Here is a 269,372-nt window from a genome sequence, read left to right as displayed (position 1 = left end):
AACTCTGCTCAGGAAGGCTCGAAGCTGGATTTGAACCCATGACCTCAGAATGCGCTAACCACCCAGCCGCCCGTAAACCTAACCTTATTTGTTTAATATGGATCCCTTAACCACTAGGGCTGTTGGGGCACCATTTCCTGTGGTGTGTCTTGGGCAAGTACAGCCTGGTGGCACCCATCCCTCTTCGGGCCAAAAAAATGAACTGAGACACAGTGACCACAAATGATTAAAAAGAAAACAATTTAGGCAACTATGGCAATTTAGAAACGTAGCAGGAATAATTTTTACCGTAATAACCGCTTTTGTACTTACACAAGCCGCACCTGTATATAAGCCGCATGCGCCCACACCAAAACATGTAACACAATCACAAAATTAACCCGAACCCGACTTTGAGTCCTGTGATTGTAACTGAATATAAAGTACACAATCCAAAAACCACAGCTGGCAAATTGAACGGATAATGAGACCGGTACTTAAGGTTTGATGCAGACCTGCAGAGTCCGGGTCCCGTTGAAAATAATCCAAGAGAAAAAAATGTATATTTCCAAAGGTAAGGGTGGGAAAAATATATATCAACTATTGTCCGCTGCGTCCACAAACACGTCTCACCTTTACTCCACTTCCCGTCAGCCCCCATTGTTTTCGCCCCTTCTTTTTGATTCACCCGTGGAAAACATATCAGAATAAGTCTCTAAAATAAATACATTACAAAAATATACAGTTGCAAATACATATTATACATGGTTACACATATTTACAAAGAAAGACGGTACACCGAGAGAGTTTTCAAAGCTTTAATAATAATATTATAACTTTCATCCCAAACCGTGCCTGTGAAGGGTAGCAAAACGCTACTAGCAACACGCTCGCAACTCAGTAAACGGGTCTATTAAAAAAAAAAACATACCGCTCATGTAGAAACCACTGTAAACCGTCCTCATCTTCCTCCTTGTAACTGACGTCATCAAAGTCGTCTTCCTTCAGTATGGGAAAGTGACTTTGTCATTTAGACGTCTTCCCACGGTCCCTTATTCTAAACCACGCTAGCAACATGCTCGCAAAGTAAAATTTACAGTAGCAGTAACTCTGTTTCCTTCTTTATCTGACTGCTCGATTGCGTTTAGCTTGAAAGCTGCGTCATGTGCCTTTCTTTTTGCAATTTGCATGATGAGGATATGTCTACGCTAATTTAATTTGTGCACAAGCTAAGAAGTTGCAGTCTTCCTCGGCGCATGTATCCCACCGGTCTAAATTTTACCTTTTGTACTCGAGCACCGCTGGCGGCTGTTAGAAAAATGACATAAATTGGCCGCATCACTGAATAAACCGCAGGGTTGAACGTTTGGGAAAAAAGTAGCGGCTTATAGTCCGGAATTTACGGTAAATATTTTCGATGGGTGGTGTGCCTCGTTGTTGTTGTTGTCATTGATTCTGAATATGCTTTACAAGTACTGCAAGTCTTCCCGATTATTGTCAAACAATTTCTCGAAACAAAAACATTTAAAGTCGAAAAACAATTAAGGAAGCTACATATAGTAAACCAGAAAACCAAAGACATATTCAGAAATAGATTTTTAACCCCGAAAAGTGTGCTGTGGCTCACAACAGGCTGAGAAACACATGAGTAATGTGCTTTATTCCAGTTATTCAGGAATTCTCCTGCGTTTCTGGTTCACGGTGCCAACATATTTGGCACAGGAAACACGGCAGCACCCGCCTGGTGCCCCATTAATCCACGCCAAGAGATAAGGTGTACCCTTCGTTAGAATTGATGTACGGAATGCCGCCAAGATTGCGAGACTACCTGGAACAATGGTTATAAAGTGCAGCGCCGAACAATATTTGTCCAGCCTCCTTCACTGAAAACAATCGCTGGGATTTTGTGACCCTGGTGAACTTTCAGAAACAATAAAGGGACAGTGCATATGATTTAGCACCTCCTAGTGATAAGAAATAACAATTTGTTCTAGAAATAAAACAATATTGGTTGAACAAGTAAAAATACATGAACTATCATATAAACACGCTTTATTAAAGCCCCAGTGTGTAATATTCGACCACTCGTCAAGTCATTTTTATTTGTATAGCCCTTAATCACAAAGAGTCTCGAAGGGCTTCACAGGTTATTACACAGACTATTTTTTCTGACTATTATGACACCATCCCCTGATCTGGAACCAACATGAGGGCAAGGAAAAACTCAAAAGACCTCAACATGAGGAAAATGAAGAAACCTTGAGAAGGGTTTCTGACTAGATGGCACTGTTGTCTAATATGCCCGAAAACCTGTGCCAAGAGCACAGTGTAGCAGCAAAAGATGCCAGACAAACATGGCGGCGACTACTATGTTTGGATTCCACTATGGAAAATAGAATATAATATTTTTAGACGAGTATTCAAATCAATGTTGTTGTTTTTTTTTTTTTTTGTTTTGTTTTTTTTACTGAATGAAAGATTTCTGTACCTCTACAAGGCACTACATTTTACACACTGTCCCTTGAAAAGTTCTCCTAGGGAGAGAAATTTGCTTTTATTTTACACATGAGTCCCACCTACAACATCATTTTCCGCCACTTTGCTGCTACAGTGCCCCAAAAAAGTCAAAAAGGCTGGGCGGAAACAAAAGAAGAAGAAAAAAAATTGATATTGTATGGTCACTTTGAGTCTCAGTGGTTTGTATTCTTCCTTGCGCTTTTTAACACTCGTTTTTTTTTTTTTTACTAACGACTACACAATACTACAACATCTAGTGGTCAAATAAACCACACTGTCCCTTTAATATACTTCATAGAAAATTCCCACATTGAAAATGATTACGTACATGATTCAAATAAATAGATAAGTGTTTTGTGTAGTGCAACCGAAAACAAGTGATACAGAGCAAAAGGAAGAATACAAACTATGGAGACTCAAAGTGATTGAACCACAGCATTTTTGCTTTTCATATTTTTGCCCAGCCTTTCACAGGAATTTTGGTTTTCAGGGGTTCACGTAGCTTGCAAGATGGAGGAAAATCACGTCAGCTTCTTCGAAGTGAGGCCATTTTTTGACTAGCAAGTTCATATGATAGTCGGCAGTGGGTCAGGAGTTAACGCGCTCGTCTTGGGATCAAGAGATCACAGTTCGAATCCCGGCTCCTCCGTGTTGCATGTCGAAGTGTCCTTGGGTAAGACACTGAACCCCTAATTCCCCCCAATAAGCAGGTTAGCGCCTTACATGGCTGCACGGCCGCTATTGGGAAATGTGAAGCGCTTTGGGAAGTCTTGACTTGAAAAGCGCTATATAAATGCAGATCATTTCATTTAATTCATGAATTTTTGCTTATTATTATATAAAAAACGGAGTTCGAACGCCGGTAATGCGTGAGTGCGTACGCTAGGGTGCCATGCTGAGCGCCGTACGGGTGTTTTACCCCCTTATTATGCCTCCGAAGAAAGTCAGTGCAAGCAGCAAAGTTGCTGCAGGTGAAAAAAGAAAAGTAGTGCGTACAACTATTGCATTTAAGAAAGAAATAATAGCCAAATATGAAGGAGGTGTGCGAGCACCTTCTGCTGACCACCACAAAGATAAGAAATCCTATTCATAAGATTACGATAACGCGAACGTACGATTAGCCTGGGTTAGCTTTAAGTTTACGTTAAACATTCAGGGTGTTGGAACGGAGCCCAACATTGAGGGTGTTGGAACGGAGCCCCCTTTCCAATGAACCGCTCACCACTTGTTGTGAAGACCCGGGTGCTAAATGACTTGTAAACGACCTGATTTTTTTATTCTTACACGTTCATGTTAGCGTAATCTTTCGTACGGAAGATTACGATAACGCGAACGTACGATTAGCCCGGGTTAGCTTTATGTTTACGTTAAACATTCAAAGTAAACATTCAGGGTGTTGGAACGGATTAAAACGATTTACATTATTTTTAATGGGAAAAATGATTTCGGTGATCGAACGAATTGGTTTTCGAACAGGGTTCTGGAACGGATTATGGTCGAGAACCGAGGTTCCACTGTACAAGCAAGGATGAAAAGAGATTGAAAAATAATTATAATATGAAGGTGTCAGGATCCGATATGACATTTCCCCCCAGAGGGCGCCAACCCAGTGTGGAGCAAGACACACCTGAGCCCAATCTCCTCACCCCTTTCCATAATTATCTAAATACTGCTTAAACAGCATACTGCGTCGGGTCATTGCATTTCCCTTTCAGATTTGTTTGGACATGTTATTTGCTTTTCGGCCCCTTGTTTGTTTGTTACTTTGTTACTTGCATTGTGTTTCCATTCCCGGTTCTGTCTTTGTGTCCAGTTTGGATATTGTCAGGTTTGATTTTGTTCTGACATATTATTTGTTTTGTAACTCCTTCTGCGTTTGCTACTTTGTTCCTTGCATTAGCATTTTCGTTTTTGTTTTTTTTTCTGGTTTGGACAATGACAGGTTTATTTTGTTTAGACGTGTTGTTTACTTTTGTGACCCATTGTTTCTTACTTTGTTCCTGGTTTGGATATTAAATACCATGCTTATTTTGAGCACCCCTACATCCCTTCACTTTGTTCCACCTACAAAACGAAACAGAAGGTGCTATATATAAGTCAAAAGAGTTGATTTCTCCTCTACTGGTAACCAGTATTATCTGTTTCATGGGGGGAAGCAAACCCTTACCTGAAAATGCAGCAGTGAGAAGGATGTACTTGCCCACATGATGTGGTGCCCTGACTGCACCCGTTTTTTAAAATTCAGATTATATATTTATTTTCATTCATTTAATCCCCCATAAGTACATCTCCAATATCCTGAAAACAGGATCTGTTCTTAGGCCAAAATAATCATTCCCCTAGTTTTATGACGGCAATTTTTTTGAAGCTAATAAAATGCCAGCTCTGTGAAATTTGACCCTCCTTGAAGAAACAAATAAAACGATCGCAAGTTCCATTAACTGCTTAAGTTTCAACTTTCCAGCACTTGGCTTACCATTCCACCTTCACATCGATAGACGGATGAGAGAAAGAAAAATGCGCTTTCCAAATATCGATATTATCGATACCAAGCAAGTACTTGGATCAGATTGATACTATTGTCCTTGGATGGATACATCTCTCCTCCACCAATTTCCTCAAAGTGCCCCTTCTCTATATAGATAACACAACCTTTCACTCTCACCCAGCTCCCTAGGTCACTCTCAAAGTTCAGGCCCGAGTTTGTGACTGACAGGCACACTTCTAGCACCTCTCCTTACCTGGTCTGCTGCTGCACCCTGCCTGCCAAATCTATGCAACCGCCCCCCTACCAGAGCTAAAAATCAAAGAGGGAAATGGAAAGCGCAGCACAGTACGGATTTTTTTTCAACTGCTAAAAAAACAAGGACAATGCCGGGTGTAATCTATGTGGTAAAGTGATCTGCTACTGTGGCAACACCACAAGTTCACATAAACGCATGAAAAAGGTTAACCCTGCGAAGAGCAACAAGCTGCAACCAAAAATGTCAACATGTTACCGTTCCTGACAAAAAGAAATTGTAAATCCATTCTCACCATAGCAACAGAGGCAATGAGAGACTATTGAAACTTTATTTACTGACTGTCTCCCAATTGGTCCCCGCCGTGTGGTTCCAGGTTCCGTCACGGTTGCCATGGCACCCAATTGGCCCCGCCCATGGACACCAGCTGAAACGCGTTGACAGATTGCTCCCTGACTACTTAAGTGCTGTCTTGTGAGTCGCCTGGTGTCCGAGCGTCTGCGAAAATCCTGCTAAACTCGGTTGTGATGCGTCAAGCCCTGTGAATTCCCGTTTCTGCCTGTGTTTTTGCTCTAGTTTTGCCAAGCCCTGTGAATCTCTGTTTTGCCTGTGTTTTTTGCTCTTGTTTTGCCAAGCCCTGTGAGTCTCCGTTTTTGCCTGTGTTTTGTTCCTGTTTTGTTCTCGCCCCGATCTGTTTGATTTTGACCACTTCCTCGTTCCGATCAATCTACTTCCGTGACCAACGATCCCCGGATCGAGTGTGCGCTCATTCCTCTTCTCCCCAATAAACTGTGAATAACGTTACGCGAGTGGGTTCTGCTTCCTCTTTCCTGTCCTGGTCGTGACAACTGACCTTATTTTTAAAATAGTGTGCAATGGGAGGTATTTTGGTCATAATAGAAATATTTCTATTCATTTCTCTTACACTGTTATGGTTTGTATTGTAGTTATTTATCGGTTATAACAAAAATGAAACCTTTTACTGCCTAAATTATCTTTGCTGCGTTTTTCTAACTCAAGTATCTTCTTGGATCAGGTCTTTGCAACAGATTTTAAGCATGTTTTTCTGGAACAATGGGACAGGAGGTATCCATTCACCCCAGCTTTCCTGCCGACTTGTGAAAATTCCTAACCTCTTTTTTTTCTCCCTATTGTACTTGAAGGTCCCCCCCTAACTCAACTGTGCAGGGCTCGAAATGAAAATGCCAGCGAACAAAAGTGCTCCCAAGTTAATAACCCAACATAAGAGCACCCAGGGGAGCCCTCGATGCCTCCTGGTTCATGCAGGTGGTGACGTGAATTTCTAGCCTAAAGCAAACGTTCAACACTATGATCACTAAATGGGAACTAGATCGCTCTCCATGCTGCAATCATTGAGAAATTGATATTGTTCCGTGGGGAGTTGAGTGGGGATGCTGGACAGTGTCAACTTAGCTGGAAATGCGCACAGTGTAGCATATAAAAGCAATTATTGCCCCCCAAAAATGCACTAAGCCCAATATTTGACCCTAAAATCTATGTTTTCATTTATGTAGAATAGAATAGAATATACCTTTATTGTCATTGTTACAGAATGGGTTAACATATTGTGACAACGAAATTGGGCATGACACTCCAGTACCACACATTCACAGTGAGGTAAAAAAGCCAAGAAGATAAGGTTATTGTCACAATCACCCGGATCGGGAACACCTGTGCTCAGGATTTGGCGCCAACAGCCAGGACAGCTGATCGGCGCATCCTGTCCATTTAAATCCTCAGCTTCCGGAAAGAAGCTGTCTGATTGTACTATGCTACCTGTTGCCATCTCCTCAGAAAGCCCGTACCTATGACTCTTTGCCTGCCTCCGGTTTTCTTCTACTTGATCTCCGTTGCCGACCCGTTTCCGAATTTGCCTACGACCTGCCCTGCCCGTCTGACTCCTGATCACTCTTCCGAACACGACGACGCCCTTCTTCTCCAGCCCCGACCAACAACACGACGATTACGCCTGTCCACGACCATTCCCGCCAAGCCTTCACCAACCTGTCAAGCTTTGTCAATCCGTCAAACAATGGATCGAAGAATCACGCCTTGTCATTCCTTCCTTCCAATAAAAACCAAGAAACGAGTGCAAGTGATCTCAGTCTTCCTTCCGCCTGACAGTTATGAAACAAGGAGGATAAGGTTATAGTTTTAATTTACACAATATTTACACAAGAAATGTCAGCATGTAGGATGTTACATACAGTTTGGTATCGTAATACAGCTTGGTATCGTAAGGGTTTGTGCAATTATACATTTAGTGCAAAAATAGTCATCATAGTGCAAAAAAATAGTCAACATATGCATTTGCTGCAAAAAAAAAAATCAAACATTGTGCAAAGTAAGCAGTAAACATCGTTTTTCAGTTTTTTGTGCGGTGTGTGTTTAGGGTGGTAATGGCTCTGGGGAAGAAACTGTCTCTGAGTCTGTTTGTTTTTGTTTTATGTGACCTGTAGCACTTGGCAGCAGGTCGAAGAGGTGGTGGCCGGGGTGAGAAAAGTCCTTGATGATGTTTTCTGCTCTGCTGAGGTAGCGAGAGCAGGCAATGTCCTCCAGACTGGGCAGAGGGCAACCGACGATTTTCTGGGCTGTTTTGATGACCCTCTGGAGCGTTTTCCTGTCTGCTGCTGTGCACCCAGCATAGTCAAGTCAAGTCAAGTCATTTTTATTTGTATAGCCCTAAATCACGAAGAGTCTCAAAGGGCTTCACAGATTGTTACACTATATTACACAAACTATTTTCAACCGACAAGAGGAGTAGGTTATTCGTATGCAATGGAGTAGAAGTGAGTTTTAAGTTTAGATTTAAACATTTCCACTGAGGTTGCAGATCGAATCTCAGGGGGAAGAGCATTCCACAGCACCGGTGCCCAGATGGAGAACGCTCTCGAACCAGCAGAAGACTTCTTTGCTCTCGGGATCATCAGAAGACCAGCACTCTCAGATCGTAGGCTTCGGACCGGGACATAGTGGCAGATTAGATCTGAAAGATAAGAGGGAGCAAGTCCATGTATGATTTTGTACAATACTAAGAGAACTTTGAAGTCACATCTTTGGCTAACTGGGAGCCAATGCAGGTTAGCCAAAATCGGTGTTATGTGATCGTACTTTTTTGTCCTAGTTAAAAGCCTCGCTGCGGCATTTTGTACTAGCTGAAGAGACTTGATTCTGGACTTCGGGAGACCGGAGAGTAGTGCATTGCAGTAATCGAGACGGGAGGTAACAAATGCATGAATGATTGTTTCCGCATCAGACTGAGACAGTATTGAACGGATTTTAGCAATGTTGCGAAGATGGAAGAAGGCAGTTCTAGTAATTTGCTTTACATGCATCTCAAAGAATAGATCAGGGTCAAATATGACACCTAAATTTTTAACTGAGTCACTCTGTGTGATGTGACATTTGTCAATGTTCACAGCAGTTTTTGAGAATAAGTCCCGGCATTTAGAAGGACCAATGACTAACATTTCGGTCTTTTCAGAGTTAAGACGCAAGAAATTGAGTGACATCCACTCTTTTATCTCAGTGAGACAGGCCTCCAAATTTCCACAGTTTAGTGTGGAAGATTCCTCCAACGGAAGATATAGTTGAGTGTCGTCTGCGTAGCAGTGGAAGCTGATATTGTACTTGCGAATAATGTCACCTAATGGAAGCATGTAAATGTTGAAAAGAAGGGGGCCAAGCACTGAACCCTGCGGAACACCGCAGGTAACATTAAAGGGCTCAGATGTCATTTCACCATATTTAACACAGTGCGTCCTATCTGAGAGGTAGGATTTGAACCACGAGAGGACGGCTCCTGAGAGACCAATCCATTTTTCCAACCGTTCTAGTAGGATATTGTGGCGCACTGTGTCAAAAGCAGCACTAAGATCCAGCAGCAGCAAAAGTGATGAAGCGCCAGAATCCATTGACATTAGGAGATCATTTGTCACCTTGATCAGAGCTGTCTCAGTAGAGTGGTTAGCCCTGAATCCTGATTGCATGGATTCAAAAAGGTTATTCTCCGATATGAAAGCATTCAGCTGCTGTGCCACTACTCTTTCAAGTACTTTAGAGAGGAAAGGTAGGTTTGACACAGGTCTGTAATTACTTAATATTTCTGGATCAAGGAGCATACCACACCGTAATGCAGTACGTTAGAATGCTCTCCACTGTGGCTTTGTAAAAGGACACCTGCAGCTGCTGTTTTAGATTATTTTTCCTGAGCACTCTCAGGAAATGCAGTCGTTGCTGGGCCTTCCCTACCACCGCTCTGGTGTTTGCAGACCAGGAGAGGTCGTCGGAGATGTGCACACCCAGAAATTTGAAGGAGTGGACTCTCTCTACACAGTCTCCTTTTATGATGAGTGGTGCTGGATTCCTGCCATTCCTTCTGAAGTCCAGTATCAGTTCTTTTGTTTTTGTGGTGTTTAGTATGAGGCGGTTTTCCGAAAACCACGTTGAGAGTGACTCCGCCTCATCCCTGTACGCCGCCTCGTCCCCTTCAGAGATGAGGCCGATCAAGGTGATATCGTCTGGTACTGTTAATACCAGTGACTTGTGGTAAGGTACATGTATGGTGAGGCAGTCAGATTTGCAAATATTCATTTTCTCTTAGCCGCCAGTGCATGGACTTTCTTCTTGCCAATGGTACATGGACCAAAGAACATAGTATTGTCACAGACCAGAAATGGACACAGGACCCAATTGCGCTTGTTTTCTCAGTTTTTTTTAATAAAGAGGGAGAGCAGGGCATGCTTCCACGATCCGATTGTTGACGAACAAGGGTAGAAGGAGACGCGGAAGAGGTACTTCTGTGTCTAGCGAGGACGGTTGAAGACAGGCAGGAATTACAAGTCACTAGCCAGGACTGGAGAGCAAGGGCGGTGTCAACTTCGGAAACGTGGTCAGCAACAGGAGGCAGGCAGGTAATGGGGCAAAACAGATCGGATAACAGGCAGGCAGAACGGGGCAGAGTCAGGTCCGGAAACAGGTTGGCAACGAGGATCAGGCAGAGAAAAGCAGGGCAGGAACAGAGTCTGACGTAAGAGCTTACCGAGCCGGGGGCAACGGTTCGCATAACGATCTGACAGGGATATCTTGGAAGTCAGGGGTTTAAAAGGAGTACATCAGCCAATCATCTGTCCGGGCTGTTGTCACCAATCGAGCAGTCGCAGGTGCTCTGAATCGGCAATCATGACAAGCACATACTGTACTGTACACACAGGAAAGTACTTCCACTGAGAGCACAAAACATAGAACTATGACCTTTCCTTTGCATTTCAAAATAAAACCAAGTAAATCTGAATGTTTTATTTGCAGTGTCACTCATATTCTGTTAACAAGCATTTTCATAAAAGAATTTTCAATATATTTTGACTTCACAATCACGTGTACTAAAGTGCTAATACAGAAGATTTCAGTGGCCATTTAGTTGCATAGTTATCAGTAATTCTGTCTTGGGCTGCTGAATGTAACATGTTATCATACAGATAAAAGTTCCATGATCAACAAACACCTTACTTAGTTTATCACAGTCCAAACAATAGCGTGAGGCGAAGCCATCATTTGCCTCCAGCTGAAACAAAATTCCACCTTGTCGAAATTCCATTAGCTCAGGAATTTTTGTCTTTACTGCCAACAATGCATCCCTGCAATGGCTTCTTTGCCCACTCTAACAGCATTAGGTTATAAATTTGTTTATTATCCATTTTTTTGTCGTTAATATTTGAAATAGCGTTTAACCATGGTGAACGAGGTGGGCAAACTACGGACCATGGGCTACATGTGGCCAGCCAAGATTTATATCCGGTCAGCCAAACAAAAAAGGTAAAAATGTAAGGATAATATATACTGGTAAAATAAAATATGGCTAATAAAAGATTTTTGTTATTGTGCCATTTTTGTCCCCAGTGTCCCTTGCTGCTACAGGTACCCAAAAAAACCTTTGCGAAAGGCTAAGCAAAACATTAGAAGAACAATGGTCCTGTTTGATAGTAGCTTGTATTCTTCCTTGTGTATTTTAGCACTCATTTTCGGTTGCACTACACAAGTCAGCGACATACAGTAGTCAAATGATACACACTGTCTCTTTAAGTGCAGTCCATGCAAATTATGGGTCCATTTATAAATGATAGATCGGTTTGTTTTCATATTAATTCCTATTGTTTTTTTTTTTTTTCATTTTTATCTTATTTTGTGTAGCAACATTTTCAAAAGTTCTTTGAGAACAGTGGAATGTTTTAATATGAGCTTTTCTTAACTGGTCTCTCAGGAACCATCCTCTTATGGTTTAGATCCTACCTCTCAGATAGGACGCACTGTGTTAAATATGGTGAAATGACGTCTTTAGTGTTACTTGTGGTGTTCTGCAGGGTTCAGTACTTGGCCCCCTTCTTTTCAGCATTTACATGCTTCCATTAGGTGATATTATTTGCAAGGATAATATCAGTTTTCATTGCTACGCTGTAACACTCAAATATATCTTCCAATGGAGGAATCTGCCACACTAAACTGAGGAAATTTGGAGGCCTGCCTCACTGAGATAAAAGAGTGGATGTCACTCAACTTCTTGCGCCTTAACCCTGAAAAGACCGAAATGTTAGTTATTGGTCCATCTAAATGCCGTGACTTGTTCTCAAAAACTGCTCTGAACATTGGTCTGAACTGGTCTACTAGTGATCCCAAGAGCCAAGAAGAGATCCGCAGGTTGGAGAGGGTTCTTCATCCGGGCCCTGGTGCTGTGGAATTCTTTTCGCCTGAGATTTGATCTGCAACCTCAGTGGAAATGTTTAAATCTAAGCCTAAAACACACTTCTATAGTCTGTAATTTAATAGTGTTAATAGTCTGCAATAATAGTTTGCAATAGTCTTTGATCTGTGCAGCCCTTTGAGACTCTTTGTGATTAAGGGCTATACAAATAAAAATGACTTGACTTGACTTATGAAATCCTGATTTCGCCCTGCCTGACCCAAGACCCTATCTCCAGCATCCCCTCAGTAAATAGAATTGGAGACCCCTGTTTTCAGGATTTCATCTCCTATAGATGTTTCTGAAACAAATATATTTAACCTATGTTATTGCTATGTTATTATGGCACGATCTTGTGAAAGGAGAGCTGGTGTGAAGCCATGAACTGTCCATAAACCATGGAACAGTAATCCCTGGCTCTATCGTACTTATCACTGTTTTGCTACTTACCGGAGTTGCATCGTGCAATGTGTTCCGGATTCTGACCGGCTAAGTAGTCGCCACGCCCCCTTTCTGCTTGTGTCTGCCTGTTTGTCAATGACGTTGCGGTCAGAATTGTACGCATTGTACGCAAGGTAAAACAGCTTGACGAACCGACATTACATGTGCGCTAATCTTTTTCAACTTCAACTTTCTCTAACAGTCATCATTTTAGCAAAACGCTCTGGACTGACAATTGCACCAAACGGCAGAGGAAGATGCTTTCTATCGCCAATAAAGATGGACTTCTCGCCCTGCTAAACTTGTTCTGGAGCCACATGCGGGTCTTTGGCGCTCCCAAGTGGCTCCCCAGCGCTTTTTCTAAAATGATTGATAATGGAAAACATATGGTTTCTGTAAATTGAAACAGAACACATCCTTAACTATTTCCAATGAATATAGATAAGGTATATGTGTATTCTTCCTCATAGGGCTTATATAAGGCTTTTAGTTGCTCAGTAGGTAGAGCGCTCGTCTTGGGATCAAGAGATCGCAGTTCGAATCCCAGCTCCTCCGTGTTCAAGTCGAAGTGTCCTTGGGTAAGACACTGAACACCTAATGCCCCAAATAAGCAGGTTGACGCCTTACATGGCTGCACGGCCGCTATTGGTGCGTGAGTGTGTGTGTGAATGGGTAAAATGTGAAGCACATTGTAAAGCGCTTTGGGAAGTCTTCATTGACTTGAAAAGCGCTATATAAATGCAGATCATTTCATTTCATAGTTTTGGCGAAAAAGTATCACGTGAAGTTAAGTGGATCGTGTCCTTATTCAATACAGTTTTTTATTGCGGGAAGATTATTTTTAAAGTTATAATTTGAAAATACAGAATCTATTTGTAAATAAATTGTCAGGACCAGAACAGAGACAGGACCCACTTGCGTTACGTTTCTCTCAGTTTTATTAGAAGAAAGGAAAGGATTGCACCCATGATCCGGTGACCTCTGGTCGCGGGAAGCAGGTGGCTTTGAACGCGGAAGTGGGACTTCCGTGGCAAGCGATGGCAGTGTCGGAAACGGGAAAACACAGGTCAGTAGCCGGGACAGGAGAGCAAAAAACGTGGTCGGGATCAAAAACGACTCGAAAGCCAGGAGAGGATAGTAGACGAGGTCAGGATAAAAAAACGGGTCGAAGCCGGGGAAACAAAAAAAGGTGGGAGTCGGGGTCGAAAAAGGCTTGCCTAGAGTAATCTGAGGTTCGCAGACGGACTGACAACTGGTGACAGATAGACGTGGGTTTAAATAGTGACAGGGAGCCAATCAGAGTCCGAGGCAGCGCCAAAGGAGAATAGAATAGAATAGAATGGAATATACCTTTATTGTCATTGTTACAAAATGGGTTGAACATTTTGTGACAAAGAAATTGGACGTGGCACTCCAGTTTCACGTTTAACAGTGAGGATAAAAGAAAACAAGGAAGATGAAGGAACAAAGAACCAAGAAGAGGTGCCTCACATCGGTAATCATGATAGAAATGTTTATAAAGTACAGTACTTTTATCTGTTTAACAAATACTTGACCTTGTGCAGTCGATCTGTTCTGAATATTTCATGAATAAATATAAAAAGGTTTCTGCCTTGCTAGTTTTGACTATGCTTTAACTTTTTTGGAACACAACTCCTGCGAAAAACGAGGGAGTACTTCATTTCTATGTTCAAATTTCCGGGAAAATTACAAATTACAAGTGTGGGAAGAGGAAAAGTGGGAGAGTATGTGCAGACAAGTCTTCTCAGCACCTGCTGTTTCCTTAAGAGCCAAGTCAAACCTATTAGTCGGCTTAATGGCTTCTGTGACAGTTTCTGCACTCCGTCACCCTCAAAGAAAGCCCTCTTCCCAATCACACAGTCACCAGTGTTGGGCATGTTACTTTAAAATAAGTAATTAGTTATAACTACTCACTACTTCTTCCAAAAAGTAACTGAGTTACCGTATATTAAAAGTAACAAGTTGAAAGGAAGAGTACCTGTTTCTGTCACTTTAAAAACAAGTTGTTTGTTAAAGAATTTGAAATTTTCCGAGTAGTATTCGAGTCAGTCGAGTAGAGAAGATCAGGTAGTTGTGTTTAAGAACCTTGTTATATTTATTGCACCTCACCAGCAACAGATGGATCCTACACTTAAAGTGCAACAAAGAGAAAAAGTAAACAATATCATAAAATAAAAAACAGCAGTGAAAAAATATAAGGTGAGGTTAAATGAATCAAATCGAACTCTAATGGTCCGTTGTAGGGATGGGAATTCCGACTCTTTTTAGAGAACTGGTTTTAAATAGAGCCCTGCTCTTTTGACTCCCAAATCTGTTCAGGTTGTTTCTGTACACTTAATCGTTAACACTGAAAACCATAGAAAACATCAATACTGTCATGATTACCTATGAAATCACTTGTGCCCGCTCATTTAGCGCCAAGCGCCGCGGGTTCTGATTGTCTCCCTGTCACTATTTGAACCCAGTCCTGTCAATCTCCTGTTGTCAGTCCGTCTGCAAACCTCAGTGTATACTAGGCAATCCTTTTTCAACCCTGACTCCCACCTGTCCCGTTTTTGCTCCCATTTGTCTTTGGCTACGGTTTTTGTCCCCGACTATGTTTACTCTCCCGTTCTGGCTTACGAATCGTTTCCGACCCCGACCACGCCTTGCTCTCCCAGTCCCGGCTACCGACCAGTTTTTCTGTCCCTGACACCACCATCGCTCGCTACGGAAGATCCACTTCCATGTTCGGATCACAATCCGAGTACGAGAGCAACTTGCTTCCCCTCTCCAGCGAACACCGGATCGTGGGCGCAGCCTTTCCTCTTTCCTTTAATAAAACTTGTGGTAAACACTACGCAATTGGGTCCTGTTTCCGTTCTGGTCCTGACAAATACAAATATTTATAAAGCTATGAAGAAAACCATAATATAAAAAAACAATGTCAAACTTATTTATACTCAACCAATTCAAAATCAACGGCACAGAATCCCTGAAAAAAATCCAAGAGAAAATTGCGTCTTGAAAAGAACCGGCTCTCACTTCAGTTGCAAACGACACGATTCAGTTGCCGCACCAGCCGCCAATCGCCTTTTCTTTCGTAAATACTATATTCATAATCGCTATCCTGCTATATGGCAGTCGCTATTTTGAATGGTGACATGAGCCCAAATGTCGTGACGTAACGAAGACGGAAGAGAGCGGAAAACCGCTTTATTCAAAGTAATGAACCACTTTTAACTGTCACCAACGATAACAGCGAAAAAGTAATGAGTTACATTACCACATTACTGAAAAAATAACGCTGTTACATCGCGTTATTCCCAACATTGACTGTAACACATGCTTTCATACATCTGTTCCATCAGGTCCATTTATTGGAATTTGAGCCCTAAAACTGCGCTTGACAAACCGTGCACAATGGAGTTTGCATTTACAAACGTTGTCTTATGCACTCAGACCAAAGCGGTTTCGAGTCTTGGACGGGAATAAAAAGTATGTCTGAGAGTAGAAAAGCGTAAACATCTGTTTTGTAACTCGGCCACCTCAGGACGGCAACGCGGGCCAGACTTGAGCTAAACTTGGACCCCTTTGCAATATTTTCCATGAGAGTGAGTCGGCCTGCCAATCAGAGGTTGACGCCATGTTTTTTGCCCAAGGTGGGGAAAATGTTAACAAACATTGACGCAAGCAATGAACGCCATGGCATTTTGGTCCCTTGTCGCACGGATGGTAATCATGGTTCATAAACTGATCAGAGATGGCGGCCATGTGAAATGGACGATGTGGGGAGTCGTTCCTTCATTCTTCTCTATGAACCCCTCCTTCCTCTGCCTTCAAGCTACTGGCAGGATGCCAGAAAGAATAAACTACATTCCGTGGTTTTTGTAGTACTAATGTCCCCTAAATGACAGAAATATGCCCTCTGGTGGACGGAACTACACCTCGTCTCTCTACGCCCACTAATGGACAGAACTACAAAGACCACTTTAGTTAGCACTGGATTTTGAATTCAATTGTCTTTATTGTCATTGATGTCAATGCATTGTGTTCTAAGCAGAAAGCACACAGCGAATGCTATCACTAGGGGCAGGTTGGGGAGGGCTTTGTGTGTTGGATAGGCATGACTGTCTGTGTGTGGGACTGTGATAGGCTGGTGTATGCTGTCAGTCAAACAGTGGGGCGCACAAGTCAAAGTGTATACCCAAACCAAACTGGGTAACATGGCAACAGAGGTTTTAGCGGGTCGTTACACTAAAAATAAATTCCTCAATTAAATCGTACTCTCAGGAAAGTCAGACGAGCGCAAAAAAATTCTGATCACTAGCAGGTGCTCCGTGGTTTGTTATCAGGGTAGCAACTGTGGTGGCATAGAGGGAAAAGACAATACCGAGGCTGCATATCCGGCTTACTGCTACAGCTCAGTTACGTAACAACCCTCACAAGCCACCCCTGCCGAGCCTGTATCTCACCAACGCCAGATCCATTACCCATTACCCATTACCCAATGACCACTGAAAGAAGAAAAAAATGTACATACATGTACAGTGGTACTTCTACTTACGAAATTAGTTTGTTCTGGGAGTAGCTTTGTAACCTGAAAACTTTGGAAGTAAAGATGCATTTTTTCTGTAAATGAGCTAAGCCAAGCACACAAAAGTACAGTATTATATTTTTTAATAAATCATAAAATAGCATTAAAACATGAAACAAATACATGTTAAAATTAGATAACTGCATAATATACATAAAACGAGAAGCACATAATGTAAAAAAAACATAAAATAAAGGAAAAACTCAAACTACTCATTTACTTTTTTGCCTCGTATTTCTTTAAAAACTTATCCAACGACGTCTGCTTTGGCCGGCTTTTTTACAAACCGTCAGAAAAGCGCGAGGCAGATGTCATCATAATGAGCAGTAGCCCGACTTGTCAACTTTTTGCTTCCGGGTGATTCCTTTCCACAAATTCAAAGACTTCATGGAATTTTCCAAAAATGGCTTTAATTTGGGCTGAGTGGATGATGGCTGAGTCCTCCTCCCCGCTATCTTGCCAGAACACATCCTCGTCTGCGAACTCTGAACTGTGACGGTGACACGAAGAGCATGCTGGGAGAACGCATGCACACTGGGTTGCAATTGTATGTAGAGACATTCGTAATTAAAGGTACCACTGTAGTTGCATTAGGCCCTTGTTCAGTTAGTTTGATAAATTGTAGCAAACACAGCTTTGGGAGTGGCAATAAGCTTTAGCTTTGTTGACATCCAGTTGACTTATAAAAACTGAAGTTTTCTCCTCAGATGTACACGATTGCCGTAGGTCACCCATTTTGACTTCAGAACAGCGAATTTTGACGAAAGGTGCGGGATTTTCATGCCTGAAGCTAGGCCTCTGATGGCTACTATGATAGATAGATAGATAGATAGATAGATAGATAGATAGATAGATAGATAGATAGATAGATAGATAGATAGATAGATAGATAGATAGATAGATAGATAGATAGATAGATAGATAGATAGATAGATAGATAGATAGATAGATAGATAGATAGATAGATGCATAATAGATAGATAGATAGATAGATAGATAGATAGATAGATAGATAGATAGATAGATAGATAGATAGATAGATAGATAGATAGATAGATAGATAGATAGATAGATAGATAGATAGATAGATAGATAGATAGATAGATAGATAGATGCATAATAGATAGATAGATAGATAGATAGATAGATAGATAGATAGATAGATAGACAGACAGACAGACAGACAGACAGACAGACAGACAGACAGACAGACAGACAGACAGACAGACAGACAGACAGACAGATAGATAGATAGATAGATAGATAGATAGATAGATAGATAGATAGATAGATAGATAGATAGATAGATAGATAGATAGATAGATAGATAGATAGATAGATAGATAGATAGATACATGGATACTTTATTTATCCCCGTAGGGAAATTCACACATGGCAAATCTTTGACCACATTCCTCCCTTTGAGGCACTTTGTGTTATTCTATCTCACAGTTCGCACTTCCTACACATTTTTTACTCCTTTTTTTCCCTGTCACCTTACTTCCTCCATGGTTTTTTTTTCTGCTTTTCAATCCTTTTTCCCAGCACAGGTGTCTACTGCTCTAGTAACTCATCTGAAAAGGACATTAATTCCCCTCTGTTGATCATATCCTGTGTCCCGGATATGATACTGTCATGTGGTCCGAACGGAAAGTCATCTGGCTTTAGCTCGTGCGGCGCAATCATCAGGGGAGGAGAGGTTTTTTTTTGGAAACAATTGAAAGTACAGAGGAGTTCCACCTGTTTTACATACCAACGCTTTTGGAAGTTGCTTCATGCAATTACTGGTTTTGTGGCTTTGTTATTGTTCTTTTCAGATCTTTTTGTTTCGACTTCACACTTTATTTTCTGAAACCGCTAAATCTTCCCTGCTAGCTGGTTCACAACAGTTTACACACTATTATATTTACTGGAGTTTCTATCTATCTACCCTGGTCATATCCCTCAAGAGGGGTGACCGACAGCAAAACAAACACATACAAAAACCCAAATGCCCAAACACCCAAACAAGTTAGGCACCTCGGCACCTAAGTTGGTCATGCTTTCGTCCCTCCAAATGAAACGGGACACAAAAAAGCGGCCATGTCACTCAGGTCAGGGTGATACAACACACACTTCTGTTCAACAGCAGGGCCCGACAGCTTTCACTGGTTTACCCCTGCCACATCATACAGGTGCCCTGCCCATCCCTTACAACGTGTCCATGCAACCCACTATCTTTTACAACACCTCTCCACTCATTCCTATCACCAACAAGAGCTCTAGCTTCCATTACATTTAGACCTCTTTCCTGCAGTGCACTCATAACTGTCAGGAACCAGGAACGGAGACGGCACCCAATTGCGTTAGTTTCTTAGTTTTATTTGAAAAGAGACGTTAGCTGGCAACCACGATCCAGTGATCGTTGATTGTGGGGAGCAGGTCGCTCGGGACGCGGAAGTGGTGCTTCTCGGGCGAGCGACAGCGGTGTCGAAGAGGGAAAAGCAGGTCGGAGCAGAGACGTGATCAAACTGAAACAGGTCGAAGCCGGGAAACGTACGGGAGTCAAAAACAGGGAGTCAGGTTCGGAAGGCTTGCCTTAGCAGGAGCTGAAGGTTTGCAACGATCGGACACCGGTAACAGGGAGCCGAGGGGGTTTAAAGAGTGGCAAGAAGCCAATCAGCCACCAGGGCTGTTGGCGCCACCGGGGCAGCCGCAGGTGCCCCGAATCAGTAATCATGACAATAACACCCATCCACGTCAATGGCGGCCTTCCTCTTGGTCTCCTTCAATTTACTTCTGCTCTGAAGATCCTTTTCAACAGTCACTCCTCAGCCATTCTCTCCATGTGTCCAAACCAACCGAGTACTCTCTTATCCACACGCTTGCCACTTCTACTCCAGTTCTGTCTCTCACAATTTCATTTCTCAATCTATCCAATCTTGTCACTCGTAATATACTCCTCAAACACTTCATCTCAAAAACATTTAATTTCCTTCTCAAATCTGCGTTCAGGCTCCAAGTCTCCTCACCATACAACAGAGTCGGCACAATCACATTCTCATACAGTCCTCTCTTTACATCCATACTCATACTCGTGTTACTCAACTGTACTGAACTGTAGTTGAAACGTGTTAATCTAATAAAATAACAGAATATATATAAATGTACCAGTTCAGGGTGTCCCCTGCCCACTGCCCGGAGATGGCTGGGATGGGCTCCAGCCCCCCCGCGACCCTAATGAGGATAAGCGGTACGGCTAATGAGATGAGATATATAAATGTGTAAAGTTACCTATCTATAGGGCTATTGGTTGACACCATTTGTACAAATGTTCCCATCTTAATGATTTTTGACACAATTAAATTACAGACGCTGCCCTTCTTACGAACGAGATACATTATGGACGATTCGTAAGTTGAATTTGTTCCTAAGTTGCTTAGTGCTATATTTTGTATGTTTAAGGTTTATATGAGTAAGTTTAATGCTTGTATAAGTAACCTGTATTGTTTTGTACTAAAAAATTAAAAAATCATAAAGTAATATGCTCCATAGAGATAAATAAAGTTAAGTGTAACTTACTTTTGGAAGATAAGCTTTAAGAGGTCCTCTTCCGTGGTAGAAAGTGGCCGAAAAAAGCGATCCAACCATTTTCTCAACCGCATCAAGCTTTCTTATTCCACTTTCATTTCAAAAGAAACGGCTCGCCTCCTATTTCCCCTTTACACCAACCTTATTGAATGGATGCACGAGATATTAAACGAAAAAAATGTTAAAGTTCTTAACGCGCTGAAGATATACTATAGAATGTTTACACACAAACTAAGAAGAGAAAGCTGAATTTCTTCTTTGGGGTGGATGCTGGGTGAGCTCTCACAGCGCCACACACTGGAAGCGGCGGAAAGAAGAACGACAGTAATGTCCTGTACTCGGAAAAAAGTGCACACAAAACAAAATCTAACTTAAAGCAGTGTCCAAATATTTTTCGACATCCCCAAATAAATGTTCGTATCTACTGTTTTTCGTAAGTCGAATGGTAGTAAGTAGGGGAGCGTCTTTACAGTCATTCATTTTCCCAAACTGCTTATCCTCATTAGGGTTTTGGGGGCTCACTTGGCATGGGACACTTTGGACTGACTGCCAGCCAATCACAGGGCAACAATGATGCTACAATGTTGATGAAATAACGCAATTCATTATAAGAACTTGTGTACTGCATTTGTGTTACTTTTCGCTCAGGTTTTTTTCACTGCGTCTTAGGCTTGGTTCACACTGCAGGGAAATCTGATTTTTTTGCAACCTCTATCGGATCTGTTAAAGTCTGTCTGATTGGCACAAATCTAGACCCAGGCCACTTTACTATGTGGTCCTAAATCTAATTCATATCTGATCTTTTGGGATGCGAGTTTAATGCAGACTGTCGAAACGCATTCATGCGACCAGCACAACATCGATAGGTGGTAGACGTCCCTTTTCTGCCTCAAGCATGGCGGCCGAGAACACGGAGTGTCATTAATTCACAAATTCATGGAAGATAAACACTTGTTAATTTATTTATTATAACTCAACAGCCAACAGCGCATCGCATACAACTGGATTCACAACATGCTGTTTGACGTAAATGCTGGTGCTAATTGATAAAGCAACTCTTACTAACTTCTACTGGTAGTTAACAATATTTACATTCAAATTACACCACACGGAGAGCACTCAATGGGGGGAAAGCGACGTTTTGGATTCCATTAATGTTTGAGGGGACAACGCTCCACCGTAACATCCATGAGTACTTCCACAAACTTGAGCGCATTGCGTTTGACAGCACGTGTCCTCTTCTGTGCATGAGGGAAGTTGGAACCATCAAATTTCACCCAAAAATCAAAATCGAGTATAAGGCTCTGCAGTGTGAACCTAGCCTTAGTGAGCCAATAACAGACGTATGAAAAATGTGCACCCCCCCACAATCCAAAAAATAATCACACTGTCATTTACTCCCCCATGTGTCATCAATCTACTTGACTCTTATTAAATCAGAGCGAGGTTCTATCCCAACAACAATGTGTAACCAAGAGACGCCCACAAGATTCTCGGTAGCAATCTAGTCGCAGCGTGACATCTTGCGGTGGGCGTTTATTGGATTGCCCTGGAAACAATAGAGTCCCATTGCAAGAGGCCGGCTCCTTTGTAGAGGGCAAGATTGTTACACTTGAGAATAAAAAAGTAAATAAGTTTCATTTTTCACCTTCAATGAATAGGTCAGCGTTTGACTTAGAAAAACCGCTGCAAAAAGAGAGCGTGGGAGATGTGAGGAGATGTAAATGGTCTGCATTTCTATAGCATGTTTCAAGTCACTGCAGGCCTCCTGAATCACCTTACTTACCCACTTACATTCACATACTGATAGAAGCGTCAGCCATCAATTAGCTATAGGGATTCAGTGTCTTGCTCAATATTTGACCCCGATCTGTTATTTCAAACACACATTAAGAATATTACTATAAGAACTTTTTTCTATCTTCGCACCAAAATTCGCCCTATGGTGTCTCAGTCGGATGCAGAGATTATAATTCATGCGTTTGTCATTTCCCGTCTCCATTACTGTAATGCACTACTCCCTGGTCTCAGGAAGAGTGAATCAAGAGCCTTCAGCTAGTACAAAATGCTGCAGCGAGGCTTTTAAGTAAGACAAGAAAGTTTGATCACATTACTCCGATTTTAGCCAACCTGCATTGGCTCCCTGTTAGCTTAAGATTCTGTTGGTATTATACAAAATCATGCATGGACTTGCTCCCTCATATCTTTCAGATTTAATTTCCCCCTATGTTCCGGTCCGGAGCCTTCGCTCTGAAAACGCTGGTCTGCTAGTGATCCCAAGAGCCAAGAAGAGATCCACAGGTTCCAGTGTGTTCTCTATTCGGGCCCCGGTGCGGTGAAATGCTCTTCCCCCTGAGATTTGATCTACAACCTCAGTGGAAATGTTTAAATCTAAGCTTAAAACACAATCCTATTCTATAGCATATGAATAACCTATATTCTATGTTTATAATATGTGTATTATTTGCCCTCATGTAGGTTTTAGATCAGGTGATGGTGTCATAATAGTCTGTAGTTTGCAATAGTCTTTGATCTGTGCAGCCCTTTGAGACTCTTTGTGATTAAGAGCTATACAAATAAACATGACTTGACTTGACTTTGACAGTAACTTGAAATAGCAAGAGTGGATGTAGGGAGATTTGTGTGTTTCACATGAGCATGGTAGATGAAAACCAGGCAGAAATTGGATGAAGCGGGATTTATTTAAAACCAGTATTGGGAAAAATGTGTCACAAAGAAACACAATCCTGGAACACAATTACTTTTCTCTGTAACGGACAAAAGGTTTATGGACTGCTACAAAACAGTTCGGGGATAAGGGAAATTGAGCCAAAAAAAACAAAGGTTCTTGTCTGATCAGAGGTAGGCTTCCTGTGGTAGGTGGCAGAGAGCGCAAACAGGTAAAATCAGGCCTCCGTCCGGTCCTGATATCTAAACGAAACGGAATTCCTCTTCTTACTTTCCCAAAAAAGATTCGGCCACTGGCGGCTGACCCGAGAGTTTTAGAGCGACAGGGGCTATCTCTTCCCCAGCTAGGTGATATCCTCAATGGGCAGATGCCCTTAAAAGCAGGTCCCCGGGTAATTAGCATATCGACTTCAGGTGTGACCATAGAGCCAATTAATAGATCCGAAAGCGTTGTTTTCAGCCAATCAGAACGCGAGGCAGATGACAGCCCCGCCCCTTTTTGTATTACACACAATGGGATTGCACACAATGCATGGCATGCTAGCGGCTTTACCATTTCAACATGCATAAGATCGATGGGAACCGAATAAAAGTTATTTGTTCTACAGCAGGGGTCAGGAACCTATGGCTCGCGAGCCATATATGGCTCTTTCTATGAGTACCTATGGCTCAGAGACCAATTTGATTGCATGCAAAATTTCTCCATCTTGTTCAAAACCGAGATTGTCTATTCTATTAAGGTACACGTAAAGCCAAACCAAAGCTAAATGAAAAGGAAACACTTCGCAGTATATATAGGGCACGTTTTTCACTACAATTTACAGTCAAAGTGTCACACAAAAAAAGGGGAAAAAAAACTCGTTTTGGCTGTACAACGCTAAAGAATCCTTTATTTAAAAGTTCACTATATAATCTGTGTTCAGTGTTCAGATACTTTATGATGAATCCACAGAACTGTAAATACGCCAAAACACCGGAAGAGAACTTAGTCATTTGATTGGGTGAGTGGGAGGGATGGGTGGAGCTATGCAAAAAGTACAAGCATTCCCTCCCATCTCTCGCCAAAGGTAAGCACATAAGGCTCCCTATTCTCAGAATGTTGTGACGTTTTTACAAAATAAATGCTTGCATCTGGTTTTGAAACCAATATGTATGAAAAAAAGGGTCAAAAGGAGTTTAACCGATCTTGAGTAATTGCAAGAAAGAGACAAGTTTAAAGTGGTCTGTTTGTTGAATTTGGGACAGGGGCTCTGGCATTATTCTCTTTTCATAATTTTTATCAAATCATCAAAAATAAATGTGCTGAAGACTAAGCTTTTGTCTGGGGCGCGGGTTTAGCAATTTAGTAAATTTGTCTCATAATATATGGTGTGGCTCTTTCCCAAAATAAAATTAATATTTTTTGCTTTTATGGCTCTTTGAGTCAAAAAGGTTCCCGACCCCTGTTCTACAGTAAGTGTTTTGGCATTGGCTCAGGAGGTAAAGCACTAGTCTTGGGATCAAGAGGTCGCAGGTTTGATTCCCGGCACCTCCGTGTTATATGTCGAAGAGTCCTTGGGCAAGACACTGAATCCCCAATGCCCCTGAGAGCAGGTACTTTCCTTGCATGGCTGACGCTGCTATCAGTTAGTTAGTGTGTAAAAGGGAAAAGTGTGAAGCACATTGTAAAGCACTTTGGGAGGTCTTTATTGACTTGAAAAGTGCCATATAAATACAGACCATTTAATCGTATTTAGCTGCTCTTGGGTCAGTCACTTGTCAGTGAGAGAAGTTTGTAAGTTACTGCGCCCGCTTTACTTGCACTTTCTTTGAGTATTGTCACCGCGCCTTCGTTAGGATATAACAAAAACAATTACAAGCTAAGGTGGCATTTCGTAATTAAAATAAACTAATAAGTTATGGGATAGGCAGCACGGCGGCGCAGTGGTTAGCGCATGTGCGGCACAGTTCAAGTCATGGGAACCTCCTGCGTGGGTTCAAATCCAGCTCCAGACTTCCTGTGCGGAGTTTGTATGTTCTCCCGTGCTTGCGTGGGTTTCCTCCGGGCACTCCTGTTTCCTCCCACATTCCAAAGACATGCATTTCAGGTGAATTGGCCGGTCCAAATTGTCCTTAGGTGTGAATGAGCGAGTGAGTTGTCTGTCCCTGTGTGCCCTGCGATTGGCTGGCAACCAGTTCAGGGTGTCCCCTGCCCACTGCCTGATGATTGCTGGGATGGGCTCCAGCACCCTCGCGACCCTACTGAGGATAAGCGGTGCAGCTAATGAGATGAGAAGTTATGGGATAGATAAGATATGAAGTTTGTAATCCGAGTTATCTGGTTTCAGTGGCTTGTGATGTAGTTTCCATATGTTATTCGCCCGAGACTGGGAACGGATGGACATGACACCACTCGTTTCCTAAATTTGATCTGCTGGGTCACTCATTTGTATACCCTCTATATACCATTATCTTTCACAAACTGAATCTATTATTATGTGTAGTTGGTACGAAGCTTCTGACTTCTTCATATATCGCCAACGACACAAGGTTATTAGTGTCTTTGGACACCTTGATATCATGAAAATACAGTAACTCCTATGTAAAAATTGAGACCCTTTTCTACTGTATTTTGGGATAAGATTGCACAATAAGGAAGACATTATACAGCTATGCTATCAGGAAGTGCGACTAAAGAGCCGCTCGCTGTTGTTTCAGCCGCTCTATTTGCACTGCCTGTAATACTATGATGGGCGTGGCTTAGCTCTATTAATTGATAGCGGGGAATGTACAGTAGTACCTCTACTTACAAATGTCACTACATACAGAGGTTTCAGGTACTAAGTACAAAAACAGGGAAATATTACATCTAGTTCCAAAGATGTTTTAGGATACAAAGTCAAAAATATAGTACAGTACGCGCTGCCATTCAATGCTCCCAGAGTTCTACAGGGCAATCGGTGTGTATGCGTGAATTCCGGCATGCTCCTCATGTCCACTTCCCGCTCTGCAGACACTTGGTAAATGGGTGCGTATGTGTGAATCCAGGCATGCTCTTCGTGTCCCCTTCCAAGCATGCTGTTCATGTCCCACTCCTGCTCTGTAAACAGTGTACTATATAGTATCGCTAAAAAAGCTATTATTCACAATGAACCCCATGAAAGACATGCAAAAAAGTGGCCAAGGAGAAAAGAAGAGGAAGATACTTTGTCTGGCCATCGAAACAAAGCAAGCAATAATAAAAAGGCATGAAAACACACAAGGCCGTGCAAGAAGAGTTAAGAGACGACACGAAGGAGGATGCAGCCATCAATCCATCAGCCCAAACTAAAGACATTTTGGCAAAATTCCATGACGTCTCAGAATTCGTAGTAAGAAATCACCCAGTAAAAGCCAGCAAAAACAGACGTCATTGTATCAATTTTTTTAAGAAACCCCAGGCAAAAAAACACAAAGGTTCAGTAGACAAAATGGCCTGTTAAAAGGTAAGTAAATATTTTGTAGTATTTCCTTTATTCCCAGTTTTTTACATTATGGACCTCTTGTTTTATGTTTATCCTGCTGTAATCTAATTTTAATATGTATTTGTTCTATGCAAGGGCAGCACGGCGGCGCAGTGGTTAGCGCGTGTGCGGCACAGTTCTAGGGTCATGGGTTCAAATCCAGCTACCGGACTTCCTGTGCAGAGTTTGTATGTTCTCCCCGTGCTTGCGTGGGTTTCCTTCCGGGCACTCCGGTTTCCTCCCACATTCCAAAAACATGCATTTCAGGTGAATTGGCCGGTCCAGATTGTCCCTAGGTGTGAATGAGCAAGCGAGTTGTCTGTCCCTGTGTGCCCTGCGATTGGCTGGCAACCAGTTCAGGGTGTCCCCTGCCCACTGCCCGAAGATAGCTGGGATGGGCTCCAGCACCCCTACAACCCTACTGAGGATAAGCGATGCAGCTAATGGATGGATGGATGTTTTATGCACTGATGCTCTTTTATGATTTTTTAGACAAATTTAATAATTTTGCGGGGCTTGGAACGGATTTGTGCATTGACATTCAAAAGGCGTATCTACTTACAAATGTTTCAGGTTAAATAGCTACTCCCAGGACAAATTAAATGTATAAGTAGAGGTACCACTATACTTGGAGGTGAGAGTGCTTTACAACCTCGCCCAATAGGTAGGGGGTTCGGCCCACCCAGAACAGCCTCCTTTCTAGGATGGGACCTTGGGTTTCCACAACGAGGCACACATTTATCGATTTTGTTAGTATTTATTGGGGGTACCTTGACACAAACCTTGCTAGAGACGCTCCCAGAGGCCCAAACTACGACTAAGTAAATTTTTACGAAAATCGGTCCAGCCATTTGGGAGCCTATAAGCCACATACGAATACACACACTCACAAATGTTTTTTAATAGATAAATTTAGATTTTCTATAGTAAAATATAGTAAAATCCAAACTGATAACAAAATCATCAACCAAAATGAATACCGTAAACCTTATATATTATACGTTTTTTTAATTGATGTTCACTATGTTTCATGTATTGTTACCCAATCCTAAACCTATTGCACCGTGGTCATCCTGGAAGAGGGATTACCACTTGTGAGGCCCCTTCTCAAAGCTTCTTATATTCCTCTTGCTGGTGTTTTGGAGTTTTTCCTTGCCTTCATGTAGGTTTTAGATCAGGGGACGGTGTAATAATAGTCTGTAGTTTGCAATTTCCAATGGCAGGTGTGCAAAATAGGTAAAATAAAGTGGCCAGCAATGTGCAAATATCCAAAGTCGTGGAGAGTTCGCAGTCTATCAAGAGCACTTGCTTATTCTTCAGGAGTGCCCCCTGCACTCCAAAATACCTCAGCCTAAGCAGATGAATTAAATTCACAATATCTGACAAGGAACCGTAAGGTATTAGTGTGCTGAACCATTTCAAGTCATTAGACTCTTCCTAACATTCCAGGAGATGAACCAAAATCTCCTAAACAAATTTTAAATTGTGTTTTTACGACACATTTCACTCTGCTGCAGCTTCAACTTGAACAGAACTTCCCTAAGAGGAAATCATCATTTCAAATGCGGTGTGTACCTAACTTTAATTAGTTGTACTGTACATTTTACCACGTTTGCCATACAGAGTAGTATACATAAAACACTAAATGCCTATTAAATCATTTGTATTTTATGTCATAACAAGGATTTGCATGATCTGCTTTTTCAATGACACATATTCATTTGATGTGTTTATTTGATAGATTATTTTCTATACTTGCTGTTTGCGGTTAAAAACTTTATGACCTGATTTATTTAAGTATTATTTAGCCTCCTTGTAATAAAATAAAACCCAGGAGAAAAAACTATATTGATTTGAATAATAAGCAAATTTACATATACCATCATATAAAAGTGCAATATTTGAATGGTATTATCCTAAAAAAATAAAATAAAAAAACACACCTCTGAAAAATTATTCAGGAAAACAACTTTTTTCTGATGATTCTCTTCCCGATTCAATAACTTTTTAGTGTTTAGCAAACGACTACCTCATACTGCATTTATAAATCCAGTTAATTAGGAAAAAAAGCAATAATTACATTGTGGAGGCCCAATGCAGAATGTTTCAATCATAATTTTTTTGGTTGTGTAATAATTATTTCATTATATATTTCATCACATCCAGTTACGGTGACGTGGAACAGTTTTTCACTAACCAGTTAAGCTGGTAAGCAGAAAAACGCCTGCAGGCTTGCACAGATCTACACATCACTTGTGTTGGGAGTACCGGATTACAAAGGCATTACAAAATTACCTATTTTGGTAATGTGTTCTGTACAATATTGTGCATCACCTCCCTACTTTTAAAAAGCAGACTGTAAATTACAATGTCTACTGCAAATTGGCAATCTCTCCTTTGCTCATGATGTAACATACGTCCTTCTGCCAGTAACACAATGGCGAATGAAACAAACGTGCAAGGCGGGGGGCGGGGTTTATATATACAGTTGAATACAGTTACAGTGGTGCTGTCTCAAGCACAGAGTACAAGGGCACGTAATTTCTCCCTACTGATGTTCTGATATTCTTCCTACTGTATGAACGCTCATCTCAAATGCATGCATTACTATAAATGAAATATTAAAGTCAGGGGTCAGTTTACAGGGTTGGGTAGGGTTACTTTAACTTGATTACTTTCAATTACTTTTAGATTACTCTAATACCAAATATGCTAATAAAAGACAAAAGAAACTAAGTATGAATAAAATTATGACTCACAACACGTGGTAAGCTTTCTCTCCTGGCTTGGATCTCTTTGATCTACGGCAAAACTAACATAAAATGCGACAGAAACAAAATGAAAATAAATCCTAACAGCTTGCCAACATCATTTTTGCCGTTCCATGTATTCCATTACTCCCCAAGCCTGCACAAAATTTAGTCATTTTATTCATATTTAGTTTCTTTTGTCTTTTATTAGCATATTTGGTATTGGAGTAATCCAAAAGTAATTGAAAGTAATCCAGTTAAAGTAACCCTACCCAACCCTGTCAGTTTATGTCCGCAAACGTATTTGGTTGCGTATCACCAGTATCAAATAGTAGGCAACATGCGGGAAGGGGGCGTGGCTTATACAGTAACAACAAAATCAATGATGATAATTGTGAGCCTATAATTTACGGTAAAACAGTGCTGAATTTTGGTCTTTTTATTTCTAAAATTATTTTTGCGATACATGCCTGCAGAAAAAAACTAAAACGTCTTGCACCCCGAAATGGAGGAGGAAAGACTAGAGTGGTTTGAAGACAAAATGGATATGGAGTGTCTCAATTGATAGTTTGCAAGCGCTCAAGATTGCACAAGCCAAGAAATATGAAGGTTTCGCCGCTTCCACAGGTTGGTGTACATGTTTTCTTCTATTTATTTTGTTATGTGGCTTTTTTTAATAGGGTAGGGTGTTACCGGGATTTTTAGTGTCAATCTAATCCAAGTAAATACAGGTTAGTATCGCTCCATCAATCCGATACAGATACTTTTGGCTCGGAAATGTGATAATCATTAAATAACTGAACCTTCCCTCCCTTGAATTGGTTTCTAATTACGATAAAAATAGAAGAAGGATTTTAGGCACACGAAAAATAAATTACTACAATGAAAACAGTACACATTACAAAAAATAAATATACATTTTTCATTACAACTGTTTCAAAACAAAAGTCAAAATAATCAAAGCAAAATAGAGCAGTAATGCAACAAAAATATAAGTACTGTATGAAAATTCTAACAAGACATTTAATATACCTTCCTTTGCAAAATATTTTGAAAATAAAGTAAATAGTGTAAACTCAATTGGATCAAATTTGAAACTTATAATTCTATGCATACCCTTACAACCAACTCACACCATTATCATAGTAATTGTGGTAATGGGATCAAGGTCTTGATCCCAAGAGAATAGTATCGATATGATCCAAGTTTTAGCTCAGTATCGATAATATTGACATTTGTATCAATCCGCTCCGCCTTATTTTGTAATCAGTTTAAGCCGGTTGGCTTCAATTCAGGCGTGTACGGCAATGTGTTACAAGTAATGTCCTAGACAATCAGTGCCCCGCCTTGTGTTCAACTTCCACGATTCCGACCAAGTATTTGGACATAGAAATAAGAGATAAATAGAGCAGTTCAGTTGAGGAGTTTTATTAAGAATAAACAAAATAAGAAATAAACAGAATATTCTGGGCTTGTATCATCAGGACAATGTCCTCCCTAACAAGGCTCGAAAAATGGCTGACCACTTTTTTTAAAGGAAAGGAGCAAAACATGGTCTGTTAGTGTAACAATGTGACTGTAAACTGTAGTTTGTACTCTTAACACCCTATATCTTCTGGACCGAACCAAAATCTACTGTGTAGCCATAGGTTCCTCACCCCTGATTTAGAACATTGCTGGGAAAGTACTGAATGAAATGATACAGTAAAAAATCAAAAGAATACAGCAAATAAATACTTAATTTTAAAATGTGGATAAACACAAAGTGCATTTATAACAACTAAATGAATAATTGAATCATTAAAGCAATGCTGTGATGATTAAATAAGCTCACTAATATAGCTGGGAAACTCATGCAATCATGACTTCATATTTAGTGACATATATTAAGAATATAACACTAGTGGGTACTTTTAGAGTAACGCGCAACTTTTGGGTGTTAGTAATCTAGGGCTAACGCAATTATTTTTAATTTTTTTTGGCACTATTAACAGCAAATAAACAATGTGAGGTTTGAACAATAATTCTCGAATATTTTAACAGCAATTAAGCATATTCACAATTTCGTTGTCTGTCCCTGTGTGCCCTGCGATTGGCTGGCAACCAGTTCAGGGTGTCCCCTCCCCACTGCCCAATGATTGCTGGCATGGGCTCCAGCAGCCCCACGACCCTACTGAGGATAAGCGGTGCAGCTAATGAGATGAGATGAGACAATTTCGTTATATCTGACAATATGTTTTAAATGCAGTAACTAGTAACTGTAACTAATTGCTTTATTCCCAGTAACGTGCTCTTCACTCCACATCACTTACAATTGCGAAGATAAGCGCAAACATAGAAAAAGAAAAGAAAAGAAATCCTCACAAAGCGCGCACTGTCTCCACGTCTCACATACCTTTAATCACATCACCAAGGCGCAGCGTGAGCGCGCATTCTCCTTCATAGAAGCAGCGTGAACGCGCATTCTCTATCGTAGAAGTGACTGGCAGACTCTCATCATGGCAGCCGCATTCAAATACAATCATATCGTCTTCGTTATTATTCACGCGTTGCTGTTTGCTTTAGTATTTTGCGAGCAAGATGAAGCAGAAGAAGAACACGCCAAGCACACGTACACGGTGGAGATGTTCAACGAGGCGGTGGCCACCGCGCCGCACTTTGTCATGTTTTACGCCCCGTGGTAAGTTGATCATCTTTGCGCTTTACCGGTTACGTGAACGCAACGCCGGTGTTCGTGACATCTGAGCTAACCCGCCGGGAGTTAGCAGGCTAGTTAGCATAAATGCTAATTGTCATCTCTACGTGGTTGAAGCTTGTAGTTAGCATTCAAGCTAAGTGCAGCTACCGGTTAGCTGGCTTCGCTAAAGTGGACCTTATACTGTATTCCTTTACCTATTATTTGTGAATTAATCCTACAAAACTTGCTATGTATCTTTGAAGTTGAGGGTGAAAGTGTTTCTAAGTGACGTAGTGAAAGTTGAGAGTCGGGATGCTGAGGGAATTCACTAAGCTGACGTGGCATAAGCAGAATTCCAGTCTTCAATCTAAAATCATATTCTAATTTATAACTGCAAAATATAAACCTATAAATAAATGTAAACAGTATTTAATTCAAATTAATTTAAAAAAAAGTAATGTGCTTATTTTTAAAATCTGATTTTCGATATTTACTTGCAATATTCGTATTATAAATGTCATTTTGCTATAAAAGTGTTTTCCATCGTCTTAAATGATTGTACACGCCAAAAAGCCCTAAATAAATGTATAAAAACAGTGAAAGACAAGATATTAAAATAATAATAACCATTATAATAACATACCTGTCAACCTCAGCCATTTGCTCTCCTTATTAATGATAGTACTTCCTGTTATGAAGCAATAATGAACCTTACAAAAACTACTCGGCACCTATTTACTCACAGCAAGGAAGACTAAGTAGAATTAAAAATGTGTAGACAAGGTTATTTACCAACAAAAATATTATTCCAGGATTTTTCTTAGTTATTTCCTCACTTGCAGCTAACCCAGTATTGCTTATTATACGTAGCAGTATATTATAAAATAAATTTCCCGTACAAAAACTGTTATACAGCGTACATAATTTGAAATAATCAAAAAATTGTATCGTAATGAGAATACAAAAAACATACAGTCAAAAAAATCTTTGGTTAAATGATAATAAACCCAAATTGTGCAAAAATGTGGACCAATTGCTGCTTAGGTGATTTTTTTCTTAACTTTTTGCGTTTCAGCATTTTTTATTTTATTTTTTTAGTACTTGAATAATAACCCCATTTGGAGGCTTAAGTAAAATACAGGGTGGCCACAAAGTCACGCACCAATGTTAATTAAAGAAGTTATAGTAGTAACATTTATTCAAATTCAAAGTTCTTTACCAGTCTTACAAATGCTCGATATGTTCGCCGTTTGCGGCTATGCACAAGCCAATACGAAATTCAAAATTCCTGTAGACACGATTCAGTAAATCAGCATCACCATCAATTTGTTGACAAGCATCGATAATACGACTCTTCAGATGATCCAAATCACGAATCTCCGTTGAATAAACAATTTGCTTATTGTGACCCCAGAAATAAAAGTCCATCAGGTTTAGGTCAGGCGACCACTCTACCGTACCTCTTCGACCGATCCAATTTCCAAAATTCTCGTGGAGCCAAGGACGCTACCAGTTTCTCTGAATTTCTTGATTAAGCGACCGACAGAAGTGTGTGAAACATTTTTATGAAGATGGTTTCTGTTGCACCACCACGACCAGATAATAAGATGATTTCTACGCGCAGCTCTGTAGTCAATGGCATGTCTGATCTGAAATAAAAAAATATATTAACAAAAAATAAATATTAACATTGGTGCGTGACTAGGTGGCCATATATTTGTATATATATTTTAGGGTGAGTTGTTTCAAACTAGTTAAGATACATTAAGGTTCAAAACCAAATTATTTTGTAGTCTTGGAGGTTTCTTATTTCATTTGTTTGTTTGTTCATTCATTCATTTTAATACAATTTTGGGACAAATTAACCTAATTAGTGGATGGTTACTCTTGACCCAAATTAGTTTATATTTTTATGTAATAGAACATAAAAAATATTTGCCTACAAATGCATGTGTTTTACTAAATAAAGAGAAATAAAGTAAAACACTGATATCCCTACCAGCACAGATTTCCTCATTGAGGGATCATATAATTGTATATATTATATTGTATATTATATATTATTTTTTTATATTATATTGCATACATATTGTATATATATATATATATATATATATATATATATATTGTAAAATGATATTTACAGACCCTAAACTGTTAGTCTGGGGGCAAAATTGTAAATGCTGATTCTTCTTCGCCATAAATCTTCCACGATAAAGTCAGTATTTGTTGATTTTTTTATACTGAGTGCACATATCAGCTTGTGTATTCTTTTCCCATCAGGTTAGGTTACTTGCGCTTTAACCCAGAAGTAGCGACCTGCACTATGTGTATCTTAACTAATTTGCTGCCATAAGAAGCTAGAGTTGTCAATGAGTTAAACAATAGTCAGTTTTGTGTTAAGTTAGGGGCGAGCCTATACCTGAGATAATGAATCCCAACCTCTTCTAAAAGCTCTCCCCTGCACCCTTTATTTTCATTAAATCCCCAGGTTACAAAAACAGATCCCAAAAGATACAAAATAGATCCCAAGAGTCAAGAAGAACTTCGCAGGTTTGAGAGCGTAATAGTGTAATAGTATCCCGTATTCTCTACAGCTCTTTGAGACTTCTTGTGATTAAGGACTATTCAAAGAAACATGACTTGACTACAAAATCAGATAGAAAAGCTCTTTGATTCGCACACTCTAAAGCACATGTGTCAAACTCATGCCTCTAGGGCCAAATGTTCCCCGCCACATCCTTTTATGTGACCCACGAGATATTAAAATGCTTAAAATGCATCTTATAATTAATTAGTTCAGAGTGCTTTCCCACAATGCCTGTCGCCTACCATATCCATTTGACGACTCAGTGTCACACCATGGCAGTGTTTTCACATTAATGTAAAATATTTAAATTGAGACATATATTATCTCTGTCGAGGGGGGCGCGGACATGTTTGACTTTGGGGAACTTTTTTGTTGTTGTTTTGACTTTCCCAGAATCAAGTGCAATTGTACACCCACTACAGTAGGGGGCAGCAGCATTCTTAGTGGCTATGTGTTATGTTTATATTCAGCCTCCACATAGTGCATTAAGCACAAAATATAAGCATAAGAGGATTTTTACCTTTCAAAGCCAAAATGGGGGCATGAGCAAACATAATTGAAAATACTTGCTTTACACTGATTTGGCCCGCGGTGAAACTGAGTTTGACACCTCTGCCCTAAAGGGTTTATTAAAGAGCAGCAACATGATTAGCCGAATAGTGACAATGATGTCAACAGTGCACAATAGTCAAAACAACTAACAACACTGACGTATAGTAGTCAAACAACAAACTGGCATCTTACGAGCTCTCCTTTGCAGGTGTCCGTTAGTAAAACAGAATAAACGTACCTGCCGGTTTTAGTGGAGTGTACAGGACAGCAACGTTAACATAGATGGCGGCAATTTGTTGTGTACAGGTGCGGCCATTGTAAAAAGTTGCAGCCCACGTGGAATGAATTGGCAGATAAGTACAACAACATGGAAAATCCCCCCGCATATGTGGTCAAAATAGATTGTGTCCAAGACACAAGGTTTTGCTCCCAAGACCACAACATCAGAGGGTACCCCACGTAAGTATCTCATCTCATCTTATCTTTATTATTGTTTTAAATACTATGTTCATATTCCTCCTGGTATAAAAAGCCCACTGATTATACAAATGACATAGATTTTTGTTTTCTTGTTCAATCGTAAACATGTCTTTGTTTGTAGGCTTGTGTTGTACAAGCCAAACCAAGATCCTATCAAGTACCAGGGACCGAGGATTATACAGGCTCTTGAGGACTGGATGCTGAAGACGCTCGAGAAGGATCCTTCCGTAGGTGTTGTATAAAGAAAACTTTTAGAACAGGCATGTCAAACTCAATTCGGTCGGCTAGGGGGCCAATTCCAAATTTTATGTTCTCGTGTGGGCCAGTAAAAAAAAATGTCAACTCCATATATTTAGCTTTGCAGTACTATATTCAGTTTAACTTCATAACCTACCCTACAAATTATAATGATGAATAAGGTATATTATCAAAGCAAACAATTAGAAAAAAATAATTTAATTCTTGGTTTTAAATTTGTTAACAATTTATTTATTTTAACAGTTGAATAAATGCAGCCTTTACATCCGAACCAATTCACCACAATTATCACAAACATAAACAAACCAGAGTTGTAGCTATGACTAAAAAATGCTGATATTTGGGTTGGGTTTGTCATGTCAAACAATATGTTCAGGTCAAGGCTGGCTTCTCTCTCCCTAACTTTTTTTTTTTATTATCCACCTGTCATTGTTCTCTCAAAGTGCCGCACTCTCTTAAGGACTGCTGTGTCCCATTTTCAAGCTGTCCAAAAGTCTTATGGCCTTAAAATGTTATCTGTCTCTCTGTCTCTGTCTCTCTGTCTCTCTCTATGTCTCTCATTCTATCTATCTCTCGCTCTCTTTATGTCTCTCATTCTATCTCTCTCTATGTCTCTCGCTCTATGTCTCTCTCTCGCTCTCTGTCACTTTTGCTCTTTCTCTCCCTCACTGATCTTTCCTTTTTTAGCTCTTTTCTCTATTTCAATTGTTTTTTTTGTCTGTCTTTCTCTTCTTTCTTTCTCTTCTTTATTTCTCTTATTTCTTTCTCTTTTTTCCTTTGTTTCTCTTTTCCGTCTCTTTCTCTTTTCTATTTGTCTATTTTTTTCTTTCTCTTTTCTGTCTCTTTCTTTTTTCTATATGTCTATTTCTTTCTTTCTCTGTTTTCTGTCCCTCTCTTTTCTATATTTCTATATCTTTCTCTCTTTTCTATATTTCTATGTCTTTCCTTCTTTCTCTTTTTTCTGTCTTTATCTTTTCTGTATTTATATTACTTTCTGTCTATCTTTCTCTCTCTTTCTATCTTTCCCTCTATCTTACTTTCTATTCTACAAGTCCGGCACCCGTGGGAGTTTTTTTTCCATATGGCCCCCGAGCTTAAATGAGTTTCGTGTGACTTTACTCGCTTTGTTCAGGAATTAGCAGCTGAAGAGGAATTGAATGACGAACCCCCAGTGCCCAAGGATGGCATGTACGAGCTCACTGCCGGGAACTTTAAGAACCACGTATCCACAGGTAAAACATGTACAACAATAGAAAACTTGCCGGTCAACTTCTAACCAGCAAAAGCAGTCCGTCTGGATTCATTCCTTCTTGTCATAATTAACTTAACTGACATTTCATATTTGTTAGTCAAGGCAAAGCAGAGGGTGTCTCGGAGTCTCAACTGTTTTGGATCTCCGGCATAAATAAACCAGCATAAATGGCAGGATATGACATAAGCATTTTTTAAACCTGTGTTTATTGCTCCTCCTGTTACATGTTGGCAACAGAGAAGCAATAAATGTATAATGGTTGCATTCAACTTCGTAGGAGGTAGAGATTTGCTTTCACGGCTCTGTGTCAATCCAGGGAGTCACAGCCTCAAATTTGACGTTTTGGGTGTTAAGCTTGTTCAATCTGGCTGCTTATTGGTCGCCTTTCTTTGTCCAGGGTTACATTTTGTCAAGTTTTACGCCCCGTGGTGTGGCCACTGCAAAGCCTTGGCTCCCATCTGGGATCAGATTGCCTCTACCTTTGAGAACTCTGAAGTCAAAATTGCAAAAGTACGCTTTCCCGATGACGCAACACCATACTTTACGAACGCGTTCTTGTAACAATTGAGATTTGATGTCATTAAAACGATGTTCTTTTTCGTTAAAAATCTTCAGCTGGACTGCACACAGTACCACGACACGTGCATCAAGATGACTGTGCGGGGATATCCCACGTTGCTTTTCTTCAAGGGAGGCGAAAAGGTGCATTTTCAACTCATTACATAACCTACATAAGGTGTTAGCTAGAGCTGGGTGAATTGGCCAATAATCAAATCACATTTTGGAATACAGTCTGTAGGATAACGATTTTCAAATATTTTTAAAAAATACATCTCACCCAGCACACCTTAATTCAACAGAAGTTGTATTGTTTAAAAAACAAGACACAACATAAACATATATTGTGTGTCATTTAATACGCTGCAAATTTAATTCTATAACACATGATACAGACGCTCCCCTACTTTCGGACATTCGAGTTACAAAAAATGTTGAATACAAATATTTTCGGGATTTCAAAAAATATCCGGACATTGCTGTAAGTTAGATTTTGTATTGTGTGCACCTTTTTCCGAGTAGAGGACAGTACTGTAGTGCTTCTTTCCGCCGCTACCGGCTGGGCGCTGTGAGAGTTCACCCAGCATCCACCTGAAGAAGAAATCCAACTTCCTCTTCCTAGTTCGTGTGTAAACATACTATACTGTATCTCCAGTGCGCTAAGAACTTTGACATTTTTATTGTTTAATATCTCTTGCATCCATATTGGAATAATACGGATGTTTTCAATACGGTTGGTGTAAAAAAGAGGCGAGCTGTTTCTTTTCAAATAAAAGTGGAAAAAGAAAGCTTGATGCGGTTGAGAAACTGGTCGAAACACTTTTTTTCGGCCACTTTCTACCACTGAGGAGGAAGTCGCCTAACACTTGAAGCTTATTTTCCAAAAGTAAGTTCATCTTTATAGAGTATATTATTTTATTAAATGTTTATTTTTTTAGTACAAAACAATACAGGTTACTTAAATAAACCTTAAGCATACATTCTATACAAAACATAGCACTGAAGCAATTACGAACAAGTTCAACTTACGAACGATCGCCTGGAACCTATTTCGTTCGTAAGTAGGGCAGCGTCTGTACTCATAACTTGTGATTATTCTGCTTAAAGGCTCTAATTACCTAATTATTATTAACATATGTATCGGTGTTCATACATGTGCTTGAAATCCTCAAATGCTTTAATTTAAATGTTGTGTTTTCAAGGATTAAAGCGTGCTTGAATTTTTGGTGAGGTGTTTGGAAAATGCTTGAAATTATTGCAGCGTTTCTCTACAAGTCTGCTTAAAAATGATGACAGCACTGCTCTGGTGGCTTCGCTTTGCCGTTGCATTTATTTCCTCGTGATATGAGCTGGTATTAGTTTGTATGGCATTGTCCTATGAAGCATCATCAGCCATGCAAAACATTAAAAGTAGTGTTTCCAAGTGGTAAATAGTTATTGTAAGAACTTACTGCAAATGTAAGCGACATATTACTGTCATTTTCACACAAAACCTATATAGGTATGGATTCCTCTCAAAAACAAATATATTCACAATCTACTCAAGATCTCAAAATCACGTCTTGAAAAATTCACACAGAAAATTTAAACTTGCATTTTTAAATCCCAGATATTTTTGTGGATCCACAAAATCCATGATTTACACCCATCATTTTTCTTTTAACGGTACTAAAGAAGGGTGGCACAGTTCTGAGGTCATGGGTTCAAATCCAGCTACCAGGGTAGCCTTGCTGCAGTTAATGTTTTGTAGCTGTTGAGATTTGGATTGATTCAGAAGTAGCGCTACTGAAGGCCTGAGTGTGAAATGCCCAGTCTGCCTCTAAATGATATTGTGCGCAAAATAGTAGAAATAAAAACTTGGAATATATCATGTGCGCGCACACCTAAAATCAAGCCCAAAAAAACCCACACAAATTATGACATTTGCCTCAACCTGCAGGTAGAGGTAACACGTTACAAGGGAAAGCGAGACTACGACACCCTCAAAGATTTTGTGGAACAAGCGGTGATGGCTGCAAATAAAACGGACGAAGAACCTGCCGAAGGTGAAGAAGCTAAAGCCACGGAGGAGCCTGATAAAGATGTGAAGGAAGAAGCTAAGGAAGATCCAAAAGAGACCAAGGGAGAAATCAAGGAGGAACCAAAAGAAGTTAAGACGGAGCCAGAAGAAGTCAAGGAGGAGCCTAAAGAAACAAAAGAAGCAGCTGAGGTGGAGACAGAGGTAAGCTAACATTTATTAACATTTATTATTCTCTAGCCATGGCACATGCATTTTGATTCCTAGTATTTCAAACATGTATCATTATTTATATGAACTTTACTTTTGATCCAAGTGCTTTGAGAGTGAATTAAGCAGGTATTCAGTTTTAACACAAAACGAAAAACCGTGTTTGAAAAATACATGAAGATATAATAATAAATGCGCCTCTTGCACCTTTAATTTTTTGTCCATGTAGGAAAAACGTTTGGATGCTGAATTATTGTGTCTGTTTTGCTATTTGTCCATAGTCAAACGTCATTCAGCTGACGGAAAGCAACTTTGATGACACCATTGCCAAAGGATTCACTTTTGTCAAATTCTTTGCTCCATGGTAAGGCTGATGTTATCTTACATATATCGTATTTATTCATGTAGAACGCAGAATATTTTAAAACTCGGACTTAGTTTGATTTGCGCGTCTTGCAGGAGGTTTTACCGACCACAATTGCAAAACATTGGTTCCGACGGGAATTGAACCCAGATTGCGGCTGTAGTGAGCCGAATTCTAACCACAATCTTAATTTTAGTCACAGTACCAGAGACAAATGTTACAGAATGTTTTATTGTGCTTTTTACATTATAATGATAATACGTTTTATTCCTTTCTTCTATTTCAAACATTGTAAGTGTCACATTTATTGTTCATTTTAGATGTGAACAAAATCAACATTCGGTTCACAGATACCTTAACTGCCAGGGTCGTTGGACACCACTTCCTGTGGTGTGTTTTAGACAAGTACAGCCTGGCGGCACCCATCCTACCTGGCCAGTTTTTTGGGTTGGGGTTTGCTCCTCTACATGGAACGGATAGTACTAGATTCCCTGGTTATCAGTAGCAGGAGAAGCCTCCTGATCTGACTCAGAATCAGCACCTTTATCATCTGGTCGCCATTATTTTTCGGTGTTTAGGGTCATCCCGCTCCTCAGAGATGAGCCAGACGTGTGACAATACGAATACTAGATCCTAAATCACTTGGAAAAACCATTGCATTCTCAAGTTTTGAGTATCGTAAAACAGACATTGCAGCACTTGTGGCCTTTTTTTTGAAAACGTATCTTTTGGTTATGCTACGTCCTTTGCATACTATATGCTCAGATGCTCGCTGTTTTCTAAAAAAATCAATCATTTATTATAGTTTACATAAATACAGAAAGCCCTCAATTGTCACAAGTAATGGGGATGAAAACTATAAGGCTCAGTAGTGGTCACTTAAGAGAATTGTTAGCCTAGCCGTAGCACTAGGCCAGACCTGCAGCCTCGCTATTGCTTTCTTTCCTGACGCTGCCTCAGTCGATTCCCAGACGCGATAACAATCCATGGAGCACCTGCCGGTGCTCATTATTTGCTCTCTTTTGACCTTCCTTAGGGTCCGATTTAATTCATGAATTTCTTTCCAATGTAACGGGTCACTAAAAGCTAATGGCCTCTAGTTAGTTAGCTGTTAGGCTAGAGTATGCTGTCAGTCAATCACAGTACACAGTCACGCCCATCCAATACACACACATACAACCTGCCCCTTATGATAGCTGTGTGCTCTCTGTCTGAACAAAATGAACAATAAATTGATATCAATGACAATAAAGACAATTGAATTCAAAATACGCGAAGCAGTGAACCAGCAAAGTGCAAAGTAAAGAGGGGACTCTGTACTTTAATCAAATGGTTCCTAATTCCATGAATTATGATTAAACAAACATGCCAGAGGGGGAAGATACTTTACGTATCAAATACGAAAATCTGTGCTTATATTTTAAGTTTTGGTGTCTTTCTGGTTAATGGAAAACTTTTTAGACAAAATGTACTGTTAATCTTCGCATTTCAAGATGATGAAAGATTTTTTTTCTACCTTGGAATCTGCACTCACTACACTATTGTCAATCTTATCCACTATAAAGTGACTGAAAACAGTGTGATAATGAGATAAAATCGACTGCCTTTTCGTGTGTCATCTCTATCACTGGTGAACCAGTGGTTAGGATTCCGCGCTCTCGCCCCCACGACCTGGATTAAATTCCCACTGCATTCAAAGTGTGAGCGGAGAAAAAGTGAAATAGAATTAGGGATGTGCGTTACACATTTATAAATACCGTGTTTTACACAGAGACAGACACATATGAATCGTGGTTCTGTGCAGGTGCGGTCACTGCAAAATGTTAGCTCCGACCTGGGAGAAGCTTACCACTCTGGAATATCCCGCCTTAACGGACATCAAGATCGCCAAGGTGGACTGCACCGTTGAGCGCACGCTCTGCAACAAGTATTCCGTAAGTACTGCAATGATGGCGGGATTGTGGCAATCTCAAAACATGAAGACGTCAAAATGGCACATTTTTCTTGGTGTGAAAACGTCGGTCAATCTTGGCATGTTGAATTTGGGTACAAACCCCTATTTGCTATCTGGATTTGTTGGCTATCGTAGCACAACTTGTGCGGTGACCTTTTAGTTTGTCGTACAACCCCGGATTTTGTCACACCCTTATATGTTGCAATAGAGAATCTATGGTATTAATAGGTACCTACCAAATGTACTCGCATATAATGTAAGCTAGTGCTGCAAGATTAACTGAAATCTAATTGATATTGCATGTGATGTAGTGCAAATAGTGTAACTGCAAAACACTGCTGTTGTTTTTAAGGATTTAAAGATCCAGTTTGTTATTTGAGTGATAGAGTGCTCAGCCAACAAGAATTTTTAAATATCGGAGTTTAACAGCGCCGGCCAATCAGAAGCGGCTTTTAAAGGCCAATTACAGGCGGCGCACAGTTTGCAAGACGTGTGTGCACGACTTCGATAGGCAAATGCAGGCGCTCAGTCAAGCAGCCGGGCACACAACTGACCACCAAAACAAACACGACAGCTCATAACCAGCTCGGTGGCCTTGGGGGTAGGGCGCCCGCTCCGAGACTGGGAGGTCGCTGGTTCAAGCCTCGGCCGAGTCATACCTAAGACTTACAACATTGGTACTCATTGCCTCCCTGCTTGGCGCTCGGCATTAAGGGTTGTTATTGGGGGGTTTGGTCACCTAATGACTCCCAACACAGCAGTTGGGTCTAAAAACCCAGCGCCGATCAAAGGCAAAGCGTCACGTCGAGAGGTTCGCATGTCAAATGATTTCCTGTATATATCATGTTTATGGTTTATACTGGCTGAATAAATAAATACAAATACATAACTTTAGCGGCTCAGTATACAGATGCTGCCCTACTTACGAGCGAGATTGAACGAGACGAACGAGATTGTTCGTAAGTTGCTTCAGTGCTATATTTTGTATGGAATGTTGTTTAAGGTTTATATGAGTAACCTGTATTGTTTTGTACTAAAAATAAACATTTAATAAAATAATATGGTCTATAGAGATAAATAAAGTAAAGTTTAACTTACTTAAGAGTTAGGCGACTTCCTCCTCCGTGGTATAAAGTAGCTGAAGAAAAGCGATCAAACCATTTATTCAACCGCATCAAGCTTTCTTATTCCACTTTCATTTCAAAAGAAAACTGCTTGCCTCCTAATTACACCGACCATATTAAATGGATGCACAAGATATCAAACAATTAAAATGTTAAAGTTCTTAGCGCCCTGGAGATACAGTATAGTATGTTTACACACGAACTAGGAAGAGGAAGACGGATTTCTTCTTCACAGCGCCACACGCCGGTAGAGGCGGGAAGAAGCTACAGTACTGTCCTGTACTCGGAAAAAGGTGCACACCATGCAAAATGTAACTTAAAGCAATGTCTGGATATTTTTCGACATCCCGAAAAAAATGTTTGTATCTACCGTTTTTCGTAACTAATGTTCGTAAGTAGGGTAGCGTCTGTATTGATAATTAATTAATCAAATAAATTGGACTCTGAGGAAAGTCAGAATAGCGCAAAGAAAAGCTGATCACCAGCGCGTGCTTCCTGGATTTTTATTGCGCCCAGGAATTGATTGAGGCGCCGTCAGAAGGGACAGCTAACGGCTAGGCTAACAACTCTTAAGCCATTACTGCCGAATGTGTCATTAGACAATAAAGACCATTTATTCAACTGCAATTCGGGTTTTATTATTAGATCTATAGTTGTTATTTAGTTTTGGTCTCTAAGGACGTCATCTCATGGTAAATTAGCGTTTAAGTTCTCCACAAAAACGAATCAAGAACAGAAATGCACTTTTCTCTTGAAATCGAAAATCGCATCGAAATTGCAATACATGTCTAAAAAAATCGCAGTTATTTCCAAAATCATGCAGCCCTACTAACCCCATAAAACTGGTTTAAATTAGCCCCATACTCTAAAAAAATTAGATCTAAACTAGAACTGTTGTGCACCATGAGAGCATCACTTGCATTGAGATGCGAACCCTCTTTGGGTCCCATTTGCCTCCTTAGCCAGGTCATTTGCTCTTGAGAAGAGAAAAACCTAAGGATTAAAACTGAGTGCAAATGAAGACCTAAAATCATGAAATGGTGTTGGTATTCAAAGATGTTCTTATTTTGGGGCAACCTGACCACCTTTAAAAGATGGTGGTCCTATCTAAACTCCTTGGGTGGACAGACGCACAAACAGATGTATATATGTACACACTTAGATCCAAAACATAAACATTATTATCACTCTTTGTTCACGGGTGAAAAAGAGGTTCAAAAATGCACAGAATTTGCTCATTTCCCTTCCTCAGGTGCAAGGTTACCCCACACTGATAATGTTCAGCGCCGGAAAACAGGGCAACGAGTACAACGGTCCCCGCAACCTCGAAGACCTCCACGACTTTGTGAAGAAACAAGTGAGGGACGAGCTGTGAGGAGCGTCCCCTAACGAGGCAACGCTCATCTTCCTGCGTCGCTACGGCAACAGCATCCCGCTGTCCTGCACCAGCCAAACCTCACGCTCCCTTTTTCTTCGGAACAATTTCGGGTGTTTGGGTACACGAATGTATTTTATTGGTTCTTCTGAAAACCACTTATGAAGTTTCTGAAGGGGGTCTTTGTTTTCTGATTTGTGTTGCCACTTATTTTTTATTTTATGGAATCTGTTGTTCTAATGCAAGCCATTAATTGTTGAGTGTTTCCTCTCATTCACAGCAATGATTATGAGACTCGACTCAGGGACAAAGCTTTTGGTGCAACCTCTCCACGGTGCCCCTTAAAGGGGCAGTGTGTGTTATCTGACCATTTGACGTTGCTGTATTTTGTAGTGCAACTGAAAATAAATGTTAAAAAGGAACTAAACAATATAAGACTCAAAATTGCTATTAAGCAGAATATTTCTTCTGGCGTGTTTGCTCAGCCTTTACCAAGGTTATTGGGTACCCGTAGCAGCAAGATGGCAGACTCTAGATTTGTGGTGGGCAAATGTTCTGAGTCGCAGGCCACGCTGGATTAAAATACTTAGTAAAAGGGCCGAAAGGAATAAAATGATTGTATTTTTTTGTTGTTTATCCACCAAAACAGTCTGAAATATGATACCTGGGCAATACATCAATGGGAAAGATAATGTGGCTTGTGTAAGTTAATTTAATATTTTTTTAAAATATTTTTTGAACATTCCATTAGGCAAATTAAAATATGACTACAACAATCGCGGTACGACTTTAGAATAGCAATTATATGGATTGATGAATACAGAAACATGCAGACGTTTACAGTATGTTAATCTTGTCTATAAATAAACCATTTAATCTAATTGGCTCAGAATTAAAGCAAATAAATAAATTATGTTCCTTTCTTATTTCACAGTCATTGTCACTGTTTTCCTCTTGCTCTTTACTTTATCACTTCTTCGGAACACATAATTATTAAGGCAATAAAACGTACTAAATCGCAGTCAAATGAGATCTGACCCCTCTCGAACACAATCGGGATCTCGCTATGAACAAAAAGATTGGGAGAGGATAGAGTATGCACTAAATTTGATAATATGCATTGAAAAACTCAAAATGCAATACGGCTAGCTTAGAAATGGTTGTTTTTTTATTAGATTAGCTACAAATATAAATAAATAAAATACATACATTATACAAATAGCAAGTAAAGAAAAAGTAGCGGGGGACAGTTGTCACAAGAAGATAACACTTACATTTTTAACATTTTCATTAAGTGGGCTAATTGAAAAAGCCTGATGGGCCGCATGTGGCCAGCGGGCCGTAGTTTTCCCTCCCCTAATGAACATTTCTCGACATAGGGTTCCTAAAGAATCAGAATACTGTCAACTTGTTTTGGAAAATCAAGCCATACATTCATAGTTAAATGTTTTATACACATATGTATTTTTTTGCTTATTTCTCATGTCAAGACCGCCATTTTTTAATGGATTACCCTTTTTTTACCCTTAGGAGGCGCTAATTATGACACACTGTCCCTTTAACATCCTCATTACGCAACAGGGTTCTAGTTTCTGCTGCCCTCGTTGACCAGAACACCTGAACGGTACTCACGGTTTTATGGACCTGCTTAAAACGGACGCCATGCTGGTATCGCTTGAAAATAGCCTTATTGTTCGCACTTGTGAAAGGAAGTGGCCCAGTCGGGGTCAAAGCACTGAATTAGTTCCTCCAAACTAGTTAATAATCTATCAACCGGCGTAATTTAAGATCCACACGCTGAAACGATCTCCAAACTTCGTTAACGAGACGTGACGAAAACAGGGACACACCGAGTCGATTTACCCAGTAAATCTTAATGGAAAGCACATGGTCTAAGAAACTCGTGTGACACTTTGATGATTTTGTACAAAAGGAAAAACAATGGCGAGTTGTAACATGAGATTTCATAATAAAAGAAATGAAAAACAAAACCTCGGTTCTGAGACGTCTCCGTTATATGTAGTTGTTGTTATTCTTAAGAAAATAAAGGTCAATAAATAAAATGAATGTACACTTATTTACAGTAAAAACAGTCTAAACAGGATCACAAATGTAAACAGCAGCTTACCAGAGGTATATTTTGTGTTTGGTGATTGGCTGGCCACGTATCGTGTTGAGATTCTTACGGTTACTTGGTTTTTGTTCCAAAAGTCTTGGGCACATTCAAAGTCTCCGTAACTATAACTGGTAGTAAGTTGTGCTATTTTAATGCTAATTCCGTTTTTTGTAACTTACTGACTTGTATTTCTTTACAGACCCTTTAATGGGGTTCATTATACCGGAAAAGGCGTTTGGTATTCTTGAATTTGCAAAAACAGAATCCTAGACGGTTGTTTAACGTGCATTTTGCCGAAAACATCGGAAAGAAGCCATGGGCAAATATTTTCCGTTTTAAAACAAATCTACTCGTAGCTGCGATCGCAGCAAAAGTAGGACGTACGAAGCAAATATTTTTGCATTAACTACTTTTCAAATTGATCTAATTTGGCGGAAAAATGTCAAATGTTGAATAAATTTGGTTCTTTTTCATGAATATGTCACATGTTCTTGATTCTTAGAAAATATTTGGAGTTTTCTATCGATAAGATTGAAAATTCCTGGGTGGCAAGGCACTGTATGTGAATGAGCTGAAGGCACGAAAAATAGAAGCTGACAAGACCATGCTGGTATGCGTTTGACATGATTTCAGTGTGACCAATCGTACATTCTATGTAAAAAAATTCAGATTTCAAACTTTGTGTTTTTTTACCCTAAATAGTATTCAATGTCAAAATATGCCCAAGACTTTTAAACACCCTGTATTGTCCAAAAATCTACGGTAACATGTTCCAAAAACCTCAAACTTGAGGAAAAACAAAAATGATATTTTCATTTTGCCAGCTTTTTCGACCGGCCGTCAAAGTATAAGGCCTCATTCTTCACGTATTGGGAACCGGAACATCACTTCAGCCGCAACATGCATCATGTTGAGGCCTCAAATATTGACACTGGGGAGTTGCGATGTTAAAATAGCCCGTGGTCAGTCTTATTTTATATTTTGGGAGTGTAAATAATCATTTTAGAAGCAAATATACGAGCAATGACGAACCCCTGAAACGTGGAATTGACTGCTAAATGTATCTGTTTATTTAAACTGATTTAGGAAAACCTCGATGGTGAAAGTAAATTGTGATCTACAGGGGAAAGAAACCTAAAAGAAAATCTCATCTCATTAGCTGCACCGCTCATCCTCAGTAGGGTCGCGGGGGTGCTGGAGCCCATCCCAGCAATCATCGGGCAGTGGACACCCTGAACTGGTTGCCAGCCAATCGCAGGGCACACAGGGACAGACAACTCGCTCGCTCATTCACACCTAGGGACAATTTGGACCGGCCAATCCACCTGAAATGCATGTCTTTGGAATGTGGGAGGAAACCGGAGTGCCCGGAGGAAACCCACGCAAGCACGGGGAGAACATACAAACTCCGCACAGTAAGTCCGGTAGCTGGATTTGAACCCACACAGGAGGTTCCCAAGACACATTGAAATAATTTATTTGTATGTACTGGCTAAGAATCTATAATAATTATAGCTCTTAGAGACTTGTCTTTAAAGAGTCCACCCCGGATGGTTTTTACTAATGTAAGCACCAGTTTGAGGTGGTTGTTACTTTGTACATAAAATATGTACAGTATCGTTCAAACGTTTGGGCAGGTTTGGGTAGGGTTACTTTAACTTGATTACTTTCAATTACTTTTGGATTACTCCAATACCAAATATGCTAATAAAAGACAAAAGAAACTAAATATGAATAAAATGATGACTCACAACACGTGGTAAGCTTTCTCTCCTGGCTTTGATCGCTTTGATCTCCGGCAAAACTAACATAAAATGCGACAGAAACAAAATGAAAATAATTACTCCCCAAGCCTGCACAAAATTTAGTAATTTTATTCATTTTTAGTTTCTTTTGTCTTTTATTAGCATATTTGGTATTGGAGTAATCCAAAAGTAATTGAAAGTAATCCAGTTAAAGTAACCCTACCCAACCCTGCGTTTGGGGTCATCCAGAGTATTTTGTATTTTCTATGAAAGAGTCACATTTTTTATTTATCAAATGAGTTTTCTGTGGTGAGCGCGCAGAGGTTCAGCCTCCCCGTGTGGAGTTTGCATGTTCTCCCCGTGTTTGCGTGGGTTTCCTCGGGGCACTCCGGTTTCCTCCCACATTCCAAAAACATGCATGTCAGGTTAATTGCCCGGTTTGAATTGTCCCCTTGTCTCTGTGCCCTGCGACTGGCTGGCAACCGGTTCAGGGTGTCCCCTGCCCACTGCAAGTTAGCTGGGATGGGCTCCTGCACCCCGGCGACCCTACTGAGGATAATGGATAGGTCGATTTGCTCATATTAATTTCTCCCTGTTTTTGGCCAGTCTCTGATATGGATTTTTTAAAGGCCAGCATCTCGTAGTCGCCTCTTCACTGTAGATGTTGACACTGGTGGTTTGCAGGTACTATTGAGTGTCAATTTCTACTACACTGTAGACTAATGTACTCTTGCTTGGTTGTGCAGTGGAGTTTCCCACTACTCTTTCTACTATGTAAGTGGTGGTCTGCATTTACATAGCGCTTTTCAAGTCAATGAAGACCTAAAGCACTTTACAATGTGCTTCACACTTTTCCCTTTACACACTAACTGATGGCAGTGTCAGCCATGCAAGGCAACTAACTACCTGCTATCGGAGGAATTAGGGATTCAGTGTCTTGCCCAAGGACACTTCCACATAGAACACGGAAGAGAACCTGCGACCTCTTGATCCCAAGACAAGAGCTTTACCTCCTGAGCCAATGCCGCCCCGCTGTTTATTGACGAGAGTAGTTCACACCGTTGTAGGAGATTTTCAGTTTCTTGGCAATTTTCTCACAAGGAATACCCTTCGTTTCTAAGAACAAGAATAGACTGTTGAGTTTCACACAAAAACCTTTTAACTCACCATTATAAAAGTTTAATCACACCCACAAATGTAATACTCCTGATAAATGACTACCTTCAAAGGAAGCTCAGTTTTTTAGCTTTTCATAGTCAGATCAGGAGGCTTCTTCTGCAACTAGTAATAATGGAAACCATTGCTATCTGTTTCATGTTGGGGAGCAAAACCAACCCAAAAAACAGTCTGGAGAGGAACGGCTGCTGCCAGGCTGTACATGCCCAAGACACACTTAATGATGGACAAAAACAGCTCATGCTTCATACCAGCTTGGTCGAAAAAGACGGAGCCTTCCACTAACTATCAGGTCGCAGGTGATAAGTGTGTGACTGCTAGAAAGACAACTAGATTGCGAGGTAGGAACACCACTACCACATTGATTGTCCGCACCAGGCCCCAACAAGAACCCTACGAAGAACTGCGCAGACGAAAACTGCAGTGGGATGGTCACGTGGCAAGATCTTCAGGACTGGCCCAGATCAATCTCCAAGGCAGCGTCCAAGAGGTCAGAAGAAGAGAAAGACCCTAAAAGAACTGAGCTGACAATATTAAGGAAAGGACTGGTTGCAACTTAGCCATAACCCAAAAACAGGCTAGGAACCGTCACCAGTGAGGAAAGCTGCCCAGGGTTGAGTGCTCAGTGGTGCCCTGACGACCCAGGTGGTTTAGGTATCCAAGAACCAGCTGAACCGTTTTAAAGTATGCTAACATCATTGCATAATCCATTAGCCTTCTAACGCTTTCAGTGAACACAATATACTGGAGTGCCAGTGGCTGAAAATGAGCCTCTACACACCTTCTCAGACAGGGATTAAAAATCAGACATTTGCAGCTAAAATAGTCATTTACCACGTTAATAATGTATGGGGTGTATTTCAGATTCGTCTCATGTTATTTTCTTTGAAAAAAAATGTGTTTTTCCTTCAAAAATGAGGAAATTTCCCCAAACTTTTGAACGGTTAGTATACACTGTACCATCAATCAGGCTATCTACTCCTACCTAGAGTCAGGCATCAAAGACAATGCAAACTTCCACAAGATTGAGCAGGCTATCGTTCAATTGTCAAGAAGCTTGGTAAAAAATGAGCAAGTGATTGGAATTGGTAGAAAACAAAACAGATTGTGGAAATCCCTAGGTTGAATTGCTCCTACTAAAGTGTTAATCAAGCTAGGAAATGTAAGCTGTCAGCCAAAAATGGCCCAGAAGAACTACTCAAAAAACTGTGATGATGAGTTGAGTAGTTTATCAAAAATCCACGTGTCAAAGGACAGCTACAGTCCCTGAAATCAATAGGTGTCAAATTTGGTCCAACATTCGCCAGAGAGTCTCTGGATGATCCAGAGAAGTCCTAGGAGAAGGCCATGCGGTCTGATGAGACCAAAATATAACAGTGGTTTTCCTGTTACCTCACCTGTCATGCTTGGAAGTAAAATCAAGGAACATTGCAGTACAACATCCCTACTGTGAAGCAATATGATTTGAGCAGGTTTTTCTCCATCGGTGACTGGATTTAATATGTGTATAGAAATGGAGTATCTCTTCAAATTGGTTTTGAAACATTCCAATTTAAAGGAAAGTAATATATTCGTTTCCTTATTTAAGCGTGACATTTGCTTTAAAAACTCAATATGAAATAGCTCAAAAGTGTTATCCTTGCTTGAAATTCGATAAATGTCTTTGTAAAAAAAATAAAAATAAACATAACATGTACATATCTGCACAATGGCTTTGAGGACAGTCCACAGGAAGGGACACCGGGGACAAGAGTGGTACAAAATTTAAAATAATAGTACTTTTTGAAATATATTTTGACAATTTTTGTTTGGCAGGTCAAATTAAAAAACCTAACGGGCCACATGTGACCCGTAAGTCATAGTTTGCCCACCACTGTTCTAGCCAGTCTTTACATCCAAATTTGGAGATTTTTTTCAAAGTTCTGTGCAGAAAATAGACGGAAGACTATAAATTTATGACCCATTTACTAGTAAAAATGCCTAATATTGTGCCTACTATTAACACACATGGTCTCGTGCTCAAATACGTGTTTTCAAGTTTGGGGTCGCTTGTTAAAGGAAAATAATGTGTTTTTTTAGTGAAGATCGCATTAAACCAATCAGAAATACACATCTTATATTGTTAATGTGGTAAATTACTAGTTTATCTGCAAATGTCTATGTTTCAAGGCCAGGGTTGGGTAGGGTTACTTTAACTTGATTACTTTCAATGACTTTTGGATTACTCCAATACCAAATATGCTGATAAAAGACAAAAGAAACTAAATATGAATAAAATGATGACTCACAACACGTGGTAAGCTTTCTCTCCTGGCTTTGATCTCTTTGATCTCCGGCAAAACTAACATAAAATGAAAATCAATCCAAACAGCTTGCCAACCTCATTTTTGCCGTTCCATGTATTCCGTTACTCCCCAAGCCTGCACAAAATTTAGTAAATTTATTCATATTTAGTTTCTTTTGTCTTTTATTATTATACTTGATATTAGAGTAATCCAAAAGTTGAAAGTAATCAAGTTAAAGTAACCCTACCCAACCCTGTTCAAGGCCAATTTCCAGCAACCAGCCCACCAGTTTTCTAATAGTACTGCATATCGTGCTTGCTAAATGGTTTAAAAGCTAATGATGATTAGAAAACCCTTGTGTAAATATGTTATCACAGCTAAAAATAGTATAGCTGGTTAGATAAGCCATAAAACTGACCTTCCTTTGAGACGGTCAAGTCTCTGGAGCATCACATTTGTGGGTGCGATTCAATTTTTCAGAATAGCCAGACAAAGTAACCTTCATGGGAAACTCATTGGGCTATTTATGTTTTGAAAAAATTGTTTCATGCAAGGAATTGCCAAGAAGTTCTCCTACAACGGTGTGTACTACTCCCTTCAGAGTAAAACACAAACAGAGTAGCCAGAGTAGAAAGAGAAATAGATGCCTTACTTACAGGTCTTCAACTAGGTTGGTTGAATATTTCCGCAAAACACTCATGTCAACATTTAAGTGGAGAGGTGACTCCGAGCTACTGGCCTTCAGGCAGAGTAAGAAAGACAAAGCCATCCATCTCTGAGACTAGCCTTCAAAAGGAAGAGATTAATACAGGCAAAAGAACACAGGCATTGGATATTTCATTTGATGAATAAAATTGTGAGTTTTACATGGAAAACTCAAACTTGTATGTATGTGAACTCAAGCTTTGGAATGGCGGTGTACTTCAATCGTTTTTGAAATAGTTCAATGTGATTTTCAGTACGGTTTCAGGATTTCAACTTGGTTGTTCCGTGTCCAATTTGGGCAAAACGGGCTACTTGACGATAACCTTGTCATGTCCTGCACGGTTGTTATGGCGCCCAACTGGCCCCGCCCCTTGACACCGGCTGAGACGCATTGGACTGATTGCTTTTGGAGTACTTAAATGCTCCTTTTGGGACTGCCCGTTGCCAGACCATTGTTTAACCCTCGTTGAAACCCTGTTCATGCCTGTTTGCTCTGAGTAATGCCTAGTTTGTGATTTTGATTGCCTTTGAACCTGTTTTGTTTTGTTTTTGGTCCGTTTGTGTGTTGGACAACTTTTCTTTCCTAAATTAAAGTGACAGATCGTCATATGAGTTCCGACTTCCTGCTTCCCGGTCCGTTTCCTGACAAACCTACTGAGAAGTGTTCCCGTATATGAAAATGAGCTCTTCGTTTGACTGGCACTTGGACCCATAAGAGCATTTTCAAATTTTTCAACCAGAACGAGAATAATAAACTAATCGATCCATTCTAATCGAAAAGCTGTCAGGGAGACAGAAAGAGGAAGTAGAGGGAAACAGCACTGACATCGTCCATCACAGTTCAGTTTTGCCTTCTCATTGGTAGAGAAGGTGCGGTTGTGATCACCGGGTTACAAAATGCTGGTCGTCAGCTCTAAAATCCATAGTCTGCTTTTCTCACCAACGGTGGACCAACCCTGGGTAAGTTCAACCCCTCAGTCCTTCACCCCAAAGTCCGAGGATCGGAATGATGTACAACCCACCGCCCTTCTCTCCGTCAGTGGCAACCACACGCTCGCACCACCATGTTTTTGTATTTTTTCAAAATGACGTTGGAGTTGTCATCGAAGTAGAGCACGGAGATGGCGTGGAGCTTGGTGGGTGCGCAGCATGGCTTCGGGACGTTCTCTGGATTCATCAGGTGGACCTAGACGATGGAATTGGTTGGTCATTGTTTTTGAGTGAGACTGCCTGGCGGGAGGGTAGAGCTTTTACCAGAGTCTGTACGATGGCGTGGTTGGTGGCGTTCATGTGGGCGTTGAGAGGGAAAGAGCACTCTCCGTCGCAGTAGTTGGCGGCGTAGCCTTCGGGAGCGATGATCCAATCCTGACACATGAGGCGCAAACACGTCAAAATGACATTGAGAATATCAAGTATGCATCTCCTCTCTCCTCTCTTATCTCTACCTTACTTTTTTTGGTCACTCTCTTCTGGGTTCAATTATCCTCCTCACAACTGCGGTCACTTGCCTTGATTTCCCTCCTATCGCAACACTCCCTTGTCACTATTTAAACGCGGTGTCTCCTCTGCTCTGTGCTAGTTTGGTGCTTTTTTTGCCAAATCCTAAGCACTCTTGTCTTATCATTTTGTTATTCTTTTGTACAAAATCCTTGCCTGCCCTTCCTGATCACAAGTGCCACCTGAGGAACTCTTGGACTATCTCCTTCGCGGTTTGGGTTTACTGGAACACCGATCCCTCGCATGCATTTTGGACCACAATTGTTGCCTTGATACCTTGCTTCCTGTATATGTAGCTCTGTCCGACTTCCCTTACTGCACTGTTATTCCTCACCACCCCAAGTGGGTACTTAGCATAGTGGTTATCGATTTGGACCTCTAGTCATTTTTTGGGTTATTTGTTTTCATTTTAAACATCCATAAAAGCAAAAAAAGTAAAAAATGATATGAATATATAGCTTGCATCAGAGTCAAAGAATAATTCTTGAGGATTAATTGGATTCTGGGGACCCCAAAAAAGATAATAATGGAAAAAAAGAAGAAGAAAAGCAAGAAAAACAATAACAATAAAAAGGAAAGAGAAAAAGATATGAAGATGATAAAAATGGAGAAGAATTGGGAAAGTAAAAAAATTGTAAATTAGTTAAAATTTGTAAAATAGAAATAAAATGCCACACAACATGTAAGGAAAGCCATTTTAGACAAAAAAGAAGAGTAAAAAAGAGAAGAAAATGACATCTTAAAAGGAGAAGAAAGAAAAGAATAAAGGAGGAGAGGAAAACAAAGAAGAGAGTTCGAAGAAGAAGCTTAAAAGAAGAAAAACAAAAAATTACTGGGAAAAACCATAAACAAGAAGATAAGAATAACAGAGCAATAAGAACAAGAAGATTGAACAAAAAGAAGAAGAAGAAGAAGATATGTAGATGATGATAAAGAAGGAGAAGAAACGGAAAAAGTATAATCGATATGAGTCCAGGATTGTTCCTTGGACTAAAATGCCAGACCACATGTAAGGTTTGCCATTTCAGACCAAAAAATCAAAAGAAGAGTAAAAAAAGAAAAAAGAATGAAGAAGGAGAGGAAAACAAAGAAGAAGGAGAGTTCGAAGAAGAAGCTTAAAGAGAAGAAAAACAAGAGAAAAATGGGGAAAACCATAAACAAGAAGATGAGAATAAGAGCAGCAATAAGAACAAGGAGACTGAACAAAAAGAAAAAGAAGAAGATATGAAGATGATGATAAAGAAGGAGAAGAAATGGAAAAAAGAATAATAGATGTGAGTCCAGGACTGTTCCCCAGACTAAAATCCCAGACAACATGTAAGGTAAGCCATTTTAGACCAAAAATAAAAAGAAGAGTAAAAAAGAGAAGAAAAGAAAATGTAAAAAGAGAAGAAGAAGAAGCATGAAGGAGGAGAGGAAACTAAAGAAGAAGGAAAGTATGAAGAAGAAACTTGAAGGGAAGAAAAACAAGAGAATAACAGGAAAAACATAAACAAGGAAAAACAAGAAAATAAGAATATAAAAAGTAAGAAGAACAAGAAGATTGAACAAAAATAAGAAGAAGAAGACACAAGGTAAGCCATTTTTGACCAAAAATCAAAACTTAAGTAGACATTCCATCATGCTTTTCTTCTTTTGGAGGCAAGAAAATAATCGAAAAAACAGCCACAGATATCACAGCCGGTCTTCTTCATACATGCGGCCCCTGTGTGTCGTTTCCAGGTTTTGGGGGAGTTACTTTCAAAAAGTAATCTGATACTAGTCACCTGTTACAAAATGTTTTCAGGTACATAATCCGAAAACTATAATATTGAAGAAATTTAACTCGATTACTTCTGTCTTACTCCAATAACAAATATTTAAAAAAATTTCATAAACAATATCAATAAAACTACTAAATTCTGTTTAACATAAATGAAAACTGTGACCTTGAAAAATAATTGAAGGAAATCAAGGTCAGAGAGTCCTCCAAAAAAGTGCTCAAATTTAACAATGTAGTACAGTTAATTCGTTTAAATTAAGAGGACAACAACCAAATATTGTTTGGTTCGCTTTTTAAATTTTCAACAAACATTATTATTTGTTTGAATTTGGAAGGCCAAACCTCTTAAAAATACAGTATTCAGATTAACCAGGCTTGGTTTATTATTCTCATACTATAATACAGTGATCGAATAGTGGATTTTGAACAACTATTAACTGCAAAATACAAAAAAAGAAGAGAATAAGTCCATATAAATAAATGTCCCTGAACGCATCACAGGCGAGCAACTTCGCTGCCTGGTGCCCAATACGAAGCCTTTTTCGACTCTGACTCCCACCTGTCCCGTTTTTTGCTCCCGTCTGTCCCCGGCTTCGACCCGTTTTTGATCCTGACCACGTCTGCTCTCCCGTCCCGGTTGTTCGACCTCTTTTGTCCCCGACTACGTCTTCTCTCCTATTCTGGCTTCCGACTCGCTTCCGACCCCGACCACGGTTTTGCTCTCCTGTCCCGGCTACCGACGTGCTTTTTCCGTCCCTGACACCGCCATCGCTCGCCACGGAAGATCCACTTCCGCGTTCAGAGCACAGTCCGAGTACCAGAGCGACTTGCATACCGCGTCCAGAGAACACTAGGTCCTTTCTCTTTCTTCCAATAAAGCTTGTGAGAAACGCAACACAAGTGGGTCCTGTCTCCGTCCTTGTCTCTGACAGGTAGCAGCCTCACGAAACTGCAGACTCACGTGAATTCAAAAAATTGAGTGCTACATTGAAGGAGAAAATCATCCATCCATCCACTATCTGCAGCGCTTATCCTCAGTAGGGTCGCGGTGGTGCTGGAGCCCATCCCGGCTATCTTCGGGCAGTGGGCAGGGGACACCCTGAACTGGTTGCCATCCAATCGCAGGGCACACGGGGACGGACAACTCACTCGCTCATTCTCACCTAGGGACAATTTGGACCAGCCAATTAACCTGACATGCATGTTTTGGGAATGAGGGAGGAAACCGGAGTGTCCGGAGGAAACCCACGCAAGCACGGGGAGAACATGCAAACTCCACACAGGAAGGCTGGTAGCTAAATTTGATCCCATGACCTCAAAACTGTGCCTTGGACGCACTAACCACTCATCCGCCGTGCTGCCCAGGAGAAAATCAAATCAAAACAAAGGGAAAAGTGCTTTTACCTGCAACACACTCTAGCGTGTGTGTAAACCTAATCTCTCTCGTGTCAGTGATTGAAAATATGACATGATTCTGCGTATTTTGTACACGAAATACCGTTTTAAATACAGTTATAATCCTGCTAATTAATCCTTGTTTTAACTAACCTGCAATATGATTACCGTATTTTCCGCACTATAAGGCGCCCCTAAAAGTCTTAATTTTTTTCAAAAGCTGACCATGCGCCTTATAATACAGTGCGCCTTATATATGGATCAATATTAAGTCGCAAAGTCTTGCAACTAATGCAAAGCAGCCGCCGACTAGATTTCCCCCCGAACGCGAAGTAGTCCACGGTGTATGCTGGGATTTATATACCGGCGTTTCATTGGCTAACCAATGTGTCAATCATCATTTGAATCGATCACTATTGGCTTAAGTTATTCGGAGGTAAAGGGGGCGGATCCTTTTTATCATTTACAGGCTCGCATAGGCTAAAGGGGCAAAACAAAGCCTGCAATTGGCCGAAAAAGCTGTGTCAATCATCATTTGAATCTATCACTATTGGCTAAAGTTATTCGGAGGTAAAGGGGGCGGATCCTTTTTATCATTTACAGGCTGGCATAGGCTAAAGGGGCAAAACAAAGCCTGCAATTGGCCGAAAAAGATGAATGTGAATAGCATGTTGGGTTGACGGCATAGAGAAAACAGTATTTTACTACTCTGTACTGTATTTGTAAATATTTTACTCTTCTGGATTTACTACATTCACGGATATAAGAGGACCATGGTTGCACATTATTATTGAACAAAACTACTTTGCTGAGCTACTCCGGCTATATATTTTCCCAGTATCTTGTTTCAGAGTGATATCGATGTTTCTGTGATGGGTCTTTTTTAAATTAAACTAAATTCCAAGTGTTTATTGTCATATGCACAGTAAAGTTGCGAGCGAAAAAGAAAATAGAAATTAAGGAATGGTTGGCATTTCTTGAATCCCAAGACTTTAACCTTCCGAATGATATTCGGAACAATGCATTTAATTTCTACGACACGTATTTGCTTCTTTGCAAGCTTTCGGGAATGTTAAGGGGGTAATAAGTTTGACTGAACTATCTGACTGTTTTGTCGACGTTCCCATTGTAGCGCCTTATAACCCGGTGCGCCTTATGTATGGAAGATATAGGACCAAAAACTATTTTGGGGGGGTACGCCCTATAACCCGGTGCGCCCTATAGTGCGGAAAATACGGTACATCTTTTTATGTGAAACTCTAAAGGAACACAATTTTTTTTCGGTTACTCCCCAACCCTGGTCACTTCACAAGAACCAGGCCAGGATTTCGGAGAAAATCGCCTGAAATAACATCTCGTCTCTCAGGATGTTTTTGGTCTGTCTACATACTCAGGGAAGTCATTCTTGTTTGTATCATTAGTTTCTGGAAGGTTCTCTGCACCTGACAGTTAACGCGTGTTTGTGTACTCTTGATTTTAGCTCAGTGTTTCCAAGCATCTGGACGAAAAGTTATGTTATTTGGATTCTTCAGTGTCCATCGCCATGTAAAACAAACACTCACACAAAGGGAGCCAGTGGTTTTAAATCTTCCATCTGCAAGCCGGCCGCTTTGGGCCCTGGGGTCCAATTTCGGGTGGGTGCTGTAGCCTAGGGTGGGATTGGCGTGTCCGGGTGCTAGCGGGGCCCTCGGGGAGATGGTTGGGGGAGGGGATGGGGACACTTCCATGTCAGGCCCTACACCTTTTTTAAAAATGATGTGGGTTTTTTTGCATGTTCAGCTTTACCATCGCTTACCATGTTTCAGGAGAATAACCCCCTTTAAGATTGTTCATTAAGTTTTAATGAGATTTAATGAGAAGGAAATTTATTGTTTTAAGGTTTTAAATGTTTTTGAGATAGTGTTTGAGGAGTATGTTAGGAGTGACAAGATTGGATAGATTGAGAAATGAAATTGTGAGAGACAGAACCGGAGTAGTAGTGGAACTGAGCAAGCGTGTGGATAAGAGAGTACTCGGTTGGTTTGGACACATGGAGAGGATGGATGAGGAGCGAATGTTGAAGAGGATCTACAGAGCAGAAGTTAATGGAAGGAGACCAAGAGGAAGGCAGCGATTGACGTGGATGGCTGGTGTTATGAGTGCAATGGAGGAAAGAGGTCTAAATGTAATGGAAGTTAGAGCTCTTGTTGGTAATAGGAATGAGTGGAGAGGTGTTGTGAAAGGATAGTAGGATGTTTGGATGCGTTCTAAGGGATGGGCAGGGCACCCGTATGATGCGGCAGGGGTAAACCAGTGAAAGCTGTCGGGCCCTGCTGTTGAACAGAAGACTGTGTTGTGTCATCCTGACCCGAGAGACATGGCCGCTTCTTGTGTCCGGTTTCAACTTACGTACCGAGGTGCTTAACTTCTTTGGGTGTTTGGGCAATTGCGTTGGCCATGGTCCCCCAAAAAATTGGAGTGTGTTTTCTGCTACTTTTTCCCTTTTTTATTTTCTTTGTTTTTGTGTATGTGTTTGTCTTTCTGTCGGTCACCCCTTTCGGGGGATATGACCAGGGTAGATAGATAGATAGATAGATAGATAGATAGATAGATAGATAGATAGATAGATAGATAGATAGATAGATAGATAGATAGATAGATAGATAGATAGATAGATAGATAGATAGATAGATAGATAGATAGATAGATAGATAGATAGATAGATAGATAGATAGATAGATAGATAGATAGATAGATAGATAGATAGATAGATAGATAGAAGATTGTTCAGATGATCCTGGTATTAGTGGCTAACAAATCTAACCTATGTTAATTCCATTCTCATTCCTCCTTTAGTTTTCTGCAGAAGATAGGCACCGGTCATGGTGAAACTACATCTGGTGAAGGAAATTTGCAAACATGGGGAAGACCATGTGCTTGTCAGACCCACCACTCCAGCACCCCGACCAATTATTTTGCGCTTTGGGTTTTAGAATGCTGAGTTGATGAGGATGAAGTCAGATGAAGATGAAGTTTGTTTGGTATTTCTTGGTATTTCGGGGAGTAACGGAATACATGGAACGGCAAAAATGATTTTGGCAAGCTGTTTGGATTTATTTTCATTTTGTTTCTGTCGCATTTGATGTTAGTTTTGCCGGAGATCAAAGAGATCAAAGCCAGGAGAGAAAGCTTACCACGTGTTGTGAGTCATCATTGTATTCATATTTAGTTTCTTTTGTCTTTTATTAGCATATTTGGTATTGGAGTAATCCAAAAGTCATTGAACGTAATCAAGTTAAAGTAACCCTACCCAACCCTGATTATACGCCGGGCCGGATGTGGCCCGCGGGCCATGAGTTTGACACGTATGTTCTAGGGCCACATCTAGGTAGTGTACCTGCCAGCCCAGCTCTCGGAAGCTGACGTAGAGCTCGTGCCTTCTGCAGGCCGTCTTTTGATCGCTGCCGTTGTAATCTGAAAGAGAATTCAAACGGATTGTCGGCGTTATAATCTTTTTCCAGAAAAAAAAGACATTTTCCAAAAAAAGTCCGCTAAATAGTTCATCTTCGGCGTTTGTACACTTTTATCCTTGCCAAATGCAAGCACTTTATAAGCCAATTTCCATATTTTCCAGTACCATTGAAAGAAAAAAATCCAGCGGCAATTAAAAGAACAATGTTTTTTGTTGTCGATTTTGATCACTAAAATAGAGTCACCATCTTGCTGCTAGCACCTACAAGGAAAAGTCACAAAATAGTGCGGATGTATTTAGGGCAGTGCGCTACGTGCGCTGAGATCTGCCAGACAGTGCCAATCACCCAATCAAATTACTCTTGGTGCTTAGGTGGTGTTTTCGGGTGATTCCAGTTTGTTCTGTGGGTTTTCATCATAGAGTGTGACATAGATTGTTTCCACAAGTTTCCATAAAAATGAGTCCTTAGAGATGTACAGCAAAAATGAGGTTTCTTGGTGAAAACCGTGGGTGTAAACTTTGCCTTGGATATTTTTTTGTTGTCGATTTTGATCACTAAAATAGAGTCACCATCTTGCTGCTAGCACCTACAAGGAAAAGTCACAAAATAGTGCGGATGTATTTAGGGCAGTGCGCTACGTGCGCTGAGATCTGCCAGACAGTGCCAATCACCCAATCAAATTACTCTTGGTGCTTAGGTGGTGTTTTTGGGTGATTCCAGTTTGTTCTGTGGGTTTTCATCATAAAGTGTGACATAGATTGTTTCTAGAAGTTTTCATAAAAATGAGTCCTTAGAGATGTACAGCAAAAACAAGGTCTCTTGGTAAACTTTGCCTTAAATATTTTGGACCGAACGATTGCTGACTGTGTTGCTTCGTCTTCGCATACGTTAAAATTGGAAAGTCACAGAGAAGATTGTTTTATCTCCGAGACAGACTTACTACATGCGAGAATGTACAGTACTTGAAGTAGTTTTCATTTTGTTGGTCATTTTGGGTTCTTTTTTTAAAAAGGTGAATACATTCACCTCGCTCTGCTTTAGCCTGCACAGTCCTTTCATTCTATTCATTTGAGAAATTGAATTGTTTTCTTTATTCGTGTAGTAGGCAAGGCAAGGCAAGGCAAGTTTATTTGTATAGCACAATTCATACACAAGGCAATTCGAAGTGCTTTACAGAAATGGCAGACAATTTAAAAACACACAATAAAATACATTGAAAATTTTAAATGTGGTTTTTAAAATGCATTAAAACCACAGATAAAACATAATAAAATCAATGAATGAAAATAAGGTAAAAGTGAAGAGTGCAGATAGAACCCTTTCAGTTGTATGCACAGTTGAACAGAGCTGTTTTCAGTCTGGACTTAAACATTGTCAGAGTAGACGCCTGTCTGACGTCATCAGGAAGACTATTCCAGAGTATAGCTGCATGGAACTGAAACGCAGCTTCACCCTGTTTAGTCCTGGCTCTGAGCACCAGCAGAAGGCCTGTCCCTGAGGTTCTCAGGGTCCGAGATGGTTCATATGGGACCAACATGTCACAGATGTACTTTGGTGCTAGACCATGGAGAGACTTATACACCAGCAGAGCTGTTTTAAAGTCTATTCTCTGAGCGACAGGAAGCCAGTGCAGAGACTTGAGCACAGTAGATTGCCATTGAACTGGAATGGTGGGTCCTCAAGTCAGACCAGTTGAGAACCACTGCTCTAAAGCACCTACTGTTACTAAACGTTCACACAGACTCCATCATTATTCAAATACTGTGGCGGCTGGCCCAAACACAAGAGGTGACGCTAGCTCAGCCACCAAAACGTCCTGTGGTTAGCTTTTAATGGTCTTGCGGCCGACCATCGGGGCAGGAGACTGAGCAGGTATTGCTTTTAGAACGCAGGTCCGTCCTGCATGCGTCAATGGGGACGCCGACTTTCCACTGACGTTGTGCCTCGTCCACATTCACTGAGATGCTTTATGTCTCTGTTGGAGACAATAGTAGGAAGAACATGGTACCGTGCTCCGTCCTGAGCAAACACCCATTGAGAAGGTGAGGACTGAAAAACTGTCCCAACCAAATATTTGCACACAAACAGCTATGCAAAACAATGATCAGGGGATGATGTTAGTGTGACCTGTGGAGTCCCTTTGAGACATGTTGTGATTAAGTGATATACAAATGAATATGACTGAACTTGTTACTTTGTTCCTTGCATTTCCATTTCCGATTTGGTCTTTGTTTCAGCAGTGTTCATTTGACCTCTGAAAAGTGATGGGTCCGCGGGGACTCGCATGCTCAAAGATCTATGGGTCCCCAAAATTTAGTCTTATCGAGGTTGAAATTGTAAATCGGCAACAAATATATGATATAAATCTATATATTCATTCAGTTTTAATCATCACAGTTTATTTGTAATACAAATCAGTTATCACTTCAGATTTTTCAGTTCACAATATTGTACATTATACAAAATAATATTGCTGAAATATTAATCTATATTTTCATTCAGTTTTAATCATCACAATTAATTGGTAATACAAAACAGTTATCACTTCAGATTTTTCAGTTCATATATTCTTCGTGGTTTGCTGTCCCGCCACAGTTGTTATGCCTTCTCAAGGTCTAATTGTCTGGTAAGATGCACCTTCATAAGCTAGCTTGCTAGGAGTATTCTTTTGTTTATTATTGTTCGTTTCAACACACGTGTTTTCCTTGCCTCCGCGATCTTCCGAAGAATTTCTCCGCTGTTTTTTCGTGCCGGAATTGTTGCCGTTGTTATCACTCTCTGCATTATGTTTCGACTTATTACTGACACTGAAGAAATTACCAATTTTTTGTTGATTTTCACCTAATGCTTACTTAACCTTCACCTTCACTTGACGACAACCACCACAACAATGACATAATCTCGAAGCAACGAGATCTTGTTTGCTTCGGCGTGCAGACGAAAACTCGAACCGCGAGACCAAAACAACAATGGCGGATCTGCCTGACGAAAAGTTTGTAGTGCGGTAAATCTTTGTTTAAAAAAAAAAAAGTAATCGGGTAGTAATGATGCACATTGATTTGACACTATGTGTCCCCAGCATAAATGATGTGTCTAGGACGCAGGGACGCAGGCAAACGAGAATACTGTTGGATATTGTAAGGTTTAATCATGTTTGGTCATTTGTTTTGTGACTCCTTGTTCGTTTGTTACTTTGTTCCTGGATTGTTATAAACGACCATCCTTATTTTGGGCATCCCTGCCTCAGTTCCTGGCGCGGCCCGCAACACATAACAAATAATTTATAACTTGAAAGACAATTAAACTTTTTTTTTATATTATGGTTTATATCTCAGGAGGTAGAGCGCTCGTCTTGGGATCAAGGGATCCCAGTTCGAATCCCGGCTCGTCCGTGTTACATGTCGAAGTGTCCTTGGGTAAGACACTGAACCCCTAATACCCCCAATAAGCAGGTTAGCGCCTTACATGGCTGCAAGGCCGCTATTGGGAAATGTGGAGCACATTGTAAAGCACTTTGGGAAGTCATTGACTTGAAAAGCGCTATAGAAATTCAGATCATTTCATTTCATTTCATATTGTTTTCTTGCTTTGCCAATCAAATGACGAATAAGACGTAGGTAAACATTTTAACGAATCTGGCAGCCTCACCAGAGATTAACCTCACTGCACGTCACTGAAACTTGGTATGCACATTTTTTCTTTTGAATCGTCCCTAAAAATCTGTCCGTTTTGGTAAAATACGCAGACATATAATGCCAGATAGACGTACCAGATGACGTCAAGTGTGGCCTGACAGATCCATCAAGTCTGTTGGGGCGTTTCCCGTCTGCGCCCGAGTTCCTTCCTTTTCGATAGGAAGCGTCGTTCGCTGCATGTTTATTTGGATGTGTGAGCGAGCCCCGAATCGACACGCGTGAACTTGACATTTAGGAAACTGACTTCTAACAAGATAAAGTGACTGGCGAGTGTTTCACTGACAGGAAAGATTAGAGGATGAAGGAAATGTGACACGATGTGAACCTGAGGTTGTGTTTGTAAGAGTGGTGTTTGAATCACACATTTAAGCAATAATAGCAAGTTATGGTTGTTTTAAAAGTGGTAGCATGGTAGCCTGGTTGCTGATTATCTGCTCGCACATTCTCAGCGCACAAGAAAATCTAGCCAGCGCACAAAAATGAGGGCTCAAAATTACTAATTAAGAAGCCACTTAAGTCAAAGTTACAGTGCATAAAGGTAAAAATACACGGGTTCCCCTGACGTTGTGTCCTAAATGCGATATTTTGAAGTCGAGTCGAAGTACAACGAAGTTGAGTAAAGTTAGTAGAGTTTGTCGAGAACCGGCTTCTTCGGCTCGGCTCACTAAAAGGAACCGGCTCTTTCGGGTCCTAAATGGCTCTTCAGGTTGTTTTTGCTTCTTTAATCCCAACGTGACCAAATATTATGTAAAACTATGCACAAAATGACTTAAAAGAAGGGGGGAATAGAACAAAAAAGAAAAAAAATACCAAAATGAAAAAGTAGTGAAAAGCTGAGAAAAAAAGAAAAAAGAGAAAAAGAAGGAAAAATTTAGAAAAAAAAGACAGAAAAAAAGAAAAGAAAGAAACGTAGGAAAAAAGTAAATAGAGAACAAAAAGAAAAAAGTAACAGCTCGGAAAAAATAAACACAATGAGACTTTTTTTTTAAAGCAATTTGTAAAAAAGTAGAAAAAGACACGAAAAAAAGAATTGCATTCAGATATTTTCCAACAATATCAAGTGAATCTTGTTGCCAACATTGTACTTCCACTAAAAAATGTGATCAAGTACAGTTCTGTATCTTGCAACCGACTAAATAAGCCCCCAAAAATGTTAATTTATGCGACAAAATATATCAGGAAAAAAAAAGAAATGGATATCTTGTGAAAGAATTGTAAGAACAAACGACGTTTGTAGGCCGTACAACCTTTGCAATAGTACATGAGTCAATTCATTCAAAAGAGAAAAATCATTTTGCATTGCCAGAAACTCAGCAAAATGTCAAGTTTTGGACATGTTTGATAGTTTGTTATCTTGCCACGCTTGGGATTATGGTTGCTCACAGTTGTTTCAAGCGTTGCTCACCGACTTCGTGTGAACGCTCAGACCCGAGTATGTTGTCACCATAATATGATTTTTCCAGCTATATTAAGTTTATTATTTAATCATCACATAGTTAATTTGCTGATTACTTTATTCATTTAGTTGTTGTAAATGCACATAATATTCATCCACATATTTTAGTGAAGGATTTACTTGCTGTATCCTTTCTTATCACTACTTTCCCAGCAATGGTCTTTCGCCTGCACTTATCATACAACCTTCAAAATCCAGCTCTGTGCAATTTTAACAAAAGTCTCTTGTTTGTTGAGATATGGGTCATTCATAAGCTATAGAATAGTGTGTTTTAAGCGCATTCCACAGCACCGGGGGCCCGAATGGAGAACGTTCTTGAACCTGCAGATCTCTTCTTGGCTCTTGGGATCACTAGTAGACCAGCATTTTTAGAGCGAAAGCTCCGGACCGGAACATAGGGTGTAATAAAATCTGTCGACAAACTTGACTAATCGCCGCAGCCCTAATAATACTAATACTAGTTGTTTTTGCAGGACTTCAAAAATAATTTTGGAGCATCCATGCTTTTTCACACGGAGGCTTTGACAACACTTGATCATTTTCATCTGTTGCACCCAAAAGTTGATTCAACAACAATGACATCATTGGAAGTATTTTGATCCAACTTTTGAGCTGTAGCAGTACAGGAGAAGGAATCTTAAACGTGCCACTAAGAACATTAATCTCATTAAAAACTGACACAAAATGTCAAAATAATCCTTTAAGCCTAGCTGTGGCCTGTTTTACAGTAAAAGGTACTGTATTTTTTGGACTATAATCGCAGTTTTTTTCATAGTTCGGCCGAGGGTGCAACTTATACTCCAATGAGACTTGTGTGGGAAATTACTAACACATTATTGAGTTTTGAATTTTATTACCAGTACTGTATATCATTTCACATGTTATTTTCACACTAAACCGCAAGAGGGCGCTTGACCCCGATCTGTCCTTCCAAACACACGTTAAGAATATTACTAGAACAGCTTTTTTCTATCTTCGCAACATCGCCAAAATTCACCCTATGCTGTCTCAGTCGGATGCGGAGATTATAATTCATGCGTTTGTTCCCTCACGTCACAATTACTGTAATGTACTACTCTCCGGTCTCCCCAAGTCCAAAATCAAGAGCCTTCAGCTGGTACAAAATGAAGCGAGGCTTTTGACTAAGACAAGAAAGTTTGATCATATTACCCCGATTTTAGCTAACCTGCATTGGCTCCCTGTTAACTTAAGATGTGATTTTCAGGTTCTGTTGGTAAAATCATGCATGGACTTCCTCCCTCACATCTTTCAGATTTATTTTCCTCTATGTTTCCGTCCGGAGCCTTCGCTCTGAAAATGCTGGTCTACTAGTGATCCCAAGAGCCAAAAAGAAAGACTCAGGTTCGAGAGCCTTCTATTCTATAGCTTATGAATGAATTATATTTCATGTTGACCATTTCGGTGTATTCTTGGATATTGCAACATCCATTGCAGCCTGGTCATCCTGGAAGGGGGATTACCTCATGTGCGGCCCTTTCTCAAGGTTTCTTCATTCTCCTCATGTTGGGGTTTTTGAGTTTTTCCTTGCCCTCATGTCGGTTTTAGATCAGGGGATGGTGTCCTAATAGTCTGTAGTCTGTACAACCCTTTGAGACTCCTTGTGATCGGAAACAAGTCGAAAGCCAAGAGAGGAGAGTAGAGGAGGTCAGGAAAAAAAAAAAAACGGGTCGAAGCCGGGAAACAGACGGGAGCAAAAAAAGGTGGGAGTTAGGGTCGAAAAAGCTTGCCTAGAGTAAACTGAGGTTCGCAGACCGACTGACAACAGGTGACAGATAAACATGACTTGTCTTGCCTCTGAAACTGTGATAATAATTTCAACCCTTGACCGCGTGTAGAAGCATCATCTACCTCCCGAGTTGGGACAGTTCTTTACCGTTAAAATTGACGGATAAAGATTTCATTGCATTTAGTGATTTGGAGTGAAGCTGATAGTTTGGTAAGCATGTTGTTTATGCTAGTTATCTTAATAACTCTTTATATTTTCCATCGTTACTGACATTACCAAGCATGTCAATCATGTAACTTATTCAGCCTGGTGATCTCCATTTCATTTTTATCTTAAACTGCGTTTTGAAGAGGTCATATATGTTTTTGGTGTGACTAATGCGACTTATACTCCAGGTGCGACTTATATATAAGTCTTCTCGTCCTAATCATGCATTTTTTTGGGCTGGTGCGACTTATACTCTGGGAAAAAAACACTAATTCAGTTAGCAACTAGTAGCAGCTGCTGAGCAAACAGCATGCACTGTCTCCAAAGCAGTTTAAGAGGAATAACGCTGATATTTACAGCAAGCTTTCATTGAGTGTAAAGGTTTAGATTTGTGGTCCCCATAAACCGCATCACCCCTTCCTGCCAGTAAAAATTTAACGTCGCACAGCTACCACTGAGCGGCGGCTCCCATGAGCCCTCCATTCATTTTTATTTTTTTTCCTTTACCTAACTGGGAGCAGAGGTGGAAAGAAAACTGAAAATGAGTTTCTAACATTGGTAATTGGAACATCTAGACGGATAGGTGTCAGACTTCCATTCGGGGGAGGAGTTCAGTGTTACCTGTGGTCAGTAACTACCCACACGCGTTTGTTTTTATTTTTTTAATACATTAAAAATGAGGCAATAGTCTGTGTGCAACAGCACTACTTAGCATTGAAAACAGGCAACTCTTTCATATTTACCTTTTTTTCCGCACTGTAAGACACCCCCCAAAAAATTCATCCTTTGTAATTTTGTTTTCATATATAAGGCCTACCAAACTATAAGGCACAAAAAATTTAATTTTGTAAGGGTTATTGTTCTATATTCGTTATCAATTATCCATTATACATTGTTGGTCAAATCATAATTCACTTCAAAGCCATGGGCCGAGACACTTGTTCTCAGCCAAGAGGCCGGGTCGGGGGGGGGATTTTTTAAGGGTTATTGTTCTGTATTCTTTTTTCATTATCCATTATCCGTTATCGGTCAGTGGTAGCACCAGATCCTATCTACTACAATACCAGGGATACAGATGACACACGAAAGTGCATTATGTTTTATGTCATAATCACATTATTCTTAGTCACAGTACCAGGTTGTTGATGTAATATTGGGTCTGGCTGCGTTTATATTGTCAAACATTAAACCGTGGCACAGAAAAGGTTGGGGACTACCGAAAGTCTTAATGTTAATAGTGACACCGTGGATAAAGATTTCATTGCTTGAGTTTCTGAACTGAATGAATAAAAAGGCATTGTGGGAAGTATTTCAGTCATCTTTAAATGCATAAAAATACGCATGGCCGCACGTGTTCAACGTTTGTCACTTGCAATACTTAGTTTGAGCTGAATCTAAATTTTATACCGATTTTTAATCACTTTCTGTTTTCCCATGTATCGAACATTTTATCTTGTACCATGAATACAAATAGCTTGATAATGATATAAGACCTACTGCCTTTTCCTAGTGGTCTAGTGGCCAGGATCCGGCAATTTTAACAACAATCCCAGTTGCCGCCGAGCAAGTGTCTCTGCCCCTTGGCTTTGTAGCGTATTATGATTTGACCAATAACGGATAATGGATAATTGATAAAGAATATAGAACAATGAACCTTACAAAGGGTGGCCCAACTCATTATTAGGTTCAGGGTCAATTACTTTTTCACATAAGGCCGGGTAGGTTTTTTTTTTTTTTTGGTGCCTCATAAATAGAAAAAACATTCCAAAATTTAATTTTGTATTTGCTAGTTTTGTCTCTACCACAGGAATGCTTGTGTGATATTGAAATTGGTTTGATCTGAAAACTTGAGTGATGAATATGGGAAAAAAAACAGAAATCAGTAAGGGGAAAATACTATTTCACGACACTGGACGTACCTAGCAACCCACCCACCTACCTACCTTGTAAAAACCTACTTACCTACTTTCCTAAACACCCAACCACCCACCTAACCACTCACCTACCTAACTTCTTAACTATTCAACCAACCAACCAACCAAACAAACAAACAAACAACCACATACCTACCTAGCCACCAACCCAACTATCCACACAACCACCAACACAGCCAACCTACCTATTCCTCTATATATCTATCAATCTATCATCTCACTCACTCACTCACGTAGATTGTTAGCCACTAATACCAGGATCATCTGAACAATCTTCTATCTATCTATCTATCTATCTATCTATCTATCTATCTATCTATCTATCTATCTATCTGTCTGTCTGTTTAGCTTTATGTTTCTACCTTTCTTTATCTTTCTCATCTCATCTCATCTCATTAGCCGTACCGCTTATCCTCAGTAGGGTCGCGGGGGGCTGGAGCCCATCCCAGCAATCATCGGGCAGTGGGCAGGGGACACCCTGAACTGGTTGCCAGCCAATCGCAGGGCACACAGGGACAGACAACTCATTCGCTCATTCACACCTAGGGACAATTTGGACCGGCCAATTCACCTGAAATGCATGTCTTTGGAATGTGGGAGGAAACAGGAGTGCCCGGAGGAAACCCACGCAAGCACGGGGAGAACATACAAACTCCGCACAGAAAGTCTGGAGCTGGATTTGAACCCACGACAGGTTCCCATGACATGAACTGTGCCGCACAAGCGCTAACCACTGCGCCGCCGTGCTGCCTCTTTATCTTTCTATCTTTCTTTAATTTTCTATCTATTTTCATTCCTCTATCTCTCTTTATCTTTCGTTGATTTTCTATTTTTCTTTGAATTTCTATCTCTATTTCTTTATTTCTGTCTCGGTCTATCACTTCACATCACATTATAAAAGTCATTGATGAAATTCCTATCAAGTGCCAATGTTTTTACATTTTCAGAGGTTTTTACATTCTCATCACTACATTTGCACTCGTTTAAAAAAGCAAACTATCGGATTATCTTTGACCATATCAGGGTTCCACTATTAAGGCCAATGACCACAGTCGTTTAAATCAAGTAAGACGAATCATTCATTCAATCTCAGACATCATCAGATTAATAGCACGGCAAATCGATGACTGAGGGTTGAACTCTGAATAGGAATAAATATATTGATGTGACCTGGAGGTGACCGAATATATAAACATTACTACGTGAACCTCCACGCTCTCACACCAGGGTCTACTCGACAGGCAAGGAAATGCATCGTAACACTTTTAATGGGCACTTGAGCACATATCAGCCCTCGGGCAACACTACCTGCCATTCACCCAGTCAGAAAAATACAACTCTAGCACCTTCTGTCAAGAGGAAACGTCCATAAATAACTTTTTTTTTTTTTTAATCGTTCCGAAAACACACAAATTCGGATGCTCTAGGTCCCCAATTAGGACTCGTTTAGAAGCTAAGGAGGATAAAGACCATGGCCTACATGGGGTTCCGGCAGATTTTTTAATCCGGCCTGCTGAATAGTATAAGTATAAGAGAATAAATACAATGGAGAATAAAGTACTACTAATTTCAAAGCGGCGCCGCAGCGAGCGGCTGCCTTTTCCAGCAGCTGCCCTGTTATCTCTCACTTTTTGTGATTTATTGTTTTATTGCCTGCTCCTATCTTCGGTGTTTTTCTTCCCGTTTGACAACTACACTTTAGATGACTTTCTATCCTATGGACATGGGTTTTAGCGCACAAAAATGCGTTTATTCGAGGAATCAACTCCCTGCCCTGAAGAATTCTCGTGCCGGTGTGATGAGGGGGCCTATGGTGGAAGAAGAGCCGGAGCTAGCTAGGCGGCTAGCGGCGTTATAAGTCTTCGGTACCATCCGTAATCATGGTAAATGTGAACTCACTACCAAATAAGACCAACGAGTGCTGGTGGAAAACATCGAAGCGCACAGGGAGCGCAGTTGCTGTGTTTTGCGGAAACGTGGCTCACGTTTAGCACCCCGGACGCTAACGTGTAGCCACCCGGAGCTACCCGGAGCTATTTTAGCTATCCGGCTTCAGCGCCGCTACACAGAGACACAAAGGCCTACGGGAATCGGAGAGGAAACGGACTCGCTAACACGAGGTGGTGTATCCCTGGACGTTACGTTTCTCTCAGTTTTATTGGAAGAAAGGAAAGGGTTGGCCCCACGATCCGATGATCTCTGGGAGCGGGAAGCAGGTCGCTCTGAAAGCGGAAGTGGGACTTCCGTGGCGGGAGATGGCGGTGTCAGGAACTGAAAAAAACAGGTCAGTAGCCGAGACAGGAGAGCAAAAACGTGGTCGTGATCGGAAACAAGTCGAGAGCCAAGAGAGGAGAGTAGACGAGGTCAGGATGAAACAAACGTGTCGAAGCCGGGAAACAGACGGGAGCAAAAACAGGTGGGAGTCAGGGTCGAAAAAAGCTTGCCTAGAGTTAACTGAGGTTCGCAGACGGACTGACAACAGGTGACAGAAAGGAGTGGGTTTAAATAGTGACAGGGAGCCAATCAGAGTCCGAGGCAGTTGGCGCCAAAGGAGCGGGCACAGGTGCATCACATCGGTAATCATGACGTAAAATATATTTGTGTGGCAGGTTTATCCCCATTGTCCTTTTGTGTGTCGACTGCAGAAAGACTACGACAGAAATAATACTACAAAATTGCTACACAAACTGAATATCAAATGTTGTTCTTTAAAAACAGGTAACCCAAAATGTATTTTTTTGCTTTCATTCTATAGTAATACCATAAAACGACTACATAAATGCTATGAAATACTACTACAGAAATACTACAAATTAGATCAGTAGTAATGATGTAAAAATAATACAGAAATACTACAAAAGCCCTCCTACAAAAATACTACATAAAACTACAAATGTACATGAACAGTATTACTACAAACCTAAATATAAAATTTAGTGCTTTAAACAGGGACCTAATATATTACTTTGCTTTCATTTGGTAAAAATATACTCCAGGATTACTAATAAATTACTTTTTCAGTAATACTATAATAAATAAAAACTACTACGGGAATACTGCTACAGATATACTAAAAATACTACCACAAAAATACCACTAAAACACTTCGAAATACAAGTACAGAAGTACTACGAAACGAAATATCAACTTTTCGTGCTTAAAACGGGAACCTTAATATCATTATACTTATTATACTAGAAATATACTACGACAGAAATACTACAAAAATACTACTAAAGAAATACTACAAATATACATCTATAATAATACTACAAACTACAACAGAAATACTATAAAGATATTACTACAGAAGTACTACAAAACACAACAAAAAACAACTACAAAAATACTACAAACATACTACTACAAAATAATAGAGAGATACTACTAAATACTACTACATAAATAGTATAAAAATACATCTACAGTAATAATACAAAAATACTATGGGAATACAATAGAAACCCTACCGCAGAAATTCTACAAAAGCCTTACAAAAATACACTATTACTACAAAACAAAACGGCAAATAAGTGCTTAAAACAGGAATGTAATATATTATTTTGCTTTCATTCCGAAAAAAATACTACGGATATACCAACATACTCCGAAAATACTGATACAGTATTGTAATGAATAAATGCAACTACAGCAATACTGCTACAGAAATACTACAAAATACTGTAATAGAAACCCAACAAAAAGATAATCCTCCAAAAATACTACCACAGGAATGCTAAAAAAATACAGCTACAGTAGCACTACAAAACTACCGTAATTTCTGGACTAAAAGGCGCACCTAAAAACCCATATAGGTTAGAAATTGAGCTTTATAATCTGGTGCGATATATATACTGAAAAATACGGTTGATAAAAATGTAAATACATAGTTACACTTAAATGATACTCTATATGATAACTGTTCTGCCTTTTAGAAACGTATAGAGTGGTCTTCGAGTGCCCTCTTGTGGTTCCATGTTAATTGTTTGTTGCTAAAACTGATATTAGTGCTGAAACCAGATGTTATAATGTCAATTTATGTTCTATGAAATCAAATATACATTTATGTATTCTTTCTTATGCAACCCTAGCTCTTAGTGTAGTTTCAATTTCATGCACCCTATAGTCCTGTTTACCTTATATATGAAAAATATTTCACAAAAGACTATTTTGGGGGCATGCGCCTTATAGTGTGGAAAATACAGTAGATATAAAATTTTGTGCTTAAAACTGGGACGTAATATTTTGCTTTAATTGGGAGGGGTTCAAAACCAATTTAATAAGACAAGTGTTATTAAAGAGAAATATAGCATATAGCATCTATTCATCCATTATCTGCACTGCTTCTCCTCAGTAGGGTCGCGGGGGTGCTGGAGCCCATCCCAGTCATCTTCGGGCAGTGGGCAGGGGACACCCTGAACTGGTTGCCGGCCAATCGCGGGGCACACAGAGACGGACAACTCACCCGCTCATTCACAACTAGGGACAATTTTGACCAGCCAATTAACCTGACATGCATGTTTTTGGGTCATGTGGGAGGAAACCGGACTGCCCGGAAGAAACCCACGCAAGCACGGGAAGAACATGCAAACTCCACATAGGAAGGCTGGTAGCTGGATTTGAACCCATGACCTCAGAACTGTGCCACACACGCGCTTACCACTGCGACACCGTGCTTCTCTCTCTCTCTCTCTCTCTCTCTCTCTCTCTCTCTCTCTCTCTCTCTCTCTATCTATCTATCTCTCTCTCTCTCTCTCAATCTATCTATCTATCTATCTATCTATCTATCTATCCATCTATATATATATATATATATATATATATATATATATATATATATATATATATATATATATACATATACATACATATGTACAGTGAAAGATTGGTAAAAAATCATCGTGATTTCTGGATTTTTCTTTTTAGTTTATCTCTCTCACAGTGAACATGCACCTACGATAAGAATTCAAGACCCCTCCATGATTTCTAAGTGGGAGAAATAGCAAAATAGCCGAGTGGCCAAATGTTTTATTCAATGCAACCCGTAAATCCAAAAGGTTGCCTACCCCTGGCTATGTGAAAATGACACCATCAGTTTGAAGTGGACCCGAAATTGCAGTCATTGACGCCCAAAACCAGGACTTGAAAGGAGAACGGGGTCTTTGCTCTCCGACGTTCTGATGTTGTCTCGCTTCTCCTCACAAGTTTATCTTTCTTCCTGTCTTTCATCACTGAGGTTATTAAACCCCGCGGGGAGTTCTGCCTTGTCTAATGACTCCAACGGTAAACAAAAGGGGGATCGGCCGAGGGACGAAAGGAGTAGGAGGCGAGAAGCACATGAGAAAAACAGACTTTGCTCCGCGCTGTGTTATTATATTTTAGCTATACTGTTAGCGCGGTCGGTCTTTTAGCCGGGCGGCTAATGACTGGCTAGGGCTAATTACAGGCCACCCGCGCTCTGATGGGATGTAATATTCTTTACCCGGATGGTTGTCGACTTCCCCTGGCAGCTGGAGAGCAGCCCAACTCCCTTTAGCGGCTTTCACACATCCCCCAACACCCCTTCCCCCCCAAAAAAACTCTAAAATGCACTCAAAGGTTTTGTATTGTTCTTTAGCAGGAAGCACATAGCAACACACACTAAATCAAAACCAGTAAATTGGGTACCGTATTTTCCGCACTATAAGGCGCACCTAAAAGCCTTGATTTTTTTCAAAAGCTGACCATGCGCCTTATAATACAGTGCGCCTTATTTATGGATCAATATTAAGTCGCAAAGTCTTGCAACTAATCCAAGCAGCCGCCGACTAGATTTTCCCCCGAACGCGAGTAGTCCGCGATGTATGCTGGGAATTTTATACCAGCGTTTCATTGGCTAACCAATGTGTCAATCATCATTTGAATCGATCACTATTGGCTAAAGTTATTCGGAGGTAAAGGGGGCGGATCCTTTTTATCGTTTACAGGCTGGCATAGGCTAAAGGGGCAAAACAAAGCCTGGAATTGGCCGAAAAAGATGTGTCAATCATCAGTTGAATCGATCACTATTGGCTAAAGTTATTCGGAGGTAAAGGGGGCGGATCCTTTTTATTATTTACAGGCTTGTATAGGCTAAAGGGGCAAAACAAAGCCTGCAATTGGCCAAAAAAGATGAATGTGAATAGCATGTTCGGTCGAACTACGGCATAGAGGAAACAGTATTTTACTATTCTGTACTGTATTTGTAAATATTTTACTCTCCTGGATTTACTACACTCACGGATATAAGAGGACCATGGTTGCACATTATTATTGACCACAACAACTTCGGTGAGCTACTCCGGCTATATATTTTCCCTGTATCTTGTTTCAGACTGAACTCGATGTTTCTGTGATAAGCGGTGCAGATAATGGATGGAATGGAGTGTCTATTTTTAAATCTAACTCAATTCCAAGTGTTTATTGTCATATGCACAGTAATGTTGCGAGCGAAAAAGAAAATAGAAACTAAGGAATGGTTGGCATTTCTTGAATCCCAAGACTTTAACCTTCCGAATGATATTTGGAACGATGCATTTGAGTGGCATCGTACTGACACCGCATCCGCACGTGTCTTTGCAAGCTTTGGGAATGTTAAGGAGGTAATAAGTTGGACTGAACTATCTGACTGTTTTGTCGACGTTCCCATTGTAGCGCCTTGTAATCCGGTGCGCCTTATGTATGTCAAATATAGGACCAAAAACTATTTTTTTTGGGGTGCGCCCTATAACCCGGTGCGCCTTATAGTGCGGAAAATACGGTATATTGCCGTGAAATCGTCTGTTTTCCAGGGTTTTTCTGTAACCTTTCAGATGAACCGTTGTTGCACTCTTGGAGTAATTTTAGTTGGTCGACCACTCCTGTTAAGGTTCGCCACTGTTCCCAGTTTTCTCCATTAGTGGATAATGGCTCTGACGGTGGTTTGTCGGAGCCCAACAGCCTTGGAAATGGCTTTGTGACCTTTTCTTGACGGATTGAATTCCATCACTTTTTTTCTAATTTCTTCTGGAATTTCTTAGGATAGCGGCAGGACAATTGTTGTTCTTGAGATTTTGTAGCATACTTCACTTGTCTAACAGATTTATTGTGCAGAAGTCTGGGGTATTGTGTAGAAGTCTGGGGCAATAATTACAAAAGTTCACTACAGCCCCTTTTTATCCTCCAAAAACGTGCAATTAGAACCATACACAGGGTGGGATATCGAGATCATAGTAATATTTTATTCCTGCAGTCTAAATTATTAAAATGAGATGATTTAGTAAAATTTTTCACTGCACAACTGCTATTTAAGGTCAACAAAAACATAGTGCCAAAAAACATCCATAAGTTATTCATTCGGAAAGAAGGAAATTATAACTTAAGGGGCTGTCGTGGATTCATGATCCCAAAGGTGAGAACCACCAGGAAAAGTATGTGTGTGTCTGTGTGTGGAGTTAAACTTTGGAACAATTTACAAGACGAGATCAAACAATGTCCAACTATTCACTTGTTCAAATTTAAATACAAAAAAACATTCCTGGCGGAATGCAGAGATGACATAAGAAAATCGGGTATGAGTGATACGAGCCATTCTCTTGGGGGAAAGCTATGTAAGGCGCTAACCTGGTTATTGGGGGTATTAGGGGTTCTGTGTCTTACCCAAGGACACTTCGACATGTAACACGGGGGAGCCGGGATTTGAACTGCGATATCTTGATCCCAAGACGAGCGCTCTACCTACTGCCGCCCCAATATCATAACTGTTATCATTAATATTATTACAATTGTTGTTATATAATTGGCGTGTTTAATAAGGAAGATGAAGGGGTAAGGAATATATGCATATGCTTCTTACTACCCCTTTTCGAACATATTATGTAATATTATTTTGTTGTTGAGTTATTGTTTTTGTTCTGTTTTTATTTTAATGTTCAAATAAAGTTTGCGTTCATTCATTCATTCAAATTTAGGTATTTCTTGACACAGTGGTAGCCATCAATTTTTGGTGTTTCCTGTCGAATTGAAGTCAGCTTTCCTAAAACTATGGTTAGTCAGTTACTTTGTGATTAAAAAAGGGTGTAGGGAGGGGGGTAATTTGAATTAGGGCAAGATAAACCTGGATTTTTTTTTGTGCCTTAAAAAAGGGAATCAACGTTTGATTTTATATGTCTTTTGGTTGTCTTTGTGTGATATAAAAATTGGTTTGATGATCTGAAACATTTGTTAGTGATAAATATGCAAAGAACAGAGAACTCAGAAAGGAGGTAAATACTTTTTCATGGCACTGTATGACCACCATCTTTCACAGGCAGTCAGGTTGGTTACCCTAGATGTGAAAAATGTCCCCCCAAAGCTGAATCAGCCCTTTTGGTTTTGTTGACTTTTTTCCCAGAAAGACATTCCATTCTCCCAGAGCACAACATAACACCATTTCTTGCAGAGAGTTAGAGGGGTTGACTTATTTGTGAAAAATGCCCCAAAAAGTAAATTCAGCATTTGTTTTTTGATGACTTAAATCATTTTTTTCAGAAATAAATTCCAAATCAGGTGCAGGAGAGGTGATTTGGACTGACTCTGTCCCCGTAGCTCACATCTGAACATCTGAACATCTAATTGTTATGATAACTGATGCGAGGCACCTGTGCCCGCTCCTTTGGCGCCAACTGCTTCGGACGCCGATTGGCGCCCTGTCACTTTTTAAATCCCCGCCTTTCTGTCACCAGTTGTCAGTCCGTCTGCGAACCTCAGCTTATGCTACGTAAGCTTTTCGACCCTGACTCTCTCCTGTTCTGATTCCCGTCTGTTTCCCGTCTCCGACCCCTTTTCTGATCCCGACCATGATTTTTGCTCGCCCGCCCCGGCTACTGATCTGTTTTTTCCGCTCTCGACACCGCCATCGCTCGCCACGGAAATACCACTTCTGCGTCCGAGCAACCTGCTCCCCGCGACAAGCTATCTATGGATCGTGTGTACTATCCTTTCCCTTCTCCCCAATAAAACTAAGAGAAATGCATACCTGTCAACCTGTCCATTTTTGTACAAATTACGTTTATTATGCATTTTAAGACGTGTACGACATACAAAAAAATCTGTACGGAAAAACGCAAATTTGTCAATTATGGGTACCATCCGGTATACACCGACTATCACGAAACGGCAAATCAATCAAGTCAAACGAGTTCACCGCGGTAGCCTCTATCTCGGTATCGTTTTTTTTCGTTGCAAACGAAGCGAGCGGTTTGATGCTACTGTGCGCATGCATCTGCAGCCTCGGATTTCATGTGGTAGTTATGTAGCCTCTTTTAGAAAACCGGCTTTTTCGGCTCAACTCATTAAACGGCTCACTTGCTTTGATGCATTATATTACGAATGATTATGTTGTATAAAGAAGTTAAGAAAAAAAGGAAGTATAAAATGCAAAAAGACAGGTTTGTGGTTATCCCTTTAATCAGTATACTACCAACAATAGTTGAATGCAGAAAATGAATTCATAATTTGAATAAGAAAATGCATTATTCTACTTAATTATATGTGCATGTATTTTTTCCTTCTACAGTGAACGTCCAAGCGACTTCATTTTTGAACTTTTTTTTATAATAAACCTTATTCATATCGAGCAACTCAGTATCTCACAACAAAATGTTAATTAACAATATATATGATATAACAAAACACATGTAAAATATAACATGTTAAACTACATAAATAAACAAAAATATGGTGTAAGATTTTTTTTGTATTTTGTAAGGGAAAATACGACAGTTTGTAAGGGCATGGAGCCGTGGAGCTTGACAGGTATGGAAACGCACGCAAGTGGGTCTTGTCTCCGTTCTGGTCCTGACACTTATGGCTTCAATGTTATTGGCTAAATCCTAAAATATGAAAACAAAGATGTACTGCCTTTCAGTCCAGAAAATCTGGTATACAAATGAAGAAACTCATTGAAAGTGAAATACCCATCAATAAGAACCTTCTTCTTGTCAAATGAGGTTTGAGGCTTTTGAACACACCTCATCGATGAAAGTCCATTTTAAAGGCTTTTAAGCCCCAGAGCGCAAGATTCTGTATTTGATATTTCGCGGAGTTCCTCGCCAATCCCCGCAAGTCGACCGACGCCGCGGATGCTCGTTTCCTGTGTCGGATCTAAATATTTACCCTGGAGAGGCGGGGCACGGCCTTTTTGATGTCCCCGGGTTACGCAAAGTGCAATCCACCAGGGTGCAACGCCATTAACAGACGGTCCCTGTTGACGCTCAATTCTGAACTGAGAACATTGTATTGCGTCATTTCTGGTGTGGGGGGGGGGCAACAGAAAATTTTGTGAAAGCTACGTGGAGACGAATCCTGTTTTTTAAGAAATGACCAAGAATGTTTGATTGAATTTTGTAGAGCTGTATCTTAAAAAAACAGGGGAATTTCGTTGATTGAACACATAAGTGAATCAGGGGCGGCAGTAGCTCAGGAAGTAGAGCGCTCGTCTTGGGATCAAGGGATCCCAGTTCGAATTCCGGCTCGTCCGTGTTACATGTCGAAGTGTCCTTGGGTAAGACACTGAACCCCTAATGCCCCCAATAAGCAGGTTAGCGCCTTACATGGCTGCAGGGCCGCTATTGGGAAATGTGGAGCACATTGTAAAGCGCTTTGGAAGTCATTGACTTGAAAAGCGCTATAGAAATGCAGATCATTCATCTGTCCCTCAGTGTTTAGCAAGACAAGCTATCTAATAGAATATATTATAAAAGAAAATAAAATAAATAAATACATAAATGAAATTACTACAATTAATTTTGAAAAAGTCACAAGTAAACAAACCGTAGAGCTTATTTAGTCTAAATTTTACCGAAAAGAGAGCTGTGATCTTTCCTTTGCTGAAGAGTATTAAGGATACAGCAGCTGTTAAAAAATATGGCCTTTATATATTCAAATTTTTCTGAGTATGTTTGTCAAAAGTTAGTGTTTTTTAACTCGATTGACCAGCATTCGATAAAAGACAGCAAAAATGGAGTGTGGATTCATACAAGTCAACATGGCAAGGGGGAAGCCGAGTTTCCTCATGAACTAGAGAGCTCATACGGAGGCTTAGGCGTTAAATGAGTGACATACGGAAGTAAGGATGGAAGGAAGGAAGGAAGAAAGGAAGGAAGGAAGGAAGGAAGGAAGGAAGGAAGGAAGGAAGGAAGGAAGGAAGGAAGGAAGGAAGGAAGGAAGGAAGGAAGGAAAGAAGGAAGAAAAGAAGGAAGGAACAAAGATGGGAAAGAACGAAGGAAGAAAGGAAGGAAGGAAATCCCAGGCAGGCCCAGGCATGACATACATAACATAAGAAAGAAAAAAAGGGAAGGAAAGAAGGAAGGAAAGAAAGAAGGAAGGAAGGATGAAAGGAAGCAAGGAAGGAAGGAAGGAAAGAAGGAAGGAAGGAAGGAAGGAAGGAAGGAAGGAAGGAAGGAAGGAAGGAACGAAGGAAGGAGGAAGAAGGAAGAAACAAAGATGGGAAAGAACGAAGGAAGAAAGGAAGGAAGGAAATCCCAGGCAGGCCCAGGCATGACATACATAACATAAGAAAGAAAAAAAGGGAAGGAAAAAAGGAAGGAAAGAAAGAAGGAAGGAAGGATGAAAGGAAGGAAGGAAGGAAGGAAGGAAAGAGGGAAGGAAGGAAGGAAGGAAGGAAGGAAGGAAGGCACGCACGCACGCACGCACGCACGCACGAACAAAGATGAGAAGGAACGAACGAAGATAGGAACGAAGGAATGTACGAACGAATGAACAAAGATGGGTATTAATGGAGGAATGAACGAACGAACGAAGGAACGAAGGAACGAAGATGGGAAGGAAAGAACAAAGATAGAAAGAAACGAACAAATTAACGAATGAAGAAAAAAACACAGATGGGAAGTTATGAAGGATGGAAGGAACGGACGAATGAACGAACCAACCAACGAAAAAACGAAGATGGGAAGGAATGAAGGAAAGAAAAAAAGGCCAGGCAGGCCCAGGCATGACATACATGACATAATAAAGAAAAAAAGGAAGGAAGGAAGGAAGGAAAGAACGTAGGAACAAAGGAAGGAACAAATGTAGGAACAAACGAAGGAAGGAACGAACAAAGCAAGATGGAAAAGAATTAAGGAAGAATGGAAGGAAAGCCCAGGCATGACAAAAATGAAATAAGAAAGGAAGGAGGGAAGGAAAGAAGGAAGTAAAGAAGAAAGGTGGGAAGGAAGGAAGGAAGGAAGGAGAGAAGGAACAAAGGAAATAAAGAAGGAACAAAGGAATAAAGGAAGGAAGGAAAGAAAGAAGGAACAAAGGAAATAAAGAAGGAACAAAGGAATAAAGGAAAGAAGAAAGAAAAGAGAGAAGGAACAAAGAAACAAAGGAAGGAAGGGGAGGGAGGGGGAAGGAAGTTCCTGCTTCCCTTCACTTGGGTCCAACCGCCACCCCCCCTCCCAAAAAAAAATATATATATAAACACCGATAAATACAGTAGCTCTTTCTGCAGTTTTGAATGAATGAATGAATGAAAACTTTTAATTCTATCATGCGCATTATATACAACATACATGACAAAAGACTATTTTTGGGGGCGTGTGCCTTATAATCCAGTGCGCCTTGTAGTGCAGAACATACGCTACAAGTCAGTCCAGAGTAAGGAATGAACATGTGGTCCATTCTACAACTGTCCACAGCATAACAAACGACGTGTCTTTGTTCTCTGTTTTGAAAGCTTTCATCTGATGCGATTACAGACACACAAAAAAGACCCCGGGAATTTTACTCGTAGCTTCTTATGTCAACAGCCGTGCACTGGGAACCGCGCTGAGGAACTTGATGGAAATCGGGAGGGTAAACACGGGACAAAATCGGAACGGCTCCAAAAGCTTACGGGGTTTTTTTGGAGCTGGGGATACAAAACGGAGGTGGAGAAGATGCGGCTCCGCTGGTAAGCCTAGACCGACTTATGTGGCCCTTTTCCGGGTTGGTTTGGATCAATGGGTTCGTTTTGGTAGATTATTTAGTCTTTCCTTGGTCCTGCAGGTGTTTGGCGTTCTATTTCTCTTCAAAGATTAGCCAGGCTTGGCAATGACGTTCGTGTGTACTAGATCCTAAACCACTGGGGGAAAAGGGAAAAATTATTTTGTTTCGAGAGGGATGGGCACCATCCGGCTGTACCTGCCCAAGACACACCACAGGAACTGGTGCTCCTACTTGTACTGGTTTCCCTGGTTACCAGTAGCAGGTGAAGCCTGATCTGACTCAGATACAGCACCTTCATCATAACCGTAAAGCCTCCTCCCACTCTCTGGGGATTAGCCAGATCTTGGCAATGACAGGCGTGTGTGCTAGATGTCATGATTGCCGATACAAGGCACCTGAGACTGCCCAATTGGCGCCAACAGCCTGAGAGCTGATTGGTTCAGAGACTCCTTTTAAACCCCTGGCTTTCAAGAGGAAGCCATCAGATCGTCGCGAACCGATGCTCCCAGCTAGGCAAGCTCATACCTTCAGACATTTTTCCTGCCCTGTTTTCTCCTACCTGATACCTGTTGCCGACCTGTTTCTGGACCTGTTTCTGCCCTGTTCTGCCATCCAAACATCCGACCTGTTTTGCCCCGCTTCCTGCTTGTTGCCGACCACGATTCTGAATTCGATACCGCCCTTGATCTCCCGTCCCGGCTAATGACCATTATCCCAGCAGTCTACAATATTCCTCGCTCGACACAGAAGTGTCACTTCCGCGTTCCAGCCACCTGCTACACGTGTCTGTCTATCATCGGATCGTGAAAGCAAGCCCTGCTTTCCCTCTTTATCAATAAAACTGAGTAAACGAACGCTACTGGGTCCTGTCTCTGTTGCTAGTCTGTGACACTAGATCCTAAATCACTGGCGGAAGATTATTTTGTTCCAAGAAGAATGGGCACAACCAGGCTGTACCTGCCCAAGACACACCACAGGAAGTGGTGCCCCTGCAACCGTGGTGGCTAAAGGATCCTTAATCCGAAATGTGTATTATTGGACCAGTCGATGTCACAGTATCATACCTGTCAACCTGTACAGTTTTGACGTACAAAGTACGTTTATTATGCATTTTAAGACGAGTACGACGTACGAGAAAATCTGTACGGAAAAACGAGAATTTGTCAATTATGGGTACCAGCCGGTATACACCGACTATCACCAAACGGCAAATCAATCAAGTCAAACGAGTTCGCCGCGGTAGCCTCTATCTCGGTATCGTTTTTTTCGTTGCAAACGAAGCGAGCGGTTTGATGTAGTGAAAGGAAGTCCGTCTCTCTTTAGAGAACCGGCTTTTTCGGCTCAACTCATTAAAGAGAGCCGGCTCTCAAACGGCTCACTTGCTTTGATGAATTATATTACGAATTATTATGTTGTATAAAGAAGTACAAAAGGAGAAAATGAAAAAAGACAGGTTTGTGGTTATCCCTTGAATCAGTATATTACCAACAATAATTTAATGCAGAAAATGAATTAATAATTTGAATAAGAAAATGTATTATTCTACTTAATTATATTTGCATGTATTTAAGCGACTTCATTTTTGAACTTCTTTTATAATAAACCTCATTCATGTCGAGCAACTCGGTATCTCACAACAAAATGTTAATTAACTATATATATGATGTAACAAAACACATGTACAATATAACATGTTAAACTACATAAATGAACACGTTTAAAAAAAAATTTGGTGTAAGATTTTTTTTGTATTTTGTAAGGGAAAATACAACAGTTTGTAAGAGCATGGAGCCCTGGAGCTTGACAGGTATGCTGTATTTGAAGATTGGGGCCTCCCCGTGTTAATGTCTGCAGGTAGCTTTCAGGCAGGTTACCTTAAAGATGGATGGGGGGACTAACCTGCTTGACTGGGCCCTCTAGATGCCTCCTGCGTGGATCGGTTTCGGTTCTGCTGTCGGCGTTTGCCGCCTGCGGAGCGGGTGCTTCGTAGGTGCACTTCGCTGACCTTGAAGAACGCCACCATGAAAGGCTGCTTCTCCAGGGCACCGTCACGTCCCACCAGCCCTGCGTCCTTGGGATTGATCCTATGCCCTTTTTGCACAGAAGTTATCATTATTATCGTCTCGACAAAAAAAAAAAAAACACTTACTCATTGACACTGTTCCGGACTACGAACTGCGACTCTTTTTGCTACATTTTAAACACTGTCGCTTTAACAGTGAGGCTCATTCTATTTTTGTTTGTGGCAGGAAAATTATTTTGCCCGACTACAGTAGACCAATTTCACAAATGACGATGGATGCGTTTTAAATACAAAACCTCACAGTGATATCTCAAAACATTTAGGATGCCCTTCTAGAGGGAAATGAGTCAATGTTTTTTGCCAAGATTATTCATATAATACATAACAGAAGCAAAACAGACAGTTTTACAGTACTTCATTCAATATGGACTAAGTAATCGCGATTGTCACGACCAGGACGGAATCAGGACCCAATTGCGTAGCGTTAACCACAAATTCATTGATAAAAAGAGGAAGGGCAGCGCCTGCGATCCGGTGCTTGCTGGAGGCGGAATGTAAGCCGCTCACGCAATCGGATCGTGATCCGAATACGGAAGTGGATCTTCCGGAGCGGGAGATGGCGGTGTCAAGGATGGGAAAAAAACAGGTCGATAGCCAGGACAGGAGAACAAAAAACGTGGTCGGGATCAAAGACGGGTCGTAAGCTGGGACAGGAGAGCAAACGTGGTTGGAATCAAAAACAGGTCTGAGCCGGAGACAAACGGGGAGATCAGGAACGGACGGGTGGAAAAACGGTTGCAAGAACGGGACAGGCAGGAGTCAGGGTCAAAATGCTTGCCATGTAACAACAGAGGTTCGCTGACAGACTGACAACCGGAGAGTGACAAGACTGGACTTAAAAAAGAACAGGGAACCAATCAATGGCGCAAAATGAGCGGGCACAGGTGATACTAATCAGTAACCATGACAACGATATTTCAACCTTTTCACCCACAAATTATGTTCTCAATACAGTCTTCATACATCCGGACTGAAAGCGAGTAAGTTATCTATCAAAAACGCTTCCGTTTTCTTTTCGTATCGTTATTGTCAGGTTGCTGCGGTTTATTTTAATCCTCCAGAGACGATAACGAGCGAATTAAATTTGGTACGTTAACGCAGAATCACCAATGACAACAGAATAAAAATTGCGTTGCAGTTGAGCACTTCTCACCTGAGTAGTTTAGCACAGCGGTAAATTCAAAGCGGCGCCGCCACGAGCGGCAGCCTTTCCAGCAGCTCCGTGTTATTTTGCATTTTTTGTGATTCATTGTTTTAAGTGTCTGCTTTTATCTTCTGTGTTTTTCGTCCCGTTTGACAACTACACTTTCGATTACTTTCTATCCTATCGTTATGGGTTTTAACGCAAAAAAAATGCGTTTATTCGAGGAATCAACTCCTTGCCCTGAAGAGTTCTCGTGCCGGCGTGATGAGGTGGCCTATTGTGGATGCAGAGCCGGAGCTAAGGTGAAGGCTAAGCGGCTAGCGGCGTTATAAGTCTTCGGTACCGTCTGTAATCATGGTAAATGTGATCTCTCTACCAAATAAGACCGACAAACTGGCTGTGCTGGTGAAAAACATCAAAGCGTACAGGGAGTAAAGTTTGCTGTGTTTTACGGAAACGTGGCTCACGTCTAGCATCCCGGACGCTAACGTGGAGCTACCCGGAGCTACCCGGACCTATCCGGAGCTACCCAGCTTCAGCGCTGTTAGACAGAGACATGAAAGCCTGCGGGAAGTGGAGAGGAGGTGGACTCACTATCTACGTGAACACGAGGTGGTGTAACCCTGGGCACAAAGATTTCCATCGGCCTAAGGGACGTCGAACTTTTGGACTAGCGTGTGACGTCATCCACTCTGCTGCTGCTGTTGTTGTTGTTAGATCGCTTCAAGTCGTCTAAAGATGATCTTTAGGAACGACATGGAACGCTTCGGTTGTGTTACGAGTTCCGCGAATTGGCCGCTCCGAAAGCGGATGAGGTCAGCTTTGGGTAACTTGTACCGAAGCGTTCGTGTAGCGGGTGGGAGACGCATTCGTCGGCCATGTGGCCGTCCACAGGACACCACGTGGAGGTTGCGTTCCTTGTCCTGCCTCTCTGCTGCTGCTAAACTACAACACAGCACCCCGAGGACATCCTGTTAATAAACAACAAAGGATACTGCTGGAAGTGTGAATTTCCCTATGGAGATGAATAGAGTATCTATCTATCTATCTATCTATCTATCTATCTATCTATCTATCTATCTATCTATCTATCTATCTATCTATCTATCTATCTATCTATCTATCTATCTATCTATTATCTTCCTATGTAAATATGTGCTTGTTTTTTAAATCGCTCGGGTAGTCTCAAGAACACGTGACATACACTCTATTACTTGCAGTGGAGTTGAAAACGGCTCCAGGTATGCAAGGGGACGGCGCAGTTGGCATTCTGCAGCCAAATTCCCAAAACAAACGGCGCATAAAATCCAGTGTACAAAGACAAAATTTAATCTCAATCTAAAATCTGAGCGGCTTTTGTACAGGTGCGATCTGTAGTCCGGAATTCACAGTGAACTTATTTGTGAGAAAGAATACTTACCGGTGCTGGTCTCCACACTAATCTGCAGGCCCAAGTTGTGTGCTGGGCTCATCACCCACAGATTGCTACTAGCCGTGATGTCGAACTCTAGCCAGCCCTCTTCCAGGGCCCACAATCTGCGAGACTCCAGCAGGAATAGGTCAGCCTCTCTGGGCAAGTAGGAGAAGAATGAATGAATGAATGAAAACTTTATTCGAACATCAAAATAAAAACAGAACAAAAACAATAACTCAACAACAAAATAACGTACCACTCATACCCCACCCTCCTCATCTCTGTATTCCGCCAGGAATGTTCTTTTGTATCTAAACCTGAACAAGTGAATCGTTGGACACCGTTTGATCTCGTCTTGCAAACCGTTCCAAAGCTTGACTCCACACACAGACACACACATACTTTTCCTGGTGGTTCTCACCTTTGGAATTATGAATTTACAACAGCCTCTTAAGTTATAGATTCCCTCTTTCCGAATGAATAATTCATGGATGTTTTCTGGCACTATGTTTTTGTTGACCTTAAATAGCAGTTGTGCAGTGAACAATTCTACTAAATCATCTAATTGTAATAATTTGGACTACAGAAATAAAATATTAGTATGATCTCGAAGACAGACTTGTGTTTCGTTATTTTATACAATTGTACAGTTAAAGAAGATATCAAACAATAATATACGTTCCAGACAGCATTGTTCAATAAGAAATGCTTAGATTGTGAAGGGGGAAAAAAGCTTGGGTCAAATTCAATGTAAGGGTGGGCGGAGCGATCCAAATATTCAGTTTATCGAGACTAAACAAGCGGGATCGATACTTAGTTCCTCCACAAATTCCTTTAAAGAAACGCTTCTCAATATAGATAATGTAGCCTCTCTCTGTCCCAGTCGCTCCAGCCACTTTTCAAGTTTACGGCTGAATGTGTGACTTTTTAAAGTTTTTTTCTTTATTTTTTTCACAATCACTCGATTTTCATGACATAGCATGAATATCATTAAAACTATCAACGTGTAACATATTACTGAGCTGAGCATCTGCAGATGCAGAATACGGCACGCAATGATCTCGCCTCATGGCAGAGGGCGATAGCGAGACCTGCACACTCCTCAGCCCCAAAGAGTAGATTCTCTGATAGTATTAGCAAGTTAACAGCATGTCAAGACATTTAGTGTTTTTCCTACTTGTTTCATAGACTCGTTTTAACAATGGAGGACCAGTCCATTGATATATTTGTTTAAAAATGCAGTTTGTTGCATATTACTGTGTTAAGCGTCTGCAGATCCTGAGTGAAAAACGCGATTCTCTTGCCTTACAGCAGAGGGCGATAGTTAGAAATCTGACTGTGCCTCACCTGACATGAACATCACCGCATTCATTGCATTTCTCCTAATTCACCAGTTGATAGCACAGAGTAAGTATTTCATATTTCGTAACACTACATAGTGCGTTACTGTATTATACTGATACCTATTAAATGCAGATAGCTGAATTCACCTGCACAGGTCATGTTCTCACCATTTTTACCTACAAAGTACAACCGGATACAGTTATAACGCCGCACACAGTACGAGGATGCTTAATTTCTTCTCTTGGAGATATTCTCTCTACCATATAAACTTGCATCAAAGCCAAATTTCCAACTATAAACTACAATATGCGCAGATTGGGCTATGTGCCACAAGTAGGGAAAGGTAGGCAGGGCACGGGGAGGGGGACATGGCTTATACAGGAACAACAGGAACAACAAACCAACGGGAAACCAATTGGCCAAACGTAAGAATAGAATATACGGTAAAACTATGTTGAATTTTGGTCTTTTTACATGTCAAATAAACAATACACTATGCCTGGAGAAAAAAAGAAAATATTTCGTGTCATAATGACTGATTAGTATCACCTGTGCCCGCTCGTTTAGCGCCAGCCGCTGCGGGCTACCTGATTGGTTCCCCGTCCTTTTTTAAGCTCAATCCTTTCACTCGCCTGGTGTCAGTCTGTCAGCGAACCTCTGTTTCTACAAGGCAAGCACTTTGACTCTTACTCCCGTCGGTCCCACTTTTTGCACCCGTTTTCCACCCGTCCTTTCCTGATTTACCCGTTTGTCTCCGGCTACGACCTGTTTTTTGACTCCGACCACGTTTTGCTCTCCCGTCCCGGCTTACGACCCGTTTATGATCCCGACCACGTTTTGCTCTCCCGTCCCGGCGTACGACCCATTTTTGACCCTGACCACGTTTTGCTCTCCTGTCCCAGCTATCGATCTGTTTTTTCCGTCCTCGACGCCACGATCTCCCGCTTCGGAAGATCCACTCCCGCAACCAGAACACGTTCCGATTCTGAGAGCGGCTTGCTTCCCACGTCCAGCGAGCACCGGATCGCGGGCGCTGCCTTTCCTCTTTATCTCAATAAACTTGTTACGCATCTGGGTCGTAATTTCGTTCTGGTTGTGACATTTCGGACAGAGCCCAGAAATTGGGAAGTAGATCTTAAAGTGGTTTGAAACCCGGAGATAAAATGGATATGGATTGTCTCGGCTAAGGGTTAGTTTACAAGTTTTCAAGATTGCCCAAAGCTAACAAATATGAAGGCCTGCTTGCACAGGTTGGTGTACACGTTTTCTCCTATTTATTTTATGTGGCTATTTTAAAGCAGTTTGTACGTAAGTAAATAGATAGATTGATAGATAGATACTTTATTCATCCCCGCAGGGAAATTCACACTTCCAGCAGCATCCCTGCCCTGGAGCACGAGACAATAATAAAGCAAAAAGAATACAATATACAAATACCCAATGTGACGTGCAAATGCCCACTGTAGCGTGTTATATAGAGTGTCTAGATAGTGCTACACAGAATACACACTGCAATAAAAATACGGTATTATGCAATGTGGGGGGTGTGGTTTAATGTGGGCCTTTACTCCGCCGGGTGGGGTTAAAGAGCCTCATGGCATGAGGAAGAAAAGATCTCCTCAGTCTGTCAGTGGCACAGTATATACGGTAATTTGTAACTAAATAGTTACTTTTAGAGTAACGCAGAACTTTTTGGTTTCAGTAATCTGGGGGGTAACTGATTTACTTTTTAAATGGAGTAACCAGTACCGTAAATTCCAGACAATAGAGCGCACCTGATTATAAGCCGCACCTACCACATTTTAAGAGGAAAACCGATTTTGTACATACACAAGCCGCACCTGTATATAAGCCGCATGCGCCCACATTTAAACATGTAACACAAACACAAAAGTAAACCCGACTTCAAGTCACGCGATTGAAACTAAATTTTTGGGGGTTTGAACAAATCAATTGACACTAATAACAGCAAACAAACAATGTGAGGTTTTAACAACCCTTCTCGACAATCTTAACAGCAATCAAGCATATTCACAATTTCGTTATGTAACATCTTTGTTAGTGTCAATAGATCTGTCCGGTTTGAACAAATCCAAAAATCCCAGCCGGCCAAATGAACGGAAAATGATACCGGTACTTAAGGTTTGATGCAGACCTGCAAAGTCTGGGTCCCGTTGAAAGTAATCCAAGGAAAAAAGTGTATATTTCCAAAGGTAATGGTGGGAAAAATATATCAGATGAACACATTTACTCAACTCCTTTTTCTTTAACCAACTTTTTACCCCCTCTTCTTTTCTTGTCTGTCCCTCACCTTTAACGGTCCCCACTAAGACTCGGCACCCCGCGTTTGTTCCGCCCCTCATTTTTCGTTCACCGTGCAAAACATATCAGAATGAGTGTCTAAAATAAATACAAATAAATACATTACAAAACACAGTTGCAAATACATATTATACATGGGTTACACATATTTACAAAGAAAGACGGTACACCGAGAGAGTTTTCAAAGCTTTAATAATAATAATATAGCTTTGACAGGGCAGTTAATGGTAGCAACACTCAAGCGCCGCTAGCGGCCGCTAGAAAAATTACATAAAATGGCCGCATCACTGAATAAGCCGCCGGGTTGAAAGTTAGGGAAAAAAAGTAGCGGCTTATAGTCCGGAATTTACGGTAATTGTAACGAATTACTCCTTTTCAATGACGCACCTGAAACTTCTTGTTACAGACAAGCGTAAGTGACTAAAAAGTGCCTAATGAGAAGAGAGAACAAGACAACAGTATGAGTGATAAGAGGACCTGTCCTCCGACTGTGCATTTACTGTACTAATAACACGGCGGGGTCCGGCCGGGCCCCGCCCTTCGAAGGCACATCAAAAGCCATACAATCATCCAGGTGTTCGGAGAATGCCCCCGCAGTCATGAGCTGGCGGCACATCTTCATTGCTCATTAAGAACGGCGTTCGGACAACCCCCACCCCCACGTTTCCCATAAAGCTGGCTTCACATGTCCGAGCAGCCGAAGTCCACCTGGAGGGAGGAACGGGAGGGGGGTCGCTGGGAAAGCCTCCACCGGGCAGGAGAGCTCCGCGGGAAAGCGCTCTGTGACAGACTGCTTAAATGGGTTTGGATAATAAGGTCAGAAGTCAACTGGTCTGCACGCTTTTGGCTACAGTGACTCTTATCCACAAGTCAAGTCATGTTTATTTGTGACACCCTTAATCACAAAGAGACTCAAAGGGCTGCACAGACCACAGATTATTGCAAACTACAGACTATTATGACACCATCCCCTGATCTAAAACCTACAGAAGGGCAAGGAAAAACTCAAAAACCTCAACATGAGGAAAATGAAGCAATCTTAAGGGACCGCACATGAGGTAATCCCCCTTCCAGGATGACCAGGCTGCAATGGATGTTGCCATAACAAATAATACACATATATTGTCAACATAAAATATAGGTTGTTCATATTCTATAGAATAGAAGTGTGTTTTAAGCCTAGATTTAAACAGTTCCACTGAGGTTGCAGATCGGATCTCAGGGGGAAGAGCATTCCACAGCACTGCGGCCCGAATGGAGAACGCTCTCGAACCTGCGGATCTCTTCTTGGCTCTTGGGATCACTAGTAGACCAGCATTTTCAGAGTGAAGGCTCCGGACCGGAACATAGGGCGAAATTAAATCTAAGAGATATGAGGGAGCAAGTCACGACAAGCAGGTTTTGTTTCAGTTATAGCTTGGGCTGCAAAGATTAGTCGACGTTGTTGACAAAAATCGATAATAGAACTCGTCGGAAGAATACATTGTTGACTATTGTCGCAACACCACATTCTTCGAATAGAGTGAGGCTTCTCACAGCCGCTCTTGCGCAATAGCATCTCTGTCTCGAGCGGTAACACACAGAAATTGTGGTGTCGACATTGAAGGATTTTATACATTTGACTATAAGGGATTTTATACAATTGAATACAAGTTACATTTGTTGAGTGCAATAAAGATTTTCACTCAGTGGGCTTCAGGTCACGCTGTTCCAAATGCGGAATGTTTTGGCTGGGGAATTTCGATAACAGGACTTTGACGGGGGACGGCAGGCAATGTTTGGAGAACAAGGCCCTGATGATGTAGAAACGCTCTGTGTTGTTTTGGTTAATTCCAGACATCGCGACCCTCTTCTCCGAGATGGTGGACCCCACGTGGGGGCTTTCCTGGCACGCCCATGGGAGGAGCCGCCACACCAGCTTGCGGGAAAAACGTGGGCTGAGAGAAGGAAGCAGAAGATCGAGAGAGGAGGCTTGACAGAGACTTGAGCGACACTAATTCGGCTAATTAGGCCATATTCGATGGAGTTCACTTCGTTCAATTGTTGAAGAAATTAAATCTGCCTCCGTGTGAAAATGCCGGTCTCTTGTCCATCTTTTCCATCAAGAAACGAGCACGCATTGTTAGGTGAATGTAGGTTGTTTTTGGTTAATGGAGTCAGATAACTAATTCGAACAATTTGGTAAACGGTAAATTTGAATAATTAATTCCTAACAACATCAAATACGCGAACCAAAACTGGATCACAGATACGTTAACCTAGTCTGGGTCATCAAGGCACCACTGAGGACACAACTCAGGTCAGCTTTCTCCAATACTGATAGTCCCTGGCCTACATTTGGGTTGTGGGAAGGTTGGCACCAGCCCATTTTTTATGTTGATGGCCCAGGTCTTTTTCTCTCTTTCTCTCCCTTTGCCCCCTCTGAAAATCATCTTGACCAGTCCTGGTGATCTTCTGACGTGACCACACCACTACGGTTTTTGTCTGCGCACATTTGACAAGAGTTCTTTGGAGGGTCCTATGTGCATGGGCTATGTAGCTGATGCCTAGAAGTTTCCTGGAGGATCATATCTCCATGGCCTGGTTTTCCTTTCCAGCTTTGTGTGAGTGTCTTTGTCTCGCAAGCGTAGAGGATGATGGAAGTAACCAATGCTTGCATACGTCTGAGCTTTGATTTAGCTCCTTTTGTCCCTCCAGATGTGTTTAACACTGGCAAGTGTGGCTGCGGTTTGAGCAATCTTGGCTATGATTTCTGGTTCTGGTCCCTATTCTAATATGACAGCTCCAAAATATTTTGATTTGGTGACATGTTCAAACTTTTGGTGGTTGATGTTGTTGTCTGTGGTGATTCCTCTGGGGTTGATTGCTTGTCATTACTTTTCCATCCCATACTCAGTTTATGCTTTGTCCAGGCGATTGAACAGATCTCTGAGTAGCTATTCTTCTCAATTCTATGCTACTGTAATGGGCAGTCAAACAGCAAAGTGGCTGCACAAGTCATTATGTCTACCGAAACAAACTGCAAAGCACAGCGACAGTAGTTTAGCGGCTCATAACATTGAAAAGAAATTCATTGATTGAATCGTGGAAAGTTAGTCGAGCGCAAAAATATGCCGATCGCCAAATCCATTACCTAGAAACGGATGACCTGGAGCTATAAACTCGTGGGAAACCGCTCCATTCGTGACCCCTTTATTTTAATCATCACGGAAACCTGGCCCAACATGAGGATCCCTGATTCTAGCCGGCTGCTCTCTACATCGCTTTCTTGCACTGAAAAGAGAAGCCCTCCGATTTCTTTGTACTATTATACGATGACAATGAAGACTATTCATTACTGTATTCAACTGCAATTCTGTGTTCTGTATTTGTACTTCTTAGATCTATAGTTTTTATTTTGTTACAGTTGTATATCTTATATGTTACTGATATCTGATAAAGTAAACTTCTTCGTGGGTTTTGAATATCATATAACTTTTTCAGAATTGTATACTATATTCCTAAATTACAATAATAACAGGGATTGTTTTTATATCTTTCTAAATTGGTAGTCACAGCAACCTGCACCCTGCTGCTTCCATACATTTTTGACATTGTGTCCACATTCCTGACCTGCTGTTCTCCAAAGTACCCCAACAATGAAAAAGTACAAAGGGTGTCAGGGTAATCAGCCCCTCTGTTATTATGTCTGCACTCTGGAACAGAAGTCACAAGGCTCGTAAAGCAGAAGCTGAAAAATGTCTGTATTCTTTTCAATATGGCTATTCCTCAGTTAACTAAATCAACCAGTTGAAAACAAAATACCCACCAAAATAATAGAGAGCTTTATTGGCCCTTTAATCTTCAAATATCTGGGAAAATAAAAGGCTTTACTTCTTGGCTGGAGATTACAAAGCACCCATTGTCGGGGTAAAGGAATGCAGAAAATAAGCAGCTCCCGATACCCGTTGAAACCCTTTGACACCGTGGACAAATACTTGAGACGATTGCCAGCATCTCAAGATGGAATCCTTAAATCCTGAAAGCTCTGCGAGGATCACTTTGAGTCTGAGAACCTTTCTGGACCACGCCCAAAAAGGTTGCTTTTTTAATGATGATAGAAGTCAGACAGTTTGGAAAGGCAGAAACTGCTCCTTGCTAGAAACTGTATTTTCTGGACTATAAGGCGCACCTAAAAACACAGCCATACCTATTCACAAACATTACTATACTCTCTCATATACAATACTATACATGATTATCAGGGTTGGGTAGGGTTACTTTAATTTGATTACTTTCAATTACTTTTGGATTACTCCAATACCAAATATGCTAATAAAAGACAAAAGAAACTAAATATGAATAAAATTATGACTCAAAACACGTGGTAAGCTTTCTCTCCTGGCTTTGATCTCTGGCAAAACTAACATAAAATGCGACAGAAACAAAATGAAAATAAATCCAAACAGCTTGCCAACATCCTTTTTGCTGTTCTGTGTATTCCGTTACTCCTCAAGCCTGCACAAAATTGAGTCATTTTATTCATATTTACTTTCTTTTGTCTTTTATTAGCATATTTGGTATTGGAGTAATCCAAAAGTACTTGAAAGAAATCAAGTTAAATTAACCCTACCCAACCCTGTCATTTACACACCCTTCTCTTTTGTAAAGCTCTACCTGTCCAGGTGCTCCTTGACCACTTGGTAGACTTTCAGCAGAAAGGTGTCGTTAGAAAAGCCTCGGCTCACGCACTCCTTGTAGAGGCGGAACTCGGCGGCGGTGACGGCCTCGCCCTCGGGGATCTGCGACAAGTTGAACTTGTACTCTTTGTGGTGACGCCGCCGAGGGGACAGCTCCCGGTCATGCACCACTGTGGGATGGGACACACACAAAGGGGACGTTTGTTACTAAGAGAATATAAAAAGGGGTGGCGAAATGTAAATAGGAAACTATACAAGTATTGATGAGTGGACCATTATTTCTAGTGTTATTTATTGGTCCATCTAAATGCCGCGACTTATTCTCTAAAACTGCTGTGAACATTGACAAATGTCACATCACACAGAGTGACTCACTTCAAAATTTAGGTGTCACATTTGACCCCGATCTGTCCTTTCAAACACATGTGAAGAAAATTACTAGAACCGCTTTCTTCCATCTTCGTAACATTGCTAAAATTTGTCCTATACTGTCTCAGTCGGATGCTGAGATTATAATTCACGCGTTTGTTACCTCCCGTCTCGATTACTGTAATGCAATACTCTCCGGTCTTCCGATGACCAGACTCAAGAGTCTTCAGCTGGTACAAAATGCCGCAGCGAGGCTTTTAACTAGGACAAAAAAGTCCGATCACATCACCCCAATTTTGGCTAACTTGCATTGGCTCCCTGTTAGCCTAAGATGTGATTTCAAGGTTCTCTTAATATTATACAAAATCATACATGGACTTTCTCCCTCATATCTTTCAGATCTGATTTCCCCCTATGTTCCAGCCCGAAGCCTTCGTTCTGAGAGCGCCGGTCTTCTGGTGCTCCCAAGAGCCAAGAAGTGTTCCGCTGGTTCGAGAGCGTTCTCCATCCGGGCACCGGTGTAGTGGAATGCTCTTCCCCCTGCGATCCGATCTGCAACCTCAGTGGAAATGTTTAAATCTAAGCTTAAAACTCACTTCTACTCTATAGCATATGAATAACCTATACTTCTCATGTGTAACAACCTGTGCAGCCCTATGATACTCTTTGTGATTAAGGGCTATACAAATAAAAATGACTTGACTTGACTTGACTAGTGCCTAGAAATAGTCCATCACAGTTTTCTAAATACTATATAAATGGAAAACCTAAACCATTTGCTAATAACCAATCAGCGGGGAGAATAGTCAACTTGGTCAAGTTATGCTAAAATGAAAACAAACTGTCGCCATGGAAAAACTTTTGGCAACAGAGTTGGAGGATGCATGAACCCTTAGTCAAGAAGATGACTCGGAGACCATATAACAACAACAAGCTTTAAGCAGGGTTAATTTGGTGAGTTTGTACTTTGTATTACTTGGCAGGCAGATCGAAATGATGCTTGAGTTTAAATGTTATAGTAGGGACCAGGGTGCATTGCTATTATCACGTCCGCCTCACAGTTCAGAGGTCCCCCGTCCTCCCTGTGCCCTCAGGCATTCTTGTTTCCTCCCACATTTCAAAAACATGGCTAGGTGCTGTGGAATTATCTGCCCTCAGTGGAACTGTTTGAATTTAGGCTTAAAACACACTTCTATTCTATAGCTTATGAATGACCTATATTTCATGTTGACAGTATCTGTTAAAGGATTTTCTACATTTGACTATAAAGGATTTAATACGATTGACTACAAGTTACATGTATTCAGTTTAATGCAATAAAGATATTCACTGACTGTGCTTTAGTTCAATGTACAATAAAAGGTCAGGGCAGGCTGTGTGGAAGATGTTTTGTCTAGGACATTTCTGATAACAGGATGCCTGGGTGTGCTGACGCAGGACGACCAGAGATTGTTGGGCACAAAACAACTACCTTGGCACGCCCATGGGAGGAGCCGACACGCCCCTCATGCTAGGAGAAGATAACCAATAAGAGAAAGCTAAAGTTAGCTGCAGATGACACATAGTCAATATGGGGAATAGTAGGATGTCTTTGCTTTGTTTGTTGAAATGTACAAATGATCCCGGGCAACTTCGATGCGGGCCGTCTCCTGTTTACACTTAGATCTGCTGTTAGAAAGAATAGAAATGCGCCCCCGTGTGGTCCTTCCTGGTCATTTCTCTCTCAAAAAACTAGCGCGCATAATTGTTGGATGAATATAGGTCGTTTGGTTAATGGAGTCAGATAACTAATTCAAACAATTTGGTAAACGTTACATTTTGATAGTCAAATCTCAACACTGTATATTATTTGTTATTGCAACAGCCATTGCAGCCTGGTCATCCTGGAAGGGGGATTACCTTATGTGCGGTCCCTTCTCAAGGTTTCTTATTTTCCTCATGTTGAGGTTTTTGAGTTTTTCCTTGCCCTCATGTAGGTTTTAGATCAGGGGATGGTGAAGTAATATTCAGTGGTCTGTGCAGCCCTTTGAGACTCCTTGTTGTAATAAAGCACTACACATATAAACATGACTTGACTTGACGAGACGAGGATGGACCCAAAATAGGGTAAGCAGATGTAAAGTGAATGAATAAATTTTACTTTTGTGAGATGTTACGAGGTCATTTAGATATTCCCCATGACAATGGATTAATGCACATTAGTATTATTAATGTTGTAATTATTATGAATGTTACAATTGTTGTTATCGTTATCGTCCATATTATTTTGGAAAATAATATTTAATGCTGCGCTTGAGCTGGGCTATGACAATAATGTCAGAAAATAAACCGATCGACTCTGCTCGACCAGCAAAACTTTACTGAGTAGCTGAAAGACTTACACCATCCCCTGATCTAAAACCAACATGAGGGCAAGGGAAAACTCAATCGAAAAGATATGAGGGAGCAAGTCCATGCATGATTTTGTATACTACTAACAGAACCTTAAAATCACATCTTAAGCTAACAGGGAGCCAATGCAGGTTAGCTAAAATCGGGGTAATCTGATCAAACTTTCTTGTCTTAGTTAAAAGCCTCACAGCAGCATTTTGTACCAACTGCAGGCTCTTGAATTTTGGACTTCGGGAGACCGGAGAGTAGTACAATTTAATTTTGTCTTTTACACAAACAGGTTCCATTTATACACATAAATTAATACTTAGCATTCAGAAATTCAGAAAAAGGATTTATGGATAAACACCCAATTATCACTTTTAAAAAAGTCAAACCAAACCATACACTGTTACCTATGTTTCCCAACAGAACAACAAACTACAATATTTTACAGACAATGAGACACACAGGTTGTCTGGGCTTTTTTTCTCAGGATTTTCTTTCCCCTTATATACCCAACTGACACGGCCATAATGAGCCTCACCATGAAGGAGCTAACTTGCTAGTCCACTATCTTGCTGCTACGGGTACCTGGAAAGCCAAAAATCCTACAAAAGGGTGGCCTTTCTCTTTGACTCTCTGTAGTTTGTATACTTAATTGTGCTTCTTGGCACTCGTTTTCAGTTGCACTGCGACATCTAGAGGTCAAATAATACACACTGTCCATTTGAGTACTTAGAATTACCCCCCATCCAAAATACAATGAAATATTTACACTGCAATAAATAGAGTGTTACCCTATTGGTAAACACCTTATAACATATACAGTACTGTAAAAAAAGACTAGTATCAACCCAGGAAAAAACGCTTGTTTCAAGTCCAAATCATAACAAGGTTTCTCTTGGCCACTCCATTCCCATCTTAAATGTGGCTTACCCCGCCACAGTAAAAGCCCCACCGTCCTTTAAAAATGACGACAAGCGCAGGGAAGTTTAAATAGCAAACGATGAAACCACAAAAATGTACTCAATCCTGCAACCACACAAGCGTGAAGAAAATGTGCAAGGTAATTGCAGAGGTGGTAGTAATGAGTTACACTTACTCTGTTGCATTTACTTGAGTAAGTTTTGGGGGCATTTTGTACTTCTGGCAATATTTGAATCACTATACTTTTTACTTTTTCTTGAGTAGTATTTGGGAAGAAGAAACTAATCTTTATAATCTTTGCTAAATTGGGCTACATTGAACCAGTTACTCAAATCCCCTCCATGTATTTACGCATGTTCTTCTCCACTTATTATCTTCCTTCCCATGTCCCCTGAGTGAGATGCTCACAACACGTGGTAAGCTTTCTCTCCTGGCTTTGATCTCTTTGATCTCCGGCAAAACGAACATAAAATGCGACAGAAACAAAATGAAAATAAATCCAAACAGCTTTCCAACATCATTTTTGCCGTTCCATGTGTTGCATTACTCCCCAAGCCTGCACAAAATATAGTCATTTTATTCATATTTAGTTTCTTTTGTCTTTTATTAGCATATTTGGTATTGGAGTAATCCAAAAGTAATCGAAAGTAATGAAGTTAAAGTAACCCTGTTCCTTGAGTACAAATTTTGGTGACTCTACTCACCTCTGGTTAATTGATTGTACAGCTCATTCAAGACAAGACAAACAACCACCCACACACGCACACAAGTGGCTTGTTTACACTAAGCGAACTGAGGTTGAGAAGACTGCATTTTCCCGACCGCAGACTGGAAGTGCAGACGGATCGAGAAGCCGGGGATGGATTTATGCGAGGCGCTGAGTTTTTTTACATGCCCTCGTTGGTAATTGTTACGTACGCAATAAACCGTGCGTGGAGGACGCCGCTCTCCGCACAATCGTTAGGATTCGTAAATGCGTTTTGTCTCAAGGAAGCCCTGGCTCGCGCGAGGGTCTCATTTAGTACGTTTTGGGGTCATGTGCGAGCGAATAAAGCGCGGGCAAATTTGCTCACGTTGCAGATGTCTTACCACACACTTCGAAGATGACATGCAGTTTGTGTATGAGAGGCCGTTTGAGAAGTAAATTATACTTGCTCTCACATGTTACATCATACTCATATACATAACTATACCCTGATCCAGACACAGTCATACCGTTGCACAAACATTACTATACTCACCACTGTGCTCTTTAACACATTGTATTATACTCTTATACACACACGCAGATTTGAGAAAGAAATTAAATGTTTTTGAGATGAAGTGTTTGAGGAGTATGTTAGGAGTGACAAGATTGGATAGATTGAGAAATGAAATTGTGAGAGACAGAACTGGAGTAGTAGCGGAACTGAGCAAGCGTGTGGATAAGAGAGTACTCGGTTGGTTTGGACACCTTGAGAGGATGGATGAGGAGCGAATGTTGAAGAGGATCTACAGAGCAGTAGGAAATGGAAGGAAGGTAGGTAGGTAGGTAGGTAGGTAGGTAGGTAGGTAGGTAGGTAGGTAGGTAGGTAGGTAGGTAGGTAGGTAGGTAGGTAGGTAGGTAGGTAGATAGATAGATAGATAGATAGATAGATAGATAGATAGATAGATAGATAGATAGATAGATAGATAGATAGATAGATAGATAGATAGATAGATAGATAGATAGATAGATAGATAGATAGATAGATAGATAGATAGATAGATAGATAGATAGATAGATAGATAGATAGATAGATAGATAGATAGATAGATAGACTACTACTATACACACTTTCAAAAATGCTACTATGCTTTCATTTACACATTACTATACTCCCACACACACACTACTATGGACTCTCTCACACAGTGTTAATCTCACTCACACGCACGCTACTATTCTTTCGCACGTACCATTAATTATTAATACAGGTTTTTTTCACATTTAAGTAACACTACCTTCACCTCTCAGTGGTGTTTTACTTTGGGTACTTACTTTGGGTACTTTTGGTAACCAATACAGTTTGACGTTAAACTGAAATTGCTCCCAGCATAGTAGTATGTGTGATAGAGTATAGTAATATATGTGAGAGTGCATTGTAGTATGTGTGTGACAGTAAAGTGGTGTGTGTGAGAGAATAGTAATTTGTGTGAGTGAGATTAATAGTATGTGTGAGAGAGTATAGTAGTGTGTTTGAGATATAGTATAGTGGTGCATGTGTGAGAGTATGATATGTGAGAGCAAGTATGATTTACGGCCTCTAATAGTTCAGTTTAGTTCACAGGTCCGTCACGCCATCGACCCACTGCAATTTGCTTACCAGGAGAAGGTGGGAGTGGAGGATGCTATAGTATACATGTTACACCGATCCCTCTCTCACCTGGATAGGGCTAAGGGGGCTGTGAGGATTACATTTTTGGACTTCTCCAGTGCCTTCAATACCATACAGCCTCTGCTACTGAGTAGGAAACTGACAGAGATGGGAGTTAGCTCACACCTTGTAGAATGGATTACTGACCTGACAGGCAGACCCCAGTATGTGAAACAGGGGGGCTGTACACGGGACACTGTGGTTAGCAGCACAGGATCTCCGCAGGGGACCGTGCTCTCTCCGATCCTATTCACTCTATATACATCGGACTTTAAGTACAACTCTGAGTCCTGCCATGTGCAAAAGTTTGCCGACGACACTGCGATCGTGGGATGTATCAGACATGGGCAGGAGGAGGAGTACAGGAAATTGATTCAGGACTTTGTCCGATGGAGCGACGCAAACCACCTGCACCTGAACACCACCAAGACCAGAGAGATGGTGGTGGACTTCAGGAGAACCAGAAGTCACCCGGTTCCTGTAACCATCAAAGGAGAATGTGTAGAATTTGTCCAGACCTACAAATACCTGGGTGTGCAGCTGGACAACAAACTGGACTGGACTGCCAACACAGAAGCTCTATGTAGGAAAGGGCAAAGCCGACTTTACTTCCTCAGAAGGCTGGCCTCCTTTAAAATCTGCAAAAAGCTCCTGAAAATATTCTATGAGACAGTAGTGGCAAGCGCCCTCTTCTATGCGGCAGCGTGTTGGGGAGGCAGCGTCAAGAAGAAGGATGCCTCTCGTCTCAATAAACTGGCTCGGAAAGCGAGATCTGTTGTGGGCAAAGAGCTGAACAGCCTAACAACAGTAGCTGAGAGACGGGCACTGGAAAAGCTGCGGTCAATCATGGACAATCCATCGCATCCACTACACAGCATTATCTCCAGACAGAAGAGCAGTTTCAGCGACAGACTGCTGTCACTGTCTTGTACTACGGACAGACTGAAGAGATCTTTTCTTCCTCATGCCATGAGGCTCTTTAACTCTACCCGGCAGAGTAAAAGCCCACAGTAAACCACACCACCTACATTGCATATTACCGAATCTTATTGCAATATGTATTCTGTGTAGCACTATTTAGTTATTCTATATAACACGCTACAGTGGGCATTTGCACGTCACACTGGGGAATTTGTATATTGTATTCTTTTTGCTTTATTATTGTATTGTTCTCAGCTCAGGGATGCTGCTGGAAATGTGAATTTCCCTTCGGGGATGAATAAAGTATCTATCTATCTATCTATCTTTTACAGGCAGTTATAACGCCGCCATCTCCACCAAAATCATCGTTGTTGAAGGATTTTATACATTTTACTATAAAGGATTTTATAAGTTTAAATACAAGTTACATTTATCGAGTGCAATGAAGATTTTCACCGGGTAGGCTGAAGTTCAATGACTGGTCAAGCTGATTCGAATGCGGAATATTTTGGCTGGGGAATTTTGATAACAGGACTCTGACGGCGGGATGAGTCACAGGTGTATAACCCGAACCTGCCCGACCCCGACGAATTCACTTGATTTGATAAACGAGCCCGAAATAAACCCGAAGCTTTAATTTACCACTATAGTAAGCACGAAGCTTTACTGTGCGTTTTGGCTGAACTACACAGCTTAGGGTTTACTTAGGTCCAAGACCCTCAAACCAAGTGTCCACTGCAATTGCAGCGCCCAAATGAAGGGTTTGGCGCCAAAGTGCACATCTCAGCAACGTGCAGTGAAACTAAACAAAATGGCACCGAAAAGCAAATACAGGCTGTAAATAGAGAAAGATTTGGCCAAAAAGACGAAAAAAAGTTTGTAAAGCTTGTAAGCTATAGGCAAGAAGAAGAAATGACATATGATGTGAGGGAGGTGGCGGGAGGAAGACACGCGTCTTTTACCCCTAACACCGAGGAGGAATTTTTGGGGGGATTAAGTTATTTGGAGATAAACTGATAGTTGAGTAAGTGTCACGTAGCAGAGAGGGGAACAGGAGATAAGAACCCATTCGCGTAGACGAACTCACAATTTATTGGGAGAAGAGGAGGAGGGTGCGCACACTCGATCCGGGGATCGATGGTCGCGGAGTGGATTAGAAATCCAAACAAAAGAAAAGTTGTCCAAAACGGATCAGACCAAAAAACAAAACAGGATCAAACGCGGGCAGCTTTACAGACTAGGCATTTAACAGGATTCAACAGAAGTCTCACATAAGTCTCAGAGAGTTAACCAGGTTTAACAAGCATAACAAACGATCCAGCAACGCACCCTTCAAAAGAACCCGTTTAAATACTGTCAAGAAGCAATCAGTCAATGCGAGTCAGCCGGTGTCCATGGGCGGGGCCAACTGGTCGTCGCGGCAACCGCGCCAGAATCCGCCGCCACCCGGCTGGAACCAGCTGGGCGCCTTGGCAACCGCGCCAGACATGACAGTAAGTATTTTCTTTATCCAAATAATTACTTGAGTAAAAGTAGGTGCATGCTGTGTAGATCCTTCACGAAGGAAAGAAGAAAAAAAAAACGGCAAGAGAGAAGCACAACCGGCCCGACTTAATGATTGACATTTTAAGCCCGAACCAGGTCTGAATTTTGGGCCGGGTTCGGGTCGGTTTGGGCCCAGGCCAGAACCAACTCACCACAGTATAGAAACTTAACACTGTTCTCCAGCGACTTAAAAGAGCATTTGGTTTGCATTTATTAAATAGAACCATAACTTGACCTAAAGACTCGTTCTCTCTGGCCCAAGATCTTACATCTAGTTGTAAATAATACAATATATACTCAACACAATTACAGTACCGTAAATTCCAGACTATAAGCCGCTACTTTTTTCCCAAATGTTCAGCCCTGCGGCTTATTCAGTAAAGCGGCCAATTTATGTAATTTTTCTAACGGCCACTAGCGGCGTTGGAGTATAAAAGGTTAGATTAAGACCAGTAGAATATGTGCGCCAAGAAAGACTGCAACCTCTAAGTTTATGCATACATTGTCTGTAAAGGAAAGGTACGTTCCGATAATGGGGAAGACGCCCTTGATGGCGATAGTTATGAGGAGGAAGTTGAGGACGATCTACCATGAATTTCACAATTAGGGGATGCTTTCTTTAGACAGACACGTTTGATGCATTGCGAGCGTGATCCTACTAGCGTGTTGGTACCTTTCAAAGGCAGGGTTTGGGATGAAAGTTATATCATTATTATTAAAGAAATGAAAACTCTCTCGGTGTACCGTCTTTCTTTGTAAATATGTGTATAATATGTATTTGCAACTGTACATTTTTGTAATGTATTTATTTTAGAGATTTATTCTGTTATGTGTTCTACGAGCGAATCAAAAAGAAGGGCCGGAGCAAACGCGGGCTGATGGGATGTGGGGTACAGCTGAGTTACCGGTAGATCTGTCTGTTGTCGCAGCGGACAATAGTGGATTTATATTTTTCCCACCCTTAACTTTGGAAATATACATTTTGTTTCCTTGGATTACTTTCAACGGGACCCGGACTTTACAAGTCTGCATCATACGTTAATCACGGGTATCATTTTCCATTCATGATGCCGATTGAGGTTCTAAGATTGTGTTCTATTTATTTAGTTTCAATCGTGAAACTTACAGCCTGGTCTGGGTTAAACTTGTGATTGTGTAGTAAGCTTTAATGCGTGCGCACGCGGATTGTACAGAGGTGCGGCTTGTGTAAGTACAAAAGTGGCAAATCACTTAAAAAGTGGTGGATGCGGCATATAATCAGGTGCGCTCTATAGTCTGGATTTTACTGTAATATATAGAGGCAATAACAAAGGACAGATCTAGAAAAAATTATAATAATTATAAAAATAACTAATAATAGATCGTTCACATTTCCAACTAAATGCAACATGTTATTTGTTGCTGCCCGCTTTTTTAAAGTACTTCAAGTCTTAGTTCACAGGTGTCAAACTCACGGCCCGTGGGCCACATCCGGCCCGCCGTGCAATAATATCCGGCCCGTGAAATCCTTTAATATACATCTACTATAATGGCCCGGGTCTATGAAACCCTGATAACTTTCAAATTATACTCGGATACTAAAAACCACAATGGCCGAGAAAATCATGTTAACTGACATTGCCGGTAAACCCGTTTCTTATTTGTGTAGATTTTGTGGCCGTAATTAAGGAATTTAATGTAAAACTGCACTACAAGACAAAACTTGAGAGTAAGCTCAAAAACTTTGAATCCAGAGAAAAGATACAGAAAGTTGAAAATTCAAGAAAAATATGAAGATGTTTTTCCCGAAAGCAAATTTCAAAAGTGAAAAGCACAAATTTTATTTATATTTTCCGTTTTTTCATATTTTCCTTTTTATAGTTTTGACTGGAGATATTTTTATGGAGAGTCACGATTTTTAATTCATTTAATGGTTAAGTTTGTTTATTCTGGAATAATATTCCTGACTGTTTTAAATTCATATTTATTTATTTTAAAAAGGAAAGTGTATTCAATAAATATTTATCCTGTTCGGCCCGCGACCAAAGGCGCGGTTTGAGTTTTGGCCCTCTGTATAATTGAGTTTGACACCCCTGTCTTAGTTATTTTACCATTTGAATACCTTTTGAATCTCCGTCAATTAAAAGGTTTGAAAAAACGGAAGAAATTCGAAAAGGACAGCAACCCTGATGCATTTCATTGACAAATACACCAATAAAATGCAGAAAACCAGATAACAAAGACACGTGCTAGTCAGTGTTCCCTCTAAACTGCGCGTGTGCGTAATTGCGCACTGCTCACACATTCTCTGCGCACAAGAAAATCTAGCCAGCGCACAAAAATGAGGGCTCAAAATTACTAATTAAGAAGCGAAATAAGACAAAGTTACAGTGCATGAAGGGAAAAATACACAGGTTCCCCTGACGTTGTGTCCTAAATGCGGTATTTTGAAGTCGAGTCGAAGGAGAACGAAGTTGAGTAAAGTTAGTAGAGTTTGACGAGAACCGGCTTCTTCGGCTCGGCTCACTTAAAAGGAACCGGCTTTTTCGTGTCCTAAACGGTTCTTCGGGTTGTTTTTGCTTCTTTCATCCCAACATGACCAAATATTAAGTAAAATTATGCACAAAATGACTTAAAGGAAGGGGGGAATAGAACAAAAAAGAAAAAAAAAATACCAAAATGAAAAAGTAGTGAAAAGCTGAGAAAAAAAGAAACAAAAGGAAGAGAAAAAAAGAAGGAAAAATTTAGAAAAAAGCCAGAAAAAAAGAAAAGAAACGTAGGAAAAAAGTAAATAGAGAATAAAAATAAAAACAGCTCGGAAAAAAGAAACACAATGAGACTTTTTTTAAAAGAATTTTTTAAAAAGTAGAAAAAAACAGAAAAAGGAAGAAAAAGTTTGTATGGCATTCAAATATTTCCCAATGATATCAAGTGAATCGTGTTGCCAACATTGTACTTCCACTAAAAAAATGTGATTAATAGTATTATGCGACAAAATATATCAGGAAATAAAAAGAAATGGATATCTTGTGAAAGAATTGTAAGAAAAAACGACGTTTGTAGGCCGTACAACCTTTGCAATAGTACATGAGTCAATTCATTCAAAAGAGAAAAATAATTTTGCATTGCCGGAAACTCAGCAAAATGTAACTTGATGTCAAGTTTTGGACATGTTTGATAATTAATTATCTTGTCACACTTGGGATTATGGTTGCTCACTGTTGTTTCAAGCGCTGCTCACTGACTTTGTGAGAACGCTCAGACCCGTGGAAAATTACAGGGAACATTGGTCCTTGTCCTCAATGCTGGAAAAACTCCAATACACACCAGTCATAAATGAGTTAAAAGCACAGAATACAAAACTTGAGAACTGAGGCGATTTCCTGAATAAAGTCCAAGAACTGTATGGTTGCCACGCTTGACTGCAGCCCGGAGTGTTTTTGCACTTTGTAGTCAGGAAATCGGTGCTAAACCTCAGGGGCCAGGGTGCAAACCTAAAGGCCTCGGAGGTCTGCAGAGACTCGTCATTATCTGAGCGTGAGTCTTTGGAGACTTTGATTTTCTCCCGACCTGGCATCAAAGGCGTTTTTTGCTCCGCTAACATGTGCGCCGACGTGGGTGACTACACACACAAATACGAGGCAAGTGTGTGGGCGGTTTTTAACACATATGTACTGGCCCTGAGGTTAGTGATGCGAGGATCCATTACTCCAGGCAGGACCATCCATAGCAAATATCGATATAATTGATACTAAGTAAGTACTTGGATCGGATCGATACTTTTCGTCAGAGGTTCGAGACTTCACTCCTCCACCAGTTTCCTCAATTCGCCGCTTCTCTTTGTCGATAAAACAGACTTTCTCTCTCACACCCAGCATCCTAGGCCACTTTCTAAGTTTAGATCTGAGTCATGACTGACACACTTTTAGCACCTCTCCCTACCCGGCCTTCAGCTGCATCCTGCCTGCCAAAAGGCAAAATCTATGTCCCCACCCCTATCAAAAGCAAAAATAACAGAGGCGAACAGGAAGCGCACCGGGGTGTGAATTCTCTTTTCAACTACAGAAAAAGACAATGCCAGCTGTAATTTGTGTGGTAAAGTAATCTGCTACTGTGGCAACACCACCATTTTACATAAACACACAAACGCTTGTGGGTTTTTTTTAACACATATGTACTGACGCTGACGCAAGGATCAGGGTCCAGGAAGGGCTGTCCACAGCAAAGGTATGTTGTAGGGGTGGGCGGAATGATCTAAATATAAATATTATCAATTCTAAGTAGGTACTTGGATCAGATTGATACTATTGTTAGAGAATCGAGACTTCACTCCTCCACCAGTTTCCTCAATTCGCCGCTTCTCTTTGTCGATAAAACAGACTTTCTCTCTCTCACCCAGCATCCTAGGACACTTTCTAAGTTTAGATCTGAGTCATGACTGACACACTTTAAACACCTCTCCCTACCCGGCCTTCTGCTGCATCCTGCCTGCCAAAAGGCAAAATCTATGTGCCCACCCCTATCAAAACAAAAATAACAGAGGCGAACAGGAAGCGCGGAGAGGTGTGAATTCTCTTTTCAACAACAGAAAGAGATCATGCCAGCTGTAATTTGAGTGGTAAAATAATCTGCTACTGTGGCAACACCACCATTTTACATTAACACACAAAGGTGTGTGGGCGTTTTTTAACACATATGTACTGGCCCTGAGGTTAGTGACGCAAGGATCGGAGTCCAGGCAGGACTGTCCATAGTAAAGATATGTGTTAGGGGTGGGCGGAATGATCCAAATATAAATATTATCGATACTAAGTAAGTACTTGGATCTGATCAATACTATTGTCAGAGGATCGAGACTTCACTCCTCCATCAGTTTCCTTAATTCACCGCTTCTCTTTGTAGATAGCACAGACTTTCTCTCTCACACCCAGCATCATAGGCCACTTTCTAAGTTTAGATCTGAGTCATGACTGCCACACTTTTAACACCTCTCCCTACCCGGTCTTCTGCTGCATCCTGCCTGCCAGGCATAAGATAGGGCAAAATCTATGTCCACCACCCCTATTAAAAGCAAAAATGACAGAGGCAAACAGGAAGCGCAGCGGGGTGTGAATTCTCTTTTCAACTACAGAAAAAGACGATGCCAGCTGTAATTTGTGTGGTAAAGTAATCTGCTACTGTGGCAACACCACCATTTTACATAAACACACAACCGCGTGTGGGCGGTTTTTAACACATATGACCTGGCCCTAAGGTTAGTGATGCGAGGATCGAGGTCTAGGCGTGACCATCCATAGCAAAGATATTTGGTAGGAGGTAGGTGGAATGATCCAAATATTGGTATTATCAATACTAAGTAAGTACTTGGATCAGATTGATACTTTTGTCAGAAGATCGAGACTTTACTCCTCCACCAGTTTTCTCAATTCACCGCTGTTTATGTAGATGACTGCCACAGAGGCAAACAGGAAGCGTAGCGGTGTGTGTGTGTATTCTCTTTTCAACAACAGAAAAGGACAATGCCAGGTGTAATTTGTGTGGAAATGGTCCTCTACTGTGGCAACACCACCATTTTATATAAACACACAAAGAGGTAAATTTACGACTAAAGGCTAACTCTGTCTCTGCTTTTCTTCGCCTTTGTATGTGTCATAACTTGCCTTTGATTTCACAGTGTGTGGATTTTCTTTTCAACTACAGAAAAGAACAATGTCGGGTGTAATTTGTGTGGGTAAGTGGTCTGCTACTGTGGCAACACCACCATTTTATCTAAACACAAGAACAAAGAGGGTAACAAGCTACATCAAAAAATGTAAACACGTACTGTTCCTTAATTTTAAAAAAGTAACGGAAATCCGTTATCACTTTGGCAACAGAGCCAATGAGATCAAATTGACGGCTTATTTGCATTTTTGATTTTATTTTCAAAATGTCGTGCAAAGGAGGGCATGTTACGCATGTCTGTTTTTGTTAAATTGCTGCTTTTTTGGTTCGATTCTCTCGGCTTTGGTTTTAAAACAATTGTAATAGAATTATTTCTATTTATGTTTTTTTTTATACTGGTTAAGTTTACAGTGTAGGTTTTTAATACAAAATGCAATATTTTCAGCGCCAAAATGAATGTGCTGTAATTATCGCAATTCTGAACGAACTCAAGGGGTTCAGTTATTCAGTGAGCATGACATTTACAGGCAAAAAGTCATAATATTAATGATAATAATAATAATACATTGCATTTCGAAGCCCCTTTCAGGACACCCAAAGTCACTGCACTTATAAGTAGGACACAACAATAAAGGAAGAGTAAAACAAGCAAGTAATAAATAGCCAATAAAACACATTGTATTTAAAAGGGGCAGTGTGTGAGGCTGATGATCAAGAAAAGGCAAGTCTGAAGAGGTGAGTTAAAGGTCCAGATTTGAAGGTGGACAGGGTCGCAAATTTCGGAGCTCAGGCGGCAATGAGTTCCAGAGCTGGGGGGCAGAGCGGCTGAAAGCTCTGCTCCCCATGGAGCTGAGGGAGGCAGAGGCTATAGTGAGATGAAGGGAGGAGGGTGATCTGAGGGTGCAGGATGGCGTAGCAGTGTGAAGGCGGTTGGTGAGGTAGGGAGGGGCAAGGTTATGAATGGCCATGTAGGTGTAGAGCAGGATTTTGTAGTAGATTCTATGGTAGATCGGGAGCCAGTGGAGTTGCTGAAGGACAGGGGTGATGTGATGACGAGAAGGGTTTTTGGTGATGATGCTTGCAGCCAATATTCCCTGTAATTTTCCAGGGGTCTGAGCGTTCACACAAAGTCGGTGAACAACGCTTGAAACAACAGTGAGCAACCATCATCCCAAGTGTGGCAAGATAAATAATTATCAAACATGTCCAAAACTTGACATAACGTTACATTTTGCTGAGTTTCCGGCAATGCAAAATGATTTTTCTCTTTTGAATGAATTGACTCATGTACTATTGCAAAGGTTGTACGGCCTACAAACCTCGTTTGTTCTTACAATTCTTTCACAAGATATCCATTTCTTTTTATTTCCTGATATATTTTGTCGCATAATATTAACATTTTGGGGGGCTTATTTAATCGGTTGCAAGATACAGAACTGTACTTAATCACATTTTTGAGTGGAAGTACAATGTTGCCAACAAGATTCACTTGATATCATTGGAAATTATTTGAATGCAACACAAACTTTTTCTTCTTTTTTTCTGTGTTTTTTCTACTTTTTTTTTAAATTCCTTTAAAAAAAAGTGTCATTGTGTTTATTTTTTCCGAGCTGTTACTTTTTTCTTTTTGTTCTCCATTTACTTTTTTCCGACGTTTCTTTTTTTTTTTTTTGTCTTTTTTTCAAAATTGTTCTTTCTTTTTTTTTCTCTTCCTTTTGTTTCTTTTTTTCCCAACTTTTCACTACTTTTTCATTTTGGTATTTTTTTCTTTTTTGTTCTATTCCCCCCTTCTTCTAAGTCATTTTGTGCATGGTTTTACCTAATATTTGGTCATGTTGGGATTAAAGAAGCAAAAACAACCTGAAGAGCCGTTTAGGACCCGAAAGAGCCGGTTCCTTTTAGTGAGCCGAGCCGAAGAAGCCAGTTATTGACAAACTCTACTAACTTTACTTTTCAACTTCGTTCGACATTGACTTCAAAATACCGCATTTAGGACACAACGTCAGGGAAACCCGTGTATTTTTACCTTCATGCACTGTAACTTTGACTTAAATCGCTTCTTAATTAGTAATTTAGAGCCCTGATTTTTGTGCGCTGGCTAGATTTTCTTGTGCGCTGAGAATGAGCCAGCAGTGCGCAATTGCGCGCAGCTAAGAGGGAACACTGCTTGCAGCAGAGTTATGGACCACCTGAAGTCTATGGAGGGAGTTTTGCGGTAAACCGTAGAGGAGGGAATTGCAGTATCCGTATTGGCTCAGTATTGGATGATACTACAGTGTTTCTACCTGGATCGTATCGATACCAAATTCCCAGTATCAACCACCCAGTGAACAGCTTTAAATTGCAGTTCCAGTACAGTGCATTGAAATGACAGACAGCCGGTTTAAGTGCTCTGCAGCCAGGACACATGAAACGTACCAATCTGCAATAATTGCATTTGTCTGAATGTCAGACTGGAAATGAGCAGCTGGAAGCAGGAAAAAAGTTGACATTCCGCCCCAAAGCGGCAGGTGTTGATCGTCTTGTTCGCGAGAACGTTCCCGTGCTTGACAGAAGGTCCTGTGTTTTATGTGTTGAGCGGGTTTGTTTAGAATAAAACTTGGTTGTTCGCGGTTGACGCATAACATGCGGCAGCTCAAAATACATGACTGGAGGGTTGCTGAATGTGGTAACTCCAAGTACCGTCATTTGTGGAATATAAGCCGCACCTGACTATAAGCCGAGCGTGCCCGTGTAGAAACATCTCGACCGTCTGCCATCTGTTCGTTCACACTACTTTTAAGAATGTGTTCCAGTTCGTACCTCCTACTGGGTATTTCTGTATTCTATTTCTTTTCTTTTATTATTTCATTTTCAACACAAGGATACTGCTGGAGATGTGAATTTCCCAACGGGGATGAATAAATGATCTATCTTTATATCTATCTATCTATCTATCTATCTATCTATCTATCTATCTATCTATCTATCTATCTATCTATCTATCTATCTATCTATCTATCTATCTATCTATCTATCTATCTATCTATCTATCTATCTATCTATCTATCTATCTATCTACCTACCCACCAGTCTATCTATCTATCTATCTATCTATCTATCTATCTAACTATCTATCTATCTATCCATCTATCCATCTATCTATCCACCCACCCGTCTATCTATCTATCTATCTATCTATCTATCTATCTATCTATCTATCTATCTATCTATCTATCCATCTATCTATCTATCTATCCACCCACCCGTCTATCTATCTATCTATCTATCTATCTATCTATCTATCTATCTATCTATCTATCTATCTATCTATCTATCTATCTATCTATCTATCTATCTATCTATCTATCTATCTATCTATCTATCTATCTATCCACCCACCCATCTATCTATCTATCTATCCACCCACCCGTCTATCTATCTATCTATCTATTTATCTATCTATCTATCCACCCGTCTATCTATCTATCTATCTATCTATCTATCTATCTATCTATCTATCTATCTATCTATCCACCCACCCGTCTATCTATCTATCCATCCATCTATCTATCTATCTATCTATCTATCTATCTATCCATCCATCTATCTATCTATCTATCTATCTATCTATCTATCCACTCACCCGTCTATCTATCTATCCATCCATCTATCTGTCGACCCGCCCACCCACCCACCCACCCATCCATCTATCTATCTATCTATCTATCTATCTATCTATCTATCTATCTATCTATCTATCTATCTATCTATCTATCTATCTATCTATCTATCTATCTATCTATCTATCTATCTATCTATCTATCTATCTATCTATCTATCTATCTATCTATCTATCTATCTATCTATCCATCTATCTATCTATCTATCTATCTATCTATCTATCTATCTATCTATACATCTATCTATCTATACATCTATACATCTATACATCTATCTTTTGTTACCCTTCAAATCTTTCTTTTTCATTTTACTCTGCTCCAGTTCTTCTCACTGCGTTTCCAACATTGCACAGTCTATAGTCTGTAGAGCTCTTTGAGACTTCTTGTGATTAAGGGCTATACAAATAAACATGATTTGACTTTTTCTTAAAAAAGAGAAAAGAGATTAAAAAAAAAGAGATAAAAGAATGTCTGGATAAATAGGCAAACTGTCATGATTGCTGATTCAGGGCACCTGCGAATGCCCCATTGGCGCCAACAGCCTTGAGTGCTGATTGGCTCATTGACTCTAAAAAAAAGTCGTTATTAAGGAAATAAAAGTCGTCCAACACTCAGGGACAAAAACAAAAACAGGCTTACAGGCAAACAGGAACTCGGACTAGGAATACTCAGAAAACAGGCTTTTACGCAGAACGGGCAAGTACAGGTTTCCTCAAGTCAAACAGAACAGAATAATGCAAAGTAATGCAATGAACCCGCCACCGGCAATCCCCAAAACCCGCCCTTAAGAAGCACACACGCAAATTAGAAAATCTGCTACAGCCGGTGCCAAGGGGGCGGGGCCAGCCGGTCGCCACGCGACCATGCTGGACATGACAGCAACATATTATTGCCGTACCCTGCACCAGACAGAAACTCGCTCTAATGATCACCATCAGGGTTGAAAATACAATTGAAAAAAACCTCGAAAGTCCAAAATTCAGGATTCAACTTTGGCGAAGCGTGGGATCAGATATGGAAGGGCTTCTTAAGGAAGAGTCTGTCATCACCCAGCCGCATACCACGTCGGTTTCTAATCAGATGCCGATAGCGATCGCGGCGCACGTCGACTGTCAAAGCCCGCCTGGCAAAAAGTTGGATAATGTGCCGTAATTGCTTGTGCCGGCAGATAGATACGGACTTTTGCAGTCTCCGGCTGCTCGTAAATCTCATACCTGTGTGTCAGTGAGATTAGCTGATTCCGCCTAGCGTTTGGGTCCGCAAACAGGACATGCATTGAGGTATGAAAGAGTAGAAATGCCTTGATGAATGCATTAATGATGAGAGGATGTCATCCCGGGAATACAACATAAATAATCATTCGGAAACAGTATTTCGAAGTGCATGACATTTTCCACGCGTTTCATCATGATATTGTCTTTGGCATGATACGACAATGTTTTTATTTTTTGGGGGGGGCATAGGGGATTTTCTTTTTTTTTTTAATGCTTTATTATATATCAGCATTTATTTTGAATTTATTTTTAGGTATAGACTATGCATACCCTCCTATCCTCTTTCTTTTTCTCTCTCTCTCTCTTTCTGTCTCTCTCTCTTGTTTTCTCACTTTCTCTCATTCTCTCTTATTCTCTCTCTAGTTCTCTTTATTTCTCTCTGTCTTTCTCTCTTTTTTTCTATTTCTCTTTCTTTCTCTCTTTTTTCTTGGTTTCTCTCTCTCTTTGTTTTTGTCTCTTGTTTTTTTCTTTCTTTCTTTCTCTATCTCTCTATCTCTCTTTTTTATCTTTATCCCTTTCTTTCCTTTTATATCTTTAGCTTTGTTTCTTTCTCACGCACTCTCTCTCTCTCTCTCTCTCTCTTTTATTTTATTTTCTTATTCTTTTTTACTCTCTTTTCTCTTTCTCTATATCTATTTCTTCTTTCCTCTCTCACTTTCTTTTTCTTGCTTTCTTTTTCTTTCTCTATTTTTGTCTTTCTTCCCTTTTCTCTTTGCATTTATCTTTATTTTTCCTCTTTTTTCATTTTCTCTGTCTCGCTCTTTCTCTCTCTCCACCTTAATTTTCGTTTTCTCTTTCTTTCCTTGTCTCTGTCTTTTATGCTCTCTCTTTTTTCTCTCCCCACCCTTTTCATTTTACTTCCTCCCGCTCTTACTCTCCGCCTGACTTCTTCTTTCTATTCCTCTGTCTATTTCTCTGTCTCTTTCTTCTCTCCTTCTCTCTCTCTCTCTCTTTCTCTCTCTCTGTCTCTCTCTCTCCAACTTTCTCTTTGTTTCTCTCTACCTCTCTCTCGCTTTCTCCCCATCTCTCTCTGTCTCTTTCTGTCTCTCTCTCTCACTCTCTCTTTCTTTTTTTTCATTTGATTTTTCTTTACTCTCACTTGCCCTTACCTTATTTAGTCACTCATGTTGGGGTTCTATTTTCTTCCTCACAATTGTTGTCACTTTTGAGGTTTTTGAGTTTTTCCTTGCCCTCATGTTGGTTTCAGATCAGGGGATGGTGTAATAATAGTCTTAAATACAGTGGAACCTCGGTTCTCGACCATAATCCGTTCCAGAACCCTGTTCGAAAACCGATTTGTTCCATCACCGAAATCGTTTTTCCCATTAAAAGTAATGTAAAATCGTTTTAATCCGTTCCAACACCCTGAATGTTTACCATGAACGTAAACATGAAGCTAACCCAGGCTAATCGTACGTTTGCGTTAGCGTAATCTTCCGTACGAAAGATTACGCTAACATGAACGTGTAAAAATAAAAAAATCAGGTCGTTTATACGTCATTTAGCACCCGGGTCTCCACAACAAGTGGTGAGCGGTTAAAGGATAAAGAAAAGAATTATGAATAGGATTTCTTACCTTTGTGGTGGTCTGCAGAAGCCATGCTCTATTCCCTCGAAAGAAGGGAAACTCGCACACCTTCTTCATATTTTGCTATTATTTCTTTCTTAAATGCAATAGTTGTACGCACTACTCTTCTTTTTTCACCAATAGCAACTTTGCTGCTTGCTACACCTGTACGCCGCTCAGCATCGCACCCTAGCGTACCGGCGTTCGAACTCCGATTTTTTGGAACGAAAAGCGAAGCAAGAATTTCTTGAAATTTTCGGTCGAGAACCGATTTGTTCGAACTGAGAGGCGTCCGAAAACCGAGGTTCCACTGTAATAGTCTGTGCAATAACCTGTGCAGCCCTTTGAGACTCTTTGTGATTAAGGGATATACAAATAAAAATGACTTGACTTGTCTTGATTTCCTCGTGCTTTCTTTTTTTATTAACCTGTCCTTGGCTCAGGAGGTAGAGCGCTCGTCTTGGGATCAAGAGATCTCAGTTCGAATCCCGGCTCCTCCGTGTTACATGTCGAAGTGTCCTTGGGTAAGACACTGAACCCCTAATACCCCCAATAAGCAGGTTAGCGCCTTACATTGCTGCACGGCCACTATTGGGAAATGTGAAGCACACTGTAAAGCGCTTTGGGAAGTCTTGACTTGAAAAGCGCTATATAAATGCAGATCATTTCATTTCATTTCATTTCCTTTTGGTTCCTTGCTAGTTTGTTGCCTTTCCCATCTCATTCCAAGCAGCCTTGTCACAGCACTCTTGCTTATTCTGTGTACCTATGCACTGCCTGACCTCTAGATTACGAGTCCCACCGATGAACCATTTGAATGTCGATCTTGCTGCTAACTTACTGGCTCGACAAACATTTTGCCTGTTTAATCACTAAGAAATAATGTTAAATGTAACGCCCCCCCCATCCCCCAAAAGAAAAGGTTGGCTGTGATTGGATGTGACCTAAACCATAAGTAACTGTGATTACATTTTTCACTGTCAAAACGTCCGCCCCCCCGAGACGGATAAAAACCGAAGACATTGCTGCTTAACTCATATTCCGCAAAAGTAATATAAATCAGAATGTTTAGTTTGGACCGGTCTAAATGTTTATTTTATTATCCCCATAAATACTCAGCAAGCCTTTTGGCCCCCAAAACAGAAAAACTTCAAATCCCATCTCAACATAAACATGAAAATATGAAATCCCTCGCAACCAGTTTCAGACTTGCACATGAAAAATGTTTTCTCATATTGGAATAACTGCAAAGAACTGCAATTTGTATTCTAAATGTACTTACAAATGTATTTTTATAGATGAAACGTGTTATGTGCAATAAAAACATGAGTTGTCCGATGTTCTTTTTCATTACATTATCATTTTAACTTGGGCCTGTTTGCCAAGCACTACCTTATAAAGATGTTTTGCCTATTTATCACGATATTCTTTTCACTTTTTTTCTCTTTTAAGTCTTAATACACCTTTAAAGGAATATGGAAGTTTGAATTTGGGTTTTGTCTGTTGGACTCTCTGTGTTTTGTGCAAAAGTTTTGTTGAGTAGATCACGTGGGGCAGCTCTTGGGCAGTGGGAGGTGACCAGCTGACTGGGGGCCCAGGCGGAGTCGACGCGCCATTCTTCAGGGAACGGGAGACCAATGGATCCAGCCAAGTGGCGGAGGAGATGCTTTGCTGAGCAACTCGGAAGAAGGAGAAGAGTCGTTTTTTGGAAGAAGAAGTGTGCAGAGATGTAGTGATTTGTGTATTAGAAATAAATCCACTCGTGAGTGAAATGCTGGCTTCTGAGAACTTTCTATGCAGAAAAGAGCGCGCAAATTGTTTGGATGAGTGGTGATTGGGAAAGGTCACAAATTGGAGTCAGATGATTAATTGAAGTATGTGTTGATTTAACAAGAAATTCCAACACCTTGGAGTGTCGTGTCTAATCTCATTGCATACAATGTTGATATCAAGGACTATAAAGACAATTCAAGTCAATTTATAAATAGATTTATCCGTCACGTCTGGCACGGTTTCCATGGCGCCCAGTTGGTTCCAGCCGGGTGGCGCTGGATTCTGGCGCAGTTGCCTCGGCGACCAGTTGACCCCGCCCATGAACACCGGCTGAGACGTATCTAACTGATTGTTTCTTAGAGTACTTAAACGCGTTCCTTTGAACTTTGCTTTGCTGGAGCGTTTGTTATACTTGTTAAACTTCTGTGAAACGTCTGTGAGACTTATGGGAGACTTCTGTTAAAACCTGTTAAATGCCTAGTTCTGTGAATTTGCCCGTATTTGATCCTGTTTTGTTTTTGGTCTGATCCGTTTGTTTTTGGACATTCTTTTCTTTTGAGTGGATTTCTAATCCACTCCTGCGACCATCGATTCCCGGATCGATTGTGCGCCCTCCTCTTCTTCCCCCAATAAATTGTGAGTACGTCTACGCAAATGGGTCCTTTCCTGTTTCCGTGACAGAGAATATAGAATAGGGGCAGCACAGCGGCGCAGTGGTTAGCACTTGTGCGGCACAGTTCATGTCATGGGAACCTGTCGTGGGTTCAAATCCAGCTCCAGACTTCCTGTGCGGAGTTTGTATGTTCTCCCCGTGCTTGCGTGGGTTTCCTCCGGCCACTCTGGTTTCCTCCCACGTTCCAAAAACATGCATTTCAGGTGGATTGGCCGGTCCAAATTGTCCCTAGGTGTGAATGAGCGAATGAGTTGTCTGTCCCTGTGTGCCCTGCGATTGGCTGGCAACCAGTTCAGGGTGTCCCCTGACCACTGCCCGGAGATGGCTGGGATGGGTTCCAGCCCCCCCGCGACCCTAATGAGGATAAGCGGTACGGCTAATGAGATGAGATGAGAATAGAATAGAATATACCTTTATTGTCATTGTTACAAAATGGGTTAACATATTGTGACAACGAAATTGGGCATGACACTCCAGTTCCACACATTCACAGTGAGGTAAAAAAGCCAAGAAGGTATGAGAAAGTATAGTAGTATTTGAGCATGCATAGGACTATATCTCCATGCGAGTATAGTTGTGTATTCGTGTAAGTATGATGTTATACGTAAGAGTAAGTCTGTTTTATTTCTCAAACGTCCTCTCATACGCAGGTGTATATGCATACAAGCTAGCGTACAAGCATATTCATATGCCTGAACTCAGCCGGAGCGCTTCCTGATTTAAAGGAGGAAGCTGGCGTCGAGACCGGGAGACGGATCTCTCCCTGGGGATCGGATAAATAAGGAAAAATATCTTTAAAAGCAGAGAAACAGCTGTTTCCAAAAGGAGAAGTCCACAAATCGGTGGCTTTGCATTCCTCACCCACGAGGCAGGGGAAGTATTTTCTGTCTCTGTGAACACCTCATTTTTCCTGCCATTCCCGCCTGCCATTTTTCCTCCCCCGGCTCTCGTGTAACATCCACCCATCTTCACCCCTCGGTCTGTTTTTTTTTCCCGCCTCCTTCGCTTGTCACTGTTGTCAGGTGACCGCAGAGCGTTTCGGCAGCAGAGCTCTTGATCCCCTGAGCTTAAGTCGTCAGAGAAGCCCAACCGCTGGTTTTACATAAAGGCTCAGCTCCAAAAACAACATTGTAACATAAGTTTGAAATATGAGGTCCACTAGTCAATGCTTGGCGACCTCAAAGTCGAGAAGTTTTCATTCCATCACGATTCACGGATCCCTTAATCGCACGGGTCGTCAGGGCACCAATGAGAACGCAACTCTGGACAGTCTTCTCCACTGGCCTGTTATTGGGTCGTTGCAAAGTTGGCACCAGTCCATTCCTTAATCTTTTTTGGTCTTCCTCTTCTTCTGTCCCTTTGGACTGTGCCCTTGAGACTTTGCTTGGTCAGTCCTGATGATCTTGTGACGTGACCATACCACTGAAGCTTCCGTCGGCGTACAACAGTTCTTCTTAGGGTCCAACGTGCCCTCTGATGGTGTTGCGCACCATTTTGTTTGACACTTGGGCTATGTAGCTGATGGCTAAAAGTTTCTTGTAGCATAGCATATTCAAGGCCTCGATTTCCTTTTCCAGTTCTGCTGTGAGAGTCAATAACTCGCAAGCGTAGAGGGAGACAGAAGTAACCAGCACTTGCATGAGTCTGATCTTTGATTTCACTGTAATGTTCTTGTCCCTCCAGATGGATTTAAGTCTGTGCGGCGGTGGTTTGAGCTAATACGACCCTATTTTCTGGTTCTGATCCCTCTTCTGATACGACAGCTTTAAGATATTTAAACTTGGCGACAGATTCTAGCTCTAGCTCTCTGTGGTTGATGGTGATGTTTGTGGTGATACCTCGGGGATTGATGGTCATTACTTTAGTTTTTCTCTGTGCTGATTTCCATCCCATGTTGGATCTCTAGGTTCCTGTTCGTCTCTTGGTAATCGAGCAATATCATCAGAAAAACGGAGGTTACTGATGTTGTGTCCCCCAATACTGAAAGTACCTTCATGTTGCTCCAGAGCTTTGGACATGATCATCTCCAGGAAAAGGTTGAATAAAGTTGGAGAGAGAATGCAGCCTTGTTTTAGACAGACTGTGGTTCGAAACCATGCTTCAATGGTGACATTGATAAGTACCGCACTGTTGGCATTTGCATACACAATTTTCCAATTCCTCCAGTAGCATTAAAAGAAGAAATCCGGTGTGAATCATGTATTTTGCAGAGCTGCAGATATATCTGCAATTTACATATCAAAACATGTGATTTTAAGATCTTGAGTAAATCTAAATTATATTTGTGGATTTGAACAATATATGTGTAAATCTATTTTACACAAATCTATCCCCATATACAGTGCCGTTCAAGATAATAGCAGTGCAATGTGACCAACCACAATATCCCTTGTTTTGAGTATATTTTTATTGTTCCATGCCAGAAAAGTTACCAGTAGGTGCAGTAGATTATCAGAAAACAAACAAGACTCGGCATTCATAATAGCATGCTCCGAAGGCTGTGAAATTGGGCAAATAGTTCAAAGGGGTGTGTTGAAAAAATAGTAGTGTGGCAACCAATCTCTGAATTTATCATTTTTTGGGAAGAAAAAAGACAAAAACAGGCTTGAATCGGGTGGCGCCTATTTAAGGATTATAAAGCCAGCACAGGTTGAACATGCATCAAAACACTGCTCCGAAGAACGGCGTTCTTTGACTAAAAAGTTGGTTGGAGAGAGAAGAACCTATTGTGGTTAAAAAATCGTCTGATATTAGCCTAAAATGATCTTGAATGCCTTAAATTGGGTAGGAAAAAAGGAGACACCTGGAAAAGAACGGAAGACAACTATTAAAATGGACCACAGAAGAACCAGACGGGCAAAGGCTCAGCCAATGATTATCTTCAGGAAGATCAAACACAGTCTGCAGTTACCTGTAAGTGCTGTGACAGTGTAATGTCATGATTACCGATTGAGAGCACCTGCGACTGCTTAATTGGTGCCAACAGCCTGAACAGCTGATTGGCTGATGCACTCTTTTTAAACCCCCGGCTTCCAAGGGGAAGCTGTCAGATCGTTATGCGAACTGTTGCCACCAGCTCAGTAAGCCTTTTCGTCCGACCCTGCTTTTCTCTGCCTGATCTTTGTTGCCAACCTGTTTCCGGACATGACTTCGCCCCGTTCTGGCTGCCTGTTACCTGACCTGTTTTGCCCCGTTACCTGCCTGCCTCCTGTTACCGACCTCGTTTCCGAACTTGACACCGCCTTTGCTCTCCAGTCCCGGCCAACGACTTTTAATTCCCGCCTGTCTCCGATCCTCCTTGCTAGACACGGAAGTGTCACTTCCATATCCCCTTCGTCCGTCGATCCTCGGATCGTGGAAGCAAGCCCTTCTCCCCAGCTTATCAATAAATCCGAGTAAACGAACGCTACTGGGTCCTGTCTCCGTTCCTGGGTCGTGACATGTAAAGCAAATTTATTTTCAAGAATCCCACGCAAAGTCCCTCTGTTAAAAAAAAGGCATGTGCAGAAGAGGTTACAATCTGCCAAAGAAGCCATCAACTGAACTAAAGAAAGACGGAGGAACCTTTTGTGGACTGATGAAAGTAAAATTGTCTTTTTTAGGTCCAGGGGCCACAGACCGCGTGTGAGGCGACCCCCAAACTCTGAATTCAAACTTCAGTACACATTGAAGACAGTGAAGCATGGTGGTGCAAGTATCATAGACTGGGCATGTTTCTCCTACTCTGGTGTTGGGCCCATTTATCGCATACCAGGCAGTTTGGATCAGTTTGTGTATTTCAATATACATTAATAAATGAAATGAAAATGAAATGATCTGCATTTATATAGCGCTTTTCAAGTCAATGACTTCCCAAAGCGTTTTACCATGTGCTCCACATTTCCCAATAGCGGCCTTGCAGCCATGTAAGGCGCTAACCTGCTTATTGGGGGTATTAGGGGTTCAGTGTATTACCCAAGGATACTTCGACATGTAACACAGACGAGCCGGGATTCGGACTGGGATCCCTTGATCCCAAGACGAGCGCTCTACCTCCTGAGCTACTGCCGCCCCAAGGCAACAATAGGTTATGTTGCCTTATGCTAAGGAGGACATGCCCTTGAAATGGGTATTTCAACAAGACATTGACCCCAAACACACAAGTAGACAAGCAAAATCTTGGTTCCAAACCAATAAAATGAAAGTTATAGAGTGGCCAGCTCAATCCCCAGATCCCAATCCAATCGAGAACTTGTAAGGTGATATCAAAAAGGCTGTTTGTCAAACAAAACCAAGAACTGTAAATTAACAATCATGGAGTGAAATAACAACTGAAAGGTGCAACAAGTTATTTGACTCTATGCCACACAGAAGTGAAGCACTTATAAAAACGTTGGTAATGCAGCTAAATATTAGGATTGCTAAATGCGACCTTTTTTTGAAAATACAAAGTAGTTTTTAATTTTGTACCATCAACAGCAGACACTGCATCCAATTGCCCAATTGCACAGCCTTCAAAACGTGCCTATTATGAATACTGGGTCTTGTTTGTTTTCTGAGAATCGACTACACATACTGGTAAATAGCATTCTAAAATAAAAAATATTAAAAAAAAACAGGAATATTCTCGTTAAACACATTGCACAGCTATCATTTTGAACAGCACTTTAGGTGTTTGTCATTAGAATTTACAACTGGGAAACACTCCAGTATGTATTGCATGGACCATAATAAATGCCCATAATTCCTCCTGGGTACGACACATAGGGACCGATGACGCTTCACGAGACAAGGTCATACAAACTAATACCAGCTGCTGTTAATCACGAGTTGAGAAAAAATGCAATGGCAGAGAAAAACCACCAGAGAGCACCGTCGGCGTCATAAGCAGACAAGATTTATTTTTCTTCATTTAATGCGTGGTCTATTGGGTCAGACTGCCAAGAGACATGGCAACAATTTCAAGCACTTTCAAGCACTTTTAAGCATCAAACTTTAAAAACACAACAGTAAAATTAAAGCATTTTTGAGGATATCAAGCAACTGTACAAAGTTGTTAATTATGTTGACTTTTGAGCACTGTTTGCATCATTGTCACTATTAGCCAATCATGTTGCTGTTCTTTGATGCCTACGCCCTTTTAGGCTGGTCTGCTTTTGGTAAATTAAGAGATTTAAAACAAAGACAGAGCTCAGAGGAGGACCTTGAGAACAGGTGGAATTTCTAGTCTGAGGTTTCGGCTTCCTCCCCTGTTCTCCTTGCAAATTCCAAATCCAGTGATGTATTTTCTACTAGTTTTGAATTTTCTAGTTATAAAATAGATTATCCTTGTAATTCTTGTAAAAGTACTTTTTGGTTTTCCGTAGCAATACCTTTAGAAAAAAAAACTTGCCTTGGCAAGAAATATCAGCGAGGCATGTCTCTCATGTCTTTCTAGTTTTTGGACTCCGTTGGTGTTGTCCCTCTTATCAAAAGGCTTTTGTGAATAGGTTTGAGTGCTCTCAAGTCAAGTCATGTTTATTTGTATAGCCCTTAATCACAAGAAGTTTAAATGGCTGTACATCAAAATGAAATATAGGTGGAAGCACAATGTCCGATTGACAGGTTCCTGAGATCAACATCATTCATAAAATATCGAATATTTGTGTTGTTTAAGCCTAGATTTAAAAACTTCCTCTGAGGTTGCAGATCGAACATCAGAGGGCCCGAATTTGCAGATTTCTTCTTGGCTCTTGGGATCACTCATAGACTACTAGTAGTTTCAGAGCGAAGGCTTTGAGCAGGAACATAGGGGGGACATCATAAATTCCAAATAATAGGTGGCTTGAAGAAAAGCAGGTTGTCATGACAATATCCCCACAACAACAGGAAGTGACATCATGGTAGAAAAAAGCGAGATTTGATTGGAAGAAACGAATCATTATGAAGTAAGAGTGGGCGGGGCTTGTTTGGCAGGACGTGGCTCCTCTTCTCAGTCTTCTCGGTGTCAACATGGACGCCGACTCCGCTTCTGTTGTCTTTGCATATTGAAAATTCATTGATGTCTTCTGTACTGTGTTTTAGTCTCAACCAAACCTTAAACTTAGGAGTTTTATTATTTCGTGTAATAAGAGCTATTTATCGTAGAGTTTACAAAAAAATGAACCAAAATCAATAGCAAAATAAAGATAAAAACAATGATAAACCATCTTCATTCTTAAGTTTCCATGAAAGAAAAAAAACACTGGTTTACATCTTTACAAATATTTTTTTTTTCATGAATTAAATATTTGTATTATCAAAAGTCTAAATAGTTAACTTATATACATACTCTAATGTTAAATACATATAAAGTAGATAAAACATTCCCTGGTTTGTATTATTCATGCTTTGTAGCACTGGTTTTTGGTTGCAATATACAACACAGTGACATCTAGTGGTCAGATATTACACAGTGTGCCTTTAACTTGTACTTCATGATCAATGGATCTTTTACTAAGCCTTAATGCTCCAAAGGGTGATTTTTGCCCCAGGTGAGTGTCTCCTTTAGAACAGTAAATTCTGTCTTTCTCATGAGAAGGAAAATTAATGTATATTCAAGGAATAAATACATGGCTGCTATCTAAATACAGTACATGATGTATTTTTGTCATTTTTTTCTTCACGAGAGAGCAACCGCATTTCTAAATTTGGGTTTTTGAACTGAACAAGTTTTGGAAACCCCGAATTAGGGCGACCGACTGTCAAAATGTAAAATACACACTGAGTCTAAGCGGCGTCTATTTTATATTAAAGGAACTAAACGTGTAAATGTGGTTGTTGAAACCAGATAGGAATTTAAAATCCAGATATAAATGATGAAATCAGTTAGGAGAGGGCGATAATGGAGATGTTATTATCGATCCGATCCAAGTGAAGCCGCGTCGGCATCGATTGATATGATCGGATACCGATAGTCCTTGCTTGGAAATGTAATGATTATTAATTGAACCCTCCTCCCTTGAATCAGTTTATAATTACCATAAACACGGCACAACGATTGTAGGCTCTGAAATTTTTTATCAATAACTACCTTGCAAACTTTAACAGTTTGGAGAGATAAGTGATTCATATTATAACTGTTTCAGAACAAGATCCAAGAGACTCAAACCAGGATAGCAGCAATGCAACTAAAATGCAAATAGTGTATATTGCAGAATATTTTAAAAGTAATGCAAATGAAGTGACAATTGTCTCTGGATCCATGGCCATAATGACAACAGCTATTCTTTAGGAATATCAAGTTAATATTTTTGGTTGCAGCTTGTTGCTCTCTACAAGAGTTTTTTTCATATGGTACTATAAATGGGTAGTGTTGCCACAGTAGCAGACCCTTTGACCACACAAATGACACCTGGTATTGCCATTTTCTGTTGTTGAAAAGAGAATCCACAACTCCCTGTGCTTCCTGTGTAGTGGTGTCATTTTTAGCCTCTGGTATCAATGAGAAAATAGATTTAGTCCTCTCTTCTGCCAAGAAGGCAGGATGTAGCAGCAGGCCAGGTAGGGAGTGTGGGTAAAAGTGTGCCTATCAGTCACACACCCAGGTATAAACTGGCCAAGGGCACTGGGTGAGAGAGAGAGAAAAGCTGCACTATTAACATAAATAAGCAGCACTTTAAAGCAATTAGTGGATGAGTAAAGAATCGACCCCAGGTGTATGGTATCGATCCGATCTAAGTACTTTATTAGTATTGATAATATCGATATTTGGATCTATTCGCTACCTCCTAGTAGCAGTTAGCTGATGGAAACAGTATAAGATTAAAAAACGTTTTTTTTAAATAAGCACTGTACAATATTTGACCACTAGGTGTCGCCGTACTGTACAGTGCAACTGAAATCATGTACTACAAAGCACAAGGAAGATTACAAACCACGGAGACTCAAAGTGACCAAACCACACCATTTTTTCACTTCTCTGTGTGGTTTTTGGATTTTCGGGGGTACCCTTAGCAGGAAGATGGCCGACAATCATGTGAGCTCCCTCTAGGTAAGCCTCATATTATGTAAAATACAGACAAAAAAATGGACGATAGCAAAGGGCTCCAACCCTAATATGAAAGTTAATGGGACAGTGTGTATTGATTGACCCCAAGATGTTGCCGTAATGTCGTATATTATATTTCAGATATCTTTCATTTCATCCATCTGTTGTTTCTGTTTTAAAGGGATAGTGTGTCAACTTGGGCTACAGACAAGTAAAAGTGAGTCTTGTGCTGGACCTAAGATACTCAACTGACCTATGTTTGAGAAACAGCAAGGCAATAGTGCGGACTGGACGTAAATGGAAGAGAGAAGAGGCTGTTGACCAGTCCATCAGCAGGATCATGCACAATGAAATGGTTGGCAGGACAGTCAGGTAGAGCTGGCTTGGGGTGGGGAACAGCACCCAGGTTTTGGTCCAAGGCAAGGAGGAGCAATACAAGATCAAGGCGCTCAGCAGGCGCAACAAGGCAACGGACAACCCGGGAAGGAGTGTTCAACAGGATCATCAAGTGGTCCGACGTGTGGAAGAGGCCTCAATGAAGGCTGTTTCCTCATTCGAGCAACGTACGACACCCTACCATGTCCAAGCAATTTGAGGCAGTTGTACAGCTCTGAGGAGAACTGCCTGCTCTGCAACACCTCAAACCCAAGCCTACAACATCCATCCATTCATCCATCCATTCATTATCTCCACCGATTATCCTCTGTAGGGTCGCGGGCGGTGCTGGAGCCCATCCCAGCTATCTTCAGTGGGCAGGGGACACCCTTAGCTGGTTGCCAGCCGCAGGGCACACAGGGACAGACAATTTATTCGCTCATTTACACCTAAGGACAATTTGTATCGGCCAGTTAAACTGACATGCATATTTTTGGAATGTGGGAGGAAACTGGAGTGCCCGGAGGAAAGCAACGCAAGCACGGGGAGAACATGCAAACTCCAGACAGGAGGTTTGATATCACGACCTCAGAACTGTGCCGCACGCACGCTAATCACTGCGCTGGCGTGCTGCCCAGCCTACAATATATCCTGTCCAATTACAAGACAGCACTGGTGCAGGGTAGGTATAAGAGGCTGCAAGATCTGGTATTGCAGAAGCTTGCAGAAGTTCTTAAAGAACGGAGATTGGAAGCTTCCAAAGACCAGGAGCAAATATTGATCTCCTTCATTGGACAGGGGCCAGGGTTCGGAAAATCAGCCAAAGGGAAAGACCACCAATTTTAACGCCACTATGTGACTGTAACTTAAGGGTAGACCTTGAGACACAGCTTAAGTTCCCACCAGAGATAACCATCAGCTCCCTGAGCTCAGACATCATCCTGTGGTCCCCTGGAGGAAAGACAGCGATCCTGGCAGTTAACCGTCCCTTGGGAGGGAGTAGTCGAGGCTGCGTATAAAAGAAATACACAGAGCTGGTAGCCGGGTTTGGCGACACAAAACTACCCTGTAAAGGTTTGCTGTTGGAACATCCATCCAACGTCTCCTCATGAAGATTGGAGAGAGTAGAGCAGAACTGAAGAAGGCAATCAGGGACCTGGCAGAGGAGGCAGAAAGACAGCTCCTGGCTGTGGCAGAGAAGGAAGGACAGGTCTTGGAGGAAACAGAGGGGCTAAGGGTAGCTACAGGGTGCGACAGCGGTAGGTCCCTGCCATTGCTCCACCACCATAACATGTTCCAGGATAAATAGACCAAAACAACAGTTGAGGACGACTCCCGGCTGATGACACAGCAGTTGCCCCTCCCATTTGGCGGAGATGTGTCAGGCGGAAACACCACGCAGGTAGTTCATACCTGTGCTCTCATCTATGTGGCACATGGGCCATAACTTGCCAACATTTGCCATTGACCATTTTCATGCGAGTTAAATCTCTAAGTCAGGCTAGTCATAATGCTTCTAACTTCATATCTTATAATCACATCAGTGTCTACCTTGTTTAAAAGACATTGAGTATTATATAGCGACTCCTAGAGGTCAGAAAAAACAATATTGATTTGAATAAGCCAAAATTATGAATGCTCATTAAGGGCTCCATTTCCTGGGAAGAAACATGTTTTATTTATGCCCAGCTTATTTTCTATTTTTGGGTCCAAGGGAGGAACCCGGTTTCTGAGCTGATGTCGATAACTGTGCAAAATAAAACACAATTATTAGATAATCAGACAGAGATCATACCACAGGGATAAATAACTTCATGGAAATTTCTCATCCTTTTCTTTCTGGCCTCTCCATTCCGTCAGTTATCACACCCGTATCGTGTTTGGAAAGACTAGTTCAGGGGTCGACCAAAACTCGTAAATTTGTTAGCAGCAGCAAGAAGCTTAGGGAGGGTCAAGAGCTCAGGCACTCGGGCTGGAAGCTTTGTTTCTCACTGCGCAGTGACACTTGTTGTTTCAGGCATGTCCTTTTGAGGGGAACCACATGGTTGTGGGGGTTCCGAGGAGGGCTAAGGGTGTGGAATTAGATAAAGCTGCTTAGATCAGGGGTCGGGTACCAATGGCTCTCTTCATGAGTACATATAGCTCAGATTAAAATGTATTTTGCGCTGATATTCTTTTTGTCATCCCAATTATGACATATAAATAGCTGATTGCATATGCAAAAAAGTTTGGTCCAGTATATATAGGGCAAAGTCTTTACAGTCAGGATGTCACACTAACAGACCCAGTTTTGGCTATATATAGCTAATAAATCCTTTATATGGAAGCTCATAAACAAATTATGTTAACTGTTGACATGTAATTGTGGAAACCCACAAAACAAACCGTAAACACCCGGAAACCCCTGCAAAGTCGCCAGAGCAATTTAATAGAAGGGAGGTAGGGATGGGCGGAGATATTCACGCACTCCCTTCTCTCTTGCCTAGTGCCGTCCGCCCCGAGGGTAAATACTTTCGTATTCTTATCGTTTGCAGTATTTTGTGACACTTTTACTAAATAACTTTGCTTGTACCTTGTTTTGAAACCATTATTTCGGCCAAAAATGACGGGAAAATTTAGACTCAGCACTATTAAGTAACTGCAGGAAGGAGACAAATTCATATGGCATTATTATTATTTTATAAATTTTATCAAACCAAAATGTTAAACAGTGAATTAATCAGATTCAGATTCAGATATACTTTATTGTCATTCTTGTACACATGTATACAGAACGAAATCTCGATACATCTGACCCGCACAGTTTCCTTGAATGTACAGATATAAATAAAATGTATTGAGTTGGAGTATTGAAGTACTAATAATATACTAAATAATTATAGCTATGTATAGTATTATACAGTAGTGCAAAGAGTGCAAGAGGAGCAGCTAACCAGATGTGCAAAATGGGCAGTCAGGTAAACAAGTCACTATACAATAACAATACAATAAATATGCTGAAGAATTAGCTTTTGCCTGGAGAGTGGGCTTGGCAGATTTGTTGAATTTTGTCCTAAAAGCTATGGTGTGGCTCTCTCAAAGAAAAAAAATAGAAATATCCTACTATTATGGCTCTTTGGGTAAAAAAGGTTCCCCACCCCTGGCTTAGGGTCTGCGTGTCGAAGTAGTGCGATCAAAGGTGAAACTGCATTAATTAAAGGTAAGTTTAAACTTTACCAGACACATATAAACTAAAGTATCTAAAAGCATTTCAATAAGTAATAAAGCCAAATTCATTTTAAACCATAATGCATTGTATTTATTAGATTGTTCTATAGTTCTGCCATACTTAACATATTGTGCGGAAGTCTGGGGCAATAATTACAAAAGTTCACTACAGCCCCTTTTTATCCTCCAAAAACCTGCAATTAGAACCATACACAGGTTAGGATATCGAGATCATACTCATATTTTATTCCTGCAGTCCAAATGATTAAAATTAGATGATTTAGTAAAATTTTTCACTGCACAACTGCTATTTAAGGTCAGCAAAAACATAGAGCCAGAAAACATCTGTAAATTATTCATTCGGAAAGAGGGAAATTATAACTTAAGGGGCTGTAGTGAATTCATAATCCCAAAGGTGAGAACCACCAGGAAAAGTATGTGTGTGTCTGTGTGTGGAGTCAAGCTTTGGAAACGGTTTGCAAGACGAGATGAAACGGTGTCCAGCGATTCACTTGTTCAGGTTTAGATACAAAAGAAGATTCCTGGCGGAATACAGAGATGAGTGGTGCGGGAGATTGAGAATAGTGCGTCTAGCTAACTTTGTGTTGCTATTCTTATATCAAAATTGTTATTATTAATATCATTACAATTGTTGTTATATCATTGGTATGTGTGGTGGGGAAGATGAAGGGGTAGGGAATATAAGCATTTGCTTCTTACTACCCCTTTTCGAACATATTATGTAACCTTATTTTGTTGTTGAGGTATTGTTTTTGTTCAGTTTTTATTTAAATGTTCGAATAAAGTTTTCATTCATTCATTCATTCAAAATAAAACAATATATTTTGAACTTGGAGGACTGGTACAGGCTCTCTCAGATAACAAAATACTATTCTGTCCTCCCTCCGAGCCCTCTCTTTTTATTAAATCTTCAAGGTGACAAAAAAACTGATCAGCTGTAAAGGGTGTGGGCGACAATGAACAGATCTCCTTTTGCACTTGTCCAATAGTAAAAAACAGAACCAATTTATCAGTTTTCAAGTTATAATTGATTTCCTGGTTCCCGACTATGAGTTAAAAGACAAAACATCAACTAAATAAAACACATCCCTTTTTTTAAGGGCTCAATTAACTTAGAAATCATCTAACTCTGAGCAACAGTCATTTACAGAAGCAAATGGATGGTGCTATTCACTCAGAAAATCTTACCCTAGTGGCAGAAAATATCAGTGTAAGTTACTAATTTCCTCTGAAATATTAATCCAATATTTTGCGTTAATTTGTTTAATAAAATGAGAAAACAACCCCTAAAAGTGGCAAAATATTATGTCAAAATTGACAGTAGAAAGAAATAAGTGTGTTGTTATACGGTACTGTTCAAAATAATAGCAGTGCAATGTGAATAACCAGAATATCGCAGGTTTTAGTATATTTTTATAGTTACTGTCAGGACCAGAACGGAAACAGGACCCAATTGCGTTACGTTTCTCACAAGTTTTATTTAAGGAAAGAGGAAGGGCTGCGGCCACAATCCGGCGTTCGCTAGGCGCGGGAAGGAAGATGCTCTCGTACTCGGAATGTGATCCGAACACGGATCTTCCGTAGCGAGTGACGGCGGCGTCAAGGACGGAAAAACAGGTCGAAAGCCGGGACAGGAGAGCAAAAACCTGGTCGGGGTCAGAAACGGGTCGTAACCGGAGGCAGACGGGAGAAAAAACGGGACAGGTGGGAGTCAGGGTCGAAAAAGGCTTGCCTTGTATACACTGAGGTTCGCAGACGGACTGACAACAGGGGATTGACGGGACTGGGTTCAAATAGTGACAGGGAGCCAATAAGAGTCCGAGCCAGTTGGCGCCAAAGAAGCGGGCACAGGTGATTCACATCGGTAATCATGTCAGTTACATGCTGAACAAGTTACCAGTGGGTGCAGAAGATCCCTCTAATTTTCAACGGGTCTGAGTGTTCACACAAAGTCGGTGAGCAACGCTTGAAACAACAGTGAGCAACAGCAATCCCAAACGTGGCAACTACGTAAGTCATTATCAAAGATGTCCAAAACTTGACATCACATTACATTTTGCTGAGTTTCCGGCAATGCAAAAAAATGTTTCACTTTTGAATGAATTGACAAATGTATTATTGCAAAAGTTGTATGGCCTACAAACATCATTTGTTTTCACAACAATTCTTTCACAAGATTTCTATTTCTTTTTTTTTCCTTGTATCTTTTGTTGCTTAATACTAACATTTTTGGGGGCTTATTCAGTTGGTTGTATGATACAGAACTGTACTTAATCAAATTTTTTAGTGGAACTTTTTCTTCTTTTTCCCTGTTTTTTATATTTTTTTTAATTCCTTTAAAAAAAAATCTCATCGTGTTCCTTTTTTTCTTTTTGTTCCTTTATTTACTTTTTTCATTTGTTTCTTTTTCTTTTCTTTTTGGGGGCTTTTTTCTGAATTTTTCCTTCTTTTTTCTCTTCCTTTTCTTTCTTTTTTTCTCAGCTTTTCACTACTTTTTCATTTTGGTATTTTTTTCTTTTTTGTTCTATTCCCCTTTCCTTTAAGTCAGTTTGTGCATAATTTTACATAATATTTGGTCATATAGGGATGAAAGAAGCAAAAACAACCTAAAGAGCCGTTTAGGACCCGAAAGAGCCGGTTCCTTTTTTGTGAGCCCAGCCGAAGAAGCCGGTTCTCGAAAAACTCTACTGACTTTACTCAACTTCGTTCTACTTCGACCTTGACTTCAAAATACCGCATTTAGAACACAATGTCAGGGGAACCTGTGTATTTTTACCTTCATGCACTGTAACTTTGACTTATTTCGCTTCTTAATTAGCAATTTCGAGCCCTGATTTTTGTGAGCTGGCTAGATTTTTTTGTGCGCGGAAAAGCTCTGGGTAGTGCGCAATTGCGCACACACGCAGCTTAGAGGGAACATTGCTTTGAAGGCTGTGCAATTGGGCAATTAGTTATAAGGGGTGTGTTCGAAAAGCAAAGCAGTGTTTACTGTTGACTGTACAAACTCAAAACTATTTTGTATTTCCCAAATGAAACTGGGATTTAGCGATCTTAATATTTGGTTACATGACCACTGTTTTTTATAACTGCTTTACATCCGTGCGCCATAACGAAATGAAATAATCTGCATTTATATTGCGCTTTTCAAGTCAATGAAGACTTCCCAAAGCGCTTTACAATGTGCTTCACATTTACCCATTCACACACACTCACACACCAATAGCGGCCGTGCAGCCGTGCAAGGCGCCAACCTGCTTATTGGGGGCATTAGGGGTTCAGTGTCTTAGCCAAGGACACTTTGACATGTAACACGGAGGAGCCGGGATTCAAACTGGGATCGCTTGATCCCAAGACGAGCGCTCTACCTCCTGAGCTAATGCCGCCATAGCGTCAACCAACTTGTTTGTTCGTTCTAGATATAATATAAAATGTCGAAATAATGTGGTTTACTTCACGATTGTGTCTCACATGTTGTTGACTCTGAGAAAAGATTTTCAATTTTTTAGCTTTAAGTTTGAAGTCTGAAATGTGGCAAAATGACAAAAAGGTCTTGGGGGGGGCAATACTTTCGCTAGGCACTGTAAATATTGGTAACGAAAAAAATATACATCTTCTTCCATCCGATCTAGCAAATCGGGACTCTCCGTCTTCACATAAGAATGCGACAAATGGAATGTTTGCCTTGATAAGCTAATTGCTCAACATCAGGCTCGGCACCGTTAGCAGCACGATGGGGGTCGTGACGATAACGGATGAAGTTGACTCGGCAGGTTCAATGGTTCACAGGTTAAACGCTAGTTTTGACATCGGGGCGGGCTAGGAATTCCACAGATAACTGTCCGAAAGGTCAAAAAGAAATGTACTCTCGGCTACAATAAGCAATAGACGTTTAGCTAACAGGTGAGTGGGTCTCTTGTCCACGATATTCAAAAATCAGGCATAACATCACCAGTGTTCTTGTACTAGACGCATCATTTTTGCTGGGGACGCAGAGTGTCAAATCAACTTTTTTGACAAAAAAATTGTCATTTTTACCCGATTACATTTTTTTTTAAACAAAGATTTACCGCACTCCAAACTTTTCGTCAGGCAGATCCGCCATTGTTGTTTTGGTCTCGCGGTTGGAGATTTTGTCTGCACGCCGATCTCGGCAAACGTTCATTGTTGTGGTGGTTGTTGTCGAGTGAAAGAGAAGTAGGCCTCCGAAAAACAGTTAGTATTAGGTGAAAATCAACACAAAATTGGTAATTTCTTCAGTGTCAATAATAAGTCGAAACGTAATACAGAAAGTGATAACAACGGCCTATAATTCCGGCACGAAAAAACGGCGGAGAAATTCTTCGGAAGATCGCGGAGGCAAGGAAAACACGTGTGTTGAAGCGAACGATTCGACGAAAGAAAAACAAAAGAATACTCCTAGCAAGTAAAGGACTTTTCTGCCAAAATGGACTCAATTATATTCCTGGTTACGCTATGAGGAGGATGATAAGGCTACACGTTCTGTGATGCGTGTACCCAGCGTGACAAAAAAACTGGATTGCATAAATCGTTTCGCAATACGAACTTTCAGAAGAGCACATTGGATCGGCACCACGACAATGAAAACCACAAATTAGCTATAGAAATTCTGTGCAATTGGACCTTGAGAAGGCATTACAACTGTGGCGGGACAGCAAACCACCAAGAATATACTAAGTGAAAAATCTGAAGTGATAACTGCTTTGTATTACCAATTAACTGTGATAATTAAAACTGCATGAATATATAGACAAATATTTCAGCAATATTATTTTGTATAATGTACAATATTGTGAACTGAAAAATCTGAAGTGATAACTGATTTGTATTACCAATAAACTGTGATGATTAAAACTGGATAAATATATAGATTTATATTAAATATTTGTCGCCGATTTACAATTTCAACCTCGATAACACTAAATTTTGGGCACCCATAGATCTCTGTTGGGAACTATAGATTTGTTCTCTATGGTGACTTCCAGCTGTTTTAGATCCTACAGCCTCAAACTTGAGAAAAAACGGAATATTATTGGATACTACTGCATTGGTGCATCCAGGGTTGGTAGTATTACTTTAAGTCAAGTCAAGTCACATTTATTCGTACAGCCCTTAATGACAAAATTATCAAAGTACTGCACAGGTTACAATGACACCATCCCCCGATCTGAAACCAACATGCAGGCAAGGAAAAACACAAAAATCTCAGCATGAGGAAAATAAGAAATCTTGAGATTTTGCATTGGGTAACAGTACACAAAACATGGTGAACATCGATAAAAGAAAACAAAAGGTATTATGTAAAAAAATTGTCCAGAAAATGCATGACAGCAACAAGCCTATAAAATAGTTCAGTAGTATTCTCATACTCTATAATGGTTTTCTGTACTTTTTACAGTTTTTAGTATATTTTTAGGCATCTCAGTATTATTTTTGCCTGCCTGTGATTTTATAAACTTTCCAATATGTTTTAAGATTTTAAAAACCTGTTTAATACTTTGCAGTACATTTTTCACTTTTTTATATTTCAGATTATTTTAGTAGTTTTCAATACTTTTTCTATATTTTCATACTTTCCAGTACGTTTTCATAGTCAAGTCAAGTTTTTTTGTATAGCCCTTAATCACAAAATGCCTCAAAATGACTGCACAGGTTACAATGACACCATCCCCTGATCTGAAACCAACATGCGGGCAAGGAAAAACCTCAGCATGAGGAAAATAAGAAACCTTGAGAAAGATCAAGGTGTAACAAATTTAGCATTGGGTAACACTACACAAAACATAGTCAAGTCAAGTCATGTCATGTTTATTTGTATAGCCTTTAATCACAAAGAGTCTCTAAGCGCTGCACAAACCACAGACTAGTGCAAACTACAGACTGTAATGACACCATCCCCTGATCTAAACCCAACATGAGGGCAGGGGAAAACTCCAAAACTTCAACATTAGGAAAATGATAAACCTTGAGAAGGGATCACACATAAGGTAATCACCCCTTCCAGGATGACCAGGCTGCAATGAAAAATTTAAAATAAAATATAAATAATTTAAGTATAAAACAAAAATCAAATCAAAAGGATAACAAGTGATCTAATATTCAAAAGACCAAGTGGGAGACACAAATGTGGAATATGGTGCTCTGTTCAGATGACACCAAAACCGAACTTGTCTGGCTGAACGCAAAGCCTTAACGTTTGGCGCAAGAGTAACACTGCACATCGACCTGAAAACACCATTCCCACTGTCAAACATGGTAGTGGCAGTATCATGCTCTAGAGTTGCTATGGGAGTGGTAAGACAGTTTGAGTGATTGGGAAAATGGATGGAGCCAAATACAGGGCAGTTTTGGCAGAAAATCTGTTGAGTCTGCAAGAGACCCGAGATTGGGGCGCTGGTTCAAATTCCAACAGGTACCAAGTCCCTTAACATATAGCTAAATCTAAAATAAAATGGTGTAGAACTGATCATTTAGAATGGCCAAGCCAAAGTCCAGACCTCAATCCTATGGAGCATTTGTGGAACGGTCTGAAAATTGCCGGGCACAAACCATCACCATAAAACCTTGAGCTATTTTGTAGGGAAGAATGGGCAAATATTTCTGTTTCAAGATTTGCAAAACTGATATGGACATACTCCAAAAGAGGGCCAATATTTCTGCGACGCCTACATTTGTCACGGTTGGCCATTGCCCTCAATTGGCCCCGCCCGGTGGCACCATCTGCGGCTCGTTGCCTGATTGGCCTCCCTCCTATTTAAGCTCACTGCTCTCACTCCCCCTTTGACAGTCCGTCAACGTACCTCTGCACCCACAAGACGTGTGTTTTGACTCTGTCCAGTATCCTGCTTGTGAATCCTGTCCGGTATCGATTCTGTCTAACTTGTCCTGTTTGATATCTGACTCCAGTGTCTAGCATTGATCGCGTCTGTCTCGTCCTGTCTGAAATCTTGCTACAGTCTCCAGTATCTGGTATCGACCCTGTCTGTCTCGTCCTGTCTGATATCTGACTCCAGTCTCCAGTATCCGGCATCAATCCCGTCTGTCTCGTCCTGTCTGCTATCTGACTCCAGTCTCTATTGTCTGGTATCGATCCCGTCTGTCTCGTCCTGTCTGATATCTGACTGTCCTGTCATGTAGCTGGTATCGATCTTGTCGGCCTCTGGCTTTCTGTTTTTCCACGCCAGACTTCTGTCTTACTTCTTCCGCCCAGTGATCGCCGAAGCACTGGCGTTTGTGTTCACGCGCATGACTGCCCCATTCCCGTAAAATAAAGCTTGTGTGAAAACGTTACGCATTTGGGTTCTTACTCAGAAATTGACGGCGGATTCGACCCACGGGTTGTATATTTGACACGCCAGGTATAAAATATTGCCAAAAAAAGGGTAAAGTAATCCTTTGTTTACGTTCCAAAAAGAACCGTAATTACTAAAACCTAAAGAACAAACACTTTTTACAGGCTCAAGCATTTGCATAGCAAAGAAAAGTACTTATTAATGTTTTTTATTGTTTTGATCTTTATTTTTTTTTACAAATAACTACTGTACGGCCAAAAAATATTAAAATTGGAGACTGCTTAGCCAAACTAAATGCCAAACACAATGTTGGGGTTTGGTTCTCGTCCACCAGGGGGTGCCTTAAAGGGTTCGGAATTGGGACAGGTGTGTCTAATTACCACGCACCTGTCCCTAATTACCCCGGGCCTTACTAAGGACATTTTGAACAAAACCCGTTGTCGGGTCATTCTTCATATCCCACCATGCATACCTCCAACAGCTTTTATCAGTTCCTCCAGGTTTCTGAGGTTTGTTTTTTGCTTTCTGGTTTGGAAAATGTGTTTTTCCATTGACCATTTGGGTGTTACTTTTTTTATGATCACGTGATTAAACACCATGAGCACCTTGCTCGGTTACCTGCGTTTGGGTCCGCTGCAAATCACAACACGAGTGAGGCAAACCCGTGAAGTGGCGAAACGATGAAAAGTAAACCACGTTATAGCGAGGGATTACCTTACATTATTTTTTCAAAATAAAGATATGCCTACTGTTAGGAATTAATAAAATAAAATGTACCGGTTACCAAATCGTTCGAATTAGTTATCTGACTCCATTAACCAAACACAACCTAACAATGCGCACTCGTTTCTTTTTGGGAAAAGATGGACAAGAATAGCTGACATTTTCACACGGGGGCAGATTTTTTTTTTTTAAGTATTTAACTAAGTGAACTCCATCGAATTAGCCGATTTAGTGTCACTCGAGTCTTCGTTGAGCCTCTTCTCTCGTTCTCCCTCGATCTTCTCCGATCTTCTGAAGTTCTCCCGGCCCATGCCTTTTCCACCAGCTCGTGTGCCGGCTCCTCCCATGGGCGTGCCAGGAAACGCCCCCACGCCTCGATGTCTGTCCTTATGCGCCTAGCTTTCTGCGTCAGAGTCCTGTTATCAACAGAACTAAACAAAACATTCGGAACGGCGTGACCTGAAGCTCACTCGGTGAAAATCTTCACTACACTCGATAAATGTAACTTGTATTTGATCGTACAAAATCCCTTACAGTTTAATGTATAAAATCCTTCACTACCCCCACTACACCCTTTATGCAGTACTTACCAAGATTGTTTGCATAGTGACCTTAAGAGGCAGTTATACACGGGCTTCACAGTACTTGAGGTGAAAATACACACTCTTTGTATCCTCTCATGACAGACACAGAGTGTGTAGCACTCATGTGAGGCGCAGGCATATGGCCTGAATAAGGCTCACAGCTGGAGTGGACACATAATAAAATGGACCGTTGAGAAATATTTTGAAAACAAAGGTAAACATGTACTGGGACTGTCTCTCCGATCATTGCCAAGTACTGGTGTAGAAACTTGAGTCAAAACTGAACCCCGTAAATTCCTGAAAAAAACGTCTTCAGGAGACTATTTCAGAGGTGGGATATAGGGGTGTCGATACAGAGGCTTTCGGTATCGATCCGATCCAGGTAAATAAACGGTAGTATCAATTGTTACTATTAGCATTGATAAATTGAACTTTCCCCCCTTGAGCATGAGGATTTTAGGCACTAAAAATTAATTAAATAACTACATACAAATGTTAAAAAAAACAGAGATGTTCTGTAACAAAAATACAAATACTGTTTAATAATGTCAGCTAGAGACCTATAATACCTTCCATTGCACAGAATTTTGTCAATTGTCTCCCATTGGCTCTGTTGCCATCTTGACAACGAATTTCCAGATTTTTGTTCAGGAACAGTAACATCTTTACATTTTTGGTCACAACTCGTCGCTCTTTGCCATGTGAGCTTTTCATCATGTGCTTATGTCAATTTGTGGTGTTGCCACCGTAGCAACCTACTTTAACACACAAATGACATCTGGCATTTGTAGTTGAAGAAAATCCACACCACACAGGGCTCCACCTGCCTGTCATTTTTAGCTTCTGGCTGGGATGGACGGATAGATTTCAGCCCTCTCTTCTGCCTGGCCAGCAAGGCGCAGCAGCAGGCCGGATAGGGAGGGGTGCTAAAAGTGTGCCTGTCAGTCACAACTTAAGCGTGAGGACACTGGGTGGGGGAGACAAGGGATGCACAATCTACATAGAGAAGCAGGTCTTTCGTGAAAATAGTGGAGGAGTGAAGTACCGATCCTAGGAAAGCGTATTCATCTAATCCAAGTATGTTCTTACTATCGCTAAGCTCACGTCTCACTTCTCCGACATAACTCCGAGTAGGGGCAGCGGGGGTACTGGGAATATTGCTATCGATCCGATCCAAGTAAATACATGGTAGTATCGAGTGATACCAATCTGATACCTTTTGCTTGGAAATATCATGTTGTTGCATAATTGCCAGCACAAATATTTCAGGTTCTCAAAACGTATTATTTTTTTTCAAATAAATAACTATGTTTTGAACTTTAACAGAATAAAAGAAGGAATAGAAATATTTCTATTTCAACTGTTTCACAACAAAAGCCAAGAGAGTCAAACCAAAAAAGAAGCAATGCAATGAAAACACGTACAAATACTGTAGAAAAATATCAAATACCTTCCATTGCACAGTATTAAATACTATGCAAATACATAATATGCAAAAAAGGTTCAAATGGTTGTCATTGTAAAAGCAGGTTTACAGTTTTTTGTCCAGAAACAGTAACATGATTACATTTCTGGTCTGCGGGGTTTTATTTTATTCAGCTTGCTATAGAGGAAAGAAGTACAATGTAAGCTAGCTAGCATGTAAAACAATGTAAACAAGTAGCTAGATAACTTGCTAAATAGCTAAAAAAAAAGTAGCTTAATAGTTAGTTAGAAAGGCAAAAAAACAAAAATTGAGCTAGGTTGCTAGCTAAAAGAGCAAAAAAACGAACTGAATCGCTGGATAAAATACTAACAAAGCTAAACAGTTGGCTAGAAAGGAGACCCAAATTTAGCTTGAAAACTAGGAAAAAGGTTCAAATGGAAGCTAGCTGGCATGCAAAAATGTATTAAGCTAGCTAGATATCTTGCTATATAGCTAAAAAAAAGTAGCTTAATAGTTAGCTAGAGAGGTAAACAGGTAAAAAAAAGAAAAGAAATAGTAAAAACCAAACAAAATCGCTGGATAAAATGCTAAAAAAAAAAAAAGATCGCTAGCTGGATAGGCGGCCCAAATTTAGCTTGATAACTAGGAAAGAAATCAAAGTGCTAGCAAGCTAGCATGCAAAAATGTTTAAACGCTAGCTAGTTACCTTGCTAAATATTTAAATACAGTGGTTAGAGAAAAAATAGAGAAAAGGAGAACAGAGAGAAAAGAGAGACAAAGAAAGTGAAAAAAGAGAGAGAAAAGGCAAGAGGAAGAGATCTAAAAAGAGTGAGAGGGAAAGGGAAAGAAAAGGAGAAAATAGAAAAAAAATAAAAGAGAAAGAAAAAAGGAAAAAAGAGAGAGAGAAGGAAAAGAAAAGGAGACAGAAAATGAAAGACATAAGAGAAAGAAAATAAAAGAGATAAAGAGAACGAGGAGGAAGAGAAGAAAAGGAGAAAGAGAAAAAAGAAAGAAAGAAAAACAGAGATACAAAAAGAAGGGTTGGAAGAGATAAGGGGAGAGAGAGGGAGATGGAAAAAGAAAGAGAGAAAATAAAGAGAGACAGAAAGAGAAAGAAGAGAAAAAGAGAAAGAAAAAAGAAAGAACAAGATAAAAAAGAGAAAGAGTGATTAATGGGACAGAGAGAAACAGAGGGAAATGAGAGAGGAAGAATGAGAGCGGGAGAGAGACAGAAAAACAGAGAGTGGGAGGGAGAGAAAAAGTAGGACGGATTGAAAAAAAAAAACAGAGAGAAGGAGAGAGGAGAGACAAAGAGAGAAAAAGAGAGGAAAAGAGAAAGAAAAATAGACAGAAAAAGAGACAGAAAAGGAGAGATAATGAGTGAGAAGAAAAAAAAAGAGAAAGAGAGGGAAAAAAGAAAGAGGGAGTGTTTCAAATTCCTTATGGATGCCGCACCGGCTCTCGTCGTTCACTTCAAAGAGCCCCGGCTCATAGAGCCGTTTCGTTCGCCAATAACGCATGACGAGAAAACACCACAGTCAACAAGTCTGGGCACATCTGAACCGAGGGAACAAGTCAAGGAAGTTACTTTTGGGTGTGAGTCATCTTGGGGTAACGTAATTACTTTTCAAATAAAGTAACTAATACCGGAACAACGGCGAATTTGAAGCCTGTGTATGACTTTCCAGTGATGCCTCCCACTCGGAGAATCTTCAATTGCAACTGCAGACATTCCAATGTAAATATAATCCTGGAAAATTAAAGATCGCTTCCCAACTACAGTCCCATACAGAGGTTCGACTTTTTATTCGGTTACACACTGTCTTTTGTGTTCCCTTTGATTGGGTTTTTGTCAGGACCAGAACGGAGACAGGACCCACTTGCATTTCTCACGTTTTATTGGAAGAAAGAGAAAGGGTTATGCCCACCATCCGGTGATAGCTGGACGCGGGAAGCAGGTCGCTCTGAACGCGGAAGTGGATCTTCCGTGGCGAGCGATGGCTCTGTCGGTAACGGAAAAACGGGTCAGAAGCCGGGACAGGAGAGCAAAAACGTGTTCGGGGTCGGAAGAGAGTCGTAAGCCAGGATAGGAGAGTAGACATGGTCGAGGACAAAAAGAGTTTAAAAGCCGGGACGGGAGAGTAGACGTGGTCAGGATCAAAAACAAGCCGAAGCCGGGGAACAGACGGGAGCAAAAACCAGGTGGGAGTCAGGGTCGAAAAGAGGCTTGCCTAGTGTTAACTGAGGTTCGCAGACGGACTGACAAATGGGGACAGACAGGAGTGGGTTTAAATAGGGACAGGGAGCCAATCAGAGTCCGAAGCACAGGTGATTCACATCAGTTATCATGACAGTTTTATGAGCAAAGACCAGCACGGTTCTTAGGTCATGAGATCAGACCTTCCTGTGTAAAGTTTGCATGTTCTCCCCGTGCTTGCGTGGGTTTCCTCCCACATTTCCAAAACATGCATGTCAGGTTAATTGGCCTGTCCAAATTGCCCCATGGTGTGAATCACAGAGCGAGTTGTCTGTCTCTGTTGACTGTCTGCAAGCAGTTCAGGGTGTCCCCTGCCCACTGCCCGAAGATAGCTGGGATGGGCTCCAGCACCCCCGTGACCCTACTGAGGATAAGTGGTGCAGATAATGGATGGATGGATAGACATTTGGCTGCCTTTCTTTTGTCTTGATTCTAATTTCATCAGTTCTGTACATGGCATCAAGACTTGGGACTACCCTACAATTTTTTTTCCTGTACCAATTGTATATCGTCCAAAATGTCTGATTTGAAAAGTAGAAACAATTCAATTTACCTTATTTTCCAAACCATAAGGCCCACAGAAATTATAAGGCGCCTGGCTGTACATAAAAAAACAAAAAAATGATGCTTAATCGAGATAATTTATCTTACCCAATTAGAAGAAAATATTGCTTATTTCAAGAGCATTTTTTTTCTTATTTAAAGATATTTAACAAAAACAAAATAGGAAACACTATGTAATCAGGAGAGTCTCTTTGCTAAATGCTTATGCTAACGGCGTTAGCTACTAATGCTCGTGGCCACTTTGGCTGCATGGGCAGCATTGCGAGAGAGAAGGGAGTGCCTTGCGCTGTGTGCAGGGGTCCGCCCACCTCTACCACTCGCCCAATCATATTGCTCTGAGTGGCTTGCTGGCCTTTTTATACATTACAGTTTGATCAGTGGGTTTTCATCATGAAGTATCTCAGCCCTTTGAGACTCTTTGTAATTAAGGGCTATACAAATAAACATGACTTGACTTGACATGGATTATATTTAGTTTAATGAGCTTCCATTTAAAGGCTTTCCTAGTGAAGGATTTTATACATTTGACTATAAGGGATTTTGTACGATCAAATACAAACGACATTTAAATGCAAAAGATATTCACTGGCTGAGCTGTGGGGCGAGGTCAATGCAACCTTGTGAAGAATGATGTTTACAGAAAACAGCAGGAACTGGCACAAAGGGCTAATATGATAATCAGCGCTTCCTGGCGCATGGGGGGCCTTTGTGACACAGGAACGCTCGGGGTCCAGACATCGAGGCGACGAAATGGAGCCCACATGGGGATTCTCTGGCCTGCCCATGGGAGGAGCCGGCACACCAGCCGGCGGAGAAACGCGAGTCGAGAGAAGAACTTAAGAAGATCGAGGAAGCGAGAAAATCGAGAGAGAATCGAGAGAGAGAAGGCTTGACGGAGACTCAAGGGACACTAATTCGGCTAATTCGGCTAATTCGACTAATTCGACTAATTCGATGGAGTTCACTTAGTTACTTTAGGAAAATAAATCTGCTCCGGTGTGAAAATATCGGCTATTCTTGTCCATCTTTTCCCAAAAAGAAACGAGCGCGCATTGTTAGGTGGTGTTTGGTTAATGGAGTCAGATAACTATTTCGAACAATTTGGTAAACGCTACATTGTAATAATTAATTAATAACACGAGCCACATACTGCCAAAACGGGGTATGTTGGTGTGACACTCTAACTGTAAAGCGTAATCTTTGGTTGAGAACGTGGCTTAAATATCCTGGACTGAACCAAGGATCTTGTCACTGTTGCTTCAGCACGTGTAACAAAATCGGGATGAAATCACCCGACTTTGGAGCGCCACAATGATATGTGTAACAGTTAAATTCGGACTCCGAGCCATGTGTACTTAGAAAATGAGCCATACATGGCCCCCGATCCCTAGGTTCCCTACCTCTATTCTATACATTGCATGACTAATACTCACAAGAGGAAATGATCTTTTCATGCTGCCTTAATCATACATACAAGGTCATTGGCATCTCACAACAGACTGCCTCCGGGAATGGGTGTCACCCTTTTAATGTCCCCGGTCAGCTCCTAACATTAGTTCCTACTTTTTGGTTCCTACCTATATTTCCACGGCAACGCACAAAAACGACCGCTCGGAGCTTTGAAGCCATGGTGGATCGGAGAAGATATTTTGGAAATGGGGTCCTAGAGAGTAAGAGCGTGGTCCCAAGCCTCTTTGAGTCTGTTTATCTTCCGAGGCGCTTGTTTAGAGTCCCCAAGTAAACACTGGAGCTTGCTAATGGAAGGAAGGACTGTTCTCGAGCTTTTATGTTTTTAAAATGTTTTACAAAAAAAGTGTGTATTCGCCATTAAGAAATGGGGGTTTGTGGGATTTTTGGGGGGGTAGCAAAGATATTTGTTTATTTGTTTTATCAAATACTTTTGGGGTTTTTCACCAGGTGTTTTTTTCAGTTTTTAAGCAATTATTTTCTTTTTTTGGACACATTTTTTTCGAATCTTTATAGTTTAGTGCAGGGGTCAGCAAGTGTGTTTTTCAGTGTGTTTTATATCCAACAGAGCTATAATTTTACACCAGTCCAAATAGACAACATGGATTGACATTGAAATTTTATAACTGACCAATTTATCTTCCACTATTCTTGTTCATCAATCAACTAAAGAAATAAATATAAATAACAAGTGGAAAGGCCTGTAGCCATCCATAACTTTTTTGCCACAAGAATTAACCAGAATCAACCATTCTTCATCAACAATGAACTGCAATCAAGAAACAAGTGCTATGGACAGCTACCATACTATTCATCAATGATATCTTGTTGCAGAAAATATCAAAACTTGAAATAACAGCAGCAAAGCAGAAGGCACGTGCGTGCACACACGCATTCACGCACACACATGCTTCTTTAAAATATTCGCCATCAATAAATGGTTTTCTCTGCTTTGCTATGCAGTGAGCAATGTGATAGCTTGCTTCGGCGGTGGTGTTTTTAGCAGTGACAAAGGTCTTCAGGGTCTGTGTTTGTTTGCCGTACCAGGACACTGCGCGTTTTAATGTCTCCGCCATGTCGGACTCATCCTTGAATTCATGTTCATGTTTCATCTCGTAGCGATGTTTAACACTTGACGTGCAAGGTACCTCGCTCTCGAGGCATAATGCACAAAACAGCACGGTCATTTTTTGCACAAAGTCTCATTCGTCTGTCCACGCTGGCTGGAAAGAACGGGATGTTTTCGCTCGAGGAGCCGTCATGATTCGTTCATTTATCGCGTGCGTGTGTTTCGTTGGCTAGGTTAAAACACGGAGCTCTCCTCTGTGAGGCGCCGCGCAAACACACACTGACACACGAAGCAGAGGAGGAGGGGCGCTACCGTAAACACGGCGCGCAACTGAAAATGTCTAAATTTCAGGTAAAAATGCGCAAAAAATAATTATTATTATTATGCCATGCGCTCTGCAGGTTGTGATTAATGAGAATAGATGCCCACATGTGGAACAGTATGCAAGTCTAAATTTGAACTGCTATACCGCCGGAATAGTCGACCACATCACTATCTAGAAGCTATCAATTTTGATAGTTGTTTTCAAAATAGATATTTTGAATCATATAAGTATTTCAAATAAGTACGTCCTGGACAGTTATTTCCAACACATGAACACGAATGGTATTAGAATAGAATAGAATAGAATAGAATAGAATAGAATAGAATAGAAAAGAACAAAACAGAATAGAATAGAAAAAAATTGAATAGAATAGAATAGAACAGAATGAATAAACCGGAATAGAATGGAACAGAATAAAATTAAAATTATAAAAAATAGAATAGAATAGAGTCGAACAGAATCGAACAGAACAGAATAGATTAGAATAATATAAAATTAAATTAAATTTAAAAAATAAAATAGAATAGAATAGAATAGAATAGAATAGCACAGATTGGATCAGAATGCAATAGAACAGAATGGAATAGATTAGAATAAAATAAAATAAAATTTTAAAAAATAGAATAGAATAGGATAGAATAGAATAGAATAGAATAGAACAGAAGAGAGTGGAATAGAATGGAACAAAATGGAATAGAACAGAGTGGAAAAGAATAGAAGAGAATAAAAAAAATAGAATAGAATGGAACATGACGGAATAGAATAGAATAAAATAGAATAGAATAGAGCAGAATAAAATAAAATAAAATAGAATAGAACATAATAAAATTAAATTAAATTAATAAATTAAATTAAATAGAACAGAATAAAAGAAAAGAAAAGAAAAGAAAAGAAAAGAAAAGAAAATAGAACGGAACAGAACAGAACAGAACAGAACAGAACAGAATAGAACCGAACGGAATTGAATAAAATAAAAGAAAAGAAAAGAAAATAAAAGAAAATAGAACAGAATGGAACAGAACAGAGTGGAATAGAATGGAATAGAATGGAACAAAATGGAATAGAACAGAATGGAAAAGAATCGAATAGAATAAAATGAAAATAAAAAATAGAATAGAATGGAACATGACGGAATAGAACAGAACAGAACAGAACAGAACAAAATAAAATAAAATGAAATAAAAAAATTTTTAAAAAGCTTCTCTATCGGGATTCGCGCAGATTTGGCCCTCTTATCTGCCTGGCAGGCAAGATGCAGAGACGGGAGCGGTGGGGAGAGCTGCTAAAAGTGGGCCTCAGCCTCTCGGTCAACTCAAGAGTCACAACACAGGGTGAGGGCTGCGCTGTCTACATAGAGAACCGGCACTTGGAGGAAATGGGTGGAGGAGTGAAGTATCGATCCATTGTTTCCATCTGATCCTAATTCATACCTGTCAACCTGTACGTTTTTGCCGTACAAAGTACGTTTATGATGCATTTTAAGACCTGTACGACGTACGAGAAAATCTGTACGGAAAAACGCACATTTGTCAATCATGGGTACCATCCGGTATACACCAACTATCACGAAACAGCAAATCAATCAAGTCAAACCAGTTCGCCGCGGTAGCCTCTATCTCGGTATCGTTTTTTTTTCCCGTTGCAAACGAAGCGAGCGGTTTGATGCTACTGCGCGCATGCGTCTGCTGCCTCGGATTTCATGTGGTAGTTATGTAGTGAAAGGAAGTCCGTCTCTTTTTAGAGAAGCGGCTTTTTCGGCTCAACTCATTAAAGAGAGCCGGCTCTCAAACGGCTCACTTGCTTTGATGCATTATATTACGAATTATTTTATTGTATAAAGAAGTTAAGCAAAAAAGGAAGTATAAAAGGAGAAAATGAAAAAAGACCGTTTTTTTTGTTATCCCTTGAATCAGTATATTGCCAACAATAATTTAATGCAGAAAATGAATTCATAATAATTATTCTACTTAATTATATTTGCATGTATTTTTTCCTTCTACAATGAACGTCCAAGCTACATCATTTTTGAACTTTTTTTATAATAAACCTCATTCACGTCGAACAACTCAGTATCTCACAACAAAATGTTAATTAACAATATATATGATCAGGGTTGGGTAGGGTTACTTTAACTGGATTACTTTCAATGACTTTCGGATTACTCCAATACCAAATATGCTAATAAAAGACAAAAGAAACTAAAAATGAATAAAATGATGACTCACAACACGTGGTAAGCTTTCTCTCCTGGCTTTGATCTCTTGGATCTCCGGCAAAAGTAACATAAAATGCGACAGAAACTAAATGAAAAGAAATCCAAACAGCTTTTTGCCGTTCCATGTATTCCGTTACTCCCCAAGCCTGCACAAAATTTAGTCATTTTATTCATATTTAGTTTCTTTTGTCTTTTATTAGCATATTTGCTATTGGAGTAATCCAAAAGTCATTGAAAGTAATCAAGTTAAAGTAACCCTACTCCACCCTGTGATATAACGAAACACATGTACAATATAACATGTTAAACTACATAAATAAACACGTTTGGAAAAAAATATGGTGTAAGATTATTTTATTTTATGTATTAATCGATATTTTGATCGATCCGCCTCCCCTACTGCTCATAAAACCGACTCCTCCTGTTCCGATCTCAAAAAAAGCGGACTCACCCAAATTAACGAAGCTCATCACCATGTCAGCATCGTTGAGGAAGGCCGCTTCCTGATACGTATTGAGCGGGGGGCTCCGCGTGGTTTTCAGCGGCTCGTAGCGTCCCAAATCGCTGTCCGATCTCCTTAAATCCCCGCCGGAGATGCTGTTATACAAATCCAACATAAAAAGCGGAGCCGAGTTGTACTTGGCATGGGTAAGATGCGGTCTGGGTCTGTGCGGAAGACCCAGGATGGACAGGATCTCCTTCTGCATCTCTCTCCTCTCGTGCGTCCTCAGGCGCCTCTGGATGAAAGCGGGGTGCGCTTGGTTGCTCCCGTCCCAGGTTTGAATCCCCGACGCCGGGGAAGTGTTGCAAAAGGCGCCCAGGAGAAATCCAACCAAGGAAAACCAACCGAGGGTCATGGTGTTACGCCAACTTCGCTTTCGGGTCTTGATTCTGAGCGTCGGGTGCAAAATAAATCGAAGAGAAATGAAGTTCTTAATAATGACCATAAGTTGAGGTCATAAACGTTTGCGCACTGTTGCTGCGTAAACCCATTTGGAATAGGTCCTCAACTTTCAAAAAGTCGTCTGTTAATAATGACCAAAAATTCAGGTCATAAACTTTTACGCACTATTACTGCGTAAAGCCATTTGGAATAGGTCCAAAACTTGTAAAAATACATTTGTTTTGCTGTCATTGCGTCCGTACAAAGTGCAACCACGTGATTCTAAACGCCTCCAAGAAGATCACAACACAAATATGTTTTTAGAAATCCAAAACGGGATAACAAATCCTCCGGATAAAGCCATGTCGGGTTTAATCCTGCAAAAAAAAGTGCGCAAGGACTTCTGAGGTTCTGTCCCAAGACTGACTCTCGCGCAGGTTGCACAGTCCGCTAGTTCGAGTCCCGAAACCGCCCACTGTGTGCGCACTGAACCAGAGGTGGAGCTCTTTGCTGATCAAACATTTGCATATTCATGCACCAAACAAGTGGTGTGTCGTTCGTAAGTGAAACGGCTTTATAAACCGACTCTTGGGAGTGAAAGAAGAGAGCAGTTAAGAGCCGACTACCTTCAAAAAAATAAATTAAAAAAAAATGCTTTTTTTCAGGGATATTGAGTCAACAATTTTACATTTTAAATAAATAGACCAGGAAACGACCAAAATATGACAGTAAACTACCAAAGAAATAAGTAAAAGAATTTTAAGAAATCAATGAAACAAACAATTGATCAAAAACAAAAACAAAATAACTAGGGAACAACCAAAATATGTCAAGTAACAACCCAAAAAAAAAACAAGAACAAAAAATAACCAGGAAAGAACCTAAACATAACAAAAACAGTATCCAAAAACACCCCCCAAAAATCAAAAACAAAAAAACACCTTAAAATGATTAAAAGTGGTCCAAAAATAAACAAAAAAAATGACCAGGAAACGAATAAAAAACGGACAATAAAAAAACAGAAACCAACCAAAATAGGACAAAAAAACAAAGGCAAACAAATATTCACAAGAAACAACCAAAATATAACAAGTAACAAACGACAGAAAATATGGGCTGGAAAAAAAAAAGACAACAACAACCCAAAAATTACCCCAAAAAACGCACACAAATTGTCCAAAAAAGGGGAAAATTAACAACCAATGCTCCAAATTGAACAGGAAACAAACAAAATATGACACCCCCCCCCCAAAAAAAACACCAAAAAAGGTCAAAATAACACGACCAAACAACAGCCCCCCCTCTCCTTTTTCTTTTTATTTAGTTTAGGTTTTGTTTTCTTGTTTTGTTGTATTTCTTTCAAACTTTTTCCATCCATTTCGTGCAAAATGTCATATAGCAATTGGTAACATGTGAATTAGGGCAACAAAAACAATCCGAAGAGAGTCGAAAGAGTCGGCTCTTCTTAGTGAGCCGAGCCCAAAAAGCCAATTCTCTACAAAAAAAAGAGCCAGAATTCCCATCACTCCACCAAACCGCAAGTGTTTCTTATTTTGTAGACAAAAAAAGCCAACGCCAAGACAAGCTATTGTAAGTGTTTCCTGTTTATCATTTTCAAAATAAATATATGTCAATGTTTTAAGATACTACTCAACTTGTAACACTCAAATATGCTTAGCACACATCTTAAAATGAAAGTAAAATTAAAAAGAATAGAGAATTCATGTTCGGTTGTTGAGGTGCAACCCCTGTTGGTGAAAATGGAAACAGCAGATCATTACTTACGACTTCTATTTTTTTTACACTACAAAACTTTTACTTTTTCAAATCACCAAACGTGCGAATTAAATAACCAAACATACAATTAAACTGTAATTTAATGTGTCGTTAATTAAATATTGTATTTATAAATTAAATTTGGATTGGAAAGAGATAATAAATGCATACATAAAATGGATGAATAAAATATGTTTATGGTTTTCGGTCGCACTACACCACCGGTGTCAAACAGGCAGCCCGCGGGCCAGATCGGGCCCGCCAGGGGTTTTGATATGGCCCGCAAGATTACGCCGAGAGAAGTGCGAGAGAAGAATGAGCTGGGGTTTGAAACGTATCCGCTTGATGTCACCCAAGCTAGACACCACTCGCAAAACAACTTTAGTAGTGTTTGTTTATATCTCTCTTTTTTCTCTATTCCTCTCTCCCTTTCTTTTTCTCTCTGTCTCTTTTTCTCTATCTATTTCTCTCTTTTTCTTTCTCTTTTTTCCATGTATTTCATACGCAGTCTCTGTTTCGCTACCTTTTTTAAAAAAACAATTATCTCTTTTTGCCTTTTGCTATTTCCTTTTTTTCTCTTTCTCCCTCTTTATCTCATGCTCACTCTTTTTTCGCTTTCTGTCTTTTTTCTCTGTATCTTTCTCAGATTCAGATTCAGATCTACTTTATTGTCATTCTAGTACACGTGTATACAGAACGAAATGTCGATGCATCTGACCCCCACAGTTTCCTTGAATGTACAGATATAAATAAAGTTGTATTGTAATTGGCTACGTATAGTATTTTACCATAGTGCCGATAGTGCAAGAAGAGTAGCTAACCAGATGTGCAAAATGGGCAGTCAGGTTAACAAGTCAGGTACACAGTAACATTAACACTGTAACAATAACGCTGTAATTACCATAGTGCAGAGAGCAATGTGCAATGAGTGGCAAGCTATAAAAAAACTGCCAGTAGTGCAAAAAGTCAGATTAGCAGCCGTTTAGATTTAAGTTAACTATATGTTAGATTGACCATTTAACAGTCTAATGGCCAGGGGGACTAGACTATTGCGGAGCCTGGTGGTCCTGCACCGCACACTGCAGAACCTCTTCCCAGAGGCTAGCAGAGTGAACAGTCCATGATGGGGGTGAGAGGGGTCCCCGGTAATGTTCTTAGCATGGGATAGGCAGCGCTTCTGGCCAATGTCCTGAATGGAGGGAAGTGTAGTCCCGATTATTTTCTCTGCTGTCCTCGTTACCCTCCTCACACTACCACAGTCGGTAGCGCTGCAGCCTCCACACCACACAGAGATACAGCTGGTCAGGATACTCTCTATGGTGCCCCTGTAGAATGTGATGAGGGAGGGTGGGGGCAGGTGGGCTCTCCTCATCCTCCGCAGGAAGTACAGGCGCTGCTGTGCCCTCTTAACCAGTGATGCAGTGTTCACGGACCAGGTGAGTTTGTTTGTAATGTGCACCCCTAGGAACTTGATACTGCTGACAACCTCCACAGCCTTGTTGTTGATGCAAAGTGGGGCATGGTTGGGCTGGTTTTTCCTAAAGTCGACAATGATCTCTTTAGTTTTGTCAACATTCAGGACCAGGCTGTTGTCCCTGCACCAGCCCACCAACTGCTCCACCTCCTCTCTGTAGGCTAGGTCGTTGTCATCCCTGATGAGGCCCACCACTGTTGTGTCGTCAGCATACTTCACGATGTGGTTTGTGGCGGACCTAGGGACGCAGTCGTGTGTCATCAAGGTGAACAGCAAGGGGCTCAGGACGCAGCCTTGGGGGGAGCCCGTGCTGAGGTAGATGACATCTGAACTGTTCTGACCTATCCGCACTGATTGGGGTCTGTCTCTTATTCATTTGCTCTTTCAATTTCCTCTTCTTTATTTCTTTCTCTTTCTGTCTCTGTCTTTCTCTCTTTTTTCTCTTTCCATCTCCTCTTTTCTCCTTTTCTCTATTATGCTCTCTTTTTCACTCTCTCAATTGCGCTCTCTCTATTTCACTCTCTCCCTTTTTGCCTCTTTTACTTCTCGCTCTCTCTTGCTCTGTTTCACTTGTTCTCTCCCTTTCTTACCCCCCCCTCTCTCTCTTTCTTTTTTTCTCTCACCAATCTAAATTAAAATAAGCAGCATTTTGATATATATGACAAAGTCATGGCAACTTGGTTTCTTGGCTTATTTAGATTGTTAGTTTTCTAAATGACCAACTCTTCCTCCTCATTGTGATAAGAAAAAATAGGGAACTATAGTAAATTGAGAAAATGAAACTTAAAATGAGATTAAATGTCAGCTAATACAACAGCATTTGTTTTTGTGCAGTGCAAAATATTAAATCTAGACTTATATAGAATTCATGATTTGTGTGTGCGCGTATGTGGCTTGTACGCTCTGGAACCGCCGCACCGATTTTCGTAAAATTTTACACGGTTGTACTTTAGGCTTCTGGGAGTGTTTTTAGCTAGGTTTTTAACAAAATTGATAAACATATACGCTTTCGTGTTGAAGCAGCTCTGGAGCTGCTCGCGGTTATGCAGCGTTTTGGCACTCCCAAGTGGCTCCCCTGGCGCTTCCCCAACAACCTCGATCAAGTAGAATGCCCGACAACCATTATGCTTGTTGAAGGATTTTATACATTTGACTATAAAAGATTTTATACGATTGAATACAAGTTACATTTATTAAGTACAATGAAGAGTAGGCTTAAGTTCAATGACAGGTCACGCTCATCCGAATGCGGAATGTTTTGTCTAGTTCTGCTGATAACAGGACTGTGACGCAGGACGTCAGGCATTGTTTTGATAAACGCTCTGCTGTTATGAGTTTTTCAGACATCGGGACGCTCTTCTCTGAGATGGAGGAGCCCACGTGGGGGCTTCCCTGGCACGCCCATGGGAGGAGCCAGCGCACCAGCTTGCGGAAAAACATGGGCCAGGAGAAGAAAGCGATGAAACGAGAGAGGAGGCTTGACAGAGACTCGAGCGACACTAATTTGGCTAATTCGGCCATATTCGATGGAGTTCACTTAGTTAAATTGTTTAAGGAAATTAAATCTGCCCCCGTGAGGAAATGCCGGTCTCTTCTTTTCCATCAAGAAACGAACGCGCATCGTTGGGTGAATATAGGTTGTGTTTGGTTAATGGAGTCAGATAACTAATTCGAACAATTTGGTAAACGATACATTTTAATATTAAATTCCTAACATTGTACATAATAAAATCATAGTGTAATGTTTGATTGTCTTAGAGCAAAAAAAACCTCATACCCCCGAAAAACAGTTGGGTAAAAAATAACCCGATTAGGTAAAGAAAACAAACCCCAAAATTGGGTTGTTTAGCATAAAGCAACTACTGTAGCTCAAAATAATCTTTTTGTTTCTATTGTATTTTACTTGAAATCAATTAAGTGAGAAGAAAAATATTTGTATTATCTCCAAAGTGAAAACTAGTTGGGAGACCTTCATGGAGTGAAAAATCTGTTCTTCCAAAGGGTTAGGGTGGCCCCCTCTACATATGAGATGTATCCATTCCCAATTTCTTGTGTCTCGAACAAATGATCCCCATCAGAAATAACTGAAAACTCATTAATTCGTTCCTTGCCTCTTAAAATCGTCTAAGTCAGTGATTTTCAACCACTGTTTTTTATCCAATGTCACTTTTTTAAATTGTACTAAACATTTATGAATCATTTTCTGCAAATATGTCATTGCCAAGTGTCTGTGCTGTAAAAACAGGGGGTATTATAAATCATATCTCACGGTTGCCATGGCGCCCAATTGGCCCCGCCCATGTGGCACCAGCTGCGGCTCATTGACAGATTGGCTTTCTGTCTATTTAAGCTCAGTGCTCTCATTTTTCCTTCTTCCCCGCAAGACGTGAGTTTCGACTCGGTCCTGTTCCTGTTGTTATTTCCTGTCCGGTATTGTCCCCGTTTATTTGGTCCTGTTTAATTTCGGTTTCCAGTTTTGTTTCCGTCTATTTTTGTCCTGTTTTTTGTTTTCGTTCCCGTCTAGTTTGTCCTGTTTATTTTCGATATCCTGTTTCATTATCTATCCTGTCTGTCCCGTCCTGTCCGGTATCGACCCTATCTGTCCGATATCAACTTGGGGAATTGGTATCGCTCTCGTCAGCCTCTGGCTTCCTATCATTTCACGCCAGACTGTTGCCTAACGTGCGTGACTCCCCGTTTCCCGTAAAATAAAAGGCTTGTGTGAGAAACGTCACGCGATTGGGTCCTGATCCTGTTCCGGTACATGACATTATATTGCAATTAAACATACTGTTCAGTTTCATTTTATAACATTTTTGGTTAGTGGTGAGCCGCGAAATTTTTCCAATGTAAAAATAAACGTGCCCTGGCTCAAAAAAGGTCGAAAAACACTGATCTAAGTTCATGCTAACTAGCTCAAGGGCAGCTCCATGCTGTCGGCACTATCGGTGTGTGAGTGTGTGTGTGAATGGGTAAGTGTGAAGCTTATTGTAAAAGCACTTTGGGAGGTCTTTAGTGACTTTAACACAAACCATTTACTCTAAAACACATCTTCTTCATCTCCAAAAACACCATCCAAGTATTAATAGAACCTAAAAATACAGTAATAGGATCAAAAAGATATCAACAAAATAAAATGTGAGTTTATTATGAGCACTTACCGTGGAGGAGTGAGGGAGCACAAGAGACAGTTGGTAGGAAACACACGTACTAACTGGGAATAGCTGATGCTGGTGGTGAGCGGCCTCTAGTGCTAACATGTGGAAATTTCCGTGACTTGGATTTTCTCTCGTATGTCGGGTAAGATTTTTGCTCGAAAGACATCACTTATCTCGAATTTTTCGTAACTAGCGTAGCTTGTATGTAGAGGGGCCACTACCTCAAACAGACTCCAGAATGTAAGGAAATCGTACATGGTTTTTGCATAAAATCTACCGTAAATTCGGGACTATAGAGCGCACCTGATTATAAGCCGCACCCACCACATTTCAAGAGGAAAAACGATTTTGTACATAAACAAGCCGCACCTGTATATAAGCCGCATGCGCACACATTTAAACATGTAACACAAACACAAAATTAACCCAAACCCGACTTCAAGTCCCACGATTGAAACTAAATGTCCTTCATTGAAGTCCACAGTCCAAAAATCACAGCCAGCAAAATGAACGCAAAATGATACTGTTACTTAAGGTTCGATGCAGACCTGCAGAGTCCGGGTCCCGTTGAAAGTAATCCAAGGAAAAAAGTGTATATTTCCAAAGGTAAGGGTGGGAAAAATATATATCCACTATTGTCGGCCGCGTCCACAAACACGTCTCACCTTTACTCCACTTCCCGTCAGCCCGCGTTTGTTACGCCACCTTCTTTCTCATTCGCCCGTGCAAAACATATCAGAATAAGTCTCTAAAATAAATACAAATAAATACATTACAAAAATATACAGTTGCAAATACATATTATACATGGTTACACATATTTACAAAGAAAGACGGTACACCGAGAGAGTTTTCAAAGCTTTAATAATAATATTATAACTTTCATCCCAAACCGTGCCTGTGAAGGGTAGCAAAACGCTACTAGCAACACGCTCGCAACACAGTAAACGGGTCTGTTAAAAAAACATATCGTACTTGTAAAAATCACATTAAACCGTCCTCATCTTCGTCCTTAGAACTGAAGCCATCAAAGTCGTCTTCCTCAGTGTTGGAAAGAAACGTTGTCATATAGACGTCGTCCCACGCTCCCTTATTCCAAAACACGCTAGCAACACGCTCGCAACACAGTGAACGGGTCTGGTAAAAAAAAAATCATACCGTACTTGTAAAAATCACGGTAAACCGTCCTCATCTTCCTCATGTGCTGCGTCATGTGCCTTTCTTTTTGCATTTTGCATGATGAGGGTATGTTAACGCTAATTTAATTTGTGCACAAGCCAAGAAGTTGCAGTCTTCTTCGGTGCATATGTTCCACCGGTCTAAATCTTACCTTTTGTACTCGAGCGCCGCTGGCGACCGTTAGAGAGATTACATAAATTGGCCGCATCACTGAATAAGCCGCAGGGTTGAACGTTTGGGAAAAAAGTAGCGGCTTATTGTCCGGAATTTACGGTATTTATATTTCATCGGTACAGTGGAACCTCGCTACTTTGCGGTTACACGTTCGCGGGTTCAGAGCTTTGCGGGTCTAAAAAATAATGATAATAAAATAAAATAATTGAAAAAATATATATAAATAACATTTTAAGCTAATTGAAAAAAAATAAAAAATTATTTAATTTTAAGCATTTTTGAAGGGGCGTCGCTACTTCGCGGATTTTCCCTTTTCGCGGTTGGTTTTGGTCCCCATTAACCGCGCTAACCGAGGGATTACTGTATATTGTAATCATTTTCTGAGATCATGCATTTTGAAGACAGTCTTTGAAATCCTGAGTTGTGACATCACGTGAGGAACACCAGCACGCTTGCGAACCGGATGCTACATTGTTTGACGTGTTAACTCGTCCGTTTTAAGCTAACCGGCAGTTTTTATGGAGGATGCTAAGGCATTTTGTCAGAGGTGGATGCTAATGGTACGGATCCCTGTGTTAGCCTTTTTTCTGAAAATGTAGCGAGAAATGGTTATGCTAGAGTAAATCACAAATACACTGAAAACTGAAGAATAAAGTTCAATAGGGAGTAAACAATACAGCTAGACATGGTTTATGTGATTAATGCAGTTCTATACAGTGGAACCTCGGTTTTCGAACGCCTCTCAGTTCGAACAAATCGGAGTCCGACCAAATATTTCGAGAAATTCTTGCTTCGCTGTTGGGTCAAAAAATCGGAGTTCGAACGCCGGTAATGCGTGAGTGCGTACGCTAGGGTGCAATGCTGAGCGGCGTACGGGTGTTTTAACCCCTTATTATGCCTCCGAAGAAAGTCAGTGCAAGCGGCAAAGTTGCTACAGGTGAAAAATGAAAAGTAGTGCGTACAACTATTGCATTTAAGAAAGAAATAATACCAAAATATGAAGGAGGTGTGCGAGTGTCTGATCTCGCTAGGGAATACCCCACCGTCCACCTGCGCCTTCTGCTGACCACCACAAAGGTAAAAAATCCTATTCATAATTCTTTTCTTTATCCTTTTTTTTCATTTTGACACGTTCATGTTAGCGTAATCTTTCGTACAGAAGATAACGATAACGCAAACGTACGATTAGCCTGGGTTAGCTTTATGATTCGAGGTAAACATTCAGGGTGTTGGAACGGAGCCCAACATTCAGGGTGTTGGAACAGAGCCCCCTTTCCAATGAACCGCTCACCACTTGTTGTGGAGACCCGGATGCTAAATGACTTGTCAACGACCTGATTTTTTTATTTTTACACGTTCATGTTAGCGTAATCTTTCGTACGGAAGATTACGATAAGGCGAACGTACCATTAGCCTGGGTTAGCTTTATGATTACGTTAAACATTTAAGGTAAACATTCAGGGTGTTGGAACGGATTAAAACGATTTACATTATTTTGAATGGGAAAAATGATTTCGGTGATCGAACAAATCGGTTTTCGAACAGGGTTCTGGAACGGATTATGGTCGAGAACCGAGGTTCCACTGTACTTTACAACAGAATCGGTTTTTAGTATGACCTGTTCCCAACGGAGTGTTCCCATCAGTCAGACTGTGCTTCGAAATGATAAATTGAAATTTACCTTTATAAAAAAGGTATAGAAAGAGGTTTAGAGCAAACACAAACTACCAGTCTGTATTCAGGAAATATTTATGTTGGCTCTCGTCACTTGCCTCAACCATTGGTTCGAATTGATACTGCTGTATATCTGATTCTCTGGGACTATACTGGTTGGTTTCTCTAGACCAGGGGTCGGCAACCTATGACACGAGGGGTTAACCAGTGGCACGCGAGCGCACTGCAAAATAATAATGATTAGATTTTAAAATTGCACATTTTTACCTGAAATTTAGACATTTTCGGTTGTGTGCCGTGTTATTTAGAGGCTTTACGTTAGCGCCGTTCCTCCTCTTCTTCGTGTGTCAGTGTGTGTTTGCGCTGCGCCTCGCAGAGGAGAGCTCCGTGTTTTAACACAGCCAACGAAACAACCGGGCGCGATGAATGAACGAATCATGACGGCTCCTCAAGCGAAAACATCTCGTTCCTTCCAGCCAGCGTGGACAGACAAATGGGACTTTGTGCAAAAAAAAGACCGTGCTGTTTTGTGCATTATGCTTCGAGAGCGTTGTAACCCGCACAGCAAGTGTTAAACGTCATTACGAGACGAAACATGGACATGAATTCAGGGATGAGTCTACAATGTAGTGTCCAGGTAAGGCAAACAAACACAGACCCTAAGAACCTTTGTCACTGCTAAAAACACCACCACTGAAGCATGTTATCACATTGCTCACTGCATAGTAAAGCACAGAAAACCATTTACTGATGGCGAATATTTATATTGTGTGTGTGTGTGTGTGTGTGTGTGTGTGTGTGTGTGTGTGTGTGTGTGTGTGTGTGTGTGTGTGTGTGTGCGCGCGTGTGCCTTCTGCTTTGCTGCTTTTATTTCAAGTTTTGATATTTTCTGCAACAAGATATCATTGATGAATGGTATGGTAGCTGTCCACATAACTTGTTTGATTGTAATTCATTGTTGATGAAAAATGGTTTATTCTAGTTCATTCTTGCGGTAAAAAGTTGAAGTCAGAATGGCTACAGGCCTTTCCTCTTGTTTTTCACATTCATTTTTAGTTGATTGATGAACAAGAATAATGGAAGATAAATTGGTCAGTTATACGATTAAAATGTATATTCGGACTGGTGTACAATGACAGCTCTGTTGGATATTAAAAAAATGTTGTGCGAGTCATTGATCTTGGTGTGGCACACTGATTTACAAGGAAATTTGAAAGTGGCACTCCACACCGAAAAGGTTGCAGACCCCTGCTCTAGACGTACGGTATCCGTCATGGACATTCTTCCCTCATAATCGGCCATAAAATCGGGGTCAGTTAAATTTGTTTACTGCAATCGCTTTCTGTTTCGGAGCTAGCCTCACATGTTGTGTTAATGGGATTCGCCATTTTGAAAATGTTGTGCTCCTTCAAGGACGTCACAGCTCTGACAGTAAACGAGCTGGATGGGTCAACTTTCGGATTAATTTCTCGATTCACGCGTGAAATAATATGCAACATATTTGCATGATTGTGGGCAGGAACACTGCACGTTCTTCGTCTAATTGAAAAGAATTGATCTTTGGGAATCCCTTTAAGGCAGATGGCTGCAAACTATCGTCCAATAGGGCTGCGAGTTCCAGACCACTGCTTTAACACCTCCTACCCACTCCCCTTATCTTCATTCCTTTTAGCCAAACCTGTGTTATGTCTTCGTGGTGCCACATCAGATTTTGATGGCCCGAGCTGATAAGCTCCCAAAGGTGTCCGGATCTCTTCGTCTCCGAGACTGCTGCGTGGAGTCTATCTTATCTATGTGTGTGGAGTGACAACTTGCATCAAAGCTGCAGCTACCGGAATATTATACACACAAACGCACACACGGACATATTGGAAGCTTCTAGACAAAACATTCCAAAACCTCGTTAAGGGTCAGACATTCATTGTGTGGATTTTAGGGAATGCAGTTTGAGAGGTTGGGTTCGATCCGGCCGTAAACAACATGTTTTGATTCATATAAAAACCCTTTTATGGATACTTAACATTTTGACTTGACATTTTTAGGCAGCGGTGCCAAACTCATTTTAACTCGGGGGGCCAAACGATGGAACAAATATTCTCTCGGGGGCCGGACTAGTAGATTAGAGAGAAAGAAAAAAAAGAGAGAAAGGAATAAGAGAAATAGAGGGAGAGAAAACTAGAGAGAGTGGAACAAAGAAAGCGAGAAAGGGAGAAAGAGAGAGAGAGAAAAAAAAGAGAAAAGAGAGAAAGAGAGAGAGGTCGTGAGAAACGAAAGAGATAAAAGGAGAAATAGTGAGAGAGGGGGGAAGAAAGAGAGAAAGAAAGAAATCCAAAGATAAATGGAAAGAGAGAAAGAGAGAAGGGGAGAAAGAAAGAAGGGGAAAGCAAGAGAGAGAGGGAAAAAGAGAGTGAAACAAAGAAAGAGAGAAAGGGAGAAAGAGAGAGAGAGAAAAGAGAGAAAGAGAGAGGACGTGAGAAACGAAAGAGATAAAAGGAGAAATAGTGAGAGGGGGGGAGAAAGAGAGAAAGAAAGAAATCCAAAGATAAATAGAAAGAGAGAAAGAGAGAAGGGGAGAAAGAAAGAAGGGGAAAGCAAGAGAGAGAGAGAAAGAGAGAGTGAAACAAAGAAAGAGAGGAAGGGAGAGAGAGAGAGAAAAGAAAGAGAAAAGAGAGAAAGAAAGAGGACGTGAGAAACTAAAGAGATAAAAAGAGAAATAGTGAGAGAGGGGGAAAGAAAGAGAGAGAAAAAAAGAAATACAAAGATAAATACAAAGAGAGAAAGAGAGAAGCGGAGAAAGAGAGAATGGGAAAGTAAGAGAGATAGAGAAAAAGAGAGTGAAACAAAGAAAGAGAGAAAGAGAGAAAGAGAGAGGGAAAAGAAAGAGAAAAGGGAGAAAGGACATAAGAAACGAAAGAGATAAAAGGAGAAATAGTGAGAGAGAGGGAAAGAAAGAGAGACAGAAAGAAATCCAAAGAAAAATAGCAGGAGAAAGAGAAGTGGAGAAAGAGAGAAGGAGACAGCAAGAGAGAAAGAGAGAAATGAGAGAGAAAAGGAAAAAAGCAAGAGAGAGAAAAAGACACCAAGAGGAACAAAGAAAGAGAAAAAGAGAGACAGACAGAGTGAAAGAGAAAGACAGGAAGTGAGATAAAAGGGAGGAAAGAGAGAGAGAGAAAAGAAAGAGAAAAGAGAGAAAGAAAGAGGACGTGAGAAACTAAAGAGATAAAAAGAGAAATAGTGAGAGAGGGGGAAAGAAAGAGAGAAAAAAAGAAATACAAAGATAAATACAAAGAGAGAAAGAGAGAAGCGGAGAAAGAGAGAATGGGAAAGTAAGAGGGATAGAGAAAAAGAGAGTGAAACAAAGAAAGAGAGAAAGAGAGAAAGAGAGAGGGAAAAGAAAGAGAAAAGGGAGAAAGGACGTGAGAAACGAAAGAGATAAAAGGAGAAATAGTGAGAGAGAGGGAAAGAAAGAGAGACAGAAAGAAATCCAAAGAAAAATAGCAAGAGAAAGAGAAGTGGAGAAAGAGAGAAGGAGACAGCAAGAGAGAAAGAGAGAAATGAGAGAGAAAAGGAAAAAAGCAAGAGAGAGAAAAATACACCAAGAGGAACAAAGAAAGAGAAAAAGAGAGACAGACAGAGTGAAAGAGAAAGACAGGGAGTGAGATAAAAAGGCAGGAAAGAGAGAGAGAAAGAAATACAAGTACTTTGTGAGAGGCACCTGGCTTTGGCAACATCAAGTGGACATATTTCAATCTGCAACTCGTTTTTCTCCTGCACTTCTCTGAGCGTTGTCTCGCGGGCCGGATTCAATCCCTTAGTGGGCCTGATCCGGTCAGCGGGCCGTCTGTTTGACACCTGTGTGCTAGGGCTTTTGCGGATTAACTATCTCGTCTGCATATAACAATCTTGAGTCATGAAAATCGCTAAGAATATAAATATCCCAAAAGTATTCCGCAAACACCTTATGAAAACGTCCCTCCTCGGCCAGTTCCAGCTGTGAACTTGGCTGCACCAGAGACAGCTTCTGACAAGATGACTGGTGCTCCGTGGTCAATTTCATATTGCATCGCCTTAGAAGGTGGAATCGAAACAAAAAAGGAATCAGATTAATCATTCATTCCCAGGACATTCTCCATACAATTACTTAATAAGAGGAAATGATTAGAAGTGGTGCCAAACCAAATATACAGTGGCTTGCGAAACTATTTGCCCCCCTTGAATTTTGCCACATTTCGGACTTCAAACGTAAAAATATAAAACTCTAATTTCTTCTGAAGCATCATCAATAAATGGGACACAATCATGAAATGGAACCCACTTTATTGGATATTTTAAACTTTTTTAACAAATTATTCGGCCCCTTTACTTTCAGTGCAGCAAACTCTTTCCAGAAATTCAGTGAGGATCTCTGAATGATTCAATGTTGATCTAAATGACTAACGATGATAAATGGAATACACCTGTGTGTAATCAAGTCTCTGTAAAAATGCACCTGCACTGTGATAGTCTCACAGGTCTGTTTAAAGCGCAGAGAGCATCATGAAGAATGAGGAACACACCAGGCAGGTCCGAGATACTATTGTGGAGAAGTTTAAAGCTGGATTTGGATACAAAAGGATTTCCCAAGCTTTAAACATCCAAATGAGCACTGTGCAAGCAATAATATTGAAATGGAAGGAGTATCAGACCACTTCAGATCTACTAAGATCAGGCCGTCCCCCTAAACTTTCAGCTCATACAAGGAAAAAACTGATCAGAGACTCAGCCAAGAGGCCCATGATCACTCTGGATGAACTGCAGAGGTCTACAGCTGAGGTGGGAGAATTTGTCCAAAGGACAACAATCAGTCCTATACTGCACAAAACTGGCCTTTATGGAAGAGTGGCAAGAAGGAAGCGATTTCATAAAAAGTGTCTTTTAAAGTTTGCCACAAGCCACCTGGGAAACACACCAAACATGTGGAAGAAGGTGCTCTGGTCAGATGCGACCAAAATCGAACTTTTGGGCAACAATGTGAGACATTATGTTTGGCGTAAAAGCAGCACAGCTCATCACCCTCAACACACCATCCCCACAGTCAAACATGGTGGTGGCAGCATCATGGTTTGGGCCTGCTTTTTTTCAGCAGAGACAGGGAAGATGGTTAAAATTGATGAGAAGATGGATGGAGCCAAATACAGGACCATTCTGGAAGAAAACCTGATGGAGTCCGCAAAAGACCTGAGACTGGGACGGAGATTTGTCTTCCAACAAGACAATGATCCCAAACATAAAGCAAATGCGACAATAGAATGGTTCACCAAAAAACATATAAAGGTGTTAGAATGGCCAAGTCAAAGTCCAGAATTCAATCCAATTAACAATCTGTGTAAAGAACTGAAAACTGCTGTTCACACAAACACTTTCTATCCAACTTCACTGAGTTCGAGCTGTTTTGCAAGGAGGAATGGGCAAAAATATCAGTTTCTCGGTGTGCAAAACTGATAGGGAAATACCCTGAGTGACTTGCAGCTGTCATCGCAGCAAAAGGAGGCGCTACAAAGTATTAACTCAATTTTTCGTTTTTTTATTAGTTAAAAAACTTTAAAATATCCAATAAAGTGTGTTCCACTTCATGATTGTGTCCCACTTATTGTTGATACTTCACAAGAAATTAGAGTTTTATGTTTTTATGTTTGAAGTCTGAAATGTGGCAAAATTCAAGGGGGCCAAAGCCACTGTGTATATATGTATATAACAGGGTTGGGTAGGGTTACTTAAACTTGATTAATTTCAATTACTTTTGGATTACTCCAATACCAAATATGCTAACAAAAGACAAAAGAAACTAAATATGAATACAATTACTCAATTTTGGGGAGTAAAGGAATACGTGGAACGGCAAAAATGATGTTCGCAAGCTGTTTGGATTTCTTTTCATTTTGTTTCTGTCGCATTTTATGTTAGTTTTGCCGGAGATCAAAGAGATCAAAGCCAGGAGAGAAAGCTTACCACGCGTTGTGAGTCATAATCTTATTCATATTTAGTTTATTTTGTCTTTTATTAGCATATTTGGTATTGGAGTAATCTAAGTGATTGAAAGTACCGTATTTTCCGCACTATAAGGCGCACCTAAAAGCCTTTATTTTTTTCAAAAGCTGACCATGCGCCTTATAATACAGTGCGCCTTATATATGGATCAATATTAAGTCACAAAGTCTTACAACTGAGGCAAACAGCCGCCGACTAGATTTCCCCCCGAACGCGAAGTAGTCCGCGGTGTGTGCTGGGATTTATATATTGGCGTTTCATTTCCTAACCAATGTGTCAATCATCATTTGAATCAGTCACTATTGGCTAAAGTTATTCGGAGGTAAAGGGGGCGGATCCTTTTTATCATTTACAGGCTCGCATAGGCTAAAGGGGCGAAACAAAGCCTGCAATTGGCCGAAAAAGATGAATGTGAATCACACGTTGGGTTGCACTACGGCATAGAGAAAACATTTTTTACTATTCTGTATTTGTAAATATTTAACTCTCCTGGATTTACTACACTCACAGTTGTAAGAAGACCATGGTTACGTATCATTATTGAACGTGATGGCTGCAAGAGAACTTAGGTGAGCTATGCGGCTTTATATTGTCCCGGTATCTTGTTTTAGAACGATCTTGATGTTTCCGTGATGAGTCTATTTTTAAACTAAATTCAATTCAAAGTGTTTATTGTCTAATGCACAGTAAAGAACCCTGTTTACCTGCACAGTAAAATTCTTACTTTGCTGTCCACACAGTTGCCAGCAAAAAATAAAATAGAAACTAAGAAATGTTTGGCATTTCTTGAATCCCAAGACTTCAACCTTCCGAATGATATTTGAAATGACGCATTTGAGTGACATCGTACGGACACCGCATCCGCACGTGTCTACGACACGTATTTGCTTCTTTGCAAGCTTTGGGAATGTTAAGGGGGTAATAAGTTTGACTGAACTATCTGACTGTTTTGTCCACGTTCCCATTGTAGCGCCTTATAATCCGGTGCGCCTTATGTATGGAAAATATAGGACCAAAAACTATTTTTTGAGGGTGCGCCCTATAACCCGGTGCGTCTTATAGTGCGGAAAATACGGTAATCACGTTAAAGTAACCCTACCCAACCCTGTATATAAAGCCTGTTTTATAGCCATAAAATAGTAACCGGCCCTATAAAAAATAGCTTATTTTCTTGAGTCATGGCAAAATTGTATGAAGATGGCTGATGTCAATACGTAAAGGAAATATGTACCTGTGTGAAAGAAGGCGCGTCGTAGCAGCCGTAGATAGCCGAGGAGCGGTCGGCCCTCATGCACTCTTGTGGGAAGGAGCTGATCTGCTCGGCTAACTGCAGGGCCGCCTGTAAGCCTGTGGTTGTGACGTGCAGGATGTTAAAGGATATGCGGCTGCAGTGACTGTTTGTCATACAGGAAGTAGATGCTGACCGACTATCATTTATTTTTTTTTCACCCCAAATTCTCCGGCTCTTGGTACTTTTAAGCCAAAACCACACGAGAGACGATTCTTGTCCTTTGGGAAATAACCCTTAACGGATCCGCCATTTCTGATGCTACCCGACTTATTTTCCAAACCCTCCGACTTGCCCCTGTCTGTGTTTCGAAACACTGATATTCCAACAATGAAGAGAATCTCTTGCTTTCTGGAGGGGTTTTGCACTAAATGTTAACAGGCCATTATTGGCAGATTGTGGTTCTGACATCAGGAACATGATCAAATTCATGTGCTTAAGATCCATTTACGAAAGCGCTGAAAGTTAGAAACTCATCTCATCTCATCTCATCTCATTAGCTACACCGCTCATCCTCAGTAGGGTCGCGGGGGTGCTGGAGCCCATCCCAGCAATCATCGGGCAGTGGGCAGGGGACACCCTGAACTGGTTGCCAGCCAATCGCAGGGCACACGGGGACAGACAACTCACTCGCTCAGTCACACCTAGGGACAATTTGGACCGGCCAATTCACCTGAAATGCATCTTTTTGGAATGTGGGAGGAAACCGGAGTGCCCGGAGGAAACCCACGCAAGCACGGGGAGAACATACAAACTCTGCACAGGAAGTCTGGAGCTGGATTTGAACCCACGCAGGAGGTTCCCAAGACATGAACTGTGCCGCACGAGGAAAACATTTGACTATGGCGATAGTAAGAGAATCTATGAGTTGAACATAACTGTATACATGCACTATACAACGCACCGAATTATATGACACGCTTCCAAAACTTACCGTAAAATTTGGACTGAAAAGACTTTTGGATTTATCTCACATACCTGTCAACCGTTTTTGCCGGACAAAGTACGTTTATTATGCATTTTAAGACGTGTACGACGTACAAGAAAATCTGTACGGAAAAACGCAAATTTGTCAATTATGGGTACCATCCGGTAAACACCGATGATCACGAACAACAAATCAAATTGGCAAATCCCATTAACACAACATGTGAGGCTAGCTCTGAAACAGAAAGCGATTGTAGTGAACAAATCAATGAAGTCTAACGAGTTCGCCGCGGTAGCTTCTATCTCGGTATAGTATTTTCCGTTGCAAACGAAGCGAGCGGTTTGATGCTACTGTGCGCATGCGTCTGCCGCCTGGGGATTTCCCATCATGCATCATTCAGAAAAAAATATATATATGGTGTAAAATTATTTTGTATATTGTAAGGGAAAATACGACAGTTCGTAAGGGCATGGAGCCCTGGAAGTTGACACGTATGATGTCATCACACTATTTCTAGTTACGGATATTATTTGGCCCAGAGAATATTGTCAGACATTAAACTAGTCAGACAGAAAAGGTAGGGGACCACTGAAATGCAGTTTTGTATCACCGACTCACAACGTCTTTACAAAGAGCATTAGATTTTGAAATGAACAAAGACACAAGCATCGTGGGAAGTAATTCGGTCACACTGGTCATGTAGGTTTTAGATGAGGGGATGGTGTCATAATAGTCTGTAATAATAGTTTGCAATAGTCTTTGATCTGTGCAGCCCTTTGAGACTCTTTGTGATTAAGGGCTATACAAATAAACATGACTTGCCTTGACTTGACACAGAAAGATAGAAATAAACGCATGGCTGTACAACAACGCTTAGTTTGAGCTGAGAGAAAGTGAAACAAATTCTATCAATTTTTAATCACTCTAACATTCGTATCTGGTACCATGATCAAAAATAGTGTGATAATGAGATTAGATGCAATGCCTTTTCATACTCCATGTCCCTAGTGGCATAGTGTTTGGCGCTCTTGCCATGCTTTCTGGGCTCGAATCCCTGTTACCACCATTGTAATGCAATTGTGGTCAGTGATAGATATCAACTGATCAATAATTGCACAATTATGATAATATAACGATAGGCATGTCCAATTTTGTCCACATATAAGGCATACTGGGTGATAAGGTGCACAATTTCTGGCCAATTTGGGGTTTCTGGATAATAGGAAAAGTTTGAAAAATCAAAGTTTGCCGAAAGAACTGTGTGCCCACCTTGTCCATCCGGGACAACTCTGTTGGCCAGGCCATATGCGAGAGCTTCTTGTGCGCCGATAGGCCGCCCAGTTAAAATCAGGTCTAGAGCTCTGGAAAGACCTATGAGCTGGGGCAATCTCACGGTTCCGCCGTCAATCAGTGGAACTCCTGCAAGGACAAATGACACAAGAAACTTTTTACAAATCTCAGACTGGCCTCTTCACTGCAACTGTTGACACTAGTGTCTTCTGAGTATTACCACATTTTCAGAGGAAAACCAAATTTGTACATACACAAGCCACACCTGTATATAAGCCGCATGCGCCCACGCTAAAAAATTGTAACACAAACATTAAATTGATCTAGGCCCGACTCCAAGTCGGGCGGTAGAAACTAAATGTCCTTCATTGAAGTACACAAATCACAGCCAGCAAAATGAACAGAAAATGATACCGGTACTTAGGGTTTGATGCAGACCTGCAGAGTCCGGGTACCCGTTGAAACTAATCCAAAGAAAAAAAGTGTATATTTCCAAAGGTAAGGGTGGGAAAAATATATATCCACTATTGTCCGCCGCGACAACAAGTCTCACTCACCTTTACCCCACTTCCCGTCAGCCCGCGTTTGCTCCGCCCCTCTTTTTAGATTCACAAAACATATCAGAATAAGTGTCTCAAATAAAAACATTACAAAAATATACAGTTGCAAATACATATCATACATGGTCACACATATTTACAAAGAAAGACGGTACACCGAGAGAGTTTTTAAAGCTTTAATAATAATAATATAACTTTCATCCCAAACCGTGACTGTGACAGGTAGCAACACGCTACTAGCAACATGCTCGCAAATCATTAAACGGGTCTGTCAAAAAAATATGCCGTACTTGTAAAAGTCACGGTAAACCGTCCTCATCTTCCTCCTTACAACTGAAGCCATCAAAGTCACTGTCGCTGGTGTGCCCTTCTCACCGTAATGCAGCAGACCGGTTTTTCGGAAACCGTTGGTGATGGCCGATTTTTTTATGCTGCCCCACGCTGTCAGGATCCACTGGCAGACTTGCGAAAAAGTTGCCTTTCGCGCGCGGACAGTTTTAGTGAAGTTGCAGTCTTCCTCGGCGCATATATTCCACCGGTCTAAATCTTACCTTTTGTACTCGAGCGCCGCTGGCGGCCGTTAGAGAGATTACATAAATTGGCCGCATCACTGAATAAGCCGCAGGGTTGAAAGTTTGGGGAAAAAGTAGCGGCTTATAGTCCGGAATTTACGGTACTTGTCTTCTTGCTTGGTTATACAGCAGGATCTCCCAAATCTCCTTCTACCTGAGTTCAAGCCTGTTTCTGCTGTTTTTTGACGGGAGTAGTATACCCCGTAGTAGGAGATCCTCAGTATTTTGGCAAATTCGCGCATGGAATAGCATTCACTTCTTAGAACAGAATATACTGTCGAGTTTTACATGAATGTTCTCTTGTTCTGTCCATTCTGAAAGTCGAATCACACCTAAAAATAGGGATGCTCTCGATATACTTGATGAGCTTCTCTAAGCAGCTAACAAGTGTTCAGCTGTGCTAAAAGGGGTTTCTAATCATTCATTAGCCTTCCAAAGCAATAATCAAACACAATGCATTATTAGAGCACTGGCGTGCTGGTTACTGGAAAAGGACCCCTACACACCTCTGGTTGCATTAGAAAGCAGTCATTTGCCACATTAACAACCTATGGGGTGAATTTCTGATTAGTTTACTATTATCTCCTTTGAAAAAATAGTGCTTTTTCTTGTAAAATAAGGACATCGCTCAGCGATCCCTATCATATGTACATTTGGGTTAACCATGACTAATGTAAAAAGCTAATTTCTTGAAATATTCTGACGGTTTCATACCTGTCAACCTGTTTGTTTTTGCCGTACAAAGTACGTTTTTTATGCATTTTAAGACGTGTACGACGTACAAGAAAATCTGTACGGAAAAACGCACATTTGTCAATTATGGGTACCATCCAGTATACACCGATTATCACGAAACGGCAAATCAATCAAGTCAAACGAGTTTGAGTTGTGTAGTGAAAGGAAGTCCGTCTCTTTTTAGAGAACCGGCTTTTTCGGCTCAACTCGTTAAAGAGAGCCGGCTCTCAAACGGCTCACTTGCTTTGATGCATTATATTACGAATTATGATGTCGTAAAAAAGTATAAAAGGAGAAAATGATAAAAGACGGGTTTGTGGTTATCCCTTTAATCAGTATATTACCAACAATAATAAATTGCAGAAAAAGAATTAATAATTTGAATAAGAAAATGTATTATTCTACTTACCGTAAATTCCGGACTATAGAGCGCACCTGATTATAAGCCGTACCCACCACATTTTGGGAGGAAAACCGATTTTGTACATACACAAGCCGCACCTGTATATTAGCCGCATGCGCCCACATTGAATAAACGCAATTCAAACACGGTATTAACCAATACCCAATTAAGTTCAAAAAACACAGCCGACAAATTGAACGGAAAATGATACCGGGAGTTAAAAATTAATGCAGACCAGGTGCCTGTTGAAAGTAATCCAAGGAAAAAAGTGTATATTTCCAAAGGTAAGGGTGGGAAAAATATATATCCACTATTGTCGGCCGCGTCCACAAACACGTCTCACATTTACTCCACTTCCCGTCAGCCCGCGTTTGCCCCGCCCCTTCTTTCTCATTTGCTCGTACAATAATATCAGAATAAGTTTCTAAAATAAATAAATTACAAAAATATACAGTTGCAAATACATATTATACATGGTTACACATATTTACAAAGAAAGACGGTACACCGAGAGAGTTTTCAAAGCTTTAATAATAATATTAAAACTTTCATCCCAAACCGTGCCTGTGAAGGGTAGCAAAACGCTACTAGCAACACGCTCTCAACACAGTATACATCTCTGTTAAAAAAACATATCGTACTTGAAATTAGCACGGTAAACCTTTCTTATCTACCTCCTTATGAACGACGTCATCAAAGTCGTCTTCCTTCAATGTGGGGAAGAGACTTTGTCATTTAGGCGCCGTCTCACGCTCTCTAATTAAAAAACACGCTTGCATCACGCTCGCAAAGTAAAGTTTCCTTCTATATCGGACTGCTCGATTGCGTTTAACTTGAAGGTTGCTTCATGTGCTTTTTTGTTTCAATTAGCATGATGAGGATATGTCTACGCTAATTTAAGTTGCAGTCTAAATCTTACCTTTTGTACTCGAGCGCCGCTGGCGGCCGTTAGAAAACTTACATTAATTGGCCGCATCACTGAATAAGCCGCAGGGTTGAAAGTTTGGGAAAAAAAGTAGCGGCTTATAGTCCGGAATTTATGGTAATTATATTTGCATGTATTTTTTCCTTCTCCAGTGAACGTCCAAGCGACTTAATTTTGGAACTTTTTTAATAATAAACCTCATTCATGTCGAGCAACTCAGTGTCTCACAACAAAATGTTAATTTACAATATATATGATATAACGAAACGAATGTACAATATAAGATGTTAAACTAGATTAATAAACACGTTTGAAAAAAAATATATAATGTAAGATGTTATTGTATTTTGTAAGGGAAAATACGACAGTTTGTAAGGGCATGGAGCCCTGGAGCGCGACAGGTATGTGGTTTAGTCGTATAGTCTCCGCCAGCTACATCCAGAAGCTGATTGATAGAAGAGCAACAGCAGAAACTCGAATAGTTTGAGTGCCTACTTCATTTATTTTGGATTGAATCATAGTTTTTTTTTATCTGAGATTGCAGCAAAGAACTTGGTTCGGGGTGAGTTGAGGTTCAGTTCATTATGACACAGGTTGTACTCCATTTTTCGGTGTCCTAAAATCTAAAGAGCACCAGCTGGGAGAAGACTTGCGTACACACTCAAAAACACAAAGGTTGCCCGCATCCATACTAGAATACCTCAGAGACTCTGAGCTTATCCTTATTGAGAGCACATGTGCCAGGCATGTTTTCATAACCCCGACTGATCACGCTTGCGTTCAGGGTTGTCAACCCCCTCCCCGCCATTTCCTTGAGTGAGGAGAGTTACGAACCACCACGATGCTATCCATACGATACAGGAGGTTCGCCAAGCAGTTTGAAAACTAAATGGGAATACATTGAATATGAGCGGTAATACACGTGCAACACATATGGGGGCCTGGTTCTAGTTATAGAGGTGCTGTGCTGATTGACTGACACAAGACTGGGATGGGGTACGGAAGGCAGGACTGCAAGGACATTAAAATGGTTCTGTTCTCTGTCACTACTACAGGGGATTCTTCTAAGATTTATAACAGAGAGCATCCGTGAACACTTCTCCAACAAATGAATACAATTTCAATTGATTTCCGAATCTCTTTTCTAGATTTCCCAGTTACATTGTGTAAAATTATGAGTAACACATATTGATTGATTGACATTTTGATTTTTTGTTTTTTTCCACTGGTCATCATATACTAGCCGCATGTAACAATGTATAATATGTATTTGCAACTGTATATTTTTGTAATGTATTTATTTTAGAAACTTATTCTGATATGTTTTGTACGAGCAAATGAGAAAGAAGGGGCGGGGCAAACGCGGGCAGCAGTAGCACAGGATGTAGAGCGCTCGTCTTGGGATCAAGGGATCCTAGTTCGAATCCCGGCTTGTCCGTGTTACATGTCGAAGTGTCCTTGGGTAAGACACTGAACCCCTAATACCCCCAATAAGCAGGTTAGCGTCTTACATGGCTGCAATACAAGGCCGCTATTGGGAAATGTGAAGCACACTGTAAAGCGCTTTGGGAAGTCATTGACTTGAAAAGCGCTATATAAATGCAGATCATTTCATTTTACTATGTTACAATAAGTTGAAAATGAACAGTTTTGATAATCAATTCCCATCAATCCATCCATTATCTGCACCGCTTATCCTCAGTAGGGTCGCGGGGGTGCTGGAGCCCATCCCAGCTATCTTTTGGGGCAGTGGGCAGGGGACACTCCAACTGGTTGCCAGTCAGTCGGAGGGCACAGGTAGACAGACTACTCACTTTCTCAGTCACACCTAGGGACAGTTTGGACTGGCCAATTAACCTGACAAGCATGTCTTTGGAATTCGGGAGGAAACCCACGCAATCAAAGGGAGAACATGCAAACTCCGCACAAGAAGGAAGGCTGGTAGCTGGATTTGAACCCATAACCTCAGAAAAGTGCCACGCATGTGCTAACCACTGTGCTGCCGTGCCGTCCAACGGGAGAAATACAAGAGACTGGCTTCAGTTGTATGTGCATTGTATCAGTGCAATGAAAAATAGTGCAAGAATGTTTACCAGCAAAGAACCCCAAAATGATGATTTTCAATCAATTATTGTTAAAAAATAGAGAAAAATATTTGCTTAAAGAAATGATGTAAATATTCTTCCAGACAAGAGTTGCTTTTAATACGTTAGATACAGTACTTAAGGCAGGGTCTGAAATAATGTCTGTCCGGAAGCCCGAGAAGTGCATCTTTTACGTCGGGCGTACAACTTACAAAACATCTCCGCCCGAGTGGCTGACAACTTTTGAGAAAAAAATAAATAAAACGTTTGAAATCAAACATTTGCTTTATTCCAATTTTAAATCGGTTTGGAAATTTCGGAATGTCGGTTCATTTGTCAATTTGCATACTCAGCAGCCGATCAGAAGACTGCATCGAATAAGTTCTTGCTTTCGGACTTTCCCGAGTGTTATAAGGTCGTGCATTTGCATATCATTTTCCAAAGTAGACACACAGAGAACACAAGAAAAATGTAAAAGTGGTTAGGAATAAAGCCAAAACCTCAGCCCCAGAAGAAAGATTGAAAAGAAGCTAACAAAATTGATGACGCTACAAAACGTAAACGTACATTAAAAGCATCGAAGAAAGATGAGTTCACGTGGCTTGTAGCAGTAGACACAACGCAAACATTTCATGAATGAAGATGAGTAAATACAGGTACATACTGATGGTAGATGGAAAACTGCAATGTCATATAAATGCAATCAATGTTATAAGTAGATTTATAATACACTTAATTTTAAAGTGTTGTTCTGTTATATATTCTGATTATCAATCCTTAATACTTGGCAACAATGTTTTTTGTTTTTTGGGGTTTTTTTTGCGATTAGTCGTCTTATTGCGTTTCAAGTTGTGAAAAATGGGGCAGGCAACTTTATGGCTGGGCAGGCAAATTTTCAGAGTTGTCTGCTCTGGTGTCCGGTAACCTTTTGTCATGAGTTTCAGACACTGACTTAAGGTTTTCTCACAAGTGGTTATGGACAATACAGTAAAAGCTATTGCTTTGAATGGATTTGTTTCAGAGGATGTGTCAAAATATTCTGTCATAGTCACTATTACTGTTATTGTTTTGCTCCATTTAATATAAAAAGCATTTAGTCCTAATCATATCTCATAGCTTTGGGCTCACGCACAAATATCTCCTTGAAAGCAGGAAGGAAAGTAGACAAAAAGGAAACGGCAGGAGGCGAACAGAGCTTCAGCCGGGGAGATAAAGGAGTCAGGTCTGTCATTGGTGCTAGTGTTGGCACCGTCGCTATCAGTGACCGGAAGAATCCCTCTCAACCTTATCCGCGGCACCTCCGCCCCTCGGCAGCCTTTTAACCAGCCCCACCCAGGCAGATAGGCTCATCTCTGAAGTGTCCTGTTTGCAGGAATGTTATCAGATTTGTGCTTTTTGTCCACAACAGCGAGGGTGGGCTTCATGTGGTTTTCCAGTTCAACTCGAAAGAGCCTTGAAACTGTGCCAACGGACGTTAATGTGGCATCACTCGCAGGTTCAAATCCAGTTCACATTGCTAAGCAGTGTTCCCTCTAAGATGCGCGCGTGCGCAATTGCGCACTGCTCGCACATTCTCAGCGCACAAGAAAATCTAGCCAGCGCACAAAAATGAGGGCTCAAAATTGCTAATTAAGAAGCGACTCAAGTCAAAGTTACAGTGCATGAAGGTCAAAATACACGGGTTCCCTTGACGTTGTGTCCTAAATGCGGTATTTTGAAGTCGAGTCGAAGGAGAACAAAGATGAGTAAAGTTAGTAGAGTTTGTCGGGGAACCGGCTTCTGCGGCTCGGCTCACTAAAAGGAACCGGCTCTTTCGGGTCTTAAACAGCTCTTCCGGTTGTTTTTGCTTCTTTAATCCCAACATGACCAAATATTATGTAAAATTATGCACAAAATGATAGGAAAGGAGGAATAGAACAAAAAAGAAAAAAACACCACAATGAAAAAGTAGTGAAAAGCTGAGAAAAAAAGAAACAAAAGGAAGAGAAAAAAGAAGGAAAAATTTAGAAAAAAAAACAGAAAAAAAGAAAAGAAAGAAATGTAGGAAAAAAGTAAATAGAGAACAAAAAGAAAATAGTAACAGCTCGGAAAAAATAAACACAATGAGATTTTTTTTAAAGGAATTTTTAAAAAAGTATAAAAAAACACGGAAAAAAGAAGAAAAAGTTTGTGTTGCATTCAAATAATTTCCAATGATATCAAGTGAATCTTGTTGCCAACATTGTACTTCCACAAAAAAATGTGATTAAGTACAATTCTGTATCTTACAACTGACTAAATAAGCCCCCAAAAATGTTAATATTATGCGACAAAATATATCAGGAAAAAAAAAGAAATGGATATCTTGTGAAAAAATTGTAAGAACAAACGACGTTTGTAGGCCGTACAACCTTTGCAATAGTACATGAGTCAATTCATTCAAAAGAGAAAAATCATTTTGCATTGCCGGAAACTCAGCAAAATGTCAAGTTTTGGACATGTTTGATAATTAATTTATCTTGCCACACTTGGGATTATGGTTACTCACTGTTGTTTCAAGTGCTGCTCACCGACTTTGTGTTAACACTCAGACCCGTGGAAAATTACAGGGAACATTGTAGCTAAGTACTTATTACTTTTCTTATTCAAAGGGGAAACTGGGTCATGGCTAAATTCAAGCCCTTTTAAGGCCTTTCAAAGCCAATTTCTCCAGTATTGTTAAAAGAAGAAATCCTGAGTGTATTACGTATTTCGCATAGCCACAACTATATCTACGATTTCCATATATAATGTTTTATGTTGTGTGTGCATTTATCACGGCAAGTCATTTTTTGAGTAAATCGTAAATATAGTTGTTTTTGTGGCAAATCTCTCCTCATATAAGTGTTGGGTAATATGTAGCTTACATTTTCAGTTACAGGAAGGTCTTCCCATTACAATTTACTACTGGGAAACGCTAATTTTTTCGCATGGCCCAGTATAAATGTCCATAATTGATTATTTGACCACTGGATGGCACTGTATTGTCTAATGCACTTATAAAATACTGTGGTTCATTAGTACACTCCATTGAAAACAATGTGGTGAACATCGTTTACAAAGAAAAAGCCCTGGAGGAGCAACCAAATCTTGAGGGAAGCAAAGGAGAAATTAAATCGAAGACCAATACTTGGAGATAGAAGAGTGCCTCAGCAAGAACATTTCAAAGAAAGCCTTCCACAAAGTTATTTCCCGCTATCTGTGTGTGAGTGTGTGTGAATGGGAAGCACATTGTGAAGCGCTTTGGGAGGTCTTCATTGACTTGAAAAGCGCTATATAAATGCAGACCATTAACGGTTATACCTAATCCCTGCAGTAATACACATGTCACATGTCTGTTAAGGCATAGAATGCAACTGTCCTCTTGGGGGCGATGACGCTTCACGGGACAATGCCGTACAAACTAATGCTAGCAGCAGTCAATCACAAAATGCAAAGCGAAGCCACCAGAGAGCAGTGTCGGCGTCATTTATAAGCAGACTTGTTAAGAAACATGGCAACAATTTTAAGCATTTACAAGCATTAAACGCGAAATTTTAGCCCTTTTTAATCCTTAAAAACACACCACCACACAAAAAAGTACGATCACATAACACCGATTTTGGCTAACCTGCATTGGCTCCCAGTTAGCCATAGATGTGACTTCAAGGTTCTCTTAGTATTGTACAAAATCATACATGGACTTGCTCCCTCTTATCTTTCAGATCTGATTTGCCCCTATGTCCCGGTCCGAAGCCTACGATCTGAGAGTGCCGGTCTTCTGGTGATCCCAAGAGCAAAGAAGTGTTCTGCTGGTTCGAGAGCGTTCTCCATCCGGGCACCGGTGCTGTGGAATGCTCTTCCCCCTGAGATCCGATCTGCAACCTCAGTGGAAATGTTTAAATCTAAACTTAAAACTCACTTCTACTCCATAGCATATGAATAACCTACTCTTCTCGTCGGCTGAAAAATAGTCTGTGTAATATAGTGTAATAATCTGTGAAGCCCTTTGAGACTCTTCGTGATTTAGGGCTATACAAATAAAGATGACTTGACTTGACTTGACCATTTAAATCAAAGCATTTTCAAAGATTTCAAGCATCCGTACGAACCATGGAGAAGACATTTTTCTGTAAGTTTTGATATCTCACATTTTTTACTGCGAAGAGAATACACCGCCAAGGACTTGTTAAACAATATACTCCAGCATGCCATCAATGTGTGTTTGCAACACTCTGTGGTCTGTGCAGCCCTTTGAGACTCTTTGTGATTAAGGGCGTCACAAATAAACATGACTTGACTTGACAAGAAGGCCTCGCAGGTCATGACGGTCCACCACTGGTGGCACTTGAGCTAAAATGAGTTTGACAGCCATGGTTTATTGCCTCAGTAAGGACAATCGTGACTAAATGTTGCGTGGAAAACGTTTCTTAATGTACACGAGTAGCCTGTTTTTACTAAGCTCGCGTCGTATATTCTCTTGCGCCATTCAAAAGCATCTAATTTTGAAATGACATCATGCCGTAACTGGACTTTTTCGCACCATTTGAACTACCGCACGTTTTCGCGGGTTCAAAGTTACGTCATCTTCGTGACATATCGCGTGGAGAGCAAGAGACGGCCCAGCTAAAACCTGCAGGCCTCCTGGGGTCAGGGGAAGTATAGAGCTACAGCGACACCCTCGTTTTAGCCAGTCCTTGAACAAACTACCCTTGAAGTGTAGGACTTCCGTTTCCGCGGGTCGGAGCCCCGAAATAACTTTGGAATCAGGAAAGCATGCGGGGTGGTTTTCATTTTAGCTGTCAAAAATTCAACAGGCAGCAGACATAACCACCACCAGACTACCGTGACACAACCATCTCCTTCTCATTTCCTTCTTGGCGAGGCAAATGGGCCCCATCTTAGTCCAAGCCGCAAGCTAGGTTGCCCAATTAGGTGCCAGAAATGTTGGCCGCACTCGAGTGTGGCAGACTACAATCATTTTTTTAAGGGTCTGGGATTCCCTGCAACTGGTACCAACTGTACCCGCTCCAAATAATGGAAACCATCAATAAAAGAAATAAATTGTAAAGAAACACTGGAACTTTAGTCCACCCTTACTTTTATTGATCCATCCATTATGTGCACCGCTAATCCTCAGTAGGGTCGCGGGGGTGCTTGAGCCCGTCCCAGCTATCTTCTGCCAGTGGGCAGGGGACACCCTGAACTGGTTGCCAGACAGACAACTCACTCACTCATTCTCACCTAGGGACAATTTGAACCGGCCAATTAACCTGACATGCATGTTTTTGGAATGTGGGAGGAAACCGGAGTGCATGGAGGAAACCCACTCAAGCACGCGGAGAACATGCAAACTCCACACAGGAGGTTCGATCTCATGACTTCAGAACTGTGCCACACACGCGCTAACCACTGCGCCGCCATGCTGCCCTAATTGATCCATATATCGATATAATTGGCAGTGGCATAAATTAGATAAATCCTATGTATCACTCAATTTAGCATAGCTACTCTTGCAAAATAGTCAGCAGCAACTTTGAGTGGTTTAAATTAAACATGCAAATTACTTTCCCTATTTTCCATTGTAGATGTTTTAGATTGGAGCAGCACGGCGGCACAGTGGTTAGCGCGTGTGCGGTTGAGTTCTAAGGTCTTGGGAACCTCCTGTGTGGGTTCAAATCCAGCTACCGGACTTCCTGTGCGAAGTTAGTATGTTCTCCCCGTGCTTGCGTGGGTTTCCTCCGGGCACTCCGGTTTCCTCCCACATTCCAAAAACATGCATGTCAGGTAAATTGGCCGGTCCAAATTGTCCATAGGTATGAATGAGCGAGTGAGTTGTCTGTCCCTGTGTGCCCTGCGATTGTCTGGCAAACAGTTCAGGGTGTCCCCTGCCCACTGCCCGATGATTGCTGGGATGAGCTCCAGCACCCCCGCGACCCTACTGAGGATAAGCGGTGCAGCTAATGAGATGAGATGAGATGTTTTAGATTGTGAATTAACCGAATAATTTAAATCCATTAGCCGGATGGAATGATCTGGAGTATTATGAATTGGTCCTATCTCTCAGCAATGCGGTAAATAAACTGCATCTGCAAAAAGCTGAGACTTGTAACTCTTTTGAACATCAATGGAACCTCAATTATGGGAAACAAAACTACAGTTAGCCTTAATATGCTCGAAACGACACAACCCTAGGAGTTATGAAGACTTTGAACACCCGCTTCAGCTAGCAATATGGTTGCAAGTCCAGTAATTAAAGACTCGCCTATAGATTGCAAGACTTTGTAGCTCACACAACAAACATAATAATCCTCGATTGATAAGCACGTCTGCAAGCTTAGAAAATGCACAGAAAGGAACACGGACAAGGGCATGGCCGCAACACTCCAGTTTAAATTACAGGCCTGTGACGAGCCCTTCAAGTTTACGTTCGGAACGGAGCGCTGCGAGAAAATCATCCGACAGCAGTTACTTTTATACATACCCCGCTTGTATTTTAAGCACTTCAATGAGAGATGGCGTAACCGTCTAGCGCCCGCCACTCGGCGGACTCCCTCTGCCAGCGTGAGAGGGCGAACCTCGCCAGTCGGCCGCGGCACCGCCAAAAAATGTTGTTTATGAGGAAATCGTGCAAACATCCATAAAACGCCTTGTTTGGCCTTGCGCTCGGTAGCTTCCTGTTTGACTTATCAAGGGAGTCAGGCGGTCATGGTCTGGGGTGGTTCCAGCACACAAGACACACGACCGGACCTGAGAAGATAACCAGTAACAAAGCAGAAAAATACAAATATCTAACTGATTCCTGGCATGAAACCACAGGTGATATACGCTTAGATGGCAAAAGGCCCCTGTAAGTAGGGCAACTACTGAGGCTGTGTCGAACATAGTAAAATATTTTTTTAATTTAACACAAGCAGAAAAGAGCCAAGGTGACTGTTTAGCAAATCAGAACGCAGAAAACAATGCACGATGGAGATCTGCGAAATACTGTGAAAAGTAAACCGTGATAAAGCAAGGAATTACTGTATACAGACGCTCTCCTACTTACGACCATTCGACTTACGAAAAACGGTAGACATAAACACTTTCTTTGGGATGTCGAAAAATACTTGGGCATTGCTGTAAGTTGGATTTTGTATTGTGCACCTTATTCCGAGTATAGGACAGTACTGTAGTGCTTCTTTCTACCGCTACCGGCGTGTGGCGCTGTGGGACCTCACCAAGCATCTACCCCGAAGAAGAAATCCACTTCCTCTTAATAGTTTGTGTGTAAACATTCTATACTGTATCTCCAGCGCGCTAAGAACTTTGACATTTTTATTGTTTGATATCTTGTGCATCCATTCAATATGGTTGTTGAAGCGCATCTTCCAAAAGTAATTGAAACTCAACTTTATTTATCTTTATCTAACTATCTATCTATCTATCTACCCTAGTCATATCCTCGAGAGGGGTGACCGACAGCAAGATCAACACATACACAAACAAAAAGAAGAAAAAGAAAAAAAAAAGATAAATAATTAAGAATAATTAAATAAATACATTTTTTTTAATTAAAAATTACATATTTAAAAAAATAATAATTATAAAAAATAGAAATAAAAATAAGAAAACAATAAAAAATAAGAAAATAACAAATAAAAAAATTTAAAAAGTAATTTATCTTTATAGAGCATGTTATTTCATGAAATGTTTATTTTTAGTATAAAACAAAATAGGTTACTTATAGAAGCCTTAAACATACTCCTATAAACCTTAAACATACAAAATATAGCACTGAAGCAACTTAAGAACGATCGTCTCGTAGGGCAGTGTCTGTATATCCGAAGCCTGTCTTCTGTTTAAGGAAGAGTTTGAATTTTATCTTATCGAACGGTCACAGAGTTAATCACGCTAATTTAAATATCTCCTGCTAACTGGGGAGCCACACCCCCATGGTAATAAGAGGGTTCAAAGCAATCGAGCCTGCCGATAACAATGGAAGCAGAGTTGCTGCATGTAAAAATTCTATACTGTATCTCCGGCGCGCTAAAAACTTTGAAAATTGTTTTGTTTAATATCTCGTCATCCATTCAATATGGTTGGTGTAAAGTGTAAAGAAGAGGCAAACCATTTCATTTGAAATGAAAGTGGAATAAGGAAGCTTGATGCGGTTGAGAAAATGGTTGAATGGCTTTTTTTCGGCCCATTTCTACCGTGGAGGAAGAAGTCGCCTAACTGTTGAAGCTCATCTTCCAAAAGTAAGTTAAACTTTGTATTCATCTTTAGAGAGCATATTAGTTTATGAAATGTTTATTTTTTAGTACAAAACAATACAGGTTACTTATACAAGCCTTAAACATACTTGTATAAACCTTAAACAACCATTCTATACAAAATATAGCACTGAAGAGACAAATTCAACTTACGAACGATCGTCCGGAAGCTATCTCGTTCGTAAGTAGGGTAACGTCTGTATTCTACACCTTAAATTTCCTGAAAATATCCCACAATACAAAGAAATTGAGTATAGATTCAGAGCAGCAGAAGTTCACATTTTGGCCCTCCTATCCTTTGAAATGTGGTCTTTAGAATACTGTATATTGTAATTAGCAGCTTGGTTGAAAATAAATTAATCACTAGATCGAGCTTAAAATATTTCAACCCAACCCAAGCACGCAGGTATTAAAGCCCGAACCAGCCCGAGCCCGACCATTTAACTTGATTAGAGGGACCCAGACCAAGGAAACCTGAAATTTCATATCTAATTTGTGAGGACTCGGGAGGTTGGGATGTTTTGGGCTGATAAATGACCTGACCCTAATTTCGAGCCGGGCTGGGGCCTAAAATTTTACCTCTAAATCACACTAATAGTGTAGCCCTCCAGGATTTGCGATTGCAGAAAACACACTCTTCCCGGTAGTACAGTAATATTATGACATGTCATACCAAACCTGCGGCAGAACACCCCCATGACGGCACTCTCCTCCACCACTCGCAGGTCAGCCAGCAGAGCCAGCTCGAGTCCTCCAGCCACTGCAAATCCACTCACTGCTGCAATCAGGGGCTTGGACAACTGCAAACGGGAGGGACCCTGTGGGAAATGACCAGATAAATATACCGTATTTTCCGCACTATAAGGCGCACCTAAAAGCCTTTATTTTTTTCAAAAGCTGACCATGCGCCTTATAATACAGTGCGCCTTATTTATGGATCAATATTAAGTCGCAAAGTCTTCCAACTAACTTGCAGCCGCCGAGTAGATTTTCCCCCGAACGCCAAGTAGTCCGCCGTGTATGCTGGGATTTATTTACCGTCGTTTCATTGGCTAACCAATGTGTCAATCATCATTTGAATCGATCACTATTGGCTAAAGTTATTCGGAGGTCAAGGGGCGGATCCTTTTTATCATTTACAGGCTGGCATAGGCTTAAACGGCAAAACAAAGCCTGCAATTGGCCGAAAAAGATGAATGTGAATAGCACGTGGTTGACGGCATAGAGAAAGCATTTTCTACTATTCTGTATTTGTAAATATTTTATTCTCCTGGATTTACTACACTCACGGATATAAGAGGACCATGGCTGCACATTATTATTGAACACAACGACTTCGGTGATCTACTCCGGCTATATATTTTCCCTGTATCTTGTTTCAGACTGAACTCGATGTTTCTGTGATAAGCGGTGCAGATAATGGATGGAATGGAGTGTCTATTTTTAAATTAAATTCAATTCCAAGTGTTTATTGTCATATGCACAGGAAAGTTGCGAGCGAAAAAGAAAATAGAAACTAAGGAATGGTTGGCATTTCTTGAATCCCAAGACTTTAACCTTCCGAATGATGGAACGATGCATTTGAGTGACATCGTACGGACTCCGCATCCGCACGTGTTCTCGACACGTATTTGAGTCTTTGCAAGCTTTGGGTATGTTAAGGGGGTAATAAGTTGGACTGAACTATCTGACTGTTTTGTCCACGTTCCCATTGTAGCGCCTTATAATCCGGTGCGTCTTATGTATGTCAAATATAGGACCAAAAACTATTTTTTCGGGGTGCGCCCCATAACCCGGTGCGCTTTATAGTGCGGAAAATACGGTACAACAAAAACCTAAGTGAAGTTGTTAAATCGAATCAAAACGTATTTGTTAACGAAATGCAACTCAAAGTGGTGAGAAAAACCAGATGACCAAATACACACACAATGGCTAGAACAAAACTGACACAGTTTCTCTAGCTGAAATCTTCAAAGGGAAATATTTAACAATTAAAAAGTACAGGCCCTAAAATTGAACCCTGGGGAATCCCATTTTTAATTTCATAGGTCCCGAAGGAACACGCATCCATACTTACTAAGAAATTTCAGTCTTGTGAAGTGGGAGTTCAACATATTTGAAACAGAACAAGAGACGCCCAGCAACTTTCCGATCCACTAGAGCCAGGGCTGTATGTTTATTCAAATTTATATACTGCAGATATCCATCCATCCATTATTTACACCTCTTATCCTCAGTAGGGTCACGGGGGCACCGGAGCCTATTGCAGCCATCATCGGGCAGTGGGCAGGAACACCCTCAACTGGTTGCCAGCCAGTCGCAGGGCACACAGGGACAGACAATTCGCTCGCTCATTCACACCTAGGGACAATTTGGACTGGCCAATTAACATGACATGCATGTTTTTAGAATGTGGGAGGAAACCGGAGTGGGAAAACATGCAAACTCCGCACAGGAAGGCTGGTAGATGACCTCAGAACTGTGCCGCAGACTACATTACAATCATTAAGTTCGCCGACGATACCACGTTGATCGGCCTTATTTCTGAAGGGGACGAGGCGGCGAACAGGGATGAGGTGGAGTCACTGTCAACGTGGTGTTTGGAAAACCACCTCGTATTGAACACCACAAAAACAAAAGAAGTGATACTGGACTTCAGAAGGAATGGAAGGAATCCAGCACCACTCATCATAAAAGGAGACTGTGTAGAGAGAGTCCACTCCTTCAAATTTCTGGGTGTGCACATATCCGACGACCTCTCCTGGTCTGCAAACACCAGAGCTGTGGTAGGGAAGGCCCAGCAGCGACTGCATTTCCTGAGAGTGCTCAGGAAAAATAATCTAAAATAGCAGCTGCAGGTGTCCTTTGACAAAGCCACAGTGGAGAGCATTCTAACGTACTGCATTACGGTGTGGTATGCTGGGTGCACAGCAGCAGACAGGAAAACGCTCCAGAGGGTCATCAAAACAGCCCAGAAAATCGTCGGTTGCCCTCTGCCCAGTCTGGAGGACATTGCCTGCTCTCGCTACCTCAGCAGAGCAGAAAACATCATCAAGGACTTTTCTCACCCCGGCCACCACCTCTTCGACCTGCTGCCTTCCGGCAAGCGCTACAGGTCACACAAAACAAAAACAAACAGACTCAAAGACAGTTTCCTCCCCAGAGTCATTACTACCCTAAACAGACACCGCACAAAAAACTGGAAAACTCTTGCAAACACACTACCTCATACGAACATGTCTATGTTTCTTGCACATGTTGACTGCACTATGTTTACTGCTTACCTTGCACAATGTTCGCCTATTTGTTTTTGCACTATGATGACTATTTTTTTGCACCAAATGTATAATTGCACAAACCCTTGCGATACCAAACTGTATTACGATAACAACTGTATGTAACATCCTACATGCCAACATTTCTTGTGTAAATATCATGTAAATTATAACTATAGCCTTATCCTCCTTGTTTTATAACCTTGTCTTCTCTGTTCCTTTATCTTCTTGACTTTTTTACCTCACTGTGAATGTGTGAAACTGGAGTGTCATGCCCAATTTCGTTGTCACAATATGTTAACCCATTTTGTAACAATGACAATAAAGGTATATTCTATTCTATTCTATTCTAACCACTCATCCGCCGTACCGCTGATAGAATTGAGTTACTTTAAAAACCAAGTCATTATTAATGTAACTTGCAATGTAACTGGAGCAGTACTAGTAGCTTAACTCTTGTTTCAAGTGTTATTGTGTCCAAACAGCCAATTAGAGGCATATGACCTCAGTTCCTCACCAGTGGTCCAGGACCCTTAGTGACATCTTGCTCCACTTTGAGCGAAGCCGCGTGATTGGCCAGTTCTTTCAGATCGTACCCAGCACAGAAATTGCCTCCTACAAGAGAGAAAAAACTGCAAAGTCAAAAGGCAATGAAAATGACGGGGACGGGGGGGGGAAATAATATTTTTACATTGAAGATGTTTTCCTTAAATTTGACTTTGTTGTTCAATGAGTTCTTTGTTGTTCAATGAGTTGTAAACAAAATAAATTCTCCAACATCATAAATATAATTTGTAATGTGACTGATTCATTCATGTATTTTAAATTGTGCTTTTCTTTTCAGTATGGCATCGCTATAATGTACATCAAAGGTGTCCTAACTGCTTTACTAATGAGTGCAAATGATGACTTGTTTGATATGTATTTCTGATATAACAACTGTTTCCATGGTATTACTAATCTCCTATAATAATAATAATAATAATAATTTCCTTTGTATTGTCATTCTTTGTAACAATGTACACAGAACGAAATGTCGATACACCTGACCCGTTGTAGCGAGCCGATGCAGCCGCAGCCAACAGAGGGCGCCGCCATTTTACCAATGTTATAAGTCTTAGGTATGACTCGGCCGAGGGTCCCTTCTCAAGGTTTCTTCATTTTCCTCATGTTGAGGTTTTTGAGTTTTTCCTTGCCCTCGTGTAGGTTTAAGATCAGGGGATGGTGTCATAATAGTCTGTGGTTTGCAATAATCTGTGCAGCTCTTTGAGACTCTTTGTGAATAAGGGCGAGTCAAATGAAGATGACTTGACTATTACGTTATTTATGTTCTGTTTTGTTGTCGTTGTTATTAAGGGTTGGCCAGGGTTGGGTAGGGTTACTTTAACTGGATTACTTTCAATTACTTTTGGATTACTCCAATACCAAATATGCTAATAAAAGACAAAAGAAACTAAATATGAATAAAATTACTAAATTTTGTGCAGGCTTGGGGAGTAACGGAATACATGGAATGGCAAAAATGATGTTGGCAAGCTGTTTGGATTTATTTTCATTTTGTTTCTGTCGCATTTTATGTTAGTTTTGCCGGAGATCAAAGAGATCAAAGCCAGGAGAGAAAGCTTACCACGTGTTGTGAGTCATCATTTTATTCATATTTAGTTTCTTTTGTCTTTTATTAGCATATTTGGTATTGGAGTAATCCAAAAGTAATTGAAAGTAATCCAGTTAAAGTAACCCTACCCAACCCTGAGGGTGGCGCACAATAAGCTCAGGAGGTAGAGCGATCGTTTTAGGATTAAGGGATCCCAGTTCGAATCCCGGCTTGTCCGTGTTACATGCCAAAGTGTCCTTGGGTAAGACACTGAATCTCCAATACCCCCAATAAGCAGGTTAGCGCCTTACATGGCTGCACAGATCACGGCCGCTATTGGGAAATGTGAAGCACAATATAGAGCGCTTTGGGAAGTCATTGACTTGAAAAGCGCTATATAAATGCAGATCATTTCATTTCATTTCAACTACAAAAAAATCTGCCTTGAGAAAAGGTTAGTTGGCATATAGTCTCGTAAGACTGATTTTAAAAAACTATATATTTTCATGTATTATTAATAAATCATCATGTGAATTTCATACTATTAATTATTTCTATTTTATTAGTATTATTCACGGCCGCTATTGGTGTGTGAGTGTGAATGGGTAAGTGTGAAGCACATTGCAAAGCGCTTTGGGAAGTCTTCATTGACTTGAAAAGCGCTATATAAATGCAGACCATTTACCATGTATCATTCTCATATTGGCAATGTTTAACATATTCCAAAATTAAACAACATTCTGAAAAGTGGGTTTGTTTACATTTTTGATTAATTATTTATTGTGTGGATGACAAAAAATCCATACAAATTGAAATGTATTGCTTTTTCTATTTTTTTTTATGATAGGCCCAAATTTAACATGATCTGTGGATAGGAAGGTAGGAAAAGAGTATCTTACATACTTGCAGGTGTGTAGCATACATTTCTATGCATTTTTTTGATTCTCAAGTTTATTGACACTTATAATTTTTTTATTGTTTTATAGTGTATAATATTTTGTTTCGTACACTATCATCTATCTGTCCATCACTTTAATATTTGAATAAATAGGAGGGGAATTACAAATCCCATTCATCGAATAATCGTAGGAAAAATCGACCAACTCATCGATTATGAAATCAATCGTAATATATATTGATATATATGATTTGTGGATTTTCTTTTTCTTTTATCTCTCTCACATTGGACGTGCGCCGACGATCAAAATTTCAGACCCCTCTATAATTTCTAAGTGTGGGAAATAGCAAAATAGCAGGGGGTTCAAATATGTATTTTCTTCACTGTATATATATATATATATATATATATATATATATATATATATATATACATACACGTATATAAATTGTACCATAAATTCCGGACTATAAGCCGCTCCTTTTTTCCTAACTTTCAACCCTGCGGCTTATTCAGTGATGCGGCCAATTTATGTAATTTTTCTAACGGCCGCCAGCAACGCTCGAGTGTTGCTACCATTAACTGCCCTGTCAAAGCTATATTATTACAGTATTATTAAAGCTTTGAAAACTCTCTCAGTGTACCGTCTTTCTTTGCAAATATGTGTAACCCATGTATAATATGTATTTGCAACTGTATATTTTTGTAATGTATTTATTTGTATTTATTTTAGACACTTATTCTGATATGTTTTGCGGGTGAACGAAAAAAGAGGGGCGGAACAAACGCGGGGTGCCGAGTTTAAGTGGGGACCGCTAAAGGTGAGGGACCGACAAGGAAAGAAGAGGGGGTAAAAAGTTGGTTAAAGAAAAAGGAGTTGCGTGAGTAAATATGTTCATCTGATATATTTTTACCACCCTTACCTTTGGAAATATACACTTTTTTTCCTTGGATTACTTTCTACGGGACCCGGACTCTGCAGGTCTGCATCAAACCTTAAGTACCGGTATCATTTTACGTTCATTTTGCCGGCTGTGATTTTTGGACTGTGGACCTTAATGAAGGAAATTTAGTTTCAATCGCGGGACTTGAAGTCGGATTTGGGTTATTTTTGTGTTTGTGTTATATGTTTGAATGTGGGCGCATGCGGCTTGTATACAGGTGCGGCTTGTGTATGTACAAAATCGGTATTTCTCTTCAAATGTGGTGGGTGCGGCTTATAATCAGGTGCGCTCTATAGTCCGGAATTTACAGGATATATATATATATATTTTTTCCCCCCAGTTTCGTGCAATGGTATTTTTTTTGTTCAGTTTCAAAATCTTACCGATGCCATGCAGGACAGCCACGTTCAGGGATGTCTCCCGATCGAAGGCTTCCAGTTCGTCCAGGAGACGCTTCGCTGTCTCCTGGTTGACCGCATTGCACGCCTTGGGACGATTTATGGCCACGGTGATGACGGACCCTCTGCGTTCTGAAACCACAGACTGTTCTGTGTCTGAGGAAAGAGAATGCCTTGACTGAGGGATGCAGCCACAAATGGACTTATGACAGTCGTTTTGAACCCACGCAATGAAACTAAGTTTTTGTTTCATTCTTAAAAAGTACAATAGCATATAAATACTGCAAACACTAACCATAATAGCAACTTGTGGTAGAATTTTAATGATTATATTGACAGAACTATTGTTATGATTCTGGTTTCGGACCCTGGATAATGCCTGACATGTGTTTGGAGGGGGCGGCATGGCGGATGAGTGGTTGGCGATTCCGCGGCACAGGTATGAGGTCATGGGATCAATTCCAGCTACTATCCTTCCTGTGCGGAGTTTGCATGTTCTCCCCGTGCTTGCGTGGGTTTCCTCCAATGTTACAAAAACATGCATGTTAGGTTAATTGGCCGGTCCAAATTGTCCCTAGGTGTGAATGAGCGAGTGACCTGTCGGTCCCTGTGTGCCCTGCGACTGGCTAGCAACCAGTTCAGGGTGTCCCCTGCTGACTGTCCGAAGATAGCAGCGATAGGCTCCAGCATCCCCGCGACCCTACTGTGGATTAGCGGTGCAGATAATGGATGAATGTGTTTTCACGGTCCCCTACGTTTCATTAATATGCATTAGGACAATCAAATGAATTAGAACTGAGCTTAATGCAGAATGAACAGAAGCTCATTGGGAGCTTCTTGTGCTCCTAGCAAAATGATTTCAGATAAAGATAGATGTCTAGATAGCTAGATGTCTAGATAGATAGATAGATACTTTATTCATCCCCGCAGGGAAATTCACATTTCCAGCAGCATCCTGCGCTGAAGAACAAAACAATAATAAAGCAAAAAGAATACAATACACAAATAGCCAATGTGACGTGTTGATACCCAATGTAGCGTGTTATATAGAGTATCTCGATAGTGCTACACAGAATACACACTGCAATAAAAATACGGTAATATGCAATGTGGGGGGGTGGTTTAATGTGGGCCTTCACTCCGCCGGGTGGAGTTAAAGAGCCTCATGGCATGAGGAAGAAAAGATCTCCTCAGTCTGTCCGTGGTACAAGACTGTGACAGCAGTCTGTCGCTGAAGCTGCTCTTCTGTGTGGAGATAATGCAGCAATATTTCATCGATTGTGAACAATTTTGAACATACAGCAAAAGTATTGAAAAAAAATGAACTTTTTTCTAAGGAGCGTAGTTGGCGGTTTCCTGAATTCTGTCTTGAAATATAAAAAAAAATTAAATAAAAACATTTTGGCTTTTATGGCTCTTTAGGTAAAAAGGGTTCCCAACCCTTGGTGTAGCACAAAAAACACAAGAAAAAATGAAAGCTACGGTGACTAAAAGTACATAAAATGCACCATTTTACTTCTGATTTTATTGTTCAGCATTTTCAAGTTTTTTGGGTAACTGTAGCAGCAAGATGTCAAACAATAATGTCAATTATATCACCCGCGAGCTGGTGGTGATAAGGTTTTCATTTGGGATCTAAGTATAAATATGTTTTGATTTGTTTGTGTTTCTGTCAATCCAAGAAAAGGGGGAAGGAGTTTAGATAAGACCGCCATCTTTTGCGGGCACTCCGGTTGGTTACCCTAGATGTGAAAAATGCCCAGTAAAAATATATTTAAAAAAAAAAAGAGACTCTGCATTTTTTGTATTGATGACTCACAGCATTCCCAGAGATTTTCTACTTTCACAGACCGAACAAGTTTGACCAGGATCATTTTCACAGTTCACTCTAGAGGTTAAAATACCCCCAAAAAACTGACTCAAAACATTTTGTTTTGCTGACTCAGCAGTTTTTCCCGAAAGACTTTCCCCTCTTCCAGAGCAGAACAACATTCAATTTCAACACAATGTCAGTAAGAAAGGTTGAGCTATTTGTGAAAAAATGCCCCAAAAAGTAAACTCAGTTTTGATTTTGCTGACTCAGCATTTTTTCCTAGAAAGACTCCATTCTCCCAGGTGAGGAGGGCATTGAATAACAACACTATCTTTAAGAGGCAGTCGGATAGGTTACACTAGATGTGAAAAAAATGGGGGAAAAGGGCTGACTCAACTTCGGTGTTTGTGGACTCAGCATTCTGCCCAGAAAGACATTCCACTCTCACAAGCCATAAAAACGTTGAGTATCAACACATTCATTTACAGGCAGATAGGTTACGCCAAAAGTGAAAACGGCCCAAAAGAAGCCGACTGCATTTTTGGTTTTGCTAACTAAGCAGCTTCCTCAGAAAGACATTCTATTCTCTTGAGCAGAAACAAGTTTGGGCAGGACCACAATATTTTACATAAATGACCCTGGCACCCAAAAATGCTTTCGTGTCTCAAAGCTGGTGATGCACTGATGGCGCACAGCCATTCCAGTGTTATGTCGGGGATTTCTTTTTGGGCTGTGCCTACATAAAAAGCCGTAAATGTAAACCGAGCAATTAATATTTGAAAGAAATGCACATTTACATGATTGTTGATTCATTTTTTATTTTTTTTATGTTATATTTTCTATGTTTTTGTACCACTTGGAGGCGTTAACTAATACACACTGTTCCTTTGATTTGAGACCGTAAACCACTGATGAATATTATAGTTCTTTGTCAATTCAATGCATATATTTGACAACTAATATTTTTAGTTTTTAGAATAGTGGATAGTTTTAGAAAGTTGGGTGACCCCACAAACAAAAGTTGAAATCAAACCCAAAAAGGGCATGCTAGAATCCGCTACTGTGCATCAATCACTCAGTACTGTGTACAGTATATATATAACATTTTAACATGTATATCTTGTGTTTGTACCTTTACTTTTACTGCAGAAGGACTTTATTGGCGTCGGGTGTTTGACTGACAGACGACAGAGAGTATTTCGGTTAACCCTCGTCGGTACAAATTTTCGATACATACTTAAATAATTTTGCTAAAGGAATAAAACGAACTTTTAAAAATTACACCAGAAAATAAACAATAGTGTAGCACTGCGCACCACCTAAAGTATCCCGGTAGAAATTAGGTCAAAAAGGCAAAGGTTCCGGGTTCCCACGCGTCACTTTCAGTTGTTTTTATCGCAAATCATCGAGTGAATTTGATCATTAATCACTGCAAGAAAATAATCAATGAATATATTATTTAAATTTTGTAATCAACATTGACAATTTTCCTAAGCTTTGAATAATTTGATGAATAAAGAGAACCGTGTCGCATTGCAGTGGTGATAATTACAAATGTACAGTAGGAGGCGCCATGATTCGAGTTGCGTTTGTTTTTAGATAGATAGATATAGATAGATACTTTGTTCATCCCCGAAGGGAAATTCACATTTTTATGTGAAGTTGCAATGTTTTTTTAAGAAAAACTCACACAATACACCTGGATAAATTCTTTTTTTAATAAAACTCTTCATTGTGTTGTTCCTTAAGGCATCATGCACAAATAAAGCGATTTCTATAGAATTCTGCTCACCCTCTTCTAAGTCATCTTAGAAAATGAAATTGTACAGATATGGCATGTTCGTTTTTAAAGCAATTTTAGCACTGCTTTGACATTTTTTTTGTAAACATGGCTTCAAACAGAAAGAAACGGGACAAAATGGAAAAGCATGCTGCGACTTGGCGGGTCAAAATTACCTGAAAAACATGCGATGGACTATATCTTATTAATGCATTTTCATTATAATTCTATTAACAAAAAGGTAATGCCTCAAGATAATAACAGAAAGACTGACAAAAGGCATTGTGTCAACATTTATAATGTGGCCCCTTGAGATACGAGTTAGAAAAGAACCAAAAAATACTCCTTTCAAAAAATATTCTCTAATATAAATGTATCGTTTTCAAATGAAGAGCAAGGGGAATACAGTGTTTTGTCAGAAAAGAAACACATAAAACATGAAAAAACAAACAAACAAAATGTAACAAAAAATATCGTCCTCAAAGCCTATTAATCGAAGGATGTTATACTTACTTTAGCCAGCAGGCGACAGTATAAAACAGACTGAAATACACAAGTTAATTCGGCATGTCTTTCGAAGAACTCCATATCAAAACACAATACCTCTCTGATCTAATTACAGTGTCTTACAAATATATTGGAACCCAAGAACCTATTGACATATTGCCATATTTCAGGCTCCAAACTTATAGATTTAAAAAACTGAAATAAATTTTAAGAATCATCAACAAGGGAGACACAATCGTGAATTGAAATCAAATGTATTTAAAATTTTATACCATGCTAACATAGTAAAAAATTGAAAAGTAGGCAAAATATTAGCGGAAAAACACTGCCCCCTATGGGGTAATGAAATGAAAATATCTGCATTTATATAGCGCTTTTCAAGTCAAGACTTCCCAAAGCGCTTTACAGTGTGCTTCACATTTCCCCAATAGCGTCCGTGCAGCCATGTAAGGCGCTCACCTGCTTATTGGGGGCATTAGGGGTTCAGTGTCTTACCCAAAGACACTTTGACATGTAACACAGAGGACCCGGGATTCAAACGGCGATATCTTGATCCCAAGACGAGCGCTCTACCTCCTGAGCCACTGCCGAGTAATGTTATGTACAACCTCCGTTTGCAGCGATCAGTCTTTTTGGGTATGTCTCTATACATTTTGCACATTCTGAAATATTTGCCCATGCATCCTCACAAAACAGCTCAAGTTCCTTAAGGTTTGATATCATTTATACAAAGCGTTTTTCCTATCTTTCCACAAATGCTTGATAGGACTTTGGCTTGGCCACTCTACACCTTTATGTCCTGTTGGAAGGTGGATCTGCTCCCCATTCTCAGGTCTTTTGCAGACTCCAAAATATTTTCTGCCCGAATCGCCTTGTATTTGGCTCCTTTCATCTTCCCATCAACTCTAACCATCTTCCCAGTCCCTACTGGAGAAAAGCGACCACAGAGCATGATGCTGGCACCACCATGTTTGAAAGCGGGGACGGTGTTTTCAGGCGGATGTGCAGGGTTATTCTCATAGCAAACGTAACTCTTTGCATTCAGCCCAAAAAGTTCAATTTCGATTTTCTTTGGTCTTCACGATACCGTCTGTGTTCCAGTGTCTCCTTTCACTGACCTCTAAGCCAGGTGTGTTTAAACTGGGACTCTTTTTGCCATTGTTAGTCATTTAGGGGACAGCACGGCGGCGCAGTGGTTAGCGCGTGTGCGGCACAGTTCTGAGGTCATGAGATCGAACTTCCTGCGTGAAGTTTGCATGTTCTCCCCGTGCTTGCGTGGGTTTCCTCCAGGCACACTGGTTTCCTTCCACATTCCAAAAATATGCATGTCAGGTTAATTGGCCGGTTCAAATTGTCCCTAGGTGTGAATGAGCGAGTGAGTTGTCCGTCTCTGTGTGCCCTGCGACTGTCTGGCAACCAGTTCAGGGTGTCCCACTGTCCAGAGACAGCTGGGATGGGCTCCAGCACCCCCGCGACCCTACTGAGGATAAGTGGTGCAGATAATGGATGGACGGATGGTCATTTAGGTTGACATCAGATCAGGAGTCAGTTGGCTGAGCTGAGAAAACAATGGGCCAATATTTTTGCTCCAAAAAATGTTGATATAATTTGGTTCCACTTCACGATTGTGTCTCATATGAAATAGTTTCGAAGAAAATATTTTCAGTTTTTTTTCAGCTTTAAGTTTGATGCCCAAAATGTGGTAATTTGACAAAAGGTTCCAGGGGGGCAATACTTTTGCTACGCCCTGTAACACCATAATTATATTAAATGCCAGAGCAGACAAAGGAGTGAAAGAAATTTCCCTCAAAACCTAAGTTGTGCACTGTTTTAAGGGTTAAAGCACCACAAAAGAAATGTTAAGACTAGAATTAAGCTAAAAAACTGTACACTTAGATGTACTGTTAGTGTCCTAAATTAACCGTCGATAGAGTTTACTGCCACCATAAGCGCTCCTATTTCAAGTTTCAAATTGTTAGCAGTCAAAAAGAGCTATAAAAAAAACCATTTGGCTGAAGATCTAGAGAAAATCTCGAAAATGTAAAAACTCGTATCTCAAGGCACTACTATAATCTATTATCTGGAGTGTCCGATACAGTAATGAATCAGGATTCGTACTCGAGTAATACACTACAAGATTTTTTTTAAATACATGCAACGATGTAATTAAATCTTGGAAAAATACCAAGGCCACAAAAGTCCCTTAAACATTGTCAGAAAAGTTCCAGGATTGGTGTGAGAGGATACCTTTTAACCCCCAACAGGTGACCTGATTTATACCTTTATAACACGCACTTGTTGAGTATGTGGAGCCATGGTTAAAATCATTTGTTGACCACATTAACAGAGAACACAATGCCAACCCAATGAATCCGATTACCGTAAATTCCGGACTATAAGCCGCTACCTTTTTCCCAAACGTTCAACCCTGCGGCTTATTCAGTGATGCGGCCAATTTATGTAATTTTTCTAACGCCCGCCAGCGGCGCTCCAGTACAAAAGGTAAGATTTAGACTGCAACTTCTTAGCTTGTGCACAAATTAAATTAGCGTAGACATATCCTCATCATGCAAATTGCAAAAAGAAAGGCACATGACGCAACTTTCAAGCTAAACGCAATCGAGCAGTCCGATATAGAAAGAAACAGAACTACCGCACGTAAACTTTACTTTGTGAGCGAGATGCTAGCGTGTTTTTGAATAAGGGAGCGTGGACGACGTCTAATTGACAAAGTCTCTTTCCCATACTGAAGGAAGACGACTTTGATGATGTCAGTTATGAAGAGGAAGATGAGGACGGTTTACCGTGCTTACTACACGTACAATATATTTTTTTAACAGAACTGATTACTGTGTTGCGAGCGTGTTGCTAGTAGCGTTTTGCTACCCTTCACAGGCACAGTTTGGGATGAAAGTTATAATATTATTATTAAAGCTTTGAAAATTCTCTCGGTGTACCGTTTTTCTTTGTAAATATGTGTAACCATGTATAATATGTATTTGCAACTGTATATTTTTGTAATGTATTTATTTTAGAGACTTATTCTGATATGTTTTCCACTGGCGAATGAGAAAGAAGGGGCGGAGCAAACGCGGGCTGACGGGAAGTGGAGTAAGGGTGAGACGTGTTTGTGGACGCGGCCGACAATAGTGGATATATATTTTTCCCACCCTTACCTTTGGAAATATACACTTTTTTCCTTGGATTACTTTCAACGAGCACCCGGACTCTGCAGGTCTGCATTAAATCTTAAGTACCGGTATCATTTTCCGTTCATTTTGCCGGCTGTGATTTTTGGACTGTATCGGGTATGGGTTAATTTCGTGTTTGTATTGCGTTTTTTCAATGTGGGCGCATGCGGCTAATATACAGGTGCCTGGTGTATGTACAAAATCGGTTTTCCTCCCTAAATGTGGTGGGTGCGGCTTTAGTCAGGTGCGCTCTATAGTCCGGAATTTACGGTAATCCTCAAATCCACCAGAGTCGTTTACCTCGTCATGCATTTTTGCGTTTATTTATATATTTCCGGACAAGATTCTGTTTTCTATATTTTGTAACATTTGTCTCTGGTACCATGACAAAAAATAATGTAGGGAGATCAAATCTAACTTCTTGTTGTATGTCATCTTTCTAAACTCAAAGGACTATATGTTGCACCTCACCTACTGTTACTCCAATAGTTTTTTTCACTATGCGCTCCGTTGAGAACCGGACCAAACCCACTCGAATCATCTACACAGCAGCTAAAGCCTACCCACACCCAACCTCATAGACTTAAATAATAGGTTCATCATCCGACTGGTAAACACAATAATCACTCACCACCTTTACCAATACTTCATCCCGCTACCGTCAGGGCACAGATATAAAACAATACGATTTAGGAGGGTCCGCCTTGGGAAAAGCCTGATCCCCTCAGGCTCCGCTGACCCATCCAGTCAGGCTGCCCTCATTGTCCCAGTGTCATGTATTTTTGTCATTTTTATCTTCCCATTATTTATCTAATTTACAACACTGAGGGTCTAGTGTTTTAAAATTGGCTCTCTCACCGTCGTGACACGGGTTAAAATCCGATTGTGGTCAACAGTAATTTAAAACCTTGTGTGTAACTCTTGTCCCAACTCATCCAAAATGTACGTTATACACACAAATAAATATGTTTCTTTCCCTCTTATTGTTGACGAGCAATTTTCCAACAAAACCTGAAAATATTAAGATGGGCAAAAAAAATCCCTCGGCGTTGGAATTTGTGTCACAGACTCCAATAATGATTTTGAGGTGAGAAAAAAGTGTGTATAGAAGTATTTTTTGTCACGAGTCCTGGAACCTTTCTGACACACCTTGTTTTTCATTAATTATTTAAAGGGAGGGAAAAAATCTTGTAGTGTCCACCGTGGCGGACATCCAGGAAGTGCCGGTAGCTTTTTTTCTTTTTTTGGCAAAGTTCTGTCCCGTCAGTTGTGCTCCTCTTCGTGCCCCTGTGTGCTATTATACTATATTGAAGACCATTGATAGATACTGTTCATAGGACACCTGGATCCAGCCGTCCTGGTCTGTGTCGTACCTCCTAAAAACATCCGTCAACCTCTGTGGAGTAAAAAGATGCAGGATAATTAGTTGAGAAGGTTTTTTCCTGGGGAAAAATGTGGGCATTGTTTGTGTCATGAGATACCATTTTTATCATTATTGTTTTTTCCAGAATTTAATAGTTTTATACTTCTATGTCAGGGGGTGTCATTTGAGCTTGGGAGCCACATGGTAGAAAAATAAACTCTCACAAGGGCCGGATTAGAATAGAACAGAGTAGAACAGAAAAGAGTACAGTAGAACAGAGTAGAACAGAACTGAACAGAACTGAACAGAACTGAACAGAGTAGAGTAGAGTGGTATGGTAGAACAGGGCAGGACAGGACAGGACAGAATAGAATAGGTCTTGATTGTCATTGATAGCTAAATTGTGAAACATTGTACGCAACGAGATTGGACATGAATCTCCAGGGTAAAACATGTAATAAAGACTCTAAAGAGAAAAGGAATAAAGGACTATCGAGATAAATAGGCAAAAACAATTACAACGTTGTTCTGAGAAAATTTGCCTAATTCGAAAGAATAATGCATAAAAAATGGTAGTGCATTGTAACAATAGCGCAATGAAAGTAAGCGAAATAATATTTAATAGCAGACACATTAAAAAGAAAAAAAAGAAAACTAAAATATATATGTATATATAATTGACAAGATAAATATTTTCACAGTTTCTTGCAATAGTGTATATTAAAGTTGGTTAGTATAAAAATGCATGCCGTTGGGAACCCCTAGAGTCTGGGGTCTAGACTGTCCACCCACCAGGGTTTCACAAAATTCAATGGGAAACACTGAAATGCAAATATTTTATTGTTATTTTAATTTCCTTTAGTTTCAGTTTTACAAAGTCAACAATGTTTACATTGTAGCCTGGTCATCCAGAAAGGGGATCACCTTACCTCTTCGCAAGGTTTTCTAATCCTCCTCATGCTGAGGTTTTTGAGTTTTTCTGTGCTCTCATGTAGGTTTTAGATCAGGGGATGGTGTAATGATCTATGCGACCCTATGTGACTTTTTGTGATTAAAGGCTATACAAAAAAGGATGAATTGTCTTGACTTGGAAGACAAACACAGTAAAATATTTCCTCTGTGTCTGAAGATTCATTTCATCATTAATGTTCGCTATCCATTCTAATCACAATCTGCGCTGTGTGATCGAAACAAAATAGTTTGTGATGAAGCTACCTGAAGTACAATGCAGCATTGGATGAAGTCATCGAAGGCTACCTGCCCCTTCCTTTGTCGATCGAACTTCTCGATCAGCGTACCGTAGAATTGATCCGATAAACGATAACCTGCAAAGAGGAGCGGGGTTACCTTGCGGATATCTTGAGATGTGTCGTCCTTTGTTTTTAAACTAGCGTGCCAAGACCATAGTGGGTTGTGAGACAGTGTCTAGCATTCTGCAGGATGTTGCCCAACTAAATCTTTGCAAAAAAGCATACAGTGTTTTATTACCTATGCTTCTTCCAGTGACCAGCAAAGTACAGTAACCATTCATCCATATCAGAAGCTGGCAGCATATTATTAATATTTTTCAAATGTTTCATTAAGAAGTACGGTACATGTATTATTTTTGTTTGTTTGATGAAGCTGTTTACCTCATTCAGTGCCATAACGTATAAATACGTTTTCTGAAGCATTGGTTTCAAGTGCCAAAACTTAAAATATGTATTTGTTATTTTAAAAAAACAGTTCTAAGCGCTTTGACACTGCTGATCAGTAAGTGTCATGCCTCTGGGAATGATTTCAGTATGATAAATCACCACTACATGGCAGGAATGGCTTTGGTCAGATCTTTGTCCAGACATCGAGGAGCCCCCTCCTCCTCGTGTCACTTTGCTTCCTCTACCCAGCAATTGAGAGTGTATAGGCGGCCCCCGAGCGATCAAAATCGTATGATCATGTCACCGGAAATATCGGGCGCGGAAAGGTTTTTGCAAAGTTCATCCATAAGTTCAGTGTTCTTGCACTAAAATGCTGTGTTTTGCGGAAACGTGGCTCACGTTTAGCATTCCGGACGCTAACGTGTAGCCACCCGGAGCTACCCGGAGCAATCCGGCTTCAACGCCGCTAAACAGAGACACGAAAGCCGGGGGGAATCGGAGAGGAGGCGGACTTGCTAACACGAGGTGGTGTATCCCTGGATTTTCACAAAGAAAAGTTTTCCATCTGCCGCAGGGATGTCGAACTTTTGGACTGGCGTGACGTCATCCACTCCGCTACAAGCACTAGCCCTAGGGCATCATGTTCATCTGTTAATAAACAACGGGGTAGACTGCTGGGAGTGTGAATTTCCCTACGGGGATGAATAAAGTATTTATCTATCTATCTATCTATTTTGCAATTAAAGTGCCATTGTGTTTACGGAAAGCATTGTTTACATTATGAAGTAATCACAAACGGGGAAAAAAAGCACCAAAGTGAAAGTTCTGCTCAAAACGGACAAGTAATTGCTATATCAAGGGTAAAAATGTAAACTTGAACTATTAAAACATTATGCTGATTAGCAATCATGAGTAAACCAGTTAATCATAGCAAAAGCTGTGTGAGTATATTTCGTATGGAAGATAGTATTCAGTTTTGTAATGCGACTGGCTCATCAAGTTGTGGAAAGTTATGAGAATTAATTATCAATGAAGCTTTTTTATATGTGTCGCATCTGTGGCCCCAGTAAATGTTCTATATCCCAAAAAATAGTTGGCCTGGGTGTGACATGCACGGCTCACCACTGAAGATGAGTAAATACAAACAAACAACTACACTAACGTGCTAATTCTAATCTAATGCTAACCTTCTACCCCAGTGGGAAAGCGGCGGTCTTGATAGTGGCGGCGCCCTCCACCACACAAACCAAAAGAAAAGAAAACGCATACTTTTGTGCTCACCAAATCCCGTCAGGGCTTGTCTGAGCTCGTTCTTGTCGATGAAACCGGAGTTGTCCCTGTCGTAGGTTCTGAAGATATTCTGCCAATCCGTGATGTATTTCCACACGCCAGCAAACTCGTTGAAGTTCACTCCGCTTTTATTTTCTCTGTCAAACATCGCTGCGGGACAATAAAATGCGGACTTTAGGAAAGAATAATGTGTAAGCTTTATTGCTTAATGCAGGCAAATTTATGGGTGACACAGAAAAAAGCAGTATTTTTGCAGCTTTAGTTGGCCCATCTTGGTATATTGCTCTTTCACTGTTTTATATTTCTTTTTTATTAATTCCAAAGCAGTATGACAAATGAGGTGAGCATATTTTTCTTCAAAACTTAACCACTTGAGTTCAATTAATCTGGTTAGTTAGTTAAAATGTAAAGCTGCATTTTTTTAACTGTCAAAATCAACAACTTGTGACCACATTTAATGCCAAACATGAAAAACATTACTTTCCATTGTTTGTGAATAAATGGGTTGTGCATAGAAAAGATCGATTTTCATCCTTGATTATAGTTTGTAGGCTAGGCTACAAATGTAGTCTGAATGATAAAGCACAGTACAGAAAATAAAGCTATATATTTAGCATGCAGGGTTGGGTAGGGTTACTTGAACTGGATTACTTTCAATTACTTTTGGATTACTCCAATACCAAATATGCTAATAAAAGACAAAATAAACTAAATATGGACAGTCATTTTGACTGAATTTTGTAATCCAGTTAAAGTAACCCTACCCAACCCTGTTAGCATGGACATTTCTTTACTGATCCAGCCTATCTGAGAACATAAATTCTGGATCTCGACCCCGAGCCAAACTGAGTTTGACATGCTTGGTCTAATGAATGAATTCATTAGCATCACAGGGTCAAAACTGGGTGATTCACATTTGGAATTTCACAGTTCACTTCCAAATTTGTAAAACATGAAGCCAGTTGCCATGGTAAAAAAATAGACAAGATCACATGAGCAGTTACTTACATATTATGGAGCGCACAGTCACAGGGTTAAATGGTGTCCATGTCCCTGAAAAGCAGAGTAAATTATATATTAGTGTACATTTTGTGTACAAGCCAATTAAGGGTGAGCTGAGTCGTTTGAGGTGCATTAAAATTTAAAAGTAAAATGGTTAGGTGGGTGGTTGTTTATTAGAAAGCTTCAAAGAAATGCATGCACTTGCACGCGCATCATGAATGAGCTGCTATCTTGACTTTAAGCCAGGAGATGGCAGCAGATGAAAACAAAATTCCAAATTGTGCAGGGCTCCTTTAGTCAAGTCATGTTTATTTGTGACGCCCTTAATCACAAGGAGTCTCAAAGGGCTGCACAGTTATGATATCAATATTATCATGTTTTTCCCAATTTATGTTTTGAGGGGGCAAATTAGCACATTCCTGACCATTTCCCTTCCATGTTTTCCAAAAAGCCAAATCTGATATTTTAGGAAATTTATTTAGTTTCTGGACAGATTTCAAATTAAATTGTGCAAAATGTAATCCAAATGAGATGATATGACTCTAGGCATCATTGCCTGGTGAGAAGTGTATCGTTTAGTAGACACTCAAAATAAGAAGAGAAGACATCAATGGATTTTGATCATGCAGGGAGATCACGAGAGGACCAACATAAGGGACAAACATAAAAAAATGATAACAAAGTAACCCTGTATATTTATGTATAGATCTGATGCCACTGATTTTGTTTGAAAAAAATAATATAATGAAATTACTAATTTATCATAGTGCAAAAATTTCCAGTAACAGTCAACAGTATTTTCAATTCTTCCCATTCCCTTTTACTGGGTGCAAAACTGTCAAAACAAGTTCCTTATTTTCCGGAATATAAGTCAAAGTTTTTTTTTCATAGTTTGGCGGGGGTAACATTTATAATTCGGTGGGACTTATATGAGAAATGATTAACACGTTATACCATTGAGTTTTAAATTATTATTACCGGTACTGTATATTACTTGACATGTTATTTTCACACTAAACCACAAGAGGGCACTCTAGGTTAGTGTTGGTCATTTCAATTTAGCCCTGTTATGTGGGGGACATTTTCTTGAAGTGGAAAGAGGAAGTGAAGCTTCTTATTGTCTTCCTACTGAGTTGGAGGAGTTGTTTACCGGTAAAAATGACACAGAGGATGGATACTTTGTTGGATTTAGTGATTTGGAGGGCAGCCGATAGTTGTGTAAGCATGTTCTTTATGCAAGAGTTATCTGAATAACTCTCAATATGTTACGTTTGGAGTGTGTCTAAGACACACGTAATGTTAGTATACAGATGATATGTATGTTTTGGTGTTGGATTCAATGAAATACATTTCCCCCAGAAATGCGACTTTTACTCCAAGTGCGACTTATACATATTTTTTCCTTCTCAATTGTGCATTTTTTTGGCTGGTGCGAATTATACCCCGGACAGACTTAAGAGTCTGGAAAACACGTTACTCTCTGATACCTTCAAAAATGCAGGGTATCATCCTAAATCCTCATTTGTTTCTGAAATTGGATTTTGGGGGCAAAAAGTGACCAATTCAATGCCTCAGACGTTTCCAATGACACACTTTCTAGCTTGAGGAAAAACTGAGTGTGACAATACACTCTCTGTGCACCACGTGAGTTTGTCTTCTGGTGGAGTGAGGGTGTGTGTACATACGAGTGTGCTACGTGTCCATGGCTACAGAAAAACAGGATGATGAGACCACAGTATATGTGCACGCCCACAGACACACAAACCTCTGTGTGCATAATAACTCGTGTGGTGCTCAGCAAGTTTCCAATTCCTGAAAACTTACTGGGGGCACCAAAGTCATTAAAACATGGTAATCCCTTGAGCATTTTATCTAGACTTTAATCTAAACGCAAATGTTCAAACAAGGTTAACTAAGCATCAAAACAAATCTTTACACCTATTCCAGGGTTTATACACATTTTTCATGGCCAAATTCTAGCAGTGTACAAAGACTTTCAAAGCCGATTTTTCAATTTCTCCAGTACCATTATCCTTTTAACTTCCTGTACGATTCGCCTAAAATCCTAATCCAAGACGTACCCAAAGTAAATTGAATACATGGTTCAGATCCAACCCCTCGGAGAGGACACATTGTGTTAAGTATGGTGAAATGACCTCTGAGCCATAATTGATACAAAAAAGAAATCCAGCTTCTACTTCCTAGTCCGTGTGTAAATATTCTATACTGTCTATGTCTATACGATTCCTGGCTCCTCCGTGTTATATGTCGAAGTGTTCTTGGGCAAGACACCGAATCCCTAATGCCCCCAATAAGCAGGTCGGCGCCTTGCATGGCTGCTATTGGTGTGTGAGTGTGTGTGTGAATGGGTAAGTGTGAAGCACATTGTAAAGTGCTTTGGGAGGTCTTCATTGACTTGAAAAGCGCTATATAAATGCAGACCATTTACTTTATCTCCAGCGCACTAAGAACTTTGACATTTTTATTGTTTAGCATCTCGTGCATCCATTCAATATGGTTGGTGTAAAGTGTAACGAAAAGGCGAGCCGTTTCTTCCAAAAGTGGAATAAGAAAGCTTGATGCGGATGAGAAAATGGTCGAAACGCTATTTTCGGCCACTTTTTACCACGGAGGACTTCTTGTAGCGCGTCTTCCAAAAGTTAAACTTAACTTTATTTATCTTTATAGTGCATATTATTTTATTGAATGTTTATTTTTTAGTATAATACAATACAAGTTACTTATAGAAGCCTTAAACATACTTATTTAAACCTTAAACATACAAAACATAGCACTGAAGCAACTTACGAAAAAATTCAACTTACGAACGCCAGTCCGGGAAAAAAAAAAATTCACAATTTCAAATAAACATTTTTATTTGATTGAATAAAAAGGAGAAAAGAACTTTCAAATCATTAAATCAATCATTTAAATAATCTGCACTTAAGTGTTTAAATGTGTGCTATTTTTGGCACTTTCAATTTTGCAGGAGTTTCCCTGAGTTGAATAAAATGTAGTGCATTTTTTTTCTCTTTCCCCTTTTCCCCCTTTTGTTTTCTGTTTATTGCACATTCAAAAGAGAAAAAAAGCACAATAAACATTAAGTGATTAAAAAAAGTAGTTGCAGAATTGCTTTTTAAATGAAATAACTAGTAACTGTAGCAATGACAGTGAGTTGTCCGTCTCTGTGTGCCCTGCGACTGGCTGGCAACCAGTTCAGGGTGTCCCCTGCCCATTGATGAAGATGGCTGGGATGGGCTCCAGCACTACTGAGGATAAGCGGTGCAGATAATGGATGGATGGATGTAAAAATGACTGTTTTTCAGTAACGTGCCCAACACTACCGAGTAATGGAAGAAAATAAAAGGTGCACAGACTGCAACCGCAAAACCATGGACTGATAATGGGCAAAGAGCAAAACTGTCAGAAGAAGCAGATTAAAATAACATGCGTCATCTTCTTGTATTGAGAAATGGAACATTTCCTAAGGCGTCAAACTACTTGAGAAGGCACGAAAGTGGGCCAGGAAGATCTAAGAAAAGATCCAAATCATTCTGAGATGAGAAAAACGATCAGGAAAAAAATGCTTGAGCACAAAAGGAAGCTTCAACGCGGAAGCAACGTGAAGATAAAAGAAGTACAGCGCATCTGCAAAGTTCCCGAGGCGTGGTGCAAAGCAGAAGGTGCGAGAAGAAAAGGTCAAGGAGGACAATCCGGAGCAGACGGGGAGACAGAAGGCAGGACGGTGAGCAATCGTGCGTTCTGCCTCAACGGCTATGATTCCCATCACAGTAAATTGAATCAAGTGACATAAAGCGAGACAAGGAAATCTGCCAGGGTAGCAAATGGTAAATGGTCTGCATTTATACAGCGCTTTCCAAATCAATGAAGACCTCCCAAAGTGCTTTACAATGTGCTTCACACTTACCCATTGACACACACACTCACACACCAATGCTTACAAGAGCACGAAGACCCAGAAACAAAAGACAAAATCCAAAGGATATTTGTTCTGTTATTTTGCTATTTTCATAAAATATAAAAAGGTCATCATAATGTAAGAAACACGACGTTAAATGTTTTTTATTATCAATTGCTTGACCACAACGTCATGTGCTGATCATGATGAAGAATCTGTAAAATTGTCAGTAAAATTTCAATTTTGCTACCAGTTTTTTCCTATAGTATTTCAATTTTCCCGATAATTATTAATAGAAGTAGAAAAAGGACACATACAATTAAGAGAGAAGACATCAATGGATTTTGAATTTGCAAGAACAGGAGAAGGCCAAACTCTCAGATATTGAAGTTCCCTCCACCCATTATCTGCACCGCTTATCCTCAGTAGGGTCGCGGGGGTGCTGGAGACCATTCCAGCTATCTTCGGGCAGTGGGCAGGGGACACCCTGAACTGGTTGCCAGCCAAACACAGGGCACACAGAGACAGACAACCATCCACTCACTCATCCACACCTAGGGACAATCTAGACCGGCCAATTAACCTGACATGCACGTTTTTGGAATGTGGGAGGAAACCCACGCAAGCACGGGGAGAACATGTAAACTCCACACAGGAGGTTCGATCTCATGACCTCAGAACTGTGCCGTACACGCGCTAACCACTGCCCCGCCGCGCTGCCATATTGAAGTTCCAACCTGTTTTAAAAGGTCCTCCTCTGAGCTTTTTCTTTTAAACAAAATGTAGATCAGTCCTACAGTGCAGTGGTTAGCAGATTCGCCTAGCACGCAAAAGGTCCCCGGTTCGAGATCGGTTCGGAAACACTTTAGAGATGGTTGAACTTTCCCAAGACGCATCACAAAAAATGGTGCCCCTATGACCCTAGTGGTTAAGGGATCAAGCCTAACCCAACCCAGATCAGCCCCAAGGGTGCGAATATCAAAGAACAGCAACATGAGCAGGACAAGGAACGCAACCTCCACGTGGTGTCCTGTGGACGGCCTCATGGCCGACGAATGCGTCTCCCACCCGCTACACAAACGCTTCGGTACAAGTTACCCAAAGCTGACCTCATCCGCTGTCGTAGCGGCCAATTCGCGGAACTCGTAACACAACCGAAGCGTTCCATGTCGTTCCTAAAGATCATCTTTAGACGACTTGAAGCGATCTAACAACAACAACAGCAACATGATTGGCCGATAGTGACAAGGATGTAAATACTGCTTGATAGTCAAAATAACGAACAGATTGAAATAACAGTCAAAACAACAGTGAGCCTGAAACAAAGACTTTGACCAATAATAGTCAAAATAAAAACGTCACCCTACGCAATGTACATTTTAAATGTTTATAAAGTGCAATAACAGTGTTATTACTATGTTATTACCATCAGGTGTCCAATACTGAAAACAGAATAAACATATCCATAAGTGTCTTAAAACTAGAAAAAAAACACACTTTAAATCAATACACAATAAATCTTAAATTATTTTGCAGTGTGTTACCAGAATGTTGCAAATAAAATTACCAACACCCATATTAAAACAAAAAAAACATTGAAAACATAACACCTACACACAAATATTAATATACAAAGCCAGTGGGTCTAATTCACACCCTGGTAACTTTTTCAAAGTTTCTGCCACTTGCCTCCCACTTTAGTCTGAAGTGTTACAAGTCAGAAAAGAGGAGTCTCAGTCTCCCAGCTTTGTGCAATTTTACTTTTCAAAACCATTAAAACATACAAATACGACATTTCAGTGAAGAAAATAATTACTGGATTTTTCTTTTTAGTTTATCTCTCCCACAGTGGACATGAACCTACGAGGAAAATTTCAGACCCCTCCATGATTTCTAAGGGGGCGAAATAGCAAAATAGCAGGGTGTTCAAATACTTATTTCCCTTACGGTGCTGTGTTTTATGATTGGCATTGCATGATTTGCCTTCACAAAAAAATAGATGCAAATATGTTAAAACATGGAATAGTCATTTAGCTCAGATGAGTGACCATAAGACAAAACTGCAACTATCTAATAATTTGTATTTACAGGGCGTGTCTCACACCATCAGACAGAACTTTCCACCTTACCTTACCTTTTCCTTAGGAAATGAATGAATGGATCCTTTGATGCCAAATGCTCCAGTTTGCTTTTGACACTCCCATATGTTATTCAGTGATGAATGGTGCTTATTCAATAGATACGTTTAGCTTCAACTCAAAGTCTAAGCAGTTAACGAATCTTCTATCCATGGGGAAAGTATTAAAACCATTTTCACCGCCACAAAACCAAACTATGCTGGGTGGGATCTTACAGGCAAATGTTCTATTTTAGGAAACTGAAACCTTTCACCTGCTTATTTCTGTTACACAAAAATCAAAGCTCTTGCTTTTTTTCTGCAGCTTAGCGTTAAATCAAAGAGCGAATCAAGTGAAGAGGCAGCATGTGAACTAGGACTGCACAAAATATATTTAAAAATACACTAACCCCTAGCTCTAACTCTAAAGTACAAGAAGACTGCTAATATCGATAGTTTTTATTTTCTGTATGTTGCCACGTTTTAAGTGTTATGCTGATAAGTTTAATAGGCTTGCTTACAATAAAGAATGTAATTCTATTTTTACTATTGGACAACTGCAAAGTAATTTCGCGTGTTAGGCGAATCTGCTAACCACTGCACTGTAGGACTGATCTACATTTTGTTCACTTTAAAAGAAAAAGCTCAGAGGAGGACCTTTTAAAACAGGTTGGAACTTCAATATGGCAGCGCGGCGGGGCAGTAGTTAGCGCGTGTACGGCACAGTTCTGAGGTCATGAGATCGAACCTCCTGTGTGGAGTTTACATGTTCTCCCCGTGCTTGCGTGGGTTTCCTCCCATATTCCAAAAACATGCATGTCAGGTTAATTGGCCGATCCGGATTGTCCCTAGGTGTGGATGAGTGAGTGGATGGTTGTCTGTCTCTGTGTGCCCTGCGATTGGCTGGCAACCAGAGCTAACTGTGGTCATTGTGCTTGCTGTTTACGTTCCACCGGATGCTAACGTTCCACCGGATGCTGACGTTAGTATAGCGCTAAAGCTCCTGCCCGCTGTTATCAATAAATAGCAGCTTGCACACCCCGACGGAGCTTTTATCGTCGCAGGCGACTTTAATCGGGCATGTTTAAGGACTGTACTTCCCAAATCCATTCAACACGTGGACTGAGCAATTAGGGAAAAAACACTGGACCGAAAGATCAAACATCTAGTCGGATCCGCCCATCTCTGTCTGTCCCTCACCCCCTCATACACCCCCCCTCCGGAGGAAAACAAAGCCTATACAACAAAGACAGTTAAAACATCTTCTTTGTTCCTTTATCTCTTTGTTTTCCTTATCCTCACTGTAAAATGTGGAACTGGAGTGCCACGTCCAATTTCGTTGTCACAATACATCCCATGTTGTAACAATGACAATAAAGGTTTATTCTATTCTATTCTATTCTATTGTTGATTGTTTTGACTATATATATATATGTATATATATTAGGGTGGTCCTTAATGGGGGTCGAAATTTTTTTGGGGGAAATATTGGGCTCTGACCCCCCAGATATGTTCCTATATCGATAAAAACACACTGTGTGCAATTTTGAACAATTTGGATAATATTTAGAGGTAGCTCAACGACTTTGAAATTTCCCAAAATGGTAAAATTTTGGCAATTTTCGAGAAAAAAACGGAAATCTTAACCCTATGTGTACGGCGTTTTAGAACATCCAATTTCAGTCCATTGCTTATAAAAGTAACTTTGTACACTAGGTCTGATATAATGTGCGAAAAATCCTTATTTTTCATACCAAAATTTCAGAGGCCTTGAGCGACCTCTAAATATCCTTTGATTTTGATGAAACTTTGCCTAATTACGTTTTGTATATATTGGAACATATTCAAGGGGTCAGAGCATGAAATTTTAAAAGTCGAAAAATAAGGACCACCCTAATATATATATAATATAATATAATAACCTACTCTTCTCGTCGGCTCCAGAGCAGGGGAATGTATAATAATATTCTGAAAAATAGTCTGTGTAATATAGTGTAATAATCTGTGAAGCCCTTTGAGACTCTTCGTGATTTAGGGCTATACAAATAAAAATGACTTGACTTGACTTGACTATTATGCAGGTTTTCATCATTGTCACTACTGGCCAATGATGTTGCCGTTCTTTGATACATACACACCTTAAGGGGGGGATCTGCTTTTTGTAACCTAGGAGAAAGGGCTTAGGGGAGGACCTTTAGAACACATCGATTATTTTTTTGCATATTGAAGGTTTCTTTGAACAGTCATCACCTGTTTGCATGACAAGTTATCAATTCATTTATGTCTTCTCTCCTTGTTTTGAGTGTCTACTACACAATAAACTTATCAAATGCTTTTAATGTTCAATAAAGCATTAATTATGACTGCTCGACTTCCGACATGAACCCCACCGAATACCTATATGCCGAAAACTGAGGGTCATTGAAGTGCACCCATAGAGTGAAATCATGAAATATAGGAAGTCATGTGTACCGTTGGATAAGGCTTGCTGGAGCTCTGAGTCTGATATCACCCCACTGCGGTCCTTGTCGACCCTGCGGAGGAGATGGGAGGAAAGCACAGATTAGATATCACCTGCATGAACGACTTCAAGCTCTGACATAAATTGAAGAGGGCAACCACTGAAACATTATCCTCCTGGGCACGTCGTACTTCTCAAGCGGTTCTCGGAGGATGAATGAAATTCAGGTAATGGCGCAGTGCACACCAGACGTTTTGTTCATTGCACACATGCCCCCCTCGTTGGTTGGGGTTGTCCATCGATTCGATGATGACCATCTTCTTTTATTTGTGAGTCTGCTGATGTTTGAACAGTCCGATCCTGGATTGTGGTCGGAGACTCAGGTAAAAGAGGATACCTGCGCAATGACGGTTTTTAAAGTGGCGTAAGGGGTGCGCTTTCCCCAACGCCACTATCTTGATTGTAAAGAAGATGGTTCCAGTGGCAAGGGCGACCCTAGACGACCGGCATCTTTCTACAACTGCAGGCGGCTAACGGGATCCAGGTCTGTAGGAAACCGCCTCAAAGCGTGCCGCCACCAGCTTTTGGGATCACTCTTAGTCTGGACTCTACCCTTCGACCTGTTCGGCTTGGGTAACCCTACCAGGAGTACGAGACTCCCGCCGACATAGCTCTAGGGGTCATGGAGACGCGCAAAGTGCCCCACCACGATAAGGTGGTGATCCGTCGGGACACACATGCCCCCCTGAAGACCATAAATCATGGGCATGCCTGTGAATGACGATCATGTGACGAAAACCAAATACGGGTTTCACGCACGTTTTTGATGGCCAAATTCAAGCACTTTTTTAGGATTTTTAAAGCCAATTTTCACATGTATCCAGGACCATTAAAAGAAAAAGATGCAACTGGGATTCACAGATGAGATCTTTATCCAGTGAGTGCATTGAACAAGACGTATTATATTTAGATCTTGAATCTATCGCCAATATATTTGTTTTTGAGACATTTTTCTTCCCATTGAAGGATTTTATACATTTGACTATAAAGGATTTTAAACGATTGAATACAAGTTACGTTTATTGAGTGCAATGAAGATTTTAGGCTTAAGTTCAATGAGCAGTGAAAGTTCAGGGCACCCTGGTCTGGTAGGAAATATTATCCTGGAGGAGCTATCTAATCTTGTCGTAAACGATGTTTACTTTTAATGTTATCAATGACAATAAAGACATTACTACCGTAAATTCCGGACTATAAGCCACTACTTTTTTCCCCAAACTTTCAACCCTGCGGCTTATTCAGTGATGCGGCCAATTTATGTACTTTTTCTAACGGCCGCCAGCGGCGCTCGAGTACAGAAGGTAAGATTTAGACTGCAACTTCTTAGCCTGTGCACAAATTAAATTAGCGTAGACATATCCTCATCATGCAAATTGCAAAAAGAAAGGCACACGACGCAACTTTCAAGCTAAACGCAATCGAGCAGTCCGATATGGAAGGAAACAGAGCTACTGCACGTAAACTTTACTTGGCGAGCGTGTTGCTAGCGTGTTTTTGAATAAGGGAGCGTGGGACAACGTCTATATGACAAAGTCTCTTTCCCATACTGAAGGAAAGAAAATTTGATGACGTCAGTTATAAGGAGGAAGATGAGGACGGTTTACCGTGTTTTCTACATGTACGTGTTGCGAGCGTGTTCCTAGTAGCGTTTTGCTACCCTTCACAGGCACGGTTTGGGATGAAAGTTATAATATTATTATTAAAAGCTCTCTCGGTGTACCGTCTTTCTTTGTAAATATGTGTAACCATGTATAATATGTATTTGCAACTGTATATTTTTGTAATGTATTTATTTTAGAGACTTATTCTGATATGTTTTCCACTGGCAAATGAGAAAGAAGGGGCGGAGCAAACGGGGGCTGACGAGAAGTGGAGTAAAGGTGAGACGTGTTTGTGGACGCGGCCGACAATAGTGGATATATATTTTTCCCACCCATACCTTTGGAAATATACACTTTTTTTCCTTGGATTACTTTCAACGGGCACCCGGACTCTGCAAGTCTGCATCAAAACTTAAGTACCGGTATCATTTTCCGTTCATTTTGCCGGCTGTGTTTTTTTGGACTGTGTCGGGTATGAGTTAAATTTGTGTTTGTATTGCATTTTTTCAATGTGGGCGCATGCGGCTAATATACAGGTGCGGCTTGTGTATGTACAAAATCGGTTTTCCTCCCGAAATGTGGTGGGTGCGGCTTATAATCAGGTGCGCTCTATAGTCCGGAATTTACTATAATTATAATGTTTTCTTAATATCCACTTCGACATGCGGCTAAATGGATGAAACATACATTCCCGTCATGTTCTTGTTGACAAAATGGCTGTACTGAGTAATAGTTGAAACGGCCTTTGGTCTTATGACCAAACATCACCTGAGTCATTACATGATTAAACCGCCATTGACACATCTTATGGCCCTCACAGTTCTTAAAAAGTCCTCTGACCAAAATGTGACTCATTTGTTTATCAGCAACATGCCAATGTAATGAAAACCCAACAAACATTGAGAATTTCAGCAAAGGCTGTCGGGGAAAATTGGGGCAAACCTCTAAGTAAGGGAAAAAAACTGTCTGGTGCTTTCTAAATGGACAGTTTACTATCTCATGTGAGACCATAGGCAAAACCAGCCCCAAATTTAACCCAAGCACCCCTAAAAATTATAGCATTTTTAAAACTCTCTTTCCCTTAATGAAAGACAGGATAGGCTTAAATATGAATTTAAAAACACGCCAGTTAAAAAAAAAAAAGAAAAACAAAACAAAATTGAGAACAGCACAACGTCGGGAATACTCCACTCCCATGAAATTATTCAGTCCATTTGATTCATACTCGGCTATTGCCACCGTCAGCATAGCGGCGGAGTCTGTGGAGACTCCAGTTTATTACTGTGAACGAATGTTACACAGTGGTCATGTTGAATAACTATTACCACCCAATACCATGATTTTGTTATCGGCAACAGATACTGTGGGGTCTTAATCGACCTCTTACATGTGGGAGCGCTATTTACAAGTTGCTAAGGCTAAAAAAGATACACCAGGCATTCGACTTGTTACAACTGCAGTTGGAGAGGGGCCAGGAGAGGAGGAACTTACTCACGTCCGTCTCCTTAGCCGCGCTCCTAACTCTGGGGAGCCCTTCCCCCACCAAACTGCATTTATTTAGGCAGAACAAAGAAAGAGAAAGAAAAAAACACCCCTTTATCTTCTTTGTTCCTTTATCTTCTTTGTTTTCTTTTGTCCTCACTGTTAAATGTGACTCTAGAGTGTCACGTCCAATTTCGTTGTCACAATATGTTCAACCCATTTTGTAACAATGACAATAAAGGTATATTCTATTCTATTCTACCAATATTTGAAACAGAAACGGGATACCACCTGGTTTAGATATACACACTTTTGGGGAAGTACCCTAGGCCAACCTACAGATACTAATCCTCATTTTAGCTGCATTGAATCAAATGCATCCATGATCAGCCTAGCTTGATTGTTGCGTGCGTGTAAGCTATGCGTGTGGTCATCCTTCCAGCACCAGCAGCGACATTCTGTAAAAAAACACCATGAGGGAAATTATATTTAATAACCAGCTAGACACTCTGGGTGCTCAACATCCGGGGTGTTCTCGTTTGCCCGGTCCCTGCGTCTTAGACGCATCATTTTTGCTGGGGACACATAGTGTCAAATCAACGTGCGTCCCCGGGACGTAACTTTTTTGACACAAAATTGTCATTATTACCCGTTTGCAAAGATTTACCGCACACCAAACTTTTAGTCAGGCAGATCCGCCATTGTTGTTTTGGTCTCGCGGTTCGAGTTTTCGTCTGCACACTGATCTCGGCAAACGAGATCTCGTTGCTTCGAGATTACGTCATTGTTGTGGTGGTTGTCGTCGAAGGAAGGTGAAGGTTAAGTATGCCTCCGAAAAAACAGTATTAGATGAAAATCAACACAAAATTGGTAATTTCTTCAGTGTCAGTAATAAGTAGAAACATAATGCAGAGCGTGATAATAACGGCAATAATTCAGGAAAAAAACGGTGGAGAAATTCTCCGGAAGATCGTGGAGGCAAGGAAAACACGTGTGTTAAAGCGAACGATTCGACGAAAGAAAATAAACAAAATATATACTCCTAGCAAGAAAATGGCTTTTCTGCCAAAATTGACTCAATTATATTTCTGGTTACGCTATGAGGAGCATGATAATGGAGGCTACACAACACCAGCTTATGAAGGTGCATCTTACTAAACAATTGGACCTTGAGAAGGCATTACAACTGTGGCGGGACAGCAAACCACGAAGAATATATGAACTGAAAAATCTGAAGTGATAACTGCTTTGCATTACCAATTAACTGTGATGATTAAAACTGAATAAAAATATAGATTAATATAATTATTTCAGCAATATTATTTTGTATAATGTACAATATTGTGAACTGAAATATCTTGAAGTGATAACTGATTTGTATTACCAATTAACTGTGATGATTAAAACTGAATGAATATATAGATTTATACTATATATTTGGCACCGATTTACAATTTCAACCTCGAAAACACTAAATTTTGGGGACCCATAGATCTCTGTTGGGACCCATAGATTTTTGAGCATGCGTGTCCCCACTTTTCAGAGGTAAAATGAACACTGCACCCCCAAAGCTCTGAACCTAAAATTGCCTCTGTGTGAGATATTTCATTCATGACTGGTTGTATTGCCATGTCTGCATAATAATTTGCATATTTTATATATGTATGTAATAGGCTTTACTTGTGTACTGAGGGTTCCCCAAACACACGTATTTGCACATACACATGAATAAAATGAACATTCATGTCTTCGGGAAATGAAAAACTTCCATGAAGGAGTGCTCTGTGGCAGGGAGAAGTCTTGATAGGCGCTTGTTACCCAACCTTGGCCAAACATTGACAAGCAAGTAAAAGCTGTGATTATGCAGTTTAATTTGGTCCTGGTACGTTCATGCAAAGATGAACATACCTGTCAACCTCCATGGCTCCAAGCCCTTACAAACTGTCGTATTTTCCCTTACAAAATACAAAATAATCTTACACCATATATATTTTTTTCAAACGTGTTTATTTATGTAGTTTAACATGTTATATTGTACATGCGTTTCGTTATGTCATATATATTGTTAATGAACATTTTGTTGTGAGATCCTGAGTTGCTCGACATGAATGAGGTTTATTATAAAAAAAAAAGTTTAAAAATGAAGTCGCTTGGATGCTCACTGTAGAAGGAAAAATACATGCTAATATAATTAAGTAGAATACAATGGGACCTCGCTACTTCGCGCTTCGACGTTCTCGGATTCAGAGCTTCGCAGGGCTAAAAAATAATAATAATAAAATAAAATAATTTTTTAAAATAAATAAATAAAATGTAAGCATTTTTGAAGGGGCGTCGTTAACCGGGTCTAAAAAATAATAATAATAAAAAAATAATAATAATAATAATTATTATTTTATTTTTCTATTTTTTTTAAGGTGCGCCGCTACTTCGCAGATTTTCACTTATCGCGTGTGGTTTTGGTCCCCATTAACCGCGATAACCGAGGTCCCACTGTAACACATTTTCTTATTCAAATTATGATTAAAGGGATAACCACAAACCTGTCTTTTTTAATTTTCTTCCTTTTTTTCGTTTGAGAGCCGGCTCTCTTTAATGAGTTGAGCCAAAAAAAGCCGGTTCTCTAAAAAGAGACGGACTTCCTTTCATTACTACCACATGAAATCAGAGGCGGCAGATGCATGCGCACAGTAGTATCAAACCGCTCGCTTAGTCTGCAACGAAAAAAAAAACGATACCGAGATAGAGGCTTCCGCGGCAAACTCGTTTGACTTGATTGATTTGCCGTTTCGTGATAGTCGGTGTATACCGGATGGTACCCATAATTGACAAATTTGCGTTTTTCCGTACAGATTTTCCTGTACGTCATACACGTCTTAAAATCCATAATAAACGTACTTTGTACGGCAAAACCGTACAGGTTGACAGGTATGGATTAACCTTCTTACCAGCAAGCCCGGCAGGCCGAATGAAAAAGCCTGAAAAAGCCATGTGGCTAAAGGGCTATGGTTCGCCCACCCCTACTCCATACCAATTATGAAACCCGATATTCTCATTCAGGTAATGAGTGAGATACACTCCATGCAGCTAACTCGGCTCCTTTTTCACAGATGGGTTTTCCTTAAAGCGCAACCTCCTTATGGTGACTCATTTTGTATGTATGACAAGAGGCCTCCTGATTCAGCCAAGCGCTATTGATTCCGATCACGTGACCAAGGGAATTCCAGAGCTCCTCGTCCGTAAGAGGCAGCGCATAAAGCAGCTCACTCGCGTGAGGACGACAATCTGTGCCTCACGAGAATCGCGCGCTGCGATTTTCCGTCACTCCAAAAGCGTGCACAAAAATCATTGAAAAGGGCCTGCTTTTCTAGCGGGGGGCGGATGCATCACGCATAAATAATTTGCGTGCCTTGCAAAGCCTACTGCATTCCAATGAACCACTGCATCTGCAGTATTACATAAGACTATGAAGTCACCGAAATCTGCTTCCAATTTGGTAAATAAACCATTGTTTCTCAACCAATCTGCCATGGTGCATTGAGGTGCCGTCAGACCTCGTCCGGTGTGTTTCAGGAAACTAAAATTTCACCTTAGAATGGATAATTATGCACAAAAAGTCCACATACCGTATTTGTTTGTGTATAACCCGCACTCGTGTACATAGAGTTTCAATAGTATAAGTTAATGAGATTTTGGCGGGACCAATTAAACCCTGGTTGGCCTGCTAGAAACTCCCTTCTCAAGGTTTCTTCATTTTCCTCATGTTGGGGTTTTTGAGTTTTTCCTTGCCCTCATGTAGGTTTTAGATCAGGAGATGGTGTCATAATAGTCCTTGGTTCGCAATAATCTGTGGTCTGTGCAGCCCTTTGAGACTCTTTGTGATTAAGGGCTATACAAATAAACATAACTTGACTTGACTATGATAATGTAAACACTGATAAGTAAAAATAAGAACATTATTTCTTATATTCTTTACATGTGATTTAAAATATTTTTAAACCTATGATGAATATTTAAGATATTCAAGATTTATTCTAAAGATATTCAAAAAAAAAAAGAAAATCTTTTACTTTATTTTTTATCCATTTAGGGAAAAATAAAAACTTCAATTGAGAATGATAAATTTGGACGGAAAATATGTTCATACAATATAAGTACAATATTATTTTCATATTATACCAGCTCAGTAGCCTAGATGGTAAGGCGCCCGCTTTGAGACTGGGAGGTCGGTGGTTCGCGCCCCGGCCGAGTCATTCCTAAGACTTAAAAAGTGGTCGGCGGCGCCCTCTGTTGGCTGCGGCTGCATGGGCTCGCTACAACGGGTCAGGTGCAATCGACATTTCGTTCTGTGTACATTGTTACACAGAATGACAATACAAGGAAATTATTATTATTATTATTATATTATTAAATCAATTAGAATTTATTGTTTATCATATTATGAATGTATATACAATTCACACATGCATATATATATGTAAAAAATGCTTACAGAATAATCTGACTCAGCATTTTTTCCCAGAAAGACATTCCACTCTCCAAGAACAGAACAACATTGAATATAGACACTATTTCAGGATTTTAGTTTACATCTGGACTCAGTGTTACTTTCTGGGTTTTCCATTCTCGTGTGCCAATGACCCTGACAAAAACTGTGATATTTTCTCTCTAGATGTCCGTGTTTTCTGCTGTGCAATCACAAACGAGTGCTAAAAGACTTATATTGACCAAACCGCACAATTTGTTTTCTCATTTTACCCCCAGCATTTTTGGTCTTTCTGGGTACCCGTAGCAGCAAGATGGTGGGCAATCATGTTGGGTAACTTAAGGTGAGGCTCAATTTATTTCAAACAATTAACAATTGAGCTTTTGTATTTTTTTAAATGCACGTTTATAAGATAGGTAACGTATTTTTGCTATATCAAATCCATACTTTTTTTTTTATTAATGAATGAGGTATTTATACCATTATGAGGTATTAAATAATAAACAACGTCCCATTTAAGGTACACAAAAAAATCGGATGTTACATTCTATTTTTTTTTATTAATTTTGGAATTTGTTTGTATTGTTACATTTTAGCAAAACAACGTATTAAATACGAAAAAATTACATACGTCGACAGTTATGAGAGTGCCATTGTCGGGTATATGTGGAATATTAAAGTCATCAGGGTAACTACTAACATTGAAAATATTATTCCAGAAAGTATCCATTTGTCAGATTTTGAAAATGTTTTCATAGTTGGATTTTAGAGCCCTATTTTTCAAGTAAAAGGTTTTCCTTAGCCAAAAAGACATCGCACAGCAAACCTGTTGTTACTGCAAGTGTCCAGCAGATGGCAGTAATGCCTCATAAATAACCAAAGAACAATCGACACTGTCAGTATAAAATTAAGCATTACTTTTCATAGTTTTCATCAAAAATGCATATTTCGTAGTTTGCTCGATATTGGCGTGTGTTGTAGACTAGAAAATATTCATAGTATTTGGTAGCACTGTAATATTCTTTCATAACCAGTAGGTGGCAGCAGCTTGCTATTTTTATAATAATTTAAGGAGAAAATACTGTGGCCAAAATTATCGTAACTATAAAGTTTGAGCTTACACCGACCCACAAAATTGTGTTTTAAGTATTTTTATAATACTTTTAGTGGGGAAATAAAGTTCAAACACAGTTTTAGAAATTGTTCTACGAGCAGATAAGTTTAAATTTAACTCATTCAGTGCCAAAGACGAATTTGCACGTCATTTCCGGTTTCCCCGCCTAGTCTCAAAACATGTACCAGTATTTAAAAGCTAGAACAGATAACTGTGTCGTTTTTAAAAGATAATTAAGTTAGAAATTGAAGTAAAAATATTTCAGTTGGAAAAAAATAATAATAATTAAAAAATCACACTTAAAGTAAGCAGCATATCATTTTGCTTTTCAAAAAATTATACCAAAACAAAACAAATGAGCAAAAGATAAAAATGTGCTTTTTTTAATAAAACGAGATCTGGTGGTCAAATAATACATACTGTCCCTTTAAGAAACATTTTCACATAAGATAAAGAAAACAAGTCAATTGCGTGAAACTTTAAAGAAAGCAATATTTTGACAGTGGAGTAAGATTTTTTCCCAAAGAGTAAAAATTATTTTAAAATCTAAGTAAAAATTTCATAAAATTAGGGGGGGAAACTATGATAAGTGACATTTTGTCATATTTTTGGGGAAAAGACAGTATTTTTTTCATGAATTTCTGTAAAAAAAAAGATCTTAATATTAGAAAAAGAAATAAACGACCTTTTCTTCTCCCACTTGAATTTGTATTGCATGTTGAGTTTGTGCAGGTGTAAAACCGCCAATGATTCAACTGTTACAATAATCCAGCTTTCAATGCCAATCATGAAAATCATTTTTCCTCATTGTTTGTGAATAAATGTGTCGTGGTAAGAAAATATATAGTTTTTATCCATTATAGATTATAATATGAAGGCTTAGGCTACTAGATATAAATAGAGATAGAGATAGATAGATTTATTTATTCATTTATCCCCGTAGGGAAATTCACACTTCCAGCAGTGTCCTTGTGTTGAAAATAAAACAATAATAAAGTAAAAGGAATATAATACATAAATACCCAATGTAACGTGTTGATATAGAGTATTTAAATAGTGAGATACATAAAATACACACTGTAATAAAAATGTGGTAATATGCAATGCGGGGCTGTGGTTTAGTGTGGGCTTTTACTCCCCCGGGTGGAATTAAAGAGCCTCACTAAAGCAGGCCGAATGATGAAGCATAATACTGAAAAAGTACGTTAAGCTAAAAACCTGAAATTCTTCTACTTTTCTGGACCACCTGAGAACAGAAAGTCTAGATCCGGCCCCAAAGCCAAACTAGGTTTCACTTCATTTTCCTCATGTTGGGGTTTTTTAGTTTTTCCTTGCCCTCATGTGTGTTTTAGATCAGGGGATGGTGAAGTAATAGTCTACTACTCTTTGTGATTAAGGGCGTCACAAATAAACATGACTTGACTTGACTTCTGACCACAGTGTAAGAGTATTAAGTACTTTTTGGCAATATGATTAGTATCTTGTGAAAATATCATAAAATTGGAAAAATATAAAATGAGCGCCATTTTCTGACAATGGGATAATATTTTTATTCATGTTTGGTAATGAGAGTATAGTTTAGCTAAAAATTAAAGTAAAAATATCATATTATTACAAAAAGATTATGCAATAATTCACATTGTTTACAACACAGGTGTCAAACAGGCGGCCGGCGGGTCAGATCAGGCCCGCTAAGGGATTGAATCCGGCCGGTGAGACAACACTCAGAGAAGCGCAAGAGAAAAACAGAATGAAATATGTCAACTTGATGTTGCCAAAGCCAGGTCCCTTAAATAAAGACACTCTACTTGTATTTCTTTTTTTCTCTCTCTCTCCTACCCCTTTTCTCCCACTCTCCGTCTCTGTCTCCTTCACTCTCCGTGTCTCTCTTTTTCTCTTCCTTTGTTGCTCTTTGTCTCTTTCTCTCTCTGTGTCTTTTTAACTTCTTTTGCTCTAACTTCCCTTTTTCCTTTTCTCTCTTTTCTCTTTCTCTCTTCCTACCCTTCGCGCTTTCTTTTCTCTTTTTTCTCCTTCCGTCTTTCTATTTCTCTTTGGATTTCTTTCTTCCTCTCCCTTTTTCCCCCTCTCTCACGACTTTTTATCTCTTTTGTTTCTCACGCTCTCTCCCTCTCTCTCTTTTTCTTTCTTTGTCCCGCCCTCTTTCCTTTTCCCTCCCTCGTTTTATTCTTTCTTTATCTCTCTTTTTCTATCTCTTTAAATCTACTAGTCCGGCCCCCGACAGAATGTTTGTTCTATCGTGTGGCCCCCGAGTTAAAATGAGTTGGAGAACCCTGGTTTACAATAAGGTATGATTATTTTATTTTTTTTTTTGCAATGCAAAAACCGTAAATGACGTGAAAATACGTCTACGGCACCGAATGAATTAAGTGACATTATTTTACTACTAAACAGGTGAAATAAACATATTTAGTCAAATTAAGGAAATTGAAGTTTAAAGAAAGTAATTTATAATAGTACAACTATGTTAATAACCCAAAATGACAACCCAGTATCTCCTCCTTTGATAAAATACTATGATAAGAATGCTTGTATATTGTCAACTTGGGCGCCATTATAGACCGCCTTGACAATTTAAAGGGACAGTTTGTATTAGTTAGCACCACCTAGTGGTAAAATATACTTCACTTGTTCAATAAAAAGAATACGGATTTAAATATATGAGCAAAAATACACAAACTATCAAGTAAACATGAATTTTTTTTGTAAAATGGAAAAAAAGTCAAATGGTGCCTTTTGGTCATTTTACACCTCCGTAGTTTGTAGTCTTCTTTGTGCTTTTTAGCATTCGTTTCTGAGCGCACGACAAAATATTGGACACAGTGGTCAGATACTACGCACTGTGGCTTTAAAGGATAATGAAAATTTCTGACAATCACGTAACACTTTCGTTTGTTTGCATCTGCATAAAGATTACACTGCCCCCGGAGGCCATTTGAGCACACAACAAGGAGCAGCGCAATGGCTGTAACATTAAATCTGAGAGCAAAAACTGTTGAATACTTTACAATCAATGACAAAAAAATAAACAGCGACATCTGGTGGTCAAATAACACACACTGTCCAACTAAGTGTAAAAAAAAACTGGAGATTTGTATATATCTTAACCATTTCTACAAGAGATGTGCCTTGATATTTATCACAGTTGCAATGCTAGTGCTGTGTATTAAAGGGACAGTGTGTATGATTCAGTGACTCCCAGTGGTAAGAAAACATCATTAATAAATAAAAAATGATATAAATAATAAACAAAAATACATGATCATAAAAAGATACAATTTTAAAAATATATATTTGTATGTCAGCCATTTTGCTGCAAGATTTGATCCTCAATAGTTTGTAGCTCTTTTTAGCACTCGTTTTAACGATGCATTTCAGCAACATCTCTTTATTGAATATTACACACTGTCCCTTTAACACACACTGTTTCTGATCATAGAATTTATGATGCTCAATGGGAGTGGACGGACATAATTGTAAGCCGTCTTTCTACTACGGGTACTGTAAAAGAACAAAAAGTTTGACCAAAAAAAAAAGAAAAAAATTGTGCAATTAGGTCACTTATATTCCCGGTAGTTTGTATCCTTCCTTGCTCTTTTTAGCACTCGTTTTAACGATGCATTTCAGCGACATCTATTGGTTGAATATTACACACTGTCCCTTTAAATAATCATAGGTTTCTGACCACAGCATTTATATTATACAACATAATGCTCAACGGGAGTGGACGGACATAATTGTAAGCCATCTTGCTACTACGGATACCCAAAAGAACAAAAGGATTGTGAAAGATTTGGCAAAAAAAATGAGAAAAATGTTGCGGGTTGGTCACTTTTCAGTCTCTGTAGTTTGTATTTACACTCATGCTTTTTATCAATTGTTGTCAGTTACACTACACAATATGACATCTAGGTCTAATATAACACACTGTCTCTTTAAATACCCTGAGTTTCTGACAATAGCATTGGTTTTAACTAGCATGAGCCTCACTGAGAGGGGGCTGACATACCTGTCAGCCATCTTGCTGCTACGGGTATCTAAAGGGACAAAAGCTCTTAGAAAGAAAAATGTTCCATAAAAAATGAGAAAAAAATACTGCAGTTTGGTCACTAGTCACCATAGTTTGTATTCTTCCTAGCGATTTAGTTGCACTCGTTTTTAGTTTAAAAACACAACACCGCGACACCTAGTGGTCAAATACACACTGTTCCTTTAGGCGTCTAAAAAAACAAAAACGGGGGATATTAATATTGAGAAAAAAAAGTGCAGATGGTCATTTAGAGTCGCCTTAGTTTGTATTCTTCCTTGTGCTTGTACCACTCGTTTCGACTTTCACGACATCTAATAGACAATAATACGCACTGTCCCTTTAAGAACGGTCCTGTAAATAGGAATCCCGTAACGCGATTTGACCATTTGAGCTAATTTATCCGAAACAGTGTTTAATGCGGCCATCTCTATGACGTCACTAAGCTTTTGAAGATTTAATTTTTCCGTATCGTCATTTAGATCAACGTGGTGAAACATGTCACGAGATTAGACATGGCACTCTAGGGTAAACATAATTAGACTTAAAAGAGAAAAAAAGTGACCTTAGGTGTGACGTGAATGAATTCCACGCAAACAAAATATTAGCGTAAAAGCTCCACGAAGACGAAAAATCACGAGAAGTTCGACCTTAGCTTTTATTTTTTAATAAAATAAAAATAATAAAAACCTAAAAGAAACAGAAGCTTGCGAAGTCTTGTTTTTCCCGCACTCACCTCTGAAAGATATTCCACAGAAAGCTCTGGTCTGGAGGGTTGTTTATATGTGGAGGAGCTCTGTAAGGACTGTGATAAGCCATTTTTTTAAAAATTTGAAGCGAAAAAATTGTAATATTCGACTGGTAGGTCGTCCAGGCGTGGAGATTTTAACTCAGTCCGCTGTGCTTTGCTTTGCTCTTTCGACGTTAACTGTAGTGGTGGGTCGTTCGCGAACGGAAGAGCTCTATAAGCCAGCTCCCCGTTAATAGGGAGGCGGCTCCCTTCGAAAGGCTCTCACGTTCTCTTCCTTCTTGTTCCTTCTGAAATAAACGGAACTAACTTACTTCCTTTTCCTCTCTCTCTTTCTCTTTCTCTTTCTCTCTCTGTATCTCTTTCTCTTTCTCTCTCTCTTTCTCTATTTCTCTCTCTCTCTCTTTCTCTTTCTCTCTCTCTCTCTCTCTCTCTCTCTCTTTCTCTCTGTCTTTCTTTCTCTATCGCCTTATCTCTTTAACTCTCTCTCTCTCTCTCCCCATCTTTTTTATTTACATCTTTCTCCTTCTCTCTGTTTCTATTTCCTTCTCTATTTCTCAATTTTTGTATTTCTTTATATCTCATTTTCGCTTTCACTCTTTTTCATTTTCATCTCCTTCTCTATTTCTCTTTCCTTCTCCATTTCTCAATTTTCTATTTCTCTATATCTCATTTTTGCTTTCTCTCTCTCTCTCATTATCTTTATCAAATTTTCTCTCTTTTTCTTATGTTTATGTCTTTGAATCTAAAATTCTCTGTACGGGTCCCACTTTCTTTTTCTCTGGTCCTCTCTTCTACTCTTTTTTTTATCTCCCTCTCTGTTCCTCGCTCTTTCTTTATCTCTTTATCTCTCTATTTTTCTCTCTTGTTCATGAACTCTCTCCTTTCTCTTCATCACTCTTTTTCTATTTCTTGCATTTGTTCTCCCCATTTCTAATTATCTTTATATATCTGTCTTTCCCATTCTCTCTTTTCGGCTAATTCCTCTCTCTCTCTCTCTCTCTCTCTCTCTCTCTCTCTTTACATCTTTTTCATTTTCATCTTTCTCTCTCTATTTCTTGTTCCTTATCTATTTCTCAATTTTTCTATTTTTCTCTATATCTCATTTTCGCTTTCTCTCTCTCTCATATATCCATCTATATATTTTTTTGTTTCTGTCTTTGTGTCTAAATTTCTCTGTATATGTCTTTCACTTTCTCTCCCTATCTCTCATCCTCTCTTCTACTCCTTCTTTGTATGTCCCTCCGTTTTTTTTTCTCTTCCTCAATTTGTCTATCTCTTTCTTGAACTCACTCCTCTCTTTATCACTTTTTCTCAATGTCTCGCTTATTTTTTTACCTATTTCTAATTATCTCTAAATCTGTCTCTCTTGTTCTCCATTTTTTTTGTCAAATTCCTTCCTTCCTTCCTTCCTTCCTCTCTCTCTCTATTTTTATCTAATTTTCTCTCTTATGTTTCTGTCTTTGTATCTCAATTTTTCTGTATGTCTCCCACTTTGTCTGGTCCTCTCTTCTACTTTCTCTTTTTTAACTCCCTCTCTGTCCCTCGCTCTTTTTCTTTATCTCTTACTCTATTTTTCTCTCTTGTTCATGAACTCTCTCCTTTCTCTTCATCACTCTTTTTCTATTTCTCGCATTCATTCTCCCTATTTCTAATTTTCTTTATATCTGTTATATCCTGTTCTTTCTTTTCGGCTAATTCCTCTCTCTCTCTACATCTTTTTCATTTTTATCTTTCTCTCTAGTTGTCGTTCCTTCTCTATTTCTCCATTTTTCCTTTTCTCTATACCTCATTTTCGCTTCCTCTCTCTCATATATTTATCTAATTTTCTTTCTTTTTCTTCTGTTTCTGTCTTTGTGTCTAAATTTCTCTGTATGTCTCCCACTTTCTCTCCCTTTCTTTCGTCCTCACTTCTCTTTCTTTGTACATCCCTGTTTCTTTTTCTCTTGCTCTATTTGTCTATCTCTTTCTTGAACTCGCTCCACTTTTTATCACTCTTTCTCAATTTCTCGCTTAATTTTTCCCTATTTATAATTATCTATAAATCTGTCTCCCTTGTTCGTTTCCTTTTTTGTTTTTTGTTTTTTTTTTTCAATTTTTCGTTCCCTCTCTTTCATAGCATAATACATTTTCGAAATTAATTTGGTGCATAATACTTCATTATTATTTGTAATCCATCATTAAAAACGGAAAAATCTGAAGAACCGTGTTGGAGCAACGAGCCTGCTGTTTTCAGGTAGCGAAGCCAAAAAAACCGGTTCTCTAAAAAGAGACGGAATTCCCATCACTAGTGAACAGGCAGTTTCCTTCCTGCCTCGTGCGCATGGGCGCGGCCAATCATTCAGCACTTCCAGGAGTGCGAGATGACGTCACAACCTGCTGTGGAAAAAAAATGGAAATATTAATTAATACTTTAATTACTGATCTGTTTCTTTAACCCAATCACATATGAATCAGGTTTGATTTGGATTGAAAACAGTTTAAATACGGGCCAACGGATATGAATAATTTTACAGAGTCATGACGTCACAACGTGAATAACGAAAGACTAAACGTCGTAATCACCTACAACTGTTTTTCCTCCAATCTTCCGGAGCACGCCACTTTGCCAGTGAGATTTTGTCTAGTGTGCCGCAGGAAATTTCCCAATTTTTTTAGCACAAAATTGTTCCACTCTTGTCAACCTCAGCCAATTGGTCCCCTTGTCCATCCATCCATCCATCCATCCATTATCTGTACCGCTTATCCTCAGTAGGGTCGCGGGGGCGCTGGCGCCCATCCCAGCTATCTTCGGGCAGTGGGCAGGGGACACCCTGAACTGGTTGCCAGCCAGTTGCAGGGCACACAGGGACAGACAATTCGCTCGCCCATTCACACCTAGGGACAATTTGAACCGGCCAATTAACCTGAAATGCATGTTTTTGGAATGTGGAGGGAAAACCGGAGTGCCTGGAGGAAAGCCACGCAAGCAAGGGGAGAACATGCAAACTCCACACAGGAGGTTCGATCTCATGACCTCAGAAATGTGCCGCAGACGCGCTAACCACTGTGCCACCGTGATGCTCGTCAATGATTACCCTTATTAACCGATCGTCAAACTTACAAACACAACGCGGCACCCGTTTACTCACAGCAAGACAGACTATGTAGAAAGATATCAAAGATGAGTTGTGGAAACAAGTTTATTCTATTGAACAAATAACACACATTTCTTTGAGAAGCTTTCGTTGTTTTCTCCACTTGGAGTAAAGCAAGAGAAAGAGCTCAAAAGACAAACTATTTATATATATATATATATATATATATATATATATATATATATATATATATATATATATATATAAATATCAAGAGAGAGAGAAAGAGAGGAAGAGAGAGCGAAAGGGAGAGAGAGAGAGAAAGAGATAGAAAGAGACAGAGAAAGACAGTGAGATAGAGACGAATATTGAGAGAGAGGGAGAGAGAAATAGAGAGAAACAATTATCGAGAGAGAGAGAGAGAATTATCGAGAGAGGGGGAGAAAGAGAGAGAGAGAGAGAGAGAGAGAGAGAGAGAAAGAGGGAGAGAATTATCGAGAGAGAGAAAGAGAGAGAAAGAAAGAGAGAAAGAGAGAGAGAAAGAGAGAAAGAGGGAAAGAGAAAGACAGTGAGAGAGAGAAAAAAAGAGAGAAAGAGAACGACAGTGAGAGAGAGAGAGAGAAAAAAGAGAGAGAAAAAGAGAGAGAAAAGAGAGAGAAAAAGAGAGAACAAGAGATAGAAAAAGAGAAAAAAAAGAGAGAGAGCGAGAGAAAGAGAGAGAGAGAAAGAGAGAGCAAAAGAGAGAGAAAGAGACAGAAAAGAGAGAGACAGAGAAAGAGACAGAGAAAGAGACAGAGAAAGACACAGAGAAAGAGAGAGAGACAGAGAAAGAGAAAAGGAGAGAGACGAATATTGAGAGAGAGAGAGAGAGAGAAAGACAGAGACACAATTATCGAGAGAGAGAGAGAATTATCGAGAGAGAGAGAGAGAGAGAAAGACAGAGGGAGAAAGAGAGAGAGAGAGAGACACGCGAATTTCGAGAGACACAGATATATAGAGAGACACAAATATCAAGAGAGAGGGAGAGAGACCTGTCTACAATGCTTCCTTCCAGGGTTGGGTAGGGTTACTTTAACTGGATTACTTTCAATTACTTTTGGATTACTCCAATACCAAATAAGCTAATAAAAGACAAAAGAAACTAAATATGAATCAAATGATGACTCACAACACGTGGTAAGCTTTCTCTCCTGGCTTTGATCTCCGGCAAAACTAACATCAAATGCGACAGAAACAAAATGAAAATAAATCCAAACAGCTTGCCAACCTCATTTTTGCCGTTCCATGTATTCCGTTACTCCCCAAGCCTGCAGAAAATTCAGTCATTTGATTCATATTTACTTTCTTTTGTCTTTTATTAGCATATTTGGTATTGGAGTAATCCAAGAGTAATTGAAAGTAATCCAGTTAAAGTAACCCTACCCAACCCTGCTTCCTTCATGATAAATGCGGCTATGTCGAATTAATTCAGGCGGGAAACCGTGAGCACTACCTGCTGGCCGAATCGGTAACCACCGAATAGATTGTGAATGAAATAAAGATAAAATAAGCAATTACTCTACACCTAAGAATAATAACCACAATCTGGTACCAACATAGTCATACCATAGTAACAAGATATAGTATTTCAAAAATGTATTATCAAACCTTTGCGCTAATCACTGAAATCAGTAGCAAAGAACTACTTCTCAGCTTCAAAAAGGTTGGTGACCCCTGTCCAAGAAGAACTAAATGGACTCATTCAACCACAAAAGGGGCGACACGCGCTCAAAGAATACCATTACCACCATTTTTGTGGGATCAAGTTTCAAACCACCTACTCTCGGTTTTCGTGGTCCTAAATTTAGGAGTGGCACCTTCCGTTGCATCGAGCAGATTGGCAATCATGATACTGTCAGGCAGGTAATAGAATTCCATTTCATTCATTAGGACGATCCTGCCAAGCTTCTCAAAGCTCAGACAGCGCGCTACGCAGCGACATTAAGTACGTCTGCAAGCTGGATTCAGTAAATGGTCAGTGTTCCCTCTAAACTTCAATTGCGCACTGCTCGCACATTCTCAGCGCACAAGAAAATCTAGCCAGCGCACAAAAATGAGGGCTCAAAATTACTTATTAAGGAGAGACTTAAGTCAAAGTTACAGTGCATGAAGGGAAAAATACACGGGTTCCCCCGACGTTGTGTCCTAAATGCGGTATTTTGAAGTCGAGTCGAAGTAGAACGAAGTTGAGTAAAGTTAGTAGAGTTTGTCGGGGAACCGGCTTCTGCGGCTCGGCTCACTAAAAGGAACCGGCTCTTTCGGGTCTTAAACAGTTCTTCCGGTTGTTTTTGCTTCTTTAATCCCAACATGACCAAATATTATGTAAAACTATGCACAAAATGACTTAAAAGAAGGGGGAATAGAACAAAAAAGAAAAAAAATACCAAAATGAAAAAGTAGTGAAAAGTTGAGAAAAAAAGAAACAAAAGGAAGAGAAAAAAAGAAGGATTTTTTTTTAAAGCCAGAAAAAAAAGAAAAGAAAGAAATGTAGGAAAAAGGTAAACAGAGAACAAAAAGAAAAAAGTAACAGCTAGGAAAAAATTAAACAGAGATTTTTTTTTTTATAGGAATTTCATAAAAAAGTAGAAAAAAACACGGAAGAAAAAGTGTGTGTTGCATTCAAATAATTTCCAATCATATCAAGTAAATCTTGTTGCCAACTTGTACTTCCACTAAAAAATGTGATTAAGTACAGTTGTGTATCTTACAACCGACTCAATAAGCCCCCAAAAATGTTAATATTATGCGACAAAATATGTCAGGAAATAAAAAGAAATGGATATCTTGTGAAAGAATTGTAAGAAGAAACGACGTTTGTAGGCCGTACAACCTTTGCAATAGTACATGAGTCGATTCATTCAAAAGAGAAAAATAACTTTGCATTGCCGGAAACTTAGCAAAATGTAACTTGATGTCAAGTTTTGGACACGTTTGATATTTAATTATCTTGCCACACTTGGGATGATGGTTGCTCACTGTTGTTTTAAGCGTTGCTCACCGACTTTGTGTGAATGCTCAGACCAGTGGAAAATTACAGGGAACATTGGCAGCCAGTCGTTTAAACTCACTGTGATATTTGCCTTTTGGGATATTTTCTCACTGTATCAATATATCTGTTGTTGGGAATTAAATATTAAAATGTATCGTTTACCAAATTGTTCGAATTAGTTATCTGACTCCATTAACCAAGCACAACCTACATTCACCCAACAATGCTAGCTCCTTTCTCGATGGAAAAGATGAACAAGAATAGCCGACATTTTCACACGGGGGCAGATTTAATTTGATGAGCAATTTAACGGAGTGCACTCCATCGAAAGTGGCCGAATTAGTGTCGTTGGGAGTCTCTGGGAAGCCTTCTCTCTCTCAAGTCCTCTCGCTTCTCCTCTCGACCCACGTCTTCCCGCAAGATGGTGTCCCGGCTCCTCCCATGGGCAAGCCAGTGAAGCCTCACGTGGGCTCCACCACCTCGCCTCGATGTCTGGAAAACTCAAAACAGCAGAGCCTTTCTCAAAACATTGCCTGCCGTCCTCCGTCATCAGGGCCCCTCCGTGTCTGGATGCGCTGATTATATTATCAGCCTCACGTCCCGTTCCCGCCATTCCTGTAAACAATATTCTCCACTAGGTTGCACTGACCTCGCACAACAGCCCCGCCAGTGAATATCTTTTGCATTAAATGTAATTTGTATTCAATCGTACAAAATCCTTTATAGTCAAATGTATAAAATCCTTCACTGTACAATGGTACCTTTCAACATTGAGCAAAAACGAAAAATTGAAAATATTACCCAGGCTACCGGTAGGCTCTTACCTTTAACACAATGGCATTGCTTTTGCTTCATAAGTAATTTTGGGGAAGACAATTCTCAAATGTAAGATGCTGTTAACAAAGACCAGGCTTCGCCCAGACTGAGCAGCCAACTGCTTTCTGCACTGGACTCGCGGTGAGTTCAAAGACCAGATATTGTCTGACTTCAGAACCCACAATTCCACCCTAATGACAGGTTGCGACCCGAATCAAGAAAACAATTCTGACTCCCAATCCCCAATGTGTCAAATGAAATGATTGTGCAGGTCTAAGTAGAGATAGCAGAACACTATATACATACATATTATTTATTTTATCCGCCACTCTCCCCCCCCCAAAAAACTTACCGTATATTGCATTTAAGCAGACATAGCATATAAGAAACCCCTAACACTGCTTTAAAAAAAGCCATAAACAAAAATAAATCTGTACCCAAAATATTTATAAAACAAATACTTATTTGATTATGGAGATAATATATAATGAATATACTGGTGAAGAGCTAAAAATAGAGACATTTTTTAACCATTGTTAGGAATTAAATTTTAAAATGTACCGTTTACCAAATTGTTCGCATTAGTCATCTGACTCCGTTAACAAAACACAACCTGCATTCTCCCAAACAATGCGCGCTCGTTTCTTGATGGAAAAATGAACAAGAGACCGGCATTTCCACCCGGGGGCAGATTTAATTTCTTAAACAATTTAGCTGAGTGAACTCCATCAAATATGGCCGTGTTAGTCAAATTAGTGTCGCTCGAGTCTCCGTCAAGCCTACTCTCTCGATCTTCTTTCTTTCCTCCTCTTCCCACGTTTTTTTCCCGCAAGCTGGTGTGCCGGCTCCCCCCATGGGCATGCCAGGAAAACCCCCACGTGGGGTCCACCTCCTCGCCTCGATGTCTGGAGAAACTCAAAACAGGAGAGCGTTTCTACGTCATCAGGGCTTTGTTCTCCAAACATCGCCTGCCGTCCCCCGTCAAGAGTCCTGTTATCAAAATTCCCCCACCAAAACATTCCGAATTTGGAACAGCGTGACCTGAAGCCCACTCAGTGAAAATCATTGGACTCGATAAATGTAACTTGTATTTAATCGTATAAAATCCATTATAGTAAAATGTATAAAACCCTTCAATATTTACTGCATCTTCCAAACGGTCAGGTTTGGTGAACCCTGATTAAAACAAGAAGACCAAAAATGGTGTTCCCAAAACACTATCACAGACGTTGAGAAAATGTGACTTTATTTATGTAATTTTTACCGGACAAAATACAAGGCATTTGAGTGCAACCCTTCAAACGGCACCAAATTAAGACTGTCGTTCACAGTCTATGCATAAATGTGCCATGAGAAATTGAGTGACTTGCCTTCATTCTGAAAAATAGGCTAAAAATGATCAGGATTTTGTCTCTTTTTCTTAAAGTTGACATGATGAGTTCTACGTAGTGCTTGAAAGTCGTGGCAAATTCCTGATTTTTCTTATCAGATATATAAGTGACTGCTTGATATACTGTAACTAATAACTCCATGATTAGCACCTATAAACAGCCGAGGGGATATACTTAATATTTTTAGCCCTGATGTCTCACTTAATACTCCAAAGTAAAGAATGTCCAAATAAAGAATAACAAAAACAAAAGGGGAATCTCATGATCATAAAAAATAAATAACGGGTAAATTCTCAAGAGAAAAACGACTATTGTGAGATGTGAAACGATGAGTAAAGGTGTTTTTCTAAAGTAAATATATGAACTTCTCTTCCTGTGTCGTCTTCACGCCGTGTTGATGACGGCGCTGAGCTTGGCCTGCTCGCCTCTGGGTAGGGCGTACACAGCCGCTTGGAAGTCTGCCATGTGCTGCTGAGCAAATGTCTGCAACAGCGTGGCCGCAAGTTGCTGTGATTCTGGACAAATGACAAAAAAGGGAGTACCGTCAATTTGCTCGCACATTCTCAGCGCACAAGAAAATCTAGCCGGCGCACAAAAATCAGGGCTCAAAAATTACTAATTAAGAAGCGACTCAAGTCAAAGTTACAGTGCATGAAGGTAAAAATACACGGGTTCCCCCGACGTTGTGTCCTAAATGCGGTATTTTGAAGTCGAGTCGAAGTAGAACAAAGTTGAGTAAACTTAGTAGAGTTGGTCGAGAACCGGCTTCTTCGGCTCGGCTCACTAAAAGGAACCGTCTCTTTCGGGTCCTAAACGGCTCTTCAGGTTATTTTTCTTCTTTCATCCCTATATGGCCAAATATTGTGTAAAAGTATGCACTAAATGACTTACAGGAAGGGGAAATAGAACAAAAAAGAAAAAAAATACCAAAATGAAAATGTAGTGAGAAGCTGAGAAAAAAAGAAACAAAAGGAAGAGAAAAAGAAGGAAACATTCAGAAAAAAGTCAGAAAAAAAGAAAAGAAAAAGGAAAAAAAGTAGATAGAGAACAAAAAGAAAAAAGTAACATCCAGGTAAAAATAAACACAATGAGCTTTTTTTAAAGGAATTAAAAAAAAAAAAAAGAAAAAGTTTGGGTTGCATTCAAATAATTTCTAATTATACCAAGTCAATCTTGTTGCCAACATTGTACTTCCACTAAAAAATGTGATTAAATACAGTTGTGTATCGTGCAACCGACTAAAGAAGCCCTCAAAAATGTTAGTATTATGCGACAAAAGATACCGGGAAAAAAAAGAAATGGAAATCTTGTGAAAGAATCGTTGTAAGAACAAACAACATTTGTAGGCCGTACAACCTTTGCAATAATACATGAGTCAATTCATTCAAAAGAGAAAAATATATTTGCATTGCCGGAAACTCAGCAAAATGTAACGTGATGTCAAGTTTTGGACATGTTTGATAATGACTCAGTTGCCACACTTGGGATTGCTGTTGCTCACTGTTGTTTCAAGCGTTGCTCACTGACTTTGTGTGAACGCTCAGACCCGTAAGGAAAATTACAGGGAACATTGACCATAACGTATAAATACGTTTGCCAAAGCACGGAGTAAAAATGTTTTCAGTGTTTTATTTTTAAAAACAGAAGTAAAGTAATTATCAAGCTCCTGGGAATACTTTGCTTCCTCAGGTCTCTAAAATATTAGAGAAACTTTACAATAATAACTTGGTTAAACAAAACTGGAATGCTATATATGGTACAGATGATGTGGATCGTGCGTTTGACATATTTTTGGAAATATTCACCAACAAGTATAACAAAAATTGCCCAATGAGACAAACTAATATTAAGAATAAATCTGTAAACCATCCATGGATAACTAAGGGTTTATATAACGCTTGTAAGAAAAAAAAAAAAACACCTTATATAGAACATTTATTAAACTAAGAACTGAGGAAGCCAAATCCCGATATAAAACGTATAAAAACAAATTTATATTTAAGAAATATTAAATAGTATAATAAAAGGAAAGAATGTAAGTAATGCATATCCAAACTATTTTATTGATAAGAACAGTGAAAATGATCATTTAAATCAAGTTGTGGAGAATTTCAATAGTTATATTGTAAATGTTGGACCAGAGCTTGCTGCAAATATCCCAGAGTGCAGTGGTAAACAATTTGAGTCACTGATAAAAATGAACTCCAAGACCATGATTTTATCTGGGGTTACGGAATCAGAAATCTTAGATGTGGTTAACAACTGTAAAAACAAAATGTCTATTGATTGTTTTGACATCGATATGGTACTAGTTAAGCAAATTATAAATAGTGACGTCATCGTACAGACACGTCTTTGCCTCTCAGCAGTCTGAAGGGCTGCCGGAACGTTAACAGGTTAAAGCTTTCTTTTGATATGTTCTATGCCTAAATAGTAGAGGTAAGGTACTTTTTGACCATAAGAGCCTAAGAAGCAATATTTTTTTTGAGAGAGAGCCACACGATATATTTTAAGACAAAATTCAACAAATCCGCTCTCCAGACAAAAGCTAATTCTTCAGCACATTTCATTTCACTGTGTGATGTTTGATGGTTTGATAAAATCTACAAAATAATAATAATGCCTGACCCTCGGTCCTATATCATTATAAATATACTACTTAAAATTTGTTCTCCTGCAGTTACTTAAGAGTGTTGAGACTCATTTTTACTGTAATTCTTGTCCTAAATAATGGTTTCAATACTAGGTGCAAGCAGAGTTCCTTTGTTAATATGTCACAAAATACTGCAAACGAGGATACCAATGTGTTAACATCAGTGTAGACGAGGCTGGGCGAGGAAAGGGAGTGCGTGCGCCCTGGCACTTCCTACCGCTTACCCAATCAAATTGCTCTAGGTGCTTTGCTAGAGCTTCAGGGTGTTTATTTTTTGTTATGTGGCGTTTCAGTTTAAAATGCATCAACAGTGCACATAGATTGTTTAATAAGCTCCCATATTAAGGATTATTTTGCAATCTGCAGCCAAAAACAGTGTCTGTTGGTGTAACGCCTTAGTTGTAAACTGTAGTTAAAATTGTGTCTCAAATATACTGGATTAAACTCTTCATACAGACAGTATCGTCTTGGCTTCTTATGTGCAACTATTGGCTCCATATGAAACAATACTTTATGTAGTTGAGCGAGTTCCATTTTATCTTGGAGCCATATGTCCACATGAGAAGAGCCATATATAGCTTGGGAGACATAGGTTACAGACCACTGCTATAAAGGTCAATTTTCTGCAGACCTTCAAAAATGAGTCAAAATGGCAAAAAAAAATGGCTGGGACCTGCACTTCCCCAGTCAAGAGAACTGTCAGACATTGAATAAGTTGCATCTTGAATAAATACCTTTGGGCACCTCTTTGTTGCCAATCACATGACAGGTTGAGTCAACGATGGGCTGCATCAGCTTCACAATCTGCAAAGCAACAAAAGCATTATCTGAACATTGGCCAAAACTCTTCAAGAAAAAAATATTTGCTTTGTCCTTTCTGGTTACAAAGCCTGCACTTAAAGGTATTCCCAAACAAAAGGTTTTTTTGTCAACTAGGCACAAAACGGGTAGTGTTCCTCTCCACGAGTATGCAAATATCTGGCAAAATATTCCACACGCTGGGTGACTCGAAAAATGTTGTCTTTACGTTGATCCATTTGGCTTCTTTCTTCTAAAGCTGTGACATCCTTAAGGGAACACTCTCAAAATACTGAATCCTATGAACACAACATGAGAGGCAGATCCGAAACAGCGATAGTAGTGAACAGGGATTGCATACAGTGCTTTGCAAAAGTATTGATATTGCCACCACCATGTTTGGAAGTGGGGATGGTGTTTATTTATATCTATATCTATATATATCATATTCATATATACCGTAAATTCCGGACTATAGAGCGCACCTGATTATAAGCCGCACCCACCACATTTTAAGAGGATAACCGCTTTTATAGTTACACAGGCCGCACCGGTATATAAGCCGCGTGCACCCACTTTATAACTTATATCACAATTACATGAATTAACCAAAAACTAAGAATACAGTGCTCAGTTTGACAACCACAGCCGACAAATGACCGGAAGATGATACCGGTACTTAAAATGTGATGCAGACCTGCAGAGTCCAGGTCCCGTTAAAAGTAATCCAAGGGAAAAAAAGTGTATATTTCCAAAGGTAAGGGTGGGAAAAATATATATCCACTTTTGTCTGCCGTGTCCACAAACAATCACCTTTACCGGTCCTCACTGCCCATCATCCCCCGCGTCTGTTACGCCCCTTCTTTTTAATTGGTCAGTGCAAGACTTATCAGAATAAGTGTCCAAAATAAATACATTACAAAAATATACAGTTGCAAACACATATTATACATGGTTACACATATTTACAAAGAAAGACGGTACACCGAGAGTTTTCAAAGCTTTAATAATATTATAAATTTCATCCCAAACCGTGCCTGGGAACGGTAGCAAAACGCTACTAGAAACACGCTCGCAACACAGCAAATGACTCTGTTAAAAAAATATACGGCAACTGTAGAAATCACGGCCAACCGTCCTTATCTAATAACTGACGTCATCAAAGTTGTCTTCACCAGTATGGGAAAGAGGCTTTGTCATGTAGACGTCGTCCCACGCTCCCTTATTCAAAAACACGCCAGCAACACGCTCACAAGGTAAAGTACGCGCAGTAGCTCTGTTTCCTTCTTTATCGGACTGCTCGATTGCGTTTAGCTTGTAAGCTGCGTCATGTGCCTTGAACTCGAGCGCCGCTGGCGGCTGTTAGAAAAATTACATAAATTGGCCGCATCACTGAATAAGCCGCAGGGTTGAATGTTTGGGAAAAAAGTAGCGGCTTATAGTCCAGAATTTACGGTATATATACTATATTCATATATATATATATATATATATATATATATATATATATCCATATCTATCCATCTATCTATCTGTAATGTATATACAGTAGCATCACGGCACGGCGGCTGGGTGGTTAGCGCGCAGCCCCATGGTGCAGAGGTTCAGGGTTCAAGTCCAGCTACCACAGCCTCCCCCGTGTGTTCCAAAACATGCATGTCAGGATAATTGTCCCTAGGTGTGAATGAGCGAGTGAATGTTTGTCTGTCTCTGTGTGCCCGGGTGTGACCCTGCCCACTTCCTGAGGATAGCTGGGATGTGCTCCAGCATCTGCGACCCTACTGAGGATAAGCGGTGCAGATAATAAATGGATGCATATACTGTATATATAGGAGACAGAGTTAGATTTTGTGCAAAAACATACTATTTCCTCATACTTTTCATGTTTAAGAATTCTTGGGTTTTCCCAGAAACATTGTGGAATTTTTGGAAATACAAAATAACGCTGAGCCTGCCAGTAATGCGTTACAAATTGGAAAGTTCCACGAAAATATATTCCCCGTCGGGAGTGTCATTGAAGTCAACGTGTCTTGCATCGCGAGCCCAAATAATTTTTGGTGCCTAACTTTAAAAGAAAGTTGTTGCATGTCAAATGATTTTACATTTTCTGAGCAAATACTATACCCTGTAGTGACATCTTTTTACTTTTCGAGATGGGACTTCCGATGAATTTCAGAAAATTACTTAATGTTGTTTTTGTTGCTTTAATCCCTACATTACTAATTATTATGTAACATTATCCATGGAATGACTTGCACTGTAATGAGCTCAACTGACCATTGCAAATAAAAAATGGAAAATGCACCCTACCAGAGCAGGGTTGTGAGAGTACAGCATGTTCAAGCAGCTGAACACGATTTTGTTCTCCTCGAAGTCCTCTTTCAGTGGAAGACGAGCTACCAGAACTGGAACAACCTGTGACGGAAAACAGGCATGAGACGTAGACATCGACCACATGGATATATTTTGGTTTTGTCAAAGAATACAAAAGTAGGAGGATTTATGGTATGATTTAAAGACAATTGTGAAATATGGGATACCCATAACATTCAAGGTGCTCTACTTTGGGAATGTAACAAACATTACAGAAAAAGGATGAATAACTTGTCAAGTTCTCCTGACACCAAGCAAAAAAGTACCATATTTTTCAAACAGTAAGCGCACCTAAAACCCCTAAATTGGCCAGAAATTGGAAGTGCGCCTTATGACACGGTACGCCTTATAAACTGGAAAAAAATGGTGATCACTGGTGGTGAGCAATTAGACTGCAGGTAGAGCCTACTGCTATGGCGAGGCTTGCAGTGAACTATCTTAAGCCACCCCTGCCAAGGCTTTATCTCACCAACGCCAGGACCATTACCCATGAAACGGTTTACCTGGAGCTACAATTTGAGGGAAACCGCTAGGTTTGGGACTTTTATATTTTAGTCCTCACCGAGTACTGGCTTAGCCCGAAGATACCCGATGCTTGTGTCCAGCTTGCCAGGTGCTCTCTAAATCGCTTTCTTACTCTGAATGGAAATTTTTAGTGTATTTTTGTATAATAACAACAAAGAGCGTTCATTCAACTGCAGTATTTTGTAGATCTACAGTTGTATTACTCTGAGTCGGTAAGAAAGTCATCTTGAGTTAAAGTTAGACCCTTGGGAGCTTTTATGAAGGTGCGAAGTTACTTAGCAGATTCACTTTATCTGCTTCTTTCTTTTCTAGTCCCCTTTAACCGGGATAACCAAGGGATTACTGTATTTTCATTTAAATGTTTTTTCTTATGCGACCGTAGATCGTTAGTTTTAATCCCATATGCCTTATAATCCAGTGTGTCTTACAGTGCAGAAAATACTGCTATAACAAGACTTTGGTAAAAACGAGCTCCCCACCGTGGAGCATCGGGTGTGTGGAAGAATTAGGGGCAAGATCTAAAAACAGAGCCTGACCCGTCATTGTTTTTTGTTTCTTTTTCTTTCACTTGACTACGTAATGCTGTTGTGGTTAATTGTCCTATTTTTTTTCTGTTTTATAACTTTTTATTTCTCACCCACACTTTGACAGAGGTTTGATTCCTCCATCATACAGCAACACAAACACAAAATATATACAATTGACATACCCATAAATAACAAAAGAAACAACAAAAAACTTTAATAAAATAAAAAGTGAGGTGTTTAGACATCAAGTAAAATTGTGTGATAAGCTTCCATCTTTTCTCAAATTGATCTAGTTTCAGTTGAAGTCTTGCAGTTATTTTTTTCCATAATGTACATTTGCTTTAATTTGTCTCTCCATTGTTTTATGTCAGGAGGTTGTGGTTTCAGCCAAGACACTGTGATCATTTTCTTAGCTAACAAAAGCATAACCTTTGGTATATATTTATGTTGACCAGTCAATAATTCTTCTGGCAAAATTCCTAATGCATAGGTCACTGGGTCCAACTGCAACTACCAACCAATAATTAATTTGATTTCTGTCTGAATACTTCTCCAGAAATGTAATGTTACAGGGCAATTCCAGAAAATATGCGTAAAATCTCTGACCCTCCCACAGTTACGCCAACATAGATTTGAGGTATTTTTTATATTTTGAAGTGATAGAGGGTGTATAGAAGAATCACATTTTTACTTTCCATTCAAACTACCTCCATGTCGGGCTGCTGGTTATTTTGTGTCCCTCTTTCGAATTTTTTCCCCATTTGTCGTCTTTTATCACTACATTACTACTACTTACTACGGTCATCTCATAAATGCTTAGCACAGTCGTTTTTTCATGGTTCTGTTCCGCTGTATAACATTAATGATCATGATTTGCATGTTGTTACTGAACATAAGGATCTGGGTGTCACTCTTACTTCAAACCTAAAGTTTATCACGCATATCGCCAAAATTACCAACAAAGCTAATAACATAGCATCAAACATTTACAGACACTTTTACAACAAGAACCCAGCATTCTTAGTTCGAATGTTTTGCCTTTATGTTAGACCCGGGTTAGAATATAACAGCGTTGTGTGGAACCCTTACTTACTCAAGGACATTAACCTACTGGAAGGAGTTCAACGACAGTATACGAAGCGGATACCTGGGATGCACAGCTTGTCATATCCGGAAAGACTACAAAGACTGAACTTGGACTTTTTGGAGCTCCGTAGAATTCGATTTGATTTAATTTTTGTGTTCAAAGTAATGCATGTAATGATCGATGTGCCTTTTGATCAATTTTTTGAGTTCTGTCGTGTTGATGGTTTACGTGGTCACAGATATAAGTTACGGGTGCCTAGACCTACCAGCAACTTGCATGGAAACTTTATTTCTTTCAGGATACCAAAAATTTGGAATTTTTTGCCTGACCGGGTTATTAGTGCAAATACGGTGCAAACCTTTAAGCAAAGGTTGGCAGAAACAGATCTGTCAAATTTCCTTAGGGGAGGGGGCGTAAGGTGACCATATTTGGCCATGCTCACTCTCAGCATTAGTTTTTTTTCTTTGTGTCATGTTTTGATTAATGTATCCAACAATACCTTCAATAAACATTTCATTTCATTTCATTAGCTTCTTGTTCCCATTTTTCCTTAACAACCATGTCATCATTACCGAGATCCATTTGCAGAGCTTTATACAATTTTGAGATAATCCCCCTTTATTGATTGTCCTTTTGAGTATGATATTAATAATTCCTCAACTTTAGTTGGCTCCTTACATATTTTCCCCCATTCATCATGTTTCTGGAGGTAATGCCTTAGTTGCAAATATTTGTAAAATCATTTCTAGGTAGGTTCAATTTTAAAGCCACCAAAATGAGGGACAGACTTCAAATTCCAGCAGTACGCGCAATGGTGTGCTCGTACCCGAAGTAGTGGGGGCGCGGGGGGACGAAGTTGGCCAAATTACCAATCCTCCATCTCCCGAGTCCTAACAGATAACCTGACCTCACTCCTAGGAGGAATTATTTGCAATGATGAGGACGACATTTCTAAAATGAATAGAGGAGACCCAATTCAAGAAGAATGGGAAAAAAATTGATAGATTATAGAAAAAACGAAAGACAACCCTTCCGAACACTGAAGACTGGGACTTTGAAAATGACTTGGTCGTGGTTGATTTTCCCCAACAGTGCAGTGTTGTCACTTTTCTTTTATGTGTGTTGGAAAAAAAACACACACAACAAAAAGAAAGTTGCGAAAAAACACTATGGTCTCCATTACCTGTTCCAAGGGGACAGCTTCCATGTGGCTCAGGATCATCCTGCAGAGGGCTGAACACAAGTTGTCAATAACCCTGAGGTCAGTTTCTTTGGCCAGCAAGTTGGAGAAGACAGAAAGCAAGGTGGGGTATTCTCTGAGGAAGATTTAGTTGAAGAAACTTTGAATATGTCACATTTGACTAACTCCAGCTCTGAGGTGTCAAACCCATTTTAGCTCAGGAACCACATGGTAGACAAACCACTTTCACGGACTAGTCAATTAATGGCTTCAAAAGTGTGCCTTACTTGTAGGGCTGGGGATATTTTGGAGGCTCAAAATTAAATTACACTACAGGTTCATGGATGTAAGATTTGATTCTAAAACTATCATCAGGGTTTGTTTCTTCAATATTTTTTCCTTCACTGAGATTTCATTGTTCTCTTGCAGCTTATCAACTGTGCATTCGTTAAAAATAACACACTAACATTAATCTAAAGGATTAATTGTAAGACTTGCAAGTATTCCTGCTATTAATTTATCTTATTTTTAATAAAAATGTTTACTTTACTTTAGCAACATCCAGTGGACATATTTAACACTGCATGTCAATGTTTGACATGTAGCACCTCATTTTTCTCTTGTGCTTCTCAGCATTGTGTCGCAGGCTGGATTGAATCCATATGCGGGCCATATCTGGTTTGCATGATAGACACCACTGCTCTAGCTCATAGAATTGGAAAAGGATACGGTGCAAGAAGCGGCCCCGCGACGTGGGCAAGACATCCCAGAGCGAAGACGCTGTTATTGCGGGCCTCTGCGTCGCTATCTTTTGATCCGGTGATCAAAACGGGGAAGAGACGCCCGGACAGCTGGCCTGCTAGTTCCCTACCTCCGACTGAGGTGATCAGAGCCTGCAGGATTTCTCCAATGGTACCCAGGGAAAAAGACTTTTCTGCCTCTGTGCATGATGGTTTCTTGGACCAAAAACAGTGAGGAAGACAGAAATTACATGCAGTTTACGCTCCCACTGCAAAAAGTACATTCTTAATTTGTTTTAAATTTGTCTCAATCTCTTTTTCTCTTAATTTACATTATTCGATCTCGTTTCTGGGCAGCACGGCGGCTGAGTAGTTAAAGCATTCCCAGCAGAGTTCTGAGAAAACCACCGGCCTTCCTGTGCGGAGTTTGTATGTTCGCCCAGAGCTTCCCTTGGTTTACTCGAGGTACTCGGTTTCCTCCCACATTCCAAAGACATGCATGTCAGTTTATATGGCCGGTCTAAATTGTCCTTAGGTGTGAATGGGCGAGTGAGTAGTCCGTCTCTGTGTACCCTGCAACTGGGTGCCAACTAGTTCAGGGTGTACCCTGCCCACTACCCGAAGTTAGCTGGGATGGGGTCCAGCACCCCCGCGACCCTAGTGAGGAAAAACGGTTCAGATAATGGATGGACAGATGGATGGATCTTGTTCCTCAAGTAAAAAAAGAGATATTTTCCAGACTATAAGTCAGTTTTTTTTATAGTTTGGCCGGGGGTGCGACTTATACTCTGGTGAGACTTACATTTTTTTGAGCAGGAAGAAGGAAGCGGCTAAACGTTGTTTAGTTGTTGTTGCTTACATTTTCAGTTCTTCCCGTTACAATTTACATTGCGAAACCACATTTCATAGTGGGTACAACCAGAATGGATTTTAGGCCCAGCCAATGATTAAGAAAATGACTGGCATACACTCCAGTATAGCAAGAGTAGCCAGTGAGTGCAAATAACAAAGCCGAGGAAAAGTTAAGGCAGCGCCTCGCTCCAATGAAATAAGAAATCAAAAACAGTATGCTCAAAAATCATTCTTGTGAACATTCATCATAAGTTACGGTAACTTTCATTTTAAGTGTACAGTAAGTGGTTATCACTAACAGTCTCGTGTCTCTCTCTACCCAATGCAGGAAGAATGATTAGGAAGATGTGTTTCATAGCTTTCTAGGGTTAACTTGTGACGCTTTTTGGAGGTTGGGAAAAGGCCAATTACTTTTTAATTATTTCATATTGGTATACTTTGCTCGTTACACAAAAAGTTCGAGCTATTAACACACTTCTGGAACGAATTAAGCTTGTAAACACCCAAAAACCTTGTGAAAGGCTGGGCAAAAAAAAAGAAGAAAAATGGTGTAGTTTGGTCACTTTGAGTAGCTGTAGTTTGTAATTATCTTCCTGCTATGTAGCACTCTTTAGATTGCACTACACAATACAGCAACAATTAATGGTCAAATAATACATAGTGTCCCTTTAAAGAAATCAAACACAGTACCAGCTGATACACATGTTTGCTCATTTGAAGTGAAATATTCTCGTTTTACTAGAAAAATAAATCAAATTAAATTAAATCAATTGATTTTTTTGTCAAACGGCTCAAGATTTTTTATGCCAGTTTTTTCATCACGTAGTGGCATTTCTTCACTTTAAAGGTGGGTAAGCAAATGTTTTATAGGCTGAACAAATAACTAGATGGTTTTTTTCATGGGTAATATTTTTAAGCATAGGAATTAAAATACAGCATAGGATGCAATTTTTCAAAGGCCTAAATCATTTGGAATATGTAAATAGCTTATCTCATGCTTGTATTCACATACAAACAGCGTGGATTGTTTCATCTCTGACAGTATGACTAACTTAAATGTTTTTAGTAGTCTTCTCATGAAGGCTTGGTTGGTAGTGAATGCAGATAAAATCAGTTTGTGGGACTCAAAATTAGTATGAAAAGATGTGTATAGGCATTTAGATGTTTTGTGCATTTAGACTTAATTTTACAAAGAAAAAATAATTAAAAATAAAACCTTAACTTACAGTTTTGCTCAAGATGAGTGGCAGCAATTCGCTGAGGTAAGGGGCAAAGGTGCTTGCAGGGACAGCGGCAGCCAGTAAGGGGATCCCTTCGCCTGCAAATTCTTGGAGCATGGAATCGTACTCTGCCTACAAAGAAATGCAATGCAGGAAGTTATATAAAGTGCCTAGAGAAGCATTGCCGTCCCACTAAACTTTCAGTCAGGCAAGGACAAAACCAATCAGGGAAGCAACGAAGAGACCCATGATCACATTGGATGGAAGCCACATGGGAGACACAAATAACATGAGGAACAAGGTGCTCTGGTCAGATGAGACCAAACTGTTACTTTTCAGGTTGAATGCAAGGCGTTAAGTTTGGCCAACACTGCACACATCAAACTGAGAACACAATCCCCACTGTCAAACATGGTGGGGGCAGCATCATGCTCTGGAGGTTGATTTTCTTCAGCAGGGGCTTTGGAAAGCATTGTGGTTATTTACTCTCTCCAGACAGGCGTTTTTCCTGCCACCTTTAAAATGACGCAGGTGAGGCTCCTTTTAAAGGAGAGCAATTTAGACCACAGCATTTAAAACAATTAAAATTAGTGCCCAGCTTACAGTTTTGAGGCAAGATTTTGGAAAAAATCAAATCAAATAATCTTTCAATGCAGCCCCTTGGAGAGAGGTTTTAGAATTACCTTGTATTCTGATGATGAAGGGCCCACATTCATATTTTAAATAATATTTTGGATATCAAATCATAGACTGCAGACAATATCCAAAAACTTAACCAGGACAAAAAAGAGCTTCGAATGATTAGCTACGAAGGATATTTGACAACCAACCTCTTGGTCATCTTCGTCAGCTTCATCGCTGTCCTGACAAGCAATCTGAAAATAGAAAGAGTACTCAGGATGGGTTTTAAAAGATGACAGACACAATTATGTCGATCAATAATGATTGTCTCACCTTCTTCTTCAAAACATCACGGATAACATTGCTGATCTCCTTAAGACGATTCGGGTTATGGAATACCTCCTGCTTGCAGGTCTTTACGACATCGTTCATAGTTTCCAAAATTCCCATCACAACTTGGCGGTCTGATTCATAGCGCACAGTCTCCAGAAAACTGGGCATCACCACATCCAGCATCTTCAGTAACGCTGCCGAGCGGTAGGAGAGAAATATATAGGGCCTCTCAAAAGTATTGCCCACCCGAAAACGTTTTCACATACAGTGGGGCAAATAAGTATTTAGTCAACCACCAATTGTGCAAGTTATCCTACTTGAAAATATTAGAGAGGCCTGTAATTGTCAACATGGGTAACCCTCAACCATGATACAGAATGAGGAAGAAAAAAAAAAACACATTGATTTTTGGCTGACAAAGCGATCTAACTTCTCCTAAAGAGGTCTAACGAGGCTCCACTCATTACCTGTATTTATAACACCTGTTTAAACTCAAGACACCTGTCCACAACCTCAGTCAGTCACACTCCAAACTCCACTATGGCCAAGACAATGATCCAAAAGACACGGCCAGGGCGACAAAGGAGTGGCTTCGTAAGAGGCATTTCAAGAACCTGGAGTGGCCTAGCAAGACTCCATATCTCAACTCCATAGAAAATCTGTTGAGGGAGTTGAGAGTCTGTGTTGCCCAACGACAGCCCCAAATATCACAGCTCTAGAGCAGATCTGCATAGAGGAATGGGCCAAATTACCAGCAACAGTGTGTAAAAAAACTTTGGGAAGAGGTACAGAAAATGTTTGACCTCCATTATTCCCAACAAAGGTTACATAACAAAGTATTGAGATGAACTTTTGGTAATAACCCAATGGTTATTTTCTATCATAATTTGCGAATAACTTATTTAAAAAATTTAAAAATGTGATTTTCTGGGTATTTTTTTTTCATATTCTGTCTTCAATGGTTGAGGTTTACCTATGTTGGCAAATTTAGGCCTCTCTCTACGTTTTCAAGTAAGAGTACTTGCACAATTAGTGGTTGACTAAAGACTCATTTGCCCCACTGCATTGCCACATTTCAGGCTTCCAACTTCCAAAAAAACTCAAAAACATGCGAGTCACAATCGTGAAAAGGAACCCAATTATTTCAACATTTTATATTATGCTTCTGAATAAAAAGTTGAAAAGTAGGTCTTGCAAAAATATTGGCACCCTTTGAGTTATTACTTTGTACAACCTTCTTGTATCTGCGATCACAGTCTCTCATTTTTTTGCACATCTATACAAATAAGCTCAATGTCCTTAAGGTTTGATTGTGATTGTCTTTTTCAGATCTTGCCACAAAAGCTCTGCAGGACTGAGATGTAGACCTTGTCTTTATACTGTTAGTTTTAAACCATTCGTTTTTGATGAGGGCTGTTGTCCTTTTGGAAGGTGAACGTGCGCCGCATTCTCAGGTCTCATAGAGCCCCAATTGTTTTTCTCCATCCATCTTCCCATTAACGCTAACAATTGAAGAAAAGCAACCCCAGAGAATGATGTTGCCACAATGGGGGTTGAATTTTCAGGGGGATGAGCAGTGTTACTCTTGCGCAACATTTAATGCTTTTCATTCAGCCCAAAAAGTTCCATTTCGGTCTTATCTGACCAGAACACCTTGTTCCACGTGTTATTTCTGTCCCCCATATGGCTTCTTGAAAACGCCAATCGGGCCTTTTTATGGTATTTTCTCAGGTAGGACTTTCTTCTTCTGCTGTTTCATTAAAGGCAGATCGATGTAGAATAGGATTAATAGTTGACCTATGCAGAGATTGTCCCACCTGAGCAGTTTATGAGTGCAGGTCAGTCAATGTGATCATGGGCCTCTTGGTTGCTTTTTATTAGTTGTGTCCTTGTTTGGACAGAAAGTTTATAGAGACAGCCAGGTATTTGTAGGTTTGCAGTGGTTTTATGCTTTTAATTTCTCGCTCAGTAATCCGGGATATGTGTAAATGTTCCAAAATATTTTGTATCCCATTCCTGCTTAATACTTTTGAACAACCTTATCCTGGACGTGCCTGGTGTGTTCTTTGGTCCTCATTATGCGGTCTTAAGTGTCTCCTTTCACAGACCTCTAAACTTAGAACATCATAGAGAAGGTGCAGTTAAACTGAGACTTAATGACACAGAGGTGTCATAGCTATTTACATATTCCATATCAAAATTAGATAATTCCAGTGGTCATCAGGGAACTTCTGGAATCAGTTGGCTGAGCAGAGAATAAAAGGGCAAAAATTTTGCAACACCTACTTTTCATTGTAAATATACTACAAAATGTTCAAATAACTTGTTTTCTTTTCACGATTGTGTCTCGCATGTCGTTCATTCTTAGAAAATAGTTTCAGTTTGAAGCCTGAAATGTGGCAATATGACAGATAAGTTATTATGGGTGCCAATACTTTTGCCAGGCACTTTAGCGGCATGTCACAAGCAATTACCTTTAACATCTCAATATGCAAAGTAGTACCTTGGTGATTGAAGTCAGTGGCATTTTCAACAAAAATGTTGTACTGTGCCTGACAGAACCGGCCCATAGCTCCGAATGCTGCCCGGCGAACATCCTCATGGGGATACTAAACATAATGGATAACCCCCAAATCGATTAAAAGGTTGAAGTCAAGGTACCATATGAAATTGACAAAGGTAGAGGAACTCAATGTACATCTCTCATCTCAAAAACCTGTTGAAAGCTGGTCTCCAGGAGGGGCTGGAAAACGGCACTAAAAAAAAGGGACAAGACGGACTCAACATTGGGAATTACATTATGTTTGTACACCATTTTATGGCACAATTGTAGCACTTTCAAAGCCCATTTTTTTCCATTTCTCTAGTAGCATTAATAGAAGAAATCTGGTGGCAATCATGTATTCTGGAGATCCACCAACATATCTACGGATTTACATATGCAATTTTTAACTCTAGGTGGGCATTTATTAATAGACAGTGTTCTTGTTTGCCCGCATCCCCGCGTCCTAGACGCATCATTTTTGCTGAGGACGCATAGTGTCAAATCAACGTGCGTCCCAGTGACGCAACTTTTTTGACACAAAATTGACATTACTACCCGATTACTTTTTCTTTTAACAAAGATTTATCGCACTCCAAACTTTTCGTCAGGCAGATCCGCCATTGTTGTTTTGGTCTCGCGGTTCGAGATTTCGTCTGCATGCTGATCTCTGCAAACGAGATTTCGTTGCTCCGAGATGACGTCATTGTTGTGGTGCTTGTCGTAGAGTGAAGGTTAAGAATGCCTCCGAAAAAACAGTATTAGGTAAAAATCAACACAAAATTGGTCATTTCTTCACTGTCAGTAATAAGTCGAGAGTGATAACAACGGCAATAATTCCGGCAAGGAAGGCACGTGTGTTGAAGCGAACGATTCGACGTAAGAAAATAAACAAAAGAATACTCCTAGTAAGAAAAGGACTTTTCTGCCAAAATGGACTTAATTATATTCCTGGTTACGCTATGAGAAGGATGATAAGGCTACATGTTCTGTGATGCGTGTACCCAGCGTGGCAAAAAAAACAAATCATTTCGCAATACGAACTTTCAGAAGAGCACATTCGATTGGCACCACGACAATGAAAACCACAAATTAGCTATGGAAATTACGTTGCTGCAATTGGACCTTGAGAAGGCAATACAACTGTGGCGGGACAGCAAACCACGAAGAATATATGAACTGAAAACCTGAAGTGATAACTGCCTTGTATTACCAATTAACTGTGAATATTTCAGCAATATTATCAATATTGTTGTGAACTGAAAACTGTGATAACTGATTTGTATTATCAATAAACGGTGATTAAAACTGAATGAATATATAGATTTATATTATATATTTGTCGCCAATTTACAATTTCAATATAACACTAAATTTTTGGGACCCATAGACTTCTGTTGGGACCCATAGATTTTTGAACATGCGAGTCCCATCACTTTTCAGAGGTAAAATGAACACTGAATAGATATGATTGAGTCAATAGATGATAAGCGTGTAAATATTTTTAAAACAGATCTCTCCCCAAATAAGAGACTGTAATATGTTGCTTAAATTTTCACTTGAAGGAAAGCTACATAATAAATGTCCATACTTGTTTCGTAATCCCTAAACAAATACACATTTTATACTTGCCTGTTTGGATGTAGCATGCTCCAAGAAGACAGGAACCGTATGGGGCAATGAGGCTATAAATATATATATATATATATATATATATATATATATATATATATATATATATATATATATACATACATACATACATGACGGTAGATTAAAAAAAAAAAACAAGACTTTGTTACTTATCAGCCTTATTCTTCATAATTGGCGTTTGAGTACGGCCATACACGTTCGCGAGAGTAATGATTGGCGTGCCTTTGTATTTTTTAATAATCGCAAAGTTAGTTTCCATTGTCATTATGTTTTTGCCATTGCAATTAGCCTCGCTGTAAGTCTTTGGACCCATACTTAAATGAACACACTATAAAAAAGTATACTACGACTAACTCCATGAGTCAATACAAAGCATGCAAGATTCAGAACTGAACGAAATGAGAAAAAAGGCATAGTGGGAGGTAGTCCATCAAATGGCATAGCTGTGTTTTCGAACCAGAATTTTATAAAACATCGACCAGTAGCAGACCGACAGCTTAGAGACATACCTCAGGGTTCGTAGACTGTTTTTCATGGCATATTCAAGCAGTTTTTAAGCACTTTCAAAGCCATTTTTTTCCAATTTCTCGGGTACCATTAAAGGAAATAATCTGGTGTGAATCAGCTATTTAGCAGAGCCAAAAATATATGTGATCACGATTTATATATACGATTTTAAACCTTGCGTGTGCTTTTATAAAGACATGATTTATATCTTGAGTAAATCGCGAATATATTTGTCCATCCGGACAATACGTGTGTAAATATTTGTGTGACTAATTTCTCCCCATATAGGTAAAATGTAGTATGCAGCTTACATTTTGGTTGCAGAAAGTGCTTCCCATTACAATTTACCACTGTAAAATGCTACCTTAATTTTCCCAAGGCCAATAATAAATGTATTCTGTTGATACACATTTCATTGAGCCCTGTTTAGGTGTAGCATGCAACAGTGACACTCAATAGGACAATGCCATACAAACTAATGCCAGCTGCAATGGAGCAGAGTGAAGCCACCAGAGAGCCGTGTCATTTTAAGTAGACTTCAAAATGCATCAATTTCAAGCATTTACAAGCACTTTACCCAAAATTCAAGCACTTATCAATTCTTAAAATCAATAAATTCAAGCTTTTTCAAGAATTTAAAACACCCTCACAAACCCTGATAGCTTATCGTAGGCACAGACACGACAGTTATATTGGGCACACCAAATCATTCGTTGTTTATGTCGTATAGAGTGGAAAATGCTGTAGAAGTGCCAAAAAAAATAACACAGAAGTCCACATATTAAAGCGAAAATATTAAGGCAGGGACGCTCTATCCTGGGGGTCCACTGTAAACTGCAAATGTATTGACGCCCAGAATAAAACGATGTAACGCCAAAAATGGCTTCACCTGTGACAATAAAAGTGAGGTAGCCAGTTACCCAGTGTAGAAGGCAATCTCTCCGAGTGCTTCGCAGGCATCCTCCTTCTCATCAATGTAGGCGTTCTCCACAATTAACCTAACACCAGAAGGAGAATTAAGGGAACATTCCTTTCTCTTGTGTAATGAAGTAATTATATTTGTACCCCGTAGCATCATGGTCATCAGAATCGGACTCATCGTCCAGATATTCATCCGAATCCTTTCCATCGTCCTCGTCGTCACTGTCGTCGAGCAGGACGAATCTTTTGTCTTGTTCCACTTGTGCCTATTAAGGGTAAGTCATCTTGTTCAACTTTTATATGTTGGGTAGTTGGAGTGTAACAATTCAATTGAACATATAATATAGATGTCACAATACAATACATAGAGTGCCTTGCATAAGTATTGCCTCCCTTAAAAAAAGGTTGAGATATTACCATATTTCAGGCTTCAAACAAAGAAAAAACTAAGAATATTTTTTTAAGAATCAACAACATGTGAGACACAATCACAGAAGTCCCATCGTCATCGTCTGAACGCGGATGCCCGAGGGAACGCGATCGCTATGGTGACCGACATTGGTGATTAAACATCGGGCGCTAAAAAGTTAAATTCCTACATTGTTAATGTATAGTTCATGCATTAGTTCAGTATCTGAGATAACGTCTGCCCGGACACCCAGGGCGTGCATCTTTTACGTCGAGCGTACAACTCGGGTGGCCGACAACTTTTTCAAAAAATAAAAATAAAAGATTTTTTTTTTTTAAATCAAACGTTTGCTTTATTCCGATTTCAAAATCTTCGTTCGGTTTGGAAATTTTGGTTCGTTTGGCAATTTTCATACTCTGCAGCTGATCAGAGCCTGCATCGAATAACTTGTACTTCCGGACTTTCTCGAGCGTTATAAGGGCCTGCGTTTGCATATAGTTTTCCAAAGTAGACACAAGAAAAATGGATGAGTGGTTAGGAATCGAGCCAAAACCTCAGCCCCAGAATAAATATTCAAAAGAAGCTAAGAAAATGTATGACGCTACAAAACGTACATTAAAAGCTTTGTGGAAAGAGGAGTTCACGAGACTAGTAGCAGACGACGCAACGAGAACATTGCATGAATGAAGATGAGTAAATACAGGTACATACTGATGGCGATGGCATATACATGCAATGAATGTTATAAGTAGATTTATAATAAACTTAATTTTAAAGTGTTGTTATGTTATATATTCTGATTATTAATCCTTAATACTTTACAACAATGGACTTTTTGCGATTAGTCGTTTTATTGTGTTTCAAGTTGTGAAAAATGGGGCAGGCAACTTTATGGCTGGGCCGCCAATTTTTCAGAGTTGTCTGCCCCGGTGTCCGGTAACGTTTTGTCATGAGTTTCAGACACTGATTAGTTCAGTGTTTTTCCAATAAGAATAAAATGTTATTTTGCAAGCAAAGTGGCCTTGTGTTTATGGAAAGCATTGCTTAGATAACGGGTTATCATAAAGGCAAAAAATAAGCACCGAAGTGAAAGTTCTGCTTGATATGCACCCTTTTACAAAAATCTGTTGTTTTTGCTGGGGTTTTTTTTCAGCAAACGAGTATTTTAAGAAACCTAGCAATGTTCAACAGTTGTTTACTTATCAATAAAAAAACTAGAAACAAAGAATTATGTTTTCTATAGGCTCTGAAAAATTAGTCGAAATGGCAATAAATTGACTGGCATTGAATGAGTTAATAATACAATGACATGATGATAACGTTGGAACATATGGTAGCGTGAATAAAATTGAGATTTACAATACCTTGATACCCTCGTTGGACTTGAGCGCAAGTAACATGATGGTCGTAATAGGAGCGAGGTGAGGAGTTAGGCATTCCGGGCTGACTGTAGACAATGATGCATACAGGCTGTACCTAAAATAAGATTTGAGTTACACTTAAAAGTTCTTTCTTGGGGCTGACAACAAAAATGGGATTAACATACGTGCAGCGTCTCAGGTCAGGGTCATCGATGGAATCTGTGAGTTTCAGACCCAGTTGAACACATTCGGCAGCAAGGGGACTAAAGACTTCTTTACCAGTGGTTCGAGCCAGCACGGAGAGTGTGTCTATAAAATAAATATGCTAGCAAACATATTTTCTTAACAGACAAAAAGAGTGTTTACACTTGAGATTATTTACCTAAAGACTGAGTTTGGAGTTCCCTCATTTCCTCTGATGTGGCTGTCAGGAAAGTCTTAAGACTTTCGATGATGGGGGGGAAGTACGGAACCAGCAGCTCCTTTGCAGCATTAGCTGATGAGATGAGGTGGGAGATATCAAGTAAGCAGTTACACATTACAGACTCGAAAGAACAGAATGTGATCACAGCTTTTCCCCATACCATTGAAAGTCTGTGGCGGGCTGCCAGGGTCTAATTTGTCCCGCCAGAGTCCTTCATATATAAAATACACATCCATCTATCCATTATCTGCACCGCTTATCCTCAGTACGGTCGCAGGGGTGCTGGAGCCCACCCCAGCTATCTTTGGGCAGTGGGCAGGAGACACCCTGAACTGGTTGCCAGCCAATCGCAGGGCACACAGACACGGACAACTCACTCGGTCATTCACACCCAGGGACAATTTAGACCGGCCAATTAACCTAACAAGCATGTTTTTGAAATGTGGGAGGAAACCGGAGTCCCCGGAGGAAACGCACACAAGCTCAGGGAGAACATGCGAACTCCACACAGGAAGGCTGGTAGATGGATTTGAACCCATGACCTCAGGACTGTGTCACTGACGTGCAAACCACCCAGCTGCGTTGCTGCGTAGTGTATTTGCACTAAATATTTAAGCATTTTTTGATAAATACCTGCCATTTTTATGTAGCTTTCAAAACAGAAGTTGATAAAGTCATACTTGGGGTCAACCGTGTCTCAGCATAAATCAAGAAATAAGGGAGAATATTACTTATGACGATTTCATCAATGATTTTGCATCTGTGAGAGCCAGAAAGGTCAGGTTTTAGTTTGTGTTTACTTTTCATTATACAACTAGATATCCTTTAGTGTTTTTTTTCCAAATGTGTGTAATTGTGTGATTTTCTGTATCAGAATATGAATGTACTTTATTATTTTATATTATTGTTCTCGTCACATTTTTGATCAATATTATGTATGTACAGGGAGTGCAGAATTATTAGGCAAGTTGTATTTTTGAGGATTAATTTTATTATTGAACAACAACCATGTTCTTAATGAACCCAAAAGTCTCATTAATATCAAAGCTGAATATTTTGGAAGTTGGAGTGGGGCTTTTTTAGTTTTAGCTATTTTAGGAGGATATCTGTGTGTGCAGGTGACTATTACTGTGCATAATTATTAGGCAACTTAACAAAAAACAAATGTATACCCATTTAAATTATTTATTTTCATCAGGGAAACCAATATAACAGCTCAACATTCACAAATATACATTTCTGATATTCAAAAACAAAACAAAAACAAATCAGTGACCAATATAGCCACCTTTCTTTGCAAGGACACTCAAAAGCCTGCCATCCATGGATTCTGTTAGTGCTTTGATCTGTTCACGATCAACATTGCGTGCAGCAGCAACCACAGCCTCCCAGACACTGTTCAGAGAGGTGTACTGTTTTCCCTCCTTGTAAATCTCACATTTGATGAGGGACCACAGGTTCTCTATGGGGTTCAGATCAGGTGAACAAGGAGGCCATGTCATTAGTTTTTCTTCTTTTAGACCCTTTCTTGCCAGCCACGCTGTGGAGTACTTGGATGCGTGTGATGGAGTGTTGTCCTGCATGAAAATCATGTTTTTCTTGAAGGATGCGGACTTCTTCCTGTACCACTGCTTGAAGAAGGTGTCTTCCAGAAACTGGCAGTAGGACTGGGAGTTGAGCTTGAGTCCATCCTCAACCCGAAAAGGCCCCACAAGCTCATCTTTGATGATACCAGCCCATACCAGTACCCCACCTCCACCTTGCTGGCGTCTGAGGCGGACTGGAGCTCTCTGCCCTTTACCGATCCAGCCACGGGCCCATCCATCTGGCCCATCAAGACTCACTCTCATTTCATCAGTCCATAAAACCTTAGAAAAATCCGTCTTGAGATTTTTCTTGGCCCAGTCTTGACGTTTCAGCTTGTGTGTCTTGTTCAGTGGTGGTCGTTTTTCAGCCTTTCTTACCTTGGCCATGTCTCTGAGTATTGCACACCTTGTGCTTTTGGGCACTCCAGTGATGTTGCAGCTCTGAAATATGGCAAAACTGGTGGCAAGTGGCATCTTGGCAGCTGTACGCTTGACTTTTCTCAGTTCACGGGCAGTTATTTTGCGCCTTGGTTTTTCTACACGCTTCTTGCGACCCTGTTGACTATTTTGAATGTAACGCTTGATTGTTCGATGATCACGCTTCAGAAGCTTGGCAATTTTAAGAGTGCTGCATCCCTCTGCAAGATATCTCACTATTTTTGACTTTTCAGAGCCTGTCAAGTCCCTCTTCTGACCCATTTTGCCAAAGGAAAGGAAGTTGCCTAATAATTATGCACACCTAATATAGGGTGTTGATGTCATTAGACCACACCCCTTCTCATTACAGAGATGCACATTACCTGATATGCTTAATTGGTAGTAGGCTTTCGAGCCTATACAGCTTGGAGTAAGACAACATGCATAAAGAGGATGATGTGGTCAAAATACTCATTTGCCTAATAATTCTGCACTCCCTGTAGTGAATTTGTCCATCCATCCATTATCTGCATCGCTTGGGAGTGCTGGAGCCCATCCCAGTTATCTTCGGGTAGTGGGCAGGGGACACCCTGAACTGGTTGCCAGCCAGTCCAGAGGGACAGACAACTCACTCGCTCATTCACACCTAGGGACAATTTGGACCAGCCAATTAACCTGAAATGCATGTTTTTGGAACGTGGGAGGAAACCGGAGTGCTTGGAGAAAACCCACGCGAGTACGGGTAGAACATGCAAACTCCGCACAGGAAGGTTTGATCCCATGACCTCAGAACTGTGCCGCACACACGCTAACCACTGCGCTGCCGTGCTGCTCTATATATATATATATATATATATATATATATATATATATATATATATATATAAAAAAATATTGTATAATTATATTATTGTTATATTATAAGGTCTTGAATGGGAATAAAGTACAATCAAAAGGCAGTCAGCTTCCTGCTGCAGCTGCTGGTATGGAAGAGTACTGCATGATTACTCTGCCAGGCGCTAGACCACACAGGCAAACAAGTTGGATTATTTCCCACGGCTCATTCAAAGTATGCACACCAAATAATTTAGCACATAGAAAAACAAAAAATTTAATGGTGACCGATTGAAACGAATGGTCCTGCGCATTCGGGATGGGAAAAATCTTAACTCATTCATTGTCAATGGGAGCAAAATTCAATCATTTTGAATGGCCTATTCAAATTGAATAGACCATTATATTTGAACGGCCCTTTCAAAATGTTTTTACAGTGTGATGACAGTGTTATTACTATGTTTTTACTAGTATATTTGTGATTTTTAAGACGTTCCCTAGGGCATCTCCTTAATGCTATCTACGAGCTAACGACTACATGCTAAGACCTTTATGCCAACGGTTACATTTAAAAATCTGCCAGATCCAGCCCCTACCCTCACAATTGCCGAGGGAATTGTCTAGTTACATATACACTTTTCCTTGGTCCAAAATAAATGTCTCTGTCCAAAGTTGCAATGTGTGTGGTTGTTAGACCTAAGACATATGCATACATGTTAAGTTTCAGAAATGGGAAATCGGGAGATTTTTTTTCCGACGCTATTATTATTATTTGAAAGGACAACAATAAAATTCGTTTTTCAATCTACTTTATTGTTATTTTATGTTTACATGTGATTTTTACAATGTTTAATTACAATTCATTTTCTGGTGTTCTTTAACATAGTCATATGTAACACTCTTATTCGTCTGCTGCTCTCGAAGGAATGCAATCACGTGGAGTTCGAGATTATGATTGACGAGTCTCGATCAAAACTTTTTCCGGTGCAGAACGGCGAAAAAGACGATGATAAAGACTATGGATAATTCGGCTACGTTTTAATCGGCAAAACTTTGTTCACATAAAAATTTCGGCGACCAAAAAAAAAAAAAAGAAATATTTAGAAATCGGTAGATGTTGCTCTCGGATCGGTAGGCGGGAGAATCGTAACCAAAGCGGTAGTCTCCCAACCAAATCGGGAGACTTAACAAGTGCGCATATGTCTGACTGAAACCACATCTCCGTTTTGATCGTTCCAACATTACGGTCAGACCATGTGGCTACCAAAGTAAATCGATAAATCACTGAAAAAGACAAGTGATAAATGTTAATTAAGCTTTTTAGTTCAAACAAATACAAAACGTATTAAGGTGTTCACATTTTTAAGACTTTTGAATTTTGGATTTAGAATAGAATAGAATAGAATATGCCTTTATTGTCATTGTTACAACATGGGATATATTGTAACAACGAAATTGGACGACTCCAGTTCCACATTTTACAGTGAGGATGATGAAACAAAGAGATAAAGGAACAAAGAATATATTTGTACTGTCTTTGTTGTCTTGTTGTAAATAGGCTCTGCTTCCTCCGGAGGGGGGGTGATGAGGGGGGTGAGGGACAAACAGAAATGGTGGATCGAACTGGATGTTTGATCTTACAGTACACACAGTCCAGTGTATTTTCCCGAATTGCTCAGTCCACGTATTGAATGGATTTGGGGAGTACAGTCCATAAACATGCCCGATTAAAGTCGCCGGCGACGATAAAAGCTCCGTTGGATTGTGCAAGCTGCTGTTTATTGATAGCAGCGGGCAGGAGATTTAGCGCTATCATTTAAGACATCTTAATTAAAACTTGTCTTTAGAATAATGTATTTAATGCCTTTTAAGACTTTTCAAGGATCCGCGGGAACAGTGACGAATGTCCAAAACCTATATTCACAGATGTCATATGTAGTTTGGTTTGAAAGGCTTCTACAAAAGCATGACTCACCAATAGCGCCAATGGCAGACACAGTCAGCTCTTTAATTCTCAGGCTATCAGTGGTGTTGAGGGCAGACAACATCGTATCCATTAGGGTGGGAAGGTAAGGCTCAATATCTTCTCCTGTTTTATCACATGAACAACAATATTTTATTTAGATGACCTTTCTATCTATTAAGGTATAATGACGAATTTTAATTAAGTAAAACGGTTTTTATTTAATAACTCACCCAAGTTCTCCATGAAATTCTCTAGTGCATAAAAGGCCTTCGTGACATTGCCAACCTTGGTCTGGTTTAAGGATGTAAGGTAGCCAAGGAGCATTGGCATCAATTCCTCACAATGTTTACTCACTTCAGGCTATTGGGGAAAACAAACAAATGATGTTAAAAAACAGACACACAGTAGTAAGGTATTTTGGTGTCACAAATAATGCAATATGATCTTAAAGGTACATTGTGGAATATTTGACCACTAGATGGCACTGTATTGTCATGCGAACAGAAACCAGTGCCAAATGAGTACAGTGTAGCAATAAGATGCCAGGCAAACATGTCAAAGTCTAATAGGTATGGATTCCGCTATGTATAAGAAATACACATTTTTAAACCTATGAATAATTATAAAAATGAACATTGGTATGATAGTTAATGTATTTTTGCCTGTTATTTGAATCAATGTTTTTTTTTTACTGAATGAAAGTTTTTTTGTACCATATTGCACACTGTCCGTTCAAGCAGTGGTTGAAGTGGGGGCACTTGAAGACATGTGAAATGACTGGATTTCTTAACTATATTTAAGAACTTTTGAGAACTTTCAATACCAACTTTTCCAGTAGCATTAGAAACAAATCTGACGTGAATCATGTGTTTTGCAGAGGCACAGATTTATATCTGTGACTCAAATAAGTGATTTTTAATCTTGCAGGTGCATTTATAATGACATATTCTAGATATTGAGTAAATCTCGAATGTTACGGTTGCCATGGTGCCCAATTGGCCCTGCCCGTGTGGCTCAGGCTGCGGCTCGTTGACAGATTGGATTTCCGTCTATTTAAGCTCAGTGCTCTCACTCTTCCTTTGTCAGTCCGTCAACGAACCTCTGCCCCGCAAGACGTGGGTTTTGACTCGGTCCTGGTTTCCTGTTGGTATTTCCTGTCCGGTATGGTTCCCGTTTCTTTTGTCCTGTTTAATATCGGTTTCCAGTTTGGTTCCCGTCTAGTATGTCCTGTTTGACTTCGATATCCTGTTTTGATATCACTCCTGTCTGTCCCGTCCTATCTGTCCGATATCTGCTCGGGCAATTGGTATTGATCTCGTCGGCCTCTGGCTTCCAATCATTCCATGCCAGACTGCTGCCTAACGTGCATGACTCCCCATTTCCCGTGAATAAAAGGGCTTGTGTGAGAAACGTCACACATTTGGGTCCTGTTCTGGTTCTTGAATGAATATACTTGTTTTTGAGACAAATCTCTCCCCATCAAGTGTTAGAAAAAAATGCTCAACATTTTAAGTTAAAGGTAGTTCTTGCATTACAAGTTACCACTTGAAACGCTACCTTCATTTTTTTGAATGGCAAAAAGTAAAACATCTGGCATTGAATAGGTTAAAAAAAAACTATCACCTGTAAATGTTCAGAAAACTGTCCCAGTGCGAAGAGAGCCGCATTGCGCACCACCTGATCAATATCAGTCAGACTCTGGCAGACTGTCTGCAGTACCAAAGGCAGCATCCTGCAATCACAAACAAATGCCATTATTTGTCCCTCTTTAAAATATGAAAAACAATATTTAGTTTATCAAGAACACGTACTTGGTGCGTATATGATCAGCGCATCCTTCAGCCAACACAGCAAGACACATAAGACCCCCTTTCCGCTGATAGGGCTGATCACTGGTCAGGCAGGCCTGAGTCATCGGCATCTTTAGCAGAATAGAAAATATTCGAATTTCAAAAAAAATTCCCACTTCACTAGGGGTGGAAGCAACGTTCCCTCCAAGCTGCGCGCGTGCGCAATTGCGCACTGCCTGCACAGTCTCAGCGCACAAAAATGAGGGCTCAAAATTACTACCGGTATTTAAGAAGCGTGTTCAATGAGCTAATGGAGAGTCAAAGTTACAGTGCATGAAGGTATATTTATAATATCTGTGTATCATTTGCTATTGCAACATCCGTTGCAGCCAGGTAATCGTTGAAGGGGGATTACCTCATGTGCAGTCCCTTCTCAAAGTTTCTTGATTTTCCTCATGTTGAGGTTTTTGAGTTTTTCCTTACCCTCATGTAGGTTTTAGATCAGGGGATGGTGTAATAATGGTCTGTGGTTTGCAATGATCTGTGCAGCCCTTTGAGACTCTTTGTGATTAAGGGTGTCACAAATAAACATGACTTGACTTAAGTACAGAGGAACCTCGGTTCTCGACTATAATCCGTTCCAGAACCCTGTTCGAAAACCGATTTGTTCGATCACCGAAATCATTTTTGCCATTAAAAATAATGTAAATCATTTTAGTCCGTTCCATCACCCTGAATGTTTAGCTTGAATGTTTAACGTAAACTTAAAGCTAACCCAGGCTAATCGTACGTTCGCGTTATCGTAATCTTCCGTACGAAAAATTATGCTAACATGAACGTGTAAAAATTAAAAAAAAACGATAAAGAAAAGAATTATGAATAGGATTTCTTACCTTTGTGGTGGTCAGCAGAAGCCGCAGGTGGAGTAGTTGTACGCACTACTTTTCTTTTTTCACCTGTAGCAACTTTGCTGCTTGCACTGACTTTCTTCGGAGGCATAATAAGGGGCTAAAACACCCGTACGCCGCTCAGCATCGCACCCTAGCGTACGCACTCACGCATTACCGGCGTTCGACCGAACAGCGAAGCAAGAATTTCTCGAAATTTTTGGTCGGACTCCGATTTGTTCGAACTGAGAGGCGTTCGAAAACAGAGGTTCCACTGTATAGAGCATTTTCAAGGATTTCAAGCACCTGTACAAACCCTGTGCTAAAACTTACCAGTTGTTGGAAGAGCTTCTCTGGGGGCATATGAAGTGCCATGGTGTCAATGACCTGTGTATCACCCAATGCAATTCTTTGTCAGGAAAAATAATAGCAACAAGGCATCATTCATGCGTCAGACTTTTATCAACCTGAGCAGCACATTGCTTAGGATTGTCGTTATCGGTGCCATCTCCCTCATCGTCTTCGTCATCCTCTGGGTCAATCTCACCGGGCGGTGGTACTGCGGTTAAAATGGGAAAGATGGCCTGCAATATGGGGAGCAGCAGCTTCTGCTTCAGCACAGTCTACAAAGGGCAATCAAGGCGACAAAATGCAAATTTAAGTCTATATTAGCTACAATTGTTGGTCTTATAGATGATGATTGTACCTTGCTCTTTAACTTAACCAGAAAGGCAAGGCAAGACAGAGCCTTGACACGCAGTGAGTCTGTTAGGCTGGTGTCACCGCCCACCTAGTACCAAAACCACATATACATGTCAGTACATTTTAACAGAAGTCAAAACAACGCCAACAATTTTTTAATTGTATGTATTTTCCCACCTCAAGGAAAAATCGAACCATGTCTTCAATGTAGGGCACAATAATGGACAACTCACTCTCCATTAGCTCATTGAACACCTCCATCGCATATCTAGCTTGGCTCTGATTGCACAAACAGTAACGATTGTAGTGTATCGTTAAGCAGCTCAAAAAAATCAATCAAAAGCAAAAAAAAAAAAAAAAATAAATCCTTATTTCTGTATCTCATGAAGTCTTTACCTCATTTGCCTTAATAAGGTGCCTCAGGGCAATAATCAGACTTGGGATGATGGAACGCATCTGGTTCTAAAAATGGAACAAATTGTTGATAGGATGGATCAAAACGTGGATAAATAAGGGATGCAACAATATACAAAACTCATGATACAATCGACACCATAATATTGTAGGTAGGTTACTTGAGGTATTTATAAATCTATTTATTTATGAAATGATTTTATCTTTTGTGTTTATACAATATTTAGAACAGGATAAACAAAATTTAAAATTTGTTATAAACATGATTAAAATAGATTATTTTGTATCATCATGATCAATGAGCAGGTTGAGAAGGGACTGCACAATACACAAAGAGGTAAGTATTAGTTTCAGGAGCGAGCAGCAGCAAGTCAACTGCAGGAGAGAGAGTGGGAAAGGTGAGAGGAGAGAGAGTGGGAAAGGTGAGATGGCACAACATTCATTTGGACAGGTAACTTAAAATTAGTTTTACCTGGTTATATCAGTATCAGAAATTATTTTCCCCCCATTTTATTAACACTCCACTTATTGAAACATGAATATTTTGTTTGTTTGTTTGTTTGTACATGATTCAAATTGAATCTTTTCTTCCGGCGCCGTCACGAATGGCAGCCACTCCAGCAGCTCCCGTGTTATTTTCGATTGTTCTCGATTGTTCTCAGCTCAGGGATGCTGCTGGAAATGTGAATTTCCCTTCGGGGATGAACAAAGTATCTATCTATCTATCTATCTATCTACAGAGCCTTGCAAAAGTATAAGCCCCCTGCGAACTTTTTGAAATATTGCCACATTTCAGGCTTTAAACTCCAGTATAAATATTTTCGGAGAATAAACAACACCTGAGAAACAGTCTTGAAAATAAATCAAATGTATGCAACAAGTTATATTGTGCAAACAAATATTTTTTTTTAAAGAAGGCTTAAATTTGTATGCCTGGCAGGTCAATTCAATGAGATTATAGGCCTCTTGGTTGCATCTTTGATTAGTTTTTCCCTTGTTTGGGTCGAAGGTTTAGAGGGACCCCCAGGTTTAGGTGGGTTTGCAGTGGTTTTGTACCCTCTCCATTTTTATATTACCCAATTGCTCCAGGAGATTTGTAAAGGTTGCAAAATCTCCTTGTATCCGATTCCTGCTTTGAACTTTTCCACAAGTTTGTCCCGGACCTGCCTTGTGTGTTCTTTGGTCTTCATAATGCGATCCGTCCTACGGCGACTCCTGTCACAGACCTCTGAGCCCATCACAAAACATGTGCATTTAAAATGAAACCTAATGACACTAGGTTGACTTTGGATCATTCAGAAGTCATCTGGTACTTCTGGAGCCCGTTGGCTTAGCTAAGAGAAAAGAGTCCATATTTTGGCAACGCCTCGTTTGTGTTATTGTTGTTGTAAATATAATATAAATGTTCAAATAATTTGGTTACACTTCGAAATTGTGTCTCACAATTTGTTAAATCTTATAAAATATTTTCAATTTTTTAGCTTTAAGTTTAAAGCCCGGCAATATGACAAAAGGTTTTTAGGGGCCAATACTTTTGCTTGACACTGTACGTTGCATTTTATTTATAAATCTATAGTTGTTATTATGTTACAGACGTATACTCTCAGTCGGTAATGACGTCATCTGAGGGCAAGATTGACCCATGGGGTTTCTTTTGAAGGTGCGACGCTACTTTGCTGATTTTTACTTTTCGTGGGGGGGTTCTGGTCCGGATTGGCTGCGCAAACCGAGGGATCTCTTTTCAGCAAAACATTGGTCTCACCAGATGTTGGGTGCCAGTATAGTCAGTCATGGCCGAAAGGCTGAGAATGCAGTAGTACAAGGCTGTGGGGTTGTTGTGGTCTTGTAAGACGGTGCTAAAGAGGTGCAGAAGCTGGCAGTAGTGAGGCTCAAACAGTTCCGGGTTTGGCGCAATCACCTTGCTCAGAAGCAGCAGTCCAACCTGTAGTGTAAGTACGTGACCTTGAGTGAACAGCTATTGGTCAATTTTGATGTTCGTAGTGGCTCTCGATGGCCGACCTGCCGATCGTGTGGGTTATCACTTTTGGTGGATTGATTGAGGAGCTGAAGCAGGGCTGGCCAACTTTCAGGTGTCTCGTGCTTGACCATCGTGGCGCACAACTGTGAGAGTGAGTGCTGCACATCGTGTCTGCAATATGGAAGGCAAATCTAGATTAGGTATTCGTCAAACAGTTCGAAGTTGACATAAAGCAGGGTTAGGTGGGCAAGGTTCTTTGAGTCTCTGGCCACAATGGGTTAAAGAAATTTAAATTTAAATGGAAAAAAATGGCTGATTGATGATTTTTTTTGTTCATGCCGATAGTCCTAAATCAAATACCTTGGAAATACATCAGTAAAAAAAAACAGGATTCGTTTGCCTTGTTCATGGCCATATTCCAGCTTTTTTAAAGGATTTTCAAAGCCAATTTCCCCATTTCGCCAGTAAACTACTAAGTCCGGTGTAAATCTACTTTGCAGAGCCATAAATATACAAACTATACAAATATCTCCCCATATAGGTGTTGGGTAATATGTAGCTTGGATTTTTTTCCCATTACAATTTACCACTGGGAAAACGCTACCTTACCTTTACGTGGCCCATGATAAATGTCCATAATTGATACATAGTGCTTGCACTAATACACGATCAACTGTGCCCTGTTTAGCTGTAGCATTCACCTGTCCTCTTGGGCGAGACCCATAGGGGGCAATGACGTTTCATTAGACAATGCCATACAAACTAATGCCAGCTGGCATTATTCACAAGGAGATGAAATGCAAAGCTAAGCCACCAGAGAGCCCTGCCGGCATCATTTTTTAGGCAGACTTGTTGAGAAACGTGGCAATTATTTCAAGCCCTACACTTTAAAATTCAGCTCAAAAACAGTTTCTCCTCAGATCTATACAATTCAGGCAGGTCACCATTTTTGACTACAAAACAGTGAATTTCTCCTAAAGACGAGATTTTCAAGCCGGATTTCATTCTTTTTTAGCATTATGTTGCCAAGACAAAGGCCAGAGACCCACGGAGAAAAGGCCTGCAACCCACCAGTTGAGAAACACTGATCAAATGTATGTAAAAGGCAAATAATATTAATAACGATTACTTAGAATGACAACCTTGTCCTCTGTCGTTACCATACTGTACATTGTGTAGAAAGTATATGATGAAAAAACAAAACACAGACATTTAACATAAGTTTTTGGGAGGGTGCATAATACATACTCTGTTTCCGTCATGAATGCCTGCAACACAACTGCCTTCAGGCTAAGTGAATAGAGGAGAAAGGAAACATATTTATCATCAATCCTGCTACATTTTGAGGGAAATAAAATCCAGTTAAAAGCCAAACCTGACCTTTCTCTGTCAGGTGGGCTTATCTTTCTCCATTGTTTCTTCACTCTCATCCGAAGCATCACTGCTGCCGACTGGCGGATCTATGGGACAAGATAGATATGATTAAAATGTTTATTTTTGACAAAACAATTCCACTTTTGGTGTTATCGATGTAGGTATAGAAAGAAAACACGCCTCTTAAAGGGACAGTGTGTATTATTTGACCATTAGATGCCGCTATATTTTGTAGGGCACGTCAAAGTCGAGGCTGGCAGGCCACATACGTCCCCCAAGACGGTTTTCTTCTTCCTCTCATGATCTTGATGCATTATTGTGTCTTAAACCAAATTGTTGAATATTTGTTATCACTGTATGTTACTTCTTCTTGCAATTTATTGCAGTTTAGTGAAAGTTGCATTTCTTTCCTTTAAAGTGATTTTAGCCCCGTTTTGCTAAAATATAAATATATGAACTGATGGAGCCTGAAATGATAAATTTCTCTCGTCTACTTATCATGTAATTTATTGTAATTTGTGTCTATTGGGCCTGTTCAAAATTAAAGATTACTGAGAGAGCCTTAAAACAAATATTGCCATATTTATCGGATAATATTGGAATATATGTTGTTGTTTCACTACTAGGTTTAATTCTTTTCACTACATGAGTTGAATCGTCTTTATTGTCATTGATAAATGTTGTGAAGACTTGAAAGAGAATAAAAGGTAAGACTGTGAAGATAAATAGGCAATAAAATATGTACAACGTAGTGCTTAGAGACTGGTCTAAGTTGTAATAACAGTGTAATGTTTGTGAATGAAAAAGAATAGTGAATCGTAACAATAGTACAACGAAAATTGCAACAAAAAGCCCCAAAATCAGTCGCACGGTATGTTTTCACAGTTTTGTGCAATATCATTTAGCAGCAACAACAACAAAAATAAAATAACCCAAAAAAGTCGCAAGATATTTTTTCACAGTTTTGTGCCTTCGTAAGAGTACAATTTTATGTAAAATAACATTGGGATGGGGGTTTTCTCACATGTTCTCTGGTTGATAAATGGTAGCCAGCAAATACGGCTACAGTGGGTGGTTTTCTTTGCAAAATGCTACTGTGCGCATGCGTCTGCCGCTGTAGTGCCTGATTTTGACTCCCCTGCAAAATCCTCCCCCCCTGGCATGAACGCGCATTCTGCTGCGCTTCCGACAATAGCAATCATATTCTATATAATAAGCTTATTAAAACCATAAAACATTATTCTGTTGTTGAGTTATTGTTTTTGTTCTGTTTTTATTTTAAAGTTGGAAATAAAGTATTTATTCATTCAAATTTAAAATACAAGAATCAATGGTTGATACTGAAATGATCTGCATTTATATTGCGCTTTTTTATTCATTCAAATTTAAAATACAAGCATCAATGGTTGATATTGAAATGATCTGCATTTATATCGCAGCCATGTAAGGCGCTAACCTGCTTATTGCGGGTATTAGGGGTTCAGTGTCTTACCCAAGGACACTTCGACATGTAACACGGAGGAGCCGGGATTCGAACTGCGATCTCTTGATCCCAAGACGAGCGCTCTACCTCCTGAGCCACTGCCACCTACCATTTTTTTCCTCCAAAAATATTTTATTTACAAATTTAAACGTAAAGTGTTATTGAAGGATATTTTAGTTACGCTGATAACAATTGGTCCTGATTTTTGGATTTTTTTTCTTATTTTATTTTTTATTTTATTATTAAGAATATGTAGAGAATGATATAACCAAACACATGTACAATATAACATGTTAAAATAAATAAATGTTTATTTAAAAAACGGTGTAAGATTTTTTTGTATTTTGTAAGGGAAAATACGACAGTTTGTAAGTGCATGGAGCCCTGGAGCTTGACAGGTATGCATCTATAAGACTGGTGGTCCAGTGCTCTGATAAGTAAGCTGATCTTGGACCTTTTAGGACTATCAGCTACACAACAGAAAGTTTATGTTCAAGGAATCCTTTGTTTGTGTGAAGAACCCACAGAGTATTATGTGGTTATTTTGTATTTCACGACTTTTGTTCTGGGAAGAATCCAGAAGGGTTGATTGTGCCTTTCTGGAACACAATGTTTACATTCAGGCACCTCTGCAATTGTCACACTTGTTCATCAGAGAAAGGAAAAGTTATTTGGCCCTCACAAGAAAAGGTTTAGGGACCCCTACTCTTGTGTCACAACATAAACAAATACCTGGTCACTGTGCAGTCACATACCTGGGGATTTTGTGACCCTCTCATGACAGTGCAGAGGGCAGGAATGATGGCAGGGTCTTTGAAAAGCTGCTTCAGTTGAAGTGTGGCCTAATGAAGAATGCATTGTTTACATTTTCAGCAACATGTAGAAAAGTAACAGGAGTGTATCCATGGCAACCAAGCCTTCATTTTACCTCAAGTATCAGTACTCACCAACCTGTTATCTCTCATTAATGTTTTAACGACTATCTCGATAAGTTCCTTACCTGCTGGATGACAGCATTGTCAGGCAGTGTCAGTCGCAGGAGAACCTGCTCGAGTTCTTCTGTCATTGTCCCGACTTGGTGCAAACTTAGAGAGCAAAACTGTAGAAGGTGTTTTCACGCCGTCTTCTCTTTGAATGGCTACAAGAGTAGGGACCCCCACCCAACGAGCGAGTGACGCGTTTTAGAGGAAGAATGACGTTTATTGTCGCTTGCCTACACGTCGACTATGACTCCGCTTGGTGTTATGCTAACATGAATGCAATTGAGGTGATGTTGACACATTAGAAAGCTACGAAAGGGTCCGCACGCGACGGAGACGCGGCTAGCAGCCACACGTGAAGGCCTTAAAGGGACCGGCGTTGGCATTTCGTTTTTACACTGACGAATGCAAACAGCGCCACTGACTGGATGGAGGAATTACATGCCGCAAGAATTTGAATTTATTTTAGACATAAGGTTGCATGGACCGGTGCTGGAAAGCTTTATGTACTTCCAGGGTTGGGTAGGGTTACTTTAACTTGACTACTTTCAATTACTTTTACCAAATATGCTAATAAAAGACAAAAGAAACTAAATCTGAATAAAATTATGACTCACAACACGTGGTAAGCTTTCTCTCCTGGCTTTGATCTCTTTGATCTCCGGCAAAACTAACATAAAATGCGACAGAAACAAAATGAAAATAAATCCAAACAGCTTACCGACATCATTTTTGCCGTTCCATGTATTCCGTTACTCCCCAAGCCTGCACAAAATTTAGTCATTTTATTCATATTTAGTTTCTTTTGTCTTTTATTAGCATATTTGGTATTGGAGTAATCCAAAAGTAATTGAAAGTAATCCAGTTAAAGTAACCCTACCCAACCCTGTGTACTTGGGTTGTGATGTGGCTGCAGTTGGTGGAATGGAGTGCGAGGTATTGCACAGAGTGAATCAAGGAAGCAAGGTTTTGGGTGCTCTGAGGAGAGTGATGAGCAACAACAGTATGAGTATGGATGTTAAGAGGGGACTGTATGAGAGTGTGATTGTGCTGACTGTGTTGTATGGTGCAGACTTGGCGCCTGAGAAGGACATTAAATTTTTTTGAGATGAAGTGTTTGAGGAGTATGTTAGGAGTGACCAGTTTGGATAGATTGAGAAATGAAATTGTGAGAGACAGAACTAGAGTAGTTGTGGAACCGAGCAAGCGTGTGGATAGGAGGGTACTCGGGTTGTTTGGATACATGGAGAGGATGGATGAGGAGCGAATGTTGAAGAGGATCTACAGAGCAGAAGTCAATGGAAGGAGACCAAGAGGAAGGCTGCGATTGATGTGGATGGGTGGTGTTATGAATGCACTGCAGGAAAGAGGTCTAAATCTAGTGGAAGCTTGAGCTCTTGTTGGTAATAGGAAGGAGTGGAGAGGTGTTGTTAAAGGATAGTGGGATGTTTAGACGTATTGGGCTGGGCACCTGTATGATGCAACAGGGGTAAACAAGTGAAAGTTGTCGGGCCCTGCTGTTGAACAGAAGAGTGTGTTGTGTCACCCTGACCTGAGTGACACGACTTTCTTGTGTCCCGTTTCATCTGGAGGGACGAAAGCATGACCAATTTGGGTGCCAAGGTGCCTAACTTGTTTGGGTGTTTGGGCATTTGGGTTGGCCATGGTCCAAAAATGTTTGTGTGTGTTTTTGCTATTTTTCCTTTTTTATTTTCTTTGTTATTGTATGTGTTTGTCTTGCTGTCGGTCACCCCTCTTATATATATATATATATATATATATATATATATATATATATATATAGAGAGAGAGAGAGAGAGAGAGAGAGAGAGAGAGAGAGAGAGAGAGAGAGAGAGAGAGAGAGAGAGAGAGAGAGAGAGAGAGAGATTTCTTCTTGGCTCTTGGAATAACAAGTAGACCAGAGCAGAGGCTTTGAGAAGGAACACAGAGCACAACCAGAAGGCAAGACAACGCAAACTCTTGTGTGTTAGTAACAGAACCTTAAAGTTACTTCTTAAAAGGGAGAGGGAGCCAGTGCAAATCAGCCAAAATAGGGGTAATATGATCAATTTCTCTCGTTTTTATCAAAATTCTCACTGCAGCATTT

The 269,372-nt window shown here is 40.1% G+C and overlaps 5 protein-coding genes across 6 annotated transcripts; 1 reads left to right on the top strand and 4 right to left on the bottom strand.

The window, feature by feature from the left end:
- Positions 1 to 31,947: 31,947 nt before the first annotated feature.
- txndc5 (thioredoxin domain containing 5) lies at positions 31,948 to 46,924 on the top strand. Its single transcript, XM_088322383.1, has 10 exons — positions 31,948 to 32,202; positions 35,648 to 35,800; positions 35,943 to 36,048; positions 37,212 to 37,311; positions 37,729 to 37,841; positions 37,947 to 38,033; positions 39,829 to 40,110; positions 40,398 to 40,480; positions 42,285 to 42,414; positions 44,811 to 46,924. Exons 1-10 carry the CDS (start codon positions 32,021 to 32,023, stop codon positions 44,931 to 44,933), a joined length of 1,359 nt encoding a protein of 452 aa, XP_088178509.1. The 5' UTR covers positions 31,948 to 32,020; the 3' UTR covers positions 44,934 to 46,924.
- A 5,386-nt stretch (positions 46,925 to 52,310) lies between these two features.
- Positions 52,311 to 149,964, bottom strand: bmp6 (bone morphogenetic protein 6). The gene is made up of 7 exons (XM_088321865.1): positions 149,162 to 149,964; positions 96,035 to 96,227; positions 87,719 to 87,867; positions 84,971 to 85,162; positions 60,991 to 61,067; positions 54,215 to 54,325; positions 52,311 to 54,146 (listed from the first exon to the last, which is right to left on the bottom strand). Exons 1-7 carry the CDS (start codon positions 149,655 to 149,657, stop codon positions 53,997 to 53,999), a joined length of 1,368 nt encoding a protein of 455 aa, XP_088177991.1. The 5' UTR covers positions 149,658 to 149,964; the 3' UTR covers positions 52,311 to 53,996.
- A 13,001-nt stretch (positions 149,965 to 162,965) lies between these two features.
- Positions 162,966 to 192,322, bottom strand: LOC148348510 (uncharacterized). Its single transcript, XM_088322260.1, has 7 exons — positions 192,147 to 192,322; positions 189,187 to 189,357; positions 185,885 to 185,982; positions 182,766 to 182,910; positions 168,541 to 168,690; positions 166,287 to 166,402; positions 162,966 to 163,095 (listed from the first exon to the last, which is right to left on the bottom strand). Exons 1-7 carry the CDS (start codon positions 192,247 to 192,249, stop codon positions 162,988 to 162,990), a joined length of 891 nt encoding a protein of 296 aa, XP_088178386.1. The 5' UTR covers positions 192,250 to 192,322; the 3' UTR covers positions 162,966 to 162,987.
- Positions 192,323 to 192,712: 390 nt separating this feature from the next.
- pdcd6 (programmed cell death 6) lies at positions 192,713 to 223,986 on the bottom strand. 2 transcript variants are annotated; one of them, XM_088322345.1, is made up of 6 exons: positions 223,805 to 223,986; positions 210,292 to 210,353; positions 201,791 to 201,835; positions 200,762 to 200,932; positions 199,071 to 199,180; positions 192,713 to 197,888 (listed from the first exon to the last, which is right to left on the bottom strand). In XM_088322345.1, exons 1-6 carry the CDS (start codon positions 223,885 to 223,887, stop codon positions 197,790 to 197,792), a joined length of 570 nt encoding a protein of 189 aa, XP_088178471.1. In that variant the 5' UTR covers positions 223,888 to 223,986; the 3' UTR covers positions 192,713 to 197,789. The 2 variants fall into 2 exon arrangements, with proteins under 2 accessions (XP_088178471.1, XP_088178472.1); XM_088322346.1 differs by having other exon boundaries at positions 200,774 to 200,932.
- Positions 223,987 to 231,966: 7,980 nt separating this feature from the next.
- Positions 231,967 to 267,625, bottom strand: ipo4 (importin 4). The gene is made up of 30 exons (XM_088322347.1): positions 267,286 to 267,625; positions 267,041 to 267,127; positions 264,809 to 264,888; positions 264,677 to 264,718; positions 263,470 to 263,599; positions 263,213 to 263,392; positions 261,433 to 261,498; positions 261,214 to 261,315; positions 261,041 to 261,124; positions 260,802 to 260,957; positions 260,668 to 260,721; positions 259,469 to 259,578; positions 259,281 to 259,389; positions 257,888 to 258,017; positions 257,667 to 257,780; positions 252,813 to 252,926; positions 252,616 to 252,739; positions 252,434 to 252,545; positions 250,805 to 250,926; positions 250,660 to 250,737; positions 247,736 to 247,793; positions 247,541 to 247,646; positions 245,038 to 245,231; positions 244,914 to 244,958; positions 244,090 to 244,215; positions 242,001 to 242,227; positions 241,275 to 241,407; positions 237,890 to 237,994; positions 235,516 to 235,585; positions 231,967 to 232,643 (listed from the first exon to the last, which is right to left on the bottom strand). The coding sequence occupies exons 1-30, from the start codon at positions 267,349 to 267,351 to the stop codon at positions 232,513 to 232,515; spliced, it is 3,255 nt and encodes a 1,084-aa protein (XP_088178473.1). The 5' UTR covers positions 267,352 to 267,625; the 3' UTR covers positions 231,967 to 232,512.
- Between the last annotated feature and the right edge of the window lie 1,747 nt (positions 267,626 to 269,372).

The sequence above is a fragment of the Urocampus carinirostris genome, chromosome 18 (assembly GCF_059441175.1).
Source record: "Urocampus carinirostris isolate Australia breed hairy pipefish chromosome 18, RoL_Ucar_1.0, whole genome shotgun sequence".
Classification (NCBI taxonomy): Eukaryota; Metazoa; Chordata; class Actinopteri; order Syngnathiformes; family Syngnathidae; genus Urocampus; species Urocampus carinirostris.
The sequence above is the reverse complement of the archived record's forward strand: the minus strand, read 5'-3'. Positions and strand labels throughout refer to the sequence as shown.

What these genes read in the sequence shown, in the direction of transcription:
- txndc5 (XM_088322383.1), top strand. Translation starts at nt 32,021, where the DNA reads ATGGCAGCCGCATTCAAATACAATCATATCGTCTTCGTTATTATTCAC. An exon ending in CGCTCGAGAAGGATCCTTCC is followed by an intron (nt 36,049 to 37,211) that starts GTAGGTGTTGTA and finishes CGCTTTGTTCAG; the next exon opens with GAATTAGCAGCTGAAGAGGA. An exon ending in TCTTCAAGGGAGGCGAAAAG is followed by an intron (nt 38,034 to 39,828) that starts GTGCATTTTCAA and finishes CTCAACCTGCAG; the next exon opens with GTAGAGGTAACACGTTACAA.
- ipo4 (XM_088322347.1), bottom strand. Translation starts at nt 267,351, where the DNA reads ATGACAGAAGAACTCGAGCAGGTTCTCCTGCGACTGACACTGCCTGAC. An exon ending in GAGGGTCACAAAATCCCCAG is followed by an intron (nt 264,889 to 267,040) that starts GTATGTGACTGC and finishes CTTGTCCCATAG; the next exon opens with ATCCGCCAGTCGGCAGCAGT. An exon ending in ATACTGGCACCCAACATCTG is followed by an intron (nt 261,499 to 263,212) that starts GTGAGACCAATG and finishes TTCCATTTTTAG; the next exon opens with AACCAGATGCGTTCCATCAT.
- pdcd6 (XM_088322345.1), bottom strand. Translation starts at nt 223,887, where the DNA reads ATGGCTTATCACAGTCCTTACAGAGCTCCTCCACATATAAACAACCCT. An exon ending in CTGTGGAATATCTTTCAGAG is followed by an intron (nt 210,354 to 223,804) that starts GTGAGTGCGGGA and finishes TCTCCTCCGCAG; the next exon opens with GGTCGACAAGGACCGCAGTG. An exon ending in GGGATTTGGTGAGCACAAAA is followed by an intron (nt 199,181 to 200,761) that starts GTATGCGTTTTC and finishes TCCTCTTTGCAG; the next exon opens with GTTATCGTTTATCGGATCAA.
- bmp6 (XM_088321865.1), bottom strand. Translation starts at nt 149,657, where the DNA reads ATGGTCATTATTAAGAACTTCATTTCTCTTCGATTTATTTTGCACCCG. An exon ending in TAGAGGGCCCAGTCAAGCAG is followed by an intron (nt 61,068 to 84,970) that starts GTTAGTCCCCCC and finishes ATTCTCTTTCAG; the next exon opens with ATTACAACGGCAGCGATCAA. An exon ending in ACGCCATCGTACAGACTCTG is followed by an intron (nt 54,147 to 54,214) that starts GTAAAAGCTCTA and finishes TCCATCGTCTAG; the next exon opens with GTCCACCTGATGAATCCAGA.
- LOC148348510 (XM_088322260.1), bottom strand. Translation starts at nt 192,249, where the DNA reads ATGTATCGAAAATTTGTACCGACGAGGGTTAACCGAAATACTCTCTGT. An exon ending in GGCTGTCCTGCATGGCATCG is followed by an intron (nt 185,983 to 189,186) that starts GTAAGATTTTGA and finishes TCTCTCTTGTAG; the next exon opens with GAGGCAATTTCTGTGCTGGG. An exon ending in CTAAGGGTCCTGGACCACTG is followed by an intron (nt 182,911 to 185,884) that starts GTGAGGAACTGA and finishes CATTTCCCACAG; the next exon opens with GGTCCCTCCCGTTTGCAGTT.